We start from the raw sequence: 273,493 nt of genomic DNA on the forward strand, positions 1-273,493 counted from the left end.
GGTGTTAGAAATGAAATGTAGTGTTGATTTTGCATTCTAGTGTTAGAAACGTAGTGTTGGGTTTGTTCACATACATATATATTTTAGTGTTAGGAATATAATAGTTTGCTTGAGATAACTGAGATGTCTGCACATTCCAATTATATCAAGAGTGGTTTATGGCCCAAGAAACTGAGGGACTGAATTGGGCTCCATCTGGGGGATCTGGACATGGAGAAGGGTTTATGGCCCAAGATCAGACCCAACAAAGCCACCTCTATCTTGCTCCTCGGGGCAGGATGGCACCAGCAGGCATAGATCATTTTGTTAATTGGGAAGACAGCCAAGGGGGCAAGAAAGGTCAAAATTTTACCTTGAAAGGTAAAAAGTAAACTGCTAGAATGGAAGGTGTAAACAGGGGCGGGAAACTTAGAGGATAATTTGAAGCGTGGGATGGGCTGTAAACCCTGGAGTGCCCAGCCAGGGGGGGAACAGGGGAGGGAACTTTGTGTCAGGAATAGGGAATATAAACCATTTTTCACCTGACTATGGGTGTGCCTGCTTGCTTAGGTCACCCATTCTTGCAAGGATGTAAATAAACTGCTTGGCTGAAGGATCCGTGTGGGGCTGTCATTGGCGGGACAAACGTTTCTCACACAGGGAAGAAAAAAAAAAGGTTTCCCCTCACCCCAGTTTCTCTCCAGGAAGGGCAACGGGATGGGAAACACAACCACAGCTGGCCAAAACACGTCTTTCGGTTGATAGCAAGCCACAAGGTGATGCAAACCCAACTCAGCCAAAAAAACAAAGAATTTAAAAAAAGCCGTTTCTGGGACAGAGCATCAGACACTGCCGCAGAAGGTGCTGGTGGCACAGGGGGCTGCACATCCTCGTACCCAGCCGCGCCGTGGGGCGGTGTGGTCAGACAGCTTCAGGCTCAAGCAGGAGGGGGTTGAGGCGAGGCGGGCGGGTGTCTCGGCGCCGGGAAGCAGGGCCGAGGGGCGGCAGGTGCCGGCCGGGCCGTGTCCAGCCGCCGCGGGGACCCTCCCGGCCGCAGCGGTGTCACCCAGGGAGGAGCCGACACCGCGGCCCGGGCACAGGGGGTGGCGGGACGGGGAGCGAGCTGCCTCCTCGGCGCTTTCAGCTTTTTATCAGCTCCGCGGCTCCTCGCTTTCCTCCCTTCTCCGAGAGCCTCGTCCCGGAAACCGGGGGGCGAGCGGGAGATGCTGCGGGATCTTCTCCGGAAGGGAAGGAGCACAAGCTCGCCGGTGTGCGGCGGGGCCCCGGTGCTGCGGCCGTGCCCGGCGGTCAGCTGAGCTCGTTAACAGGGGGTAAGGAGGCGGTGCTGCTCATCCCGAGGGGAGCCCTGTCGCGACACGGCACGACACGGCAGCCCGCGGGTCCGGCCCCTGCCAGGCGCCGAGCGGCGCGCAGCGGGAGGCTCAGCCAATCAGCGGCGCGCAGCGGGAGGCTCAGCCAATCAGCGGCGCGCAGCGGGAGGCTCAGCCAATCAGCGGCGCCCACATCCTCGCCAGGGGCCGCCCCCGCCCGCCGCCGAGCGGGCCGTACCATTCCCGCCGTCTAGGGGGAGCCGCCGCTGTCTCTTCAGGGCCGACCCTGCCGCCGCCCGGCCTCCTTCCTCCCTCCGCGCAGCATCTGCGGTAGACTTGGTATCGCAGCTCCGCGGCGTTCTCAGCGGGAGCCCGTGGGGCTGGATCACCCCGTAAAACACGGTGTCTCTCCCTCCCTCTCCCCCCCCGTGGAGCGGCGCGGTGGTGCGTCCCGAGGCGGGGCGCGGGGCGGAAGCGGCGCCGTGGCGCGGGCGGCAACATGGCGGCGCCGGGTGAGGCGGGGAGAGCGCGGGGCGGCGGGGAAGGGCGGGGGAAGGGAGGAAGCGGCGGGGCCCGGGGTGACTCGGTTGTCTCTCCGCAGGCCTGAGGCTGCGCCGGGCGGTGGCCCTCGGCCTCCTCTTCCTTCTCGCCGGTGCCCAGGCCCTGACGCCCAGCCACCGCCTCACCGCCCGCGACCTGGCCCGGCTGAGGGCGGCGCTGGAGCGGCCCTTCGCCGACCTGCAGGCCGCCTTCTACTCCATCGTGGGCCTGGACAGCCTGGGGGTGCGGGTGGCGGATGAGAAGGTGAGCGGTGGAGGGGTGGCCGCTGCTGCTCCCCCGGCCCTCGCCCCGTCGGTGCCGGCTCTCCCGCGCTCCCGGGGCCGCTTGGCTCGGGATAAGGGCGCTGTGCTGAGGGCCCGCAGGTGCAGACAGCAGTAATACATGAGGCGTGAGTTTATTTAGCGAGCTGTGCTTTGACAGGACCGTGAGGGAGACGCAAAGCCTGTGTGCGTTGTGTTCTTGGCAACTGTCAGTGCCAATCGTGGTTAATTACTGACAATCTTTCAGGCGGGCTACTTGAATCTATTATCTCTTTGTCCAGGCAGATAGTGCCCTGGGCTTTCTCACACTGACTCCCTCTACATGGTGGTTTCATGGCCTGTTCCTCCCCAGCCTGGTGTATTATTACTGTAACTACCACTTTGTTTCACTGTTCTGTTAGAAAGGTCCCTGCCTGCAGCATGTTGGTTTCATGGTCCTGTTAAATAGAGCTGCCCTTATTCAGTTTAGTTCCAACACCAAATTCAGCCAGGTCACTTGATCTTGCTATTCCTGTGTAGAAAATGTGTTCCCTTGTGTGTACACTAGAGACAAAGCCTCGTGGTGTCAGCGTGGTGCTTGCTGGTTGCTGTCTGGTTAAATGGGATCATAAGGATTCATCTGTCTAGATGCCAGTTAATAATAAACTGGCTGCAGATTAACGAGCAGCCTCATTGCTTGCCTTCATACTGTAGCTGCTACCCTGGCTTTTCTTCTTGTGTGCTTTGAAATTACATATTCTTAATTGATTAATGATTGTGTGTGATGTAGAGCTGGGAAGGAAGCTTGCCCACAGAACTTCTGCTCATCTTGTCTCTGCCCTGGGAGATTTTCTCTACTAAATATTCCCATGATACTTTTCTTTTGATAGGTTTTATAGTTGTACTAAATTCAAATTTGAATTCTGGTTGCAGTGGAGTTGTGAAAAATCCCTCTTCTCTTTCAGCAGGATCCACCTTGTTTCTGTGCAGCACTTGACAGAGTAGGATGGGGGGGGGGGGAGGTTCTAGGCTCTGCTGCATCACAAATATTACTGGGGGTTTTGTTTGCCTTTTTTCAGTGTAAGAATTCATAGCAGTGTACATGAAATTGTCAAGAGTATCATTTAAATCTCTTCTCAGTGCCTTCAGTCAAGACTGTTGGTGTAAGTTACCTTCATTTTCTTCACAGGCTGCCTGCAAGTTCATCAAGTCTCACGTGGACTCCAGCAGTGTTGATTCCCTCTTCTATGCTGCACAGTCCATCCGGGTCCTGGCTGGCTGTGAGGTGAGTTTGGAGCTCTGAGCTCTGCAAGCAGATGTTAGCAAGGAAATACTTCTTTGGATCTTTTTCTTGGGTTTGTTTTATGGTTAGCTTTTGCTTTCTTTGAGTTAGTTGTACTCAGTTGTGTCTTGGGTAAATAAATGAAGTGTCTGGGAATGCTCTGTACAAGGCACAGTGTGAAGATATGAAGAAAGTACTTGGTCTAGAGTTAATTCTGAGGGAGTGTTTCTTGATTAAACATTGGTGGCTAAGAAAAAAGGGACCAGCACCTTCTAATAAAATTCACAGCAGCTGTGTCAGTTACAAACTCCTTTGGGTTTGGCTGTAAACCCCATGTTGAAATAGTGGCACAAATGCAGCCCACCTGTGCTGAGGGGCTTGTGGGTGATCCAAGCCCCATTTGTCATCAGTACCACCAGCTGCTGCACAGTGATGTGAGGCCAGATGAAAAGCAGCAGTGAGTTACCAGGATAAATCTGAATCCTGGATTATCCTGACTAATTCTGAAGCCCCCAATATAAGAAGGATATGGAGCTCCTGGAGTGAGTCCAGAGGAGGACACAGAGATGATCCAAGAGCTGGAGCAGCTCTGCTCTGGAGCCAGGCTGGGAGAGTTGGGGTGTTCAGCCTGGAGAAGAGAAGGCTCCAGGGAGACCTTAGAGCACCTTCCAGTGCCTGAAGGGGCTCCAGGAAAGCTGGGGAGGGACTTTTTACAAGAGCATGGAGTGAGAGAACAAGGGGGAATAGATGAAAACTGGAAGAGGGGAGATTCAGGTTAGACATTAGCAAGAAATTCTTTAGTGTGAGGGTGGTGAGACCCTGGCCCAGGTTGCCCAGGGAAGCTGTGGCTGCCCCATCCCTGGCAGTGTTGAAGGGCAGGTTGGATGGGGCTTGGAGCAGCCTGGGCTGGTGGGAGGTGTCCCTGCCCATGCAGGGGGTTGGAACTAGGTGATCTGTAAGGTTCCTTCCAACCCAAATTATTCTATGATTCTAATTGATAGTTGACAGCAAAACTTACCATTAATTAAGCTAAAAGGTAATGAATTATAAAGGCTTTTTTTCCCCAAAAGGTTGTAGTAGTTCTCCAGTCTAGTGTGTCACACCAGGAAGAAATCAGTGGTGACTAAAGGCCTTGTCTTCTCAAGTGTGAATCAAATGTGTTCCCTCTGTCCTTCCTCAGGTTACCATTTCAAACGAGACCAGGGAGCTGCTGCTTGCAGCTGTCAGTGAGGATTCCTCAGTCACCCAGATCTTCCATGCTGTTGGGGCTTTGAGTGCCTTTGGCCTTCCCTTGGCATCTCAGGAGGCACTTTCTGCCCTCACTGCTCGTCTGAGCAAAGAAGAGAGCGTGCTGGCGTAAGTCTTCAGATGGAAGTGATTCCCTGTTGCATGGTTACCCTCTAGGCACTTAGGATTGGGGGTAAAGGGTGTTTTAACACTTCATATTTGTAATACAGGTGTAGTAGAGTAGGTGCTGTTTTTCTTTGATCTCTGTCCAGTTAATTATTGTCCTTCTGGGGGAATGAAAAATATGGTTTTTGGGCTGTTTTCTGGGTGATTTTTACAAATGAGCTTATGTAGTTCCAGAGGAGTGGTCAGTAAAGAAAGCACATCCCAAAGAAGCTTCCTTTTTTTGAAAAAATAAATATAGTCACAACCAATTTTTTTACTTAAAATCCAGCCATGGTTCTTGGTCATTGACAGCTGTGATAGACATGATGCTCTTCCTTAGCCCTGATGTTTGCAGGTTGGGATGCCTGTACTGTGAGGTGGGGAAAAACATGCCAGGAAGCAGAAAGGAATCTTGGCATTTGTCACCAAAGAATTAAGTTGTTTTACTGTGACAGGAGAGAACAGAGATTTCCTTAAAAGCCAGGGAAGAAAAGGAAACTTTAAAACTTGCTTTGATGATGAGAAAAACAAAATAATGTTGCTGGAAGCCTTTGTAGCAAGTCTGGGGATCTGAGCTGTGCAGGGATCAGCATTTTGTTTTTTCTCTGCCTTTGAACCTGTGAGCTTCTTGCAGCTAAAGTGACACCCCCCAATGAATTCTAAGTTTCCACTAAATCATTTCAGATTCATTGCTTCCAGTCAGCTAATGCAGGTACAGCTGCTTTACACTTAATTAGAACAGAAACTGTAGTTGCTTTGATTTGAATGATGTTCGGCTGTTAAGGAAGGAAAATCATACAGTTGTTTGTTCTTGTTTAAGAACCATCCAGGCTCTGGAGACGGCATCTTACTTGTCCCAGCAGGCAGATCTAAGTGGCATTGTTGAGGAGATAGAGGTAGGAACATCCTATGTTCTCTAATTATTCAGGAATTTGTTAGATTTCTGTGGTACTAAAACATGTATTCATGTGAAACACAAAATGCAAAACCAACCTGGCTAACTCCATGCTGTGTTATGTGGGTTGGCTTGGCTCTTCCTTTCAAGCAGATATTTCTTCTGGACTTCTAGCTGTTTCACAGTGGACTGAGACACAGAAAATCATTACTTTTAAGTATAATTAAATCTACTAAAGGTTTCTTTTTCTTCCTGTTTCTGAATGACTATTAGAAAATACTTCAGTGATCCCATACAGCTACTCTTGATTACAAGCCTAATGACTTACTTCACTGGATCTACTAGAAGACATTTACATTTTAATAACTCTTTCTGTCAGGATCTTGTTGCTCGCCTGGATGACCTGGGTGGAGTTTACCTGCAGTTTGAAGAAGGGATTGAGGCAACTGCCCTGTTTGTTGCTGCTGCCTACAAGCTGTCAGACCACGTGGGTGCAGAGCCAGCCATGAAGGAGGTCTGTAGCTGCCCTTCCCTCCCTTGCACACTGCAGCTCAAAAAAAGCTCTGCCTCGTCCCTGTCGTGCACTGCAGGAGGCCAGTAGAACTGGGGAGAGTTTCTGCTGGAAAAAATAATGAGCACCCTCACTGAAAAGGGACATCTCAGAGGGAAAGCTAAGTAAAAGAATGTAGGAGGAAATTCCACCTTCAACATCACAGGCTGGATTATGTTTGGTTTTTTACTTTTTCAAATGTACAGAAGCCAGTTGCAAGTGAGGTCTAGTTTTTAATCTGTTTAGTGAGACAAGTTGTTGAAAAAAACCACCGTGTTTAGGAGTTTGTTCTGGTATTTGGCACTTGTCCAGCATGTTCCAAGTGTTTTCAAATGTTACTTACCTGTGAGGAAATGCAGGCACCCTAGCTTGGGGTGCCCAAACATTAATAACATATAATTAATAACAGTTGTTGGGGAGACAACATTAATAGCATACACCTACAGGAGTCTAGATGGAAAAACTTGCCTAAAATGAAAGGCTGTTGGAAATTCCTTTTGAGCTTAAGCTAGAAATCATTACTACAAAGTGTCCATTTAGTTTTGCTTTTTTTCCCCACAACAAGTTAGCTGAGGGAGATGTAATTCTGATGGAGAATGGCAGCTCCCTGAAGCACAAGCCAAAGTAGCAGGGCTGAGACAGGAGCCAGTGAAAGACATCTGAGTTTATTCCTGGCTCTCTTCCATGCTGCTGCCAGACTAATGCAAAGTCATTTTCATGTCATTTTCAAGGTGGTGGTTCTGCTACACACAATTCAAACTGTCAGTGTCCAAGTGATGTGTTTTTTTTTAAAAAAAAAAAGACTAATTAAAGAAAACGGGGTAATGTTGTTTCAGAATTGTGCTGTCAGAAAGTGCTATTGTTGGGGCTTAAAGCTTTGTGAAGCTCTTGTGAATGGTGAGAGTGCCTCCAGAATGCCACAGAGCTCTCTTTACAAATTAACATCTAATACTTGAAAAAAGTAGCTCCCCAATTTTTTTCCTCCATAATTTAAGTGAGTATCAGTGGTGAAGTTCTGGAGTTGTGCCATGCCCTCCATATAAATTAAGAACACTGCAGGATTTGCACTGTTGGGGAGCATTGTAGGATCTGTCTGGGTGCTTTCTCTAGTTTAATGTCATGTACATTATACAAGTAGGAGGGTGAACATTTGAGATGCAGGGGATTTAATTTAAAAGTGCTATTTGTCTGTAGGTTACTAGGTTGTGTACCTGTTGCTTTAATTGGCGTTGTCTTTGATTATTTTCATTTCTGATTCCAGTTTAGCCCACAGTCCTGTGTCTGTATCAAAGTCCAGTTAACCAAGCCCTGTGTTTTCCAAGCTAGGAGGGAGCAATGGAGGAATCTGAGTTAGATGGCACAGTCTGTGGAGATAGATACACTAACCCTGCAATGTCAGAATGCAAAACCAGCTGGGAGGTGCTGTCCCCCTCCTACTTGGGAGAGAACAGATGAGCTTTGGCACATCCCAGGGCTGGCTCTCTGCTCCTGGTGGTACTGCTTTAAAGCTAATCCTCTTAGCTGGAGGACACCGCTGAGCTGAAGGGGATAAGCCTGCATGGGTCTAGACTGGCTCCTTCCAGAGCCATTAGGATGCCTTGCATCACCTCTCCATGGCCTTCCCAGCTTGGCAGGTAGCCAGGACATCTTGCCTAGTCCTTCCCACCACATGGTCAGACAACTTCATGGCTCCTGGAGCCACCTTGTCTTTCTGCAGCTGCACCGGGTCTGGATGATGGAGCTAATGGCATCCTCCCTTCTGAAGCAGGGGAAGGGGTAGATCCAAATTCTGGTTTTGCAAGTTTTCAGCACAATGACAGCAGTTGTGGTTGGAGAATAAGAATGCTAACGTGACATTCAAAAGGTGGCAAATTGTGAGTTCCCTCATAACTTGAGTTACTTTTAAAGCAAACGGGAAATGGAACGGTCTTTGTGCATGATGTGTTTGTTAATAACATATTAGTGAGACGGCCTGCAGTGTGGTGGTAAGCTGCTGGTGCTTAGATGCCATTTGCTTTTTCTCTCTCAGGACCAAATTATCCAGCTGATGAATGCAATTTTTAGCAAGAAGAACTTTGAGACACTCTCCGAGGCCTTCAGCGTCGCTTGTGCTGCCGGCTCTTTATCCCGGAACCGCTACCACTTGCCTGTCATTGTTGTCCCTGATGGGCCTGCAGCTGTTTCTCACCACCAGCCTGTGCTCAGGGTGAGTCCTCAGCCCCAAATCTCATCTCTTGATTCAGTCTTTAGTATTGCAGGTCTGGGCTGACTGAATGTGTTAAGGTGGTGTCTTTCATGTTTAGCTCTGAGACTCAGGTTCCGGTAGATCTGGGGTTTTAGTGCCTTTATGAAGGGATTCTTGGGAACCTCTGCTTACCCAGGGGTACAAGGCACTGTGTGGAAGTCAGCTCTGCTGATTATACACTTGAGCTTCCCTGGTTATGTTAGAGTTAGGTGAATCTGGGATGCTGGGCAGGGGAGAATTCTAGATGTATCATGCAGTGGAATAGTGAGTCACCTGTGCTCTTGCATTCCCTCTGGGACAATGGGTTTCATGGAAATGCTTGTTTTTCTCTTGTAGCTGCAAGTTACTGATGTTATGTCCCAGCCCCTGACTCAAGCTTCTGTAACACTGGACTATGCCAAGTCTGCATCTAGCAAAGCCACCATCCTTCAGCAGACAGCCTTTGCTCTCTCTGGGTAAGGATGTAATCTTATTTCTACAGTTTGCCAGGCAAACATGGTATTTAAACAGCATCAGACTTGTTTTCTGTGTGTGTTCTTCCACCAGAGATGTTTTTATGGTGGAAAACCCAAAATGCTGTAGTTGTGCTTTGTTGGAAATGGGTGACTGAGCAAGTTTGGGAGTGATGGTGAAATTATGTTGCTTTTTCTTTGAGAGGGGGGAATTGCAACATTAGTTTTGTGCTGCATTCATCTGCTTTCCTGCTTAATCTGGTTGACTGCACGCAGAGTTGTGGTCAATGGTTCAGTGTCCCAGTGGAGGCAAGTGATGAGTGATGTTCCTCAGGGGTCAGTATTGGGACCAGTGCTATTCAACATCTTTGGAGACATGGACAGTGGGGTTCAGTGTATCTTCAGCAAGTTTGCTGATGATACCAAGCTGTGTGGGGTAGTTGACACCCTAGAGGGAAGGGATCCATCCAGAGGGACTTGGACAGGCTGGAGAGAGAGGTGGGCCAATGCCAACCTCGTGAAGTTCAGCAAGGCCAAGTGCAAGGTCCTGCACCTGTGCTGGCACAAGGGGTAATGGTTTTAAACTGAGAGGAGATTTGGGTTAGACATCAGGAAGAAACAGGCTGCCAGGTAGGTTGTAGATGCCTCCTCCCTGGAGGTGTTCAAGGCCTGGTTGGATGAGACTTGTGCAGCCTGGTCTGGTGGGAGGTGTCCCTGCTCGTAGCAGGGAGGTTGGAACGTGATGATCTTTGAGGTTCCTTTCCAGCCTTAACCATTCTATGCTGCTATATTTAGAGACTTGGTAGCAACAAGTTCCCAGTTTTTAGGCAGCTGTTGGTGTCCTAGAGGGTACTTAGCACCCTGCTTTTTTGTTTCAGAGATGTTTTTGAGCTGAACTTCATGAATGCGAAACCTGCGAGTGGATATTATGATTTCTCCATCAGTGTTGATGGAGATAAACGATTTATTGCTAACAAAGTAGAGGTGGGTATGCTTTTTGGTGGCATTTTTATTCACTGGAACAGTTATTTGTTTATACCCTTTAAGGATTTTGCCAGCTTTCTGGCATATTTAGCACGTTTTCCTGTAATGCATTGGATTTTGACCTGGGATTATGACCAGTAACGAGATTAATACCTGATCAAAAGAGATTTGTGTGAATTTCAAAGCTGACTTTTCTCTTAGATGCTGATTCTACAGCATCTGACCAAAGGCTAACAGTGGGAGTGTTCATATAGCAGCCCAAAGCAGCTACGTAAAAAATAATGCTGTTTGTTAGTTCTTCAGAGCATTCAGGTTGAGTCTGTAAATCTCAAGGCTTGGCTGGCAGTTGTTTAGTGGTTGATGTGTGGGAGCTGAGCATTTGTTGTTACCTTTTTGTGTAAGCTCTAGAGCCCCAGGAAGGAGCCAAGGGGGTCTTTTGGCATTTCCTAACTGTATGACTCTCTTGTATTGGAGAAACAGTGACCAAAGCAAAGGAAGTCATCCATTTCATGCATGCATACCCTCTTTTTGGTGACAAAAAGCTGCTATACCACACCTATCTGAAAAGAATTTTAGATAAATGCTTGGGAGTCTTACTTCCCTCAAGTTTGTACAGTGAGAAGAACATGACTTCTGTGACTATTCATCTAGTCACCTCACTGTCAGCAGCTGAAAATGCTCTTCTCCAGTGATGTCTGTTCCCAGGGTTAGTTCTTGCCCTCAACCACCTACTTAAGGGAAAGATTAACTTTTCCAGTCTCCCAGCACAGTCAGCTTGGAGAGGAGGAAGACACTTCTTTACAACTGCTGGCCAAACTTTCCTGTGGATCAAATGGATGTTGTCATTGCAGCAGTAATGGCACATAGGAGTGTCAAAAGGGGATTGATTGGTCCTGCTTAAGCTGGCTGCTGGCACACAGAGGTCCTGGCAGGAATGCATTAATGCTGCTGCCTTTGTGTGAACTGCTTCTAATAAGACACATTGTTATGGGGGAGGACTGCTGGGGGAACTGCCTTTTTTTTTTTCCTTACTGTTATTAGCATTAATTGTCCTTAATGCACCATCGTTTTGACAGTAATGAGCTAAACCAGTGGGTTATTACTCCAGGCAGAGACTGCATTTCCTGGCATTAAAATATTTGAGAGATGTTTGTGTACTGGTCAGTTGGAAGGGGCTGTGTGCAGCAGCTCTGAGTTGCCTTCACTTCTTTAAAAATGAGTCTTTCATTAGTCCCGTTTGCTCCCACCTCAGAACAAACTAAAGCTTTAGCAGAGGTAGTCTGAACAGTCTACATGTTAACTGATCCATTTTCAGGGGTAACCTCCATCTTAAATTACACTTCTTGTTGTAAAGGAGCTGCCAAGATCATTGTTTGAAGTCTCACCTGAATACTTTGGTTTATGTTTTTACATATTTTTTCCCACTAGTTCCCTGTGAATTGTTTTTTAAGGTTAGGGTGTGGGGCTGGCTCACATGAGCAAACTTGTAATAACAACAAATTGGAGTATATGATGAAAAATGTCTTGGCAATGGAACCTTAATTCTCCAAGGGAGCATTTGTAAGCTGTGGGAACAAATATGCTAATTAAAAATTACAGACTGCAGTTACTGGTTAGGTTTAGGAGAAGGACTGAAACCAGTGAAACCCACCAGTGTTCACTGCTGAGATGGTCTGTGGTTTGGAACTGGGAGAGGGCAGGATGTTCTCTGCTCAGAGTTTTTGCTGCACTTAGCACAAAGGAGGGTGAGAAATGGTGGTGTTGGTTGCCCTGCATGAAATGGTCAGTGCTGTTTCTCTGAAGAAAGGCTGGCTGAAGAAAGTGCAGGTAAGAAAAATCAGCAGAAACTTGTTAAGACTGTAGGAGCCAAAAAAGGCATAGTTGGTTGCTGTCTGGAGACCTCTCATCTCAAATTGCTCTATCCAGCAAGCAGATGTACAGGTGCATGTGCAGTTTGTGCATGATGTAATCTTTAAGAGCTGGTTTCTGCTGGTTTAAAAGGAAAAGTAGTTTATCTGGATAGTTGGACTGTTTTTAATGAAACAGTTCTCCAAAGGGCAGCTAACTCTAGCATGACTGAGAAGCTGGTGTTTTCAGAGCTGGCTGCTTGTGCAGGGAGGAAGGGATTGGGTTAGGGACTGGTGCAGCAGCTCTGCTGGAAGGTAAATTAGTGTAGATCCTGTTGTTCAGGTTAGTTTCTGTCTTTGGCTTAGATTAAGACCCTCTTTGGGGAAGGAAACAGAAGAGCTAAAGCTTCTGCAGTGAACTTGACCATAATTAGTATATGTAGAGAGCTCTGAGCAATGTTGTGTTCTCTTGCAGCTGAAAGTGAAAGTTTCCACAGAAGTTGGGATTACTAATGTGGATCTTTCTACTGTGGATAAAGATCAGAGCATTGCACCAAAAACAACCAGGTAAAATGACTCAGTTTGTGTGATCCTTTAAGGGGCAACTCTGGCTCTAGACTACATGTCTTCTGAGCTTTACCCACTTCAGCTAAACCAGAGGAATCTTGTACTGGTAAAACTAGAGTTAAACCCAGGCTGTTTCTCTTAAACCTCTGAGTTCATTGGGAGTATGCTTATTATTTTTATAGGTGGCTTTCCTTAATACTTAAGTAAGTACTAACAGAAGGCAAGCAACCTGAATCTTCTGTTCCTTTGTTGGCACCTCTCCATAGCAAAAGCAGGTTAAAAGAGTTCTGTTCATGTTTCTGGTATTACTTGGCTTTGATAGAGGTGCTCTAAAGCAACAATTATGCTGTATTTGGAAGGTGTGGCTGTACCATTGCTAGGTGTCCTGGAATTTAAAGTAGGGGTTTTTTTAACTTACATCTGTTACAGTGTAATGCATGGAATTTAATTTAGGTTGCACAACCTCTCTGAGGCCCCTCTGTACATGTGTTGAGACAGCCTTCCTGTCCTGAAGTTTTGAGTGTTGTTTTCTTCTTGTCCTTTTTTTCACACCTTTGGTTGTAGCATAGCTTTGGCTACAGGGAATGTGGAGGGGTGTAGTGTTAGCAAAACCTTCTTCTGGTGTTCTTTGAACCTTACAGCAAACAACTGGTTTACTTGAAAATGGGCAAAGTATGTAGCTCACCAAAATCCTGCTAAAAATTCAATTCATTTGTTTTTATTAAATTGATGGGAAGAGAAAGACCTGTTAGTTCACCTGACTTTGATCAAATAGCTCATTGGTGGTAAGCAGGCTGGACAGGCTTGCATTCCTGGTTTTCTTTGAAGGCCAGACCTGCTCTTGGAAGATCAGCTCAGGTCTCTTTTGTTTTCTTCCTCCTAGGGTAGCTTACCCAGCCAAAGCCAAGGGCTCCTTCACTGCTGACAGCCACCAGAATTTTGCTTTATCCTTCCAGCTGATAGATGTGAACAGTGGAGCTGAACTCATCCCTCATCAGGTGAGGACAAATTTTTGTCACTTCTTTGTCACAGGTGTTCCATCTTGAAGCATCTGAGGTGACAATTGCTCTTGAAAAGATTTGATAGGTTTAGAGAAGCCTTATGTTTCTGACACAGGCTGTGAAAGATCACTGATCTTGGTAGGTGGGAGGTGGATTCAGTTCATTTGTTTGGGCTGTATGTTCAGTGAAGCCTCTTCTGGCTCTGGGGATGTGTCATTTTAAATCAGCACAGGTAGTTTCCACTGTAAAAGCACCTCTGATTTTTTTAATGTAGATTGTTTGCAGGTAAAGTTCTTGAAAGTAGATGGTTTTTTAATATTTTTTTCCATACAAAATAGGGAAGAATAGCCCAAAAAAACCCATACATCCCTGTTGTGTGCTGATGTGCTCTCCTTCTTAAGTGACCTTCAGGATATTTCCCTGTACTCCAAGTGGGCTACTGACCAGTCTTGGTACTGTGTTCATGCAGTTACTTGGAGACATTGGACTCTGCTGGTTTGCAGGCATATGGACACCCAAGCTCCCAGTTTATAATCCCAGTGTTGGTTTATGTTGTGCTTTTTGACTGGGGAGTAAATCTCATTTTGCTGGCATTTGTAAATACACTATGAGAGGTTCCAGAAATGTTCCAATCTTTCCTTTCAGACCTTTGTCCGACTTCACAACCAAAAGACTGGCCAGGAAGTTGTGTTTGTTGCAGAACCAGATAGCAAGAATGTATACAAGTTTGAACTGGATACCTCTGAAAGAAAGACTGAGTTTGACTCTGCCTCTGGTACCTACACTCTTTACTTGATAATTGGAGATGCCACTCTGGAAAATCCAATCTTGTGGAATGTGGTATGTACTTGGGAGTGTGGTGATGTCATTTTGAGATTACTCATAGTCTGACAGGAGGGTATGGGACAGGCTTGGAAGAAAAAAGCTCAAATGTCTTTGTTCTTTGTAGTGAAGCAGAATCCTTTTGGCTATTTATGGACTCTGAGGTTGGCTGTTCATTTTAAGTTTTGAAGCAAGACTGAAATGAACATTTATTTCATCATGCAGTGGAACAGAAACTTCAGACATTTATGGGTTTGATTGTTATTTCACAGCAAGCACTTCCAGGTTTAGCTTTTTTGTGCTTGCTGTGCTGGAAGTAAGTCCAGGTCCTAGTGATGGGTGAATGGCATCATTGCCTGTGTTTAGGAGAGACTGCTTCTTAAAAATCTGGTGGCTTTGTCTTAGTTTCCTTTAAAATCATGTCAAGTCACAGATTCATAAATAAGGAAATAAGCAACAGTGATGGAGGAGGTTTTATAAGACTTACAAGATGTTAAGATCAAACTTCATGAAGCTGTACAATTTCATTTCAGGCTGATGTTGTGATCAAATTCCCAGAAGAGGATGCACCATCCACAGTCCAGTCCAAGAACCTCTTTGTTCCCAAACCTGAAATCCAGGTACAGTCAAACACAAAAATTCTGTGTGAAGATGTGGGGCTAGTGCCACAAGTGTTATTTGTTCTCACACTAACTTATTTTTTAAAAAATCACCTCTACTTAAAAAAAGATGAGTACTGTGGAAGTTATGTAGTTAAAGGAAGGCCGGGGTTACTGGAAGAAATTTGTTTCAGTCCTCTGGAGTTTGAATACTTAAGCTGTGTGTTCTACCTGTGTGAGAGCATCTGGTGTCACTGAGAAGACTGAACGATGTGAATTTGAGTAGGTAATAACACAGAAAACTCTCTGGTTCTGAAGGTTTCTCTTGCTTCATTCCAGCCATCTGTGCTGATGACAAGCCAGTAAGTGCATCTCTATGTGCAAGGAGAAGTTAATGGTGCAAGAGATAAAATGTGCAGAGACTGGAATAAGCAATACTTTAAAGACTTAGTCTTTGCCTTAAGAGGAATGCTTATTGTCCAAAGAAACATCTGGGAGCAGCACCAGGCTGCAGCTGGTCCTCTAGGGAGCTGAGAAGCTGCCCTGTTGGAATACTCCTACTTATGAGTTGGGTTTGTTTGTTTGCAGCACCTCTTCAGGGAACCTGAGAAGAGGCCTCCCACTGTGGTATCTAACACTTTCACTGCATTAATTCTCTCCCCACTGCTTTTGCTGCTCATTCTGGTGAGTAAACTGGGCCACAGAAGAAGAAAATCTTTTCCCATACAGACCAAAGTCACTTAAGAGGTCAGAGAGCTAAACTTTTTAATAAGAGGCTTAATTATTATTAAAGACTAGCACAGCAGTGCTGCAGTGGTAGCCAGCACACGTCAGTGCAGAGCACTGGAATGGTCCCTAAAGTGTTTTTTTATTGTTGAGTTTATAGTCAAAACAGAAAATCACTGCTGCCCAGTTGAAGTAGGTGGGGTGAGTTTCTTCAGTGTGTTTCTGCTAGGAATGTTGAATGCCAGTGGGCAGAGGAAGTTGTAACGAACCTGAGAGTTCCACAGGTGAGAAAGCAGTGATTCTGCCTGGCACTTCACATATCCATCACATCAGCTGTGTTACCTAATCCTATCTGATTCCCATTTATGGGCATAATTGGTATTTGTGTGTCTGTAGTTGAAACATCTACTGCTACTCACTGTATCATCAGATCAGCATTTTGAACTTAGCACAATACAAAATCCCATTTAGGCAAGTGAAGTTACTCCTTATTTGGAGGATGAAACTGATCCCTTACTTGCTTGACAGTAATTTCCTATTAGCTATCCTCACTGAAAGCTGGCATTCAGACTGTCCACTGCTCTCTGGAGTTCAGTGTTCATGTTGATGACACTTCAATGAAAATGTCATTGCTCCTGGTTTCCATCCTTCATGCCTTTCTCTTTTGTACTCTAAAAACTGAAATGGTTTTTATGAGCAAACATCTTGCACCTAAATGATTTGCTGTTATGTATCTATAGCTGTTCTTTTGCTGAGTCCAAAACTAGAACCTTTTTTTTTTTTAAATTAAAATTAATTCAACTGGATAAAAATAGCAGTGTTCATTTTTCTGGAAAGTGTAGATTTGGAGCAATACCCTCTCATTTTAAGAAAGATAATTGAGGAACTGTCTTTAAACAGTCAGAAGCAGCAGGAGAGATCTTTACCAAGGGAGTTCAACAGTGTTGTCTTCAGCAAAATTACTGCTCTGTCCTCTTGTAGGAAACAAGTGCCTCTGTAGAGAATCCACTATTCATTGAAGAGCTTAAAGCAAACAAAGGTCCTGAAGTTAGAAACAAAGTCTTGAGCTCATAAGGCTGTTGTAACTTGGGTTTTGTTTCTTTTCCTTCTAGTGGATAAAGATAGGTGCCAACATCTCCAACTTCAGCTTTGCTCCCAGCACCATTGTTTTTCACCTGGGACATGCTGGTGAGTGTCAGAGGCTTTCTGCTTTGTTTGACCTTCTCACCTGGGAGCTACAGATGAGAGCCCTGGTGCTTAATGGGCTTGAGGTCTATTAACTGTAATTACATAATAGCATAACATTTGTTCTCTTGTTTTCATCTGCCTTCCTGCTTTTCCTGATTGTTAATATGGTGATAAACCTGTTTTGGACATCAGCTTATAACAGCAGTCATTATCTGGGCTCCTCTCACACACCATTTATCTGTACTTAATAGAACTTATTTCCAGATGTCACACTTTCTTTATTGCATATTTAGTCTTTGTAAGCAGGGAATTTCTGTAGGGATTGAAACCTGCAGGAATGTCATCTTCATCTTTTCCTTAGAGCTCTTCCTATGAAATCTTATTCTTTGGCTGGGTCTTTTTTCCATCAATTTAATTGTGCCCTTGGCTGCACAGTTATTTACTGTCTTGACAAAATTTCAAAAACAGCAGGTTGGGAGAACCTGGGATCTACTGTACCCCAAATGACAGTGTGTTGATTATTCCAAGCCAGCTTCCTTGGAAGCTTTATAAAACTGTAAGCTCCTCCAGATGTGCAAAGGTTAATATCCTCTATTGAAATCCAAAGTATCCTCCTTCTAACAGCCCTTAATGTCTATAATATGTCCATAATTCTGCCACAAGAAGGTTGGCTGCAAACTGTCAGCATCACATTTTTCTCCAGCACGGACACCCAGACACCTTCTTCCACTGGCAACAACATGGTCTTTAGACCAGGCATTTCAGAGCTTCAGAGATGAGACAGACCCCCAATTCTTAGGTCTGGCAGTACAACACAACAGTTATTCTGAAGATAATGAATGGTTGGTCTTGGAAATGCAGTTTCAGCCATGTATTTTTCCACAGCAATGCTGGGACTCATGTATGTCTACTGGACTCAGCTCAACATGTTCCAGACTCTGAAGTACTTGGCCATTTTGGGTGGTGTCACATTCCTAGCAGGCAACAGGATGCTGGCTCAGAAAGCAGTAAAAAGGTAAGCCAGGGACTGGTGGTTGGTGGAAGCAGCTCTTACAATCAGCAGGGAGGAGATCACTGTGGTGCTCTGATGTGTCAGTAACTGACACAGTAATTCTGCTTTTGGTTCTTGGGCCTGGTGTGTGGGGATGGGCTGCTCTTCTGTCCCACTTCTGTGCCTGTTGTCAGAATGAGAGCCTGAACTCGTTAGGGTGACAAGTGGCTCTCACCAAGGTGCAGCAACTGCTGCTTCAGGGAGAATGGTCCTGGTGGCCACCTTCTGGAATGATCAGGCACATTGAGAAAGCAAAGGGTGGAAGTCTGTGAACTTGGACACGGGGAAACCCACATGTGGTGAGGTGCATTCACTGGGGAATTTGCTACAACAAGCTCTTACATTATTGCTAGATAGTGGAAGCCCAACACTTCTGTAGCTGTGCTGTGGGAAAAGTGTGAGGAGGGGGTGTCTTACTGCTGTGTTCCCCCCTCAAAAAGGGGATTCTAGAGAAGAGGAAAGCTGCTGTTTCCCAGAGGGGTGCTGCAAACAGGCCAAGGGCAGCACACACGAGCAAAACCAGAGAAAATTCTGATAAATGTTATGAGATACAAGATTCAGTTCTGTGCTGGCACTGGACTGAGTCTTCACGCTTGTCTTATGCTACACAGTGTCTGGTGAATGTGCTGTGGCTTAGGCAGCCTGCAGGCAGTTTGCTGACCCAACCTTCCAGAACAGTGCAATAATTAGAGGGCAAACTCTCCCTCTCCTTCACTTCTGCCACACAGGGTTTTCACGTGAGACTTAAGTTTTAGCCCTTTTGTACTAATGTAGAGTTTGGCTTTGTAGATAATCTTACTGACCTGCTTTGCCATCACACCTGTGCTTTTCTGACTTTTCCCTTTTTAAGCCAACAGGAGTTGTTTATCCTTGCATTCCTATTTGCATAGATATCCCTGGGTTCTCACTTTTTTATTACATTGTATTAAAACCAGAGCAAGAGCTGTAAAAAAACCACAAGAATATAATTTTTCAGGGGGTTTGCATTGCTGTGTTGTCTTTAAATCATCTGTACTTGCTTGGCTGTAGCAGGGAGGATAATTATTATAATCAACCCTTTCCATACCATCCTCCCAGCTTTCTCAGCTTTGCTCCCTTGGATGTCCAGCCCTTTCCACTGTGGCATCATAACAGTTCCTACTGGGATTTTGTTGCCAACAGGGCTACGTTATCTCATTTAATAATATTTCCTTTTTAATTTAAAGAGTAATGATAAAGTCATTAGTAATTACAGATTGCCTAGGCTACAGATTTGGGAGAAAAAGAATATAATGAAACTTATTTCCAAGTGTCTTTGCTCAACCAGGGCTTCTGTTAGCACATAAATGCAGGTGGTTGGTTCCTACCTCAAAGCACTGCAGGGGGTGTCTGTGCTTTTTTCCTGCAAATGACACGAAGCTGCAACTACAATGGCAAATTTGAAAGTAAAACTTCTACCTTGGGCTAAAGTTAAACCCTTTGTACGTGACTTTAAAGTTCAAAAAGACATGTTCTTGTTACCAGGCTGCTAGCCTGTCTCAGATGAAGTGCAGTGATAATTAACTGGATTGAGCTTTGAGGCAAAGCTGCTGTTCCACTATGGAGACCTCTGGCAGGCGTGGGAAGGGGACTGTATAAACCATCTTTTTTTTACAGAAGTTACCAGAAGGCCTGGTTTTGCTTTTTGCTTTTCTGTTGCTGAAGCAGGGCTGCTTTCCTCCTTCCTATCTTTTCTGAACCTCTCTTCCTCTCTCCTTTTGGCAGGATTGCTGCAGAGCAGAGCAGTAGGTTGGCAAAGTATAGGACGCTGCGGTAGAAGGGGGTTGTGCTAGTGACCAGCTCTCCTAGAAGTAAGGGCCTTTTTTGGAATTTGCCTTTCCTGGGCATGCTGCCTGTTTTCATTTCATGTCATCACTCACTCCTTGTACAAAAACATACCTGAGCTGAAGCTGCCTCCTTCCAACATCACTTACTGGGCTTTAAAGCAGTCCTTGGCCACAGCTGGGTTTGCATATTAGCAAGTGTGTGTCCTCTGAGACTAAATAAATTGCCTTTGTGTGATTTCCTTAATCATCTGAAGTCTGCAATAATATGTGCACATGTGAATATGCTGTCTTGGGCACCAAGCATCTGTCAGGTAATGAAATAAACCTGGTTTGAGCAGTATTGTAGCTGTAAATAAATGATTAGTAATGTTGGTTGGAGGAAAACATGATGCAAATGGCTGATCTGGGCTGTTCCCATCCTGCTGGTGGTGCTCCCTATCCCCATCTGCAGTTTTCTGGTTATTCAGCTGCCAGGCACTCTGCTGAATTGCATTTCACCTGGGGTGTTGAGAGCTCTGTGTGCAGCAGAAGCCAGGTCAGCACCACCTCATTCAGAACACAATCTAAGCCCCAGGGCTCAGCCTCCTATTAGACTGAACTGGTTGCAGTGGCTCAGCAGCAGCCACCAGCCCCCTCCATTCAGTTCATCTGATAGGTCCCCATTATCAATTACCAGTGCAAAGCCCTTCATTTCCTTTCATTCTGAGCAGGTAAGGTCCCAGTTTGCTACGTTCCCAGTGTGTAAGAGCTTGCCACTCTGCATGCTGCCCAATTGTGAATGTCTCTGTGCTGCTTCATTTCTCATTCAGTGCACTATTTTATTTTGGGGAAGGGAGAAAACCTCTGGGACAAATCCTGTGATGGGACTGCAATCAGAACATGCTGCACTGGTACATATCAAGAGCATCTGCTTTCTCTCATGTTCATGGTGCTTCAGGCACACACACACAGAGTGTGTTGAGCAGAGCTCAGTTTTTGTGGTGCAAAACAAATCCAGAGTGGGTGGCTGTGTCTCAGAACCCACGTGCACTGTGATGGGAGCTCCCATCTACAGATCAGATAGTGTGGAAGATGCTTTCATAAAAATTACCTGTGGAGAATTTGGCATCGTGGCCCATAGAAAAACACCCTGTTACTAACTCTTCTCTCCCTGGAGTGTTTTGAGGTATTTGAGCACAGAACAAGCTGTGACAAGTAACTGGAGAGGAACCAGAGGTGGCTGTCACTTGTTCTTGTGGATGAATCCTGGTTGTTTGCTGGGGCTGTTCTGCTCCCTGGACACTTCTTTTTACCATAGCTTTGGGCCAGTGGTTTTCAGCTTTTTAGTGGCCTGTTACCCCATGCCTCACAGCTGGGTTCTCTACAGCTTGCATGTTTTCTGTTTCTCAGCCTGGTATTTTAACTCCTTCATTCCCTCTGGGCTGTGAGTAATCCTGGAAGATCTTGCAAATCACTTATTATCCACAAGCTAAGTTACATTTTGCTGCCATGTGCAGTCACAAGCATTTTTCCTTATTGCTGGGTTTTCTGATGCCCCAGATAGGTCACTTAAGACTATATTGTTACCAACTCCTAGGGCTGGACTGTCAAGTCCTCAGCCTCCATAGCTGTGCTTGGGTCTGGCATCTCAGAAGGGAAAAGGACCCCAAAAAAGATGGGTCTGCTGTGCCCACATTAGACTACTTCATCTTCTTGGGGATAGGAAAATCTTTGTGTTTACACAGACCAACTGATTCCAAGTGGATGGATTGGCCCTGTTGAAAGAAAGGAGTGGTTAAGGTACATGCAGGCTTTGCTTTCAGCCCTGCTTTTTTTGTTCAGTTCTGTATTTTAAAAGGCTCGTTCATCCTTTTTGCACCAGAAATTAACCTTCATTTTGTCTGACCATTTCCATCCTCCTTGAATTCAGTCCTCCATTCCATTGGAGTACTTGTTTTATCACTGAGATCAGCTTTTCAGAGCTTCCTCTGAGAGAGAATGAGAGGTCTGGGGACACTTCTACTGTGCAAGGAAGTGCTTTGTTGCCTGGAAGAATTAATTTTTTGGGTTTTTCTTTCCAGGACACACTAGTACCAGAAGAATGGAAGAAATGGGAAAAAACAAAGCAATTGCCTTCAGAACAGAAGTGAATAAATAACTGAAAGACCACAAGAAGGAAGGCAGAAGCATTTTTATTTTTTTTTTTTACATTGTCAAAAGGGTGCCAGTTATACCTTTTTTTTTTAAATCTGATTTTCACCGTTGTGTTGATGCTACTTTGAGGGCTTTTCATATGAATCTGGAAGCTCCTTTCTTCCCTGAATCCTTCCCCCTTTTTGTCCCAGGATGTTTGAATTTCCTTTAGTAAAAGAGGAACAGAAATTACAGTTCTGCTTACCCAAGTGCTAAATGATTTGTGAATAAAGAGGAAAGAATTTTGTCCTGGATTTTGTTTTTTGGCTGTCTCAGAGGCTCTGAGTGGAAGTTGGGCTCACAGGAGAATGAGAAGAGCTTTTTCTGGTGGGTAATTTTGTGTGTGAGTCATTGCTGTGTGAAGCTTCCTGTTCTTTCCTGATCTTTCCCAGAGGGGCATGTTTATTGGGAGGGACATCCTGCTCCTCTCTGTCCTTTGGGTGATGCTGTCACTTGCGTTTCTCCACTAATGGCTGTCCTCTCTGACCTCAGGGTGGCCCCATGGACTGTGCTGAGCTGCTGTGGGCCCTCAGGGTCTGGCCCTTGCTGGGAGCCAGCTGCAGGGCTGCCTGTGTCTGTCCCTGGCAGGTTTGGTGTGTCCCTTGAGTGGGTTCACTTCCTTTTCAGCCTCTGGAAGTAACCTTTTCACTCCAAATACAAGCTTGATTGAGGTTATTGTCTGTTCTGCTATGAAACCAATGCCTGGAATCTGCTGGTTGCCACGTTTGAGTACTCTTAACTTCTCTTGGTTACCACCTTCAAGACCACCAGGCAGTCTTGAGGCAGCAGATTTGGGCTTTATTGAAGGACACACTGATAGTAATAACCAAAGGCCAAAATCTCTTCCTGATGAGCAACTTCCACATGGGAAACTTAACAGTTCCCTGCCCTGCATCTGTTTGGTGGCTCGTCCCCTGACAGACCAGTTTCTTTAAAGGCCTTTTGGCAAAGGAACTTAATCAAATGTCTTCTGGAGATCCCAGAAAGATATATTCACCAGTAGTCATGTGGATAAAGGGTGTGGAACTGAGTCCTCTGAAGAACTTCACATATGTGAGACATGACTCCACTTCATAAAAGCCATCTTGCTTCTTTCCCACTGCAGTTGTTCACACTTACCTCACTGTTTCAGTTCTTTGTAATAGTTTCTACCCATTTGTTCCATGTGAAGGTTATCCTGTACACCATGGAGGTTTAATGAACTACTCCTTGGACCTCCTCTGCACTCCTTCAAAACCCTCATCTCTTGCTGCATTTGAGTCCTCTGGGAATAAAGGAATTTTAAGGAAGAAATAGTTAAGCTGCTATTTCTAGTATTTGACTTAGGAATTCCTTTTCAACCTGGTGAGTTATTTTTGAGCCTTGCATTTTATTACTGCTCACTTATCAGCTTTGTGTTATAACTTATTTTTTCACTGATGCTTCCTGCTAGGACAGCTCTCCAGTGCTTTCCCTGTAGAGGTTTGGCACATTATCCAAGGAGAACACAGATGCCAAAAGAAAATCCTGCTGTGCTGCTGTGATCTATCTTCTCTAAGCTGTGCGTGTTCCTGTTGATTTTCTACCTCCTCAGCTATGTGTTAGGAAAGGTTGTTTTTATTCTTTGGGCCTTTTACTGCCCATTTTCTGATTTGTTGTATATGTTTCTATATTTTATCTCCCAGAGTTTGAGTGTGTTTCCTCATTTTGGCACAAACTGAACTTTTAAAGGGAGTCCCTTCTATTTAATCACACAGACTTAGGGCTTTCCAAAGTGTTTTTGTTAGGTCTTTTGATTTTTAGCTGGAGTATCCAATCTCATGTTTGCATATAACTTTTATGCCACTTAACAGAATTTTAAGTTTTTTACTCCCACATTTACTTACAACTTTAGAAAGCTGCTGCTTTTGTAGAATTGCTTTCCATGGAGCAAGCAAGTCCTGATGGCTTCTGGTGTGTTAGTTGTTACAAAACAGGGTTACAAACACATTTAGAATCAGGCCTGCTCAGGTGTTTTTTTCTTCTGTGGGTTCTCTGTCCAGCTATACTGTGGAGCAGAAGGATGGCTCATGTCTGACTGTGCCAGCTGCCTGCCTGCAGAAGGGTAATAGATTGCCCATTAGTGCACTTGCTGATGTCACAGCTTCACTGATCTTCCTCAACATCCCCTCGTTGCTTCCCACCCTGCTGGGCAGTTAGTAATATTTTCGTAGTGCTGGAATTGTGAAAACCTGAACAGGGAATATTTAATCTATAGGGATTTGGTGCAAGTATGAACTCATTTCCATGCATGTGGGAGCCTGCTGTCCTGAAACAGCAGATTCTGTGCTTCTGTGATTCTATTAAAAACATGGTCAGCTGTGAAAAAATGAGATGGTATCTACTGCAGACTATTAAGAAATTGTTTGGGTGCAAGAAGGGATGGTGTCAGAGGCATGAATATGTTTGCATGTCACTGCATTTCCAACCTTGTCTTGAGTTATTGGTGTTGACTCAGTGCACTTGACCACTGCCTTTGAGCAGCATCTTCCATTGTGGGCCCAGAAACAAGAACCTCATGTCTCAGCAGACAAAGAGCCATCTTGACCTGCTGTTGGACAGGTTTATTTAGAACCACTTTTTATTTCCCAGTAATGATGGGAAACCAGACCCCATCCTGATGATATTTACATTTCTGAAGATGTAATTATTACACAAACAATTGGAGAATTGGGGTGACAGGGAAGGAAGTAGCTGTGTGAGATCACTGGGTTAATAACTTACTACTCTGAAAACGTTTACAGTTGTAACCCTAGCCATGGTGGAGTGCAGAGCCACTGGATGGCAATTCAAACACAGTGACAGCCCAACCTGATGCCCAGGGATCTCCTTTAGCTCTTGCAGGGCTGTACCTTTGTTTAAGCACCTCGAGGATGAGCAGTAACTGGTAGCTGAGCTTTGCAGAGCTCAGTTTTTTGCTGCCAATGCTCTGTATCAAGGAGCTAGGCAGCAGCAGCTCACAGGAGTGTTTCTGAGGGGTGGCAGATGTGTGGATTCATGTCTTACCTGGCCCTGATCCAAGCTGCGTGTGTGGTTGTGCCATCAGCATCTATTTAGAGGAGGCTATAATCAATTTACTAAGTTGCCTAAAGGTGCCTTTTGGTGGCCTCATGTTTATTAATCAGGCCTTCAAACAGAATGATGACTTGGCAGAAATTTTGCTATGCTTTGTAATTTGGAAGCCTTAATTAGTAGACAGTATGTCCCGAGGATTACAAATGTATTGGTTGTTTTGGTCTTTATATGTAAAGCAGCCTGAGGTTGAACCATGGAGGTATTTTTTTTCTGATTTTCAGTATATATATACACCAGACCAGTATATAGAGAGGGGAGTTAAATTGTAAGGGCTCAAATAAATAAGTAGCACATCAGAACTGCATTCCTTTGAACAGATATGAGGAGTGTATGCATCAGTTTCCAGCTGGTCACATCCAGGCATGTCTTCAGTGCTGTGCAGGGCTTATTGTCCAGTTAGATCCATCAGCTCTGAATTGTTCTAGACAGAAGCAGGAGGAAAAGAGAATTCTGAGAAAGCCCTGAGCACACACACAAGTTTTTTCATTCTTTGGGGGCTTTTCCTGGCTGAGATTGTTTGTGGAAAGGTAACCAAGTCAAGCATGGTAAGAGACATGCTGAAATGCCATGTTCTCCCAGCTGAATCTATAGGCACAATGTATGTAAAGTTCTGCACTTCCCCTCCCCAGCCCCTTTTTGGTTTCACATGCATGAAGGTCTCTCCACACCCCTTTATGTAGTGCTGCCTGGGGCTGGACAGGCTTAGTTTCTATGGGACAGAGCAATGAGATGAGGTTGCTTCAAACAGAACAACTGGCATTTGTAGGAGTGAGGGTATTCCCAAGGATGGACTGTCTGCTGGCTCTTGTCCCTTAGAGCTGGTGAGATTTAGAGTGTATTTCAAATTCCAGGTGACTACTTTCAAGAGTGAGGGGTACAGAAAAAGTAAGACTTTTTCTTCTCTTCAGTGCAAGAAAAACCTGGAATGTGCCAGGGATTTAGAGGCAGGTTCTGCTCCTGGGGGAAGATGTGCCTGCCTTTAGCCCAGCTTAGGCACTCAGGGACACAGTCTCAGACAACTTTACAAGGCTGCTTTTGGTTGCTGCAAGCCTGTTCCCAGACATCTGCATGCAGCTTCACAACACATCATCACTCTGTTCAGATTAACAGGACTTCAGCTACTTGACAAAATCGATGGGGAGGTTTTTTCCCCCCTTAGATTGCAGCAAGCAGCCCTTTTTCAGGGACAGCAGTGGGTGTTGGCTTGGCTGAAGGAGAGCCTTCAGCTTGCTTGAGGAGTGCAGAAGCAGTGTGCTGTGTACTGAACTAAGCAGGGAATGGTACTCACCAGAGCATGGGGAGATGGAAAGGGAGAGATATCTACATGAACTTAGCCAGGGTGCTGGGAAAGCCCTCTAACTGGCTGCTGCTGATGTCCTGAGGCCTGGGAAAGGAGAGAACAGGGCAGAGGTGGCATAATTGGGATGGAGAGAGAAATTACTCCTTCCACTGCTATTTTACTGAATTATCAGGGTGAGAAGACACAGCACAATGCTGGTGTGCATGGTGCAGGCTGGCTCAGGACAGGCTGTTCCTTCTCTGCACCCTGCTTGCCCACCTAAGGGAAGGGCTGGGTTAGGCAGTCAGGTAAGAGCTTTATTCTCTGAGTGTGTCTGAAAGGTGATACTTAATCCAGTAGCTTCATATCTGGAAGCCAGACAGCAATAAGGACCTTGTCTTACTCCTGCAGGGAGCAGGTCATGTTCTGATCCCCACCTACCTTTGGCTCTGCAGAATGGCTCCCAGGAAGTCCCTCAGTACCATCTGCTGGTGGTAGTGGCTGTCCATCAGGATGCTGTCAGACTGGCGCCTGCTCAGAAATCCATGCACCCCTTCCCCTGGGCTGCCCTCACTGCTTCTGTTAATGCAAGGATGAGAAACATCTCTCTCTCAGAAATGCCTCTTGAGTCACTCCAAGTGTGGCCCAGGCTGAGCAGCACGGCAACAGAACACACTGGGTCTGAGCCTGGGGCCATTCTGCTTAGTTTCAGTAAGAAACTGGTCAGCCCTACCTGCTGCTGTGTTAGGAGAGGGGTTGGAGCTGGCACCCATCTGACTAGTTGGTCTTATTTAGTGGCAGTCATTGATCTTTCTAGCCAAAGCTACCCAAGTGGTAGTGGAGAGGTTGTTTTCTGTGCTCAAACCAGGCCAGGGATAACTTTTCTACCAGTGAATGATCGTTGCAGTTATTATTTGCAAATATTATTGCTTGTTGATACTATGGTAGCTCAGCTGATCTGACACTGAGAGCCTCGGAGGAAAGGATTAATTAGGCTGCTTAATGATAGCTGTGATGAGGGGGATCCGAGACAGAGGGATGCAGGATGCCCTTTGGGATGTGGAACAGCAGGAGAGATCCCTTCTGTTGCTGTGGAAGGCAGCTATTGCTGCTACATGTATGAAAGAAACTGCCCAGTGGACCAAGCAGACTTTTAGCCCCCGGGACAGCAAAGCTCTGTGCTTACCCAAGCCTCTTGCCAATGATGGTCTGTAAGAATTTCCGGGCAGAAATCTGCCCCAGGAATTTCCTGTAGTTGTCGGTGAATATGGCATCAGCGTGGCGCTGCATCCTAGGGGTGAGAGACAGGCAGAAGGTGTGCTCCCTGAGCTGGCAATCAGCCTTCTAGGTGGCAAAGGGGTGTTTCAGGTGACTGAAGACCAGACGTGACACTGCTGGGGCAGTGTAACCACAGCCAACGCCTTGTGGTATTGGACTGTGCTACTGTTGGAGGGTAAAAGGATTTAAGGGAGCTTAGTCCTGACAGGGAGGCAACAGGCAAAATAAAATGTCTGTTAATTAATATCCAGACTTAAAAAAGTCAGAAGTGCCTGCAAACCAAAGATGAGGTCAGAGAACCAGTGGAAAAGAGGAGGAGAACCCCAGTGGTTAGACACAGGTAAGGGAAGCACAAGCCACTTGGCTGGTGCCACTGTCTTAAGGATGAGTTCTCTGTGCTACAGACAGAAATAACCATCCTCCATCTCCAGGCAGGGATGGAAAGGAGAGGCTCTAACAACCGTACAGATGGATTCCCAGAGCCCAGTGGAAAATTATGTTCCCTGCAGGAGTGCTGGGCCTGTGACCCTGCCCCTGTCAATGTGTCATTGCTGCTGGGGGAACAGCAGGACATGGCTGTGGACACAGGTGATGGTGAGAGCTGCTGTGGTCCCAGCCTGCTGCTCTGGTTGCAAGGCTCAGCTGGGTTCTCCCTCAAGAGCCTGAACTTTGCAGTGCTAATGGGACTAACTGACCTGCTGGTTTGCTCCCAGGCTGGAGAAGCTCATAACCAGCATGTTCTTGCTGCAGTAGGGCTGAGAGGTGAGGTACAAACCTTTTCTCTGTGGGATCTGTTAACAAACCCTCTTCCTCCTGTTCCTCTGCCAAGGGGTTATGGCTGTTGTGTTGTAGCTGGAAGTTCAGGGCCTTGGCAGCAACTGGCTCTGGGCTGTACCTGCAAGACACACCCAAGGCTCACTGCAAGGTGTTCTCAATTGTCAGTCAGGGATCAGCCTTCTTGGCCACTGCTCCCCGTTCTGCTTTTTCTTTCTCCTTTTGCCAGCCCTATCTCATCAGTAAGACAAGTGTTGCCTGTCACTCTCCCCAGCTAGAAGCTGCCCTGAAGCTATTTCAGCAGTGAAAAGATGGTTGATAGAGCTGCCCCAAACACACTTATCCCCTCACTGAGCTCCCAGCCTCCTCCAGCAAAATTCCAGCTATTCTGGGATCATTACACCATGGCTGTGGCACAAGGCTAAAGTATTTTCCATGGGATGCTGCAAATCCACGTTGTAGAACCCAGTGCTCAATTTTGTGCTTCCACTGATTTGTAGTGGTATGAAGGAATATCACACATTTTAACAGTTGGCAAGAAAATACTTGAAATATTAACAGGCAGATGTTGAGCTCAGGTACTAGAATACCTGCAGTTCTGATTTCAATGCAGGTGGCCTGCAGGCACAAATTTTAATCAGTGATGGAGCCAGTGGTGCTGGCTGCTCTGGAAATAGCCAAATTTACCTTTATAGGACCTAGCATTCAATTCTAAAATGAACTGTTTGGGCTGAAATATCCTCTCAGGTGCCTGCCTTCTTTGGAAACCACCTCTAGGTTAAAAGTGTGCCTAAAAAATTAAGCCAGGGCAAAGAAATAGATTTTCCAACACACACACAGTTCATCTGGCTTTCAGAAATGCTGGCAACCTTCCTTTGGCACGTGCTTATTTTGCACAAGGTGAAAGACGAGGCAGGAAGCACCAGCATGGGTATCTCAGTCAGCAGCTTACCTGAGAGCTGGGTAGAGAGGAGAGGAGGTGGAGCATGTGACCAAATGCAGGAACAGCAGAAAGGTGGCCTTATCCAGCATCTTCCACCCTTGGGGTAACCTGAAATATAGAGCAGTGAGATGTTGAGGGCCAGGAGGGAAGGCCAAGTGCCACCTTCATGTTCTTGGTCCCCCTGCTTACTTACTGGCACAAAGGGCCTGGATTTGTGCCTCTGTGTTTGTGCTTATGGGGCTTCCCAACGCAGAGATGTCTTGACGTGACAAAGTCTTTGCTAGGATGTGCAGTTCCTGGAGGCAGTGGCTGTGTGTGACTGCTCAGGGAGCTGGTTGTAGGCAGGGCTGGTCAGCAGGGTTTCATGCTGTGGGACCCCCTGGTTGACCTGTCCCCTGGCTGTGGTTGAAGGAGAGGTCTTGGGTTGGGGTGAGCCCCAGGGACCACGTTGGGAGGGCAGCAGTTAGCAAGAGCCTGTTCATCTGGGCTGCAGCAGAGGGGATACCTGGTGGTATCCCCTTCCTCCAGTACCTGGTTTCTTACAGCACTACTCTGCCCCCTCAGAAAGCCAAGGAATGCTCAGAAGCAGAAAAAAAAAAAAGACTTTAAGAGAGACTTGCAGGGCTTCTGGTTTTAAGGAAAATTTGCTGCCTTTTTTATTCCCCATCTTCTTCATTTGAGCTTGAAAAAGCTTATCTCTTTTGTGCCTCTCTCCCCTAAATATCTCCAAGACAAATCCCAAATCAGATCTCTTTCTAGATAGAAGTGATCTAAAGCATCTGCCAGAGGGTACCAGGAGACTGTGGCACCAGCATCTACAGAAGGTGCCAGCCAGGAGATTTAATCAGTACCAGGAAATCTGAGAAGTGAAATGTAAATGAGAAGAAAACCTAGTCCAATGTTGTCTGCTTCCCGTTTTTATTTCTAGAATACAACCCTGCTTACCAGTTTCTTTCTGTATCTGTTTTATCTTCTTTGAATGCTGGGGTTCCCTCCAGAATTACTTTTTGTCCTTTTGAGTTTGGTTCTTCTCTCTTCTCTTCTCTTCTCTTCTCTTCTCTTCTCTTCTCTTCTCTTCTCTTCTCTTCTCTTCTCTTCTCTTCTCTTCTCCTCTCTTCTCCTCTCTTCTCCTCTCTTCTCCTCTCTTCTCCTCTCTTCTCCTCTCTTCTCCTCTCTTCTCCTCTCTTCTCCTCTCTTCTCCTCTCTTCTCCTCTCTTCTCCTCTCTTCTCTTCTCTGTTATTAGTTTCGTTGTGATCATTATTGTGGGGTTTTTTTCAGTTTCTGGTTTTGCCTTTCTTCTCCTGTCTTGCTTTATCTTCTCTCCCTTCACTACAGTCTGTTTCTTGGGCATTTCTGTGTCCCTTTTTCCCTCTGGAAGGAGCCTGAAATGTAAAGTCCCACAGCCCTTCCCTGTAGTGTCTGCTATTTCAGAGGAGAAGCTGGGGAACTGAAGTGTCACCCTGCATACAGGCAGCTTAACAGCTCTGCAAAACCTTCAAAATTCTCCTGAGGTGAGGAACACCTTACTCTCCTTTCTGGCAGCATGGGAAAAGAATTATTAATAAATAAATTCCCCTTCAGATGAAGACCTTCTAGTGCCATTCCAGCAGATACAGCCTGATAGCTTCATTCCGTCCTGTGCACCAGCAGCACCAGCGATGTTGGAGAGATGGGGTAACTTGCTGTTTCTGAAACCTTAACCTGATCAGTCTTAGAAATACCACTGTGTAGATGAAGTTTTTCCTGTGCCTGTAGTTTTATAAAGTTCAGATTTTTATGCCATGAAAGACTACATTAGCAAAGCAGAAATCCTTTCAAGTGCCTCACCCTGGCTCGCTGGAGCTGGCTTCTCATTGTCTGTAACACACCGTTGCGTTCCTCTGTGGCTCAAACACAGTTTTATTGATGGGTGAGTAAAACCACTCATTTTCCAGGGTAAAAGGGACTCACATCAGAATAGCAACAGAGGAAAGCTGTGCTACAGCTGCCAAATGTCTGATGTGGTTTTTAGCGGTCATCTCTAGTGTTATTCTGTCTATTTGCACTTACCCTGCAGTTCAGTTATCGCTTCGTTCTGTCCCTTGGTACAAACAAATCTTGTATGGTACAACGGATATTGTACCTGGCAAAGCTAGTTACTGATGCCAGCTTCCATGGCATTTCAGTGTACTTTAATTGTCTCCAGTTTACAAACAGACATTTTCCTGTTAAATGCATGTACAGAAAGTCACACTTACCGTTCCCTTGGAAAACCAGCTCTTCCTGGATCCGCTCCTGCTCAGGTGTTTCCTTCCCCTGTTGCGAATCCAACTTCTCCAGAGCTGCTTCCGTGAGCCCTGCTGGGTCTGTCCTCTCCACGGGGAGCCTGGGCAGGATGTGGGATGCGTGCTGAGCTGGGAGGACACTTGGATGTCCCCCCAGCTGTCCTCTGGCTGCCAGGGAGGTGCATCTCCTCTTTTATACCTGTGCTCGTCAGGAGCCCCGTGGGCTTCTACGCGTCAGAGGATCAATTATCCTCCTGAGTTTCAGAGGCTGTGTTTAGCATCCCCTGTGTGTGTGTGTGCAATGACACAGGCAGGGAGGTTGCAGGTGATTATGTCTATAGTCCAGGGTCATTTGCATGCTTTCTCTTTACTGCTCAGAGAGTGAAGAGCAAGTAATAACAGCAATAATCTGCCAGAGCGAATGACAAATTTGCTTTGCAAGGTGAACTTCTCTTTCCCTTTGCAGTTGCATTTTTTCCTCCTACTCCACAATGACAACCATTAATACCTTCTCACCCTGCCTGCTTGGGAAGATTTATCTTTTTTGCTATTTTCTTTTGCTTTGATTATCAGCCTTTTTCTCCTTTGTTACTCACACCTGCTAGCATTAGCAGGGCAGTTCATGCTTCAGTCCCTTGCAAACATCACAGCTTGACATCAAGCACACAGAGCTGTTCCCACTCTGTTCCTGTGCTCTGGAACAAGGTGAGGGTCTTCCCTGGGGTGCTGCATGTGCTGGCAGCTGTTTTCATTCTGGGAACAAGGGTTGTGAAAGCCCCAGTAAAAAGAACACGTAGCCTTGGTGCCAAGAAGACCAGCACAGTTCAGAAGAGTGAAAGCTGAGGTGCCAGCACGAGTTCCACCTGCCAGATTTTTAGTATTGACTTTATAACACCCAGAATTGATGGAGACCCAAACGTCCCTCTTGGAGCTTGCATGACTTGATGCTGGGAAGAAGTTCCAGCAGGTGAGGTGACTCAATCTGCCTGCTGCAGAATACCTTCCCCTTGCACCAGAGCACTCCTCACAACCATCAGTGGCAGAGAGAGATTGCAGGGAAGGACAGCACCTAATGTACCTGTGCCCACACATGCAGGGGGTTGAAAGTATTCAGTGCTGGTCTAACTCTCTGCCATTGCCTGTTTGCTTCTTGCCAAGGTGAGAAATCAGCACTGTGATTGTGGCTGACTTCTTGGTGAAGCAATATCCTCCTTCCAAACTCTGTGCTCTCAGAAATATGTGACCCAACAGCTGGAATGGTTTGAGTGAGCTCAGCACACCAAATGACTCCGTGGAGTTAAATAACAGTCACTCTGTACCCAGACAGATGTGCACCACCTCTGAGCTCTCCCTGCTTTGAGGGCTTCAAGGGCTTTGGTATCAAATCAGGACCAGGACAATTGAAAGAGAAGTGAAAAAGGATTGAATGGACCAAAGCAGAAGCTTGAGCTGACTCTGAACTGAGCATCTGACCAGCCCCTCCTAGTGTGATCCTGAAACAGAACAGCAGATGTGAAGAGAAGCAAGAACTATTGCCTTCCTCCAGTTGTAAAAAGAAATGGCACCAGCCTGTTCATGGGGAGAGGAGCTGCCATATAGGTCAGGTAGGTGTATCACATGTATCATCCGCTCCTCAACTCTGGAGAAGGGGATGTTTGGGTAGCACAGAGCAGGTTTTCCAAAATCCCTGTACAGGTGCACACAGCTGCACTCCATCCCTGCAAACTGAAGAGGGATTTCTCTTTGCTTTTTTGAAACAATCTGTTCTTGTTCTCTCATCTGTGAGGCCGGTTGCACCGATTTTTCAGCACGACTTGTTTTTCTTCCACTGTCTTGTTGCTACACGGGCTGAAGAGATGAATCAGACCACGTTAAACCACTTGAGAGCTGGTGCCATTTCAAGGATTATCCCATAGTGTGGCTCTGAGCTAATTCTCTCTTCCCCTGGCCCATCACCTGACATGGAGCTGCTGTATTCTCAGCTATCAGTTCTCCTCTCCAGTCCCCACCAGTCCTGGGAGAGCCCCACACAACTGTTCTCTCTGGTTTGCTTTTACCTCAGAGATGTGGTGGTGACTAACTTACTACAAATGCCCTAATGGTTAATTAAACAGAACTGCCTAAGATCAGAAGTTACATTTTTTGCCTAGGTTTGCCATCTTAGAGGCAAGACGGGACACATTTTGGGTCAAAAGTCTTATACCAAGTGGCAGAACTAAGGAACATTATAAATAAGTTGATCATCAGTCATGTTATTTCATTGTCCATTACTGGTGCATATACAGGGACTTTCATTCCTACATTCTTTGCAAAAAAGCAATCATTTCTGTGGAAAGCAAGCAAACAATGAGATGAGGAAAATAAGATTTGGCCCATGTTGCCAGTTTCTTTTAAGGAAGGACCCAAAACCTAAACCCAGCAGATGTGGTGACACTTGCCATTAGAAAATTATGAGAGACTTGATTTCTCCACCTTGGAAGGATAAAGTGCTGGGATTTGGATCTTCAGATCCTCCAGGCTTAGTCACTAGAACATCAATAGATGTCCTGGGGACAGTTTTCCCTTGAGGAATTTGGATTGGTAGGAAGCTGAATACAAGCATTTATCAAAATAATCTCAGGGAGTCCCTCTGGATGAGAGCACAGTTTGCACTCTGAGTCTGAAGCCGGAGATCAGATTAAAAATGGAATAAATCAGCAATTCAAAGTGTGCAAGGAAGTGCCATCTGAAAGGACTGTTTCGGAGAGTGAAAAGCCTGTTTGAAAAGCCTGGTTAATCTTCAGACTGAGAAGAAGAAGAACAAATGTCACCAGCCTGGGAGGGGTGTGTGTGTCGGGTGAGCTGTGCAGGGAGATGCGCTCGAGGAGCCCAGACCTGTCTGGCTCTGTCTCTCCTAGCAGAGCTGCTGGAGCGTTTCCTCATCTCTCAAGTGAACTGCCAAGAGTTTCAGCCAGATGTCAGCACATTACACTCAGCTGCAGGCTTGAGAGTTGCTGGTGCCTGAATTTCTGGCTCTCTAAATACCACCTCCTGCCTCTTCCAGCCCCAGCAGACGGAGCTCGAAAGCCAGCAGTGAATCTGAGTCATGAAAGGAGCTCATCTTGGTTCTTACCACTCTCATTTGGGTTTGGAAAGGAGCCTTGGCTGGAGGGTTACACTGCACGTTACAGCCAAAACCACCCAACAGGGAGGGAGAGCCAGCCTCAGTCCTGCCCCTGCCACCCGCTCACAGGGACCAGGCTCACGAGGGTCCTTCAGCTGCCAATTCTTGGGTGCTGGTGCCCCAAGCAGGACCCCACTCCTGACCTTTGGAAGTGCTGAGACCTTCGTGCTCTGGGACAAAGAGGCAGCACAGGAAAGGGTCTGTGAACACCCACCCTCTGCTCAGAGGGCTCTGGTGCCTGCTCCAGTGATGTCCCCTCCCAGCAGGACAGGCTGGGTGTTGGTCTGTTCCCTGTGACTTGTTTTCCCATCAGAACCCAAATGCTGCTATGACTGCTCACCTTGGGAAAGTGCTTTGAAAGCTCATAATAAACAGACTGTGAGTGAGACATCTTACCTCACATGTAGAGGGAGGGAGGGTGTGTTTCCAGCAAGGGCTGAAAAATGAAAGCAGTTGCTACTAATTGTCACCTGGCTGAATAATAACGTGCAACCTGAGGATGAAAAGACCTTGGTGCACAAGGATCTCATACGTGTGCAATGAAAGGTCATAAACAGGACTCACTGCAAAGACATGCAGGAAATACTGCCATGCAAAGCAGAGGAGAAATGCAGGAAGAACTGCAGAAGCTAAGGATGGCTTGGATCTGGAGAAGGGCTTCATCCTGAGCTCTGTCTCTATGTAATTTGGGTGCTGGCAAGATGGCCATTTCTGCCTGTTGAGTCCATTTTCCCTTGGAAACCCACTTGCACCTCATAGGCTTTGGAAAAAAACCTTCCCTTTTTTTTTCTTTTTCTTTTTCTTTTTTTTTTTTTAATAACTATCTTCCTGCTTTATCATTTCACAAGGGGCTGAAGCCAAGGGGTCAGCGTGGTGCTGGTGACAGCCCCAGAGCCACCGCGGGCTGCTGGCACCCCCTGCTTGTGGCTCATGGGCTGAACTTTGCTGAACCACTGCTTGATGGGCTGGGGGGGCTGGGGGTCCCCCAACCTGCCTGTTTCTACTCCAAATAGGTAGTGCCACTTGTGCTGGGGGAGAGGAGGAAGGGAAGGGGAAGGGAAAGGGAAGGAAAGAGGAAAGGAAAGGGAAAGAGAAAAGGAAAGGGAAAGAGGAAAGGGAAAGGAAAGGGAAAGAGGAAAGGAAAGGAAAGGGAAAGAGGAAAGGAAAGGAAAGGAAAGGAAAGGAAAGGAAAGGAAAGGAAAGGAAAGGAAAGGAAAGGAAAGGAAAGGAAAGGAAAGGAAAGGAAAGGAAAGGAAAGGAAAGGAAAGAGGAAAGGAAAGGAAAGGAAAGGAAAGGAAAGGAAAGGAAAGGAAAGGAAAGGAAAGGAAAGGAAAGGAAAGGAAAGGAAAGGAAAGGGGAAGAGGAAAGGAAAGGAAAGGAAAGGAAAGGGGAAGAGGAAAGGAAAGGAAAGGAAAGGAAAGGAAAGGAAAGGAAAGGAAAGGAAAGGGGAAAGGGAAAGGAACTGTGCAGTGTTGGTTGCAATCTAAGTGTGGATTTTCCCCTTCAGACAGTGAGGAGCAGGATGGTGTGCACAGACAGCAGCCCCGCCCAGCTCAGTGTACTGGTAGGACTGGGAAGAATTTAATCTGGCCATTTCATCCAGACTGATAGGATCTCTCCTGACATTCACAAGAATTATTTCTCCCTCCTCAGTGTTTTTGTGTCCTAAATAGTCGGAGTTTGGGAGCGGAAGGGGCAGAATTTACTGCCTTTCCTGAGCTCTGGGCTTACCCCTGAGACAGAACAGCCACTCACAAGGCAGGGGAAGCACTGGGAATTATTTAAGAGTGATGTTTTCCTTAGGATTTTTATGCTAGAAGAATTCCTTTGTACAAGTGGCTCTGTCCTCTGCAACTCACAGCCACGTGCATTCTCCAGTTGTCTGTAACCTCTTCTGCACTAAGACAGATGAAAGGTTTTTAATCCAATTGCTCAAAACCTTTGAAATTGTTTTCATTCATACCCATTTCATTCAAATGCTTGGTAACAGCCTAGAAAATCCCTTTATTACAAATGCCATGCCTTACTCCCTCAGTAGGTAAGTAACCAGAAGTTATTTAGGCAGCAAAACTAACCCGTGCTTCTGCTATTTCAGGGTTAGGGAAAAGGCAAAACAAATCAGAATCTTTAAATACCACAAAGGAACAACAACAAAAAAAAAAAGAGCACAAGCCATTTTTGCCTTTTGTAGGTCATCTTATCGAGACATCTCCACTTCAGAGCTGGGTACTGAAGCGGGACACTAAAAACGACCCAAGCGTCCTCAGCAAGAGGCAAAGCCAGAGGGAAACGTGTTCCCTGCTGCCGCCACGGCTCCCAGGGCGCAGACCCAAGCCTGGCAGGTGAAGTGAAACCCCCCGGGGCCGAAGCCCCCGCTGTTGAGGGCAGGGATTAAGCTCCTCGCACTGTTTTAAGGGGCCGGACCCGGCTCTGGCCGTGGAGACTGGGGGGTGGGCACCTCCAAAGCACCTTCGGGGACAACCTGGGGAGGGGAGGGACCCTCCGCTCCAGCCCCGAAGGCTCCCGCGCCTCCCGCAGGCCGCCCATAGCAACGCGGCAGCCGGGCGGTTGCTAGGGCCGGGGCGGGGAGCACTTCCTGCCGGGCTGGAGGCACTTCCGGCGCGGTGCGGCCTGCAGGAGAGGGGCGGTGAGCGGGGCCGGGGCGGGGATCCGGGGGGTCCTGGGGGGGCTGCGGTGACCGGGCTCTCTTGGGAAGGGGCGGGCAGTGTCTGCGGCATTCCCGGGAAGCGGCGGGGAGAGCCCCGGGAGCCGGGCTGGCGCTGCTCTGCCCGGGCCTCAGCAGGGGCCTGGTCCCGGCTCAGAGGGGCCCTGGTCCCGGCTCAGAGGGGCCCTGGTCCCGGCTCAGAGGGGCCCTGGTCCCAGCTCAGAGGGGCCCTGGTCCCGGCTCACAGATCCCCCTGCAGCCGGTACCAACTGGCCCAGCACCTTCTAAGTCATGTCAGCCATCCAGCTCCAGCTTTGCTGCTTCTTTTTTGCCTCATCGTTTGGCGGAGCCTGTCTTGTGCTGCACCAATACTTCTGCTCTTCCTACTCCAAAAGGAAGCTAATAAATATTCCTTGAAGTGCTCCTGTGGCTTCCTCCTCTGTGAATTACTTATAGAGTGAGAGGTATGGAGATGCCAGCTGGGAAAAACAGGGCCATAGAAAGACAGGTTTGAGGCTGCTCTGTTGAGATGGTGAGTTGATGGCCCTGGGAACACAGGGTTCTGGATCCCAAGGAGCCTGCAGCCCCTCACTGGCTCAGCCCTCCAGCTCCAGCTTGGAACCAGGGCCTCTTGTGTGGGGGTAACTTGCTGCCAAGCCCTAAGAGAGACAAAACTGACTATTTTTAAACATAAAAGATAAAACCAGCTTTTGTAGTGCAGTGCAACTGTTTGTGACCTACTTCTGGTGTGATGTTCCAGGGGGGTGGCCAGGCTGGGGGCTTGGCTGCTGTGGCTGCTGTGCATGCAGGGCTGCTCTGCTAGGAGCAGCTGGAGCACAGAGTCAGGTCTCATGGGGTTGTGCTTAAAATGGTGGTGGCAGTTGCTGCCAGCCTGCCTGAGAGCTCTCAGTGCTGGTCACATCACCTGGGGTTTGTTAGAAAAGTATTAATAGCCCTCAAGGGAGGTGAAATAGAAAAGGGGAAAGGAGGGGAGACCTGCAGAAGATGAGGATTCTTTTTCTTTTATTTTTTTTCGTTGTACCAGTTCCTTTTCCTGATGTGTTTCTGCATGTTGTGTTTCAGGTGTGTGAATCAGGATTATCAGGAGGAGTTTGTCCTGAGAAAACTCCAGGTGAGGAAAGAAGCAACATCTCTCCCTGTTTGAGGGGGAGCTGGGGGGACAAGAATAATGTTTTCCTGGAGATGTCCCAGTGAATAAAGCCAAGATCAAATGCAACTCAAGGCTGCAGTTTTCCATGGAGCTGCTTTTTGCTTAGGAACTGCTGCCTTAGAGGGGTGAGGGAGAGGGTATTGGAAGAGTCAAAGCACTCAGGGATGAGCTGCCTTTATTCTTGCTTTGCTGACACCTTCCTGTGTCCAGGGCAGCTTTTCTGTCTGTGCTGGGACTCACTGAGCCTGAGTGGCTCAGCATGTTATTCTGGCTTCATAGACAGGTCCCACCCAGCCCTTGCTTGTTGGATTTGAATCAGAATTTGAAATTTTTTCGTTTTTGCTGAAGTTCAGACCTGGAAGGGACCACGAGAGGTCACCCATTCTTATCACCTGATTCAAAGGCAGGATTAAATGTACCCACACCCCATCCCAGGCAGATGTGTAGCTGATCTGTCCTCTGAATCACCAGGAACAGGGATCCCACAGTCTGAATTCCTGTGGCTGCTGGTCCCTGCAGTTGGGAATTTTTCCTTGTCTTTTAGAATTTAAAATAAGATCCTGTATTTCAGCTGAATTAAAACAAAATCATTATTCCTTGTAATTGACATATCACTTGCTTTAGTGTGTCCTCAAATGACATTTGCCTGTTGTGCAGCAGCCCTGGGCTGTGGATTCATTCTCCTTTACTCACGTTTTACTCTAAATTTACCACCTCTCTAAACTGGGCCATGGGTGCAGAGAGCAGGAATCTCTTCCTGGCCTGGGAAATCCAGAGCCTGCTTTGGAGGTGGTTTCTGGGAGGCAGATGTCTGCCATCCCCCTGGGACCTGTGTGCAGCACAGTCTCACCCCCAGGTTTGGCCATGCAGAGGAGCAGTCAGTGCTGGGGAGTCGAGCTGACCTGATGAGCACAGCCCAGGATGGCACAGGTTGGGAAGGCTGAGTCAGATGGGAATCACAAGGGAACCCTGACTTTCTGTGGCCTGCCCCAGCAATTGTGGCAGGAAAGTTCTCCCTTATCCTGGAAAGCCATTAGTCATTCACAGAATTGACAACTCCATTAGCAAGAGATCAAGGGAGGAAGAAGGGACAGACTCGTGGCTGAGGAACTGGCTTGGGGCCCAGGAGATCAATGTGTAACTGCCACAACCTGCCTGGGAGACCATCATGGGCATGTGGGGTTTGGTGTAACACACAACCCATCCCTTTCTCCTCAACACACCTGCCTTCCCTGTGGTTTCTTGAAGTGCTGGTTGGTTTTTTACACCATGAACACCAGGAGGCTGTGACCACACGTGCAGTGTAAGTGAAAATTAATAACACCCTGCATGCCTGATTGACTGCAGGGAGAAGGATATTCTGGCTTATTTAGCCAGAATTATTTATTTCCCTTATTGTTTCATGAGTATTGCTCATCTTTTGCTTGCCTTCCCCTCCCCTGCAAACAGATGAATACCAGCATTTGAGGAGTATTTTATTGGGTAGGTGGGAAAACAGGGATGTAAAGAAAATGCAAATTTGGTTTCCCTCTTTGTTGTTAGTTCTGTAGATCAAGGGTGTCTTCAGAAACCTGCCTGTCATTTCTTGGTAATGGAAAGTGAATACCAGAAAGCATGATGCAAATAATTACTCCTCTTATTTTTTTTTTTTCCCCCTGGTAGTGACCAGTCTTCTGGAGAGCACTAGAGGAGGAGGAGGTGCACTCACCATGGCTGCTGAGCTGGATTTCTCCCCACCTGAAATCCCTGAGCCCACCTTCATGGAGAATGTGCTACGTTATGGACTCTTCTTTGGAGCCATCTTCCAGCTCATCTGTGTGCTGGCCATCATCCTGCCAGTCTCCAAGTCCCACAAGACAGTAAGCAGTGCTCCTCTGGATGGATGTAGAGGGAAAATAGGATGGGAGGGAATGTTGAGTAACTACTGGAGACACAGCGGTCTGGCCCTGGGGTTGATGAGGGTTTCATTGTTCACTCTCCTTCCTCCTGGGTTTGCCACCTCCAGCTTTTGAGTTGTTTATGCCCAGATTAGAAAGTCAGGAACAAACACCTGAGCCAGAATCTCTCTAAATACCAGTGACAAGAGTGCCCTGAAGCCCTGGCAGGCTGTGCTAAATGTAGGTGCTGCTCCTGACTGCACATGAGAAGGCTTTAGTCCCAGCTTCATATTGTCATCCTGCTGCTGATTTGCTCTGTTAATTAACAGGCAGGGTGTCCCCTTTGCAGGACCTGCCTTTCAGGAATATCCTTTGGGCTCTAGTTTGTGTGCAGTTTTTTTGGAAACAAGATACAGGGGCAATTTCTAGTACATTGTGACATGACAAAGGCGGTTTTCAGTACTGACACCCAGCCCTGTGCCAGCAAGTGAGGGGTCCTTTGATGACTTAGTACAGGAGAAGGTTAAAGGGAAAGGCTGAAAGAGCTGCAGGACTCCTGTTCCTCTAGGCTGGGCCACAGCAGGATGACCTGCATCTGCCTGGCTCTTCTGATAACAGCTCCATGTGCTGGGGACAGATCTTTGTGTTGGTGGTTGGGCTGCAAGTTTGGTAGTTTGATACAGATTTTGTCTAAATGTGTGTGGTGTGTTTTCAGTTACAGCTCAGCATGGGAAGCTCTGCTTCCAGGCTCTCTTTATTGCTATATTTGCTCCTTCTCCAGCATGGAAATTTTCAGCCTATCTGGGGAAGAGGGTTCCTGAGGGTGAGATAGAGCATGAAGGACACAGTCCATGACCCAGCTCTCACCTCTAACTGTTGGTGTGATGTGAATCCAGTGTCCTGGATTGTGGACACTGCCCTGGCATGGGCACCTGCTCCCTCCTGCCAGTCCTACCATGGGAGCTGCAGCTCCCAGAGGGAGATGGAGCAGGCTGGTCACCATGCAGTGGCACTGCAAGTCTGCACCCCTGTTCTGCAGCCCCCAGCACCCATATGTCAGTCCGTGGTTCCCCCTGATAAGTTATAGAGAAATATTGAGTAGCCTGGTTCTTGAAAGCTGAGAAGAGTGAGAGCTTGAGTTTGAAGTGGGAAACTGAAGACCAGGCCCCCAATTAAAATGATAAAGCTCAAGGACCTGTTCCTGCTGAAGTTTGCCAGCATGCTTTGATGTCTGCATGCTCTACTTTTTATTGTCTCCATGTGTAATTGTCTCAAATCCTTTGGATTTACTGTCCATGTGAGTCACTTACAAGACCGTACACACCAGAGGCTACCGCTCCAGATCTTGGGAATGATGGCTGGGATGCTGAGGATGCTTCTTCTCTGTCTTGGAGGCTCCAGGCTTTGAAGTCTCCCTCGGTTTGGAGATCAGAAAGCAGCAGTGTTCACTTGACAGCAGCAGGAGGCTGCAGCCCTGAGCAGTGACTGCCTGTTGCTCTGCTCCTCCCGAGCGCCGCCGCGGGAAGCCAGCCAGGACTCCTTCCTTGGAAAGCCACACAGATGTGAACTGTAATAGCCCAGTAGCTTGTGAGATGTTTAAACCAAGCTCCTTGATTAAAAGGATACTGTCAGATCCTTGCCTCCCCCTCCATTATCTGCAGCACTGGCTTGGAAGCTGGAAACTAGCACGTCTTGCTCAGCCGTTTTCTGTGTGTCCTTTTCCAGTTGGCACGCTCTGACTGATAGGAACCAAGATGCTAAAGCAATATTTATACTCAAATGCATTTAATGAAAGGAGGCAATCTGCCTGTGTGTGCTTTCTCAAATGAGACTGGCTCTGTTCCCTTGTGTTTTTACAAGATAACTAGACTTTATTTCCCATGGCTGAAATATTATCTGTCATCTCCCCTGAAGGAAACAAGCAGGATATCTAAGCATTCCTTGTTAGTCCAGGTGAAGGAAGCTTTGCTTGCAGTTCCCTCCCCTGGATTTTGGGCTTGGTTTAGAGCCTCTGAACTTTACATTCTTACTGCTGTTTTGGGGAATGTTTTTTGTCTTGCACATGATAAATATTAACATTTGGCAGAACTACCTGCTGAGTATTTCCACACACACTGGTGATTATATGGTGTCTTCTCCTTTTCCTAATTTGAATAGTTCTCATTTACTGTTGATTTTCTCCTTGCCTTTAAAGTTGGTTTTGTTTTTCTTCTCCAAAGCCTGTTTTAGACACTTAAAGCTTCTAACAGCTTCCCTGGTAACAAGCTGTTTCTGTGTATAAACTCACCAAAAACCACATGCAGAAGCAGCAGAGATGGTGCTGCTCAAGTCTCATGAAATGAGACTCAGTTTGATGTAGATGTGTTCCAACACAGATCCCCAGCATTTGCTTCCCCTGGCTGATACTCAGATTCCCAAAGTGAGCTGTCAGCACATTGTGAAACAAAGTTACTGACTGTTTCTTCTTCTTGCAGGACTCAGACAGTTTTGAGCCTAAGAATTCAGAGACAGTGAAGAAGCCAAAGGCAACTGCTCCACAGATAAGCAAGAAACCCAAGAAGGAAACCAAAAAGAAACGATAAAGCTGTGCCCAGTGAGCCTCAAGAGACACAATAATCAGAGATAATCATGCTTCCTCAGAGATGACATCAAAGGCAACTAACCATATGAAAGGGTTTTCTGGCATTGCCATGCTTCACCTTTTGGGGACAAGGAACTTACAAGAGTGGAAGGTACAGGGTTCTGCTGTAGATTTCTTAGAGACAAAGAGGACTTTACATATCCAGGACTTCATTTGACATGTTTAAGGTGTCAGTCACCATGAAGGTGACTTCTGTCATTCCTAATGGGTAGGGAGGGTTGTTGTCTGAGCTCCTCCACGCTGGCCAGGAATTGGAGCAAAGTCCCTCTGGGAGGTGGAGCACGAGTTTGCTACTTTGGATACCGGTTTGTGTTGTATTTTTGAAGGCAGAAGGATCAAATGCATCAAGAATACCACACTACACAGCTTTGTATTCATCTCTGTTGTCATCTAGTCTGAAATACACAGCTGCATTTTATGGCTTAATAACAATGTCTTTGTCATATTCTTTAATTCCTTAGGTAATAACTCCTGGGATTCCAGCCTGCTGTAGATGAAAGCTTTCATTTCCCCAGCATCCCTCCCTCTTTCTTATTTGCCACCCATGCACTTTTCCTTTCTGTTCCCACCCTTGAAAGCAGGTAATGACTACAAGGACTGGGGAACATTTTGATTCTAGGAGATGCAGCATTTAATGCTTGTGCTAATAGGGTGTTCTTGGAAACTTGGGAAGACCAGGTACTGCATGTTGGAACAAAGCTGCTGTGAGGCAGGAGTCTGGGAGTGCTCTGTTGGTCCTGAACCCAAGTGTAGTGCCTCGCTGTGCTGGGATGGACCCTCCTGTCAGCTGGCTGAGTCCTCACCTGGGCTCCATTTCATCACAACTGGGGCTCCCTGCAGTTGCAGGCTCCTTCCCAGCCCTACCTGCTCTGGCTGCTGCTCCTCCTGCTGAATCTAAACATGAATTCAGCCTGAGGAGATGTGGTATTTTAGGATCCAAGGGGTGGTGAGCTGGCTGCGTAGCATGATTGGATGGCAAGAGACATACACACTGTGTCCCTCCAGACTCTGGCTCTCCAGGCCCAGGGACAATCTAGAATTAGATGTAAATATGGCTAGACAGGACTGGGGAGATAGGAGGTGACGTAGCCACGAGTGTCTGTTGGGCAGCTCCAGCTTCCTGATGCCAGCTCACATCTTGGTTTGTTTGATCAGGAATGAGTCAATGGGAGGAGAACCTGCTCTTTTAGACGCACCCAGGGTTCAGAGTGGCTTTGAAGGAAAGAGTTCTCTGGCAGGGCTGCAAGTCTGCAGTCCTTTTTGCATACACAGACTCGACCCACCACTGCCTTGTGAGCCCAGAGCCAGCAGCAGTGTTGTGGTGTGTTGTGCTGGGGGTTTTCTAACAGGAGGTAAAGAAAACATTTTCAGAAACCATTAGTGTTGGGAACCACCACATTCTGTGCTCACTCTTGCTTTTGGTGGGTGAGATGGATCCCAGGACCAGTTTGATTCTCACCTCCCTGTGCTTCCCTGCTCCAGGCTTTCAGCTTCTTTTACCCAGAATGCTGACACCAAGTTGCACTGCTTAAAATCCGGCTTAGAGTCCTGCTTTAAATTCCACATTCTCTTTTTTGTTGTTTTTTGAGCTACATAAAGGCAATACTGGGAGGACAGAACAAAAGCATGGGAGATAGAAGCACTCTGAAGTTGCTTTGAGTTCTCAGTACAAAGAAACATTACAGAACTTTCCCGTGCAACTAACAAAGAACAGTGTTGTGCTGTGAGTTTCCATTTCAAACCTGTGTTCTTGTCTGTGATCTGCAGGGGAAAGGAAAACCTTCCCACTGCCCTGGATAGACACTGCAGATCCCTTCTTCCATTTTAATAAATGAGGGTGGTGGTGGTTTTATCTAACAGTTCTGGCTTTCTGCAGGTCACCTAAAAGGGGGGGGGAATTCATGCTCAACAGAATTGTGACTTGGAAGAATAGCACACACATCATCTGAAATACAGAAGCACCTCTCCAGCCAAGAATCAGTTAGCAGTGAGCACTGTGTGGTTGTTACCTGAAATAATCGGGCTACTGTGTCAACATCTACATCTAGTTATTTGCAGGCTGGCTTCCTCATTGCTAATCATTGATATTGGCATTTGGTTTTGTTGGGAGGGATTAAGGCAAATTCCCCAATCTGTTCCTAACAGCTTTATGTCTATTTGAATGCTCTTGCTAGCTGAACTTAGTTTTTAGAGATTACCCATATCCCATGTATTTTAGTTTCTCTTGAAATGTGTAATAAATAGAATCAGAATCTCTTTCTTTAAAGAGAAATCTCTTTTTACAGTTGTGCTGCCTCTTCCCCTGCCTTCATTGTGAAAGCTGCCAGAACTTCCAGACTGTGGGAACACAGGGACATAAATAACCTATTCAGGAAAGTGATCCATGAAGGGAAAGCCTTTCAGTGTAGCTAACACTGTCAGTTGTGTGTGCATCTGTCTCTGTGTTTGACTTGGAAGTAGCGAGCTATCTCCCAGGACAGCTTCACCTTCCTGGAAGGAAGGGGGAAATGCTGCAAGGACTCAGTTAACTTGCCTCTCATGAGAGATTCTGGCTCCGAGAGCCCCCACGAAGGCAGCAATTTCCTAATAAAGGCATCATTTCCTCATCATATGAGCAGGGGATTAGATGGGGATTCAGCAGACTGGTAAGAGGGATCTCAGTAGCCTCTTGGTGTGTGATTGTAAGCCAAGCTGACGTGGTTGGAGCTGCCTGGTGGCTCCTCTTGGCTGCGGTAAGACCGGCCTGGTAACCAAGCTCTGGCAAGCTGAGCTGTTGGTTCCCTGACCAGAAAACCAAAAGCAGAGAAGGACTAGTGTGGTAACTCCTTTAATTCCCAAGCACTTTTCCCCAGGCTGTGTTGTAATTAACATCCCAAAGGGAGCTGAAGACCTCATTAAGTCAATTTGATTGAAGGGGAGGTTTTCAAAGGTCTGCCTCCAGATACCAGGCAGTAGGCAGCAGCTCGGTGAGCAGCACCTTGCTTTGCCACCCAAGGCCAGGAGCTGGGCTGAGAGGTGGGTTTCCTCTGCCAGTGGATGTTACAAAGTCCCTTTCCCTCAACAGGCCAATCCTCAGCTCTGAAGAAACATGGCTGGGAGTTGAGAAGTCCTTGCTTCGTTTCTGATGGTGTTGAAGCAGCTCTACCTCTTTGGCCATGCTCATCTCAGAGCTGTGGCCACCACTGAGCTGTCCCACGCTCACAAAGCATCCTTGTGCTCCTCCAGAGTGAGCAGCACAATCCCTTGAGACAGGCTAATAAGTAGCTCGTGACTGGAGTTCCAGTTCACGTAGTTCAATTAAGTCCCTGTTAATCTTGCTCAGACCTAATTTACTTTCATTCTCATACACACACTTTTCCCTGCTCCAGAGAGGTTCTGGTGAGGTTCCCTACTGACAGGAACGGAAGAGCCCAAGGCCATCTTTGAAGAGGACTGATGTTTGCAGAGCAGCCCTCTTGTCCAGTCAATATAAGCTACAATTATTCCTCAGCCTGTCATGAAGAGTATGAAAATCCTCCTTCAGTGCCTGGCTTTCACAGGGGGTCAAGGCTGGATATGATGATGCTCAAGCAGAAAATCAGGAAGTTGTAGGAGGGGAGGACATCCTCGGTATCTCTGTTTCCCAGGGCACTGTTGAACTGTTCCCCTGTGTGTGTGTGCATTCATTCTTAGACAGCTGAGAGCTGAGGTGCTGGACTTGTCTCTTGGGAGCCTCTCTTACAGGCTGATACTTCTTTCAGGCAGAAGTGATGTTGGTCACAGCCCATGGCCTGCAGGCATTGAGATGACTATTGATTGAGTTGTTTGTTTATTCATCTCATGAGGCATCAGAGACTGACTGCAGCAAGGAAAGGGGATGATGAATGGAGAGTGTTGGAGTACAGAGAGCAGGCTGCTCTTCAGTGATTAGGCTGATTGCCAGCTTCAGCTGGCAAGGGAAGGGATCTGACCCTCCTTCTCTTCCTCATCCAACCAGAAGGGATTACTTGGTTGGGGAACATTCCCTTTCTCTCTGGCAAGTGACATGGGCAGTAATCAATGTTTGCATTTCTTCTTAAATTGGCAGTTACTGCAGGTCCAAGGTCCTGCTCTTCTCCTCTGGTAGTTTGTGGCTTTTGAGTGGTTGTTTGTGGGGGTGTTTCCTGGCTTTTGGTACCTGGCCCAATGTGCAGTAGTTAGACTAAATGTCTCTTGCTTGGGGCTGGCAATTGGAGGGTGATGAACTCAGCTCCCTGCTTCTCCCTTGAAATTCAGCTGGTTTTCCTGTTTCATGTTGATTCTTCCCCATTTGTGGCTTTTCTGTCACCGTAATTCACTCCTGTGCCCCTTCTTGTTGCTTCCACCCTGTAAACTCATGTCTATAGCAATCCTTCTGTGCTTACAGCCAATTTTTACCTGCCAGTGACAGGCTGTGGGTCTCACCTGCTGTTGCAAGGACTGATGCAAAGAACAAACACGAGAAGCATCTGGGATGAAGGAAACCATCCCCTTGTAATCAGCCCTTTCACTGTGTGTTTCTCTTCCCTGATGTTTTTGTTCAACCAGCAGATGTAAATGCTGGGGAAGGACAGCTCTCCACCTCGGGAGCCCCAGGCAGAAGCTGTGCCGTGCCCACCAGCCCACCCCTGAGCCATCAGGAGTTAAAACCATCAAACATGACACTTCTGAGCTCTTGGATTGAGTGAGTGCCGTGGTGCTGCGCGGGGTTTGCGCCACCCGTGCGGATCCTGCTCCTCCCCAGCACACGCAGATTTGTGCAATCCCAAACCTCTCTCAGGGCTCACTTCCCTTCTCCCAGCTTCCCTGGTTTCATCTACTGCCTGGAGGCCCTGGCATGGCTTTGATGCTCTGTGCACCCTGCCTTGCTGGAGGCACGAGCAGCTGCCGAGGAGCAGAGGGACACAGGGCGGGTGGCTGGGGCTGAGAGGCTCACAGGTTCCCCCATTACTTGAGTCCAGCCTTTTTGGCTGGTAGGTACAAGGCAAACCTGCTTTGGGTCACATCTTTGCTTTTTAAAAACATCTATTGCCTGGTGATGTCGTACTTGACGAGCTTGGCTCCCAAATGGGGGTGCTGTGGGTGGAGGGGTTTGAAGGGCTCTCACTTCTTCCTATCAGCAGTTCCAGGCCAGGAGCTGTGTCCCTGGTACCACGCAGTCCTATTTACATGCTGAATGCAGCATTCCTTGTCTGTGAAACCTGCACTCTGGATGGTCCCCCCTGTTTCTTGCCAGAAGGCTCTCCAAGTCTCCTGTGTGCTGCCCTGCATAGTGTCCAGCCCATCCCAGTTCAGGGACTGGGGCCACAGAAAGCATCAGGGAAATGTCTCCCCCCTCATTCAGTTCAGTTTAAACTGTGCTCAGATCCAAACATCATATGGTTTGAATTTTTCAGAGTCAGACTTTGGCCTCCTTAGCCTATCCCTTGCTTGAAGGACCAAGACAGGATGAATAAGGGGAAACACCCTTGTGTCTACTCTGGCTCTGGGCTGGAGAGCAGGGGGGTGCTGGCAGGGAGGCTGCTGGGCTCCTCTGCTGCCCCAGCAATGCCTCAGCCCCCAGGGCAGGGTCACCTGGATCTGGCTACCAGAGCACTGCACTAGCCAGCCACCCCTCTGCTGCTCTGTTAGCAAAGCAAGCCAGCTTGAGGGCTACAGATCTCATCTGGACTAGTTTCCATCAGCTTTTCTGACCCGCTCGTTTCTGTGGATACTAAGACTGGCCAGAAAGCAGAATTTCCACCACTGGGAAATGCTAACATTTTGTGTGTGGATTTTCTGCTGAGGCAAGAAGCAAAAAGTGTCAGATTTTTGCCCGAATGAGCCGTTCCAAGATACCTAATTCAGATTGTATCGAAACCTCCTCTATTTTATCAGCCAGCAACCTGACAGGAAATGTTGTGCCTCTATTGAACATGCAGATAATCCTCACCCCCAGCTGTTGAACTCGATGCCTCCTTATCAAACATTGGCACGTCACCCAGTCTGTGGTTTCCCCGAAGTCCTTTCCTCCAGGGAATTTTGCAGTGACACTTCCTGGCTGGGGCTGCCTCAGTGCTGGGGTAAAAGGGCTCCTTTTGCAAGGCAGATTGTCACCACACTGAGGGACACAACAGGTCCTGAGCCCTCCTGCTGACTCCTTCTCAGCCACCTCTTTTTATCCTCCAACCTGGGGGACAGTGGCGTTTGCTGCAGCCCTGATGCTCAGTGTGGGAGAGAATGGCCAGGATTACTGTTTCTATCATGAAATATGGGCAAATGGCTCGTGCTGCAGGAGTTATTCTGGTCAATCCCCCTTAGTAAATCAGCCCCTGAGCTCAGAACTGCAGCTTCCCTAACAAGGCTGGTGATGCTGATCATTTGGCTGCCACACACTATTTGCAGGGCTGTAAAGCTCAATGGTCTTCAAATCTCAGGGCAAAAGCCATGGCTGCTTCTGTCCAGCATCTCAAATGCAACCATTACATTCTTAATTGCAATAATTGGTGCAAATATATCTGGAATTTGCAGTGAGCAAAACACAGCCAGCCTGAGGAACAGAACCCATTAAACAAAACTTACTCACGCTTGCCAAGGGGATGCTTAAAAATAAATCTGGCTGGAGATGAATAGATGTTTTGTTGTAAATCCACAGCTATGTTAGAGAGGTCAGGACTCAGATCAATGACTTAACCCAAAACACACCCTCTTACTTTGCAGGAAGATTTCAGGAGCCCCATGGAGCAGTTTGAGCTGCACACCTGGAGGGAGAAGGAGCCAGGTACTTACTTACTCATGCCTGCAGTAACTCTCATTCTTCTTTTTCCTGATGAAACTTGTGTAAAGGTCAGCAAGAAATGCCTTTAAATTATATTCCAACAAGAAATCAAGATGTGCTGTAATAGCTGAGCCACCAGAAATATTAATTTCTACTTTTTTCTTTTTTAATTTGAAAGTACCTGGTTTCATTTTCTGTAACTCCCTCCCTGGGGTGGTTTTATCTGTACTATTCAAAAGTGAAGAGAAAGAATCCTCTGAAGAATCTACATTTCAGGGAAGAGACTGAAATCCCTAGTTGGGTTAAAAAAATAAAAATAAAAAAAATAAATTGTGGATTAGACTGTTTAAAGATAAATACTCAAGAGAGGGGCAGGAGGGAAAGAAAGGCAGGTGACTGGGGAAGAGGCTCAGGGCTGAGTCAGGGACGCAGTGGAGCGTGCTGGGTTGCTGAAACTTAAATGGTCTGTGAGGGCACATTCCTGAATCTGAGCCCAAAAGATAAGAGCTGGTTTTGGAGAGTATCTGTTGGCCATTTTGAATTTTCACCTTGGCATCTGCTTTGAAGAAGAGACGGCGTGGTGGAGTGTGTCTGGTGTGTGAGGAGGGCAGAGCCTGTGCTGTTGTTGGCCTCCCAGCAGCAGGCCAGGGCTGCCAGGGATGGGGACTGGGATTGTGGGGCAGCCTGTAGAAAGGGAGTTGGTTGCACAGGAGGAAAACAAAATTCAAATATTTATAAGTCATAATTGCATCTTAGATTTGGGTTTAGATCCAGTAGAGGCTGAGTCACCCTAACCAGCTCAGCCGGGGCTGGGGCCGGGTCCCTGCTCCCCCAGGGCACTGGGAGTGTCCCTGTGTCCCTGTGCTGGCACAGCAGGGAGAGAGCAGGGGGGACCCCAGGCATCAGTGTGACCCCTTCTTTGTCCTACAGCGTGACCAAAGAATGAGTGAGCAGGGTGTTACCCCGGGGCTGCCCCACACCACATGGTTAATTCCTTAATCCCAGGTCAGATGTTTGGTCAAGAAATCCCTCCTTACGCATCCCCAAACCAGGATAGCAGGGTGGGGGGTGGCTGTGAATTAACACCCCCCAAACAAAAGCCTCATTGCAAACTGGGCTGTGGTTTGGGGCTCCAGCAAGGAGCAAGCAGGGCTGCTACCCCCAACCCAGCACCCCAAGGGGGTGTGGGGAGCCCGGCTGCCCTCTCCCAGCCCCGGGAGGGAGCAAAGGCAGGAGGGAAAGTGCCTGCACTGACATTATCAACTGGCAGCTCCTCCCAGGGAAGGGCCCCTCCACGATGTGCTGGCCGGGGGGTGATGGATCCATGCGTGCGTGACTCCTTGTTCCTGGTGACTCATGGATTCGCTGGCCTTTGCCAGTGTCATGGGAAATATTTTTTTAATAACTCAAATGCATAAGGTGGGCGGGGGTGGGGGGTGGGGGTGGGAAACAGAAAGAGAAACTCAGCCACATGGCTCTCTGGAACTTTTTAACTTCCTACATTGTTTGGAAGTGTCAGGTCTTGCTCAGATTAAATGGGGTTTTCAGAAAAGTCCAGCTGAGTGCCTGCAAGGGTTGGTCAAAGGAGTGGGAAGAGGATGGCAGAGGCAGTGCTGGCTCTGGAAATGCAGCCCACGGGTCACCAGAGCCAGCCAGCAGCCGAGCGTGCCTCGGAAACCAGCTAAAGGGGGTCTAAGGAGCTGGCTGCTTCGCCCCATTTCTTCCTGGAGGATGAAGTGACAAGGAACACCCGAGTGGATGGCTGATGGGGCAGGTGGGAGGGCTGCCAGCACCGCGGGGCTTGGTGCAGGCGCCGGAGCGCGCTGAGCCCGGCTGTGCGCCCAGCACCGCGCTGCGCCGGGGCAGAGCGGGGCATTTGCCACCTCCTCCCGCCGCTGGCAAGGGAAGGGAGTGAGGAGCGAGGGGAGGCATGGCTGGAACTGACCCCGTGTTCAGCTAGGGTGATGCTGCCAGCTGGGAATCGGGCGCTCCGGGAACACACAGGGCTCCATTCTGCCCCGGTTTGGAGCCTGGCACCAGCGGCAGGGGTGACCTGGGGGGTTTTAACCGAAGGACGGGGCAGATGCCCCCGTGGGGCACGGGCACTGCTTCCCACCCGCCTCCCCCGGGCCTGGCAGCGAGCCGGGGCTCCCCAGGGAGGCCAAGGACCTGGTTATCTCTCCTCGCTTTTCCTCCACGCTTAAAATTTTGCCTCTTTCTGACTTCAGAGATGGGGGAACGTGGATTGCAGTCCCCGGGGGACAGCGGGGTGTCCACCCTGGTGATGGAGACGCACCGATTGCAGTGCAGGGTCTGACAAAGCAGCATTTCTCCCGTCTCTTAGAGCCGATTAACAAAAGCAAACCCCGACCCAGCCGGCTGTTCACCTGGCTGTTTAACCTCCCGAGAACCCTTTCTCCTCCCTGCTCCCAACTCTGCCTTCCAGGTAAACACAACAACGCCGTTCTCCTGGGCAAAGAGGGGAGAGGAGAAGGGGGAGACAAGCGGCGGGGAGCCCCGCAGCTCTCCAGCCCCTCACCCGTGGGGCCCAGGACGGCGGCGGCCGCCGCTCCCACGCGTGTCCCCGGCGCGACCGGGCGGTTCCCGCAGCCGGGGGCCGGGGCGGGCCGGCAGAGCTGGTGGCGGGGGTGGCCCCCATCCCGCCGCGCTCCCGGCTGCGCGGAGCCTTCTCCCTTAAAAAAAAAAAAAAAATCAACAAACCCCACGGAGGGGAGGGGCTGCTGCTTTTTCCCCCATCCGCCGTTTCCGGTTTGCTGCCATATTCCTCTTTTTTTTTTTTTTTTTTTTTCCTCTTCTTTTCCCCTCCCCGTGGTTTCCCTCGTCCGTCCCCCCCCCCCCCTCCCCTCGTCTCCGTCCCTCCGCCCCGGAGAAGGGGTGCGCGGGGGCGGGCGAGGCAGCAGCGCGCCGGATCCGCGGCGCTGCGCGATGCTGCTGCTGCTGCTGCTGCTGCCGGCGCAGCCCTGAGCGCCCGGCTCGGCTCGGTTCGGCTCGGCCCGGCCCGGTGCGGGCACGGGGGGCGGCGGCCGCGCCCCCGGAGCGGAGACAAAGCCGGGACCGAGCCCTGGAGGAGAGCGGTGGGACCGGCCCCGCTGCGCGCACAAACGGGAGGTGAGCGGGACGCGACTTTGGGGCGGCTGCGGGGTCGGGGAGGGGGAATCCCGGGTCCTGGCTGGTTATTCCTGGGGGATGATCCGGTGGGAGATGCCCCGGGGTCCGCCCGTGGGAGCCGGCGGGAGTGTTTCCATAGTCTTGTGAGTTGGTTGTGGGTCCGGTCGGTGGTGCTGGCAGTTTGTCGTGGTGGCTGTGGGTCCAGCTGGGGATGGCCAAGCTCCGGTGGGGCAGCCAGGGGGTCCGGCAGCGGGGGCTGCCCGGGAGCTGGCTCTGGGTCCCGACAAGGATGCTCGTGGTCTGGCTGTAGGTTTTTGGTGGGGCAGTCTCGGGTCCGGCAGCGGGTGCACATGGTCTGGTGGGTCTGGCTGTGGGTCTGGCTGTGGGTCTGGCTGTGGGTCTGGCTGTGGGTCTGGCTGGGGATGCCACTGCTCTAGGGGGGAGCTGTGGGTCCAGCTGGGAATGCTGAGGGTCTAACAGGGCGGCCGTGGGGTCCGGCGGGGCGGCACCGCCTGCCTGCAACTCCCCTTTGTTGTGATCAGGGGCTGCGGGGGGACCCCCGGGAGTGCAGGGCGGGGAGAGCCGGGCTGTATGTAGGCCAGGACATGAAATATTCATCGCCCCCCTGCTTTGATGTCTCCTGATCCGCTTCCCTTGTCGTGTTTGCTCACCGGTAATTCTGGGGCTCGTGTCCAGCCCCAGTGGGCCTCGAGAGCTGTGTCTGACCAGGCTCCTCGCCGTGTCCCTTGCCGGGGCTGGCTGGCTCCAGCCTGCTGAGGGGCCGCAGAGCCCCGCGTTTCCCAATTCAAGGCTTTCTCCAGCCGGGAAGTTCCCCAGTTGCAACCTGGGCGTTCAGCCCCTATGCGTGGCTGTGAGCGTTGACACTGGTGTGTCCCCACCGCCCCTGTCACAGCCCCTGCTGCCACAGAACAGCATCATGTTTTTTGTCCTGAGCCACCCTGGGCTCGGGGTGGGCTTTTACCCCTGCTCGCTGCCCGGGAACCCTCCTGCCAGTGCCGCTGTGTCCCGGTGCTGTTTGGGACGGGCACGGGGGGGCAGCCGGCAGGGTTGGGACCCACCACACAGGGCTGTGTGTGCCCTGGGGACACGGGCTAGGAAGGGGGTGTGGGGGGGGGGGATGGCACTGACCCTGGTCTGCTCCTGCCTGGTGCTGAGCATCATCTCGGGGAGCTGCACAGAGACCCACTGGAAATGAGTGGGGGTCTGCCCCATCTCCCCCCGTTTTGCTGGCCCTGCACAGCACACGCTTCCCCTGGCCCTTCCCCACCCCGGCCGCTGCTGCTGCCCGTGTGCTCAGACCCCCGCACTCGGGGCTGGGAATTGACTGTGGTCCTGATCCCGGTCCCAGTCCTGGTCTGGCTCCCAGTGCCGTTGAGCAGCATTGGGTCAGTAAAGGTCGTAGGTGGCGGGGAGCGTGTTGTGCCACCCTGCGTGAGCCGTGCAAAGGGAGAGACATGATGTGGTTGTTCCGTGCAGCCAGGGGCACCCCCCAGACAGGTCCCCGTGGCATTAGGAGCTGCGGGCAGCAGAGGGGGCAGTGCCTGGGGGGTTGATGGGGTGAGCTCCTGCCTGGGGCCGGCGCTGCCTGCGCAGTGGGGACAGGGCAGCAGGTACCCAGCAGTGCTGTACGCAAACCGAGCTGCGGGAAGGTGGCAACAAAAGACTTGGTTTTTCTTCCTCGTGCCTGGCTGGTGCTCCCCGGAGGAGGAGGAGGTGTACGGCAGCAGGGAGCTGGAGCTTTGTCACTCTCTCCTCTCAGCTGAGCAGATTCCCACTGCCAGCAGTGACCAGAGTGCATGTGGGAGGACCTCTCCCAAGGTCCAGCTGTGAATGGTGGGAAGCTGTTCGTCCCTGCCAGGCTGAGACCTGCCTCAGCACCCGGCAGCTCAACATGTGCCTGGGCTCCCTGTGCAGCACGTGGTGGTCAAACAAGGGCAGGGGCTGGCAGGGATCTCTGGGGAGGGGTGAGAATCGGGATGTGCAGGGGGACATCAGCAATCTTGCACTTTAAAGCAATACCCTTTTTGTTATTGCCACTGTGGGGCTGCTCCTGACACTGTTGCAGTCAGAGAGGCTGGTCCTGGGCTGCCTGGTGCTCAGCGAGGTGTTCTGTGCTGCTTTGTGCTGGCTCAGGATCCATCCCATAGCAAAACTGTGGCCGTTCAGTGTCTGTGAGCTGGGGCTCGTGTGCTGGCTCCCCAGGGAGCCTTGTCTCTGTAATCATTAGCCAGTTACTGCTTGGTTGTCAGAGAAGGGCACCTTTGCTTGAAAGGTCGAGGGTCCGTTCCCAGTTCCAGGCTTTGACCCGGGAGCAGAAGGGCAGAAGTTCCTCCAAATACCTTGCTCCAGTGACTCTGCCAAAATAAAGCTTGATGATTTTATATATTTATTTTATTTTTTTATTTTATTTTATTTTTTTGGAGACAGGGTTATTTATGGGCTGGTGCAGCAGCAGTGAAGGGAAGTCCAATGTTCCCTGTCTCGATCGTTAGTGGCCTTGCAGTGCTCCCTGTGTGATGGAGATGCCCTAACGATAGCTCTGCCCTTTAATGACTTTGTGCCAGAGTGATTGAAACTCATGGAAGTACCACGGGGAGGCAGAAGGGGCTGTCTAAGCCCCTAGCCCGGAAGCTGGGGGATGAGACAGGGAAAAGAGCTGCACTTTGAGGTGACAAGACGCGGAGGCAGGAGGCTGCTTTGCTGCCATGGTGGCATCAGCAGACCTGAGGCAGGGATGGCCTTTAGCAGCATGTGCCACTCCTGGAAAGCAGCATCGTTTCACTGGGCTCACCAAGGTGAGGAGGGGATGGGCCATGGGGCTCCTGTGCCTCCCAAATCTTGTCTGCCGCTAGTGCCAGGATCATCACTGAGCTGAAGCTCTTATCTAATGAGACCTGAAGGACTTGGCCTGTGACATCTCATTTCAGTGATCAGCAAATGCATGTAACATCTTGAAAGAGAAAAGGTAGGAAGCGACCAAAGAGTCTGTGCCTCCTCCCAGTGTGTCAAAGGGGAGAACCCACGAGCATCACTGGGACAAAGTGCCGTGCTCCTGGCATCGCTGGGGGAAATTTGAAAGCCTATCTGAAGTGCTATTGTTTCCTGGACTGTCTATTTTGCAGCTCGGTTTCCAACTTGTTCCTTTATCTCTCGGAACAATTTCCCATCTGAGCTCCAACACACATCCCATCAGCCACGGGAAACAGCCTCGGCACGTGGTAGCGTGTCCCTCACGCTGCTCCTTGTGGGAGAGGTCCTGTTAATCCAATGCCCCAGAGCAGCTCGGACCTCAGGATGGAAATAGCATGGATTGTCCCTGTTTCCAGCCCCAACCTCCTCCTCTTTCTGTTGGCCTGTAGCTGCGGGTGCTGCAGAGCGACTCCCCCGGGGCTCGCGCCTGGCTGAAGTTTCCGCCCATCAGCAAAAAAAGAGCCTGTTTTAAAGCAGGCCTCAGAAAAATCATCACGCCTTTGGTCCTTCATCTTCTGATGGGCGTCATGAGATAGTCTGGTGCATCATCCACTTAGGAGGGAGGAGAAAAAAACCAAATAATTATAATTAATTGGCTGAGTGTGGCTACGCTGTGTGGGCTGCGGTCGGTGCTCGGGTGCACCCAGGTCCCCAACTTGGCCCCGTGTTGGCACAGGCGACCTCAGCACTGGCTGCAGCAGGAACTGGTGCTGCTTTGCACATGCCTCTGCACATGCATGCTTTGAAAATAAAGCCCTGAAACAGATTTCAGTAACAAATGTGGTTTGAACGTGGGCCAGGAACCAGGACCTGCAAATCTGCGCACTTGCCCTTTAGGCTACGGATCTGCTGGCTGCCCTTGCTGCCGAGCTGGGAGGTGTCTGGGGGGCTGGCAGGGCTGGGATGGGGGGGGGGATGGACTTTAGAGAAACCTGCCTGAGCCCCTTGGCTCCAGGTGGTCTTGGTGGAGATGCAGCATCTGAAATATCCATAGGTTGGTGGGCTCGTTTGGAGGAATTTGGGAACAGAACTGCCTGGGTGTTTAAAGCAAAAATATAAGAAACGGGGCACATGCGTAGGGAGCCTGTCCTGGCACTGGGATGGCTTTGGGGTCTGTGGCAAAGGGTGAGCACCTAAGGCACATGCTTCCTTTCCTGGACTGTCAGTCACAGTGGCTGGCCCAAGAGTTTCCCAGCCCTGTCCTGTGCTTGACCTGTTGCGGTCTTGCTCTCATGACTGTGAGGTTTTGGCTGTTAGAACTGGATGGATGGAGGAAAACCTGACTGCCTGCTGCAAAAATAGCTTCTACCCAGCATGGCTGCTCCCGTCCTTCCCAGCTGTATCTGGCAATCTCAGCTACCAAAAGCCTGGGAAACAAGGTTAAAAGCTGACTGCGTTGTCCCCTCCTCCGTGGGTGGGATTCACAAGCCCAGCCTGTCCTGAAGGGAGGACGACAGGACAGGGAAGGTGTCCACACTGTTGCTGGAAGTTGGTGAGGCTTTATATCAAGTGTGTGCCTCAGTTTCCCTCTCCTGCCTGTCTCTGCCCCCATGCAGGCACCGTGGGCAAAGCTGTTCTTTATATGGGGCAAATATAACCTGATCTCCACGAAGCACCACTGCCCTCCTCACCTGCTCTGCTGCAGCCACCAGTGATGTTTTTGAGGGTTTCCTCTCCAACTCATGGACCAGCTGGGCACCACCTTCCCCAGCCAAAACCAGCCCTCTCGGCTCAGTGGTTTTATGGTTCTGCTGGTGCCAGTGGCAGCAGGGTTGCGCAGTGCCATTCTGGGCTCTGGTTCCTCCTGGGCAAGAAATGTGTTCTTGGTCACTTCTGCAAAAAAAAAAATCAACATGAAAAGGCTGTTGGAGTTGCTCCCTACTCGGCTGGGTCCTTTCCCTCCCCTGCCCATTGGTGAGCTGTGCTGAGGAAGGGATCAGGAAGCCTTGGGGGGAGCTGGTGGTGAGCACCCGGGCAGGGAGGGTGTTGTGGGATGAGGAAAGGGTGTGTGTGGAGCTGCAGAAGTCCCCGTGACCAGGATGAGTTTTGTGCTCAGACAGTTGAGTTTGGAAGTGTGTGGGGTGGGAAGGCTCAGGGGGGCAAGGACTGGTGTGTGTGGCTGGGGCTGGGCAAGGAGAGCAGCACCTGGGGCAGCTGCAGGGAGCTGCCTGCACCCGTGCAGAGCCGTGTGTGGATGTGCTTGTGCCTGTGTGTTCATGCACTAACCTGAGCCCCTTCTTTGGGCACGGGGATGGCTCTCGTGCCGTGGTGTGGGTGGGCTCTGCTGAAGCCACCTGGAGCCACAGGTGCTGGAAGCAGAGGAGGTGCCCTGCATCCTCTCATCCCTTCAGTCCGTCCCCACGGGCCCTGCCCGAGGGCAGGGAGGGGGCAGAGGCACCTCAGGATGCTTATTTTGGGTAGGAAGGGCCACACAGGGGAGGGCTGGGGAGATGCCACGGGAGGGTGTAAGGTCCATGTGCAGCTCATCCCGCACTGGTGTTGGTGGCTGGAGGCAGGTTCCCGGCACCTCCAGCCCATCTCTGCTCCCGGGTGTGTGGAGCCCGGCTCTCCCCTCCAGGAGCGACAGGGACAGAAGACACCAGCTCAGCGTTTTTCTTTGTTTTTCCTCTGCTCGGGCTGTTTACAGCGAGCACCGTTTGGGGCTGCACCTCCCAGCCAGCTTCTCTCCCGCCGGCTCCCGCGGAGCTGCCGAGCATCCTGCTCGCCTCTGGAGAGGCTGGGGAATCCGACACACCTTTTTGGGTATGGAAATGCTGTCGAGGGCTGGCTGGTCTTTTCCATTTGCTCCTCAAGACCCTCCCTGGTTGCTTGCTCTGACGCATCCTGAGCGCTTTGCTTTGTTTTGGTGGTGCAGATGGGAGTGGCCACGGGGACCAGCATCTCTCCGGGCTCTGTCACTGGCTCTGATGGTGCTGAGACCAGAGAGCACGGTCCTGGGCTGTGCCCACTGCTGTGGGAGCTGCTTCTGGTCCCATCCATGTCCGTGGAGGTGGAAGCAGGAGTCAAGTGTGTATCACAGGAGATTGATCTTGACCCACAGCCACCCACTGCCCCCATAGCATGCATGTGTTGGGGCTGGTGGCCCCAGGGTTTTGGTGGCCCCGGGGTTCTGGTGGCCCCATGCTTCCCAGGAAAACATGGCTTGTGTTGGGCAGATGGCCCAGAATCTCAAAGTAACCCAGGAAAATAAGCTGATCAATTTGCTGTGTGAGATTCTGCTTGTATGTTTGGAACCGTTCAGGGCTGTGCAAAGCGGGAAGTGTTGAAAATTGGCAATGGAAGATCCTCAAACCCTGCTTTGCTTCTCCTTCTTAGCCTCCCATTGCAGTGAACCCTGCACGTGTCCTGCCAAGGACAACCCTTGTGTTGAGGGTGCAAATACCTTCCCTGCATTTTCCCTTTTTTACCAGAGAGTGTTTCAGTTCCTGCTCTGTTCCTGGGAGAGTTTCTAGCAGGTTTTGAGCCATGGAGGTCCTGCAGGACCCCTTGGCAGGGTAGCAGCCTGTGCCAGAGGGACGCTGGAGCCCCAGGAGCTTTTCTCCTGGCTGGACTGGACGAGCTGGTTTCTCTGAAAGTGGAAATGTTTGAGCAGTGACGCCAGCGTGGCCAGGGATGGTTGTAACTTGCTCAGATCCTGAGGTTTTCTGCCTCCTTGCATGTTCCTTGCCCCCTTCCTCCCCCTGCCCCAGAGATTTGCCACCTGCCTGCATTGCTGTCCTTGCCTGGGGCTGAAATCACTGCCGTGCTGTTGGGTGTGGTGTCCCTCAAGCTGCTGCACATGCTGGTGGCAGCATCATTTTGGCTGGATCTGAGCTGCCCATCAAGTCCCATCAGCCTCTTGCTGCCCCCTCCCCAGGAGTCAGGCACAGGCCGTGGCCATCCCCAGGGAGCAGCTAGGGCAGATGTCTCCTTCCAGAAAGCAGAAGCAAACTCCATTTCCTGGAGCCTGAGGCCAGCCACAGTGGGAGAGGCACTGCAGAAATGGGGAACAGAAATCCTCCCTCCTCCTCGAGAGGTCAGCTTGTATCACCCTGTGTCTGTCACCCCTCGCAGGGCTGCTCCCTTGTCCTGGTGCTTTGCCTGGAGGAGGACAGGATCACTGTTGATGTGATGGGGCTGTGGGAAACCAGAGAATTACGTGGTGGGCACTGGGAGCCCGTGGATGCCAGCATGCTCAAGGGCTGATACTGAAAATGTACATTTTGGGGGGCACTGAAGCCCCTGTACCAAGCCAGAGGGCTGCTTTTGGGGAAGCACTGCCCTGTGGCTCCAGGCAGTCCCAGTGGCCAGGAGCTCTGGCTCCTAGTGCTACACTGGCTTGACACTGGTGCTTCCCTGCCCCAAGGGCACTTCTGCTCTCCAAAACATTTCCTTTCTGTTTCCTTCTCCTTGGCAGGAAGAGGGCATTGCCCTCATCACTTGTCTAGGAGAAGCTGGCTTCAGGTTAACCCAGGCCAAGGTCTTTGTGCGCCTTTGAAAAGTGTTTGCAGGAGCTGGTTGGGCAATTCCTGGCTTTGGCTGGTGTCCCAGTGGGAATGCTGGAAGTGTAGGCTGAGTTGGGCTGGGAGGCAGAGGCAGGCATCCCTGCTCTGACCTGCAGTGCCAGTGAGGTCAGGCTGCACAGTGCCCAGGCAGCTTTGATCCCACCGCCTCTCCAAGCTCTGTTCCTGTGCTGGAACACCCTCCTGGTGAAAAAGCTTATTTTTCCATCTCTAATTGCCAGGATGTCCTGGCAGTGGCAAAAGGGATGGGGGTGCATGGTGGCTGAGAACTGAGGTGCTCCCCTCTGCCCCATGGCTCCCTTGTCCTTGTGTGTGTAAGCAGCAGACTCCAGCTGGGTTTGTGGGAGCCATGTGCTTGTTCCCTGCCTGTCCCAAAGTGCTTGTGCATGGATAACAGGGAACAGCAGAGGCTCCAGGAGGATTGACTTTCATTTCCTCCCTGACCCTAAACACTTCCTATCAGCACCCTGAACCGGGAGGGTCTCCATTAGACCAGAGCAGGGGGCGGGAGGAGCTGCAGGAGCCCTGATGTTTGGGGTGTCTCTGTTGCAGCACAGAGGTGGGAAGGGGTGCTGTGTCCCTGCTGGCATCCCACACAGCCCCTGGGCAAGGGCTGCAGCTCCCAGCACCCACCACACAGCACAGCTCTGGGTGGAATGCCCAGGAGTGCTGTGCCAGGAGCTCACTCCGTGGCGTGTTGGCTGGAAAAGGCAGCTGCCAGCTCCCTCCAGAGCCCTTCACGCTGCAGAACATTGAAAACCTTCTGCCTCTGAGGGAGCTCTGAGTGTGCAAAGCTTTGCCAGCTCCCAGAGACCTGGTGCGTGGGGCCGTGGCTGAGCATGGTGCTGGCTCAGCCCGAGCTGCCCGCACCCACCCACCAGGGACCTCAAGTGGTGGTCCTGCTGGCACCCAGCGCTGCCTCAGGGTGGTGATGGGGATGTGACACGGCGTAGCGATGGCCACCTTCCCTTCTTCCATCTCCTGGGGGAGAAAAAGGATAAAACAGAGCACTCAGCAGCTTGGCACCAGCAAGCACAACTTGCCGCACGTCTCACTGGCTCTGGGCAGCCACGTGTGTTATTGCAGGGAAATAAAGCCTGCAACTTTTCCTTGTCAGCCTTACAAAAGACAGTGCTTGTGGGGGACCTGCTGATGGGCCTCCCCTGCCCTCGGCCAGCTGTGGGGGCTGCAGGGGGCAGCACAGCTGTGTGCAGCCACTGGTGTTGGCACAGCCACTGCCCATCACCCCAGCAAGCCAAAAACTGCCTGTCGAGGGGCTGGCCCTGCTATGGTGGGGAGAGCTTGAGCTCCCTGCGTGTGTGCTTGGTGTTTCCCAGTTCCTCGGACAGATAAACATCCAGAACTTGATTTTGTGCTTCATGAATTTGCTTTGGTCTTTTAAACTCCCTGTTTTGACATGACTTTTCAGAGGCATTTTGCATCACTCCCAACCCAGACTCTCCCCCATGCTTCGGAGGGTGAATTTGGATGCTTGATTTAATTATCCTTTCCCCTTTCATGACCCACTGGCCCCTGCTAGCTTGGGCTGTGCAGTTTTAATTAACATGGTTTTAAATTTAACGGGAGTTGACAGGGTTGTATAGGAGGGGCTGGGACTTATGTCTGGGGGGAGTGTGTAGCTGGGCCCCTGGGCAGCAGCCATGCTGCCCTCCCCTCTTCTCTGACAGTGATTCCTTTCATCTGGGAGAGTTTTCCATCAGCTGGGAGGAGTAAGAAGAGGGCTTGGGTGCCTTAACACAGATGCCTTCAACACGCAGTCACTGAGCAAACTGGGGGTTCTGGGTGGGCATCGGGGGGCACCTGCACATGGAAGTAACTCCCCTGATTGCCAGATTGGAGCTGAGATGAAGCGACTATCCCTACATCTTTTCTTTTGTTTTAGGAATCAGTATAAGTGAGAAACAAGTGTCCTTGCAGAGGAGAAGGGCTAGAAGCATGACCTAGGTGTGCCTTCATGTTGTCAGCCAGACAGCGTAGGATCTGTGACACCAGACCCTGGTGTACGGGGCTGGGGGAGTAGCTCCCGATTTTTCACCAGCCCTCAGGACTCATTGCAGTGGGGCTGCTCCCAGCCTGGCAAAGATGTGCCCCTGTGTTCCCCTTCTTGTACCGAGCAAAGCTCTGTGGCACAGGACAGGGGATGGGAATTGTTTTTTCCACAGGGGACATAAACCTGCTGTATGTGGGTGGCAGGAGGGGCTGTTGGGCTGAGCCAGGTCAGGCTGACCCCACTGTCAGGGGAGATGCAGGGAATGGCCTGGTGCCCTTTGCCTCTTGCCTGCCTCCAAGCCAGGTTTTGTTTTTAATAGCACACCTGGCAGGCAGCTTCTGTGTGTCCATGACTGTGCCCCCAGTCCTGCTGGCAGGGGGTCGGCTGCATGCAGAGGGGGATGGAGCGGGTCGGGGTGGGTTTGGGATCACCAGTCTCTGCTCCTTCCCATCCCCAGTGCCTGCTGCAGGGCTGGGTGCTGTGAGGCTGCTTTGTCTCGCCCGCCATCCCGCGCGCTTCATTTTTCAGTCTGGCGTGAGACAGGTGCCGTTATTAATCTTGACAGGGCTTTGCTCACTGGGGACATGGCTCAGCTTGCTCCACCACCCGGCAGGGGGTGGGTGCTGATACCCCCAGCCCCTTGCCCACCTCTCCCCCATCCCCTTTGCTGGTGGGGCCCCAAGGACGGAGCCTGTTTTGCCGGCGATGTCTCCTTCCCCAAGGCTCGGTGTCTGGTGCGGGGCCCCAGCCTGTCTCCGCATCTCCCAAGGTTTCTGCTTCTGCCGTGCTGCTGTTTTGTCTGCTCCCAATCAGTGTCTTTTGTTAGTGTCTTTGAAAAGAAGATAAGATCGTTTCCCCCTCCGCCAGCCCCGCTGGCAGCCTGGCCTTACCACGGCCATTGTATCCTTGAGCGATCCGGCGCAGCGGAAAACAGCCAGAGCGGGACCTGCTGGGGAGCAGCCAGTTCCCCCTCGCTGGTGTCTTTCCGAGAGCATCTCTGCCGTGGGGAGGTAGGGCAGAAAATCGAACCTCTTCATGCATCCCGACTTGCCAGTTAGTTTTGTCGGGGAGCATCCCTGGGGATGCTGGTGTCAGAGGAGTGGGGATGCTGGGCAGGGCAGGCGGCGTTCCCAGCGCCGGCAGGGGAGGATGGGGACGTCGCTTGTCTCGCGTGCCGTGATCTGATCCGAGCTGAGTTGTGCAGCTGAGTGTGCTTCATTTTTAATTGCTTTTGGAGAGGGGTAGGGCGGGGGTGGCCTCTTGCTGCAGCTCTCTCCTGGCTGGGCTCAGCCCTGACACCCTCCCCTCCGGCTGTGGTTCAGCCCAGCCGTGACACGGGGGTGAACTGGGGGGGCTGGGAAGACCCTGAATGCAGGACCCAGCAGCACAGGGAGGCACGTGGGGGTGGCAGCCCTGGCAGGGTGCCCAAGCCTGTGCCAGCCATACGCTGGTTAGGATTGCAACCCCACTACTGAGTGGGTGGGCCAGGCTGTGCCACTTTCAGCCACCAGACCTGGGTGTGTGAGGGATGCGAGTGCATCCATCCCTCCTGGGGAGCTGTCCCTTCCTCCCTTCCCCTCCAGAGTACCTTGCACCTCGCTACCTCAGCGCACGCCTGACCCGCAGCTTGAGGTGTATTTGGCTTTCCCTGGTGGCTTTTTTTGGTCCCGTTGTGTCTAAATGCATCCGTGGCCTGAGCAGTGTGTGCCCAGGAGCTCAGTGGCACAGCGTGCAGGGGCGGTGGGGACGGGGGGCACCACGTGCGTATGCGGCGCAGCCTCATCGGTATGTGCTGCAGCCTGGAGTTGAGACTGCAGCTTCCCCCACCCTCCATCCCGCTGTGCAATTAGTGCCAGAGAATATTAGTCAAGTACAAATTACAAACCATTCAAAAGTCCTAAAGAGCTGTCAGTCAGCCCCTGCTTATTATCCTAATCAAAAGGCGCTAAAAATAGTGACAAAACTTATTAGCGGGGGGGAAAGGGGAGGCCACCCAAATAGACGTGGCATGTCCTCTGCATGACAGTCACCCCCCCAGGCACCTGCCCAGGGAGAGGGACACAGGCAGCTGCCCAGTGTTACAGTGACCCTGCCTGTGCTCCATCCATCTGGCATGTTGCCCCTGGATGAAATGTGGAACCCAAGCTCCAGCCAGGACAGGAACCTGTTGGGATGCTGCTCTGGGGTGGGAAACTGAGGGTGCTGAATCCCTTCTGTGCTGGACAGCTGAGCCCCTCTGGGGCATATGAAGCCTCTGTCCTGCACTGGGTGAGCAGAGCTGGCTAGAGAGAGATTTCTTTTTCAGTATGAGAGGGGAAGAAGGGGCAGGTCGTGCAGTGTTTGGGGGTGGGTGGCAGAGCCAGGTGAGTGACTGTCCCAGCTCTGTGGGGCCCTGTCCTGCTCTGCTTTCCACCCAAAGCTCTGCCCTGAGCCACTGCTGCTGCTTTGTGATCCCCCTCCCCCCCCATCATGCACACTTGCAGCAAGAAACTGTCCCTTTTGAAAAATGTGGCCAAAATGTGCTTCTTTGGCTGAGTCAGGGCTTGAGCAGCACAAGGTGCTCCCAGAACCTGTGCGTGGTTCATGCCGTAGCATCTGTCTGTGCTGTTGGGGATGCAAAAGGTGACTGTCATCCCTGGAGACAAGATCCCCAGTTGGTGGCTGGCCCTCCCTGCCACCAGTCCCGGCTGTCTGGAGACACAGAGGCAAGGCTGGAAATGCTGGTGTATCCGGATGAACCAGCTTCTCTTCTCCCCCAAAACATCCCTCAGCGGGCTGGGGGTGCCTGCTCTCCCCTCTGGCCCTGCAGCGGCGCTCGGGGCAGCTCCAGCCGCCTCCTCTCCCGTCCCCGGGTGGGTGTGATGAAGTGGAGCAGAGAATCGTCCCCTCTTCACACATGAGAGATCAGAGTGAGCGGGTGTGAGCTGCGGGATGGAGAGGAAGAGGAGGAGGAAGGCAGCCCTGGGCGCTGGCGCTGGGGGGTGTTGGGGACAGGGACAGCTGCCGGGGGTGCTGACGTCCCCTCTGTCTCGCAGGCTGCGGCAGGAGCTGAGCTGACTTTGCCTCCTCACCCCGCGGCGTGGCTGTAGCTGGAAAGCTCTGGTAAGGCATCTCTGACAGCCCAGGGAGGGGGGACTCAGCTGCTTCACTGAGTGAACCTGCCGGGGAGAAGGGAAAAGCTGCCAACCCCTGGAGGGGGCTCAGATCTGGGGTACAGGGTGCTCTGGATTTGGCCCTTGAGCATCCGTGGGTGGGCAGGGGGCTGGCTGCAAAAGGCAGAGCCCTGGCTTCCTCCTTCCCAACGCCCCCCGGTGCTCCCCGTGATGTGGCTGGTCTGGTTGGGGGGGTTGTTGGGGGGGGGGGGGGGGGGCGCAAAGCTGAGGCCTTGCAACTCGTCACCGTGGTGGTTTGTGATTTGCTGCCAGCGCTGACCCCCCCTGGGAGCGGAAAGCAGGGGAGTTCCTGCAGGCTGCGACGTGCCCGGGGTGCTAATCCCCGCCGCAGGAAACCTGCCTCCCTGCGCTGCCTCGCATCGGTGGGAGGTGAGCGCCGGGAATGCTGGCCATGCTCCAGCCTGCTGCCACACAAACCTTGGGAGGGGAAGCCCTGCCGAAAGCCAAAAGGCCCTGGATGGGATGGGGAGCCATCCTGAGCCCCCCCTATCCCAGTGCTCTGGGCTGCAAAAAGTACTGGAGCAGGGAAATATGAGCATCAGCCCTGGCTGGATGTCAGTGGCTCAGAGCGTGCAGCCTGTTACATGTAGAGGGAACCCTGCCGGGGACATCAGCACAGCTGAGCTGCTGGCCGTGGGTATTTTTTTCAGTCTGGCCACTGTGATGCTGTCCCACAGCTCCCAGTGATGCTGCTGGGGTGTGCTGGGAGCCGCCGTGGCCGGGCGATGGGTTCACCCGCTTCATTCTCTGCCCCTCAGCTCCAGGGGGGGTTTGTCACCAGCCCTGTCAGAGGGGGGGGGGGGGGGGGGGGGCGGCTCTTCGTGGTCCCTTTTAACCCCCGGGGACCTGAGTGCACAGCACATTCCTGCCAGCATTAGTAGCTCCTCTGCCTGGCTCTTGCACAACCCCATGTGTCCTCCCGGGGGAATCTGCACCCTTTCCTCGCCGGCTGCCAAGGCAGTGGTGGGGGGAGTGATGGGATTTCTGGGACCACCTTCTCCTCCCTGGGAGTGGGTGAGAAACGTGCCCCCTCTCCGATGGTCACAGAGCTTAAGCCACATGGTCATGTTGGGTGAATTACCTGCAGCTCAGAGTGGAGATGGTGCAAGGCTGCCAGTGCCTCGGGGCATGTTTTGTGGTTGCCAGCCTACATTTTGCACTAGCCAAATTGAAGCAAGCGTGTGCAGGTGTTTAGGTGCAAAGGTATTTGCAACAGGAGAGCTCCGAGCCGGGCTGCAGCCCCTTCCCCAGGGGATGAGAGGCTTGTGCCCCCTCTTCCTCCTCCACTCCCACCATTGGCTCTAGCAGCCAAAGCTCCAAGGGCTGGATTGGCCCCATCTGAGCAGCACAGACCCAGCAAAACCCTTGCCAAGGAGGCACCAGGCACAAGCTGGGACCTTGTGTGTTGGAGAGCTCTCCCTCCCCAAAACCACTGCACAAGGAGGGATGAACCCATGTCCCACACCATCCCTGGCTGGGACACACCTGGAAGATGCACACCCTGTGCCTGTGGCCTAACGGGTGTGAAGGCGTGAGGACCCCCTGCTTTGGGGACACTGGGGAAGTGCCTGGAGGACCTGCTCTTTCTGTTCTCTGCTCCTGGCTAACCTCTGGGCACACTGACTATTTTATACTCTGATATTTCTCAGTGCACTGATAAATCAGTTGCTGGCCCAGGCTGGCAGCCCCAGGGGCTGCACTCGGAGGACGCTCGTGTCCCCAGAGCGCTGCTGAATCCGCCGTCCCGCTCGGGTGTTTTCCTGCCTGGGGAAGTGCTGCTGCTTCCAGGGGAAACTCTGAGTGGCTGTGCCCTTGCTCACGGTCGCGTGGGCAGTCACAAGCCACATGGTCAGCCCCACTGTGCCCCCACTTTCCTCCCTGCCCTGCTGCTGCAGTCCTGGAGCAACAGCGGGTGCCAGAGCCCCAGGCAGAGGTGAGCCAAGGGCTGGAGGGGATGGGGAGGTTCACTTTCCTTACCAGTGGGGGCTTTTTCTCACTGTTTCTAAGGTCCTGTTTCCCCCCACTGTTCTGCTTTAGCATCTCCTGCACCAGGCTTTTAAAAGTGCCTTTTTTTATGGGACGGACCCCATCCCCTGTGCCATGGGATCTGCCTCTGGATGGCCAGTGGTGACAATTTGCAAGTGCAAAGCTTATATTTGACCTCCCTTTGCTCTGAGGCCCCCAAAGCCCAGCACAGGTATGTGTGGGGTGGGTCCTGTGGCAGACAGATGCATCAGTCCCTCCTCGTTGCCTGTACACGTAAGAGGAAGGACAGTTCCTCTCCCTGCTGGAGTGGCTGCCATAGCTGTACCCAGCCCAAAAAATCAGTTTATTCCCATTCCCAAGCCCTGGCAGGGTCTGATCCCACCAGCACAGTTGCAGCTGAAGCAAACCTGCATGGAAGCAGGAGGTGGAATGCTGCCTGTCATCTCTGTAATCTGGGAGCTGGAAAATGTAGAGGGAGGTTGGGTTTTTGGAAAATAAGCCCGGCTCATCAGGAAGAGCCTCTGCCATGAGAAAGAGAGCTGGGAGGGGAGCTGAGCTTGTGCCTGCCACTCCCAAGTGTCCCCACAGCAGGAGCCAGGGGCTGTGCAGGTTGCTGGGGCTGCCCCTGGCTCTGGCTTCCTCATCGGGGCTCAGCCCAAGCTTCTCTCAAAAGCTGGGTCAGAAAAACTCTCTGTTGGGTGAGGCTGAGCCCTCAGCAAAGCCTCATGGGCAGCTGCAGCCAGGTCCACACCCTGTGGGCAGCAGCTGGCTTCTCTGCTCCTTTCCTGCTTGTTTTTTCTTATCAGAAATATTCTCCTCCCTGGTTGTCTCCACCTCCCTTTTTGCTCCTGCCATGCGTGATCTAGCCTAAATACTTCCTTCCATAGCTTCAGGACACTGCTGGGTATCCTGCCATCTTTGGAGACTGCAAATAATTCCCCTTCTTCATTTATATCATTACCTTGAAGGTATTTATAGAGCATGATCTTGAGTGGAAAGGAAGGCATGACTATATATAAGGCAGAGATCCCTTGGTCCTTAGCTTCTGACTGCCTGGAACTTCTCCTGATTTCAACTTTTATCCTATTTGCTGCATATTTTTGACTTCACAGGAACATCCTCAGCAGTTAAACCCCCATCCTAAGCAAGCAGAGTGATGGGTTCTCCAAATTTCTGCCATCAGAGTAATGCAAGCTCCTGACTAGTTGCCGGGATCTTGTCTTCTCCTGTCCATGGCCTGGGAGAAACCCTCTTGTCAGAGGAAACGTGGCTGTGTGGGCTGCTGAGCTACATCCCACGGCGGGTGCCTGGTCCCAGCGCTGCCGTGTCCCTGAGCACCAGTCCGGGCATCCTCGCCCCGCCCTCCCGCAGCCCAGCGTGCTTCCCTCTGCTTCCCAGATTCCCAGATCCTGGCAGCTCCACTCCGGGCCTTGGCGGGTGGTGGCTCAGCCCAGGGCAAGGGCAGCACGGCCAGACTTTCTGGCAGCTGATGCTTGACCAGACTCCAGAGGTTGTTTCGTTTCCTAGTGGGCAGGCATCTGTCACGCCAGCCTTGAGAAGCAGCCTAATAATAATAATAATTAGTAATAATCATAGAAGCCCTCTGCGTGTCTGCCTGTCTGTCTCCTGCAGCCCGGGACCATGGGGAGCAGCAAGAGCAAACCCAAAGACCCCAGCCAGCGCCGGCGCAGCCTGGAGCCCGCAGACAGCACCCACCACGGGGGTTTCCCAGCCTCGCAGACCCCCAGCAAGGCGCCCGCTCCCGACGCCCATCGCACCCCCAGCCGCTCCTTCGGGACCGTGGCTGCCGAGTCCAAGCTCTTTGGAGGCTTCAACAGCTCCGACACCGTCACGTCGCCGCAGCGCGCCGGGGCGCTGGCTGGTCCGTGCGGGCTGGGGCTTGGGGGGGGGGGGGGTCTCAGTGGGGTTCTCTGCTGGGGTCTCCTGCTTCTGAGGGGCTGCGAGCTGGAGGGGGAGCGGATCTGTGGCTTATCGGGAGGGTGGTGGGAGAGGAGGGTCCCCGGGGAGGGTCTGGCAGGCCCGTGCTGTGGCTGTGCTGGTGGCTTTGCCCCTCCTGAGCGCTCTCTCTTGCAGGTGGAGTCACCACCTTCGTGGCCCTCTATGACTACGAGTCCCGGACTGAAACCGACTTGTCCTTCAAGAAAGGAGAGCGCCTGCAAATCGTCAACAACACGTGAGTGTCCCTGCAGCCAGGCCCCCACGGGTGAGCTGCCACCTTTGTCCTTCCCACAGAGCCCCCCAAGCCCAGCTCTCCCTGGGTACAGGCGCTCAGGGAGGGATGCTCTGGGTGATCACTGCCTGACCAGCACTGCAGGTGATGATTTGCTTGCTCCCACATCCTCCTGGACCTGTTTCTGGTCACCGTAGCCTTGCAGCCTTGTCATCAAGCCATCTCCTTCTGGCTTGCTGGCCAGTTGGTGCCCTTCAACACAGAGCCACATCCCTGCCAGTCCCCTGTCCCCATCAGCTCCCTCTGGTTTGCCTGGACACATCTCAGCTTCACGGGTGCTTTCCTCTGGGTTTGTGCAGTGTCTCTGGTCTCAGCTTCTCTCTTGACTCTTTTTTCTCTCCTTTGTGCCACGCTGTCGCTTAGGAGAAAAGTGGACGTCAGGTGTGTATTGCAGGTTATTACTGTTATTATTCTGAATGGTCTTAAATGACAAAAGCCCATCTGCTGCCCCTCTTAGGGTGAGATCAGGTGGGGCAGGGCTGGGAGGAAATGGTTGCCCAGTGGTTTTGTGGTCAGTTGGGTTGGTCCTCCCTGAGTGACCCAGGCAGAGCAAGGAGCCCCTTCCCGTGCTGGGGAACTGCCCCATCCAGAGCTGTGTCTGCACCCAGGACATCTGAACCTGCCCCACTTGCCCTGTCTGTGCCTGCCCCACCTCTGCAGTCCTGATTCTGTTGGATGTCTGCTGTCCTCCTGACTTTTCTTGCAATTGTCCTTGTTCTCCTGGTTCCAACACTGTTTATCAATGGTTAATCGTTTAATCCTTGAAGTCCAGGATGTGCAGGGCTTCAATGCTGCAGGAAAAGCCTGAATTTGGGGAGTATGGTGCTTCTTGCTTTCACAGCCTCAGCAGCATGCAAGCCCCAGACTTGAGTTCTGGTTTGGGCTGCTCCAAAGTGATCTCTGCCCACTGGTGGTCTGTGTTGGGCCCAAATATGAGTTTTTTTTTTTTTCTTTAGTGCCTTAAGTCACCTCTGGGGTTTCATACTTCTTTCCCTCTTCAGCTGTTGTTTGTCAAAGGCTTGGTCAGAGGGCAGGGTCAGGGTGTGATGGGCTCTTCAGCACCCTGGGGAGCAAAAGGGCCATTTTTTGGTGCTGCAGCCCATCAGTGCAGGGTGCAGGATCTGGCTGCTGACCTTCCCAGTGTCTGCTGCAGCTGCCTGGGTGGGATGTCCACAGGGAAAGAGGCGGTGGAGAAAGCTGTGCCATTCATGCAGTGCTGCAGGGGGGTAAATCTCTCTTAGGAGCTGGTTGTGCAGGGGGGAGAGGAGGAGCCTCTACATCTCTCCCCTCCCTGCTCCTGCATCCCAGCAAAGCCCAGACTGTCCCAGCAAAGCCCAGACTGTCCAGGGTGGCCCTCACCCTTCCAGATGGGTCAAATCCATCCACCCCAGTGTGGAAAGGCTCTCGTAGTACCATTCCAGTGGGAAGAGGTCTCCTCCCAGCCCGCTGGCAGCCAGCAGGGATGTGGTGGGGTATTTGGGGTAAGATCGTGCAGGGAATTGTTGAAATGCTTTGTTTTGGTGGTGATGATGATGATTATTTTTTTTTTCCCTACTGAGACATTTTTGGAATAGTTTGTTTTTGCTGAATTCCCAGCTTGCAGCCCCAGCTGGAATCAAGCCACAAGTCAAAAGCTGGGCATTGCTTAAGCAGATGTTTTCTCCCATCCTGTGGGAAAGGAGCACAACCAGCCTCCTGTCCCACTCAGAGCCACCCCAGTAAATGTGACTGGGGCAGCAGCAGGATCCCAGGCTACCTGCTACGAGGTGCCCTGGGGCTGGGAGAAGATAAAAAGCCATCTGAGGCTGCTGCAAGGCTGGGGATGGGCTGTGGGCCAGCAGCAGAGTGCAGCTCTCTGGGTGGGAGGAGATGCCCAGGGGGTCCCCGCTTTCCCTGGCCTTGGTGGGTCTTGCAGTGGTGATGGAGGTTATTAAGGTTTTTCTGGAGAGTGTTTGTGGAGGTCTTCTTGCCAAGTTCTTGCATCCTGGCAGTGCTGTTCCCACGGATCTGCAGTTTTCCCAAAGCCTTGTCTCCCTCGTGGTCAGGATAAATTAGGTGACTCTGTCTTTGATGGGCCAGCAGATTCAGGTAGTGGGAGGAAGCCCTGCTGTCTGCAGGGAAGGGGAAGCCACCTCCTGCTGTCCTGTTGTTCTTCTCTATTTATTGTCCCTTTTTACCCCATCCTGTGCAGGAGCCTGTGGGTGGGAGAACAGTGAGAAGGCTCCCGTGCCCTCCCAGCCCCTGGGGACCTGCTTGGAGTCACTGTGCCCAGGGTGGAGGGACAGTGGATCAGCCCTGGGTTTCTGGGGATGGCACAGGGGCTCCTGCAGGGCAGAGCTGTGCTGGGGCCATGGGGCCAGCACCATGGGACTGTGTGGCTCTGGATGAGCAGTCGTGGAGGCACAGCCCTTGCTGGGGCTGTGGGGAAGCTCGTGGTCAGGGGCTGTGGCCACGCAGGGTGACATCCCAGGGCTGCAGGGTGGGCACCCGAGCTGGATGGAGCCTCCTGCATCCAGGCTGGGCATCACTGCAGGGTAGGTCTCATTCCCCCTGCTCAAACCTCAGCCTTGTCCTGTTGCTTTTTTGCAGCCTGCATTTAACAAACTCTCTTGGTTTTTCCTGGTGCTTTTTTTTAATTGCTTCTGTAAATCTGTCACTTTTCCTTGTTTCCCCTCCCTCCCCCTTGCCTCTTGCTCCCCACTGCCTGGGATCCCCAGTGCCCCTCAGGCTCCAGCCAGACCCTGTCCACATTCAGGTGGCTCTGAAGTGATTTTGGCTCGCTGACTGCCCTGCCCAATGGAAGTTTAAAGCATCTCATATGTGGATGGGTGGCCCCAGTACCAAGAGTTTGCCCAGACAGAGCCATGGGCAGGGGCTGGCAGCAGGAGCATTCCTGGCTGAGCATTCCCCAGCTGTGGGGCTGGGGGCTGCAGGGGCTGCACCCCTTCCCAGCAGGGCTCTTCTGGCTCACCCCCTGGGTGGCTTCAGGTGAGATTGGGGCCGTCTGGGGGACTCCTGGCTTCACACTGAGTGTGTTTTGGTTCTCTTGCAGGGAAGGTGACTGGTGGCTGGCTCATTCCCTCACTACAGGACAGACGGGCTACATCCCCAGTAACTATGTCGCACCCTCAGACTCCATCCAGGCTGAAGAGTAATTGGCATCTTTTAGACAGTTTAAAGACAAGGGTTTGCACCCTGAGCTCTCCTCCCTCCCCTGCCTCCCCTTCAAGGCCCCCAGGCTTTTCCTCTGTGAATCTGCAAACCCCTCAGGTGTTTTCCAGCTCTACTTTAGGAGCTCGTCAAGCGTGGGGGTGCGGTGGAGGGATGAGCGATGGTGCAGGGGGATCGTGGTGGACCTGCTGCTTTTGCTCTGGTTTTCACTTTTCCTCATGGACACACATCCCTGTGTGCCCATGCTGGTGCCTCCACCTGTGTGGATCAGGCAAAGCTGGCCATGAGTCCCAGAGCAGGAGGTGCCAGTGACGTCCCTGCAGCCCGTCCCCAACCAGTGGCACAACATCCCCTCTAGCAAGAGCTCAGGGGAGTTCAGAAGTCCTCAGAGCCCTGCATTTGGGGAGGCTTTTGGAGCAAAGGCGTTTTGTGGCCTGTGGTGCTGGGTTGCTCCTTGGGCTAAGCCTGAGCCCAGAGATACAGCCCATGGTCCCCAAAATCTGCGGCTGGGAGTGGGGCCAGGAAGGGCTGAGCCCACTGCTCAGAAAGGCAATGGAGGGGGTGGGTGAGCGCCAGGCACCGAGCTGTGCCTTGTTCTTGCAGGTGGTATTTTGGGAAGATCACTCGCCGGGAGTCCGAGCGGCTGCTGCTTAACCCTGAAAACCCCCGAGGGACCTTCCTGGTCCGGGAGAGTGAGACCACAAAAGGTGAGCAGGGCTGGGGGGGTGACAGCCTGGGGGAGCACGTGGGGATCCCAGTCCCCTCAGTCGCTTTGTACGCCCCCAGTTCCCCCTGCTTGGGCAAACGGGGAGGGAGAAGGAGGCAAGAGTCATGCTTTGTAGACAGGAGCTGATGTTGGGGGGTCTCTGAGCGACGCCCCTCGGCACGGGCAGCCTGGTGGGGCCTCCCCTGCCAGTGCTGCTCCCCAGGGAGCAGGGCTCGCCTTTCAGAGAGACAGTTCAGCTCATGGAAAGGTGGGAGCTGGGTGCCCCACCACCCCAGGCAGCACCACCAGGCAGGATCCTCTTTTTTAAAGTTTGATTTTTTTCACAGCCCCAAGTAGATGTTTTTAGTTTTTTCCTGTTTCCTGTGTAGGGGCAAAATCTTGAACATGTGCTTCCTGGGAAAGCAGGCAGAATACACAATCTTTGGTCCTTCTTTCAAGGCTAGCAACTCTTTACCCTTGTTTTGTGCCTCCCAAAAGCACAAGTTGTGATTCTTGCAGTTTGGCTGCCTCAGGTTGCTGTTTCTTACCTAGATACGTGGTTTAGTTTGGCTCCAAACACGCCTTTGGGATAAAGCTCCTTGATGTTCCTTTCTGGTTTGATGCCTTGAACTTGCCAGTATTGATTTTATTCTGGTGGAAACAGCTTGTCCAAGCAGCAGCATTTATCTTCCTTGCTGTTCTTTGCAGCCCCAGCAGCTGGAGAGAAGGACCAGGCAGGGATGGGGGGGCTTGTGGGGGGGTGATGCCCCTTATAGCACATCCCATGGGAATGCTGAGCCGGCTCTCGGCTGCCAGGGCTGGAGGAGCAGCAGGGATCACTGTGCCCAGATGACTGACCTGACAGCCACCTCCGCTGGCTGGTGGCAAAGCTTGGCAGAGCTTCCATGCCAGCAGGGGCAGCTGGAGGCTGTGATAAGGTGGCGTGGCTGTCCCCAAGGGGCACGTGTCACCCCTCCCTGGCACAAGGTGCCAGCTCCTGCAGCCGGGAGCTGCTCCCCCTCCCCAGCTGTTGGCTGGAAACAGGCACCCTGCGCGCCCAGTCCTGCTCCCCCGTGCCCACCTCCCCCAGTGGGACCCCTGGGGGGGCACCCATCTGCAGCACATCTCCCCCCCCATCCCCTCGGTCCTGCCCACAGGTGCCTACTGCCTCTCAGTCTCGGACTTCGACAACGCCAAGGGGCTCAACGTCAAGCACTACAAGATCCGCAAGCTGGACAGCGGCGGCTTCTACATCACCTCCCGCACCCAGTTCAACAGCCTGCAGCAGCTGGTGGCCTACTACTCCAGTGGGTAGCCACTCAGGGTCCCCTGGGGGTCTGGGTGACACCCCGGGTGCTGTGCCTGTCCTCGCTGCGGGACGGGTGCTGCCGGGAAGTCATTGTGGGGCTGGAGGGCTCCAAAACAGTTTTTGGGGACCCTAATAAGGAGCTGATGGGGTTTTAGGGAAGAGGGTTTGGGTATGGGTCCCTGAGGTGTTTTTGTGGGGAAGGTGTGGGGTAAAGACATCAACGCCCGAGTGTCATCCTGGTGTTGTCCCTCCTGTGCTAGAACACGCTGACGGTTTGTGCCACCGTCTCACCAACGTCTGCCCCACATCCAAGCCCCAGACCCAAGGCCTTGCCAAGGATGCCTGGGAAATCCCCCGGGAATCACTGCGGCTGGAGGTCAAGCTGGGACAGGGCTGCTTCGGAGAGGTGTGGATGGGTAAGGATCGTTCCTTTCCCTCTGTCCCCTCTGTGTCACCACCGGCAGGTGCCTGGAGCCTGCAGTGGGGTGGGGGAGCAGGCGAGGGACACTGTCCCCTGCCCTGTAAATGTGTCCTGAGCGGTGTGTCCTGTGCCACAGGGACCTGGAATGGCACCACCCGGGTGGCCATCAAGACGCTGAAGCCTGGCACCATGTCCCCAGAGGCCTTCCTGCAGGAGGCCCAGGTCATGAAGAAGCTCCGGCACGAGAAGCTGGTCCAGCTCTACGCTGTGGTTTCGGAGGAGCCCATTTACATTGTCACTGAGTACATGAGCAAGGGTGAGCACAGGAGGGGTGCCAGGGGGTGGCCGAGGGGCTCTGCTCCTCCGGATTGCCGTGACCATGGTCTTCCTCACAGGGAGCCTCCTGGACTTCCTGAAGGGAGAGATGGGAAAGTACCTGCGGCTGCCCCAGCTCGTGGATATGGCGGCTCAGGTGGGTTTGTGCATCTCTGGAGCCTCCTGCCTTCCCTTCTGAGGGCACTGGCTGCCCCAGCACCTTGCTGGACTGCTGTGGTCATCCCCTGTTGGGTGGTGGGTCCTCCACAGCCTCACTCAGGTGGGTGCCACCATCCTGCTGGCTGCTCAGCCCAGAGCTGGGTTGCATTCAGGGACCATAATTTTGCCGGTTCCTGTTGCTGCCAGCTGTCCCTGGCCAGCAAACCTGCCTCTGCCTGGGTTTTCTTGTGCACCCACCCGTTCCTGCACCTCAAATGGGGTCCTGCTGCAGAGCTGTTCCCCTTGGTGATGCTGGATGTCCCCAAGGGACCCTTGTGTCACCTGCCAGCCTATGCCCCATGTGCTGGTCCCCACAGATCGCATCTGGCATGGCCTATGTGGAGAGGATGAACTACGTCCACCGGGACCTCCGGGCAGCCAACATCCTGGTGGGGGAGAACCTGGTGTGCAAAGTGGCAGATTTTGGCTTGGCACGCCTCATCGAGGACAACGAGTACACTGCTCGGCAAGGTGAGTGCCCAGGGCTGCTGGTACCGTGCCCGGGCAGCTGGCACCAGAGCTGTGGCCACTGCTCCCTCATCCCTAGGCATGTGTGTTGATTCTCAAGCCGTCATGTGGTTGCATGGGGGTCCCAGAGACACCACACAAGGCCAGGAACAGCCTCTCCCCCTGCCTTTCCATCCAGGTGCCAAGTTCCCCATCAAGTGGACGGCCCCTGAAGCTGCCCTGTATGGCAGGTTTACCATCAAGTCAGATGTCTGGTCCTTTGGCATCCTCCTGACCGAGCTGACCACCAAGGGCAGAGTGCCCTACCCAGGTGAGGGCTGGCACCTGCTGGCAGAAGCCCTGTCTCTGTTGTGGTGCCCCAACACAGCTCCCTGTCCCCAGTCCTTGCCCCTGGCACCCCATGGCGTCCAGAGGAGCAAAGCGCTGCAAAGTTTCTCCTGCAATTTAGGCAGGGAGGGTGGACTCGGGGCTGAGCTTCTCCTGCCCAGCTCTCCTGCTGGGGCAGGGGGAGCAGAGCCTGGCTGGAGGCAGGGTCACAGCCAGCCTGTCCTTCTCTAGTCCCCAGGCAAGGTGACAAGCTGGCAGGGACGAGCGCGCCATTGGGCTGGAGGGTTCCTCTGTCACCAGGGTTGCCCATTAGGCTCATCCCAGCACGATGCCCTCAGTGTCGCCTCTGGGAAAGGTGGAGTGCAGGATCTGGCCTTGCTCTCTAATCAGTGCCACGTCTCCTTTGGCTGCACACAGGGATGGTGAACCGGGAGGTGCTGGACCAGGTGGAGCGGGGCTACCGCATGCCCTGCCCGCCCGAGTGCCCCGAGTCCCTGCACGACCTCATGTGCCAGTGCTGGCGGAAAGACCCGGAGGAGAGACCCACCTTCGAGTACCTACAGGCTTTCCTGGAGGACTACTTCACCTCGACAGAGCCCCAGTACCAGCCTGGAGAGAACCTATAGACCCGGAGCTGCTCCTGGCACCAGGGACGTTGCCGTCCTTGCCGTGGGGCGCCGAGGGCTGGCCTCCCTGCCGAGGGGCTGGTTTTTGTGAGGCAGCCCCAGAGTGGGATGGGGCATCGCCTCCAGATGTGGCCACGGGAGGTGCTGGGTCCCTCTGTCAATCATTAAGACTTCTGGCCTGTTTCTAACCAAGCAGTGCCATCCCACGGGCAGGAGGAGCCTGTGGGCACCAGCAGAGCTGGCTTGGGAGGGCGAGCAGATCATCTTCCACTGAGAGACTTGGCTTTTGGGAGACCTTTCCCCCCGGAAGCTCTGGGGTGAGCCCAGAGGCATTGAGGAACAGCATCACCCCACCTCGGACGTGCGGCCTCGATTTCCTGCACCCCCTTTTGAAATCAGCACAAAAGTCCCTGCCCTTTTGCCCTCCCCACCATCCCTGCCTTGGCTCCGATTCCCTGAGGGTGCTGGCAGAGACCTGTCACCCTGGGGAAGGCACAACCCCGGGCTGGTTTGGACAGGGTGGATGTGGTGGTGCCAGCGTGGGTGGCAGTGGGATGCCAGCAGTCCCCCTTCCTCGGGTGTCCCCCTGCCCTTGTGGCAGGGCTCTGTGGCTGAGCTGTGCTAGCAGGCACCAGAAGCGTGAAACGTGGCTGCTCGTGGCTCCGGTGACTGTCCCGTGGGAACACTTGGGTGCACGTTCCAGTCTCCCATCTGCATCTGTCCCCCCCAGGGGACCCATCTCGTCTCTCCTGGGAGCAGCACGGGGGGTGCTGGCTGGCAGAGCCCTCGCCCTGTCTGTGGCCAGCCCCACTGCCCTGGCTGCACCTTCTCCCAACAAGTGCTCCTGGTCTTCCAGCTGCCCCTCGGGAAGCACCACAGCCCCCCGGGAAGCACCACAGCCCCCTAACCACCCTCCCCAGCTCCCACCAGCAGGGTCCTCCTGCCTGGCGCTGCCACCAAACCTGGTGCTGCCACAGGGCTCGGTGCGTGGCACGAGTGGTAGTTCGTGGTGTGGGAGTGTTTTTGGGGGGAAATAATTCATCTTTCACTGATGCTTTTGTCCACACGGTACATTCTTAGCTGCCTTCCAGCTGCCACCCCTGGTGTCTCGGCTGCCGGGCTGCGATGCCCAGGTGGTGGGATCATCCCTAGCCACAGGCTGTCATCCCAAAGGAGAATCGTGGGAAGCACTGTGCCAGACAGGAGACATTTGCCTTCTCACCTCTCTCCCTGCCCACTCCCCAAGCCCTCTGCCATGTTTTGCCAGCGGGTGGCTGTCTGTGCACCCAACCCCTTCACTCTCCTGCCTGGTGCCTGCCTTGTACATACCCCTCAAGCAGCCCCCACACTCCCCAAACCCTGACTTAGTTGCATGTGTTGGTTTTTCCCCCCTCCTGCAGCTGTACCAGGCTGGAAACCCTTTGCCGTGGTGGCTCGTGAGGCTTTGCTCCCTCACCTCTCCAGGTCCTGGGCCCTGCAATGCTCCTTGCTGGCACAGCACACACCCTCAGGAAGGACCTGGAGAAGGGGAGCCAGCAGCTTTGCCCACCTCTCAGTCCCGGGGCAGTGGGTTTTCTTTGCCTCCCCATGGCTTGTGGGCATGGGGTTCCCCTCCAGCACATCTTCCTTGCAGACAGCAGGTCCAAACTGCTCCTCACCAGCACCCCCCCCTGTGCCAGTGTCCCAGGAAAGCCGGGTGGGAGCTGAGCAGGGGCAGGGGGCTGGCTGAAACCCTCATCCCTCCTCAAACACAAACTGCCTCCTGCAGCTCCCTGGCTGCTTAGTGCAAACCAAGTGCTTGCTTGGTTGGTTGGTGGCTCCTTTCTAATGAGTAAAACCTTCAAAATCAGCTTGGATGGGAGCTTCAGTGATACAGGGAGATCCTGCCTTTGCTGGCTGGAAGAACAGTGGTTGGTTTAATGGATATTTTTTAAAGAATTTTGGGACTTGGAGCCTTTTCTCCTCCCCCTATCCCTCCTTTCTAGCAGAGTGGCTGTGCCTGCAATTCTGTGTTTGGGCAGGGACTCACCAAATATCAGTGTTCTGGGTATTTCCACGTTTGCATCCCTGAGTTTGGTGGCTGCTGTGTCCCCGTTGGTGCTGCCAGAGAAACCCCATCCCACAGCAGCCGGTCTGAGGGGTGGCCCGTGCCATAAATTACACAGAATTCCCATCCCTAGGACAAACCTCTTCCAACTGCAGTGCGTGGAAGCCAAATCTGGTCTGAGAGCTGGGGAGAGAGAAGGCAAGTGCACATGTTAAGGGTTGGCCTGTGGTGGCAGCAGAACAGGGTCTGCACCAGCACAGTGGGATGGGGACGGGCTGAACCCAGTGGGTTCGTTTTCTGGCTCTTTCCAGCAAGTGGCAGAGCAGGAACAGACCCTCAGCACGAGGAACACCCTGGGCTGGCTTGATTCCCTGTGGCGTTTGATGGGCTGACGAAGTGAAAGCAATCCTGAGGAGCCCCCCTGCACACACGTGTCTGCGTGTCCATGCACTGGGTTTGGTGGGACCAGGAGGCCCTGTGGATTGAGAGCCTCTCCTGTCACCATTGCTGTCTGCCAATTTATTTTTTAAGCCAATAAACTCCAGAGGGGAGCCCCCACCTTTGGCTTCCCAGGATCAAGAACTCCCCGCAGCTCCTCTGCTGTTACCATTTTTTTTTAAGTGTTTTGTAAGATCTCCAACCAACTATGCAGAGAACATGTGGGTCTGCGTCTCTCTCTCCCCAGCTCCCTTTTCCCCCCACCTGCCTTTTTCAGTGTCAAATATTTAGCTTTTTTTTTGTTGTTGTCGTCGTTGTTCTTTTTGGATAATAATAAAAATTTGGAACAAAAAAAACCCCAACCTGAAAAGGTGCAGCTTTGTGGGTGGTGAGGGGTTGAGATGCTTTGAAACTCTAATGTTGATGTAAATACTTTGCAGTTTGATAATTAAATACAAAGAAACCTCACCATAAAAAAAGAAAAAGAATGAGAAAAGAAAGAAGTGTAGCTCGTGTATGAGAGGATTTCTAAGCATCCCTGTCATGGTAGTTGGTGACATGGTGACCCTGCTGTGCACATCAAAGCCACAAGCCCAGCAGGCAGGAGATCTGACTGCCAGCCCCCCACAGCTGAGCTGGGGGTGCAGGATGGGGCAGGGGGGTGCCCTCCCTTCAGCAGGATGGGCTTCATCAGCAAGGACAAGAAGCAGGCCTGCTTCGTTAGCATAACGAGTGGGTGCTGAGTGGGATCCCTCACTTGGTGATTAAGGCATTGATGTATAGCCCCGTGCTGGGGGGAGCAGGTCTTCTGAGGGTAGGGTGGCTGCTGCTGATGGTCCTTCACCATCACCACACTCTGGGGTGGCTTTAGTGCCCCAAGCCCCTCGGTCTGGCTGCTTGGTGCTGGCGTGTGGCTGCTCCCTCCTCCTCAGGCTGGTAAGTGGCTCAGTCTTGCTGCCTTAAATATTTAATGCTTTATGTTTTGCTTCTCTTTAAAGCAATTAAGTGAAGGAGAGGTTATCTCCTGTTGGCAAGTCCCTTGGGTCCCTGTGCGTGGCGTGGGCTGGGGTGGGTTGGTGAGGTCACCCCTGTGAGGGGACCAGGCCTGGGGCTCCTCCAGCAGGAGGGGCCCTTCGTAGAGGTCAGTCCTGTGGAATGGGGTGGGAAGGGGGTGACATCAGCCTGGAGAGGCAGAGGTTGCAGGGCCAGGAGGTGTGAGATGGGAATCACCACCCAGGTCCGCTCCTGCTGGGCATCCCAGCCTGAGCAGGTGCTCCTGGGGATTGGCACCACGTGCCTCCTCTAATGGACTCAATCTTGCTGTTTGCTTCACACTCATGTTTCATGTTTTGCCCTGTAAGCCCGGGAGAGGGTTTGGGTGTGAGGGTGGGGGCTGTGGCTGCCCCACAGCAGGTCAGGTAAGGGGACAGGGGTGCTGTGTCGGCAGCTTGTGCTGGTAGCAGGTTTTTAAAAGGGCAAGGATGAGTTGTTGTTTGGTCTGAGTACCCCCTTCACTCCTCCCAGCGCTCAGTGGGACCCCCAAAGCGTTGAGTCCTGGCTCTTGACCCAGACTCCAAGAGGATAATGCTTGTGAGCAGGGGCAGCCCTGAACTGCTCTGTGTGCTGAGGATCCTCCAGAGCAAATCCTGGGCTGCTCTGGGGTGTCACTGGCTGTGCTGCTCCCTGGTAGCAAGGGGTAGAGGAGAGGCTGCCAGCAACCCCTGACTTGGAGCACAAAGCCTGTCTCTGTCCCCTGCAGACTGCCACTCAGATCTCATCTGCCCCAGCAGCAGGTATGGGTGGCACCTGTGCTGCTTGTCCTCCCTTGCCCTGCTGCCAGAGGATTTGCTTCTGCTGGGAGGAGCAGCAAAGCCCTCTTGCCAAGGGCTAATCTCCAGGCTGCTAAGGGAAGGGCTAAAGTCCTTACCTGACACACAGCTTACCTCCCGAGGTCTGAGGGCTGGGAATCAGCCCTGGTGCAAAGAAACAGGCAGGGCTGGGCTCTCTGTGGCTTCCCTGGCTCTGGGTTTTGGCTGGACCAGCCCCAGGGTAACAGCACAAGGGGACGAGGCTGGTGGCTGTAGGAGCCCAGTGCTATCAGCAGCAGCTGCCTGGTGGGTGCTTCCAGCCCAAACAGCTCCTCAGAGGGATCAGCCTCTCTCCTCCATTTGCTGCTAGTAAGGCCATGCTGTGGGCTTTTCTCAGGGTAAGCAGGGAGGGCATCCAGGCAGGAGGCACTAATTGCCCAGCAAGATGTGGGGATGGGTAGGCAGATGCTGGCAGGGCAGACTGGTGGCCATGGTGGCCCCAGGCAGCTGGGTCTCTCTCTGCACCCCAAACAGTGCTGGGGAGCTTGTCTGCCAGACAACAGCTCCTGAGGTGTGAGATGCACCAATATGAATGTCTGGCAGATCTAAGGTTCAAAAAGCCACACCAGCCTGGCAGTTATGGCCAAACCTCCTCTATGGGAAGCCTTGTGGTGTCCTACTAGCTCATCCTGGAGACAGTGCCTCTCCCTGACAAGTAGTGAGGAGGGGAGTGGGAAGCCCCCAGCCCTGAGGAGCCCGAGGGCTGCCTGAGCTAAGGTGCACCTCTGTTTCTAGGGATGGGTTTGTTGGTTTGGGGTTTTTTTCCCCCCTTTCCTGACCCTGCTGTGTCACTGATCTGTTACATGACCTAGAAAATGACCTCTCCTTCAAGTGGAAAGACAAAGGAACAGCTTAAGGTTCCAGCTCCTTGTATCTATGGAGCACCAGACAGATGGACACAGCAAGGTGATGAGACACTCTGCGCCAAAGCCCTTGCGGGCAGTGTCCAGGCTTGATGGGACCTGGCAGGACACAGTGGCTATGTTAAACCCCACTGCTCTCAGGGTCACTAACATAGCCACTCCCTGAGTGCCAGCCCACCAGGGTGGTCCCCACACAGAGACCTCCAGGATACTGGGAGACAGAGCCACCCCACTGCTCTTCTGGCAGAGAAGCTTCTTGAGACCAGGGCAGAACATCATCTCCGAGCCTCCTCCTGTGTGGGCAGCAAATGCCTGCCCCAGAGCACAGGAGCTGTGTCTGTGTGGGCTCAGCCCCATTTGTGGTGCACAGGCAGGGAAGCTCTGATGGTGCTTTTCCAAAGCCATCGGGTTTGACCTGTTCTGCAGTCACAGGCTGGTTTTTCATGGTCTCTTCACAGAAGGATGAGCATGGAATGTGAGACCTGGTTGGGTTCCTCACTCTGCCTGAGGTGTTCTGTCTGACCATGATGAAATTGCTTTCATTTTCTCTATTTAAAATGAAGATAGCATCTCAGTGCCCTTAAGAAGGTATGACAGTGTGCTGGTGAGGGCTGTGTGCATATTAAAGATGGTCTTTATCTGCATTTGGGGTGGGAGGGCTGCAAGACAGGCTGCTTACCCACCAATCTGCAGAGGTCTCTCCTCTTGCTACACCAGAAGCTCCCCTTTTGAAGTGCTTTTTTGCTCTAAATTGGGTCTCACAGAAGGGGGAGCCTGCAGCTGTCTTGAACCCTGTGTATCAAGCCAAAGGACTGTCTTGCTTTGGGGTCAGGATTGATTTAAATTGCTGTAGAGTGCAACTTGGCTAGTTAGCAACAACAGTGTGCTCTTAAAAGGGATGCATTAGCTTAAATAAATTTAAACTTAAAATTTGCTTAGAAGGCAGGAGACTTGCCACAGCTTGTAAATGCCCTCCCCTCTCCTATTTGTTGTTTATGCTGTAGCTGATGTGACAGCTACTGGGATTTCCCTCAGCCTGGCAGGTGACAGAGCTGTCATATCTATTCTTGGTGATGTGGCACACACTTCTGTTTTTAAACATGTAAACACTGATACACCCTGAACCCTTTCCAACTTGGCCTTGGTCTTCAGGACTTCGGAGTGTAAAGGAAGCTGGTTTCAGCAGAGCTCCTGCACCCTTTAACCCTCTGGGTGTTCCTGGGTGCTGTTGGAGCAGACAGTCCCATGTCTGTCTGCTGCACGTGCCCGTTCTCACCTGGAACGACAGGTCATGGCTAAAGCTGGGAAGGGCTGACAACCTAATCTCCCCCCGGATGACTCGTGGCAAAGGGTTGCAAGAGGACAGGGCAGGAAGCTGTGGCATCATGGGACAGGCTCACACAGCACAGACACCTGGTGGAGGACACTTTTACTGCCGGCGTCGGGGATTAGTGGCTAAAGACGGCTCGTGGTTGAGTTCCGTCAGCAGTAAGGAAGGGGGAATCTGTCACCCAAGTGCAGAGATAGAACCAGAAGTGATCTGTGCTGTGAGACGAGGCTGTTCAGGAATCAGCAGCGTGCTTCTGAGCCTGTTCATGTCAGGTTAAACAATTAATGAGGGGTCAGCACTCGGAGCTACAGGGCAAACAGGCTCTGCCTCTTGCTGGAGACCCTGCGGGGTGACTGTGCTAGGAGCAGAACAGACACACGACTGCTGGGCCAAGGCCTCTGCAAGGAGCAGCTGATGCATCATGCTGGGCAGGAGGCCACAGACCAAACTTTATAAAGCTTTATTAAACATTTTGAACAGCTGTGCAATGAACAAACAATACTCTGGAAGTTTCACAACCTCATAGCTTGAACTTCCTCGGGACAGCAACAGCTGCTTCTGCTGCTCTCCACAAGACTGAAGTAAAGACAAATAGATGGCAAAGAGAAGGGAACCTTTAAAAGTTGAGAGGCAGTATTTTGTGTTAACCTCTAAGGTTTCTCATAGGTTTGGCTGCACAGAGTAATATATGCAGTGTGAAGCCCTGCACAACCGTGGCTGTAGGACTGACCCACCACCACTCAGGTTTCCTGACATCCTTCTGCCAGGGAGGTGGAGACACCAGAACTCCTTCAGCCTCTTCCCTTCTCCTGTCAGTAGCACCAGCACCTTCTGTCACCCCTGGCCCGAAAAAAATATCACTGAAAATGGCTGAAGCATTTACTGCTTCAAGCCATGTCTCCACCTCAGTATCCTCTCCTGCCCTGCACACACCTGGTCTTCTGGGCTAGCATGAGTTTTATAGGGTGAGGGTCACAGTGACTTTCAAAACCCCAAATCTTGCAGCATCCCAGTAGTCAATACCTCAGTAAACCCTGGAAATCTAGAAGGAGGGGAAGAGACAGTCTCCATGACCCGTGAGGCTTTATAAAAGCAGCAGCATAACTGAGGCTTTCAGGCTATGATCTTGGAGCATAAGTAGTTGAGAAAGCACTTGGGCAGTGCACGCATCTCTTTGGCAGGCTGAGCAGGAGGAGTGACTCAACTGCCTCTGGCTCCAGCAGCTTTTGGCCAAGTCCATCTGTGAGCTGTCGAGCTTGCCCTTGATCACAAGGAGGGAAGGCTGGCTCCCCACAGAGGGAAAGATGGAGAGAATCTTGTAGCTACTCGAGCAGGGCTGAAGGCCCTGAGTTAGACCATGGTGGCCTGCTGCAAAGTGAGTGACACACAACTCCACTGCCATGCAGCAGCTGGGCAGAGGCCAGCAGCTCAGTCCTCCACCAGTTGGGAGGGCTGGTGTCCATTCCCGGTGATACAGGAAGGAAGAAAAAAAAAGTTTCTGCTTCTAAAAAAGCAGGTGGTGCTGCCAGAGTTCAGACAGTAAACAAGTTGAATTTCACAGGCAGAGTGGGAGGACTTCACCACTTTAGTCCACACACAGTTACAGGAAACAGGCTGGTTTTAATCCAGTCACATGCCTAACACCCCCTTCCCTCCTCCCTAGCCCAACCCCTTTCAAAAAGCAAAACAAGAGCCCTCAGCAGACTGGAAGATTATTGTTTCCTAGGTGCCCACTATGCTGGGATCGTGAGCTGATTCCGGCAACTGGGATCCAGTGCAGTGATACAAGAAGCAGTTCCCCCAGCAGCTGTAGCAGATGAGGACTAGAGCTGCCAGGAAGACCAAGGCACAAATCGTGCAAGGTTTCCGTTCCAGGAGAAAACTGAGCAGGTAGAAGCCCATGAACACTGAGTGACTGAACCACAACGCTGGGTTGAGGGGCTTGGGTATGAGCAGGACAGGAAGCAACCACTGCAGGCAGTACATGGTGGTGGCTGGTGGGGCTCTGTGGCAGCAGTGGTCAGGTGTGCTCCAGAAAAGTCTCCAGCAGCTCCTCTGGCAGACAGGCTGGTCTGTAGGGACAGGTAAAATGGCAGACTGTCAGAAAGAGCACAAAAAAATCAACAGACCTTCCTCTCACACAGCTTTATTTATTCCCAGGCATCGTATGCTGGAACTCCCAGTATGAAATTCTACTGTGTCTCAGAGCTAGTGCAAAGTTTCCTGCTTTCTGAACTACCTGGCTGGGGACATGGTTATCTGCTGCTGGTGTAGAAGTTGTGTGCTGTTTCTCAGGCTTTTCCCCAGGTTAGCAGCTTCTCTTTTGCCTAGTGCAGGAACAGAAAGGAGAGGGGGATACAGAAAGGAAAAAGACTGTACAAAGACTTGAGTGATAGTATAAAGAAATGCAACTAAGGGTAAACTATCAGGTGCTACAAAGAAGTGTTAAGGAAGCATTAGTGTTAAGAAGTGCCTAGGAAGTGTTCAGCACACAAACTGCTTCCTCCCCACAGCCCTGTTATAAAGCTTTCCAGCAGGACAGCACGGAATTCAAGCTATACCATGTAGCTACCCAGGAAAGCCCCAAGTGTCCAGGCTGTAAAACAAAGGGGAGAGCAGTCCCTGCTTAAGGGATTTATAATCCTTGCCAATCAGCTAAGGTCAGATAAAACCAAGTATGTGAATAGATCAAAGAGGGGACAGTCTCAAAATGGCCATTTTCCTAAGTGCTGTAAACACAAGATTTCCTCACTTGGATTATTATAAAGCCCTCTGGAAACAGTTGAGCTTTAAGGGCTTCTCCAACAGGGGTGGCAGAACACTACAAGTCCACAACTCGTGCTTCTATCTTAGCAACCACACCAACCACAATGTGTGTGGGATATTTATTTCTTTTTTTCTTTCTAAGCAGTTCAAACATCTTCATCCAAGAATTTCAAATGGCTTTAAAAAGAAATGCCTTAGAGGTGTTTCTTCAGAGCCAGAACTGTTGAAAGGGGGCAGAAGAGTGGAGTTCAGCAGCCTGGGATAGCAACAGCAGGTCAGGCTAGAAGATACCAGTATTGGTGGAAGGGAATAACCAGGAGTTTTCCTTCAGTTCATGCAGTAGGGAAACCATGAGAAGAGGGTACTCCAAACTTATTACCCCAAGGGCAAAACCAGGCAAGGAATACAGAGCCTGGTCAGAACAGCTTCTTACAGCAATCCTTTTATCTGAAAATACTCAAGTGAGTAGTGCTCTGTCAGAGGGATGGAGGGCTGAGCCAAGCCTGTTGGGATTACAACTGGGGGTGGGAAGGTTAGTAGGATGAAGGAGTGAGAAGGTAAACAAACAGCAAATTCCTCTGGCTCCTGTTGGCAGGAGAAGGGATTTGCTGGAGAAGAGAGGGAGAATGAGGGATTGCACAGAGAAGCCAAGAGGAAAACCACACATGGTTCTCTTCCAAAAAATCACTGAGGTCAGACCTGTCTTACAGCTCTGCAAGCTTGTAGGTAACTGAGTAGCTGTTGTCAGAAGCAAGAACCAGGCTGCCATCCACAGTGTCCTCAGCAGCAGGGGCTATTTTAATGTTAGAGAGAACACAGGCCAAAATCTCCACCAGGGCAAACAAATACTTGAGTATTTGGGGAAAGCATGTTGTGCTGGCACTCTTGCAAGAGAGGGTTCTCCAGCAGAGAGGGGGCAGCTGGGGTTCAATTAGTACAACTAAGCTGTACTTAGAGAGCTAAAGAATAAGGGAGAAGTTATTTTACACTGCAATATGGATAAAGTCAAAGGAATAAAACTTGTAATATTGGTTCTTTTTTATGCAAGTCACTCATATCTTTAAGGGCAAGTCTAGCCCCAAGCCTGTTTGCCCCCATCCATACACTGGAAATAAGGATTACTTATTCCATAATGCAACAGGCTGTCTCACAGCTTTTGTCAACTGCCTGGATGTCTCTGGGGTAAAAGTACTGCAGAAGTACTAGGTAACTTTTTTCCAAAGGGAAGAATGGATAAAAAAATTATCAACAAGCATTTTAACAGAAGGGTAATTAAACCCCACCAGCCAAATTTTTTAGTTCAGATTGGACTGAATACAACAAAGCTGTACCAAATCAATGATCTGCAGCTGCTTTAATCCTCCTGAAATGTTCATTCCTTGAAGCTTCCTACAGCCTTTCTCTCCCAAGTGCTAAAAGACGCAGGTAGTGCAAAACATCATGTCATACTTCTGCTGGATCCAGCCCTGAAGTCACATCAGCTCAACTTCTATAACTGGACATATGTGGCCAGTCTATGGGTCACCCTTTCTCGAGGCTTTAGCTTCAAGTGCCTACAGACAGACCCAGGCTTTACAACTGACTGCAGTTTGAGAGTGTAATTATAACTCATGATGCAGCTGCATTTAACTCCACTGTCTGGGCCTCACCATGGCAGAGACTTAAGTGATAATGCTCTGAACAGCGAGCTCATTCTAAGTGTGTAAGGATTACCTAAATGCTTCCTACACACACACATCCATCTCAGAACAAGTTACCCATTTTTGAATATTGATATTTCCTGGAAGAGCTTGTAGAAATCAATGCAACCACTCTGCAGAATAAAGAACCATTTAATAGTGGTTATTTTTTGCTATGAAGTTTCAGTGCCCTTCAATCTGCGAACCTCTTGGACTTTTAACAAATGCAGATGTTTGAACTCTTTTATCTGTAGTCAGTTGCCTTGTATTTTCATGTGCCCCTTTGTCCACCAGTTAAAGGTTGAAAACCTTTTGTCTGTTGCATCCCACAGCCGATCCTACAAAAGGTATCAATACTTGAGATTTCTGCAGCTCTGTCTTCCTCAAGGGACTTTCCACTGGTAAGATAAATACTCTTCCTAGCTCTTCACTGGAGACTCCTTTATACAGCTGGCAGTGAGACTGTGTTCTCTTTCCCTGCTATTGATCAAAGAGTCCCCTGCTGTCAGCTCCTTGCTGAGCAGGGCACTACCACTCTCCTTGGTGCCCAGGACAGGCAGTCCCTTCCTGAAGCCTTAACAACATTCAGTTTTGCCTACATTCTCAAGCAAAGTGAGACTTGCAAATGAAGAATTCCTACCTTGTTTTCTTTGTCCCCTCTTCATGATCCAAGCTAGAGATTATCACCTCCCACAGCAACTAAGAACTTGTCACCCAACAGTACTTTTACCAGCTCCCTGTTTCACAACCGCATCCTGCTTTTCCTCAACCAGTTGCTCTTGTTCTCCCCTGCCTGACTCATCTTCCTCCTTAGCCAGCCTGGTGTCCTGCTAACCTCAAGACTGCTCTTGTGCTCCTGCTGGAGTCATCTGACTTGGCTGCCACTCATGTTTACCAGACAGCTCCTTCTCATCTCCCCACCACTGCCTCCTCTTGCTCCTCCACAGCTCTCAGATCCTCCTGAACTTGCCTCAGACCTCTCAGCAGCTGAACACAGGAGTGGTTCCTGCTGATCTCCCCACAGCAGCTCCATCTTATCTCCATGTGCTTTCTCCCTGCCAGCTCCTGCAGGCAGAATAGCAGCCGGGGGAAGCTCCCTGTGCACCTCATTAGTAAGTAAACACCAATACTTTTTCACATGCTTATTAATCAGCTTCCATCATGTCCACAGCCCTACTTTCAGTCATCTTCTCTCCCTGGACTATTCTAAACCAGCAGGTCCTACTGGCACATGTTTGTGGGGAGGATTTTCAGATTCCAGGGCAAGGGCAGCAGCACACCTTTCCCAGCCAGAAACAAAACTTTTTAATTATGAAAAGTGAGCAGCACAGCACAAGTCTGTAGTGTTCTGCAATCACTGGTCACATTTTGGAACACATCCATCTGAGAAGCTAGGAAGCTGTTCCTTAATATTCTACAAGCTAATTCAGCAATTAAGAGGCCAAAAGGTGTCCCTACACCACAGGTTTTACCCATCAGTATGTCAACACCGAGTCTGTACCTTTCTCAAGAATAGCTTAATTTCTTAACAGCCCATTTACCCTGACAGGGGAGAATGATCAGCTGGCTTTCACTAAGCACTTAAAAGGTAAGCTTGTTCAGTCCTTACTAAGGCAGCTATGAAGCCAGTACTGTCCATAAGGAACATCCCCAGCAGATGCTAAACAAACAGCCCCCCAGGCTGGCAGCCAAAAGGTCTGCAATAAAAGATTGAGTAACCTCCAATCTCCCCCTTACCCCCAAAGCTTCTGCTGGGGAATGAAAAGTCACGTTGTCTAGATCAAAATCTCTCTGAAGTTACACCATGCACGTAGGAGTAAGCCCTGAGGGCTTGCAGTGAGTTTCTTACCTATAAGGCTCACCTGTTGTACAGTTTGATTAAAACTTTAAATCAAAACCCCTGTCAGAGCCACGTGAGCTGATGTGTGTGGGCAGTGCTTCCTGCTGCCAACCCGTCTTCAAAACCAACTCTCAAATACTATGTAGCAGCCAAAACAGCTGCTAAAAATACACAATATCCAAAGCATTGTGGAAAAGCAGAGTTGAAAGAGCTATCAAGTGAGGAGTCTGAGTTCAGCTAAGAAAAGCAACAGCAGAGCAGCTTTCTAGATGACAAACTCTCTTAAAAAACCCCAAGAACTCATACTGTTCTAACTTTAAGACCTATTTGCAGTATCAGGGATTTAACTTCGGGGTGGGGGTTGTTTTTTGGTGTTTGGTTTTTTTTTGCCTTGTTGCTATGCTTTCTATTTTTTTAAAAGCTTTTATCTGCTGGTGTGACTCAGCTGGAAAAAGTGATTCTTGGCAATTTTTGGCAATGGCCTTACCCCAGCCTTTGGTAAGTTTGTGCCTTGCACACTTGATGTAGACAGGGGCAGACCCCTAAGTCAGCCAGTTGTGTGGTGGGAACAGATGTCAACCTTGACAGCTGTCACCTGAAGTGCTGCTGCTTTCATTTGTATTAATTTATTAATTCTCAAGAGTCCTCATTCCCACCCCCTGCCTTTGCTTGACTCCCAAAGATCTTGGATCCCAGGAGCATTCCGAGTTCCCTGATTTTTTAGCTTTTCATTTGGATCTCTCCTCTACCTTTTGTGCCTTCATCAGGTTCTGCCTGAATACAGCCTGAAAATAAGGCTAATTTTCTGTGTCTCAGGTAAAAAGAGGCAAAAAAACCCCAACAACGCAGCACTGGCAAAGGGTCTGGGGAGTGACAGAGCTTGGAAAGGCTGTGACAGCACCTGCCGGATCGGTGATAACGTTTCGGTACAGCGGGGCTCGGGGTGTCGTGGGCTGCGTTTGGGAGCTTTGGGGTTCGTCCTTTCTTGCGTGTTTGGGAGAGAAACAGGCCTGGGTTGGGTTGTGGCAGGGCTGGGGCAGCCGAGAGGGGCAGCACGGCGCTGCTCCGTCCCCCGGCGGGGCTGGAAGCGGCGGCGGAACCGCTTCCGTCACAACCGGGAACGCGCCGCTTCCCCCGCCGCACCGGGACCCGCCGCTCACCGCTGCCAGAGGCCGCGCAGCCCCGGCTCCACCCGCGGATGGTTCACGGGGTCCCCGCTCCCCCCGGCCCGCCTTCCCCCCCCACCCCCCCCAACTCACAGCGCGGTGCCGCCGCCTCACGCCGCCATCCCGGGGCCGTCCGCGCCGCGCCCTGAGGAAGGGAGAGACAGGCCGCCCAGGAGCCGCCGGCGCGCCCCCGGCAGGGCTCGGCAGTCCCAGGGAGCCCCGCTGCCCGCCTGGCAGGGCCCGGCCCGGCTCGGGACCGAGCTCCGGGAGCGGAGCACGACCCGGGGGTCGGGCGGGCGGCGCTGAGGGGAGCCCGGCGGGGCGGGCACTGCGCATGCGCGGCGGCGCGGAGACGGGCACTGCGCACGCGCGGGAGGGGGCTCGGGCAGCTGCGGGTGCGCGGCGGCAGGCACTGCGCATGCGCGGGAGGGGGGGGGCTCGGCAGGCTGCGGGGAGGCGGGCACCGCGCATGCGCGGGGCTCCGCTGGTCCAGGGATGCTTTATCTGTATAGAAGGAGCTGCGGGTCCGTGCGGGGTTTTGGCTGCGCGGGTCCCTGTTCCCGGGGATTTCCGCGTGCCGCTGCGCGTGGTGCGCGGCAGGCTGCTCGCGGAGCCCTTTGGCGAGCTCTGCGTGGTGCCGGCAGGGTTTTTTCTGCGGGCAGCGCACGCTGCTCGCCCCGCGCTCTGTGCCGCGGCGAAGCTTTCCTGCTTTCCATGCTGCTTTCAGGCTGGCTTGCGCGCTGCTTTCTTGTCAGACGTGGGGGGGCACTTTCATTGCCAGCTGGGCCCCATCCAGGGTCCCCGTTTTCCATGTGGCCGTGGGGTGACCACCCAGCACCCCTCCCGGTGCTGCATCTCGAAGAGCAGTGGAGCAAATGGGGTGTTTCTTGCACTGGGTTTGGCTGCTCTGGCTCCTGGAGCCAACTGCATCCATGGGCACTGGCCTTGGCACTCAGGGGGCTCTGCCAGATCCCACCAAAAGCCCAGGGAACCTTGGTTACAGTCTGTGGGATTCATCCTGGGCCCAACCCGAAACAACTTGAGGGCTCCAAATCCTTTTGCAAACCACAAGGTGGACCCTGATGCCAGAGGCTCCTGGCCACGTCCCCCTGCCCCTGTGCTGCTGCAGGAGCTGGGCGCTCGCTCGGGTTTCTTGTGGTTGTAGTTGTGAGTTTCTGTGAAGAAATTCCAGCTTGCAGTTGGGTGTTGGAGCTGCAGGAGCAGTCCTGCAGCTGGCAGCAGTGGGAGCTCCCAGCCCTGCAGCATCCTCGGTAAGGAGAGACAGAGAGGGATCATCCATAACAAATTCAGAAGCTTTGGAGGCTGCAGGGAGCCATCCAGTGGAGTGGATCTGTAAGGAGCTGCTGAGGGAAGGGCATATTCAGTAGGAAAAGAATCCCAGGCCAGTGAGAACAGACTGTTCTGTGCAGGACAGGAGGCAATGGGGGTTTTATGGTCTTTCTCTTCAGGCAGAAGCTTTTAAAGGACTTCTGGCTGTGCTTTGCTTTTATTTTGGGGAATATTTTAATTATTTCCCTCCGCTTTGTTGAGCTGCTTTTGGAGCCAGTTGTCTATTCCTATCACAAAAGCTACATCCAAAACATGCAGGACATACCCCAAAAACCACCAGGGGCTGAGCAGCACCATGAGTATCACCTCACAGCAAAGGGGGGTGCCTTGTCTTGTATAAAAATAACCAAAGACTGTAGTGGTGCCTTGTTCCTGTATTCCAGACTTTGGGAGAGATGAGGCTGTCACTCACCAGCAGATCCTGCTTGGCACTCGGGGTCTGCTGAGCCCAGAGGCTCCCTGAAGGTCTGGGGACACCCTGGGTGCAGGGGAGACACAGGGCTGATGCACAGAGATGATCCTGGGGAGTCAGAGGAGGATCTTGTGCTGCAGCAGAGGGGTGAGCAAAGAGAAGCTGGGACCAAGAAAAGCTTTTTCTCAGGAAAGAAAATAAACCCTGGGTATAGCCAAATCCTTGGTAAGCCCCAAAATAAACCTGAAAACTGGCTTGAAATGTGGGGAAGAGTAGCAGGAGGGCACTGAGAAATGTGGCAGCATGGAAGGTGGGATGGAACAGCAGATGAACCCAGCTCTACAGGGTACATCCCACCCTTCCCAGGTCTCCAGCCTCCTTCACAGCTCAGAGTTTTATGGGCTCAACTCTGCCTGCAGGGTTGAGAAAGTAAAACCAAGCAGGAGCAGCACAAATGTACAAACCAGCTCAAGTTTACTCCCAGCATCGTTCCTCCTTTCCCAAACAGGCATCTTACACCTTTCCCAGTCCCAGAGCAGTGCAGTTCAGTAGTCAGGGAGCTCAGAGCCACGTCCCATCCCAACGATGGAAGCGATCTCTCAGCTTGTTGGATCCCAATGAGATCCAGGCAGCAAAATGGAGCAGGCTGCTTCCAGCAGAGACAAGCAGCAGCGTTGGCCACGGGGCTCCCTGGGGAGACCCAGGGAGCTCAGCTGAGCTGCTGCCCTGGTTTCTCAGAGGGGAGGCACCCCCCGGAATTTGCGGATGACGTTGGCCAGTCGCTTGGCCAGCCCGCCCCGGCTCGGCTCTTCCACGTGAAAGGTTCTGGTGAGGAGGTTGTAGAAGGAGCCATAGCAGACTGCCACCACGGTGCAGGTCAGGCAGATGACATTGTAGGGCATGCTGAAGTCTGGCGTCGGCAAGTTCACCAACAGCGGCTCCGTGTACAGGCGCACAAAGTAGCTGGAGCCATCCGAGGAAGGAAACCTGGAGAGTTGGGAGCAGGAAAGGGAGTGTCAGCCCACACAGGGCCGCTGCTTCGTGCTCACCAGATGGGATGAGAGCGACCAGCAGCCTGCAGGCACTGCAGCACAGCCCCACTCCCCAGCACGGGCACTCACAGCGAGGTGAAGAGAGGGCTCTGCTCCACATCCACGTCCTTCATGGCGGTGACACTGGGCACCAGGGCACTAAGCACTGATGAACTGAGGAGACAAAGGACATGCTCGTGTCAGCAAAGAGGCAGCAAGAGTTCTTCCTGTCCCCAGAGAGCTGGGCAGCAAGTCCTACAGGAGGCCCAGGAGGAGCTGAGGTGTGTCGTTACCTGACGTAAAAGCCGTGATTGGGATCGGGTGGGTACTCTGTCCACTTCAGCAAGGCCCTCTCAAACTGGATTGTGATCTTGGTCACCGAGTTGGCTGGCAGCTGGATCAGCATTTCCAAGAGGTGAGGCCGTCTCCGGTCTTGGGCTGGTTGGTAGTGGATGTAACCTAATCCCAAAGACATGTGTCAGTGGCAACAGGGGGACCTTGTCCAATCCTGGACATTTCCCACAGGGTGGGTGGCCCTGCTTCCACTGTCCTGGGAGAGGTTTTCTGGGCAAGGGAGGTAGCAAAAAGCATGTGTTAAAGCTAATTCTGGCTCATCTTCAGAGCTGATGACCCATAAAAGTCAGGTGTTTGCAAGGAAAGGTACAAATGCAAAGTAAGACCCATATAATCAGGACCTCCTTTACTACCATGATCAATTAGACCCTTGTTGCATTACGAAACACTGTCCACATGCCTCTTACAAAACAGACTTAATAAAGTCTCATCCACTGTGCGTGCTGTGCTGAAGGCTGGGGAAAACATCTGAAGATGTTTTGTTTCCCAATCCAGTTTCCCAGCGATCCCTGGGACCCGAGGGAGGGACTAAACCATCTCTGGAATGAGCCCCTTGTGCCAAGAGAACCAGGTGGCATGAGCTCCCGGGAGGGTTTACTTACTTGGCTTGTTTTCCTTCCCCTTGGTGATGATAGTCAGGGTGTGCACATAGAGCCGCAGATACCAGGGCACAGTCTCCAGCAGGACCACGGGGAAGGCCCGGTAGGGGTGGGTGTTGTAGATGAGGGTGCTGATCTCTCCAGTCTGCAGCCCGTACCCGCTCACGTAGCGCTGAGCATGGAGCACAGGGATCGGCAGTTCGGCTGCCAGAGAGAAAGGGACATGGGAATGGGGGGTTGGGGGGATGCCAGGCGATGTATTTTTTTAAACCTGGACCAGTGGGTGCAGGTGGAGGGAAGTTCTGGTGGCTCACAGCTGTCCTGGGGCCGCTTCCACTTCAGCTGCACGTTGAGGCTGCGAGATGTGTTGAAGAGGGAGGGGCTCAGCAGGTCATAGACAGCATAGGTTCTCCTGTCTCCCTGGACAACAGCTTCCAGCACAGATGCTGGAGCGGGTGTCACTTCCAGCAACTCCTTCTCCTGAGAAAGCAAGTGGGCCATGAAAGGAAAAGTGCCCCTTGGAAGCTACTGGCAGCACTGGGCAAAGCCTTTCCAGCTGGCCCTGAGATTTCCCACCCAACAGCCAGCTCAGGGCTCTGACTAACACCACCACTCCCTTTCGTTAGCCCCAGAGGGCTCCTGGAGGCCCTGGCCATGCAAGGCGAGGATCCTTCAGAGCCCCAGAGTGGCTGAGGATTACCTTGTTCTCAGGGGAGATGTCAACGTAGACTTTGCTCTGCGATGCCAGGGGACACGCGTCCGTGAGCGTGCGAGAGAACATCTTAAAGAGGGACCAGTCTGTGGGAGGGAAAGTCAGTGGCAGTCAGAGTGAGGTGCCACGGGGTGGGACGCTGCAGGACTGCAGAGCACTGCTGCCGAGGTACCTTTCTTTCCTTGGCCGCTGGAAAAGGTGTCGAAGACCACAGTGAGGGTCTGTCTGAGCTCCCAGGACACAGCCAGGCAGGAGGCATCCTGGACAAGAGAGAGACAGGTGACTCTGATCACAACTTCTGGAGGGGCAGGACAGCAGGAGGGAGCAGGAACTCCACCAAGAATCCCATCGGGAGGGAGGTAAGACCACAGAAGCAGGACGACGGCTGCATTAGACACAGTGAACCCACCAAGGGGGATCTCAGTGAACCAACATGTCCCACTGCAGCCTCACAAGGTGTCTTCTGGTGTTCTCAGGGGGGTGTTCAAGGAAGGAGGCCCAGGCCCCACACTTACCCTGCAGATGGGGCGGATGTGCACGGCCTGTGAGTGGTAGCTGCTGTGGAACAAGCGCTCAGCCTTCAGCAGCACAGCCAGCCCAGCCTGCCAGGAGAAAAGGAGAAACCCAGCCCTAGGTCTGGTCTCTGCTCCCACCGGCAGCAAGACCCTGCTGAGGCTTCCCAGAGCATGCTCCCAGGTTGCTGTTGGAAACCCAGCTCCATCAGGAGTGGCCTTGAGGGGCCAGCAGGACTTGCTGTTACCTTTGAGCCACATGGGAGCAGCTTCTTCCAAGGAGTGAGGTTCTCTGTGCAGACAACCTCCCGGGGCAGGACAGCGTATCGCAGGAGGTGATGATCTGTCCCTGGGCAGGGAGGTGAAGCATCAACAGGCAGGTACTGCTACAGGCACGAGAGCAGCAGCAGGCCTGTCCCACCCCCCCAGGGTATAACACAGCCCACCACCCACATAACAAGCATGGAATGCCATGAGCTCCGTCAGGAATGGATCCCTCTCTGTTCAGAGTGATTTGGGAAGAACAGGGAAGGGTATCCCCTGGCAGATTTTTTTTTCCCTGAGCCCTGCAGTCCTCACCAGCTCTTTCATAAAACATTTCAGAGAGACAGGCGAGGGTCTGGGAGCATCTGCCACACAGTGCTCCTGGGGTGCCTCTGTTCAATGTCAAGCCTTGTTCATAAGAAGATGAACTGCCTCCCAGAGGAGGTGAACAGGCCCCACTGCAAACACGGAGTCCTTGCAGGACCTGTCCCCAGAGGGGCAGAACTAGAGCTAGAGACAAGAGCAGGCAGGCAGAGCCAGGCAGGCTCACCGTTGGCTAAGCCCAGGGGCTTGAAGGATGCCGTGGGAGTGACTGTGTTGGTTGAGTCAATGAAGTTGAGAGAAGCACAGAATATTCCCGAGAGGATGTTACTCAGTTCTTTCCAGGCTTTGTCCACACTGTGTGAGAACAGACAGCAGAGATTACTCAGCAGCTCCCCTCGGAACAAGCAGCATTAAGTTCACTAAACCCACTGGGGTGACTGTGCTGGCTTTTAGAAGCTGCAGGGAGTGTGCAGGCAGAGCCTGCTGGTCCTGCCTCCAGTTCCCTTGGTGTTTGATTCTAATGCATGAGATCTGAGGACATTCAGAGCAGGGGCAGCTGTGGGGCTGGCAGGGCTACACACAGCCTGGGACCTGGTGGTGGGTACAGCTGGTACACAAGGAGAGGGGCTGGGGGAGCAGGGACATGCAGTGTGTGGGGAAGGGGTTGTGAGACCTATAGCAACACCCTGGTGCAGCTCTGAAGGCTGACCTGGCCAGCAGACCTGGTATGGGCCACTTGTAGGACTCTGCAGGTCCATGTGGAGCTCAAAGAGGGACTCACTGCTAAGGGAGATGGTGACAAGTGTTGGGTGGAAGTCAAAGGAAGAGAGTCATTCATGAGAGGCTGAAGTACAACCTCTGCAGCGGGGGGTTGGTCATCACAGCCCCTAAGGGAATTACTTGTTCCTTTAGTGAACTAGAAATTGTCCCTCAGCACCACATCCTGTCCCACGGGCTGAGTGGGGCTATGTTCTCCTTTTCCTTAGGGGGAGAAGCTCCTGGGGCTGCAGGCTTTTTATTCCAGTGGGCGTTTTCCCAGCCGGGCGGCCCCCTCACACACCGTGGCTGCCTCGCGTGAGAAGAGTGACAGCTCCCAGCAGCGGCAGCCGCGGCGGGGGACCCGGAGGGGCAGGCCCGCGGCCGGGGTACCTACTCGGTGACGCTGGGCTGGAACCAGACCCAGAGCTCCGCGCCGGCGGGGGCCTGCAGGGGGGGCTGCCCCCAGGCCTGGGTGCGCCAGAAGCCCTGCGTGAGGGCGAGGTGAAGCTCCCGCACCCCCAGCGCCGACACCAGCCGCCCCAGCGCCTTCGGGAAGAGCCTGTAGTGAGAGACTGCGGGCGGTGTCAGCCCCTGACGTCACACCGGGCACCGCCGCTGCCGGCGACGTCACATGCAACCCCCGCAACCCGCCCGCAACCCCCGCCCCGCCCCGCAGCCCCCAGCGGCCCGCCCGGCCCTACCCGCGCCCCGCGGCAGGTCGGCGTCCCACCGCGTGCGGAACTGGAAGGTGGCGGCCAGCTCTCCGGCGGGCAGCGGGCTCAGCAGCAGCTCCTCCCGCAGCGCGTCCCGCCGCGCCCGCCCCGGCCCCGCCAGCGCCAGCAGCGCCAGCAGCGCCAGCGCCGGGGCCGCCGCCATCCCGCCGCTCGCTTCCGCTTCCGGGCCGGCCGGCCAATAGCGGCCGCTTCCGGGGTTGCCATGGAGACGGGAAGCCGCGGCCTGGCCTCGCCAGCGCGGACACGGCGGGACCGGGCTCCGGGTTTCCTCCCGCACGGGCCCTGCGTTTCCTCCCGCACGGGCCCCGGGTTTCCTCCCGCACGGGCCGGGCAGCCGAGGAGCACGTCCGGAGCTGCTCCGGGCCGAGAGGGAAGCGCCTGCCCGGCTGTGCCTGAGCCCGGCCCAGGGGGAGCAGCGGCAGCTCCCAGCCCAAGGAGCCAGGGTGTCGGGTTTGTGGGGCGCTCCCCTTGGACTTCCCTGCCCGGCTTTTGAAACTGGGGAAGCTCTCGTGCTGCTCCGGCTTGGGCTGCGAGGCTTTGCCGCGCACGAGGGCCGTGCCTGTTCCCGGCGTGGCTTCCTCCTCTCAGCCCTCCCCCCTCAGCCGTCTGCTCTCCCTCGCCTTGGCGTCTCGTTTCCGGAGGGCAGCGTCGCTCTCCGGGCGCAGAGCCGTCCGGAAGCACCCGGCTACCGGCCCCGCCAGCCTGGGAGCAGCCCGGGAGGCCGCGGAGGGCAGCGCCGGGGGTGGCGGTCCCATCGGGCCTCCCCCCCTGGCCAGGGGATGCTCCAGGTAGCCCCCGGTAGCGACTCCGGTCGGTCATGAAGAAGAGTTGGCTGAGACAGGAGGGAGCGCGGCAAGGTCGGGATACCCCCTGGGAAGCAAGCCGGGATGCAGAGCATTCCCTGGCTCCCTTCACTTATCTCTCAGGCTCCTTTCCCGGTGGTGTTGATCGCGCTGGTGCTGACACAGCCCGAGCAGGGACAGGCCTTTCCCGGCCTGCAGCCGCCGATGGCGGCAGAGCCTCCGGCCAGCGCGGTGCCTGGCTCCTCACGACCTGGCCTGCAGGGAGCAGGTGTAGCAGGCTGCGAAGGGGCTTCGTTTGGATGGCTCTTCCTTTGCTTCCCTAAGGCAGCCTCCAGCCAGGGCTGCTGCCACCGCGTGCCGATGTTCGCCCCCCCTGCTGCCCTCCTGGTGGGTGGTTACAGCGACCGGCAGCCCCGCTGGGCTCGGCTCTGCCCACACGGCTCTCCCTCCTGGAGGCAGCCCCGGCGTTGCTCAGCGCGGTGACCAGCTCCACCAGCAGCCACCCTCCTCTGCCTGGTCTGCTCTTTGCTCCCACACTGGGCACAGGAACCATCCCTGGGCTTCGTCTGCTCCTGGGCTGCAACCTCAGCACACTCTTTACACCACTTAGCACCCCTCTGCAGTCCCCACCTCGCCCTCACCCCCAGTGCCGTTTTCTCCCAATAAGACACGTACTCACTGCTGGTTTAGATTGGAGTGTTATTTCTCTGTGTGCCGTTGTTAAAACGCATGTCTGGACAGGACCTTTGTCAGTAGGATGGGGGCACCTGGGATCCCTGGCTTTCTGGGAATGGTGGGGCTGTGGGATGCTGAGCATTTTGGGGAAGTGAAGCAGGGAGTGTTAGCAGCAAAGCCTGAAGAGTTAATTTCGGGAGCCTACAATACCCTTTTTCTTCTCCCTTGGCTGCCAGGACAACCTGTGGAGCAAGAGGAGGGGAAAACCATCTCTCCCCTCCTGCAGGGCAGCAGTCCAGGGTGGGGTTTACAGAGCACCAGCAGCTTTCCTTCCTCGGGGCTGGCAGGTCCGTATAGAGGAGGCAGGGAGCAGGGCAAAGCTGGCTGCTAGCTTCTTGCCTCCTGCTCTTTGGGACTGTCCTCGTGCAGGTCCTCCTCATCGGACTGCACCACAGGGGTCTCAGCCCCCTCCTCGCTGGTGTCCAGGCTGTTCAGATCCGTGGAGACAGAGGACGTGGAAGAAATGCGGGACTTGCTCTCAGCTGCGTCGGGCACTTGCAGGGTGATTTCCTCTGGGCACTGGCTGGCATCTGCCCCTGGAGGAGACACCGGTAAGAGAAGGAAGAAAAAAGGCTTCTGGAGGTTCTTCATCCCCGGGGCTTCATGGAAAACCCTCCCAACACTTATCCCTGGGCAGGCTGGGCTTGCCTGGCCCCTCCCAGCAGCTCCCCATGCGGCTGCCGTGGCCGTTTCCCTCCTCAAACCCCCGGCTTGGCTCTGGGCAGGGCTGCACATTCCTTCCCCGTTTTTGGCAGTGGAACCTCTTCCGTCTGGTGTGAAGCCCGGCTGGGAGCCGTGCTGTGTGAGGCTGTCAGCCCCAGCAGGCCAGGAGGTGTTTGGCTTGGCCTCTATGAATCACTACAGCGTGTGTGTGTGTGTGTGGGGAGGAAGGTGCTGGCACCCTGGGCTTCCCCTGCAGGACCCAAGCCTTGCTGCCTGGGGTCTGGCTGGGAGGTGGAGGGGTTCTGCAGCCTTCCCACTTGGCATGGTGAGCTCTGCAGCATGGTGGGGACCTGGCAAATCATGACAAGACACAAGACTGCTCCAGAGGAGCTTCAGGACAAGAGAATTCAACCCTCGGACTCTGGGAAGTGCCTGAGTTTCCTTGTTTTCTGCAGTATAAGGTAGGGTCTGTACCTCTGGGTGGAGGATGGATACTGATGTAGACCAGCCTAGAGTGATGTTCCTCCAGCCTCTCAGATCCCAGCACCAGATATCTCTGTGTGTGTGTGTATCTGCACACAGGGTGGCCAGAGCTGAGGAACAAGCTGGTGTGGGCACTGGGGCCAGGAAGGGCTCCCAGCCTGGCCCGCAAAAGGCTTGGACTGCACATACCTGGCAGGGGCCCAGCAACACTGCTCTCCTCTGTCCCACAGCCAAGAAACACATCCACAGTGTCCTGGTCTGACAGGTCCATCATGTCCATCTGCTCCAGCATGTCCACGTTGACCTCCATGGAGGAAATGCTGCCTAAGGGGGCTGCAGAGACCAGTGACAAGGTGAGTGCTAGTGCCAGGGAAAGGACACCGTGAACCATGTGCAGGCAGGACCCCCAGGAGGGGCCAGCCTTGCTGTGGGGAACAGAATTCCACTGGGAGTCGCCCAGGAAAGCCACATTGCCTTAAAACACCACTCTGGAATCCCTGGCTGCCTCACTGCCATCCTTTATCCCTGCCCCAAACTGCTGCTCAGAGGAGCCTGTCTGAAGGCAGTGACTACTCAGGGCGCCAGCCTGGGTACCCATGTGCAGGGACTTCAGCTGCATGGTGTGAGTAATGCACAGCCCGGCCACAGGCAGCATGTGTGGTCCTGTCTCAGGGCAGGACATGTGTGTCCCCAGCTGCTGGCAGACTGGGGATGTCCCCCTCCTCTCAAACACTCGTGTTGTGGCTCCCTGAAACACCCATGCTGGTGGCTGCAGCACTTACGTCTCCGGTGCTCTATCTGCAGATGAGACAAAGGGAAGAAGAAATCCATGTCGTGCTGGAAAACCTCCTCAAAGAACTTCTGCCGGTCCCGGAGTTTCAGCTGCTGCTGCTGCTGCATCTGCTCTGCATCCAGGCTTCGTTGTGCCTGCTCCATGTCAGCTGGGGAGAGAGGTGAGGAAGGTCGGACCAGGCAGGGCTGTCCGAGCCCTTCTGCCCATCCCAGCTGATGCAGTGTGGCTGTGCTGGGGGGTAGGTGGTTCCCTTCTGCTCTGCTTTATTGATTTAGTCACCATGAGTAGATGCTACAGGCTGGAACAGCAGCATCACCAGCACCTGCTGTGCCGGAGCCTCAGATCTCACTTCTGTGATGCAGAGCAGGCAGGAGCTGGGAGCTCATCTGCTGCCTTCACCACTCCTGAAGGGAATTATGGAGGGGGAAAGGGTGTTGTTATGAGGTTCCTTGCTACAAAACAGAATTATCTGTGAACACCAACAAGCAGGGGAAACTCCCAGGGACAGGAACCGGCCTTAGTGCTCCAGGCTTTTTGGGCTGAGGGATGCATAAGGAATAAAAGGCATTAGCAACCCTGTCACCCCTGCATCCGCACCCCTGCTGCTGTCACTATAAATACAGCCGCACCCACGCTCGCAGGCTCCTCTGCTCACATCCCCCGCCTGCACAGCCAGCTTGGCTTCTGCCTGCACAAACATTTTCATTCCTGTAATTCCTCCAGCAGTTCAATGCTGGTGCCCGTGTCCCTGGCTCACACAGAAAGGAGTGATGGGAGCCCTCAGGCTGTTGCTGAGGGAGGTTGTTGCTGAAGGAGCTTGTTGCTGCATCCCTGGCCCTGGTACCTCCCTTTCAGGGACTACCTGCAGTGCCAGGACCCAAATAGCATGGAGGGGCCATGGCTGGTGGCCCTGGCTGTTCCCAGGCTGGTGTTTGACCTAAGCCATTCCAGATTTCCTCTCTGCTGCTTTTGGCCCAGCCGGTACAAGGAAAATGTGATTACTGGAGCACGCGGTAACCAAGGAAACCAAACAAATATCCTCTGCTCTGCCTGAGTACAGCCCAAACCCTCCACTCCTCTGGGCTGGGGAGGAGGGAACAAAGGGAGCAGCATCCCCACCCTGTCTGGCAGGAGTGGGGGCGAGGGCAGCAGCAGGGCAGGCTGTCAGCAAGATGTAGTGGCATAGGACCCAAATGGGAGAGAGGCAGCGGGCCTGGTGAAATGTCCTGGAGATCAAGGTCACATCTTCCTGAGAACCCTTCCAGGGCTCCCTTGCACCCTGTTTCTGGGGCATCCTTCAGCTAAACCCCCTTGTCTGCAGGTGCCTGCCTGGGAGGCTGGGTTGTGCCTGCAGCACAGCACAGGGGATGCAGCGTGACTCAGGGTCAGTCACCAAGCAGTTTGTGGAAGAGGCTCTGGTCCTCTTCTGGCTGCTCAGCATCTTCCTGTGGTGCCTGGGGCGTTGAATCTGACTGCCTGAAGGGGTCTTTGCCTTGGTATGTCTGACCTAAGCACTGGGTGCCTGCTCTGGTACAGAGGCTTGATGAGCTGTGCAGCACCCTGGGGTGGTGGACACACCATGCTGGAGAAGGGTTCCTCATGAGGCTCACCAGAGGCTACCCCAGTGCTGCTGGGGTAAGGCAAAAATCTCCTGCCTCCCCTGTGCTATCTGAAAAAGAGAATGGAGCCAGGGACAAAGAGGGAGTACTGATTACATAGCTGGTTCCCTTCAGTAGCTGGAGCCAGCCCTGTCCTGTCTGTCCCAGGCACAGCTCTGCCTGCCAGCCCAGCTCTGCCAAATCCATGGCAAACTGCTGCAGATCAGCACACCAAGGAGAGCCCGTGGGGCTCCCACCGTGGGGAGGCTGGGCTCAGGGCAGAGGCTGAGCTGGCTCCCAGATTTAGGGCAACAGACCAGCTCTCCATGTGGCATCTTACCCAGTGTGGAGGTAAGGGGGAGGGTCTCTACATCCTCCTGCAGTGCAAATACAAACCAAAATGCTAAGTGGGTGTTGTCCCCAGTGCCGTGAGTGCTGCTGATCCCTGCCATTAGTGCTCGCACTGCCCACCTCTCCTCGGCATGTGGCTGATACTCGAGATAAGGGTGCTCGGGGCGAGCAGGGAGCGGGTGGCAGCATTCCTGTGGGCGCGGGGGTTTCTCTTGCGGGGGAAATTAGCAGGACCTGTTTATGAACTTGTTTTTGAGCCCTCTCCGGGGCGCTGGGCACGAGCACTGAGCTCCCATTATGTAAGGAACGCCGGCAGCAGGAGATGATGGCAGCTGGGCTGTGCTTGGCCCTGCCTGACCCGTGACCGCGGTGGGAGTCGGGGATGGAGCCTGGAGCCTTTCCCCCCTCTGGGGGCTCTTCCGGGCCCGGGGGGCGGCGGGGGAGGGGGGGGAGCGAACAGCCCTGCTAGTGTAGCTGCTCCCCAGCAACCCTGGCTGGGAAAAGAAAGGAGCACGGCGTTCCCTGCCGCGGCCCTTCCCGTGTGACGGCCGGTCACCCTCCCCGGCTGTCAGTCGCCGGGATTGTCTCACCCGGCTGGCATGTTCCCACCGCGGGACACGTTCGCACACACAATGCGGCCCCTGTGCACGGCGGGGGATCTGTCGGTACCTGCTGGTGGCCTGGCTTTTGTGGCTATTGTCATGGTTATTACTAGAGCCCGCTCGGCCGAGGGGCCGGAGGTTTATCTGCATGCAGAGCCAGGCTCTTCCCCGCTGGCTGAACCGCCCAGCGCGGCTGCGGTGGCACCGGGAGCCCCGCTGCCTTCAGATCCTTCCGGCGCTCATGGGTTATTAGCCAGCGCAGCTCCGAGAGGAACCAGGGCCAAACGCTGGCAAGGAGGTTGGGAAGGCAGGGCAGGATCGTCCCTGGGAGATGCAGGCAGGGATCTACCTCCTTGTCTGCTCCCAGGCAGCTGCTCACAGGGTGGGCTGTGGGAGAGGATGCCAGCCCTGCTGGTCCCCTCTGCCCTGCACACCAAGGAGGTGACCCTGCCATGGTGTGGGCTCACAGGCATCACAGTGGTGGAGAAAGGCTAGGGAGGGCTGGCTGTGAAGGAAACCACTGTGAGCTCTCTCATCCATACCCTCAGCAAATTGGGCTGGGAGAGGTGCAATTCCTGGGGTGCAGTAGCATGGGGCAAGGGCCAGGCAGGGACTGAAGGTGCTGGAAGCACCAGCTTAGGGTGCTCTCGGACCCAGTGTCTGGGCCAGGAGCTGCACATGGTTCAATTATCTGGCTGTGTTCCCACTGGGAGGGGAGGTGGTTTTCATTCCTCCTTGGCCCCTGGGATCCTGGTACAACCCCCACTCCACGGCAATGAGTAGAAGGGGTGTATTCAGGGATGGGAGAGGGCTTGTTAGTGGAGGCACAAGGCCAAGAGACAGCCTTTTCTTGAGGTCATGGCTCTGTAATACCTTACAGAGACTTTGAGGGATTGAAAGAAGGTCCAGAAAAGCAGTCTGGGCTGTGGAAAGGGACTGGGAATGATGGAGAGTTGAACAGAGTTGATGCAAAGTGTCACTCCAAACATGGGCCAGTTCCCTGATGAAGGAAAGAGCTAGGGCAGGTTGCCCTTCTCCCTGTACTTTTCCCCCAGCCTGATCCCCTGACCTCGCTCTTCCAGAGAGACTTGGGACCTCCCCCAGCTGCTTGGCTTGCCACACTGCACCTTGTGCTCCGGCTCCCTGTGTGTGGTGCTGCGAGGAAAGTGAGTGGGGGGAAGATGCAGCTTCTCAGCTGCCACTGCATCTTCTGGGAGGCCCTGCAAAGATCACAAGAATTTCCCTATCACCCTGCCCTAGCAAAACCCCCCTGGGACAAAGGTAAATCCCAAGGGCTTTTGGCTCCTTTAGCCTTGGGAGAAGCAGCTGGCAGGGAGAGTTAGGGATGCCCTGGAGAACTGTGCAGGGTCAGGCCATGCAGCGAGGGGATGCCCGGACACGCCGGCTGCCTGAGCGTTAATTCCCTGCATGGTCTTCTCTCGATTGGCACGTCTGACCTCGTGTTGCAGCACAGCAAAAAATAACCGTGGCCCCAGTGAGAGGAAACGCACCCGGCGAGTGCGAGGGAGGCAGCGGTTTTGGCAGAGCCTCTAGCTGGGAAAAGCGGCGCGGGGGGAGAACTAGAGAGGGAGGACACGGCACCTCGTAACCCCTGCCTGTGCCGCAGCTTCATCGCCTGCACTCCTCCGAGCAATCTCCAAATCCCTTGTGTCTCGGCACTAAAAATATCCCTGCCTCCCAGAGCTCCTTCCCCAGCGAGGCTGTGTCACAAGACCCTGCTATTTGCGGGGCCCTGCTTCGATTCCTGCAGACTGGAGCGTGAGGACAAGAAAGCCGGGAGGGCAGCGCGGTGCCCGAGGAGCAGCGCGGTGGCCCCGGGCACGGCTCCGTGCCAGCCTGTCCCTCTGCAGACCCGCTGTCACCCCGGCCACCACTCACTGATGTGTTTGTTTTGCTTAGCCTCCTCTTCCCCTAAAGCCCGCAGGTGCGGGGGGGGATCAGATCCTCCGGGGGGGATTCGGGGCTCTGAGGGATAGTGATGCCACTGCACAACCATCCCGTGGCCCAACAGGTCCTCGAGCGCAGCCACTTCCCAGGCAGGTGCCCCCCTCATTCCCGAGCATCCCCATCTCGGGCACGGAGCTTCCCGGGCAGCCCGGGGAGCGGTGCCAACGCAGCAGGTTGGTGCAGCGGGAGGCGGGGGGGGGGCAAACCGGGGGTGTCCGGGGCTGGGGGGTGGGAGGGGACCTGGGGGCTCGGGAGTAGCGGAGGGGGGAGAGGTCATGGCTGCTTTGCAAGGGACATCGGGCGAGTGTTGCGAGGGGACGGGGGGGATACAAAGGGGATGCGGACAAGCCCAGCTCTGCCCGCCCGGCGCGGTGCCCCGTTCCACACCCTCCCCTTCACCCCCCCCACCGGCACTTACCGGGCAGCCGCCGGCTGCGGCTCTGCGCCCCGGGCCCGGACATGCGGCTGCTGCGATCAGCTGCGACGGGACGGGCCGGGCCGGGGCCGGGGCGGCCGGGCTCACCCCCCCGCCGCCCGCCGCTCGCCCATGCTGCGCTGCGGGGCGGTGCTCGGCTCTGCGCGGGGCGGTGCCAGCGCGCCCAGCCCCGCGGCATCGCGGCGGGGGACACCGGCCGCTGCCCCACGGCGGGGGTACCGAGCAGCGCTGCCCCCCGGGGGGGGTCCCCGGCCCCTCGGAGAGCAGGAGGGGCCGTGCGCGGTATACTCCGTCCTCACGGAGGGTTTCTGCATTCCCGGGACCAGCAGAGACCCCGTGCAAGGTCCCTGGTCCCCAAGGACGGTCCCTGCGGAGGGTCTCCCCCTCCACAGCAGCCCCAGGCAGAGCTCCGTGCCCCGCCGGGCCTGGCCGCTGCTGCCCTGCTGGGGCCGGAGCTTTGCCTCGCAGGGCAGGGGTGGGCAGGGGGGCTGTGCCTGGGCGGAGGGCACAGTTACATGCTTGTTTTTTTGTGTGCGTCTGTTTTTCTTCTGTAAATTCGGTTCGCCCCATCCCGCGGGAGAGACGCCAGCAGGCTGTGCGGGTGGGCCGCGGGCTCCGGCCCCAGCTCATCCCATGCCTCCTGAGACCCTCATCCCCCAGCAGATCCCACTCCGGGCTGTTTGATCCCACGTTCAGCCCTGCGCATCGGCGCTGCTCCTTGGCAGAGCAGCGGCTTTGGCCTCCCGCCCCCTTCCTGTGTCTCAGCAGGGTGAGTCAGTGCCTCGCCGTGCCCAGCGCCGGCTCTGCCCTCAGCCCGGTCACTGCCCAGCGGGACGGGACCGGACCGGACGGGGGGAGCATCCACTCTGCCCTTTTCTCTGGCTGAAAGGGAGTTTCCAATGTCTGTGGCCTGTCCCGCCTGCCCCATTTTTAGTGTGTTTGTCTCACTGTCTGGGTGATTAAAAGATAACTGGGTATTGTTTGTATCCCAGCTGTTTTGGCTACTGTTGCTTTGCTGTTCCCCCTTCCCTTGCCTCCTGGGAGCTCTTGTTGCCAAAAAACAGCTTTGTGGTGGGGACCAGTGCCTGCACCCCTGCACTTGCCTGTAGCTGCTGGCTTCAGCTCGCACTCAGGACAGTGGTTACAAAGAATAAGCTTTGCCCACGTGAAAGTTTAGCTGTGTCCAACAAGTGCTCTGAGCCCTGCCTGATGTTTTCCAACCTAAGCAAGGGATGCCGGCGCTGTGGCTACACCCTGGAGGGCTGGGTGGGCAGGCTGGTGTAGCAGAAGTGGGGGCTTGTAGTGTCCAAGGAGCTGCAGGAGAAAAATCTCTGCTGGGTACCTGCGTGCTCTGGCTTGCTCACAGCTTCCTGTCGTCTGGTGTAGCCATCAGGCAGCATCAGCCTTTGGCCACTGTCCCTGCTGACCCCTGTCCTGCACTGCCAGGGAGGAGGCGAGGAGGCAGGGCCGGGGAATTAGCTCAGGTCTCTGCTATGTGACACGTCTGTGTGGGTTGGCACTGGTTCCCACTGCGAGGCGCAGAGCCTGTTCCTGTGCACACGAGTCCCCCGGAGCACCCCAGGTTCCCTGGGGCTTTTCTGCAGCCTGAGCCCCTGCTGCGGGGACAGCACGTGTGGCTGCTGCCCGTGCAGAGTGACATGGACCCTCTGCTGTGGCCCCTCCATCCTGCTTTGCTGCGGGGGGGTTGGAAAAGCAGTGATATCATCGGCACTGAGCCTGACTCATCCCAGCTCTCCAGCACAAGCCGTGCTGCTCAGCGGGGCACCCATTTTATTCCAATTAAACCAAGGCAGGCAACCGAGCTCTATCCACATCATGATTTTTTTCTTTGCTCGTGGCCAAGCATGTCTGCTCCTGGCCAAAAGGTGAGAAGGGATGGAGGTGATGCCGAAGTCAGTAAAGAGCCTCCACTTATGGTGAGGATCCCTAAGAAAAACCCTTGCCAGATACCTGCAGGTGGCAGCCACCACAGCATCCCTGCCTCCCCTGTGCCTCCAGCCTTGGCAGATGGCACCTTCTTGTGTCTACAGCCCTCGCTCTAACAAAGAATGCCCAGGTCCTTTGGAGGTGTCCCCTGGGGATCCGGGTCACCAGCTCAGCCCAGGTAGGAATGATGCCTCTTCTCCTCTCTGTGACACAGAGCTCAGCTCCCACCAAACATCCCCAGGGGAGCCAGCATCAAAGTGTGCCCATCATCAGGAGAAAATGTAACATGGCTTGTTCCTGCCCTTCCCTTCTCAGGTTTCTCCCATCTATTAGAGGTTTGGGAAGTGAGTCAGGGAGCTGCAAGGATGGAGCTGGGGAAGAGTCGGCTGTGACGGGAAAGGTGAACCAGCACCAGGCAGGTGAATCACTCGTTGGTGAAAATAGATTTTATTCTCCAGGAGGCAGGCGTGGAAGGGGCTGGGAGTGAGCTGAGGCTTGACTCAATCAGTAAATTGTGGAGTCAAGGGAAGAGCGAGGCAAGGCTGCTTTCCCAGTAAACGAGGTGATACATTGCAAGGGAGCAGCCTGCAGCAGGCAAAGCTCCAGCAGCCGGCGGTACTGCGGCAGCCTTAAAAGGGGAGATTTTAGTCTGGGACAGTGGGGAGGCAGAAAAACTGTAAACACCCTCAAAGGGACATGGCTGCTGAGAAACAAGCATCTCGGCAGGGCTGGGGAGGTGAGGCGAGGGAGCCGGGCTGGCTGGGGTCCACAGCACTGCTCTGTGCCAGGAGCCTGTCAGCTCCTTGCCCATGTCCTGCCCTGAGGGAGGGGAGCCCAGTCCTGCCACTTGCAATCCCTTCGCGGTGCCAGTGGAGGCTCCTGCCAAGCCCTGGGGGTGTGGTGTCCCCACAGGGAGTGTCGTGTCCCCACATCCTCAGGCTCCAGACCATGCAGATGTCCCCGATGGCCAGCCATGGCACAGGAGCTGGCGGAGCTGTGAGGTGCAGGCAGCAGGATACCCAGCCCCAGGCAAGAGGCATTCCTGGGGGACCTCAGCAGACACCTGAGCAGAGGGATAAATCTCACATCAGGCTGAGGCAGGGGCAGCCCCCCAGTCGTGTGCTCTCACCTGCTCAGCTGCAATTTGAGCAGGCTGGCTCCTTCCCAGCCACGTCAGCAGCCATGCTCAGCTACAGAGCATTTGCCTCCAGTAAACATGCCAGTCCTAACGAGCACCACAACTCCTTGTTATCCTCCTAAATCAAGAGAGGTGAACAAGGCCACACAGCATGTCAGTGTCAGAGCTGGGGTTTACCTGGCCCAGCCCTCTGGGGCCACTCTCTGCTGAAGGGATTAGGCCAGTCTGGCTTTGAGAAATGGCACTGAACTGGCCATCAGGAGGCCAGACAGGGGGCCAAGGTGCAGTTTCACACTTGCTGTGCACCCCAGGAAATCTCCTGCCTGCAGCTCCCCCACCTCTGCTGCCAGCCCCCTGCGTGCTGCCTTCTGAGTGATGTCCAGGCCCCAGTGTGCAGGTAACTTCTGGCACTGTGATAGTTTTGGGGAGTGTCCTCGAGGTCAGAGGTGCTCCAGCTCCTTCTGCAGGCAGCCACAGTACCTGGAGGCTGCCCACAGCCCAGTGGTGCCCCCTCAGCTGTGCCTGCTGTCCTGTCAGTGTCCCTCACATGCCCTGGCAGGGTGGGTCTTCCCTGTGGCTGCCAGATCCCCAAAAGAGCTGCTGGCTTTTCACACAGAGGGGTCCTCCTGACAGAGGTCACAGCACTGGGCACCAGCAGGGCTCATGGGCTGCTGGACAGCAGTGTCCCCAACAGCAAAGCTGTCACCAGCAATGAGCGAGCTCTGATATGACAGACCCCCTGCAGTGATACCATCCAAGCAGCAAGGAACCCTTCTGCTCCCTTCCTGCTGGAGGAAAAGAAAAGGGACTCCTTGGGCAAGACCCAGGATCAGGCTGCAGGGATGCACAGTCCCCGTATTTCCCTGAAGGCCATGGCAGCCTTGGGAATGGCAGATGCCAGGATCAAGGGAGAAGGTTTGGTAAATGCAGGTGTTGCAAACTTTGAACCTACAGACACTCAGGGCTTTGGGGTGCAGGGTGTGAGGGGCCGTGGGTGCTGACGGAGACTCCCGAGGGGATGCGATGCTGTGGGGTCCAGAGGTGCAGGAATCAGGGAGCAGCGATGGGGCCGGGGGCGTAGGGGGCAAGGGCCGGGGTGGTGGGCACGGGGCTGCCCCGGGTGCTCATTAGCCGCGGCCCCGCCTCCTGCTTAATTAGCCGCGGCCAAAGCCGCTCATTAGCGGCCGCCGGGGCTGGGCGCCCTCCCCGCGGAGGCGGGCGGGGAGCTCTGCCGGCCATGGGAGCACCGGCACCGACAGCAGCACCGACAGCAGCACCGACAGCAGCACCGACAGCAGCACCGGCACCGACAGCAGCAGCAGCGGGGCTGGAGCCGGAGCCCGGTGGAGCCGCGGCGGGATGGGGCACGGGCGGGGCACAGCCATGCTGCTCCTCGCCTTGGGTAAGGCTGCCCGGGCGGGGGTCAGGCTGGGGGTGCCCGGGCGGGCGGTTTGGGGGTACCCGGGCTGTGGAGGAGCCTCTTCCCAGGCGGCCCCTGGGGTGTCCAGGCAGGGGGATGCGGGGTCCCCTCCCTCCTCGCCGGGTCGGTGCCGTGCCTCTCTCCCTGGGGGTCCAGGCTGTCGGTGCTGAGCTGGCCGTGCCCCCCGCCTGCCCCTGCCCTGGGGGTGATGGGTGAGGGTGAGGGGGGCACCCCAACACCTCTGCATCGGCTCCCTGCCCTGGCAGAGCGGCACTTTTGGGCTCTCTGCAAACGCAGGCAGGGCAGGGGACGCCGTGTGTGCCCTGTGGGGAAGGGGCAGCTCACCCTGCCCGGGTGGCACTGGCTCTGCAGCAGCCCAGGTCACCCCGGGAGCGAGGTGCAGGGCCCCATCGCCTCAGCAGGTCTGGGTGCTCACGCCGACTCCCCCTCGGTGTCTGGCAGGGCACCTGGCTGGGCTGCTGGCATCAGGCACCACCTGCACCGACATCTACCAAGGCTTCTCAGACTGCGTCCTCAAGCTGGGGAAGAACATGGCCACATATGAGGATGGGGAGGGCATCGAGCTGCAGGAGCTGCACCGAGTCTGTGGGTGAGTACAGCCCCACTCCAGGACCCCCTGCCTGTCCTACCCCACGGGGGACAGTCCCTGGAGGTGGGTGGGTTGAGGGGGTTACCTGTGGTGCATGGGCAGCCTGGCTGTTTGGTATTGACCCTGTGCCAGGTGTTGCTGGCTGAACTCTTCTCTCTCCTGCCCTCCTGGATCCTGTGGGTGTGTGCATACACACACGTGCTCCCCACCTTGGTTGCATTTCAGACAGACCTGGTGAGCTCCCTGCATCCATCCATCCATCCCTCTGCTGCATGGCTCTGCTTGGAGTTTGCATCCCCTGTGTTTTAGCCATAACTTCAGCCTCCAAAACTTGTCCTGTGACTCTCTGCATCCCTGGAGTAGGGCTGGTGGGACCTCACCCCTTTTGCCCTGCAAAAAAGGCTTCCATGGACACCTGTGCTTCAGACAGTGACTTGCATGTGGCCAAGGTGTCCCAAGGTCCAGTCCTGCTGGAAGCAGCCTGCACCTGGCCTTGAGCTGGATCCTGCTGCCCAGACCGAACCCTCTCCCTCCTTCCCTGCTGAGACACTTTGTCCTTTGGGCTTGAATTACTCCCACCCCTGTTTTTTGGGGTTTTTTGTGTGAGTTTGTAGCAACTGCCCCAAGATGATGGTGTTGAGAGGACATGAACTTTAGGGGAACTGAAGTAGTAGTGAAAGAGCTGGGTAACAAGGGGTGGTGTTGGGCAGGTTTGGGGAAAGACCTGCTTAAAAAGCAAATGAACAAAAGCAGAGAGGTGGAGGGGCAGGTGAAGGGTGGAAATAAGATGTGTGCAAAAATAAATGGAGGCAGCTCTGTGTCCCCAGCAGTGAGCTGTGGGCAATGAAAAGGAGGAAATGCAGACAGAAATGAAGGGAAAATCAGAGTACCTTGGGGTGGTGGAAACCTGCCAGGGCAAGGAGGGCTGAGTGCCCTGTGGGTCAGGATTTCCAAGATGCTGAAAACCACCTCAAGGGCTGGGAGGGGAAGACCTTGCCCTTACTGGTGGAGTGGAGGCTCTGGGACCTGCTCTGTGGTGCCAGCACAGCTGGTTGACATCTGGCAGGGCTGGGAGACAGCCAGAACAAGGAGCTGGTGCTGCTGCTGAGGCAAGTAGAGGGTCCCCAACCTTCTTGCCTGCCCCAGCTGAAATACCTAACTTTGATTGTTGCCAGAAGTGGAAAACACTTCAGCAAAACTCTTCTGTTCAAAAAGAATGGAAAACTACCCACCCCCATTTATATAAAAAAATGTGTTGTCCATTCATTTCCCTGGCAGCAAACACAGCTGGGAGGCTGGCTGGGTGACCTGCTCTGTCCTCCCCTTCTCCAGGCAACAGCCTAGCTCAGGATGACAGTCCTCTGGGATGTGGCTGAAGGCTGGGATGAAGTGGGAACTGCTGTGCTGGGGGCTCTAATAGATACTTTTTTTTTTTTTTAACGTGGCATCTTGGTGTTAGAAAGCAACTGAGCATGTGCTGTGGTTGACTGTTGAGGGAGTGATTCCTCTGCTGAAACTCACGTGAAATGTGTGAGATGAGGCTTTCTACAGGCTCCAGGGCACTGATCATCACAGGTCCTGGGATTTTCCCAGCTGACAGGGCTGGGGCTCTGCACTGTCTGAGACATGCCAGCTTCTCCTGCCCATCCTGGTGCATGGTCAGCTGCGTTTGCTGTGGCTGGAGGAAAATGTTGAAGATGTCCCAGCATCCTGACAGAAAATACTTCTGAATAGTTGGCCTTTAACCCTCAGCCTTTTCCTCTGCTGTCTGCATTGCTGGTGCTGTGGTGTCCTCTTTGGGAGTGTGGGTGAGGGACAGACAGAGCTGGGGCCAGCATGGGGCTGGTGGCATCTTGGCCCCATGTGTGGTGCTGCCCTGGAGGTGGCCTGGGCAAGTCACTTGACAGTGTCCTGCCTGGTTGGAGCAGATGGAGGCTGTGAAGGGTGAAACACTGGGAATTGCCATCCTGGCTGAAAGCAGAAGCAGGCAGGAGCTGTCATCCCCCTCACCTTCCCCCAGCCATCTTCTGCCTGAAGACATGGGCCAGGTTTAGCTACTGCTGCAGCTCTGGGGCAAGCACAGGAGGTTACTTGTGTTGGCACCAGCTTTTCTCATTATCTGGGGACATTTATTCTGCCAGAATGACTCGGTTTAATGAACTCCCTCACAGCTGGCCTTCTGACGTAAGCACTGGCAGGAAAAGTAAGTAAAGCAGAGTGCCTGGGTTCATGTATCTGCACAAGGTGTAGTCTCCAGGACACTTGGACAAAAAAACCCAGCTGTCCCCTTCCCATGCCCAGGGTCCCCACTCAGCTGCCTGGGCTGCATCTCCTTCCTGAGGGATGGCACATGTGCCTGCTGTCCTGGTGGGATGTGGGAGGTGGCAGAGAAATTGCTCCTGTCCTCTAGGCAAATGCACTACAGGGTCATCCCATGTGGTGCTGGACTGGTGGGGTGATGTTCCCTGCACCCCTTCTGGGAGAATTTCCTGGGGCTGTGGTTTTCAGCTCTGTGTCTGCTGGGATTTTTCTAGATCTGGAAAAAATCAAAACAAAAAAAAACAAACAAAAAATCCCACAAAAAAAACCCCACAACAAAACAAAAACACCCCCCCAAAAAAATCCCAAACCCCAAGCTGCCATGCCCAGGGGAGGCAGCCAGGGGGTCTTGAGCAAGCAGCTCCTGGCTTGTTACCACAGGACCATGGGTTATCTTTCCTTGTCATTTTGGTTTTCCCTGCTTCTCCCCAAGAGCCTTTTTCCACTGAATGGCTGCTGCTTATTCAGGGTAATACCCAAAATATAAATGGAGATGTGACTAACCAGAACATGCTGAATAACTTCTCCTGCCCATACCTTAGTTATAAAGCTGTGACCATCTGTGGGAGTTGTTGTCCTTCTCCTTGCTTTGTGCTTGTGTTTTGCCCTTGACTCAGCTTGGAAGAAGCTGTGAATGAAAGAGGCTGGGCCTTTGTTCCCAGCTGGTTTTAAATACTTGGGGTGCTTGGTGCCAAAAGGGAGCACTTGTTGATGGAAGATAATGGATTTTATTGACTTCTGGAGGAAGGAAGAAAGAAAAAAGTCGTGGAATATTTTCAGTGTGTTTTGATGTTTGGAGTTTTAGCAGAGATGCTCTGGGAGATGATGGAGGGGATGACAAAACACAAGAGGTTGCTGCTGCTGGAAGGATGGGCTGGGGCAGCAAAGGCTCGGCCCAGCTCCTTGGTGCTGTGCTGCTGCAAAGGGCCTGATGGTGTGTGTTTCCCTGCCTGCAGGTACTGGGATGAGTTCCACACGTGTGCCCTGACAGTGCTCTGGGAGTGCCAGAAAGAAGCAGTGGCCATCTGGGAGATGCTGAGACTGGAATCTCGAAAGATCAAATTTCCAGGCAGCTTGTTCGACCTCTGCAGCCCCAGCACGGCCCAGAGCTTTGCCTGGACCCACGTTCCCAACGTTTCCACCCTTGGTATCCCCCTCGTCATCACTTGGCTGAATTTATAAACTGCAGCTGTGGAAGGATGGCACAGAGGTGGTGGCAGCAGCAGCAGCGTGTGTCGGGGCATCCTAATGAGCATTTTTCCAAATGGGAAATCCTCTGAGGAATGCACTGTGCTCAGTGAACACTCGGCTCCCTCCTGCACCTGGGAGATGCAGAAGAGCTTGGCAGCTTCTCCTGGGTTTTGCTGCTTCTTTGTCATTTGGGATAACACCTGTCCCCTTCTGCCTCAAGGCACCAAGCTGGCTGACTGCAGAGTTTGGGAACTTGTAGATATGGGGCAGAGGATTTGGGGAGGAATTGAGAAATTGGTTGAGAACACTGGATTCTTTTGCACTCTTCTGTGGCTCCTGGAAGGAAACCTGTTTGCTTTGCTGACTCTTTCCATCAGATCAACTCTCCAGATTTTTTTATTTGGGCACTGAAAACGAGATGGGCATTTCTGCCACTGGTATTTGTGAGGTGCAGGGGACAGTGTCTGGCCTCTCAAAGGAGTCCCTACAGCTCTGTACTGGCCTTTTTTCTTTGAGGACATGTTGAAACCCCTGCTGGGGAATAATCACGGGTGTATGAGCTCTTCTCCTGCACATATCTGAATTCCCAAGTAACTCTTGTGTTATGTGTAAATCCCTTTTTTTTAAGAAAATAGAGGTGAGGGAAATATCTGGGGGGAGAGGGAGTGTCAAGCTAGCTGGACAGAAAGTATTTATAGCAACTCCTTTGCTGCAAAGCTTTCCCCAAGGAACCTGCAAGCAGCTCTGTGGGTGGCAGTGTGTAATTCCAGAGCATTAAAGTTTGTTTAGAGCCTACAGCGTGGCAGCAGTTATTTTGTCCTGGCTCTTGTTTGGCAGCACAGACTCTTCTTGTCTCCTTTGCAGCTCAGGGCACTGTCAGTTTCTCAGCTTCAGTACAAGCACAAGTGTTTGCAACAGAGAGGTTCTTGCAAGTAATTTCTGGCTATGTTGGAAAAAATGGGCAGTAGCAGGCAGTTCTGTGGTTTAGGAAGGCTGGTGAAGCAGTGCCCTGCCTGACTGAGTAGGGTTGTAGGAGTCAGACCCTCAGCATGGGTCTGTAACCTGTTCCTGGGAGGGTCTCGGGGCAGTTCCTCAGTAAGAGGAAGCACGGACAGTCCCACTGGGACTCTCTGCTGCTTCCAGTGTGCTCCCCACGTGGTGCTGCCTCTCTGGAATGGGGAAGTAGCTGGTCTTCATGGTCTGAACTAGGACTCAAGAGCTGGATGTGATGGGGAACTCCATGTTCTAATTATGGGACTTGGATGTTTCGTGGCATGTGAAATTTCCACATTGAACTATCAGGGAATTTCAGCCTGGCTTCCCTAGACGTGTCACACACATGTCACTTGGGCTGTTTTCATAGATTGTTTGGCCCCTTCCCACTGGCTTTGTGGTCAGCAGGAGCAGGCACTGCTGACAGTGAAGGCTAGTCCTGTGCAGAGCTCCTCATGGTCCTCAGGAATGTTGAAGGAAGCCCTGGCACTGGTGCTCCAAGGGCTGCCTGGCACGGGGGCAGGCACAGCTCTAGATACCACCAGCAGTAAATGGACCAGGAGGTTCTGAAACTGTCCCCAAAGCTGAACATGTCCTTGGAAGTGTGAGCAGCAGCTCTGGGGCCCTGATAGCCCTGGAGATCCCAATGGATGCATTACAGGCCTGTGGGCAAGCTTCTCCTACAGCAAAAGATCTTTTCACCAACAGTGGTGTTGGGGTTTTTTAACTGCTCTCCTCTGGCATTCCTGTGTTCTTCCTCTTACCTTCCCCATCACTTAACACTCTGCTCCTGCAGCAGCAGGAGAATATGAATAAATTGAGCCAAATTCCAAGATATAACTTGGGGAAGAGCAGCTGGTGTACAGACCTTCAGTGAGAGGCACCTGGGCTTTCTGCAGGCAACAGAGTTGTTCCTTGTGAATTGGGTACCTCAGACACAGAACCTTAAGGTAAGTAATGGAGAAAGGGTAAACCCAGAGCACTGCAGAACCTGGAGTGAACCACTCTGCTGCTTTGGATTTCATTCTTATTCTGCTCCCACAGCAGTGTATGCTGTTTGATCCTATTCCCCTCTCCCCTGTAAGCCCTTCTGCCTGTGGTTTGTAGCTGGGGACACCTGAAGCAGGTGGGTATCATGTACAACCAGGGCTGGAGTCCTTTGGATCCAAATCCTGTACCTGCTCTTTGTTTAGAAAGTGTTTCTAGCATGCAAATAAGCACAGCTCCCCCAAAATCCCACACCCCTCTTTGCTTCTCTTTGGCTTTAGCAACTTTTTCTGTTCAAATTTTCTAGTTTTAAACAGCTTTGGGGAAGGGGAATGTAAAAGCCTCAGCAGAGATCTCCAAGAAGTCTTCTTTTTCAGCACCATGGATGCACACAGCTAGCTGACACTGCCACTGTCTCCAAGAAGAGCAGGTGTTGGGGCAAATCTTCCCTGGAAGCAAATCCCTCAACTATTGCACAGAAAAACCAAGGATTCATTAAGAAACAAAGACCATCTGCCATAGTTCTGGTACAGAGCAGCAGATTTATTTATTATTTTTTTTTAAAGCCAAAGGTGCTCCTGAATCTGACTGAAAGCTCATGAGTGGAAAATTAGGTCTCACAGTATGGGAGTGATAAGTTTCAGAGGTTCCCTCCTCAGTATCTCGTTTTTTAGCAGAATTTCCCCCATGGCTAGGACAGTTACAGTAGATTTCCTTCATTTAAAAAAAAAAAAGGGCAATGTACAAATTTAGCTCTCAAAGGCAAAGTCAGCAGACTCTCAGAAAGCATTTCTAGTCCAGCAGGCTTCGTGCTGATGCAGTGCAGCTCCTTGGATGTCCCACAACAGTTAAACCCCAACACCATTGTTGGTGAAAAGATCTTTTGCTGTAGAAGCTTGCCCACAGGCCTGTCATGCATCCATTGGGATGTGTTAAATCCAGTTGTCCAGGATTCTTCCCATGGCCTCCTCCTAGTGCCTCCAGACACCCCACCCCCAGCTGGGGAGGATGCTGCAGCAGTTACAACAGAGCTCAGGAAGGCAGGAGGTAAGTGCCCCTCGGTCCAAAGTTTTCATCCCTCTTCTCCCAGGGGAACAGGGAGCACCTCTTTCCTTCTGTCTCACGGCACCTCTGGGATCAGCTGCCATTCTCCTTTAAGAAATGGGAGGGATGTGGCTTTCCCTCTGCTCTCCCACCTTCCCTCATCAGCCTTCTGGTTCCTGCTCGCCCTAAGGCTGCTCCTGGAGAACACAGGAGTTCACACGGAGCTCTGGGGTGATGTGAAACCTGCGAGCCTTCCCTGCGCAGGACTGGGATGTTCTTGCTCAATAACAGCAACAAAAAGCAGGAGGAGAGGGCGAAATGACCTCGAGAGTCCCAAGACAGGGCTGACACCAAGCCCGTTTGTCAGCCCCGAGGCAGAGCGTGGCTCTGAGCCTGATCCCAGCTCGTTTCTAAAGGAGATACTGGCACCTACTGGAAGACCAGTTTATATCTGGGCTGGAGGAAAGGCCAAGTATCCTTATACATGAGGAACGAGCAGATTTTGAGAAGGGATGAATTTGTTTGCTGACTGAGGAGTGGAGCTGGAGGGGAAGGCCTAGGAAGTGACCTCTGGGTGGCCCTCCAGCAACCCTTGGCTCCTGCCCAGAAAAAAACCCCCTTGTGTAAACTCTTCCCTCTGGAAGGGCTCCTGTTCTAACCCTGTCCTTCAAGGGGCATGGCCAGGAAGAGCTCCTGGCAAAACCTCAGACTATTAAGAGGTTCTGCCTAAATACATGTAGCCAGCAACCCTCCTCTGTGGCAGAGCTGCCATGTGTTTAGCCCACCAGGATGTTCTGCCTCCACTTAAAGAGTGTTTGAATAGGAGAGCAGGAAATGAAATGCAGCTCCCCCAGTGACAGAAGAGCAGCTTCAAAGAGTTTATCAGTGTCTGCATCTCCAGTCATCCCAGCACTTGCCAACAAACTGAATTACCAAATGATTTAATGCAAATTATCACTTAGAAATATTAACACACAAAGGGAAGTTACTGCACCAAGATGCTACACAGGAAAAAAAAAATAATCTCTCTTTAGAACTTGCTCTGCCTTCCCTTGGGGTGGCACAAAGTAGTCATCCTCAGTGGAAACCAGGCCACAGGTCCCCTTCCTTGGGCTGCAGGATCTGGGAGAACCACCTGGCTCTGGCCTCAGCAGCAAGGTGTTGTCCCTGCCTGCTCACAGGTGATGTTTATTTGAAGTGCCTCTCAATAAAAGAACATCCTCTTATCTTGAGGAACAAGCAGCAGCCTCTCATGCCACTGAGTATCACCTCTCCCAGACCCGATCTGTCACTAGGCTTCTGAAGGCTGATGGGAAAACCCAGACAAGTGGGAAGAGCAGCATGGCTCCAGGACACCCTGGCAGGCTTTCCCAGGTCAGCTCCAACCTCAGGCTGGACACGTGGAGACCCTGGATTGCTGACTCTCCCTCTGAAGAGAGGATTATGCTGCCTGACTTCCCCAGCCAGCACTCACTGCTGCCTCCGCTTCAGAGCAGAGGTATGAAATATTTATTGTAGGGAATTGTGTCCTGGACAGTGGGCAACTTGCAGCCACGTGTTCTCCTCTGGCTGAATCCTCCTGTTGCCATGATACAGGCACTCATGGTATTTCCTGAAGTGCTCAGCTTCCCAGGAGAACCATAACACACTCACAGCAACATCATCTTTTTATTATTATAAAAGATTTCTTCAGCAAACTGCTGACATCTCTATGTATTAAACATGGAAACAGCAAACAAACCCATCTAACATTACAGGTTATTTAGGATCCCAGCTGGTGATTCAGGTAAGTACAACTATTTTCTTTCTCCCCATCCATTCACTTGCTTGACTTTTTCTTCCAAGCAAAGCCCAAACAAACAAGTTACAGATGAGAAGCAGCAGCTCCCAGCCCCACTGCTCACTCTGCTGCTCTTCTCCTGCAAGAAGAGCTGACCACTGCATCACCCACACAGGGGAGTTTTGCTCAATTCCAGATGCTCCTCACACATCACACTTTGCTGCCTGGCTTTTCACAGTCTCATGAGTGAAGAGTTTAAGAGCACCCACTCCAAACAGTCATATTAAATGCTTTGTATTAACAAAATAAACATCTGCTCCTCCCCTCTTGCTGGCTGATGCCAGAGGAGACACTCACACTCATGCAGTCACCAAGGTCAGGAAAAAAAAACAGTCTGGACAGACCTGCTGTGCTTCTTCAGTGATGATTCTCAGGCGTATCAGATGCATTTGTGCAGGAAACAATGACAAAATGCAGCATGTTGTTGCCAGAGTGAGTCTATACGTTGGATTTGGGGGCAGAATTGAGGGGGATTTCCCTGAGTTCTATCCTCATGCAGAGGTACTCCCCGATGGCAGCCATCAGTGCTGTGCAGACAATGTGCACCAGCCACCACGTCAGGGTGGAGGGGAAGTGGGAGTTGTAAATCCAGCAGCCCAGGAGGTGGAAGAAGTGAACTGTGACTGTGAAATCCAGGCACTGCTTTCCTCGCCGGATGAAGTACAGCAAAGCCAGGGCACTGCCAAGAAGAAAGGGATTAGTAAACAAGCCCTGCTGTGCCCATGGGAGATGGGGATGCAGTGAAGAGCTACCAGCTGTTGCTGCTAATGATTTAGCTGCTTTAGAACTTCACTGTTTTAAGGATAGGTTGTTTCTGACCTTGCTCCCAGCTGCTTACAGATTTCTAATCACCTGATGGCAGGGAAATGAGCTTTTAGTTTAAAAATTCCTGCCCTGCTGCTCTGTACAAACCTCCCCCCAGTAACCTTCGCCTAGTGGCCAAACACATTTTTGCTTACAGATCAATGTTTGCAGAGATCCATTCATTTTAACCTTCAGTAAAATCTCTCACAGAAGCAAATCCCATCCCCAGCTGGGAAACTGAGGCAGTGAAGTGAAACGACTTCTCCAGGCTCTCAGAAAAGCCAAGAGTCAGCAGTTCCCAGCTGCCTTCTGCAGACATGCTCAGTCAGGCATAGGGCTCTGGGGAGAGGTTTGGAGAGAGGCAGCCGGTCCTGCCGAGTCCTTTGAAGTGTTCCATGTTCGGGAAGAAGCAGCCACAGGTGCTGCAGCCAGCTGCTGACTTACCAGGTGAGTGCGTTGAGGATGAAGGCCATCATGGAGAGCCTCCCCGGCAGGGTCGAGAAGCCTAAAATCTGCAGGGGATCGTTAGCAGGAAACCACAGCACCGAGCCCAGCCCAACCAGCACCCAACCCGCTCCCCTGGCCCCGGCTGCACCTGGGCCTGTGTCCGTCCCGAGGGGTACCCCCCAACAGCTTGGGGGGGGTGTGTTTATCCTGGGGGTGCCTGCAGCACAGGGGGGCTGTCTCTAACCCCGGGGGGGGGTCTGTAACCCCGGGTCTGTCTCTAACCCTGGGCCTGTCTCTAACCCTGGGCCTGTCTCTAACCCTGGGCCTGTCCCCCCCCCTCAGGACAAGGCCCCCCCCCCCCCCCAGGCCCACAGGCCTCTTCGCCCAGGGCCGGCCTCCCGGGGCCCCGCGCCCTCACCTCGTCGCTGAAGACCTGGTGAAGGGAGGGCCCGGCGCTGCCCAGGGTGCCGAGCAGGGCGAGCCAGAGCCCGAGGGAGCTGTAGTAGCCGGCCTGCAGCAGCACCATCTGCGCCAGGATCAGCGCCGGGTCCCACACGTAGCTGCGGAACTGCGCCGCCATCGCCCCGCGCGCCGCCCGCCGCCGCCGCGCGGCGCCCCCTGGCGCGCCGGAGGACCCAGGTTGCCCGGGGATGTTCGGGGCTGCGGGGGCTGCGGGGGCTGCGGGGGCTGCGGGGGCTGCTGCCCTGCCCTGCCCTGCCCTGCCCTGCCCTGCTGCCCTGCCCTGCCCTGCTGCCCTGCCCTGCCCTGCTGCCCTGCCCTGCCCTGCCCTGCCCTGCCCTGCCCCGCGCAGCTCCAGGCCGGCAGGATGTTGTTCTGAGCCCTGCTGTGTCCTGGCAGCACCTCTCCCTTCCAGGCCTGGCCGTGGGGTAGGGCTTGGCATCTTCTGGAAGGTTTATTTTTTGGTACATGGGGGGGTTTCTTCCTCCGAATCCAGGTGCCAGGGTCCCTCCTGGCTGCTGGAGCTCGCCGAGTGGTCTCAATAAGCTTGTCCTGCTTGCTTGGCTTCAGCTGTGGAAACTGCCACTAGCTGAACCCTAAGGCCGTGTGGGAAAAGGAACCATTTTGGAGAGAAGTTCTTCGCTGGAAAAAAGGAGGGGAGACACCCCTGGTGTCTGGTGGACAAGGGGGTTGCCACAGAGCTCTTGTCACCTGGAAAAGAGAGGAGGAGGGGGAGAAACGGGGCCCCAGCTTTTATGGGAGGGGGTAGGCTCACTCGTGGGTGTGGAATATTTCTGCCCATCAAACCCAGAGTGTCATCTCTGACTTTTGTGACGTGTTTTCCATGTCCCCATATTGGAAGTTCCCTGTGCAGTTGTGTTTCCCCTTCCTCCTGCTGTGGATGTCACTGTGCTGGGGCAGGTTTGGCACACTTTTCTTCCTGGACCTGCTGCCCTTAGAAAGGATTGTGCCAGGGCAGGGGTGGTGCTTGGTGGCCGTGGACCACAGCTGCCAAGCTCTGACTTGGACCTTCTCTCTGCAGAAGTTTACCTGCCTTCCCCGGGGCAGGAATGACCACGGGAAAATCCCAGCCCTGTCAGAGCTCTCAGCTACCAGCACATTGCTGAGAATACATTGCAAGACTCAACACTTCCTCTGTTAGCTCTTAGTAGAAATTGGTTTCCTTTCCTGAACTCTGCTGTTCTTTCCTCTCTCAGACACGCAAGCCACGACTTAGCTATTAATTTTCACTACCCTTTTTCCTAGGCCTCACTTTCCTTTGCCATTAAGATGTTGGTTGGTTAGTCATCTGAAAACTCCAAGCTGGTGTGAGGTAGGACTGGTGGTGTAATTGCTGGGTGTCCTTCCACAGCCAAAGCCATTAGCAGCAGTAGGTCTGATTTATCCAGTAGTCCCTGGGATCACAAGATACCAGCTGGTGTTTTGGGAGGTGCTGACTTGAATTCTTTCCAGATCCAAGTCTCCTCCCTGCTCGGTTGCTGCCCCGGAGTTGAAGGCCTGACATGGCAGCAGTCACGTCCCTGGTGTGAGCTGAGGCTCCCTCCCACCTTGGCAGCAGCAGAGGCACAGGTTTGTGCCATGGCACAAAGGTATTAGTGCTGCAGCCTGGTTTGTGAATTGCTTCCCTGGCTGCCTTGGAGATGGGATGTCCCATGGTCACCTCTGTTGGTGTGTGCCCCTGGATTCAGCTCTCCCGCCTCTCCCCGCTGCTCCAGCTTTGGGGACTCTGTCCTTCTCCTGAAAGAGAGTTGGTTCTCCCTGTGAGGAGCCTTGCCTCATAGCCCTGCTCTGTGGGACGGGCTTGATGTGGAGCTGGGGAGCAGACATTTTTGGGGAAATAAGTGGCATTTTCAGTTTTATTTTTCTTCCTCTTTTAATTCAAACTAAAGTCGGAGGTGGCTGCAGGGGAGAGACATGTAAGGGGGAAAAAAGATGTTTAAACACAGAGATGGTGCTTCCTAGGGTGCCAAAGTAGGTGCTGCTTGCCTGGCTTCTGGTGAGTATGTCCTTTTTTAACCAGCTGACCGTTCTGTGTGACACCTACATGTCATGAAGCACAGCAGGTGGGAGAAGAAGTGGCGATGTGCCCAGGACATAGCAGATGCCCTGAGAATGTACCCAGATCACATGCAACTGTGGTGGTCACTTCTTTAGCAGGAGTGTAGAATAAGAATGTCCTATTTAGTCAGGGTTTTTTCCATATGAAGTGGCTGTATACGATGGTGTTGTTTTTCCTTCTCAGGAATCATTCCCTGGAACAGGAAGGTATTTATTTAGGTGATCCATATTTTACCAGCTGGTGTACAAAGGGTGGTGCTGTCTGAATGAACCTTTGCTGGCATTCATTTCCCTCTTACTAGGCAGGTAGGATCTGTGCTAAGGTGACCTTTGCTAAAGGGACAGTAAGACTAAGATTATACATTTTGAGAATAACTCTGTGTTAAGTAGCTCAAAATATGGGAGGGGCTCCTCTTCCCTCTATTCATACCTGCAGGTGTGTTTCTCCAAAGAGCTCACCATACTAAACAGACTTGGGGAGTTGAGATCTTTCTGAAACTCTGCTTAAAGTTTCTTTATGCTGGAGAATCCTGCTCTAAGCTCGTTTTCCTTGAAGAACTGTGTTAGAGACTCTCTTTTCCATGATCCACAGTTGTCTGAAGGGCTCTGTGTGTGTTCTTCTGAAGATCACCTAGACATTTATTTATGTATCATGTAAAAATGTGATTTCACCCTCCAAATGAATTGTATTTGGACACTCCTTTCTACTTCCAGCACGTTTGTGTCACGTATTGGGAACTGGCAGATGTTTATTTTCAATGCAAGAGTTAGGTAACTGCTGTTGAGCACTGGGTTAGGAACAATGGTGGCCAGCCTACCTGATTTCTCTGCCAACTGTAATTCTTAAATGGAGAAGGGAACTGACACACCTTGAATGTGGGAACTCAGCACCCAGAACAAAAGTGGGGCTCAACATGTGTTTTGTATTCCTTCTGCTTCTCTCACTTGTAGTGAGGTTTCAGGTGCGTTTCAGTTCTGCATTTTTGTCACTGGGCCTGTTTGTCCTGTCACCCTTGGTGAGTGTCAAATACCCACATTGCTTTTGCATTACTCCAGAGAGAGAAAAATGTCAGAATGGATATTTGAAGGGCAAAATGAAGCAGCTTATTTTATGTCATGGGTTTACAGAGCCATATTATGATTGTTGTGGCTGCCTTTCATCTGAATTCTCTTGAGCTACAGTCACAGGAAGTTTGTTTGTGTGTGAAGAAGGTGTCTCTACACAATGCACGTAGAAAATGGCATTGGTAGAGTCACGTAAGTGTCTTTTCAAGGTTGGAAAATACATTAGGGTCGAGTTTAACTTTCTCTTCTGTTCTCAGAAGCCCAAGATTTGTATCAGTTTGCTTGAAGGATTGTGTGTGCAGGTGTGACTTTGAGGGACCACAAGTGTGGTGCCTGGGCCAGGTAGGCAGACTGGCTGGCTCCTCTCCTTTCTGCCAAAGCAGAACTTCCCTAGGAGGGAAAATGGTGTCCTGTGCTGTGAAGAGGGTGAGTGTTGAGGGGAATGACAACCAGGAGGAGTATGTGTATTGTGCTTGTTTGAAGAGGAAGTTATCAGGCAAGTCAGCAGTGTTTGTAGCCACAATACAGCAAGATGGTTTTGAAAATGCCTTTGTGGTGGCTGCTTTATCTGGAAGGAGGTGTAGAGGGGTCGTGGCCACAGGCACACAAGTACAAGGTGCTGTTTAGAGGGTTAGGGAGGAGTGGAGTGCTTCTGGCCACCTTGTGCTGCTGAGGCCATCTCCTTGCTGGCAGATGTTGTCATGGCTTGGACCTGTCTTAGCACATTTGACCCAGCCCATGTGTTCTTGTTCCTCTCCATCTTCTGCTGCCCACCTCTGCTTGGTGTCCTGAGCTGGAGACTCACCAGAGCTGGACTCCCTGGCTGCTCCAGGAGTGACTTTCATCAGCTCCTCTGTGTGATGAGGTGAGGGTAACAAGGATGGGCAGAAACCCAGCCCACAGCTCGGATCCCTCCGTCACGTCCTCGGTGGCCTTGGATGCTGAGCTGAACTTGAGGGTTAGCAACACATGGCTGTCCTAAGCAGAGGACCATGTGCTGCAGCAAACTCCACCACAGCCTCCTCTAGGCTTGGTCCTACCCTCTCCTGGATGTATCCTGTCTTCAGATCCTATTTGATTTTCTCAAACTCCTGCTTAGTGTCCTTGTCACTTCACGGGAAGCCAGCCCCGCAGCCAGCCCAGCACGGTGCTGCCAGGAGGCTCTCAAGAGTTTGCCACCATACCTGGCAGCTGGGATCATGCCACAACATGCTTTGCAGTCTGTGTGTTGCTTCCCTGTGAAAGGGAATCTCTTATTCTCTACAAACGAGAGCCCAAGTGCAGACTGATGTGACCGCAGCGTGAAGGAGGGACTGATGCAGGTGTGGTAGTTCAGGTGCACCTCGGGCTGCTCAGGGGCTGAATTAGGGCAAATTCTCATCATCAGGCAAAGTTATTAACGAGAGAAGAAAAAAAATGAAATAGTTAAACTCTGCTGTAGGGGTTTTATTTTCCCTTCGTTACCAGTGTGGGGTTTTTTTGCACTTGCCACTTCCAGGGAGAAGAGAGGAGCCGGTTCACTTTCTGTCTCTGACGACAGCCCCGTGATGTCACACCCCGCTGATGGCCGCAGCGATGACAGGCTCCTTCTGGGCTTTCTGTGAATGTGAGACTAGTGGAATGCTGCGAAAGCGGATTCTGCCTACCTGCTTCCCACCCCCCCGTTCCCTTTCCTCCCCCTTTCCATCCTCCCCCCTTTTTCCTCTTTCACTTTCCCCCTCTCCCTTTCCCCTCCCTTTTCTCTCTCCCCCTTCCCTCTTTCCCACCCCCTCCTTGCCTCTCCCCCCCCGTACCCAGCGGCTCCAGGGGGGGGTTCCCAGCCGTGCACCCGCACAGCCGGCCCTGCTCCCCCCCCCGCAGGGTTCTGCAGCACCTCCGAACCCCCGGAGCCAAACCCGCAGTGTCCCCATCTCCCCGTCGCGGCCCCCCCCAGCCCGGGTGCGGTGCCGGGGGTGTGCGGGGCGGGGGCTTTCCCGGCGGGGCGGGGCGGGGGCGGCTCTATAAGGGCCTCGGCGGGGCGGACGGAGCCCGTTCCGCCACCGGCCCCGCACGGCCCCGCACCGTCCCGCCCGGCCATGCCGCTGCCCCGCGCCCCGCTCCGCGCCGCTCTCCTGCTCGGCCTCCTCCTCCTCCTCCTCCGAGCCGCTGCCGCCGAGTCGGTGAGTCCCGCCGGGCCAGGGGAAAAGGGGGTTCTCCCCGGGCTGGGGAAAGAAGGTCCCGATGCTCCCGGGGTCGAGCCGGCAGCTCCCTGTGCTGGTCACCGGCCCGAGAGCTAATGCCAGCCGGGCTCTGCTGCTGCGGGAAATCGGGGGGGAAAAATGGGTTAATAGCAAGAAGGCAGTTCCTGTTCCCTCCTCCGGTTCCCTTGCCTCCTTCCCGGCTTGCGTGCTGCTTCCTCTGATGCCAAAGCAGCCTTGTCCTGTCCCCCCCCCTCCCCGGGCTGTCCCCCCCCCCCCCCCGGGCTGTCCCCCCCCGTTGTGCCGCTCCTCACGCGTCCGCTTCTCCCCTCTCTGCGCTGCTGACCCCTCGCCTTGCTCCTCTCTACTCGGGCCCGGTGGAACCGGAGCAGTAGAGGGTACAAGGGTACGTGAGAGAAAGGAGTTACAGCTCTCCAGCTCGGCTTTGATCTCCAGCGGCTGGTTGTGGACTTCAGCCCTTTAATCCCTCCTTTATCGGGAGGGTTAGATACGCGCAGCGCCTGGGCAGGCGTTCCCTTCTTACCTGAGCTTGGTTGTGCTGGTCCCTGGGGGTTCTGTGTGTTTCAAACCTTCCTCGCTTCCCTTCACGTGGCAGCGAAAAGCTGCCTTACCGTGGGAGCTTTAAGAATCTCTTAAATATATCATGAGGTGGAACTGTTTGGCTGCTTCAAGGCTGGGCACAGGTGGGATCTTTGTGGTGAAGCAGAGATTTTTGGGATTCTGCGTTCCCTGCTGTTTGGTTTTGTCTTCCGTTTTACTGATGGGGCAGTCAGGGCAGATTCCTCTGCTCGTCTGAAAGAATTGCGGAGATTAAGGTAACTGCAGGAGATTCTCCGAACTCGTTCTAATCATCTGCAGTGCTTTGTCATGGATTGAAGGGTGGGTGGGCTGATCAGGACTGATAAGGCTCTGCTGCTCGGTTGCTCCCTGATAGGGGCACAGCGTTTGGGGGGCTGCGGGTTGTAGAGTAGAAAACTCCCACAGAAAGCATCCGCAGGAATTGTCAGCCCCTCTCTGCTAAGACCAAGCAGCCCAAATCCACTCGGATCTGGTGTCTTTATCCCTGCTGTTAAGCACGTGAATCGGTCGCTTGAGAACTGGCCCGAACTAGTAGCACAAACCTTTGGGGCAGACAGCATCTGGAAGTTGCATTGACCATGTTTGGTATGAAATGCAACTTGGTGTCCCTGGGGAATCGAGTGGTCTGCAAGCATCGGATTTCTGCAAAGACAACCAGTTTTGCACAGATGTATTCTGTAAATCCTTGTGTAGAGCTTGGATGGAGTATTGGCCTGTATCTTTTAAGTTACTAAGATGGGGTGTATGCTTGAGAAGTAACGCTGGCTTACTATAAAGCCTTATCCAAACAAATTGTTTGGGTTACGGGCTGCTGGGGAGGAGACCGAGATGACACAGTGTTTGGGAGAGTTCTGCTGGCGCTCCTCCTGTATTATTTTGTGTTAATAGCACTGCCAAAACGTGCAGGGCTGCACAGCGTGTGGCTCTTACTTCTCCCATGCAGGCAGGGTGAAGACAGGTAGCTCTTTCTTAACAAGAAGGGGATTGTGTTTCTTCTGCTTATGTAAGAGCATGGCTTTTGAGTGATTCGGTGCTTGAATATTTCCCCAGCCTGTACAAACAGAAATGCCTTGGCTCCTTTCCCCTTGCATGGCTTTCCAGTGGAGATGGGATTTCTCCGTGTGAAGCAATTTTGGATGTGTAAGAGGGTGGGGAATATTGCTGAAGTGCTGGAGTGTGACGTTGGTGCTTGGGCTGTGGGTGGGTTGTGTTACAACAGCACAGCAACCACTTGTGAGAACATTGGCTTGTTCCTGTGGGGTGGGGGCAGGTTTAAGCTGAAGCCCAACATCTCCCTTTAATTCCCTGCCCCCTCTGGTCAAGTGCTTAAGAAACCAAAGGCCATGTGGGCAGGGTGCGAGGAAGGGGTTCCTGCAGAAGATGCTTGAGGATCCTAGAGCTGGGGATGGCAGAGAGCCACCAGTGCAGCCAAGACATAGGAACAGTGGAGGACTTGCTCTGCCTTACTTGGGCAGAGTAGCATCCTTGAGCTCTCTCTGCACTTTTAGCATCTAAAAGTGCCCCTGGCAGCACAGGGCGGGCAGCAAGAGGTATTCATTACCCTGGAGCAGAGGGGTCTGCCAGCAGCCTGGCTTGGGCTGCTCCTACCTGTGTCTGAGCTGAACGAGTACTCTGAGCACCCTGAGCTCAGCAGGGCCAGAGCTCTGCTAATGCTTGTTGCAGCTGTCCTACCCTTCTGCTTTGAAATATGCACAAAAAGTCTCAGTGCAGCACCACATCATGTTTGTGCATCCCTAGCAGTGTAGACAAGCAGAAATCCAACCCAGAAGCTGCTGGCAGAGGGTTGTCTAGGGAGAGGGAGGGGAGGCTTCGTGCTGTTTGTGGGCTCTGTTTGCTAGTTTGAAGCAATCATGCTTGGAGGCCTCCTGATTGGCAAAGCTGGTGTCTTGTTGATGATAGCTGTGTTTGGAAAGTAGTGCAGCATTATTAATGTTAAAACCGGTTTGGCTTGTCCTGCTGCCATTGATCCCCGAGGCCTGTTCTTTCTGCTCTTTGCCCAGTTTCTCATCTGTCCCTCCCAATCAAATCAAGGCATTGCTATCTGCACGTTTTACTTTGTTTTTTACCTCCTGACTGGGAAAACTCACGGGGCAGCTGAACGTGTGAAGCAAATTCTTGCTTTGCTTCAGCCTCCTTGAAACACAGAGCAGCAAAATGACAGTCTAAGGTGATGCCCCTTAGTCCTGAAGGGAAGGAGCCCGGGACTTCTGGTAGCTGAACCTAGAGCTGTCTGTTGGGTTGAAAAGGAAGAAATAGCCTGTTTAGCACCTGGGACCTTGCTGAACAGCATGCACAAGTCATGGGGTGGGCGCTCGGGGATGCACAGTTCCTCTGCAAAACAGCACCTTCTCCAGACTGGATGTGGAGGTGCCTGCATGGGTGGCAGCAATCACCCCTGCAGCGCTTGGGGCGCAGACAGGGAGACTGTGCTGCTGCCCAGTTCTCTTCTGTCCTAAGTGCCTGCCAGCTCCCATGCTGGAGAGCACTTTTTTTGTGTGGCTCAGAGTTTTCCAAACAGCTTACGCAAGAGGCGCGTCGGGGCTGAACTTGGTACTTTTCAAACTCATGATACCAGAGACTCATTCACTCTCGGAAGTTAATGCTGTTGGCCAATGTGATTGCCCTCTTTCCTGCCCCTCCTGTTGTGTCCCAAGGCCTTGGCACTTTGAGGTCCTGCAAAGGCCTTTATCCAGTCCAACAACAGTGAAAAATACTTTTTCTATGTGTCTCACCCTCTGCCCTCACCTCCAAGCCTCTGTTAGTGGCTCTGCTGTTGTCTGGAGCTGTTTAAATGGTTAGGGTGGAGAGGCCATTTGCTGCTCTCAAATGCCTCAAGTGGAGCCTAATGTGACCTTGCCATGGTTTTCCTGTGGCTGCTTTACTGCTTGCTGGATGCACTTATGTCTCACTTCCACTACAGAGCTGGAAGTTGCTAACTTGACTTTCAGAGTGATGATGGAGAGGGGGCCTCTGGCTGGCTGCTCAGCATGCAGACTTCAGCACAACTCCTGCAGCTACTTTTCCCTCCCCTCTGACTCCTGGTTATGGTAAATGCTCTGTTGAAAACATGCTGGCTGCTCAAATCCACTTGGCTGTAAGTTAACAATAGGTTGTATTGCAGATGGGTTAAGTTGTTCTCCCTCAAATGGATGGGTTGATGGGCTTTATCTTTAAAACCAACTTTAAAAAAAAAAAAAATCAGTTATAGTAACTGTACCAGTGAGGGAGGCATGATAACTGTGATTGTACAGTCTGAAGCTGACTCTTAAGATTACTTAAGTTATTGTGGCTCACAGATCCTGCAGAACTCCCCAGCTGTCACTTTGGCTAGACTAAAAGGAGCATCCATCCTTCAAAACACTTCCTTGCTCTTGAGTTAACATCTCTCCTCTTCAGCCTGCTCTCAGATCCTTGCAGCTGCCTTCTCCCTCTCCACTCAGTACAGTTCCTTCGTGCCCTGTAACCACAGCAAGGCTGTGCTGCTGTTGCAGCCTCCAACTAGATGCTAATGTAGTTGAAGCACTACAAAACCAGTGGGGACAAACACTGCACACGCCGACCTCCAGGCTGCTGTTGTGGAGCATGTGTGGCTGTTTGTTTGAGACTCGGTGGAATGCAAATACTTCAGATTAAGGATTCAAATGATTTCCACTAGAATGAGACTCTTGTGATGAGACTGGGCTTGGTGGCCCTGAATAGACAGGGCAGCCTAGTTAAAGAGTTTAACTTGTCATAAGCTACTGCTCTGAGGGGCTATAGAAGATCCTGCATTAATGAGCTGTTAGAACTGCACTCCTAAATTAGTTCAGACTTCTATTTTTTTTCTATTTTTTTTTTTTTTGTCATTAAGCATGTGTCTGAATGGTTGTCCAGTGAATGCTGCTGCCTCTGACCAGCTCTGCCATGTATGCGAGCAGCCCTGACTCCCAACAGTCATGCTCTGACTCAGGATTTCTGGCACTTGCCTTGGCCTCACAGCTCCAGGAGACTCTGCTGTCACCCTCTGAGTAACAGCCCTGGCCCCTTACCCAGAGCAATGACTCAGACTTCCGAGGTACTCAGCACCCTTACAGGGAAAGAAAAGGGGTGACAAGCAAAACCAGAGCTGCTTTGCAGATGGTCTGTGCTGCCCTTGGCACCGAGTTCCTTCACTGCTGCCTCTCCTCAGATCTGCCTGGGGTTGTGGCCGTCGTGGGCAAACAACTGTCGGGCTCTGACATCTGATTGCTGCCAGTAGCTGTGTCGGCAAAGGCAAATCAGAAAATGGCCTTGTGAGCAGCCACTGACTTGCTCTGGCAGCCTGGTGGTTGTTGTGGTACAGCTGAGAGTTGCATAGGGGAGAGAGGAGGGCAGCAGTATTGGATCTGAAATAACTGAGAGCTTTCAAAGCAAGCTAAAGGAGCAGGAAGTCTCAGAAGAGGGGGTTAAACACTTCATCCTCAGTCTGGAGAAAATGTCAGTGTAGGAGGGGAAAAACATGCAAGACGTAGCTGCGTCCCTCTCGATTTCTGAAGGCTGGCTGGCTTCAAAAACACACTTGTAAAAGTGTTATTTGTGCTGGAAATACGTGCCCTTGCCAGTTTTATCCTTAAATCCTTTGAGACTGAGACTCTGCTTATAAAATACCAAATGGCTCTTGTTACACAAATTATTAGGATAGCTTAAAAATCAAAGCAGTAAATTAAAATCTCAGAGAGACATTCCTTGGGGCGGGAAGGAGACAGGGAGACCTGTAGCCCTGTTACCCAAGCAGCTAGTGACATGTCAAGCAAAAACAGGATTTCTTTTTGCTTAAGCAAATTGCATTCTGTCAGGGAAAGCAAAGTCTGCCATGGGAAGGATTTCTTTCTTCTGATGTCGCTCTGCCTGAGCTGCTGAAGGGGAAGAGGTGTCTCCACTACAGTTCAGCTAAAACTGTGCTGCTGTCTGCTGTAAAACTTGAAGTCAGAGCGCTGTGGCCTTGCCCTGTTTACTTTGCTGGGAGGCTCACCCTTCCTCCTGTCCTCTAGCTGCCGTTACAGTCAAACTACAGCAATAAAAAAGAAGTGTTAATGTGCATTAAGGACCACAAGTGCCTGCCTTGGACTTGCACCAAAGCAGCCCCCCCCCCACAGCACACTAGCCAGAAATCTCTGTGTGAAAGGTGAGGTGATGGAGGGGAACGTGGCTAGAAGGAGGGTGCCTGGTGGGATGGGGTGCTTGGCCTGGAGGGGAGGTAGGACCCGTGGGTGGAGGGACTCATCCTGGCCAGCCTGGTGCTGGGAGGGGGGCAAATGCTGCTTTAATGGGCTAGTGTCCTCCTTTAAAAACACAGGCGTTTCTAGCAGTCTCTCCCCCGAATGGAAATACAGGCCTTCCTGATGTCAGGAGCTTTTGCTTGGAAGACTCTGTTCCCCAGCAAGATAAATATTTATTGCAAATCCACAGCGTGCAGTGGAGCAGACTCTGGAGCCAGGATCTTGCATGAGACTGTTTATGTGCGGGCTGTTCTTGGCGCTAATTCCAAATTTCCCGAGGCTGAGTTTGAGGAGCTGGTCCTGCGCGTTGGTTACTAAATGACTTGTTAGTCCAGCCAAGCACAGGCTTTGCAGAGCCAGGGAAGGAGCAACCAAAACAAGAGCTGGGTCCCTCTGCTCCTGGCTGTGACTGTGTGGGTGCAGACATGTGGTCAGGGAGTGCTGGAAAAGTGCTGCCAGCTGCTCACCCCTGGCTCAGAGAGGGGAGGGAGCCTGAGTGGGAGTCCAGAGCTCTCTGAGAGAAGACAATTCTGCTGGGAGTGACAGATTTCCCAAAGTACAGCTGCGTTATCCCCAATAGTGTGTGCTGTGTCTGTTGCTCTCTGGGACCAAGCCAAGGCAACCTCTGCACAAGTGGGGAATGTCTCTGTTAAAAAAAAAAAACACCAGTGAAAAAAAAAAACCACCCCTCACACACCAAAACCCCAGTCTCTGCTGCTGTAGCTAACCAGGAGAGAAATCCCTGCTGCTGAAATGTTTGTTTGTATAAATGCTTACACGGGTACAGCCCGATAGTGGAGTGGCATGGACACTCCATCTCAAGTGCTTTCATGCTGATAACATCCTCTGCTACAGTTGTTTGGTTTGGTTTGGTTTGTGTTGTTGTGTTGTTTTTTTTTTTTGCTGGTAGCTTTGCCAACAGAGCAAAACCCGAAATAGCATAAACTGTGCTGGCAGAGCTCAGCTGCCTGGGCTAAGCTTAAATCTTTGGGCTACTACTTCTGATTAGATAAAAATGGCTTGTGGGAGGGGAAGCATTTGCAGGGCACAGCATTGGGAGTCCTGACTGTACAAACAAGCTGAGATTAGCTGCGTGGTGAGCCAACTAGGAAGGGACCCTTTGAAGTTGGTTGTCTGCCTGGCTTGATTTTGCTAACACTTTGGCATGAGGAAGCATAAAGATCCCAAAAAACGCACATCACGTGTTTCTTGCCAAGTGGAAATTCTGCTTGTTTGCATGTCCAGGGAAATATTGGGGTGTAGCTGTATTCTAGGAAAGGGCAATGAGGAACCACCTCTTCCTGACATGAGGGGGAAATGTGACATAGGAAATATCCCTAGCTTGAAGAATCGGCATGAAAAGTTATCCCTGATGGAAAAGCTGCCTTGCTGAGGTCTTTATATCCTTTTCTTTCTTCCACAGACAGGGCACAGAGTTTCTGTTTCTTCCACTGAGCCTCCCTGGTACAGAGTAAGGCAACTCTGAGCGTGCCATGAGCTGGAAAAACTGAATTCTTTTTTTAACCTTGAATAGATTTCTCTAGTTTCTGACCTGAGTGCTAGGCAGTGAAGTGTATGAAATGCCTATAAGCAGCTTAGCAGGGTTAGTAAATTACGTAAAAATACAATCTGGTTATCAACTAGGTGTGTATCACTGCCCATGACCAGGAGAGCCTTTCAGGAGTGTGAAATGGCTCTGCTAAGTTGTTTTCCTCCTGAGTCACATGAGAGCTCCTGTTTTTCCCTCCTGTAGTTTTCCTCTGAACCTTATCTTTATTTGCTTCAGGGTAAGAGATTGACACAGAGCCATCTGCAACTGCCTGCTGAGCTTTATCTCCTCTGGCTGGATGGGGGAGCAAACATCTCCTTCCCCTCAGTCTCTGTAGGTCTCTGGATCAGTGATTTGGGGCAGTTATTTTGCCACCGCTGCAGTGAACAGATCCCAGTGTGTGCCTGCCTGGCAAAGGACTCAGCCTTTATGGCTTTGCTCTTGGTTGATAATCAGGCAAGAGCAGTTAAACAAGAATTCATTCCTTTGTAATCTCTCTGTCCTCCTGCTTGCTACTATGGCATGGCCTGATCGGCAGGCGTGTACAGTGGGCTGCAGGGAGCAGGCTGTGTGAGCAAACACACCTGAGTGAAAAAGTAGCTGAGGTCTGACTTTGTGAGTGCAGGGAAGCCTGTTTTCTGCAAGCAGAGCCTGGGAGGGTTCATCCCTGCTGCAGAGGAGGCACCCGTGACAGCGAGTGGCTTTCCAGAGCACAGGATTAGGGTGTGATTGTCGCAGGGATTATGTTTCTGCTGCTGCGTGAGCCCCCAGGAGAGCTGCTTGTGGTGGTAGCTTAAAGAATCAGGGAGTGGGGATGAGTGAGGAGTGACCCAGGCTGAGGCTGTGGTAGTGCTGGACAAGTGTCCCTGCCAAGTTCAGCACACAGGACTGGTTATGTGGCTGCAGAGACACATGGAGTGGGGATGCTTCTCTTAAGTCACCCTGAACGAGTGATGCATATACCAGCTGAACAGTTTGTCAGCCTGCATGTTGCTCTTGCTTGGCCTCATTAAGCAAGACTCTACTCCTTGCCTTTTTCTTTCTGAGCACAATTTAAAAATAATATAAATGCCCCTCTTTGGTAAGAAGTACAAGTGCAAGGGGTAGTGTGCAACAACTGATCCTGGGGTAGTGGAGATGTAGTGTGCTAGCTCCTGCTGCCAGCCAGGGGCTGCCTGCAAGCCCTGACCTGTGCTTCTGTCTCTGGTTCCCCCTTAGTCCTCAGAGATGCTTTGGGTTTACCTTTGCTGCTTGCTGTGATTAGGAGTGCATCTGTACAGTGGCTGTTGGAGAGGAGAGGGGCAAGGCTGGCTTTGCCCAGAGTCACTCTACTTGTCGTCCTGCTCCAGGACTGCTTGAAAAGTGTTGAGCAAAAGCACAGTTTAGCCATGTCTGAAAGTCTCGGGGTGACTGAGTCTCTCAGGGTGAGCCTGTCATGCAACTAAACACGCATGTACCTGGATGGGAGCTGTTTAACTTCTGTCCTTTGGTACAGAAGCCAGGATGGGCCATGTGAGCTGTAAATTACGTGGGACAAACTGACCAGGAACAAGAGATAAAATGGTACCCTCCACACATGGGCAGAAGTGAAGGTTTGGACGCTTTGCTTGAGCTTTAAAACCCTCCTGGTTCTTGTGCTCCTGGAAGAGCTGGGTGGAAGTGAACTGTATGGAAATCCCCTCTCTCAGGCTTGGTGGTTTACAGAGTTTGCATCCTTGCACTGGAAAGGCCCAGTTGGATTCGCTGCTCTTTGGTTCATGATGCAGGGCAGCAGGAGGGCCAGGATGATCTCTTAATAACCAGGCTCCAAGGCTGGGCCATGCAGGCATCTGCTAGTATCATCTGGGAGCCCTTTCTTGTTCAGCTGATCTAGAAGTGCATGGTGATGCTGTGAGGTGACATCTGTCCGTGACAGCACAGGTCTGGGAAAGGTATCTTGTGTGATATTGTTTGCTGAAATGAAATGAGATTATTTGTATGACTGTCCCCTAGTAGAGACCACCTGAGAAGAGCCCCAGGAACAGCTTACACTGATCTGTCCCTGCGGGCTGCAGAGAGTTAACAGATCTGCACCTCTGTCCCCTCTTCTGCCACCTCCCAGGCTGGCCCAGCTCCAGGTGCTTTTGTCTAGGAAAGGCTGACTTTCACCTTGCTCCTGTTTACTCCTAGGCTTGTGTGCACAGTGCTGGGGAGGGAGATGCAGGAGCAAGCTGGGTTATAAACTTGATAAAGAGCTCCTTGCGCTTTGGATCCCCAAGTCCCTGCAGGCCTGACTCCCTTTGCAGCTTGCTGGCTGCGACCCTTCAAAGAAGCTTTTAATGAGCTCTGGTGTGTTTGATCAGAGACAAGAGCCAACTGTAAAAGCTGGTTCTGTGTCTGGAAACCTTAGTCTCTGCCCCAAAACACCATTTGGAGTTTTGTTTTGGTTTTTTGTTTTGTTTTGTTTTTTTTTAAAGGATTTGCAAAGGTTGTGGTGAGGATGTGTGGGCTGGGGCAGGGGAGCTGCCTAGGTTTGTTATTTCCCAGAACTAACCAGCAGCTGGGGAAATTCACACACTTGGACAGAAACTTTGCTTGCTGCCTCAAAAAATAGATGTTCTTGCTTTGAGATGGGGCTGTAAGCAAAGGCCTCAGGAGCATGAAATGGAGTGGGGTGAGCTGGGGATGGAGCACAGCAGGGCTGCAGGTCCTTGCCTGGGTGCCAGGGCTGTAATTCCTGTGCCTGGCTTCATCCAGTAGTGCAGCCTGTCTCTGGCTCAAACACGAGACCTTTGTGTCCAGCTCTTCCAGGAATGACACTCATAGTACACGTGCCTGATGTGCTGGTTGGCTGGCAGGGAATACACTTATTTTTTGCCACTGGCAGGCAAGAAAAGCTTCTGCTTCCCAGCATGTTGATAAATCCCCCTTGGTGCTTAGTGGGGATAAAAGCTGCTTAACACAAGGAAGAAATCCTGGAGCTAGACTCCTACAGAAAAGGTTGATTTCTGTACAGACATCTCTCCGAGAGAGGAGCATATTAATAGCAGGGCTTGACTTCAGCTGCGAGGTGGGGCTGTGCAGCCACCCAGTCCAACTGTTCCAGCAAGTTCCTGGCCCAGTTCCAGAGCTGGGACAACAGGTGGTGGGAAGCAGGCTCCGAGCAGTGCTGGTGCCCTTCTCCAGCTGGCAGTTGCAGAAGGTGTTAAGCTGAATGTGGCCAGAGATGACTTGGCAAAGGCTGACTTAACGGGGCAGTCTCCTGGCTCTTTTTCTCTTGGCTGCAGCCTGCCAGCTGAGATGAAGCATGGACACCTTTCACGCTGCCTCTTCACCTGGTAGTAGGGAGGACTGAATCCTCTTGGAAAGGGCTGCATTTTTTTTTAGCAGTTCTCCAGAGAGCTCTTTATTGTGGCACTTGGGAAGTTTGCAGCCCTTGCTGTTAAGTCTGTGAAAGTGCCTGTGTGCCCTCACAGGTGTGTATGTGAGGAATGTGCCTGCTCCAGACCTGCCCTTCCAGCGCAGCACTCCAGCCTTAACTCTTCCTGGGCTGCCCATGCCCCAGCTCCCAGGAGGAGCCTGCTCCCTGGGAGAGCATGTCTTGAAACCTGGAGGGTAAATAGGGAGATGCCCAGCAGCCCTCTTAACCTCCCTGGCAGATGAATTTGTAAACTGAGACTCACTGCCCGCACAAAAAGTTTCCCGTACGGTCCGAGAAGCTCTTGTGGCTTCCAGGAACTTCCCTGTCCTTGCTTAAGACGATGATGAAGAGTGAGTTCAAGGAACACTCCCCTATAATCTTATTTACGCTTGTGAGTCAGTAATTTCCTTGTTATGTCCTTTGGCTTGTAAACACTGCCTGTCCTGATTTAAATAGGTTTTTCTGATAGCCAAACCTGGTGCGTTCCACAGCGTGCAGTAATGGCCGTGGCAGCCTGCCACTTCATGGCTCAGGGCTGTGCTGATCTGATAAAGCCAGCCTGCTGTCCAGCCACTGGGTGCCCTGGCCGTGGGTTTTCTTGAGCCGCCCTCATTAGGGCATGAGCTGGCTGTGATTCATAAGGAAGGACCGTGTGAGCTGGCTCGGGGTGCGGCTGCGTGCCGGGCTCTGGCCAGCGCCGATCTTGGCGCAGCAGCCGGGATGTTGGGCTCTGCAGCAAAGGTGCTTCCCAGCCCCGGCTCTGGAGCTCAGGCAGATGGGAATGGGGCTCTTCCTGCCCCTTGATGAAATAGCCAGAAGCTCTCGTGGGAACAGCATCTGCGTGCTGGCAGCAGTTTCCGCTGCAGGTTGGGCTTTGGCTGCCTGTCACGTATCTTGAAATGAATTTGCCTTGGAGCAAGTGATCCATAATGTTAGGAATGCCTGGTTCCAGGCCGGGAGGGGTATTTCTCCCCAGGTGCCCTTCCTCCTCAGCTCCCTTCCCATCACCTATTACCAGGCTCTGGCAGAGCAGGGGCAGGGGTCTGGGAGGAGAGCTGGCCTCAGCACTTCATGCCCTCTGGGCTGTTGGTTTGGTTATCCTCCAGCAGAGGTGCTGGGGAAACCAAAAGACGCCTCAATAAGCTGATGAAAAGCACATCTAGTAGCCGCTGCTCCTTATGCAAAACGAGAAACATCTGGTCCTGACCACAAGACCTTGTTTGTGGCAAAACCAGTATGCTTAATGGGCAGGGAAGTCTGGGCTGGAAGCAGGTCTGGGGCTGTGGGCAGAGGAAGCTGACGCATGGCTTGTGGCTGCTGGGTGGCCTTGGCTTGTAATCAATAGCGGATGTGATTTGTCACTTGGTGTCACCTGGGGCTGCAGGATGGGCCAGATGTGGCCAGGTGAGCAGGAGGGCTGATCCCAGCCCCTGGAGCTGCAAAACCCCTTACTTCATACTCAGGGTCTCACTACTGCCTTGTTGAAGCAGCAAGTGCTGGGGCTCAGGTGGTGCCACCCAGCTCCACCTGTCCCTGGGTGTCTCTGCTCCTCACCTCCCGTGGTGCTGTAGCTCATGGTAAACCTGTATGTTAAGAAGAGCTGTCTGATGTGCAGGACTGCTCTCCTGGGTAGTTAAGCCTTCAGGACTTGAGCCCAAGTTCTAGGAGACGCACAAGGAACATGTTCCCAACCTTTCTATGGGGACAGCATGAAAATGTTGGTAGGTTTAGCCCCTGATTCTGGGACCCATCCATTTGCATTGTGCATCTTACTCTAGGGAAAGGGGTCGAGTTCCCTCCCATGGTGATGACTTCATGGCTGTGGTGGCATCTGGAGCTGCTGGAATCTGTGGGCTGGTGTTGAGCAACCTGAGCTCATATCTGAGGTACCCTCAGCGGGGCTGGCCCCAGGGCTCTGGGGTGAGGAGAAATTGTTCTGGGGAAATTGCATAACCGTGGTGAGGGCAGGAAGTTTGGGCTTGTGGCTCCTTGGAGGTCCAAGTGCAAATGAGCTCCAGTGTGTAAGCTGCTGCTGTGGCCAAGCAGCTGATTCTGTGGGAAGCTCTCCCGTGTCTGTAGCTGCAGTCATCTGGCCATAAGATTGTGGACTTCATTTTACAGACTTGTTTGTTTATGTGTGTTTTAACAGGTGAGGCAGGGGAAGCTGTTCCTTCAGGCAAGTCATCATTGATAGCAAGTGCTCTTGAACGTCACACTATATTGCACTGCAATTCAGCTGAACTGACAGACCAGTTCTTAACCCCTGGGTTTGTTCCCAGTACAAGCAGCAACCAGCTGCCTTGGTGTGAGGCTTTGGTGCTAGGTGAAATACTTATAGGTGCCAGGCTTTTTTCTCTGGGAATAGCAAGTTCTTCCAAATCCCCCCTTATCGCAAACTGGAGGTATTGCTTTTCCAAATGCTTTTGCTACAAACTCCTGACTAGAGAGTCCTGTTGTGTTATTTTCACCCTGTGGGTTCAAGTGAACCTCCTGAATCTACACTCAGGAAATTCCCCTCCCAGGCTGGTTTTTCTGTTCTGAGAAATTCTAGGGGAATTCAGCTATTTTCAGACTGATTAATATAATGCTTTTGGTGGAGAGGAAGTTCAGCATTTAATGTTCTGATGGAAGTGATGTGCTCAGCCCAGGCTCTGAACTCCTGACCTTTTGCAAAGTGCTTCTGAGGAGATGCCTGACACCACTTCTCTGACCCCATTTGCAGGTGAGAGAAACCGAGACCATGGATGCCCGATGGCTTGGCTATCCTGCCTCTGGAGACTTGCCAGATGATGAAGACATTGGTGAATTCAGGCCTCACTCAACTACTGATGGGTTAGACATAGATGAGGCATCTGGGTCTGGAGGTAAGCAGGGAAGGGGGCAAATGGGTCTCCCTTAGCTGATGCTTTGAAATGTCTTCCAGTACCAGCCCATGAGTGATGGGCTAAGTGCACAACCAGAGTTCCAGAGGGAACTACAGTGTCAGGTGGAGATGAGAAATTGTAGTCACTTACAGATGAGAACAGTGAAAGTGGTTGTACCGTGATGATGAATCGCTCAGGGGTGACAGATGGAAGGCCAGCCAAGCTGGTCTTACTGCAAGTGAAAAGGCACAGCACTGGCTGGATCTCTTTCCTCTCAAACTCCTAAGAATGTCTGAGAAACTTAAAAAATATCCATTTTTAAAGCAGTGTCTTAAAAGGCTTAAAGTTAGTGTCTCAGCTGAGACCAAACAAGGTAAAGGAGTAACTGGTGTTCAGGTGAACTCTGTGACGTGCACAGCTCCCTGCCCAAACCAGTTTCTGTAGCTCCATGTCCCCTTTCTGTGAACATTTGTTCTCTAAAAGGCAAAGAACAAGTGCTGAAATCGGTGCCCGACGTGTTTGGGCAGATCTGGTGAGTGGAGGATTGGTGAACTCTGCTTTAGGGATGGGTGGTGAGAGCCTTGCCCTCCCCCATTGGCATCAGCTTAGCAAGCTGTGGCAGACCTGCTCAGCAGGGCAGCTCCTGATAATCTGCAGCAGGGGCCAAGGGATCCAGCTGAAGATCCCTTCCCTTGGAGAGGTGTTGATCTCAGGATTGCATCTCCTGGTCTTGTGCAATCAAAGCCCTTAAGTGGCAGAAGTACTAGGAGATAAGAGGGAATTGTAGTCAGCAGAGAGCAAGACTCCTACTTGGTCTGCAGTAGCTGGTATTGCTGGAAGTGTCTGAATTCTGGGAAAATGGCATGTAATGAGAGGGAAATTTTAGTGTCCTCTTCTCTAATTTTATTTATTTCCTCCCTCTCTTTGCAGACTACCCAGACTCTGAAGAAACCATATATCTGACCACCATGGATACTCCTGTGGTAAGTATTGCCTCTGCATGTTTTAAGCAGTGTGTAGCTACTCTGGGCTGTCTGTGAAGCTTTCTGAATACCCTTCCCCCTGCAAGACGTGGCATCAAGATCAGTCTACCTGCAGAGCAGTGTGCTCATAATGCACCAAGCAAACTCTTTTCTTCCCTGCACACCCTCCTGCTTTCAGTTGCAGGCAGGCTGGGTGCTGCTTACTGATGGGTGTGGTTTGTCTGTATTCTGTAGATATCTGACAACTATATCCCTGGAGATACTGAGAGAAAGATAGAAGGTGAGAAGAAAAACACAATGCTGGACAATGAAATCATTCCAGACAAAGCTGTACCTGTCGAAGAGAACCTGTCCAACAAGATCTCCATGGCAAGCACAGCCAACAGCAGCATCTTCGAAAGAACAGAAGTCCTTACAGGTAATAATCCACCTTGTCCTGATCAATCATTAATACTGTAAGACAAAATGGCTTCTATTGTTTCCTGTTTCTCTGGGGAGTGGTTCCACTGCTGACAAGGGGAGGGAGATGCAGTCAGTACCTCTGTGACTACCTGTAGCAGGGTCACTTCTGCCTTCTAGTCCTTAAACAGCCGAAGTTTACTAGGGTAAACATGTTGGTTTTGAGCCTGCCAGCTGGCTCTTGCCTTAAGTGCCACCCAAATCATGTGGCAGCTGCTCTGCACCCAGTTTCTACATCAACAAGAGGTGTATCTGGCCATAAATCAATGACATCATGGATTTTCATATAAAATGCAGCTGTTTTTCCTTCTAACCTCACCCCAAGTCCTGCTTTTTCTGAGCCTTGCCAGGAACAAAACAACCTCTCTCAGGGCTTTGAACACCCAGTCAACTGTTTCAATTTAAGTATCTCTGTCAAGAGTAAAACCAAGCAATTGACTCCCCCTCAGCATGTGGGACAGGTCTGTCCCTAGGAAAGCTTCATCAGACACTTGTGTCAATGGTCTGAGTGCAAACCTTGGCACCTCTTCCCAATCTGCAGCCATCTTCCCAGCTGGAGGAGTGGATTGCAAAGCTACCCCACAAATGAGTTGATGCAGTGCAATGAGTAGGTGTCACAGCAAAGGATAAGCTCCACTGAAGTCTTGTGGCCACCCTTGGTGTGAGGGGAGAGAAGATCGTGGTGGTTTTTTGTGGGTTTGTGGTTTTTGGTTGTTGGAAGGAGGTGGTGGTGCCAGTGGGTTGTTGCTGCTGTTTAATGGAAATAGAGTCCCCAGACTGTGCTCACACTGTGCGTTGTGGTGGGGCTTTTTTTGGGGTCAGTTCTTTGGTTTCATCTCCACGCAGGGAGGATGACTTTTTGTCAATGTGTTTTTCTCGCACTACACTGGAAGATGAACACAAACTGATTAATGTGGAACGTGTGATCATTCCCTAGTTGAAAAGCAATTTCTGGCCTTTCCCAACAACATCTGTCACTGAAGTTGCCAGCAGACGGTGACTCTGGAGGCAGGTCTGGGGGCTGGTGCTCCTGGAGGAGATTGTGAGATGTAGCTGATGGTTTGGAGTTGTCCAGGAGTTGAGACTTATTCTGTGCTCTTTTTTTTGTTATCTCCCCAGCTCTCATTGCAGGAGGGGCAGTGGGCCTCCTGTTTGCTGTCTTCCTCATCCTCCTCTTAGTCTATCGCATGAAGAAGAAGGACGAGGGCAGTTACGACCTTGGGAAGAAACCCATCTACAAGAAAGCCCCTACAAACGAGTTCTATGCTTAAAGCTCAGCAGCACCTTGTGCCCATCAAGGGACAAACAGACTGCATGGAAACACTGTGCCCTCAGATGAGATGTGCTGAACAAATGCTCTTTTTGGATTGAATTTCAAAGCGACTTCGAGAAAAAACAAAACTTCCTCCGTGACCCTTCCCTTCCCACTAACAAGGGCCCAAAGAAATACAAAGAGTCTGAAAAAAACCAACCCAACAAAACAACACCTCAGTGTATTTTATTTTTTGTCTAAAGCTAGTGTAAAGAAAGTATAAAGATGCCAATTTTTCTGCTTGGTTTTAGAGTATATAAACATAAAACAGACTGTATGGAAGCAAGCACCATGTGTTTGTCTCCAGTGTGCTGTGCTCAGATGGGCTGCTTCTATAGAAGGTGGCTTTTTTTCTTACCAACCTTGCTAATAGATGTCTTGCAGCAGGCTGTCCATGTGAAGCATTTCTGTGGAGAACTATTTATGAATCTCTTACACTACAGATAAGGTTGCCTTATCAGGGAGTAAAAAGCCCCATAGGGGCTCAGAATCCCTGAGTGCCATAAAGGGCCTTTGGGAATGTTTTTGCCAGGAGACTTCCTGTCTATTCCTGTTGGCCCCAGGCAAGGGTCATTAGTCCCTGAGATCAGGACAGCCAGTTTAGTTTGGCAGTAACAACACCCTTTCCTTGCCTTCAGTCCCTTACCTTTTTTTAAGGATTGCTTGTAGGATTTTTTTTTTATATAACAGAATTTTAAAGAAAATAGCCTAATGTTTATATAAAGTTTGTAGAAATTGTTTTGAAATAATAAAACCAGAATATCTACTTTTTTAATTTCCTCAGATTTATTTTTTCAATCCCTTTGTGTTTCCTTTGGCCAGGCATTTCTGTAGAGCTGTTGTTTTATATGATTTATATTCTGAACTGAAGCAGAGTTAGCTACAGTGTGTTACAGGTTTCTTCTAGTTCTCTAGCAGCTACTGTAGAGGGCAAAGATATTTATGGTTTTCCCATAACTTTTTTAGGATTTGATTTATTTTTTTTTTAAAGTAGAATTATTTATAGTTTGTGAAATGGCTGCTCTTCTCATTTGGTAACTTTTATCCTTTTTATGTAAAACACTAATATAATGAGTCTCCATGAAAACTATTTAAGCTTTATTCTGTGAATTTTAATTATAAATTCAAGGCAATAACTTCTAGGATTAATCTGTATGCAAAATTGGATTCTTAATGATTGAAGCAGGGAAAAGATGAGTATTTCTAGCTTGTAATATATTATAATCAGTCCTATAGAGCTATATTTTATAACTTCTACTGGTAAATAGACAGTTCCAGGTGAAAAGGCTGGAGTTAATTCTTCAGCAGCCTTACTGTGTGTAGGAAGCTTGGTCTGGTTTGTGCTGCTGTCTAGAGGATGCCCAGTTGTCCCAGTGGCTCATGCTGGAAAGAGCAGCTGGGGGCAGCTGGAGCCCTGTCCCTATGCCTGGAGGCAGGCTGAGGGTGGGGATGTGCTGGGTTTGATCCTCTGCCTTGGAGCAGAGGTTCCCATTTGGGGTTGCTCTTTGGAGCAAGGGCTGGGAGCTCACAGAATGGAGAAAATACCTGGGTTTTAGGGGATGGCTGAGTTGCAGAGTCCCTTGCAGTACTGTGCTGAGTCCCTGTCTCGTGGAAGGCTGGATTTGGGAGCTGGAAGGCTGGATTTGGGAGCTCGAAAGCTGCCTCGGTGGCATCTCCCAGCTGGGAGCACTTGAGTTTTTTGTAGGCAGCCAGTTCTGAACCTGCTGCAGTGGGTCTTGCTATACCATGTACATAGCTCCTACCTCTACTGAGAGTTAGACCAATTCCCCCAGTGCTCCCAGGGCAAAGGGTGAGGTGTGTGTCCCTGCTTCTGCTTCAGGAAGGTGCTCCAGAGCTGCTTTGTGCAAGTCGTGTCCTCCCACAGCTCTTGGAACCTGATGTGGTGTAAGACAAAATCTGAGTGTGGCTCCCCAGACTGAGCAGGTTGTGAGGGCTGTTTAGAAATCTTGACCCCTGAAGCCTCCTTCCTGAGCCTGTGTTGCAGGCTTGAGGCCAAACTCACAGACAAATTCAGCTTCATCTGGTGGCAGCTGCTTCTCGGAGCAGGGCAGGCGAAGTGGGGATCACAGGGGAGCTGTGTTGGGACATGGGTGGGAGAGGACATTCCCCCAGCCTCCTCCTCCAGGTTGACTCACTGGCTTGGTCCCAGTACAAGTGTGTTTGGGGAAACTGCAGGCTCTGGGAGGCTCTAAAAACTGCACAGAGTTCACTGCAGGCTGGGAAGGAGGGAGGATTTTACTGCCTATGGACAGCACTACCAGGAAGGCAGGAGCAATGTCTGCTTCTCTGGGTGTTTAGGTTCTCTTGTGTAATTGCTCTTGAGGATTTTCCACTGTTAATGATTTTTTTTTTTTTTTTTTCCCCCCTCAAATAAACTGGTACTTTCTAAAGTTGGCTTTTTGGACTGTTTCTAATCTGCAGTTACTTTTGGGAGGTGGATAACAGGGTGCTCATGTTTGTTTAACTTCTTGGTTTACCAAAGGGGGAGGTTTACCAAAGGGGCCTGGCTTGGTGGTGGCCTGCAGCTCAAAGAGGCTTTGTCAGCAGCTCCCAAGATGTCTCCAGTGTCTGACCCACAACTGACTTCTGCAGGAGCAGCATCAGTTGGTTTCTGGGGCTACTGAAGCTCCTCCAGCAAGTAAAGCAGATGCAGCGTGGCACAGTGAGGTGAGTCCATCCCTTCTCTGGTGATCAGTTTTGTGATGGCCCTTTGAGAGGGCTGTCCCCGTGCAGCTGGAAGGGACAGAGGGAGGTTGAGATGGGCTTGTGTGTGCCCCCTGATGACAGCAGCACCTTCCTGTGCCCTAAAATATTGGGAAGGAATGTGCCGAGTCTTGCTTGACTGAGTTTCAAGCCAGCCCTGTTTAACTGTTGAGAGTCTTCAAGTGAGGACAGAGCTGTTCCAGCTTCCCTGGGATCAGCTGCTCTGTGAGCAAGTCCACAGATGACTTGATATCATTTTGGACTAAAACAGCTCTCTCAAGTAAGACCTGGAGGAAGCTGCTGCTTCTCCAAGCCCCTCTGCTCTCACAGCTTGCTACTCTCAAGGGATGGGACCCAACACAGTCTCCCTGGGCATGTAAGGGAGGGTGGGCTGTGTGGGGAGCAGGGCTGCTGGCTGGGGAAACTGCTGAGTCTCCTAAGTGCTCTATTTAAATGGATTAGCATCTTTGAGAAAATCTAATTCCCTTCTCCTTGGTGGGAACTCCTGCTCCAGGTGGTTAGGATTAGCAGGGATGGAAGAAACAAATTGGGACTAGTACACAGGCTCCCTTGGGATGAGGGAGTGGCTAACACTTGCTCTGCACCTTGCTGTTGCCTGGGCCATCACTGGTGTGCTCTTGAAAGTCCTCTGAGAACCTGCTGTGGATACCAAGGAGAAGCCATGAGCTCACAGGGCTGATCTTTGCTCCATGGGAGCTGCTGTTTGTCAGTAACCGGGTGACGTCCAGCTGTGATCCTCATGTTCTTCTGCCTCATGTGGCTGTGACAGGTTCTTGGACTTGCTCCTTGGAACAGCGTGTGTTTTGTCTTGTTCTTTTTTCCTCCCCCCCCCCCGCTTTTTCTCCTGGGCTTCATCTCTCAGTTGCAAGAATCCTGTGTACTTTCCAAAACCACCTTCAACGTAGAAGCGCCTTGTTTTGCAGAGCAATCTGGACGGGTACCCTGCAAATCCCTGGAGCACAGGCCTGGCTGCCTGCCCGTGCTTGCAGAGCCACAGCTCCTGGGATGGACTTGTCACTGTTCCCTCTGTTCTGCCTTTCTGCCCTCCCTGCCCATACCCGGTGGTAACCGACAGGTGACTCTGTGGATTTTGCTCTTCAGCTCCGATCCCAGACCTGTCACTTGGTTTTTCCTCCTCGTGGTGCTCTGCTCTGCTTTTAAAACCAAAACCCCGAGGACCTGCTTCACCTGGCTTGAAAACAGCTGGAACCCTCCTGGGTAGGGATGTGTTGGAGTGGCTGTGGGCAGGAGGGCTCGGGAAGGAGTGGAGGAGCTGGAAGGTGAAGTGTAACCTTGCTGATGCCCTTCACGGCTTCCGTGGGGGGGGGGGGGGGGCTTTGAGGTGGGGTTCATGGGTGTTTGGGTCCCTTGTTTTTCAGGGAGAGCCTTGGGGCGGGTGCTGTGCCAGCAGAGAGGTGTCAAAACCGGCCGTGAGGCTGGTGTGCGGTTGTGTTGGTGACTGCTGTGCCTTTCTGGACCCTTGGAGACGTGCTTCCCACCAGCATCCTGCTGGGCATCTTGGCTCGCCGGGACTGCGGGTGGGGAGCAGGAGAAGTCCAAGGGATGGGGGTCCCGGTACAGCCCTCCCCCTGCTCACGGGAGCTGGGGGGCTCCCGTGGGAGTCCCTGGGCTTCCCGGGGCTGTGCGGGAGGGGACGGGAGGGCTGCGGGTCGCTGCGGTGCCCACGCAGGATAACGAGGAGCACCCCGGGAATGATCAGGAGATCCCAGGGCTGCGGAGGCAGCGCTGCTCGAGCTTCTGGCCGGTTTTCCTGTGTGTGACACCCCCCCCCCCCCCCCCCTTTCCCAAACCCTGCCCCGGGACCCCCGTGGGACCCTCCCCGCTCTCCCGGTGTTTGCTGCCACCTCCCGGGCGGACCCTCCCGCCGCACCGGGACCCCCGCGCCCGCCGCTCCCCGCCGGGTTTTGGGGAGGAATGGGGGGGCCGGGGACTCCCCGCTGATTCCCGGCTGCACGGCCGGGGCACCCGGCTGGAATTCCTCAGCAAGCAGCCATCCCAGCGGGAATGGGAATCCCGGTACGAGCGCTGATAGGAGCTCCAGCTGGCGGAGAGGTGTGTGCCCCCTTCCCTGTCCTCCCCTTTCCCACCCGGTTTTTTAAACCTTTTTTTCTTTTTCCTCTTTTTTTTTCCCTTTTCCTGCTCTCCCCTTCCACCCCCCCCCCCCCCTTTTTTTTTTCTTGTTTTTCTTTTCTTTCTTTACTTTTTCTTTTTGCTTACCACTTTAATTTAATTGTTTTATTTGTTTTATTTGTTTAATATTTTTATTTTTAATTTTTTGTCTCTTTCCTCAGTGCATTGCAAGAGCCTCAGTGCAGCTAAAGGCCCTGAGCCCTCGGCAGGAATGGGCAGGAGGGAGTGAAACAAGCTTCTCACCTGAAGATGTGACCAGTTCCTGAATCCTCAGGTGAGATCAAGTGCTTCCCTGGATGCTCTCCAGCCCAGGTCTGTGCTCCTTACAGGGATGATTCTGAGGAAGTGTCACTGAGGCATTAGCTGTGTCACTTCTCATCCCAGGCATTGCAGCCAAATCCCATGGGCAGCTTCCTAGAGATGCCCTGAGCTCTGAAAGGCCTCCTGGACCCTTTTAAGGCAAAAAGCATTTTAAGAGCCTTTGTGGGGTTTTGCTCTGTGGGGGAGCAGCAAGAGCTGGACACCCCAGTGGGTGGAAGACAGTGACCCATAGTGACTGGTTACCTGAGGAGGGGGGTTGCAGCAGGACCCCGGGGGGACAGGGGACCCCCAGGGTGGAGGAGATGCTGATGCTGAGCACGGGCTGATCTGGTCCTCCCTGTGTGTGTGTGGGCTGCGTGTTTCAGGAGCTCAGGGCAGCAGCCCTGGAAGTCCCCCTGAGCTGTGGTTGGTGAGCAAGGCTGGGAAAGGCTGAGTGTCCCTGACAGCACCCACCTTTCCCCCCATGTGAGGATCTGCTTTGGTCTGTGTCTGGAGATGTCCCTGCCTTGCTCTGCAGCCCACACAGGGAGGGTCCCCTGGCTCACCAGCACCCCCTCCTCTTGCCCCATGAGGATGGGCTCTTCCCCTCTCCCTTTCCCCAGCAGAGCAAGTGAATCACAGATTCCTTGTCCCCCCATGGAAACCAGAAGGGGCAGGGATTTCTCTTGCCATCCAAAAATATTGGTGGCTTGGGAAAAGTGTGAGTGGGAAAATCTGTAATGAGGCCTTTCCCTGGGAACAGATTAAGCTTAATAACATGGGGTCACTGTGGGGAAGGTGCATCTGATGGATGTAGCGAGACGAGGCAGAGCTTGATGGTGGGGAACAGGCCCCAGCAGAGCAGCTTCTCTCTATCTGGTGTGATCTCAAGGCTGTCCTGTTCAGAGAGGGGCTTGGGGGTGCCAGCCAGCCTGCTTCATGGAGGAACCCATGGGGTTCTGGGAGAAACCAGCATGTTCCTGGAGGAACCACCATGGGGGTCCTGCTGGGCTGAGGGGGCAGTGTGTGCTGGCAGTCCTGGTGGATCCCACAGGCCCCTCCTTATGGTCCTGGCATGGGACCAGCACACTGCAATGAGCCACTGCATTTGCAGCTCCCCAAGCCATGTCCCCAGAGCCACTGGCAAGCCCAGACCTGTGAGGGCTGTGCCCAGCATCACAGAGGGTGTGGTGGAGCCAGCCTGGCGCCCAGCAGCACCCCCAGCCTCGGGGCAAGGATGGGGTGTTGGTGGCTCCATGTGGAGCCCAAACTCGTGGGGATCTCCAGGGCAGCCTCCCCATCCATGGTTGGCCATGGGAAGCTGAGCTAGGTGGGGCCTTCCTGAGCCCTGTGGGTGCATCTCCATTCAGCTGCAGGGATGGAAAGGTCCCCTAGAACTGGTGGCCCCTTGTCCTGGGTGCTCACTGGCATGGCCAGTACAGGCAGATGTGAAGGGTGCTGAGTCTGTCAGCAGCTGGTCTCTGTGTGTCCTCAGCCCAGGTGGAGCTCGTGCAGGATCTGGCCATAAAAGCGACCGAGGTCGTTGGGATCATTGCAGGTTTGCTTTGCAAGTCCATTGTTTGTGAAGGTGATCCAAAAACCTCATCATCCCATTGAGCCTTTCCTGGGGCTACCAGGAGGATGATGGCCAGGGCCCCTTCATGCACACCTCCTTGCAGAAGGCTCAGGAAGAAGCAGAGCCAAATTTTGAAGGCAACCTGCTGGGAGCAGCATGAGGAGCAGGCTGGTGTGCTATCACCTGCCACTGCCCTGGTGAGCAGCTGTAGCACCAATGAACCAGCTCATTGCTGGAAACCAGTTTGCTACAGCTGCAAGTCCATTGCTGCTCTGCATCCCGAGGGTGGGAGCAGGCATGAGGCAGGGCAAGGGCTGGGTGTCCCCAGACCTCCAGCAGGGATGGACACAAGTGTGGATGTCCCCATGGCTCTACCCAGCCAAGCTGGTGTGAAGACCCGGGGTGCTGGGGGTGCCTACCAGCCCAGCAAGCACCCAAAGCTGCAGTGACCCGCCCCCCCAGGGCAGATGGGGATGCTCCCAGTGCTCACCCCTGGGCACTGCCTTTGCTGCCACAGCATCTCCCTGCCAGCCCCGGGCAGGAGGGAGGCCTGGGACATTTTGCCCAGTGTTGACAACATGGAAGGAAAAGACCTTGTTTTTAATCACGGGCTGATTATTTTGGGGAAGCAGGGGGTGCAGGAGGTGGGCTGGCAGCCCCAGGCACACAGGAGGGAACAATGGGGCCACTGTGCAGCTGAACACCCCAGCTCCTGTCAGAAAGGTCCAGCGAGGGGTTTTCAGCACGTTTCTATTCCCCTGCTCAGGTATAATTACACGGGGGAACAAAGAGCCCTTCAAACCTGCCTGCTCCCCCTGGCACAGACTGGGGGGGGAGCTGCATGCAGGCAGTGTGTGAGGGAACAGTGACCATGCACACCAGCAAAGGCAGCCCCATGGGGCTGGTGACACTGGGCAGCAGCATGGGGACAAACCCTGGGTATGTTCCCAGCTCCCCTGAGAGCCATGGCAGGGGTTGGGGGGGTCCTCTCCTGAAGCCACACTCTAGTTGTGCTCCCCAAGGCAGAAAGCAAAGAGCAAATCTCGCCCTGCTTCTCAGCTCTGCCCCTGCTCATGTTAACATGGCCGTGAGCTGGAGAGGGTTTAATCAAGTGCCTTTTCTTCTGTCCCTGAGGTACCTCAGCCCACGTGTGGGAGCCCCTGCCAGTGCCCTTGGGACCTGATTTGCACTGGGCTGAGCTGAGCTCACACATCAAAGCTGGAGCAGTTCACTCCCTCTGCCTTTTTTTTTTTCCAGCCCGTGTCTGCAGCTCAGCCCACACTGGCAGTGCTGGCTGGGGGGACCCATGTCCAGCTCTGACCCTGCACCCCTAACCCAGCCACCAAACCCTGGCTGCAGCCCCTGGGCAGGGGTTCAGCCCTGCATCCCAGTGGGATGCTGCTGGCCCCTGGGCTCAGTCCTTCCCTGGACTGCAGGGAGTCTGGAGCTTGCCAGGAGTGAGCTTATTTTCAACTTGTTTTTCTTGTTTTAAGGAAAAGAAAAAAAACAACCCCAACAAACACCAACCCTAAAAAAGGAAACGGTTTTCTACAGGCTTTTTAGCTGCACGGGCAGGACTGAGCACCTGGAGCTGTGGGCACAGAAGTGTGGTGATCTCTGTCCCTGAACAGCCCATCTGAGGGCAGGGGCTAATAATACCCACTCCTGGCATTGCTGGTGACACAGGCACCCATGGGTGTCTCCAGCTCACTTCATCCTTAATGCAATTTGTGGTTTTCTTTTTAGAGTCTGACCAGTGCAGCCACGTCCCCATGTGCTTGGAGTCTCTTGAACAGGTAATTGTAATTCCTCAGTGACCCAACTCAGCTTATTTTGGCCCCTGCATAGTTTTACATCCTGCTGCCCAGCTGGGTTATTTATAGCTCTGTCAGAAAAAGGACACAGTCAGCACAGGTTTTCTGGGCACTGCCCAAACCTACAGCCCCATAGGCAGAGCTGGGGCTAGGAATGCTCCTGGAGGGATGCTTGGGGTGATGGGACCCCCACAGGGTCTGCAGGTAGGGCTGGGACCAGTGCAGGGGATTGGTAGGAAGGGGGATTTTTTATATATATATATATATATATTTGGCTCATGATGCAGTAACTGGCTCCTTGGTTCATTTTGTTGGCTGAGCCCCACTTGTGCACTGCATCAGCCCTGGGCATCAGCCCCAGTGGCATCTTTCTGCACCTTTCCCCTGGCTGGGGGGCAGAGCAGCAGCCCCGTATCCCTGGGAGATATTTACAGTAAGCAGCAAGGGCCACAGGCCCTCTGGACTATCTGGAGGCTCTGCCTGGGGGTGTGGGACAGGGACAGCCCTAGGCAAAGGTTTAGAGCTGGAGGGGACAGGCTGCTCTTGCCCCACTTGCCCCATGTCTCTGGCTGCAGCAGCTGGTCCTGATGCCGGGTCACACACAGCCCTGTGCTGCTCTGCCGGGGACAGGCAGGGACCTGGGAGAGCTGCCACCACACCCGTGTTGGGGAGGTGACAAGGCTGCAGCAAGAGGGACCTGCCCTGGGCTGCCCTTCCCGTGGCAAACAGCTCACTGGATCACTGTGCTAGGGAAGAGCATCCAGCCCAGGCACTGAGCTGCACCAGCACGGGACAGTCCTGTTCCTTACAGCCCCCCCAGCAGCTTCCCCTTCTGATCACCTCTCATGCTCTGGGGGTGAACCTCACCCCACCCCCCCCACCCCCCCCGTTTTAACTGGAATTTTCCTGGCCTTTCTGCAGCTGTGGTTGCAAATTGCCCTACAGGCAATCCAGCCTGCTGGCTGCCTTGGTGGCAGGAACGGCGTTGGCAGGCTGGGTTTGGGCTGGGGGAGCAGGGAAAGGACATTCCCCACACCCCCTGTGTGCCACGGCTGCTCCCCAGAAACTACTCGACCAACCCCTCAGGAAACCTGTTGTAAGGCTTGGGGCAAAGTGCAACGCGATGGCTGCTGAGAAAAACAAACAAACAGCCAAACCCTCTGAGGTGGGCAGAAAATGTCCCCCGGGGATGCCCAGGTGATGCCTGGGTGATGCCCGGCTCCGGGGCTGGCCGCAGCCTCCGGGCGGTGTGATGAGCGTGGCAGTGCTCAGCGGGCTGGGCTCACTAGATGGCAGCAACAGTTCTGCACAGCCCAGGAGGCCGAAACCAGGCGCCGTGTTCCTCTGGGAGGAACGAGCCAGGATTTTATTTTTTTTTTCCTGATGTTTTTGAAGGTGCGTTCGCCCCCGGGACCTCCGAGGAGGTCCTTGGTGTGGTGGGAGGACTCCTCGTGGGAGCGGGAGATCCCTGGTGCCTTCAAGCCTTGCCATCCCACGGCCACGCACAGCGTGAGTTACCCTGAGCGCCCCTAAAGCACTGGAATGCTTTTCCTAAATCCCCAGCTCTTGGGAGCGTGGGATGGGAAGGGTTTTTTTTCCCCCATGCTTCGTTTTATCCCCGTGTTTCTGGCTGCCTTGGGGACGCGGGGAGGGGGGGGGGGAAAGCTTCGTGCACGAGTCGGGAGCACAGAAAGGAGCTGCTGGGTGGGCTCCCCCAGGCAGCAGAGCTGCTCCCCCAGGCAGCAGAGCTGCTCCCCCAGGCAGCAGAGCTGCTCCCCCAGGCAGCAGAGCTGCTCCCCGGAGCTGGTGGGGTGGTCGGTGTGTTTCCCTGCCACGCGCTGGGCTGTTGCGGGATCCAGCAGGGGTCGGCACAGCCGGCTCGGGAGCGGGAACATCCCGCTGGATCCTGGCGCCTGGCCCGGGGTGTTCGTGCTAATCAGGGGTTACGCAAATCAATCCGATGCTGCCACCAGCATCCCCGCCACGGCGCGGAGCGTGTGTTCCCCGGGGCAGGGAAGTGCCTCCTCCAGGAGCTGCAAAGTTCCTCGTTGCCATTTGCGGGACCTGCTGTGAAGAGCAGATGAAAAGCAGCCGGTGGCTGGTCGGGGGAAGGCAGGAGCCCCCCAAACCCCCCCAGCCCGCCTGCAGCCACCTCTCCCCTTTCCCCATGTGGCTTGAATTACTGTGGCTGTTTGCTTAATCCATCGGGCTTCAAGAATGAGCCACTTGGTTCTTTCCCGGCCTCTCCAGCAAAGCACTGCACCATAAACACAACAAGGCAGGCTTGTTCCAAGCCCTTGAAGTCAACAAGCAACACTCGTCCTGCCCTCTGGGACGGGGCAGCTGCTAAACATAGCCAAGGGCTCTTTCCATTCATAAAATGTGAATTATGCTCTGGTCTCTGAGGGAGGGTTGAGCAGCCTGTGGGCTCCAGACACCCCTGCACGGGATGCAGCCAGAAGCTGAAAGGCTTGGCCCCATCATTTCACTGTCCTCCAGCCCTTCCCTGAGGTGATGGGGGAGGAAATGCTTTTGGGGAGATATGAGGGATCCCCCTGCTCAGGTTGGTTGATGGTTTTTCTTGCAATTCATCCTCAGTTCCACTGGGGCCAGGGTGGGTTTGCTGGGGAGGTGAGCATAAGGCATGGTAAGTGTGTGCTGATGGGGTAGCCCCCGTGGCTGCCACACAGGGAAAGCCCCTGCTGCCCCCAGCACTTGCATGAGATGCTTGAGCATTTGCCAGGAACAGGAGCATCAAGATCTTGCACCATCTGCACCTAATGAGTGCCCTGGGACTTGCTTCCTTTTGAAACCCCTTGTGGACCTTGGTGTGGTTACCCTTCCTTTGTCCTCCAGCCCTTTCCTCTACCACCCCTTGGCTGTTGGCATGTGCTGTAACATTCTCCCTGAGCTTTTCCTCCAGCAGCTGCAGCTCCAGATGCACAGAGATGTGTCTGCCAACAGCTTTTTGTGATGTTCCTGTTTCGGGGAATGAGGAACCTCAGCTCCTGGTGGAATTCAGGAAGATGCTGCTCCCAGGGTAAGGACCCCGGAGACCCAAGTTCTGGTGTTTCCATGGGAGTGGGGCTGTGCAGGTGCTGCTGGGGGAGTGCAGGGCCAGCTGTCCCCTGCAGCCCTGCATTCAGTGTTCAGAGCTGCAGCGTGGCAGAGGGTGCACCTGGTGAGGCCAAGGACAGCTAGGGCTGTCAATCTGGGCAGCATCAGCATCTGGAATGCACTGGGATGGCACAAACCTGCAGGTGAGCTGGGTGATGAGCCAGGGATGCCTGTGTCACAGTCAGGTGCTCCTGGGTTGCTGTGGGTCATAGGGCACCACGTGTCCCCTGCTCCCCTGCCTGCTGGGGGTTAAACACTGCTGCAGGTTTGATCATTGGGTTGTTTCAAAACCCAGCTCAGAAGTGCCAAACCAGCAGGTTTCCAGGCACATCGTGGGCCTTTTGATGCCATGGAGATCTGAAGACTAAATAAAGCTGTGAGACCCACCTACTCTGCATAAGGCTTGGGTCCAGCTCTGAGAAACCTGCTGCTTTTTATGGCATCTTCAGATCAGTAGCTTCCTGCTGATGCCAGCACTGAAATTCCTGTATATGTGTGTTTGTGTATAAAACAAGGGAGCTCAGCAGAGCGAGCCACGCTAGCTAGGAAGGAGCTGGGTTTCACACTGAAGTGTTTTTTTCTCTCTCTTTCCCTTTTTCTTTTGAAATAACCCCATTTGGGCCTCTAATAAAAACCCCAAACATCTGGCATCAAGTATTCAGCTGCTGGAAATCAGCTCCTTGTTACTGAAAAAGCACAGAAGTGATGCAGGGATTCCTGGTATGGATCAATAACACTTCAGGAGACGTTCGTGCATCATCCCTGTCTCTCCTGGCCTTTGCATAGATGGACTGAGGACATCAAGGGAGCTGTGATGCTCTGTGCCAGCACGGGAGGTAAATGGTGAAGGCTGGTAAAGAAGCAATTGAATCAGTGAAGAGTCCTTCAAGCTTGATTTATTGACACTCTTGTCTTGAGATCTCAGCAGGGTGAGATGCTGCTGTGAGGGAGAGACAAGTCAGCGACGCACAGTGACGTGGTGGTTGGATGCCTGGGGAGGTCCCTTGGCAGGACCACCCCAAGCCCTGGATGGGGACCCTTGGCAGGGCCCAGGGCTGCTCCCCTTCCCTGGGGGCTGGCAGTGAGGCTGAGCCTCTGCTCACCCAGCTCGCTAGCTCTGCATGAAGAGGTGGAAGTTGGTTCTGGTGAACTCCTGATGGATGCTGTCAAGTAATTTGTCCGAGTCCTGGGGGACATCTGAGAGGACCTGCTGTCCTGGGATGAAGCTCTGCTCTGGGGTGTAGGTGAATGTGAATGAGCTGGAGTAGATGAGGCCATCGTCCCTGATCAGCAGGAGAGGAACGGTGATGGGGTATCGCAGCCACCTCCAGTCACTGCCAAAGGCAGAGACGTCAGGCACGACGCACACGAGGGACTTGGGGCTCCTAGGAACAGGGCAGGATTGGAAAACAGGCATTAATCCAAGAGGGTTCCACGCAGGAGCAGCCAGCAGTGAGCACCCACATGTCTCCTCCAGCCTGGAGCTCAGCATGAAGCCTCTGACAGGTTTCTTCTCTCCTCCCCAGTGTTTCGCTCCTCTCTGCTGGGATTGCCTTGTTTTTTGTAGCCCCCCGTGAGGACCTTATTGTCTGCACCTACCAGCCAGACTCATCTCTGCCTCTCCTTGCAATGCCCATGCTTGGTGCTGCAGAAAGGGCAGTGCGAGTGCCTCCGTCCCCGAGGTCAGCAGCCACATCCCTCCCGAGCTGCCCAGCTGATCTTCCCTGCCTGCTCCCCAGCCCCCTCAGCCATGGTACCTGTACATGGTCTCTGCTTCCACGTCTCCAAACCAGACCTTGAGGTGTGCGTGGAAATATTCGCCCTGCACCTCCAGCATGGCCACGTCCCCACCACCCGTGAGCTGTGACGGGCAGAGCACAGGGCAGCACGTTACGTGGCGCCACAGACCAGACTCCCACAGGGTGCCCTGCCTGTGTGTCCCATGCCAGCCCAACCCTGGCATTCCCACACCATCCTGAAACTGGGAGAGAGCCGAGCCCAGCAGCAGGAGGACGATGAGGCAGGGGTGGCACAGAGCAGCCCCTACCTGCAGGGCAGCAATGAGGGGCACAGGGCTGACGGGCTGGCGGGCACAGGGCAGGCTCTCGCTGAAGGTGTACTCCACCATCTCAGTGCCTATGATGGTCCAGCAGGAGCCGTCGTTCAGCAGCTCCCTGTTGGCTTCTTTTGGGCAGGGAGATGCCTGTGGAGAGTGTCACAGCTCCACACACACTGCAGCAGGGAGGAAGACACCTGCCTTCTGCCACCAGCGTCTCGGATCTGGCAAGCAACTGCTTCGCTCATGGGGATCGTGGTGACTTTGCAGACACCTCCATGACTATGTCCCCACCAAAGCAGAGAAGCCAGAGGCTTCGCAGTGATTCTGATCTTAATTTGGATGTAAACCCCTCTGCTGGAAGACCCCTCCCAGTGAGGTGCTCCTCAGCCAGCAGCAAGGCAGAGGAGCTTGGCAAGAGCACCCTGGGGTTCCCCAACCCCTGCTGCCATACCTGGAACTGGATCACTTTCTCTGTGGAGAGACACAGGTACATGCGGTCGCTTCCCTGGAACTGGAAGGCACATTTGTGGAGCTGGGAGATGGGCTCGTCCACATCCAGCATGGCATACTGCTTTGTCACCTTCCGGATGATCTGCAGGGCGGCAGCACCAGCCCAGGGGTGGAACCGGTCACTGGGAGGCACAGAGCAGCCAGGTCCTTGTGCACAGCAGGGCTGGGGGCTTACCAGGGGGGGCAGGGTGATGCCTGTGGCCGTGCAGACGAGCTGAACCACGGATCCGTAGCGGATATACCCTTCCCGCAGGGGGAATTCGCTCCGGGAGCAGCGCTCATCGGCTTGTCGGGAGGGAGGGAGGCAGAGTCAGCGCCCTGAGCCAATGGGGAGCAGATCAACCTGCACCGCCTGGACCCTGCAGGTCTGGCCGTGCTCCCGCTGCTCTCCGACTGTTTGCTCTGCTCTGCAGGTGCTCGCTGCTTGGAGAGGCCGCTGCTCCCTGGGAGCACGGCACGGGAGAGCGGGATGGGATGTGGCACCTGGCGGGGAACACCGCTGGAGGCAGCGTGGGCAGGGATGCTCTGGCCTATTCCAGGCAAGTTACTCGCTTGGATTTGAGACCCTCCAGACTGATGCAGCTCTTCCTGCCCCACTGACAGCTCGTGTGTCTCCTGAGGAATGACGCCAACCCTCACAACCAGTGGGAAACGGCTGTCAGCTCCAGAGCCACACGGGCAGAGGTAAGACCTGAACCAGGTTCACACACCCCTGGGCTATTTCCCACCCCCTTCACCCCCAAGAACTGGCTTTGCAGAAGGGGAGAGCCAGGGCTGGAGGAGGCATCTGGCATCAGCAGCCCCGTGAGGCTCCTTACCCAGGTGGAGGGTGAAGGCTGCCCACTGCCTGGCGCTGGCAATGAAGGCTCCCCCCTCGACGGACAGGTAGCGGGTGCTGACGGTCTGGGAGCGCAGGCGGTTGAAGAGGGATACTTTGGAGCCTGAGGAGATGCAGACTGCAGGGAGAGGTGGCTGGGTTATTGCTTGCCAGGTCTGTGTGTGGCTCTGACTACGGCTTTGTCAAGGCAAGGGAGGACAAGTCCCGGTTAGGGGTGTAACCAGCCCAGCAAGGAGCAGCACCCGCCCAGCTGCTTTTCTCTGAGGGTGAGGGCCAGCCCAGATGGGCTTGTCTAAGGTGGGGAGCCTGGGGAACGGGGAGCACACTGGCATCATGCATCATTCTGGGTCAACTCTTCAGAAAAGAGACATCAAGAAGCCCAGATACATTCTCTTTGAGGGATGCCCGGGGGCTTTGTGCCCAACCTGGACCGCTCTTGGAGCCAAGCCGTGAGCACTCGCAGATCACCCCACCCTGGGCCCACACCCACTCTCCTCCCCAGAGAGCCATCCCCTTACGCACGGTCCGTGTTCTTCAGCGACTGCTTCTTCTGCGAGGGCTTGGAGATGACCTTGATCAGCTTGCTGTGGAAGGTGCCAATCTCCTGCCCGTTGCTGAAGAAGAGCTTCAGGACCAGGCGGAAATGCTTGCGCTTGTCTGCATCCGAGATGTACAGCGCCTTGGCGCAGCCGAAGCCCTGCCAAGGCCAGAGAGGGGCTGCCAGCAGCTCCAGCCCAGCCCCACCAGCCTTCCTCACCCTCCTCACCCTCCTTACCACCCTGCAAGGACATAATAGCCCCCTTTCAAAGAGCCCCATGTTCATTTAAAGGGGAGAAACGACCAGAAGATGTTATTACAGGTGGAACGAAGAGCTGGGGATCGGCAGAGGCTTTGTTTACATTGGGACCGGCAGAGAAACGAACGTTCACGTGTGATTTATCCCACATAACATGAGAAATCACCCTGGGTTTATGTTTTCCCTGCCGTCCTGGCCCATACACTGTGCCCCAGCAGCAACATGAGCACTGCAAACAAAGGCTCTTTTTGTAAGGTTTCTGGCCCAACTCAGACCCCACGCTCTTCAGGGACCCCAGATAATGCTTTTTGTTTGTTTGTTTTGTGGGGTTTTTTAAATTTTATGTTCCCATTTCTTTTTTTCCCCCCCCTCTATCAAAAGATGCCAGATCTCTACAGAAGCTTTTGAACTTTAGGATCTATTGGAGGTTTTTTTAGGCTTTTTTTCTTGTTGTTTTTTAGCTGTTTATCTGCACATGAAAGGCTGGGCTTTCATGTTGTGACAAGTGGCAGTGCTGCTCATCTGGAGAAGGTAGTGGGGCTGAGAGAGCTGTGTCATTTTTTGGCAGCCCCCCTACCATGGGGCTGCAGACCCGAAAAGATGGTGCTGAAGAAAAATGGGGCTTTTTGCAAGGCAGGGGGAGCTTGTTTGTCTGCTGGAGCTGCCACCGGGGCTGGCAGGGCAGGAACAAGGAGCTACGGTTGGAAAGGAAGGACTGTGACATCCTGAGGAAGGGGATGATGTGACACCCCAGGGTGTGGGCTGATACCAGGGACAGCCCATCCTGTGCATGAAAGAGGTCCCCATGGGGTGCTACCGTGTGGTTCCAGGAAGCATTAGGCTCTACCTTCGCATCTGGCTGCTCCTCAAAGCTGAGCTTCTGGGTCTCCATCAGGCTGCTGCCCATGCTGTCCAGTCCCATGTACCCACACACCTGAAAACCTGCCTCTCCTGGGTCCCTGGCTGCAAGAGATGGGGAGAAGCACCCTCCAGCCCACAGCAGGCACAGGTTTGGACCACAGAGGGCTCAGCCTTGAGGGGGAAAGAGGATTTTTTGGGAGCAAAGATAAAATAAACTGGGACACTTTCCTCTTTGCGGGGGTGAAGCTCTCTGTGGCACGGGAAGGGAGGGAAGAAACATCCAGGGATGCTGCCCCAGCACTAACCTTTTATCTGCTCCTGTTTTAGCTTCCATCCTGGCCCACTCAGGTAAACACAGGGTGGGGGGCAGAAGAACCTGTAGAGACCAGAGGACATTTTCTTACTGCATTTCAACATCCAGAAGAGGACGATGGGATGGCTGTGCTGAGAGCAGAGACCTTTGCTGGGACTCACCAGTGCTGGGAGGTACGTGGTGCTGTGGCGAGGGGCTGGGACCCCCTGACTAGAAGGGAGGCATGAGAAGGGTTGGCCAGAGGAATTGGGCTCTACTGAAGCAGCTCCCTCAGCCCCTCTGCTCTGCACCTCTGCCTCCAGCCCCTGCCCAGGGGGCTGCCACGTCTGTGGGTGCACCAGCCCACTGGTCCCAGGATGGCCCAGGAAGGGGGACCAGGGCACCTCAACCCCCCTGCCCTGAGCTGAGGGGGCTGGGGCTCCCTGCCTGCCTGCTGGGTAGGAGCTTAGGCAGGTCGGGAACAGAGTTTGCATTCACAGCCAGATTCAGAGCCCAATGCAAACAAATCTATAGCCAGGGTTTTAGAAACCTATTTTCCTGTGTTTTATTTGGTTTTCCACTGTCTTCGCACTGGTGTGAATGGTGCAAATTCTTCCTGGGTAAAATGCTAGGAGAGAAAACACCAGCATAGGGGGCTGGATGTTTCAGAGCCCTAAAGTCCTGGGTATGGGTTTATTTAAACAAGTCATGCACAGCACGGGCCTCTGACATGAGGAAAAATGGCACCAGCACCTTTAAACTTTTAACCTGGGAGCTCTGAGCTGGTTTTCTCTCCCTCTCCAGACCTGGTATCTGATTTTCATGCTCAGCCCTTGCATGGGGTCTGGAGCAGGGGACAGAGGCTGTCCTAAAGGCTCAGGGATATGAAGGTTTTCCTCCTGGCTGGGAGACCCTGTCCCAAAAAAACCCCTTTACTTGTGGAGCCCCTGGCAAGAGGCTGGATGTGACAAGGACTTTGCAGGCACTGCCAGCCCAGCCTCCAGCTCTCTCCTGGGGCCTGGGGGTTACACCTTAGAGGTAGAGCCCGTCGCCTTGTAGCTACTCCACACTCAGTAATAACAGAGGATTATTTATAACAGCAGGATTAATGGAGGATTAATGATATTACAGCGCCACAATCTGACGTCACCGCCCAGAAGCAGCAATTTTGGAGATTCAAGCCAGAACCTCAAGGTGTTTTTGCAATGCAGGAAGGATTTTCAGAAATAGAAGCTTTTGGAGACTGTGAACATTGACTGAAATGTCCGAGCCCCTCCTGTGGCTGCTCAGATTTTAAGACAAGATTGCCAGAACAGCTAAACCACTAACCTTTCCTCTTCCTCCTCTCTGTAATTTCATTTTTGGGGGGTAAGATTTAAACAGTATCTCTCCTTTTACTTCATCCTTCTGATCTCCAGCACTTCTCAGGAGGAACCTAGCCATTGGGAATGTCTAACTGGCATGGATGGGGTATCTTGCTTGAGCTACTGACTTCAGGCAGCCTAAATTCTGGTTTTGGATTCAAAGAGGTCATGAATGGATGGAGATGGGGATATGTCAAATCATTTTTTTTCAGCAGCTTAGGTGAGAGAAATTCAGCAAGGTTGACATTGAGCTTTAGGTAGCTGGGTTTGGAAGTGGCTATGGGAGAAGCTGGAGTGATATCCTACCTTTTTTCATTGCCATATGATTTCTGGGCCACCTTGGCATGCAGGATCAGCACCGTCTGGTCTGCTGGCAGCTGCAGGTACCTCCTCACACCATCTCGAAGCAGGTTGCTTTGGTAGGGGTTGGACCTACAAGACAGCAGCCCCCCAGCTCTGTGACACCATAGCCAGGCTCCTCTCCTTGCCCCACACTGAGCTGGGAGCCTGGAGCTCCCTCCATGTCCAGCCTGACAGGGTGGGGAGGCTTTCCCATGGGAAAGCACTGGAGCTCAGAGAAGATGCTGCTGCAACACCAAGGTTGACATTGAAAAAATACAGAGTTTGGGTAACTCAGTAATGGCTTCATCCATTTTCAATCAAACACACAGAGGGCACTGTGTTTATAGCTCTGGAACTCACATTTCCAAGACTCCCAGTTCCACACGATGGTGGCAGTGCTCTAATTGATCATTAATTAGCATTCCCCCCCTGACGTGCTTGTGGCTGTGTGGCTTTTGGGCGAGCTGGGAAGTGATGCTGCTGAGCCACGAGTGCAGCTGGGCAGCTGTCAGGCAAGGAGGAGCTGCTTGTTGGCTTCTGCAAGGGCTGCTGGGTAGAAATAGCTGCATTTTTCTCTGACATCTCAGAAGTAGGTGGTTTTGCTGATTGTTTCTGCTCTATTAATTAGAAGGAGTTCCCGTGCTCCGGAATTTAACTCTGCTAACTTAGTGGGATGGGCGTTAACCAGCTGGAGAGAGAGAGGAGGTAGGTCCAAGCCTGAGGTGCCCTGCTCTGCCACCTGGGACACGTGAGCAAGAACTGGGGAATGAGAGGGGAGGCTTCTGGGATGTCTCATGGGGACACCTTCTGTGGTGCTGCCTTGCTTTCAGAGAAGGTGAGACTGCTCACCTGAAGACCAGCAGCTCCTGCCCTACTGAAAGCCCTTAGACACCCCGAGTATCTTTGGATAAGAAGAAAGCAGGGGAGAGGAAAGGTGTGCTGCCTGGGCAGGAGCCCCTCACTGGCACATCTGCCCATGTCTGGGAGATGGCAGCTGGGCACGCTCAGGAGAAATTGCTCCTACCAAGGTGACCCAGTGTGGCTGGTTATGAAAAGGTCTTGAATTAAGCCTGAGTTCACTTCTTCCATGTACTGAGCTTCCTTGCCTTGTTCCAAAGGGGTGCTTGTGCCTGCTGGTATTTGGATAACACTCCACATTTCTGGATGCCCAGGAAATGTTTTTGGACCCACTTGGATGAGAATCAGACCCAAACCAGACCCTTGGGAGAGAGAAAGCTGTATGGAAACTGGCTTCAGGCTCTGACTCTTGACCCTCCCAAGGCTGCTGGGGTCACTCCTGACCTGCACACAGCCATGGCCTCACGTTGCAGGCAGCAGTGGCCAGAGCAGGCTGTGAAGCTCAAGCACAGCTGCAAAAACACTGCTGGGCCACCAGGAGACAGCGGGCAGTGCTGGGGGATGGCTTGGAAGAGAAGTGGTGGGGATGGGGGCTCTTGAAAGGGAAAATCTTGCAAGAGGCACCCAGTAGAGCGTCCCCCTTAAAAGCAGGCTCTCTTCCTCTTAAATGGGCTAGAAATGGAGAATAACTGAGGGTAGGATGATCAGATGTGTGAGCAGAGGCAAAGGGGTCCTGCCAAGCATCCCAAGGCAGGCCATGGTCAGCTCTTGCTGGGCTCAGAGGCCAGAGCACACTCCCAGGGAGGGCAGCAGCCACCACTGCCATCCCAAGCAGCCTTTTAGAATAATTCATCAGCTGGTTTTGCTCTCCTCCAGAGCAACATGTGTATTTTAAAGAGATGGTGCCCTTTACAGCTTCTAGGACCCATGTTACAATTAGCCTCAACCTTGCATCCTTTCCCTTCCAGCTTCCCCATGCTCTGGATGGACCTGACACTCTCCTGTTTGGGCATGGATGACAAACAAATCTCCCATACAAGGTATTATTTACCCAGTGTCTCCTCTGGGTAGTCCCATGGGGACCTGATGCTTTACACTCCACAGACTCCCATCATTGCTGTGTTCAGGCAGCGTCATCTCCTGCCCTCCTTGTTCTCAACTCTTTATCCTAAACTTCTTATCTGGATCACCAGCAAGCATAAATCAGCAGAGCTCTGCCAAAATCAGATTTACAGCTGGTGCCAGTGTCACCCAGAGCATTAGTCTGGGAGATGACTGTTTTACAGCCACATGAGGCTGTTGCTGACTGCAGAGACCATCCTGCAGCAGAGCTCCTCTCCCCACAGCTGCCCTGGTGCTGCTGCCAGCACATGGCTCTGGCTTGGCAATGGCTCACCCTGACCACACTCATGACAAGGCCGAAGGACCTCCTTTGCCAGACAAACCCTTGGATCACCCTTAACAGCTCCCATGCTGAGGCTGGATCTGGTCCCTCCAACCCTCCATCGCAGGGCTGAGAGACTGTGGCTCCAGCAATCTGAGGTTGAGCTTTACCAACCACTATCCCACCATTACTGTTGGTCTCGATGATCTTAAAGGTCTTTTCCAATCAAAATGATTCTATGATTCTCTAGGATAACTTGGGAAGGAGGGAGTGAAGCTTTCAGCAAGACTATCTACTGACAGGTTTATATCTCTGCACAGCCAAAGAGATCCTGTAAGAAAGTGATTTCATGTTTTTCCACAATCTGCCACTGTCCCCTCCTCTGCTGCTGAGCAGTTGTGTGTTTCCAGCTTTCATCCACCTTTGCTATTTCTCCCTTCATCTAAAAGCATCATTTGGGAACCTTTCTGCAAAAGTTTTGTTTGGTTGGTTTTGTTTCGTTGTTGTTTTTTACAGACCTAGGGACAGAGACCAGGATAAATGTGGAAAGGGACTGAGGAAAAGACTCTCCATTGGTGTGACCTTGGCTATTCTTCCACACTATTACAACATGGTGAAAAGTGAGTATTAAACCTTGCTGGCTCCATTCAGTAGCATTGCACCCTCAGCTTGTCAGAGACAATGGGCACAGAGCAGGAGAGAACCAGACTCAGCCCAGGAGATTTTTTTTCTGGTGAATCTTACCAGTGCAAGACATGGAGCACAGCTTTGGGTCCTTGTTCATTTCTCAGCTGTGGGGACACATGCTCCATCCCTGTCAGTGCCCATCAGCATCAACGTGCTCACCAGCACCCATCCACATGGCTTTGGGTCTCCTTGGGAAGCACTGGTCCCTGTGGAGCTGCTGAGCTGGGAGCTGCTGGAGGGAGCTTCTCCCATTCACCCATCAGCAGAGTAAGGAGCAGCCTGGTACTGAGGCCAGGCAGCAGCAGGGAGTGTTCAGGAGCAAATTGCCAAAACCTGTGGATTAAGATGTGTGCTGACAGCATGGCCAGCAGCAATGCCTGCTGTGCAGAGCCTCCCATGGCCCCAGCTCGGGGCAGGGCCAGGCTTGTGCTGGGATCTCTGCTCCCTGCCATCCGGATGCAAGACTGGAGGCACGTGGGTCACTGCCTGGAGCTTCTTAAAGAGCCTTCTGGAATAATAATCTACACGTTCTTTGCTGCTGAAAGGAGGAACGTGCATGCCAAAGGCAGGTAAGCAGACCACGGTTCTTCAGACTTGATGTCTGGCTGGAGAAACGTGGTTTTCTTTTCTTTGTCCATTCTCTGCAGCCATTGCCTTCCAAATTTGGGGGCTGAATTGTCTCAGTGACGCATTTCTGAACAGTGCTCACCATTCTGCCCACCGAGGCGACCACCCAGCATCCATCATCTGGTTTAAATTTGCATGCAGAAAGTCAAAGGGCTGTTGCTGAAGCAGCTCAATATACCCACTTGGCTCCTTCTCTGGCACCTACAGCCTCCTCGGGGTTACAGGGAATTATTCACTCCTTCTGACATTTAGTATGTTAAATTATTAAAATGCTTGGGTTGTAGTGCAGTGTTAGTTCAGTGTCATGTTAGCAGCATGGCACGGGCCAGGCTCTCAGACCTGATGCTAAAAGCCTCCTTGTCAGAGCCTGAGGTCTCAGGGGGGACTCAGCTGCTCTCGCACACAGTTGGGCATTATGTGGAGGCGGGGGGGGGGGGGAGCAAGGGAGGAGCCACCACCTTCCTCCATGCTGATTTTTGGAAGCCTTCCCCTCTCCCTGCTCAGCCTGGCATAGCTTACCTCCAAGGCTCGTCCCTCACTTTAGACCAGGATGTACCTCAGGAGAGGGTGCAAGGATGCTTTGAAGATCATCTCTGGGGTCGCTCTGCCCTGGTGCTGGAGGCTGGAGACACTCGGGGCACCCGGGGGTGTTTGTGAGCCCTGGCTGTGTTTGCTGTGCCCTCTTCCATGGGAAACACAGCAGAAAAGGAGAAGGAGTGCCCTGTGTGCTTTTCACAGGAGACACCCAACTGGACCATCTTGTGAAGGGCTGGTTTACGTGGGCACTGAGAGGCTTTGGTAGGGTTGGACCCCCCCAGTCACATTGCTGTTTTCAGGAGAATTGAAAATCAACCCTTGCCTTCCCAGCAGTGAGGGCATCGCTCAGTGCCTTGTCCTGCCTCCAGCTGGGAAAGGCATTTTCTCCTTCCTGGGTCCCGGTGGGTCTGGCAGGGCTGGGCAGCTCGGGGTGTCCTGCCCTCCCGCGGCTCTGCCTGGGTCACACGCAGGGGACAGCCCCACCAAGAGGCCTTCTCAGCTCAGCCTTCCCCTGCCACTGGGTCGCACATCCCTGCTGAGACAGCCGTGCTCAAGGTGTGGGATATATCCTGGTCCCCACATCACCTCCTGCTCTGAGAGGGCAGAGCAGGCTGGAAGGTCCCACAACACCCTGTGTGTGCACCCTTGGGTGACTGAAGGAGCAGAAAAGGCACTTCAAGGGCACCAGGAGAAGCAAACTGCTTTCTGCACTGCTGCTTTCCAGTTCACTGACATTCACCAGTTCAGCCTGTGGAGGAAAGAACCTGATTTTTTTGGGGCCCCTGGGAATGAGAGTACCTGACTGGGGAGACCAAAATGTGATCCCATCAGCTATTGTTTAGAAACTAGGTCTTCACATCAACTCTTTGTACAGGAACTTTAGCTCACGATAACAGTGTCCTCAAGTGCAGGTAACACTAAATTCAAGGGCAGAGATTGAATTTGTTGCTTTTCCCTGTTTGCCTTGCTCAGAAGACAGCTGCTCAGCAGCTTGCTGGGGACTTGCTGCCACAGAGGGCAATTGTTCTTTCCTGGGCTTGGGGAGACCAAATGTCCTAATAAGAAATATCCATTTTAGGGGTCTGGGTTATATTTTGTACAGAGCAGGGGAGAAAACGCCTGCAGTGCTCTTGGGTATGGAGTCAATGTGATGTTTATGCAAAAGGAAAAGCCATTAGAAATCACAGAAATGAGAAGCCTGCAGTTTCTGGCTTCCCTCATTTTTCAATACCTCCTTTAATCCAGACCAACCCAGCTCACAAGCCCTTGTATATGCAGGGGTATTTATAAATCCTGTATTTTACTTGCTGCACACACAAGTGAAATTCAGCCTTTTCTGGGCTTGGGGGATTTATCGACCACACCAACAGCAAACACCAGCTGAGAATAGGAAGAGTGAACACCCTGTGGCAGTGAGCTGTGTGGGGGACGGGGGCCAGCTGGGGTGGTCACCCCAGGCATGTTGGTGGCTGCCCCAGCAGCACCAACACCTTCCAGATGCCCCAGGTTGATAGGGCAAGAGTGGCTCGACTGCTAGAAAATGCAGATAGTGGAGGTGACTTACTGCAGTCTCCTTTCTCTGTTCCTCAGGTTCCCCTGCCACCAATGGTGGTGCAAAGAGGGAGGCAAGTGCAGTTACACAGGTCCTGCAAAGCACTACAGATGGTTCCTACCACCACTAGACTGATGCAAGTTCTGAGAAAGGGTGGAGGACTGGGAAGATCTATGGCAGGGTGTCTGAGAAGCCTCTACTGATGAGTCCCAGAATAAATTGGATTGCCTGGCCCCATTCCAGTAGAGATTGGGGCCCATCCCAGTAGAAACTGGCAGCTGTAGCCTAAAGCCCCTGAGCCTGAGGACAGCAGGGAATATGCTGAAGTTTGGTTTCCTGTTAGGCAGTCCTGTGAGGAGCAGGGAGTTGCGTTTGATCCTTAAATGTCCCTTCCAAGTCAAGATCTTCCGTGACCCTGTGGTCTCCATTGCTACAGTCAGTTGAGCACATCAGTTGAGCTTCTTGCTGGGAGCTCAACCTGAGGCTCTGCAGCCCTGGGAGCTCTGCTCTGCAGCTCCCTGGGTCAAACCCTGCTCTGACTGCAGCCACCACCCTTGGAGGATACTCAACTCCCAAGGCACTGTAGTTCAAACACATCGAACTCAGACTCTTTTTTTCTTTTTTCCAGGACCTTCTGGCTTTATGGGGCTCCCAGGTGCCCTCCCACGCGTGGGGAAGATGAAACAAAAAACGACAGAAAAGAGAAAATAAAAAGGGAGGAGGAAGGAAGAAAAAAAGGAAAAAAAAAAAAGAAAAAAAGAAGAAAAGAAGCGATTCTCTCCCTGGCCGGTAAGTTGCTGGGAATAACCCCGGCTGTGCAGAGCCCGGTGCCGCCGGGCACGTCCATCGGTCGCCCTTCCCACCTGCGCGGGGGTCCCGCTTGCCCGTGGCTGCCCGCACCGACGGGGCGGGGAGAGCTGGGAGCCCGCGGGTACCCCCGCGTCTGGACACCCCAACAGCCCCCCCCCAAAAACTGCCCCCGGGGCCGGGCCGGGGCGCGGCGGCCGTGCCCGCCCCGCAGCCCCCCCCACCCCTACCCCCCACCCCCGCTGCTCCCGCCCCGTTAAATGCCGTGCGGGGCCCCGCCGCCGCCCAGCGCTGCCGGCACCGCGCACCGGAGCGGGCACCCACCCGCGCACCCTTCCCCGCACCGGATCGGGCACCCACCCGCCCCGCACCGGAGCGGGCACCCACCCGCCCCGCACCCGCCCCGCACCGGATCGGGCACCGACCCGCCCCGCACCGCCCCGCACCGCCGTACCTGACCCAGTATCGCGGCGGGGAGCGGCTCGGCGGCCGGCCCGGGTGAGTGAGGGGCTCCGCGGGTCCCGCCGGCCCTGCGGGAAGGGACGGGAGAGCAGGGGGGTGAGGGTGAAGCCCCGCCGCGGGGCTTGGCACGTCCCGGGGGGCGTTTCCTGGGAGCGGGGCTGGCAGAGGGGAGCAGGATCCTGGGCGTGAGGAGCGGAGAGCGAAGCGGGGTCGGGGGAAAGAGCTGAGCCTCGGACATGGGGGTTTTTTTCCCCCCAAACCGTGGGCTGGATCCCTCCGTTTCCCGCCGCCCCCTCACGGTGGTTGCTCTCCCGAGTCCGGTGGGGCCAGGGCGGGGGGGGAGAGCAGGTTTTGGGGGGGCATGATACCCCGCTTTGGCTCTCGGTGTCTGTGCGGAGGATGTGAACCCTTCCCCGCCGTCGGGCTGGCGCAGTTCGCTGCTCGGCTCACCTCTTGCCTCGCTGTCGGGCAAGTTCCTACTCATACCAGCGGGGATCTCTTTTAGCAGGGACTGAGAAGGCCCGGTACCCCCGGGCAAGGTGTGCTGAGCAACAGGAGATCGAGACCCCGCCAAAAGATAAGCTTGGAAGCGTGTCCCGAGGCTGCTCTGCACAGCTCCTGCATCCTCATGAATGCTCTGTGCATCCTGGTGAATATGTTTGCACAAGCAATCACCCACCTTTGGCTTTGGATCCCAACCCTTTCACGGGGCCAAAAAAAAAAATAATAATAAAAAAATAGCTTTGGGCACTTTTGTTCCAAGCAATTATGTGGGAAAACTTGTTTGGAAAATCAGATTATTCTGCAGCCATTGTATCTGTGCTGACACGCAGCAGTCCTGGGGTAGGGGAGCTGAGCAGATACACCACTGGTGGTGGTACGTGTCCCACTGGGGTTTTTCCCCCTCCTCCTGCAAGGACAGCCCTTGGCTGCTGTGCAGAGAGCTGCTGAATCCAGCAGGAGTGGGGGTCAGTGAGGAGGCCAGCATGGCAAAGGGACTGTCCTGCTTTGAAGGAAGCCTCCATGTGTGTACAGTGGGACCTGGGGGGGAGAAGAGGGCTCCAAGAGGAGCCTGTTCAGAGCTCGGAGACAAGGCACACGATTTACCTCTTCTCCTTAGACCCACTGGGTTTTTGCTCCAGTCAAACCCAGTTTGTTTACAAAGTTCCTATAAAGTCCTCCCTGTTGGGGCCCTTTGTAGCATCTCTTGATAGTAAAGATGGTATTTTTCCTTTTCCAAGAACAGGAACAGTTTAATCACAGGTCATGAGCACGCAGGTTCTCAGTTACCAGTAGAAATGGCATTTTGCAAGCAGATTCTTGTGATCTTTGCAGGGATTCATTAGATTGGCATGTGATATCCACAAACTCTGTATGGGGAGCTCTGCTCTCGGATCTCAGCCCTTGTGTTTGCCACCAGGATATGGATAAATTTGGCCTCATCTGACATACAAATTCCTGTCTGGAAGGCGTGCAAGAGATCTTGGTGTTTGTAGTAAAATGACACTTCCCATCAAAGCAGGCGGGTGTTGCTGCATCCAACTGGGAAAGGCTGCTGTTGATTTTGGGGTTGTTTTTTTTTTGGAAGTTGTAACTTTCTCTTTTCTTGAAGAATTAATTAAGTTTTATGTGGTTAGTGCAAGATAGACTGGGGAGCTGCACTGGTTGGTGAGGGCAGCAAAAAGAGGAGGCCAACAAGGCAGCCCGTTGTAGGCAGCCTGCAATCACAGGAGATGTTTGTGCTCCCATTGCTCATACCATAGCATTTCCCTTGAGGTTGGCATTAGGGGTTAAAGGTTTCTCAAGAGAAGCCTTTGTTTAAACATCTTTAAAGTTTCCAATAGGGGCCTCTTTGTTCGCTTTGGAGCAGCCTGCCTGCCTTGTTAAAAATTGGGTCCTCATAAAATGCTATTTACAAATGCCAGATGAATAGGGCTGGAACGTGGAGGGGGAGATAAGTAGTGTTTGTATCCACTCACACATGGGGATTACAGACAAGCCCTACTGTGAGTGAATAAGTGGGTCCTAGAGGGGGCGGGGGGGGGGAGGGGGGGGGGAAGATGGAGTGGTATTTATCAAGAAACTTATAAAAATCAGCTTCTCCCCCAGAAACAGCCAGTCTCTCTTCTGCCAGATGTCACACGTGTCTCCTTCCATGTGCCAGGAGGCTGAGTGGCTCCCACCACTTGTCATTACCTCTCAGTTGTTACGTTTTCACCACCTTGGGCCCCAATAGTAGCAGATTGATGACCTGGGCTCTGCTGGCTGCCACGGGGGCTCCATCGAGCAGCCTGGTGCAGGGACCTGGAATTGGTGCTTGTTGTGACCTGCTGTCAGGACTCACCCCTTGGTAGGTATTTGCAACACAGAAGTACCTTAGAAGTACCTTTAAGTAACAGTTTTAACACTTGGAAAGCTCTGGTTTCCTCTTCCATCCTGGCTAAGTGCGACGGGTTTAAATAGAGCTCTGTTAAAGCAGGGGAGGATGCAGGCCACCCCAGAGGCTGGTGCACAGATGTGACAGTGTTCCCACACTGGATGTCCCTGGGCTGCTGTGCCTGATCCTGTGGCTGAAGCTTTTCTGATTCTCAGACAGCTTGTCCTTCCTGGTATTTTTCACTGGAGGCCAGATCCTTCTATGCATTTCCTCAGCAAGTTTCTACTTTTGCCTGTGTCTCTTTTTCTGCAGACTTCTGATTTCTCACCTTGCAAGCTCATGAATCCATCACTAGCCTGGTCTCTCTGGTGTCCATACACAGGGATCAGCTGTGGACCCTTGCAGATATGTGGCAGTAACTTGTTTTTCCTCCAGACTTCAGCTTTCCTGTCTCTGGGATGTGTCATGCTGCTTCACTGATTGATTGCAAGCTTATAAATCTGGGAGGCTTTGTGTTGTAGCCTGTGGACCTGTAGGAGTCCATGGTCTGTGGCAGGAGTCAGTGGGAGCAGAGCTGTTGGCAGCAGAGGAAACCCACCATACCAGAGTCTGATTCTTGGCAGGAAAATTAGCAGGGTCCACAAGCTGAAAAAGATGGGAAAACCCTGCCTATGGGTATTCACAGCTGGGTTTGGATGGCTTCCCCAAAGGGTCATGAGAGAGATTCTCCTTGTTCTTCTTCTCTTCTCACAGCATCTTGCTTTGGCCTTAAAAGTACCAGCCAGGACAAGGGTGACACAGAACATTTCAGTCTGTGCTGAAATGCCAGGCAGCAATCTCCCTGTTGCTCCTCCATTTCACTCTCCCTGTTTGTTGCTGAACCTCTTGTGGCAAGTTCTTTAGGCAGATGATGAGCTGAGAGTGTCTGCCCTGTGCTCAGGTTCTCTAAAGCACTGGGCTTTCCCTCCTCTGTCTGAAGTGCTCTTGTTTCATCCTGGGATGCAGGTGGGAGAGCCAGCCTGGGTCCTGGCTCTGCCACAGCCTTGAGCGAGTGGTTTTGTAACTCTCTTGGTCTCTGGTTCCTCATGCCATGATGTAGGACTCTCCTTGGGAGAGCCTCATGAGGCCTGAGAGCCTCAGTGCAGCAACCTCAAGCTGTTCTCTGATCTCTCCTGGAAGCAGAGACCTTGCAGGCACCTTTGCCAAGGACTCAGTAAATGCAATAGAGTTAGATTATTTCACCTAGTTGCTAATCAGCTGACCAGAAAGTGCTAATCCCACATAGGGGTGAGTTGAGGTCAAGTGGACCTGAGCCATGGCCTCCACTGCTGCTTTGGGTCCCTAGAGATATCTCCTGGGAGGTTTCATGCAGCATCTGAGCACGCCGAGGGTGATGCACAGATGCTGAGGCACAAGGGTCAGCAGGTCACCTGCTCTTCAGCGTGGGCAGAAGCAAGGCCACAGGCCACTGCCATGCTGGTGCAAGTTCTTCTCTGGTGCATCTCCTATGGGATGATGGCATCTCAGCCTGGGAACAGCAGTTCTCCTCCCATCCTGCTGTCAGAGGGACGTGGCAGCTGTCGGGATAGGTGAGTACAGTTTCCCGTCCTACCTTTGGGGTTCTCCCTATGGAAAGTATCTAGACAAAGAATTCCACCAGCTCACTTTCCCTGTCTTGAGGAGGGTTGAAAAGTCTCTGTGCTTTTCTGCAGCTGCCAAGCACTCCTCACTTTCTGCTATTTCAATTAAACACATGGCAGGATGGGTAGGATGAAGGGGAGGGGTGCAAGAATATTCTCCTGGCGTGTTTCCTTATGCCAACACATTAGGTCACATCTCCAGAGTGAGAAATATGATTTAAAGATTTAGAGAAGGAGGTCAGGCAATGAATCAGTGATTGTGGAGCTGAAATAGCAGGCGTGCTCTGTGGTTGTCTGTGCCAGGTAAGCTTGCTGGAGGTCAGCTGGGGATATTGATCCCAGCAGATTCAGGAGACAGACATCCTGCTAGGAACTATCATTGCTTAGAGATACCAGCTCTGCTGCATCAGGAGCTCAGTTGACAAACTCTGAACCAGCCCAGGAGCTGCTGTGGGTCATTTCTCTTTCCCTTGTGGTTGAACAAGCATATTTCTGAGGAAAAAATGCACTGCAACACCTTCCTCCCGAAACAAGAGCTTGGGTAATGGATTGCTGCCTCAGCTTCTGGATGGCCCAGACCTCCTTTCCTCCAAGGAAAACCTCTTGGCCCAGGAGCCTGTTTGCAGAAGAGCACTTACTTTTTGAAGAGAGTCAGTAAGGTGATTATTTCCCCTGTTGATCACTCTTCATCAAAACCTAAAGGTATTCCAAGAGCCCTCTGGTTTTGCTTAAAATACCAGTTAGGAGCAGGGCTGAGATTGCCTGTTGTGCAGCTCAGGGGACAAGTGCAGCCTAAGGTCCTGAGAGGGACAGAGAGCAACAGAGAAATGCCACCAGGAGTTCTGAAACAGCAGCCATCTCTTGACACCATTAGTTGGACAAGGGGAATTGGATGCCTGTCTGATGTTTTCCTGTTGGCTAGATCTTCAACACACCCTTTTCAAAAGGCCATGTTTGATTTGTGAGTGAAGGTGGCATTTTTTCTCCCCAGCTGTTGCCACAGCAGCCCATGTACAGCATGTTTCAGTGCAGAGGCTGGCTGGGCAAGAGGCTTTCCTCCTCGCTGAGTTGCAGAGCACTGGGAGGTCTTTTAGGAGTAGATTGGTGGTAGAGAAAGACCCCACGTGCTGTTGTGGGGAATATTTAATAGGGGATGCTCTGTCCTTTGCTGCACCCAGCATTTTCCTCCCAAGGGGACTTTAAATGTCATCTTGTAGTATAGGCCTGTGGGGACTTGTATGATGTTAAGGCCATGAGCTGTGAGACAAAGACATCTGTCTGCAGATGGACCTGGGCAAGAAACCAGTCCTGTCCTCGCTGCGCAGGTGCTAATCTTAGGGAGTGCAGCAGTGGGCCCCATAAAATGGGGAACTGGCCTTTTGGGGGAGCATGGGGAAAGAAAGAGAAGTCCCTTCTACATCCAGCAAGGCTTTCCTGTTACAGCACTCCTGCTGATTTGCTCCTGTTGGGTTTGTAGCCCTCACGTGCTGTTCAAGAGATACAGCCTTGTCTTTCAAATGCTGTGTCCTTCCAGGTGGCACTTGGCCCAGTCAAGCTGCAATAGCATCATAACCAGAGAGTACTGCAATGTCCTGGAAAGAGTCTGCTCTTGTTCAATCGCGTGTGTCTTTGGGAAGAACCAAGGATGCACCAGACCTTAGAAAGGGGGGAAAAAACATTTTGGACTGGAAATCTCTGCCTTTTTTCTTGTCTTGAAGAACTTGTGCTCCCTGATGCTTCCTTGCTCTGAAAACTGCATTGTTGTCCTCTCTTGTGGGACTTGCAGCTCATCACTGGGCCCCATGGAGGATGAGGATTGAGAGGCTGGAGCTGTGACTGACTGCAAGGTCAGCACTGCCTGTGAAATGGTCCTGAGGGTGGATTCAGTGCCCACCAGCAGCAGAGGCACTGAGGAGGGTAAGGCGGGGTTGTGCACTGGGAGCCGTGCACAGGCAGGCAGGGATCACCCAGTGATGGTGGCTTGTGTTGGGAGAAACCAACCTTTGGACCATCCTCCAGGAGAGGGTGGATTCAGCTCCATGGCTGTCCTAGGCTTTGTCCACTCTCGTGGCCTGAGGGTCTTGTAAACATGTGGGCAATGTGCCAGGGGTCCATCAGGGTTTCCGTGGCAAAATCTGACATCAAGAGGTGCTTCCAAGATGCTGTAAGATATCTGTATCTCCCCAGGCAGCTCTGGTTGCTTCCTTGTCCCCCATGCCTGGGGTAAAACGTGCTTCTGTTGTCCTCTCTTGGTCTCACATGCACTTTTTGGGCAGTCTTTCCCTCGGGAATGGACCCAAACAATGAGTTGCTGTCATGCCAAGGACAGATGCAAATTTGTCCCCACATCCTCCAGCCTGAGGCCAGCTCTTGCTGTCTTTCTACTGTTGTCCTGGAAGGACTCTGGTGTCCTAAGCATGAGGAGTCTGTGTTCAGCCTCCTGAGCCTTTTTTGTGGATTTTTTGACACTTCCATCAAATAACTCTTGTGGGAATTGCTTATGGCCTGCCCAAATGGCCTGATTGGATCTCCGCAAATAAAAGCCCATGCAGAACAAAACAGGCTCCACACAGAGGCAGGAGAGGCAGGACAGTCTCAGGAACATCATGCCTAGGGCTGCTCTACCAACAGCCAAGGTTTTCAGCACAGAAGTATGTGCAATTAGATGGTAGCACGTGTGGCATCAGCATGGGCAGCCCTGCCATGCATGCCCAGGCTGGCTGTGCATGCCTGCTGCTGTTGGGTAACTGTGTGCTAGGTCAGAGGCCCCTGGCTGTGCCCTGCTCTGTGCAGAAGCCTTGTCCTGGCTTCTCCCAGGGTCTGGAGCCAGGGCAGAGCCAAGCCCAGGCTGGTGAGTGGAGCCGTGTGTGTTTTGTCATGCTCAGAAATTGCAGCTTAAGGCTGATGTGTCCAGATGCATGAAATCTTGCATATGAGCCAGAGACCAGGCTCATGACTCCACACCCATGGTCCCCAACCTGCTTTCCTTCTTGTGATGCTACTGTTGGGCCTTTTCCCAAGCTGGGAATCCACTGCCTTCTCCTGAGCCTTTCACCCCTTCTTTCTCCATCCCTTCTCCCATTCAATATCTAAAGCCCCCACCCCTGTAACATTGAGGGGGATACAGAGCAGGCTGTGTCCCTCTCCCTGCCATGCCCAAGGGGGGATGCACTCAGCTCCCACCAGCACGGATGAGCTAGAGAGGGAATACTCAGGGTGTTTCTGTTAACCTGTAGCCAGGAGAGAGCTGCCAGGGAGGCCCTGCTGAAACCTGAAGCAGCTGTCTTCCCCAAGACTCAACACTTGGCAGGGAGGGCAGAGGGATGAGGCAGAGCAGGGAGGGATGCAGGTGCAGGGGGCAGCACTGCCAGTGGGGATGCCCAGGGAAGGGGCCCAAGGAAGGTGTGCTGGCTTACCTGTTTGTCCCTGGGGATTCATCTCCATGTCCTCCTTGTCAGAGATCATGTGGGGAGCTGAGAGGAGGCTGGAGTCATTGCTGTCCCTTCTGTCCTTACGTGTGGCTCTTCCCTTGGTCACCCTCTGTGTGCCATGTGCTGAGCATCTCCTTCAGCCAGACCAAGCAATGGCTTCTTTTCCCTTTCGTGTTGGTCAGGAGATGGTCCGAGTGTCCCTCCCTGTTCAGCTGAGCCAGCCCAGCCAGCAGCACTGGCCCCTCCTGGACCTTTTTTCCTTTATAGTTCAGCGTTATCTCAAGGTCCCTGGCGCTGCAGCCGGTGCCGTGTTTGCCTTGCCCTGCAGCACCTGCCTGCCAGCCGGCTGCTTCCCACCCACCTCCCTCCTGCTCCCCTGTGCTGACAGGGCACTTGGGGGGGCCTGGGAGCCCTCAGGGGGGCTTGGGAGCCCTCCGGGTTGGGGGAACCCCCATGGGGCTGCAAGTCAGCCCCTGTGCTGCCAGGACAGGGAGTAGCAGGGGAAGTTGCCCGGTGTGGGGCAGTGGAAGAGAGACTTGGGAGGGCATCTGTCCCCTCAACTTTGCTTCCATGTCCCCATCAGCCTTGCTGCTGGGGTAGGACTGGGTGTTATATTGAACTGGGGAGCAGGGCACTGCCCCAGCCTGGTCTGTGCTGCGAGGACCAGTGCTGGCTGCGTGGCTGAGCCACCGTGCACTGCCCTGCCCAGGCAGCATCAGCCCCTCCAGCTGCAGGGAGTGCCAAGACTTCATCCAAAGCTGAGATGCTGTTAAAAATAGATCAGTCATGAACTAGTTTTCTCCTCCTTGGTTCCTGGCCCAAGAGCTCATTCCTCTCTCTCTGGGCTGGCTTTGAAGCGATCTGGATGCTGTGAGACACAGGCTGCATGCCAGCCTGCCATTGCAGGGAGGCTTGGAGAGCAGAGAGCTGCAGAAAAGCTATAGGTGCCATAGCTGTCCCCAAAATATTTAGTGGTTAGTTGAGTGATTCCTCCCCCTACCCCCCCCCCCCCAAAAAAAAAAAAAAAAAAAAAGCATTACTGGAAAAGGAATCTGCTAAATAAATGGGGAAATGGAGCTGGGATAGGAGGGGCTGTTTGTTCCTCCACTTGCACATGGTGATCTTGTGACTGGGCACAGGCGCCTGAGCCACCAGTGGGCCACGAAGCCATGCTCACCTCGGCCCCTCTGCTTCCTAGAAAACTCCTGCTGGGCTGCATTTCCACTCGGCCCTGCAGCCTGGAGCAATCCCTCCAGCCCCCCCACTGCCTGGCTCTGCAGGAGCTCTGGGCATCTGCTGCCGAGCCCCTGCATCCCAAGTGCTCAGAGTCCCTGGGAAAAGGCAGCCTCTCTCACTTTGGGACTGGTATTCTGGATCCCAGTTTCCTCTTCTAGCCCTTTTCCGTCCTCATCCTTCAATATCATTTTTTGGGGGTGAACACCCGAGTCCGGAGACAAATTTAAGATGCAGCTGTGAAACCTATTATCAGTGTCACTGCTATCAAATACGTGAGGTTCAGGGCTGCACGTAACCAGTGAGCAATTAAATGGCAACCCCGGTGATGAATTACAACTGAGACCTCCTGGGGCTAAATAAATACCAGCTGATAACTACCGATAAAATGAATTTCCGTGTGCTTTTTTTTTTTTAAAAAAAAAGCACCCCTGCAGTGTCTGTGCCCAGTCACGCTGCTGAACGTCTCCTGGGGGAAGACACATTAACTGTGGCATTTCTCCCCCCCCCCGTTCCCCCCCCTCCCCCAAGCACCTTGGTTTCCAACAAAAACTGGGATAAAAGTAAACCAAATGAATCTGTGTCCCTGCAGGAGCGAGGCAAGGGAAGAGCAGGGCACAGGGGTGGGCAGGGAGGGAGACAGGTGAGAAGGTGAGGTTTTGTGTAACTGGTCTAAATATCTTTCCTCCCTCAAAACCTGTGAAGAAACCTGTTGGGGTGCAGAGCACACCTTGGAAAAGCCATCAGGATGGGGAGAGCTGCAAAGCAGTGGGGTCCCCTGGGGGGATCCAAAGGAGAGCAGGAGGCTGGCAGAGCTTCACCCAGCTCCCTGCCTGGGGGGAGTGGGTGCAAGCCCAGGCACCCTTACACCCTGTGCCCACGGAGGCTTCTGCTTTCCCAAGGTCGTCTGGAAGAAGGCAGATAAAACATTTCTGGAGCTTCTTGGGAAAATGGCCTTTGAGAGACTCCTGAACAGGTTTTGTCTATGCTGGTGTTTCGTTTGGGGGTTTCTCTCCCCAGCATGTTGCCGTTTGGAGAGTGTCAGGGGGGCTGGTGCTCTGTGTCCCCACTTTCCCACTCTCCTGCTGGCTGTGGGGAGCAGCTGTGCAGCCAGTGAAGAAGGATTTGGCTGAACATCCCATCCGCCTGGTTTGCAAGTGAAAATAAGGCTTGTCTGATGGCCAGCTCCACCCGGAGCAGAAAATCAGACCCCTTGGCAGATGGTTGCTACTGTAATGAAATTTAGCTGTGCTGAGACTGCCAGTCCTCAAATGGGAAAAGTCCCACGTGGGTTCAGAGACATTCGGGGATGGATCTGTCACAACTGCTGCTGCTCTGGGATTTTGGCACTGCCTGGGGACACCCACGGCTCAGCCCACCCTCAGTACTGATTGCAATGTTGTCTTCTCCCTGCAGCGAGTGCCCCCAGCCCCGGAGCTGTGTGGTCTCACAGAGCCATGATGAAGCTTCTCCCTCTTGTCCCGCTCCTCCTGTTTCTCCTGACGACCCTGGAAGCCAGACCAAAACCTACAGGTGAGCCCCTGAATTGCCTGCAGGAGAGGGAAGTGAGCCTGTCTGGGTGGTGAAGCCCTCAGAAGATGGTTTGCTGCTTGAGGTGGGGGGACCTGGTGCTTCTTCTTCAGGGTCGTCCCCAGGAGGATGGGGGAACCCCCTCAGGCATGGGACCTGAACTTCCCAGCACTGCCCAGGGGAGTGAGAACCTGAGCCTGGCCCCAGCACGGTGGGTCTGGTGCCACTTGTTCTGGGCACACCCTCAGCTCAGGGCTTGTCTCCCTCCTGCCTGCAGGCTCTGACCTTGGCAGGAGGCACAGACGTGAGGGGAACCCCCTTCCCACATGGGTCTCCTCATGGAGGGGGGACAAAGCAAACCCAGGGGCACCAGCCTCCTTCCTCCCCACACAGAGGGAGAGAAATCAAATCCAGTTTAAAAACAGTGAAGGCACTGAAGAGAGAAAGGAGCTGGGGGTGTCTCAGAGACCTTCGGAGCAGCTGAGATGACAGCCTGGGTCTGGGCATCATCCCATGAGGGCTCAAAAGTGTTTGCTTAGCATTAGGGCCAAATTCTCCCAGGCTTGGGGACATGCAAAGCCAAGCAAAATATGTTCCTTGGCATTTCACTTGCTAAACACTCTCCTGGTTTGCACTGGAAGTAGCACCCATATGGCCAAGAGAGGCTCTTTGGCTTGATCCCCACCATGTGCATGCCCTTAGCTGTGCTTTTCACTGTCTCATTTTCTGTCCTTAAAAAAAAAAAAACAACCCCAAAACACGACCAAACAAGTTTTAGGCAGAAACAGGCAAGATGCAGTAAAATCCAGGGGAGGCTGGAGCTGTGGGGGGAGCAGAAGAACTGCCCAAAGCAGTCTTGCTGTGGGTGCAGAGGTCTGGAGCAGGAGCTGCAGCTCGCAGGGGACAGCACGGGGCACTGGGCTGGTCTACACCTTAATGCTCTGATTTGCTGCAGAGATGAAGTCGCCACAGGCTAAACCTGTGCCTAAACATTGCCAGGGCAGATGTATTTCTGCAGCCCCTGGGGCTGTTGGATAAATGCAGGAAGCAGGAACTGAGGTCTGGCTGCGGGGACAGCGTCAGGAGGGGACACTGCCATTTCCCTGTAGCCCCGTGGCCAGGACGTGTCTCCCCAGCCTGTCATCCCTGCTCCTCTGCCAGCACCCTCCGTGAGTTTATTTGGCAGTGGGAAGGCGGGGACTGCCCGGACCTGCCCTCTCCGTTCCCCACTCGAACACCCCTCAAGCCGCCCGACAGGGATGTCCCCGCTCCCCGCCCTGCTCCCCACAGCCCGCTGTGAGGCTGAACCATCTCCTCGTCCCCTTCCAGCCCTGAAGTGCAGGACGGGCCCCCTGGACATCGTCTTCGTGATCGACAGCTCCCGCAGCGTGCGGCCCTTCGAGTTCGAGACCATGCGGCGCTTCATGGTGGACATCATCGGCAACCTGGACGTGGGCCCCAACGCCACGCGGGTGGGAGTCATCCAGTACTCCAGCCAGGTGCAGAACGTCTTCTCCCTCAAGACTTTCTTCACGCGGGCGGACATGGAGAAGGCCATCAACAGCATCGTCCCGCTGGCCCAGGGCACCATGACAGGCCTGGCCATCCAGTACGCCATGAACGTGGCCTTCACCACGCAGGAGGGCGCGAGGCCGCTGCACAAGAAGATCCCCCGCGTGGCCGTCATCGTGACGGACGGACGGCCCCAGGACCGTGTCACCGAGGTGGCCACCCAGGCCCGGAACGCTGGCATTGAGATCTACGCCGTGGGCATCCAGAGGGCGGACATGAACTCGCTGCGGGCCATGGCCTCGCCGCCGCTGGAGGAGCACGTCTTCCTGGTGGAATCCTTCGAGCTCATCCAGCAGTTCGGGAAGCAGTTCCAGGACAAGCTCTGCGGTGGGTGAGAGACCCGGGGGCGGTGGTTGGTGGCCACGGTGCCTGCTCCTCTCCTGGGCTAGAAGAAAGACCTTCAGAGGGGTGTTTGGGGCGGCTGGCTTTGCTAGGAGCAGCGAGGACAAGGAAGCAACCTCCCCAGGAGGATGCCAGGACAGGTGGCTGTTGCTCTTGCTCCCCTTTGCTCTGCTGGGGTGAGATAAGGCAAGCTTTGAAAGCATTGCAAGCGAGCACTTACCTTCACCCATGCCCTGCAGCATTTCTCCAAGCCAAGACTTTGTAGCAGCAGTGAAGGGAGGACTAAAGAGCAGAAAATGCAGAGCTGGTTTCCCTGGGTATGACAGGGACAGGTGACACATCCCAGAGCCCCTTAAACACTTCAACGGGACTCCGGCAGGGTCTCCTCCTCTGCAGACATGTGCATGGCATCTGCTGTGCCCACATTTGTCCTTTATAAATCCCTGGCCACTTGGTGCTCCTCTGGAATGTCTGGACGGTCTTGGCTGGAGCCGGGAAGCTGGTTCACACCATGGCCATGTGTGAGCTTGCAGACTGGGGCCTGTCTGTCCCTTCCTGTGCTGGTGGGTTTTGCCAGAGACCTGGCATTGCAGTGGGCTGTCAAGACCTTGCTCATGTGCTTTAGCATCTGCGGAAGGGCAGAGCACAAGAGCCAGCCTCGTCCAGGCAGTGTTCCCCAGCCTGGGGCACGTCCTTGCAGGGCTCCATCAGTGCTGTGGTGTGTCCCTGCTTACTGGGGGCTTTTTCCAGCCAGCTCTGTGGGCTCCTGGCTGCACTGACACGCAGACATGGCTCCTTCATCATGGAGCTCAAGCTTTCTCTTACTCAGCTCAAGCTATTAACAGCATCAATTAATACTGAGCATTGATTTAGTGCTTGGGTAGATCTGACAGCTGAGGCTGTTCAGAAACCTGCCCCGTGCAGCGTTTGTGTCTGAGCAGGGAACCGGTGGGTGAGCGCTGGGGCTGGAAGGGCTGGGGCCATGCGGGTTGTCCCAGTGGCTCTGGCTGTGGGGACAGGGCGTGTGCTAGAGCTGGGGTCCCTGTGCAGCCAGTGTGCTGCTCCCTGGGCTGCTCTGATGCCTTTTCTGTCTTGCAGGGGTGGACATGTGTGTGGAGCAGGAGCATGGCTGCCAGCACAGCTGCGTCACCACTGCCAGCTCCTTCTACTGTGAATGCAACCCGGGCTACAGGCTCAACGTGGACAGAAGGACCTGTTCCCGTAAGAACCCTTTTTGATCCTAACTCTTGTAGTTACAGGTGTCATGGAGAGAAGCTGAAATGCAGCAGAGGACCCAGTGAGGCCAGCAGCATCCTGGGTGCTCCATTCACTGGGTCTGCTGCCTCCTGGGTCTCTAGTGGCTGTGAATGGGGCCAGGATTGCTAAATCCTGATCACCTCTCTGGGATGGGAAAGTTGGGACTCATGTGGACACTACTGGCTGCCACCCAAGGAAGTTTCAGGCAATGGGTACCAGGGCATGCACCTCCCAGTCCAAGTGCCCAGTGGTTTGGCCCTGTATGTAGAGAGCAAAGCTGTACTCGTTGCTCTGGCCGCCACCCTGGGACTTTTCCTTCGTGTCTCGTGGTGCTGGGAGCTGCTTTGAAGCCCTGGGACAGCCTCTGCTCAGCTGCCCTGAGGAGGCCAAGCCAACAGGGTGTCCTGTTGCCCCGCAGCCATCGATGCCTGCGCAGAGGGGCGGCACGGCTGCCAGCACCACTGCGTCAGCACCCGCGGGTCCTACCAGTGCCGCTGCCGCGCGGGCTACCACCTGCAGCAGGACAGGAGGAGCTGCACTCGTAAGCCTCCCTCTCCTTCTCGCTCCCTTCTGTGTTTGCTTCTCGCTCTCCCTCTCCACCTCTTGCCTTTCCCCTTCTCTCGCCAGTGATCGATCACTGCAGCTTCGGCAACCACAGCTGCCAGCACGAGTGTGTCAGTGTCCCCAGCGGGCACTACTGCCGCTGCCACCGCGGGTTCACGCTGCAGCCCGACGGCAGGTCCTGCAGGGGTATGTCCCACTCCCCTCCCTGCCCTGCCCGGTTCCCAGGGGAAGGAGGAGCTGTTCCTGGACCCCTCACCTGGAGGGGGATAACCCTGTGCCCTTGGCTTGTCTTCCAGCCACCGACCTCTGCAACGGGGTGGATCACGGCTGCGAGTTCAAGTGTGTGAGCGCAAAGGGCTCCTACCGCTGCGTGTGCCCCGAGGGCCAGCAGCTCCAGGCTGATGGCAAGGCATGCAGCAGTGAGTACCACCTCACAGCACCCTCCTTGGCTGGGCTCTGCTGAAACTGGGCTGGGGGGGTCTCTGTGGGACTTTGTCTGAGCTGGGTTGGGAGAGGATGGAAAGCTGGTTGGGTGTGGGGAAGCACCCTGGCTGCTTGGAGATGGATGTGGGCTCGTGTCCATACAGACTTGGTCCAGAAGATGTAACAGGAGCTTTGAGGAGAGGCTGAGAAAAAGGGAAACCTAGGAGGGACTTCCAGGGGATACTGGGGTGGCAGTGGAGGTTTTTGGGCTGAGCCTCCTATGCATGCTTTGCTCTGCTTCCTGGCATCACCCTGGCTGCAGGTCCAGGGTGTCCACATGGTGCCCCAGCCCTTGTCATCTTCACCCTGATGGTGCCCATGGCCAGGCTGGTCCCTTCTCACCTTCCTGCTGTGCCCACAGGGTGTGGGACTGGGCACGTTGACCTGGTGATGGTGATCGATGGCTCCAAGAGCGTGAGGCCCCAGAACTTTGAGCTGGTGAAGCAGTTTGTGAACCGCATTGTGGACCTGCTGGAGGTGTCCCCCCATGGCACCCGGGTGGGGCTGGTGCAGTACTCCAGCCGCGTCCGCACCGAGTTCCCCCTCAACAAGTACCACAGCGCCGATGAGATCAAGAAGGCAGTGATGGAGATGGAGTACATGGAGAAAGGCACCATGACAGGCCTTGCCCTCAAGCACATGGTGGAGCACAGCTTCTCCGAGCTGGAAGGTGCCAGGCCTCTCTCCCACAACGTGCCCAGAATTGGGCTCGTCTTTACAGACGGACGCTCCCAGGATGACATCTCTGAATGGGCCAGGAGAGCAAAGGAGTCAGGTGTGGAGGGCTGGGGAGCCCCAAATTGCAGTGCTTTGGGCATCTGGGGAGGGTTCCTCGGGGAGGCTGGCTCTGGGGCAGCCTGCAGCACCCAGCCTTAGATGCTGCATCACCTGGGGCCGCAAGGGCAGACGTGCCTCTGCCATTATCACAGGGTGCCCTGAGCAGTGGCCTTCTGCAGCAGCCTGCACCCGTGCCGGTGGTCCCGTGCTCCTGCCTGTCCTTCCCAAATTTCTGCCGTGTATTTGGGAAGCCCAGGGAAAATCCTGCCTCCTCAGCTTTGCTCCTTGGGGCTGCTTGGTGCGGGGTGGCCGGCACAGTGCTCAGGACCTGTCCTTGCCACGCAGGGATCGTCATGTTTGCCGTGGGTGTCGGGAAGGCGGTGGAAGAGGAGCTGAGAGCCATCGCCTCCGAGCCTGTGGAGCAGCACTTCTCCTACTCAGCAGACTTCACCACCATGACTCACCTCGTGGAGAACTTCAAGCTGAACATCTGCCCAGGTGGGTGCCCTAAGCCCACACTGTGCTAAGGGCTCAGGCCCAAGCTGGAGGGAGCCCTTCTCTACCCACAGGGGTGGTTTGGGTGTCTGCCACCCTGCACCCAGAGTCAGGCTGGGCTGGTGTGAGCTTAGTGTGTTTCTGGATCTCATCAGGGTGTGGTGGGTCTAGAGGTGGGGCTCAGGGAGGCGTTTAGAAGAGGAGGAGGTGGAGCTAGGGGGGTTAATATAAAAGGGATGGAGCATGAGCACCCACTCTGATGCACAGGCAGAATCAGGGGTCTCACTCTGCTTTGAGGGATGCTGCTCCAGCTCCGAGGGTGGTCCATCTCCTCATCCAGACCTGCACTTCTGTTGGTGCAGGTGGAGGAGGACCAGGCTGGCTTCTGTGGGGTTCTCCCTGCCCTGGCACTCCTCAGTGCTCTTGGAACCCCCAGGGGCTCCTGTGGGGCTGCAGACGTGGGGTCAGCATCCCCTCCCTGCCAGCCAGGCTTGAAGGTGGACCTCTGCACTGGCTGTCCTGAGGATGCTGTGACCACATGCAGCTGGGCAGGATGGAATGGTTGGCAGTGAGCTCCCTGGGTTTGCAGGGACTCAGCCTGGCAAAAAAAGCAGCAAGGCTGGAAAAAGAGGGGGAAAAGGGAGAGCTGTGAGGCTCAGGTCCAGCCCTGGCAGGTGGCTGTAGGGACAAGGGACTCATGGTGTGTGGGAGCAGAGGAGAGCTGGACACCCTGTGGCTCTGACTGCACCCAACCCCTCTTGGTCACAGAGGAGGGCAAAGGGAAGACAGAGATTCGCAGCCCGTGTGAGTGTGAGGCCCTGGTGCAGTTCCAGACAAACACCGTGGCCATCCTGCAGAGCCTGACTGAGAAAAATATCCTTTGGGGTGATGCCTGGGCTTGTGGGGTACAAGGACAGCCTGGGAACAGATCCCACACAGGGAATGGAGGGATGGGGAAACGGGATTGGGGAAAATTTTAAGCTCCTTCAAAGAGAAAAAGCAGCAGACCATCTGGCTCAGGTTTTTCCTTAGCACATTCACTTGCTCAGATGACAGCCAGACTGGAAGACCTGGAGAAGCAGATTGCCAACAAGAAGTGATCCCTGCAGGGGGCTGCAGAGCTCAGATGGGGCCTGGGGATGGGCAGTAGCTACGTGGCATTGTTATTGCTAGGTTATTGTAAAGCATCAGTGTTTGTTCTTGTATCGCAAAATCCCCAGGGGGATGTGGAGTGTATTTAAAAAAACAAAAATCCTAAAAAAAAAACCCAAACAAAACCACAAACCCCAAAAGAACTTGAGCAAAACCCCCTGCTGTGAAGCCAGGGGGTTCAGCTGTCACTGTTGCCTCGTTCCCCTGAACTGGCAGGTCTGAGATGAGGTGGAGTGTGTGTGGGCAGGCTTTGGATGAGATGTGACCCTCAGCCTTTTCCCAAAGCAGCTGGGATGAGCCAGCCCTGCACAGCCCCCCTGGCCCCCAGCAAGCTGCTTTGCAAGAGGAAAAAAGCCTACAGTAAAAAAAAAACCTACAGTGATCACACCCCAAGAGCTTCTGCTTGCTCAGCACCTGCTGCCAAGTGGTGGGGCAGGGACACCCAGGCACAATGGGGATGTGTGCCATCCAGCCAGGGTGTGCATCCCCGGGAGAGGGGACTGCAGGAATCAGCAGAGCCCCTTGCCCCTGTTTTGGCAGAATTGTTTGGGAATTGGTCATTAGCTCATTTGTTTTTTGTTGTGTTGTTTTTTTTTTTATCACATAGCAAAATAGCAATAATTCTTTATATAAATATCTATGTGTGTGTATATATATATTTCATGTTGAGAGCAGGGTAGTGCTATTTTTAAACACTTCTTTTATATATGGAAATTTCTATCCTGATAATAAACACCCTGAAGATTTGTATGACACATCCCTCTCCTTTTGGCTGGGGTGCAGGGCTGTGGAGGCATCTCTGCGTCAGAACAGGGGCCTCTGGCTTTTGCAAAGACCCCGTGTCCTCAGGCTCTAAAAATCCTTTGGGAAAACCCTTGCCCTGTGGGCACCCCCGGGCACTGCCAACCCACCCTCAGCTGGAGGGAGCCAGTGTGACATGGGCACTGTGTCACCATCCTGTGTTTGCTTTGTGTGCTTGCTGGAGCACAGGGAGCTTAGCACCTGCTTTATGGGGGCGTAAACGTGCCAGGTCAATGGTGCAGGGTCACTTACACCCACGGGGGATGTGGTTGTGGTGCTGGGACTCATATGCTGGGGGCAGAAGAGCTGCTGAGCATCCTGGCTGGCAGCTGGGCACCTGTTTCCCCAAGGTGCATGCTGCAGAGGTGGCATCTTAATCAGCACAGGAGCCCAGCTAGGTGTAGCCCCCATGTCCCACACCCAGGGTGAAGGAGGGCACCTCTTAGTCCTGTCTCCTGCCTGCAGGCAGAGGCTGCTGGAGAGAGACAGTGAGGTGTTTTTTGAGGGGTCCTTCACCCACCTTGCTTGCTGGTCCCATAGCCAGGAGGTGAGAGCAAAGTGGGGCTGAGAGGAGCTGTTGCTTCTGAGCTAGCAATTTGTGCAGGAGGGATTTGTGTGCTCAGGGGAACAGAAGGCTGAAAGCAGGTCCTGGGTTGAGGTGTGGGGCTTGCTGGGACTTCTCCAGGGAGAGGAGCCGAGTGGTGCTCAGACATCTGCTTTACAAGGTGAAGAGTAGCTCTTTCCACCTGTAATCAAAAGCAGTGGTTCCCCAGTTGGACAAGGGGGGTTGATGGCCTGTGAGCAGGGCTCTTGTCCTGGTTGGCCTGGCCTGGGGCATCTCTAGCCTCATTCTATCTGTTTGCTGGGCTGGCAAACAAAGCACTGCTGATTAGCTCTGTGCATATCCCAGCTTGGCAGCCCCACTGCCCTCCTGCAAGCCCCACATCCCACCCATCTCACCTGCCCCACAGCCTAGCAGACAGCCCTGGGGGTGGGTTACGAAGGTGCTGATGGTCACAAGCCACATCCAAGCCAGATCCTGTTGCTACAGAGCACAGCAACCAACAAACCACAGCAATGTGCTGCAACCCCTAAACTGGGGGCTGGGACTTTGCTGCAGCTCCCTAAAAAATACAGCTTTATATACAAGTCCCTAAAAACCACAAAGTAACTGCAGGGAAAAAGAAAATTAAAAATAAAAAGGGGGGGGGGGGGGGCGGTAAAGGAAGCAACTAGCAAAGTTTGGGATTTAATAACAGGCTTGATCAGGGCAGATAATGGCACACCCCGAGGGCATGACCAGTTCTGACTTGGCCCAAAGTTATTTCAGCAAATATTAAGAGAGGCTGTAGACAAAGTGGAGCTGGGCTGGCAGAGGAAGAGGCTCGACCAGGGCTGGCATCCTGGGGGATGACAAAGCATCGGTGGGGAGGTGCGAGGGGGAGGCACCGGGTGGAGCAGCAGGTGCTGGGTTTTAGCTGAGGTGGGATTTTCGGGAAAGCATCCCCTGACCAGGCTGTGGGACCGCACAAGGGAGCGGGGCTGTGTCTGCGCGGTCCTGCAGAGCCTCATTAGTGGCTTTTCACTAGATGGCACCAGAGCCCAGTGCTAATGAGGGTGCCCTGGGCGGGGCGCACCCCATTCTCCGGGGCACCCCGGGGCGAGCGGAGCATCCTGAGCTGGGATGGGTGGATGGAGCTCAGCGTCAGGCTGAAAGCTTTGCAATTTATGGGGTGCACCCTGCTAAGGCTGGGGCATGGCCATGGGGGACAGGGACTGCTGGGCTTCCTCCTTGCCATCCCCAGGAAAAACAAACCAGGCAGCTCTGACCTGGCCAGGAAGTTGCAGCATCAGCATCTTCAGCATCTCCAGCGTCTCACAGCTCAGGCCTTGCTTTCTCAGGAGGGGGCTCACGAAGTGCTGTTCTTGGAGGAGAGTAAGAGAGAGTGGTGTGGGATGGGGACAGCCCTGCAGGACCCTGGAGCACTGGGTGCTGCACCCATGGCAGAGTGCAACACAGGGACTGCAGGTGGTCCTGTGTTATTCCATGGGAGTTGGCAATAGAAGCAGATTTTAGGCTTTTCCCCTGTGGACAAAGCACAGTCAAAAGCCATTCAGATGATTATCTTCCACCTCCGCTTCTCTGCAGCTGAATCCAAGCCTCAACTCCTTGGCATTTTGCCCTCTCTTGGAGGTGCAGCCCCAAGCAAAACCTCGGCCAGATCCTGGCACCAGCTGGGAGCACAGAACTGTCCTCTCCAATCCCAGAAGCAGCTGCATGCCAAAGGATTGCTTAAAAAATAACCCAGTGCTTGTAATTCTCATTGAAAGTGCTAAATTAGTGCACAGCCCAGAAAGTCTGTTTGGGTTGGCTAAATATGCACCCAGTTATTTAATAAATTATTTTACAAAGACCTAAATGCAGCCACAGAATCATTAGGGTAACTGAAGAATAATTAACAGATATCCAGTAAGTTAAGGGCTAGTTAATGTGGCACATTAACCTGAAAATAGAAATCTGAGTAGGAAAGAGCACAGTGAGATGCCCACCATGCTCCAGGTGAAAAGCAGGGGCTCCAGGGGCTGGGTGATGGTGGAGGGGTCAGGGGGTGTGTGGAGCATGGAAGGGTGATGCCTGGGCTTCTGCTGCTCCTTGCCCTGCTCAGTTGCAAAATCAGGGGCTGCCCCAGTCTGTCCTTTGCATGAAAACAGGGTGTTTGGCTGCAGGGTGCCTTTCCCTCCTGGGGAATTCCCAGTACCTTTTTCGCAGCACAGCTCTGCTTTCTGCCAGCTTTAGAAATACCACAGAGAGGCTCAAGGAACCTGTTACACAAGGCAAGGGGGACATTGACCCATTGGTGAGAAATGGAGTAATTTCCCATTGCCCAAGAGTATCTAAAGAAAATAGCTTTATCCAGAGCAGGGGTATAACCTGCTTGTAAGGGAGAGGATGGAGGCCTGAAGGATAGTGAGATCTTTGTCCTCTGAGCAAAGGACTACAGCCTCTTATCCCTACAGTCATCCAGAGCCAGGGCTCAGTCACACTAGGGATGTTTGGCTGATGAGGGACCAAACTCTTGGTCTTGGTGAGACCAGCCACTTTCTTTCAGCACCAACCTGCTTCCTACACAGCCACTGCCACCCAGAGAAGACACTGAGGTCCAGGTGACTCCCACAATGCTTGGGAAAGACTCACCTTTAGCTGAGCGAAAGCTGCTTTCCCCACATGAGTTTGTGCCATCAGCAGGGCAGGAGTCCTGCCAGCTTTGGGACTGGGGCGGGTTTCCACTGGGAAAACCTCAGAGAATCATCCCTGGGAAGGCACAGGCCTCCCACACACTCGTCTGGATCATGCTGCAAGGTCTGGCTTCCATGTGGAAGTAAGGCACAGAGGGACACCCCCCTAATGAACCTCCAGAAAGGAGCACAGCAGGCTCACCACAATGGTTTCTCCTGGAGAAACCTGCCCAGCTAAAAGCAGCTCCACTGCCTCCAGCCTGCTTGGAGGGCAATGCCCTGGACCATCTCCCCTTGGCTTGTCCCTCAGCCCCAGGTGTGGCTGCAGGGAACAGTTTTGCAATGGAACAACTGGGTTTTGAACAATTGAACAATCCTGTTGATATCTTGCGCAAAAGGTTTCCTGAAAACACAACGAGGAAGCACAGGAAAAAACCGCACAAACACTGGCACGTGCCCAGCCCCTTCCCCACCCCCGTCCTCCCCAAGGGTTTAAATACCAGCTTCTCAGCTCTCCAGGCTTGCACCTCTTAGGGATACAGCAGCATGAAGTCAGTGGCCGCCCTCCTCCTGGTGGGGATGCTTCTCCTCTGGACAGAGCTGCCGACAGGTAGGAGATGTCCTAGGAGAAGGTACAAAAAACACAGGGGCTGGGAGGGAGCTGTGTTTGCACAGACCCTCCGAGATGGGGTGGGGGGGGGAGAGAAAAGAAAGGGGGGGCGTTTGCTGGGAAGCATTTCCCCAGCACCCCTCAGGTGCCCGCAGCCTGGAGCAACCAGCCCTCTCCTCTTGCAGGCAGCTCCTGGTCCTGCCCACCGGTCCGAATCACCTGCGCGATGCTCAACCCACCCAACAGGTGCTTCTCCGACCGGCAGTGCCCGCGCTTCCACAAGTGCTGCCAGTCCTTCTGTGGCAGGAGATGCTTTTCCCCCAGATCTTCCATCCCCATCCACCGAGGTAGCAGAAGAGTGGATAACAGTGACGGTGGCTCTGAGCAGGGAGCTGTGTCCCAGCCCTCCCAGGCCGGGGGGGTGCTTGATGGCCAAACATGTGGGCTGGGGTTACCCTGAGCACCTGACTCAGCCTGTTGCTTTCTCTCTCTTTCCCCAGTGTGAGCTCCTGCTCCCAGGACAGACCAAGGGCCTTCTCAGCATCCCTGTGACCCCCTGCCACCAGCCCACAGCTCTGCCAAGGCTTGCCCTTCCTGATGCCAGCTCCAAGGGGGATGGGGAAGGCTACCAGCCCACACCCCAAGACCACCTCTGCTCAAGGACCACCCTGCTGAGTGCTGCCTGCTCTCTCTCTCCCACCACTTCCCCTCTGCTGTTTTAAAAAAATAAAAGAGCTTGTCCCAGGGATGCTTGTGGTGTGCAGCTCCTTTCCCCACCTCCTCCAGGCCTATCCTGGCACAGAATTTCTGCCCAGGGAGGAGGATGCAATCAGCCTGTGTGCAGAGCCAGAGGGTGGCCAGGGGCTACAAATCCATCCAGAAGTGTACAAACCCAGGAGGAAGAGGGTGATGGGAAGGGGCTGGAGTGAAACATGAGGGGATGCTTTAGGGGACTCTCCTGGCAGGCTGTGAGGGGCCCTGGAGAGAAGCATGTCCCCCGAGGCACACCCCAAGCCAGGCAGGGCTAGGAAAGGGGACCAACCCTGCCTACCCAGGGAGATGGGGAGCAGAAGAAGGAGGTCACATTGACCCAAACCCCAAGTGTGCTGAGCCCTTCACTGAACCTGAGCTGGTGGGGAAAATCCAGCTAAAGAAAATTGCCTGGGAAAAGCCTGAGCTAGGGCATAAAAACACAGGTCTAAGGGGTTCTTGTAACTTTTGCACAGCTGACTGCCAGGGTAAAGAAAAACAGGGAAATGCTGAGAAAACTCAGCAGGAGGAAGTATGTGCAGCCTGAGGGACCTGCCTGGTGCCAGAGCAGAGCCAGGCATTGCCAGCACACACATCAGGGACAGAGCACCCCCCAGCCTGCACTGCTGCCCAGCAAACACTGCCCACCAGCCCCATGGCTGACGTCAGACTTGCACATCCCATCACCACTTCCTCAACCACCAGACTCAACCCAGCCCAGCCTGGCAGAGGAGCCAGGCCTGTCTGCATATGCGAGAGAAAAGAGAGAGGAAAATGAGCGAGTGCTGGATGACAGGGGGGGAAGGAGCCATGAGGCACTTTGCCTCCATCTCCTTCGACCTGCAGGCACAGCCCACAAGCAGCCCAGCTCCCAGCCTCTTGCACTTCCCTGCTGGAGGAGCATCCTGCAGGCACTGCCTGGTGCAGGAGCTGCTGCTGCCGAAGGGCTGAGCTCCTGACCCCCACTGCCAGGTGATCTGGAGAGCAGCATGAGCTGGCCAGGTATTTAAAATACCCACAAACACAACAGGATGTAAACTCTGCCTGTGGAATCAACATCTCAGACAGGGTCAAGGTAGACCTGGAAGCTCCCTGGCCAAGGCTGGGGAGAGCATCTGCTGGGGTGAGTCCTTCTACCAGCACACCCATGAAGGAGACAGAGGCAGGGAGGCAAAGACTCAGAAATTATTCAGTGATGGAGAAGGAAGAAATCCTATGGTGAAAGACCACCTCTCTGCTTACCTCAGCCAAAGGAAGGCAGAGAGATCTGGAAAGGTCATGCAGTGGTAACTGGAGAGGCTGAGAACACCAGGAGATCCAGCAGGGAGAGGCAGAGCAAGGTCTGGGACCTCAGCAGCCGAGTCCAGTGTGATATCAGACCTTGCTCTGACCGGTGCAGCGTCCTGCTGGGGGGAAAAAATATCTCTGCCACCCATAGATCCAAGCTGCCCCTCTCAGCGGGAAGCACGGTGCCACACCAGCCATGGGGGGACGCTGGCAGAGCCCCAGCAACTCCCTGGATGTCCCCACCCCGCAGCAGCCCGGGCTGGCACGGCCAGCGAGAGCAGGGAAGCCCGATAACGCACCGGGCCTTAGTCACAGATCACAGCCCTCCCGCCTCTGCCAGGACCAGCTATTACCCGCTATTAAGCAGGCATTTCCGTAGAGCTGGCTAATTTGATAACGCCGCAATTATCTTGGTTTGTTAACAAGATCCAATTGCTAATTGCTCGGATTAGGCGCGGAGCTGCGGGCAGCGGGAGCCCCTGGGCTGGCAGCGCTCACGGCCGCGCACAGCCCGGTGGCTGCTGTGCCCTGGGCAGCAGCTCCTCTGCAGGGACAGGGCGAGGAGCCAGCCCAGGTGGGCTTCTTCGTCCTCTGAGCTGCTGCCTGAGGACTCGGGATCTCCACGTGAAGGCCTGGAGAGGTCCCTCCTCCTGCATTGAGAGCCCGCTCTGCCCTTTCTCCCCCTGCCATCCAGCTGCTGGCCTGGGCAGGCAGGAGGAGATGGCTACGGGGCCAGAGGGAGCTGTGGGGACAACTGGTCTGTTCTGAGTCCTGCTTACTTCTTCCTGGGAGCCCTGCAAGTTAGAACCCCCTGAGGCACCAACATGTTCATCCTCACGCTGCTGCATCAACAAATCCTCTGCCCTCCTCTCCCCAGGCACAGGTCCCTGCCACCCTGCACAGCCTTTCCAGCAACACCCAGCTCACCACCACAGCTCTGCTGGGGAGCTCCCACCACCGTGGGTTAGACTCACCTGTGACCCCATGCAGCCAGCAAGCACTGGGAGGAGCTGGGCAGTGCACCAAAACACACACAGGGCAGGATCAGAGTGTGGTAAGCTCCTGGCAGCCGTGCTTTGACTGAAAATTCATTGGACCCAGGTCTCTGGGGAGGATGGGAATTCCCCTGTGTCCTAGGTATGTGCCAGCAAGACAGCAGGAAAAGCAGCACATCCTGTGCCAGAGAGATGTTTCCATGGTGGTTCTTCCCACATCATCTGCTTCCCCAGAGCTAGAGCAGCCTGCAGATGGAGGGGTTTGTTTTCTCTGCCTGGGGGCTTACCACAGCTCAGGACCCACTGCTGTGGGACCTTCTCCTGGGGCAGGCCCACAAGGTCTGGTGCTGGGAACACGGGCAAAGGCCAAACTCAAGAACCCAGCTTTGGGTTGGAAACATCCCTTGTGCAGGTGGCTGGAGCAGCAGCACTGCAGGGCAGGCAGGGAGCTCATCAGCTCCTTTTGCAGGCAGCATATCTGGCTTACTCCATCTTCCCTCACAACAAGACTTTTGGGGTCAGTCACTCTCGGACACATCCCAAAGGAAACATCCAACACTTCCTAGGGGATGGGATCCAAAGGGGCTCCCTGGGCAGCCACAGACATCAGAGAAGCATCCTTGCTCCACACAGGAATGCCCTTTGGCCCACTCTGAGACGGAGGCAGGGCAGAGGATGGAAAAGGTCTCACTAACAGCACACCTTGCCCCCCCTGCACAACTGAAAAGCTTTGAATACATCCTTGGAGCCTTCTCCCTGCATATTTTATGCTCTGGATGATTGGGGTCTGAATACAGAGCAGTTTGGTGCTTAAGAGTGATGTGAGACCTTTTCAAGAGATGATTCAAACCAACCTAATAAGAATTACTACAGCTTTGAAAAGCCTTTGAAAAGGAAGGGTTGTTTAACTAGCCTGGCCCCAGAGTGGGAAACTGTATTCCCAGCAGAATGCAGCAATCCCATCAAATTCAGAGAAGGAAAATCCCCAGCCTGAGCAGATCCACCCAGCAACTGCTCTGCCCCAGGTCAGGTGCTGTGCAGAGCCCTCATCTCCTCTACAGAGAAGCAGCAGTATTTCAGATGGGAAAAGGAGTCAATACCATTGTGGTCCCCACCATAAAAGAAATCTATATACACCCTCTGCAGAAAAATAAACCATCCTCACACTGCTGAAGGTCAACAGACCTATGAATTCACTCAGTGCTTTCTTCTGAGGGATGATTTGCATAGAGGCAGCTCCTCACCTGGACAGAACCACCCTCCAGCCACAGGGACAGGATGGTCAGGGCCAGAGCTGTCCCATACCAGTTGATGCTCTCCAGCATTTTCTTTCTGAAGACAGAAGGATGCCTTTTTCCTGCTCTGGAGTGTTGTCATGAACATGCCTCAGCTTGCCTGGCCAGGAAGAGCCAGTAACCCTCCTGGTGCCCTTCCATCCCACCCAAATGTAGCAAGGACGAATGTGCAGCACCACATCCTAGGACTGCACAGTGGAGGGAGGCTGTGGGTGCCACCATGAAGCCTTCGAGACAGCTGAGGTGGCAGCTGTCCCCTCTGTCTGGCTCCAGCACCAAACCCACACCCCTGCATTTCAGGGACCCCCAGAAGAGCAGGCCTGGCAGAGGACAGGACCATGGCTGAGGGATGCCAGAGCAGCCTTGCTGCTGTTTCTCTCCTAAAAGTGCTGCCAAGCCTCACAAGCTGCTGGTGACGGAGCCCTTCGATCTGGCACAGACACGGCTCTTCATGCCCTGTGACAGCCAAGAGCAGCAGAGCTGTGCCGAGCAGCTTGGCTCCATCCCCCTCTCCATCCCACCAGGAATCCTCACCAGGCTGCTCTCTGCTGCAGCCACACAAGGCTGCACACCCAGGAAGCCTGTCAGAGGCTGGCAGGACTTCCCTGAACCAGGAAACCAAAAGGAAAGGAAAAAAAAAATAATAAAAAAAAATGAGGCACTGGCAGCACCCTGTAGCTGAGGGAGATTCCTGCATGCCTTGTCCCCATGCAGAGGGAGAGCAGAGGAGAGAGAAACCTCTGTCCTCTGCAGTAAGTCACACTGCAGGAGGCATGTGCTGGGCAGGAGTCTGGGCAAGGAGTGGGCAGGGCTGGGGCTGCTGAGCTCCTCAGCCCTGCCTACCCTGCAGCCCTGGCTCTAGGGCCAGACCCACAGGCTCTCCAACAGGCTGATGTCTGCATTCAGCCAGGCAGCTGGGATGTTACACAAATAACAGCTCTGGCAAAGGCTGGAGAAACAGTTGAAGACTCACTCCCATGGAGCAGTTTGCAGACAGGAAAGCACCAGCAGCGAGAAAAGCTTCTCCCATAGGTGCCTGCCCTGCCCACCCACCAAACTGCAGCACAGACCCCACACACATGCTCTGGGTAAAGTCAGGGTCATAAACTCACCATCACCCTCAAACCTACCAGAACAGGCACCAGGGCACACGCACACCCCCTCCAAAATGGGGGCCACTCACCTGCAGAGCGACCTTCCCAGCTGAAACCAGTACCTTCCCACAGTAAGAGCTGAAGCAGAGCCAGGTGAGCTATGTATGCTATAGGGCAGCTGAGATGAGCTCCAGCTGTGGAGGGGAAGCCATTTCCCAGCTCCTTCAGGTCCCAGCACTGGCTCCCTGATTGCACCAGCAACATTGCACAGGGGAATTCCTGCCTCTCCAGCCCTGCCTGTGCCAAGGCACACACAGATGCTCCTTTCCCCGACAACTATGTAGGTTAATAGCATGCGATGTGATGGCAAGACACAGGGAATAGCAAAGACACGTCAATATTTAACTTTTGCACATTTGGCTAATTAGAGAGCAGCCCGTGGTTCCCTCGGAAGGAGGCAGGGCTGCTTGGCCTCTCTCCCTCCCCTTCTGCCTGTTCCCGGCTCAGATGGGAGAAACGTCGGCTCATTATTTCTGGAGTTCGCCGGTCGCACACGGTCTGTCCCAAAATGCTATTCCCAGGCACTGGATGTCAGAAATCATTATACTAAATAAAGCTCCATGAATGATTCATGAAGCTGAGTTTCACATTCGTCAGGGAGAGATGGGCAAAAGCAGCGCAGCGTCATGGCCTGCTCTGTTCCCGGCAAACGGGGAGCTCTGGACTTCCAAGGCACAGGTCAGGGATGTGGTGCAAAAAGGAGAAACACCCTGGACCCAATATGATTGGAGCCTGACCAGGCAGAGACCAAAAGCAGAGAGTGGCTGGTGCCCAAATACCTTTCTGCTTCAGGAGCTCCTGTGACTCGATCATGTTAATGAGCCCAGGGCAGCCTGCGCTGCTCCCAGCATCCGCCGGGATGCACGGCTGCTTCCCACATTAGCCCTCGTCTCCAGCACAAGGCTGAGCTGGCACTCAGGACTCATGTGCTGACTGCCCTGCTCTGTGCACTATGGCCACTAAAAATAGAGCAATGTTTTTCTGAAATGTCACTGGGAGGCTCCTTCCAGGGCCCAGGCCAACGGGGCTCCCTCCTGGATGTGTCCGAGCTCAGGCTGTCCACCAACAGGTATTTTCTTGGGGTGCAAATGCTTTTTCCACTGCTCCAAGCCTTTGGAAAGAAGGTATGTGTGTCATATATAAGTCCTAATGTGTCTTGGTACCTGCGTCTACCTAAAAAGGAAAGTTCTGGACCTTATAAATCAATCAAAGAGTGAGAGGTGCCCTCAACATGGGAGTGCTGGTCAAGGAGGCCATGAAGCATGAAGTCCTGTGTGCACTTTGCAGGAGTCAGTGCCCCTGCCTCTCCTGACCAGGCAGGCTCAGCCAGTGAGAGTTGTCCTTGGGTCTCTCTCTGCATCCTTGGCTGCTCCTTTGCTGCTTATTCAAAGACTTGCTAAAAAAAACCCCAACAAACAAACAAACAAAAAACCTACAAAAAATATGGCAGCAAACAGCCAGGCCAGCTGTATGGCAGGGAAGCATCCTTAGCTGGTGCTGTAAGATCTGTGCTCTGACATTAAGGCAGTGGCAATTCTCCCTGCAGCACTGAATGGTTTGGGTTAGAAGGGACCCACAAGCCAAGGTCTCCAGCAAGTTCAGTGAATGCTCATTAATCTTGTCTGGCTTAGGCACCCAGTGGGGTCAGTAAAACTGCAAGCCAAAAAGATTTCAGGCTGTCAGAGCCGTGGCTGTAGACGGGCAATACACTGAGAGCCTGTCCTGTGCCCGCTGCAGATGGATGGCAAAGCACTCACCTCACTGCCACAGGTGCATCCAAGGGATCTGGCTCAGCCATCAGGGAGGCTCAGACCTGAAGGAGGTGGGTTAAATAATCTCCTAGCATGGAGCAGGCTGAGAACCCCCAGCAGCAGCGCATACAGACACCCTGTGGACCCCCAAAGCTGTGGTCCCCATTCCCCTCCTGCTTCTCGGAGGATGCTGCCATAGTGTCTTGGTTTTTCCTCCCTGTGACCCCGTGGGCTGGTCTGGGGAGAGGCAAAGCTGTGTTGGGACAGCCAATGGCACAGGGACAGCTGATAGCACGGAAAGGAGAAACCCAAACCTCTCTAAACCAAACCAGAGCAATCCCCTCCCACAGCTCACGGGAGACCTGGGAGGGACAAACACATCAGTGAAGGCAGAAACCACCAGAAAAAAAAAAAAAAAAGAGCACTGGGGAAAGCCCAAATGTCTTTGCCACTGAGAAACGCAAGAGCAGCCTTTTGCATCTGCCCTAATTTAGCTCTTTCCCTCTGAAAAGGACTATTTGTTAAATGCTTTGTGCTCGTGTCCCCAGCATTAATCAGCCCTGGTCGGCAGCCAGTTCCACGGATCCTCCTGTGCTCTCCCTGCTCTCTCCCACCCTCCTACATGGCAGGTACCCAGTGGCTCCAGCCTTTCACGACTGATGTCCACGGGGCTGAAAAGTGCTATAAGATTTCTCTCTTCATTAAAGGCGTTCTGCCGACATGCTATGTTCATGTGTGTTTCCCCCTGTTTTTAAATGTATTGCTACGTCAGCTATTAAAAAAAAAATGAAAAATTAAAACAAGAAGGCAGAAAGAAGAAAGGAAGGGAGCTGCCACAAGCTGAGCGCCTTTCGGGATGACTCACTGCAGTGCTGAAATGGCTGCTGGCTTCAGAGTCACCCTGCCTCTGCGATTTGCTTCCAGATTGCAGAAGAGACCACGGCAGGAGGTTTCACCCCCATCCCCACGTGGAGGATTTGACGTGTGGTTATGGACATAACTCCCCCCCCGGCTTCGGTGGGAAGAGACCTGCCTTCCCCAGGAGAGGAAGATGGGGGGAGACGTGAAAGGAAGAGATGGCGAGGCGTTTCCAGCTGACCTGATTTTCTGCCTGTTCCCATCTCCACAGCACTGGCAGTTAGTTCAGGAGTGGTGGTGGAGGCACAGGCTGGCCCGAGCTGCACCCGCTCAGCACGGCTGCTGGGAAAGAGACAAAATGGGAGTCTCCCTTTCCTGCCATGGCTTGCCAGGGTCAGTGCAAGTCAGGACCAACAAGCTCTGGTTGGCTACTGAGAGAGTTAGGCCTTTCACATCTGGGTTTGTGCAGCAGAGGGAAAATTCACCTCGGGTACCATTGATGCTGCAGTCAAGTCTCCCCTGAAGGATGCTGTAATGCCAGCAGAAGCTGAAATGGGGCATCTGCAGCCTGGGAGGTGAACTTTGCTCTCCAGCAGCTGCTTCCAGCCAGGGCTTTGAGCAGCAGCAGGAGGCATGGAGGTGTCTCCCCTCCGTGTCTGCCCAGCCCCTTCCCAGGGTGACACCTCCAGCCCCTGGCCATCCCGGGCAGAGCCTCAGCAGCTCCCTGCCTCACTTCCCACTCACACTTCAGCTCCACCGCACAGCCCAGGGGACACTCAGCAAACACGGTGTTGGAAGTGCTGGTTTTCCGGGGGACAGGGCTGAGGTCTGCCCTGTGGCAGTGCATATAGAAGGCTCTAGTGCAGAGACAAAGTGCCGGATGCAGCGGGCACCCTTGCAGCGCCCGCACGGCCCCCAAGGCACAGCTCCTCCTCTGAGAAATGGCTGGCTGAGAATTTTTTTTTTTGTGAAGGGAAAAGAAAATTCACTCCGATTACAGGATGTCAGTGACAGGCGGAGAAAACCCCCATGCAGCAGCCAGCCCTCCTCCCACCCTGTGAGCTGCACCCGCTGTGAGCTGGGCTGAAGGCATCTGCTGCAAGTACCCAGAGCAGACAGAGCTGGGCATCTTTATCTTGCAGCTTCCAGGGATGCTCAGCCATCTCTGCCATAAAAATAAATGCTTTTTGCTTCCTATCACAGAGCAGAGGTATTTCCCTCAGGTTTTTTTTTTTCACTCCCCCCCTCTCTTGGTTTGTGGTTGTTTTGTTGTTTTTTTTTTTTTCTTTTCTGAGGCCTCCCTCGAAGTCATCCCTTCCCCCTCCCTCTGCTGCCTCCTTCCCATGTAAACAAGCACCCAGCACACACAGTCTGACACATCACACACATGGGAACAGGCTGCTGGCCCCGCCGGGGTGAGCTCTGCCTGGCGCAGGGACGGGGCTGGCGGCGCAGGCAGCGGTGGGGGTGGGTGGGCAGGCAGGGGGAAGGATGCTCACCAGAAAAAAGAGCTCTCAGCCAAGCCTCCCCCAGGCCCAGGGAAGGGTGAGCACCCGTAGGCTCCAGTGCCTCGGGTTGGAATCGGTGAGCAGAGGGAGCAGATGCAGAGGGTGGTGTGAAGTCTGGCCCTGTCTGGCACGGCCGCTCTGGAGCAAGGAGCTGACACTCAGCCCTGGGAAGGGCTCCCATCCTCTCTTTCCTGTCTCTCTGCTCCAGCAGCTGATTTCTGGGGGAGCTGCTGTGCTTGCAGCCGTACCCAGGCCGTGCAGGGATGGTCCTGGGTGACAACAGCAGCTCGCTGACCTGAAACTCAGCGTGTGCCATGCCTGAGACTCTCTGCCTTCGCCCACCCCCCAATGAGACTTTCAAGAGACAGTGGGAAGCTCAGCAAGCCACGGGGGCTCTTCCCCAGGGGGCTGACCTGGTGGCCTATGCACCCCCCATCCCAAGGAGGAAGATGGAGCTGCATTGCATGGAGGGCAACTGCGAGGGCAGAGAAGCAGTGTTGGCCTGGCTCAGGGTGGCACAGCTGCTGGGGCCCTGCCCAGCCTGAACGCCCATGGGACAGCACACTGCACCCCACGAAGCCCTGGGGGCTCAGCCTCCTAAGGCAGCACTCGTCACTGGGGCAGCTTTGCAAAGAGCTGGGGTAGCCCAGGGCTGGACGAGGCCCGTAGCCCCACCACAGCTCCCACCAGCCAACCCACAGGCTGCCCCAGCTGCTAAGGGCACTTCCAGCAGGTAAGGTGACCAGGGCAGGTTGCACCCACGCCTGGCCCTGGTTTCCCATCCCGCTGCCAGCCCCGAACAGCCCCCTCATGGACCTGTGCTGGTTTTGCCAAGATCGGGCCCCCATCTAGTGGACCCTGTGGGCTTCCCCGGGGCAGGGGTTGGGCTACTTGCTGGGGCTTCCCCGAGATCCGCAGCCCTCTGCCCTGCACGGAGCTCGGCGGCCGCGCTGCTACGGCCCCATCGTTCCTCCGGGGAGCCCGGGGCTGGGGCAGCCGGGGACCGGGAAGCGGGGACCGGGAAGCGGGGACCGAGCTCGTCTCCCCGCTCCCACTCCGCGGCTCCGGGCCGGCGGGCGGGCCGGAGGGCGGGACCCCGGGAGGGGCGACGGGCGGGACCCCCCGGTCCCCGGAGCTTGTGCCGCCGCCGGCCCCGCAGGGCTCCGCGGGTCCGCGCACGCTGCGGCGGGGGCGGCGCCGAGGCAGGTGAGCGGCGGCGGGGCCGGGCTCCGGCAGCCGGGTGCGGCAGGCACCGGCACCGCGGGACCTGGGCACCTGCATCCCGGGCGGGGCGGGGACCGGCATCCCGGTGACCTGAGGGATCGGCATCCCGGGGCGGTGGAAAGGGAGGGATCCGGAATACCAGGCATCCCGGGGTGCAGCGGGCACGGGCATCCCGGGGACTCCGGGCACCGGCATCTCGGAGCGCGGCGAGGACCGTGAGATCGGCAGCCCAGGGAACGGCAGGGACCGGGGTACCGGCACCCCGGGAACCCGGGGTACCAGCTTCCCATGGAATTGCAGGGATCAGCACCCCGGGGCGCGGCAGGCACCCGGGGCACCGGCATCCCCGGGGTGAGAGGGTAACCGGAGCAGCGGCATGCGTGGGTGAGCAGGGACGGGGCCAGCGGCACGCCGGGATGAGCGAGGCACCGGTATCCCGGGATTAGCTGGGAGCCGCCGTGCCAGCGCTCCCATCCCGGGATGCTGCTGGGACCCGGGGCACAGGGATACTCCTCCCCGTCCCTCTGCGGGCGGGTGTAGGGGAGTCCCTCTCCCCGAAGCCTTCCCCCCCAAGGGGATGCACCCTGTCATCTGCATTCCGAGCCCCGGGCTTGTCGGTGGCTTCTCAGCGTGCAGCAGCAGTTCACGCTCTGCTGCAGGGAGCAGCCAGCAGTGGGGATGCCCCTTCCCTGCTCCCCCCTGCCCGCCCCGCCAGCCCCCCAGAGGAAGGGCTTGGTCCGGGGCACCTTCAGGCCTATGAGCACAGGGATGCCCAGCGATGGGGATGGGGCTTCTGGAACCTTTGGATGACCAGAAAGCAGGTGCCTCCCTTGTCCTGCTCCCAGCGCATGGGACCATCCTGCAGGATCTGGGAGGTCAGCCACCCCGCTCCCTCCTCAGGCAGCCCCACCCCAGCCCCATGGGCATCCAGCACAGGACATCTCCACTTTGCAGCCACCACCCCTGCGCACCTGGGAGGTGCAGGGTCACAAGCCCCGGGTGACAGGGCATTTAGGACCGGGCTACAGGCAGAGGATGAAGGGGTTCTTCCTTCTCTACACATTCCTAATGGCTCCTTTGAGACAAGCCACACGACTCCCCGCTGGGAAGCCTCGCTGAGCTGTAAGTACAGGGCTTTTTATTCGGGCTGTTAATCTAAATCCATTGTATCTGGTTGGAAAAGCCCCCTTGTGCAATACTCCCTGCACTTGCTGCATCCTCACTTGGATGTCTATTAGCATCTTCCTTCCCACTCCCTTGGGTCCCCTCTGCCAGTTAGAATAATTTGAAAGCCTTTAAGAAAAGAAAAATATGTTGTCAAGGGAAACTCTTCTAGCATTTCTTAGAGATATGCTTGATCTGTTTTGATATTTTTTCCTGTCATAAATGCATATATCAAAGATTTTTTTTTTCTCCACAAGATAGATGTGAACACCCAACACCCAGCCTCACACTGGGCTTGTGTAATTCTAGTGGTTCTCTCCTTAAAACAGCTTACAACATATTCCAAAATTTATCAGACTGGTTTTATCTGTTCTATTTTACCTACAACTTATGGAAATTCTCCTTTCCTAAAGGGAAATTTTGCAAATTCACATTATTCCAGACAGATGCATTTGTATTCTCTGTCCATTGTGCTTTAAAAGAAGACAAAAACCACCCAGCCTTCCCAAAGAAAGCTTCTGTTCCCCAGCAGACACCCCTGCAAATGCAAGACAGGCTTTGATAATCCACCAGGAGAGATCACACCAGGTCTTAGCTCAAATCCCAGATATGTTCTAAAAGCTGAGCTTAGCTAGTCGTGAGACAAGTAGGCAAAAGAGTTATAAAACTATTAATTGCTGCTTTAGATTCCTAGATGAAAGCTGTATGTGGGCAGAAATCATTTGCTCCATTCAGAAGGCAACATCAGAGCGGAGCATCTCAGACAGTTCATGACCCTTTTCATTGCTCTGCTTCCTGCACCCGAGGAAGGGAGGGATCTTCCTTGGGGTGCTAAGGCTCTCAGGGTCCTGACACCCACTTTTTATGAGCTGGGAGAGAGGTGGGAGCTGGCTCCAAGCTGGCTGTCAGGGTTTGGCACGTCTCACCCAGAGCCGCAGCCGTGTGTGCTGGGGACGGTGGTGCTGAGCCAGAGGCTTGCTTTGGGCTTGTCCTGCCATCCCTGGTAGCCACCCTGGCTGCCCCCTCCCTCCGCCCAGCCCCAAAACCACCTTTCCAGGGATTTTGGTGACATTTGGTCTGGTATCCTAGAGCTGCTGTGTAGGACAGGTGTGGAGAAAGGCTGAGGAAGGGTGTGGGTAAACCAGATCCCACAGATCCACCCCCACGGCCCCTGTATGTGCCTTTGGAGCCTGAATGCATGAGCATCCTTCTGGAAGGAACCTGGATTAGTCATCCCCACCCCACAGATGGGCTGTGTGATGTCTTCCTGGAAAAGCTAATCTGTCACAGAAATTCCAATTTATCCCTGAAAAGGAGTGTCGACACCCCTTCCCCCCCCTCCTTTTGTCTTAAGCATTCAAGAAGTTGATCCTTCGGTTTTTCCCATTTTGAAAGGCAAGAGGACGAGCCCATTAAGCTCTGAGGCTCAGCAGAACCGGTTGCCTCCTTCAGAAGTGTTGTAATGGGAAGTGCTGGCTTTGTGGTGCAAAGCCTGTGTCTTTAAGGAGCCCTGGCTGGGAGATGCAGCGGAGTTAGCAGATGCCTTTGCCAGGCTATTTCACACAAATCTGGCATTTGCTGCACCCACAGCCCTGCTCAGCTTAAAAAACACACCCCTGGGGTTTGTTTCTAACCATTACTCGGTTACCTGTTCCTTTCCAGTTCTGCTCTGACATCCAGGTTTAGATGTGAAAATGCCCCCCGGCTCCCTCCAGGTCTGACAAGCCTTTCACAATCTGTTTCTCAGACACTGGGAAATATGCAGGTCCCTTTTCCTGCTTCACTGTTTGCCCCAGAAACCCCTTGAGATGTCTGGTCAGCAACGCAGGGCTGGGGTGCAGTGGGGTCCACAAGGGAGCTGGGATTCCCCTGGGCAGGGGGGACCCAGCTCAAGTCACTCACCTGGCCTTGGCCCTTGGTGGCTCTTGTCAGACTGGACCATCCTGTGCAGGCTCTGGTTGCACCTTGGCACCCCTGCAGGGGCTGCTGCAGACTGTCCCTTGGCCCTCCTGCCTGTGGCCTCTGTCCCTGTGTCGCTTAAAAAAAAAGTTTGAAAACTTCAGTGGGTGACAAAAGACAGAGAAAGTGAGATTTTTATTATTTTTTTTTCTAATAAGCAGCTGGTTGGTTAAAACCAGCCTTTGAGATGGGAGACAGGCCAGTCTGGAGGGCACAGATGCCTCAGTGACCTCTGCAGCAAAAGCATCACCTACTGCAGAAGCTGTGCTGGTACCAGCAGTGACCCTGAATGTGAGCATAGCTCAGGGCCAAGTTACACCTAATAGCAGGATTTTTCCAAAGCAGTCATTCCTCCAAAAAACATCATTCCTCAACCAAGAGAGCAAACCCATTGTCCCTTCTGAACACACCCAACTTCCCCGTGCCAGGAATGGGGGGACCATGTGGGTACAGGGTGGCTCCAGGTGTCCCCACATATTTTGATGGATCAGGTAGGTGGAGAAATCTGATTTTAAGGTGACACAGGAAGATCAAAAACCTTTTTACTTGCCTTCGTATTTGAAGCTTCTTGTCAAATGGGTAAACACATTTGAAGCTGTGGAAACGCTTCTTTGTCAGATGGTTTAACTGCTGCTTGTTAGAAAATGGAATTTCAGCTGGACAGAAACTTTCAAAATCCTGAAAAATAACATAAATTAAAACTCTGTTTTTTCTTTCCTTACCAACATACAGATTTCTAACTCAGTCGATGATTCTGAGTCATGTTTTTGTTACGCTTCAACATTATAAAAATATAATATTTTACATGACAGAACACACAAGAGGAAACAAAGCAGGCAGATGAATTGTTTTGACAGTTCTTCCACTGAAATTTTCCCTAAAACCAACACCACCTGTGAAAACAGTTTGATTTGGGCAAAACTTTGGCTGCTGGGATGGCTGCACCATCTAAGGACTTTTTGACCAGGTATAATTAGCAACGTAGTGGGGCTACAAAAAAGCTCTTTGGCAAAGTCACTGCCCTGGTGATTTGTCAAGATCTGTGTTTCCCTTCTTGGGGGAGGCACTTTGGGGGGGTAAATCCCCCTCTTCAGTGGCTTAATGACCTGTTTGAACAGGGAAAGCTCTATGGATGAGGTGCTGGAGGTGCAGCAGACTCTGCCTTCCTTAGGCCAAGGGAGAAACTTTTAGAGGTTAAAAAAAAAAAAAAAAAACCAACAGCAAGGAAAAGTTTGACCTGGAAAAACTATTGGCTTCTTTCTTTTTGTTGTTTTTCTTTCCATACCTCTGAAGAACAACCACCTGCAGCTGTTTCTCTCCCTTCCTCCCTCCCTGGTCCTCACTCCTCTAAAATGCAGACATTCCCCCTCACTCCCCCGGGTGCTTCTGCCCCCAGCTCACCCAGGAGCACCCAGAGCAGGGGGAACCCTGTGTCCCCTCCAGCCCTGCTGTGTCTCACCTGCAGGTGGAACCAGCTCCCGCTCTGCTGATCATGGTCAACAAGACCTTAAATTACTGGGGTCCCGGTTTCGAGGAGGACGTTATCAACATCAACGTGGGGGGTCTGAGAAGGCGGCTCAGCTCCAGTGCCCTCTCCAAGTTCCCCGACACCCGCCTGGGCCGCCTGCTCTCCTGTGACTCAGAGGAGTCCATCCTGCAGCTCTGTGATGACTACGACGTGAGCGCCAGGGAGTTCTACTTCGACCGCAACCCCGGCTTCTTCCTCTACGTCCTCCACTTCTACCAGACCGGGAAGCTGCATGTCATGGAGGAGCTGTGCGTCTTCTCCTTCTGCCAGGAGATCGAGTACTGGGGCATCAACGAGTTCTTCCTGGACTCCTGCTGCAGCTACCGCTACCACGAGCGCAAGCTGGAGAGCAGGCACCACAACTGGGACGAGGAGAGCGAGGTCAGCAGCGTGGACACGTCCCCCGATGAGATCTCAGACATCAACCACGAGCTGCTGCGCTACAGCACCCTGCGCTGCGGCAACCTGCGCAAGCGCCTCTGGCTCACCATGGAGAACCCCGGCTACTCCATCCCCAGCAAGCTCTTCAGCTTCGTGTCCATCAGCGTGGTGCTGGTTTCCATAGCCACCATGTGCATCCACAGCATGCCCGAGTACCAGGAGGTGGATGAGAACGGCAACATGCTCGACGAACCCATCCTGCACAAGCTGGAGTATTTCTGCATTTCCTGGTTCACTTTCGAAGTGTCTTCCCGCCTCCTGCTCTCCCCCAGCCCCAGGAAGTTCTTCAAACACCCGCTGAACCTGATTGACATTGTCTCAGTGTTGCCCTTCTACTTCACCCTCGTGGTGGACTTGACTGTGGGCAACGACTCAGAGCTGGGCAACCTGGGCAAGGTGGTGCAGGTGTTTCGGCTCATGAGGATATTCCGGGTGCTGAAGCTGGCTCGGCACTCCACTGGACTGAGGTCCCTGGGGGCCACCTTGAAGGTAAACTGGCTCTCTATCTCCCTATCTACTCCTTTAATCTCTGGGCAAGGAGGAGACATCTGGTGTGGCCAGGGGATGTGAACATACCCATTCCCAGTGAGCTACTGGCTCTGGGAGGGCATCTGGCGAGCTTCCCTGGGTGGTGGGCTGGGCTGTTGGTGTGTCTGCTAAAGCAACCAAGTGTGAGGAGCACTGCATGAGTCCTCTTTGTACACACGCTTAGAGCGAACAGCAACTCACCCATCACTTGCAGACTTTGCTTCCTGCAGAACTGGTGCTTCCAGGAACTCAGCCATCCCACGGTGGCGTGCAGGCCCCATTGCACAGCGTTGGAATGGGTGGATGGTGATGTCCCACTAGAAATGGGTCAGTGCCTAGTTGGGTAGCAGGAGACCTGCTGAGTAGGGACCAGGCCAGCCAGCAAGTATGCCAGCACCAGTGTGTGTGGCTCAGAGCTGCTCCTGTCCCCAGCATGGGAAAAAGGAGGCCCTCCCAAAGACCTGCTGCCAACTGGCCATGGGTCAGCATCCAACCCTTGGTGTCTGCCCATCTAGAGATCCTGGTCCAGCTGAGCTGGTACTTGGATGCTTCTGGATATGATGAGGTTGGGCACATGGTTAACTATGGGAGGCACAAAGAAGCAATGGAAAAATCAAAGGGTTAGCTGCAGGGCCTGGGACACCCAGCCCAAGGCAGGATCTGTGCCCCCAGCAGAGCCTGGGCCACCAGCAGCTGGGCATCAGCAAGTTGGAAAAGCATGGGGAAAGCAGGGTGTGCCAGGCTGGGGGAAGCTGCCTGCAGGACCACACGGTTCTCAGGAGGAATAGCTGGCTGAGAAGATGCTGAGACAGTGAAGGACCACAGTCCAGCCATGTGAAGGGGTAGCAGCTCTGCAGCTGTGGTGAGGGGTGGTACCCACCCTCCATAGCATACCTCAAGGCTGGGTTTTCTCCAGACCCCCTCTCCACAGCACCCACAGCCTCCAGGGGTCAGACCAAGAGCAGCTGTGGCCAAAGTCAAAGCAGGAAGCTGCCCTGAAATCCTCCCCAGACCCGACCCCCATGGCTGCAGCTCAGCTGTGAGCACGGAGCAGGCACCCTGCCCTGGGTGGCTCTGCTCTCCCCCACTGTCCTCCCTCCTCCCTCCCCTCATGCTGAGGGCCACGTTGCCCAAATCTGGGGAGGGTGAGACTGTCCTCTCACCTCCTGTGCTCACCCAGGAAATCCAGCTTGCTGCAGAGGTCAGTTAAACTCAGCCTTTAATTGTCTCTGATTCTTGGCCACCACATCAAGAGAAATCCTAAAGCCAGCCCTCCAGCCTGCCAAGGTGCAGAGTGACGCACGCTCTCAAGGTCCCACCACATGCAAGGGAGAAGGCCACCAGGGCAGACTTATCCTCTCCTCGTGGGACTGCCTCTGATCCCCACGTTCATACCAGAAGACTGGTTTTTCAAGCCCTGCTCACGCAAATAGCCCCGTGCTCCCCCCGCTTCAAAAGAAGGTGTGCCAGACAACAGCCAAGGCAAGCCATCTTCATAACAGAGCTTGAAATTCAACCAAAGGGATGTTCTCCTCCCACTCAGTGCCTGGCAGGGGCCAGAGCTGCAGCTCCTGGTGCTGCTCCCTCGGAAGGGCCACGGCAGGGATGCTGTGGGCACAGCCACAGCCAGAACACCCCATTTCCCACTGCTGCAGTAGTGGCAGGGCCAGCATGGGGTCTCCTGGTGCCAGCAGGTCTCCCCTGCTGGGGTTGGACCCATTCCCATGGGTGAGCCGTGGAGAAAATCAGCACTCACGTGTGGCTGAGGATGGGCAGCAGGAAAGGTCTTCTGCCAACTTCTGCTGTGAAACAGGACCTGCCCAGCACTAATCCTGCAAAGCACATTAAGCATCAAAGTGGGGGGGGGGCGCGGGGAGGGAAGAGTCCTGGCATCCTCCAAGCCTGCTGAGAACAGGGTCCATGGGGAGCTATTTGAAACAAAGATGCTGGAAGTCCTACCTGCATCATACTGACTTTTGAACACTCACCTTGAAAGAGCAATTAGCAAGTGCCAGACTCACAGAACACTGAGATTGAAATCAAACAGGACAGGTGGGCAGGGCTGCCTGAGCCCTTCCTGGGCTCCATCTAAGCGTGAACAAGACGCTGCAGCAGGGCAGGGGCTGATGGGCTCATCTGCATCTCATTAAGCAGCAGACGGGATCCAGGACACTGGCCTCTGCTGAGCTGCTGATTCACCCAGTGACGTGCTGGGAAGTGCCTCTTCCCAGGGATTCTGGAGCCAGCTGTGAACAGGGATGAGCAAAAACACAACTGACGCAGCAGCTTGGCGTTGTGATTTACTGGGCACATAAATTACAACGTCTTGTTAATCATAATTTACTTCCTATTGCAAGAGCATGAAGCAGCAGAGGAGTAAAGGCTGTTAACAGCCAGGAAGTGGGAGCGATGGCTCTGGCAAGCCAAGTCATCGTTCCCCTGCCACAGAAGTGTTAGCAGAGGGATTTCTGCATCAGAAACTCTGAACAGTCTTCAGATTGCTTGGGGCCTGACCCAGGGTCTGGTTAATTTGAGGAGAGGCTTCCCACACATCTCTGCTCTTCCTCCCTGCAGTGCATGACACCTGTTACCACTATCAGAGCTTCCCAGGTGCAGGGCTGGTGCCCATCTCCCACGAGCAGTCAATAGGTGTTGAGCCCTGAGTAATGTAGGAACCTGCAGGGATCTACAGGAGTTGCTGTCTGTCCCTCTAGGGCCCTAAACACACAGATAGATTGGAAAAGCCAGAGCTGCATGTCTCCAAACCCCAGGTGCATCACCCTGCTGTCAGCACCACAGGCCATCTCCGTGCTCAGCTCCCCACAATGGTGTCTCCAGCCAGGCTCAAACCAGGCTCTTCCATTTCATTTGTCTTCTGCTGTGCTGGAGGAAAGATGTGCATTCAGCAGGGCAAGGAGCCCAAGCATGACCCATGGCTGTTTGACAGGCAGACCTTCCTGCCACAGCAGGAGTCCAAAGAGACTGTTGTTGGGGTGGCTGCTTTTGATGCAGCCTTTTATTACCCAGCATCACCTCCCCCACAGCTGCCTGCTTGATAAGTCTGCTTCACACCTGAACCCCAGCTAAAACTGAATCCCACCCAAACCCCAGCTGCAGCTCCCTGCCCCGGGATCAATGAGCAAACCACACATTTTGAGGATGAATGGCTGCTAATAGGTGGGAGCCAGTGCCTGAAGATCAGCTGGGAGATTCCTGGAGCCTCCCCTGTGCCTTGAGCCCTAAACCTGCTTGTAAATTAAAGCAGCAGGAGCTACCAAGCTGCCTGACTTTCCCCTCGCCTTTGCCCTCCAACACATCCCAGGGCCATAGCTGATACTCTTTAAAAATGGATAAGGTTATTCAGCTCTGCTGCTCCCCAGCTGGGACGTACACACATGCTGTCAAGCTCCAGCCAGGAGTTAGTCTTTCATGGCCAAGTGATACATCCTTGAAACTCGGTGGCTCTGAGCTGTTTGTCCTTCCCAGGGAGCTCCCTTGGAGCTGCTGCAGGGCATTCACAGCTACAGGCAACAGAGGAGGAGGAGGTGGAAATTATTTCCCCTTGGTATTACTGGCATTAGCTGAGCAGCTTTTGCCAGCAGTCTAAGCAAAGTCTTCTCACTCCCTGCCATGAATCCACCTCCTTTATGTCTCATCTTGACCGTGGAAGCTCTTTTTCCATGTCTTCTGTTTGCTTTGCTCAAATGTTGTTCTGTTTAGTCAATATGTGGCCTCCAATAAAACATTATCTGCCTGGTAGGAGAGTGGAAAAAAAAACCCCACTCCATGATCAGGGATCTGCTTTCCTTTCTCCCAGAGATGACGAGCAAGGTGGCAGATCAGTGGGCAGAAACACCCAGGGAACTGTGACACTCAGAAGGCCAGTGGACTCACCGTGCTGTGAGGGCAGAGGGGCTTTGGCACTGGGGGGTTAGCCTGGGGCTCTGTGGTCCCCTCCAGCCTGCAGGGATGTCAGAGCAGGCTGGCCCAGGTGTCCCTGTCCCTTGGCTCACACCTCACCAGCTGCTGGCCCATGGCAGTTTGCCTGATCCCAGCTCGTCCTCTGGCAGTCCCCTTCTGGGCATCCCTTGCTGCCTTGTCCCTTAGCTGCCCACTGCCTTTTCCCACCTCAGGTTTTTGGCACAGGTTAGTATTCTGCTCAGAAATTCAGAACACCCAAAGAAAGGTTGCAACACCTGTGGTTTTGTTTAAACCAGAGAAATGGTGGCTTCCCCAAGGAATGCTGCATGTCCCTGCTGACAGTCTGACCCCCAGGGTCCCATGGGAGGTTGGGTGTCCCATGGCCCCATTCCTGTGGGGGTTCCCAGACCCTTCATGGTGGGGTTCAGCCAGCTGGGGGTGCAGCACCCCATGGGGGTGGGTGCTAGGCCAGCCCACACTGACCATGGAGGGGTGCCTGGACTGACCTGACAACCTGCTTGGATTAGTGTCAGCTTGGAAGCCCACTTTGAATCTTCCCATGGAGGAGCAGCAAAACCTGAAGGGAAATGTAATTGTTTAAGAAACAGCAGTTTCTGCAAGAAAGCTCTGCCCCTGGAACAAGCCCCTCTGCTCTCAGGCCATCCTGCAGACACCACCAGATGGCCAGCTGGGGACAGCCTCAGGGTGCTTTGGGCTTGTTGGCGTCCTCCAGCCAGCCCAAACACAGGTTATTGTCATCAAGAACCTCAGGAGTGGGATCAAGGAGTCCCAGGAGTGGGAGGACAGGGGACAGAAACTGAGGCAGGAGGTAGTTTCTGCCTTTCTTGGAGCTGTGTCCCTTGAGGTGTAAGAGCAGAAGCCTCCTGAGCTCTGCTCGCTGGAGCATCCTGATCCCTCCAAGCCAGGTGTGTAAGGAAGGGTTACATGTCCCTTGGAGCTGAGCCTGCAGCAGAGGGGCACGTCCTCCTGCCAGCACATCACCAGCGTCTCAGGAGAACACAAATCAAACTTCAGTTAGAGGCTGCCTGTTAGGTGGTTTCTGGGGACCTGCCAAGATAACAGGAAAATGTGTCTAAATGTTGTTAGCCGGGATCAGGCGGGAGCGAGGGCTGGAGGAGGGATGTAGCCTCTGCCTGGAATCCTGGCTGGGAAGCACAGGTCCCCTCTCCCCTGGCACTGCCTCCCCCTGGCAGGCTGTGGGTGCCAGGGCTGATCTCCTGGCTACCCCACTGGTTCCAGGTGTAGGTCACCCACACACCCCCCAGCCCATCTCAGCCTGTCCTCACAGTGGGGTATCCCAAGGCAGAGATGGATAGAGGCACCAAGAATCATAGAACGGTTTGGGTTGGAAGGGACCTTCAAGATCATCCAGACCCACTCCCCTGCATGGCAGGAACACCTCCCACCAGCCCAGGTTGCTCCAAGCCCCATCCAACCTGCCCTTCAACACTGCCAGGGATGGGGCAGCCACAGCTTCTCTGGGCAACCTGTTCCAGTGTCTCACCAGCTTCATAGTGAAGAGCCTGGTCCCATTATTACATGCCCTTATAAAAAGCTTTCCTGTAAGCCCCTTCAGGTACTGGAAGGCCACTGTCAGGTCTCCCTGGACCCACAGCTGTGATGGGTGTGGTGCCCCCCACTGACCACTTGCTCTGCTTTCCCTTCCAGCACAGCTACCGGGAGGTGGGGATCTTGCTGCTCTACCTGGCCGTGGGGGTCTCTGTTTTCTCCGGTGTGGCCTACACAGCTGAGAAGGAGGAAGACGTTGGTTTCGACACCATCCCGGCCTGCTGGTGGTGGGGCACGGTCAGCATGACCACCGTGGGCTACGGCGACGTGGTGCCTGTCACCGTGGCTGGCAAGCTGGCTGCCTCGGGCTGCATCCTGGGGGGCATCCTGGTGGTGGCACTGCCCATCACCATCATCTTCAACAAGTTCTCCCACTTCTACCGCAAGCAGAAGGCGCTGGAGGCGGCCGTGAGGAACAGCGGGAAGAAAGACGCCGAGGAAGCGGAGAGCATCTCCAGCCATGAACAAGACTCAGAAGCTCTGAGTGACACCTCCCTGGGCAGAGGCAGCCCCGACCGCCGTGGTCTGACCCCCAGTGCCCACCCTGCACCCTGACCCCGCTGCACCGGGGCTTGGGACCTGTTTCCTCCCTGAAGTGTTCAAGGCCAGGTTGGATGGGGCTTGGAGCGACCTGGTCTAGTGGGAGGTGTCCCTGCCCGTGGCAGGGGGATTGGGACTAGATGATCATTAAGGTCCCTTTCCAACCCAAACCAGTCTGGGATTGTATGATTTCTCACCACAAGCACAGCTGTTGCACCAGGACACAGCAGAGGAGCTGGACTCTCCCCATCTCACATCACCCCTGCCCAGCGAAGGACAGGAGGGGTTGGAGGAGATGCCCAGGGGTTGCCAGCTGCTTCCAGGGATGCAGCAGCCAGGCCGTGTCTCAGCCCTCACCCAGCGCCAGGCTGGCTGCCTCTGCGGGTCCTGTGCCAGGTCAGCATCAACTCCTGCCACAACCTTGTCCTACCCCCAGCTCCAAACAGCTCCCAAGGTGGAGCTGCCCCATCAGCCATGGGGAAAAGAGGGTTGGAAATTAGTCTGTACAGGAGGAAGGGTGGTGTCCAGCTCAGGACAAGCCCCATAGTCCCCAGCTCCTGCACTGGGACTGGCTGGAAGTCACTTCCACTGCAGTTGGGGTTTAACTTCTGCACTGCCACTGCCAGGAGCCCCCAGGGACTGGGGTCTGGGGGCTGTGCTGGGAGAGTAGCACAGCTGGGAGCACTATCCATGAGGAGAGGACACTTGCTGGGGATGAGAGGGAAAAGGGACACAGTCCTCCAAGGCAGAAGCAGCAGAAGGGGATCAAGCTGGGGGAACCAAAGGGCCACCCCCCACTGAGGCTTATCCCCCTGAGCTGTTTTCTCCATGGGGCTCCCATGCCCCCCAGCATCTCCTCTGTCCTGCAGGGAGCTGAGCTCCTGTCACCCCAGCCTCTGAGCACCTCACAGGAGTCAGGGTCCTCTTCCCATCCAGATCCCCCACCTGGCTGAGCACATTTGGGGCTGCTCCCAGCACAGCATTAATTCCCTATGGAGTTTTTCCTTCACCCTCAGTTCTCTGCTCGGAAATTGTGCAGCTCCTTGGTGCACAGAGAAACACACCAATGCCTGTTCTGAGCAGGACAAATGTGCACCCTGATCAGCTCAAAACCATGTTGATGGCTGCAGGATGATTCCCAGGCACCTGGATCGTGGTGTTTGCCACTGGTTTTCCTGGATGGCTTTGGGCACAGCTGCAGTCACTGGTGCTGGCTCTGCCTGTAGCGATCTCTGGATCATGGGGAAGAAAAGACAAACCAACATCAGTTGCAGGTCCAGCCTTTCTGAACCCCAGTGGGACTTGGGAGGGGGTCCCCAGGGAACAGTGGTGTGGGATGGGAGGGTGCTCACACTCCTGGCATCATTGAGTCTTCCAGTACTGACAGTCCGTGGTCTGCTCTGCCCTCATCCTCACTGCGAGGTGGGACCAGTGAGCTCCATCACCTGCTGCACCCAGCTCCTGCTGCACCATTACTTGAATAAAGGAAGGAGTTTCCCCTCTCTCCATAAATATTCCAGTAGCAAAATGTATTAAAATGTGAAGACTAACTGACATGTATTAATGAAAAAGCATTATGCAAATAATAAAAAGAGCATGTAAATTAATTTTCTATCTATGCATGGGATGCAAACTGTATATTTTATTAAAGACCTAAGTGACCCGCTTTGGATGCTGGCTTTCTGTTTCATGTGCAGCACAGCCAGGCTGCTCCAGAGTGACTGTAGTTCCTGTAATCCAGCTCAGCACCTCCTTGGAGCACAGCAGAGCTCCCACCCGGGCAGCTCCCACTTCATCCCTGCCCTGATGCTGGGTGACAGTCCTTGTGCCTGGACCGCTGCTGTCAACCCAGCTGGAGGATTTTGGATTCCCCATCTCCCAGCAGGCCCAATGAACTGGGTGTCCCTGGAGTGTGAGGGAATGGGTCAGAGCCAGCAGGCTCTGGGAAGAGCCACACAGGGAGCCAGGGATCACAACTGGGAGGGAGGGAAGCACAGCAGCTTTCAGAGGGAGATGAGAGGATTGTGGTTAACATTAAAAATGCAGGATGATTGTCAAAGCAGAGAGCTTGTCCCATCCAAGCGTGGTCCTTGGCAGGGGAGGAAGCAGGCAGGGAAGAGCAGAGATCTGCAGGAACACACACCCTGCCATCAGCAGCACCCGAGGACAGCAGAGCTGAGGTGCAAACCCAGCCTGGGAGCCCAGCAGCAGCAGCTGCCTGGTATTTCCTCTAATGGTCACTCTTGTTTTAAGAAATTAATTTAAACCCCAATCTTGTGGGGCCACATTTTGCCCTTAAAGTAGAAAAGGCTCCATTTTGAAAGAAAATAGTTTAGGTAGCACGTGTTAATTGGTTGAGTTGGAGGAACTATGTTTTAGGCACACCTTTGCCAGCAGAAGGCTGGGGGGGGTGTTCCCTGCTGGCTTCCCAGCCGTGTTGCTCACAGCTGTGGCTGTCAGCAAGGGTAGGGGATCAGGATGAGGAGGGAAAAGTGCCCACTGCAGCTCCAGAGGCCTGAAAGGAGCTGGTCCAGGACAGCTGTGTTCATCCCCCTTCATCACTGCTGCTTTCATAAGCTCCAAGTACCAAAGGCAGGAGGGCTGAAGGCCACCCAGAAAAACCCAGGCCAGCGGCTGCTCATATATCACTGCTGTGGTTAAATCCCATCTCCTGGCACAGAGGTTGTCCCCTTGGCTTCAGTGGCCCAAATCACATCCAGCCTCTGCCACTTTCCTTGCTGCCAAGGCAAAGCTCAGACTGCCTTCCAGCACCCAGCCTGCAAACTGCCTATGACAGGGACCGTGGTCATCAGCAGACAAGAGCTATCACTAATTAAGCTACGTTATCACAGGATGCCTCTGGCCACCACTGCTTGTAGGCTTAGAAAAGTTCAGTAGCCCCTTGGGAGGTTCTGAAGAGCCCTAAGGCTGGCACTGCACAGCACCAGGCTGCCTAGGGAAACACCTTAGCACTTGCAGAGGGTTTGAAGCCTCCAAGCAGAGGCTGAGCACACCAGGAGCAGCATCCTTAGCCAAGCTGAGCAAGCCTAACTTTTCTCTCCAGAAAGGAGATATCCCAGCAGCATGTCCAGCTACTTCAAGGGGTGGCTGCTCTCTGGGAGCTGGCTCTCCTGTCTTTCATGGGGTGTAGTTTGTGCTGTGATGCTGCTTGGGCTTCATCCTCCTTGATCATAAGCATAAAAGGCTGAGCTCATTCTGATGCTGTAAGAGGCCTCTGATGGTCTGAAATGAGGAGGATGTCTCCAGGCTGCTCATCTCCAGGGGCTGGCTGGGGAGGACTTACTTCTGCACTCAAGTGTATTCCTCTGCTAGATGTGATAGCGGGGATTAAAAATAGACTTTAATCTTTATTCCTTTGAGAGTTTTTCTGTTAAAAGAAAAAAAAAAAATCCACATGCTGCTAATCTTTCCAAGACAAAAGCCTCCCCCAACTTGGGGGTTAAAAGCAAGGCAGGACTCTTCTGTGAGCCCCTTTGCTTTGTTGCAAACGGTGGTTGACCTCAGAGGGGGGCTGGTGTGTGAGGTTTGGGAAAGCCACCAAAGATTTCTTTTTTTAGCTTCCTGCTCTCTGTGAAGACATTAGGATTTGTATGGCTGTGAGTAACTGCTCTAGGAATATCCTCCCACTGCTGTGTGCAGGCAGATCAAGCGGAGCTGGAGTTCTGCAGAGCAGGGAAGAACTGGGTGCAGCAAGGTGCCCAGCACCGGGAGTGGGTGATCACAGCCCACGTTCGCCTTAGCAAGACACTTCTGTGCAGTGATGGGTTGCCAGGACTGGTCTAACTTACTATTTCTAAGGCAAGTAGGAAATTAATGTTCTTTTGCTAATCCCTAATTAGTTTTTCTGACAGTGGCTGCATTTTCACTGGGTACAGTGGGTAAATGGATTAAACACCTTACCAGGTTATTTCTAGAAAAGCTGCTCTCCACACTCAGAAAATGATTGATGAAAGAGTGACTCTCTTGCCTCCAGGGAATGGTGATTAAGGAGTGACCTTATTAAGCTATTTCATGCAGCTGAGAATTAGACAACTCTGCTCAAAGAGACAAAGTAAACTTCATTTTTTTTGTTCTAAACTTCTTTGCCAATTTTCAGGTCTGAGACGACCCTGAGCGTGTTCTGTGCACTTAGCTGGTTATTGGAAAACCAGGAGATCTGACAGGGTTTGATCTGTAGGAAAGAAAGCCTCCTCACCAGCAGCATTTCTGGGATCCCTCCTTCTTGTGGGCTCCATGAGCCCTGTTGATCTCAGCGGAGTTCAGGGAATCAAAAATCAGAGCTGACTGCTTGAGTATGTACATGTTAAATCAGTGTTACTTACCATTCCTGGATTTGCTGAACCATGTATGGAGAGTAGGAAAGACAAATAGTGCTGCAATTATTTTATCTTATTTTTTAAAACCAAAATTAAAACACTTCCTTCCAGTAGTAAAAAGCCCCAAAGTCTGCATATGCTCATGGGTTTGCTTTAGCCTTTATCTGAACCACAGCTATTAACTTTGCTGTAGGAAACAGAGACTCAACCATTTGAGGTAGCTGAATGTAGAGCCTTGAAGGAGTGGAATTAAGCTAAGGATGTCCAGATAGGTCACACAACTTCAGGAAAAGAAAAACACAGGTCAGGTGTGCAGGGAAGCACAGCACCAGTGGTGCATGTTCACAGCTAGACCTCGAGTCTGGCGAGAGCAGCAAAGGGGGAGAACTGAACTGGGCCTCTGTCTCAAGACCATCCCTTCTACGGTCAACAAGTGCTGGTCCAGAGCTCTCAGAGCTGAGGAAAGGTCACCCTACAGCTCAGCCACCCATGGATTTGTGCAGAGGCAGGTCTGCAAGAGGCTATTCTGCTGCTGTGACCACTCTGGATGGGATTCAGGAACTCTTGAGCTTCCTCTGCTTCCAGCACTGTATTGATTTTAATAGTGACAACCTAGAGGGGAGCAGAACAGACTGTGCTTCGTAGATGGAACTGAAATGTTTTAAAGTTTTCAAACAAGTTGGCTGTCTTCCTGGACTCTTAAATTAAAGGGCAATTAAATCACTTTCAGTCTCAAAAGAGCTGATGGGTGTTTCCTGGTTTGACTCCTTCAAATTTTGCCAAAGTGATTAAAGCAATGAAAAACTGTTAACTCTCAAGTCAGGGTTGGCAGCCAACACTCAAAAGCATTTATCTAAAGCACGTGCTCAGACTCTCTTGGCCTGTGGACAGGAGGAAATGGGATAAATTAAGGTGCAGGAAAGCTTACCTGGGCATAAAGGACACTGGCACAGCAACCCCTGTACCCTAGTACTGAAAACTACCACGGGAGGAGGAGCAAAACTGCTGGTGCTACAAATCGTGTGGAAAGTTGACTTTTCCCCCCCGTGGGGGGAGACAAACCTGGCTAAACATCAGCCCCAGCTTGTGGCTGCTTGTCAGTGTTGGTTTTGCTAGTTATGTGCAATTAGTATTTGTGCAACAGGTGCACTGGTCCCAGCATGAGGGGAACAAATGTGAACCCTCCCCTGGTACAGCTCCAGTGCTGCTGCTGCCCTTCCAGTTCAGCCCTCCCTTCCCACTGGGGTTCCACAAAATCCTGGTAATGTTGCTGAGAATATGCAAGAGCTGCAGGCTTTCCCAGTTACTAGGAATGCCCGTGGTCTCTCTCCCTTTGATTTCCATGCTCCTTCCTAACATTTAAAAGCTCCAATCTATTTTGTTTCTTCCGGGATTGCTAACCAAAGCTGACTCCTGAATGAATTCTGTCTCTGCTGCAGTTAGTCATCCCTTCAGGACAGATTTAGTAACTGCTCAGGGAAACCACGGAGCAGTCAACAGTTCACCGTTGGAAGGCAGCACCCACTCACTGTCAGCTTCATCATTTTCCAAGCTAGAAAGCTAGAAGTGCAGCAAGTCAGCCAGAAATAGGTGAGCAAGCCTCTAAAGGCTCACCTGCTGTGGAGGAAGGTGGATAAACAGATACAAACCTAATCCCAAACCTGACTGCAGGCTCGGGAAAGTTGCTGCAGTGCCAAACAGCAGAGCAGAGCAAAGTATCCAGAGCAGAGTTCCCCATTCCCATCTGCTGGAGCGCCCCTTGGGGCGAGCAAACCTCCTGCAGGACTGCAGCTCCAGGGAGGAGCTGCCAACTCACCCTGCTGGGGCAAACAGCCCGAAATCTTCTGAACTGCCACAGAGCTGGCAGCACGTGGACCTGCCCCTGAACCAAAGCAACCCCCTCCCCGAGGTGCAGACTGAGCAATCTAAAGAACTGCCCGTTCAAAACTACACTTGTGCTGTTAAAGCTCCTCCAGAGCTCCTCCTCGTGTGCTCCTCCAGAATCCTGCACAACGTTGGCTGACTAGAGGCACCTTGTGTTCAAACTTGCCCCAAAAGCAATAACACACCAGAGTATTTTAGGACATCAGTGAGAGCCACCACACTGATGCTTTCAGGTAAGGACAGTTTATTTGCCCCTTTGAACAAATAAGGCAAGATATTTGTGGAAGATCAAACAAAATCTCCTGTATCAAACTCAGAGGAATGCAATAAAAGTTACTATTTCATACATATACAAACTAATGACCCAACACTATTATATACAAACAGCCAGATCTTACAAAATAGCATTTCAAGTTAGCACTTTATGCCAGTGTTGCGAGTTTCTTTGTTACAAAAGAAGTTAAAGCTACAAACTTCACATTTTTAAGTCTCACATGACTGGCACCATCAGCATCTCTGGGTTTCAGAAGCAAAGATAATGGTTTGTCCAGAACACTTTCAGCAGTGCAGGTGGGAGCACATGAATGCAGTTTCACAATTAATCAACCATTTTGCTTACAAACTTTGTCAGAACAGCTTTTCCTTAGGCTATGAGCCTCAGTCTTTGCCTGGAGGACTCTAGGAAGGTATTATGCTCCCAGACACTCTATGAAGGGACCAAAAAGAGAATTATTTTCTCTAACAGATTGAAAATCAGTGAAGGAGAAAATAATTCCTCTGCATTAGAGCTCCAAGTGCAAGACACATGCCCGCGTCTCAGCAACTGCAAGCATTTAAGAAAGGTTCAAAGACAGTTAAACCATTGGACCAGTTTTACTTCTTTTGGTTCATTTGCTGTATTTTAAGACAATCACATCAGCAAAGCAGATTATTTTGAGTGCTTACATTCAGTTACAGCAGTCACAGGTTGCATATTCCGTAAATAGACACCACCCTGTGGTGTTTCACCTCAAACTTGGGTTTTCTAATGCCCTCCATATCACTAGAAAGTCACCTACACAGTGCAGAGGTAAAACTACTCCCAGCAGAATCTGCTTGACCCACACCACACGCAGGCAGTGCAGCATTCACCACGTCCATGTCAATCCCAGTAGGTGTGTTGGGCCAGATCCATCCCAATGACTAACACCAGATCCCACACTTGACCAGAGAACTCCCTCCTAAGTTGTGGGATCTTCTCTGATGCAACAGGTGCTCACAAATACTGCTCATAAAAACCAGGTTTAGGGGGCCAAACATACAGCACAGACTTCAGACAAGCACCGTGTGAGCCCTGATGTTCACTAAGGGTTTTTAGTCCATTAACAACAACAAAACTTTTAACTACCTGGCTTTCCCAATTCAAAACTTTCCCAACACGTGAGGCTATCAAACAGTTGGCTATCCCTGGATATCCTGCTATGTCAGCCCCCCTAGATACCTGGCTTGCTGCCTTCCTTTTCCCACAGGAACAGCTGGATTGCTGCTCTCTGGAACTGCTGTGCTGGCACTGCCTGTCACACTGGGACAAACTGATGCAACCAGATCCACAGAGGGGGAAAAAATGGCTTGGTTCCTTTCACAGCAATGGAGTATACCTGTTAGCAGGAGCCAAGAGGCTGCTCCAAGGGGAAACAAAAAGAGCCCACAGAGGTGTGAAGTGAGCACCTCCCTAGCAGCATTTCATCCAGGAGACACTCCTATGTAGCTTAATTATCTAGGTGATGGACCAAGGCCTCAGAAGGAGGACATGGAAACTGGTCCCTCTAGCAGAGCAAAATAAAAATAAAATGGTGAATACTTGCTCTGTCCCAAGATTTCATCATCCACTAGATACACCTGAAACTACCTGCCTGGGGGCCATGTGACAGGCCATGAGCAGAGGCATCACTTGGTCTCTGCCCTGCAACTGGGCTCTCTGCTGATTTTGTTTTACTTCCCACTCTACTGGTGTGAGTTAATTGCACCATCCTCACAGCGATTGTACACGCTGGGGCATTTTCATTGATTGAGCTCTACTGGGCAGGAATGGCAGGGAAGTATAAGGAAGACAAGAGCATCCAGAGGAACTGGAAGAGACTGAATCTCTTCCAGGAGAACATTAGTCATTGTCTTCTCATCTAGATCAACTCTGCCTTTGCACCACCACCCTAAATGCACATCTTTGTTAATTCAACAAAGTTTTTAGTTTCAGTTCAACTTTTCTGACATGCTAAACCTTGCAGAAATGTGAAGGATTGTGAAATTAAGTTTCTATTCAAGCACCTAAAGATGTAAATCTGAAATGAAGCCTATAAAACATTTCACAAACTGTGGAGATTTTTAACTCCCCTCAGACACAGCAGAAGTACCTAATTCCTGAGAGAGGTTCACACAACTTCCACCCATTCAAATACTGCTTCCTTTTCCCAACACTTCACCATCAGGGTCTTCCTGAAGGACATTTCCAAACAGACAGATGAAGGGGAATCAGATCACTGATTAGCTTTTTGGTTTTAAGTCAGCGTGGATTTTAAATTACAGGATGTAATTTCCAAGGGAGGCACGACATGCTTTAACTTCTCATGTTCATTCATAAAGTACACAAAAAAAAGAGGACAAAACTGAGGTCTTGAAGTAACCACACTTGCTCAAAGCACACAGTGTAAGGCATGGGGCTTATCACAGGCTTTTTTAAAAATTGAGATTTAAGTTTCTTTCAAAAGGCTGGAACAGTTTGCAACATGTTCTCACCTGGTCTCTTCAGTGACCCAAAACTTACCAGTACCTTAAAAGTAGGAAGATACAACAAACAGCTTGAAATTGAGTCTGTGCATCCACAAAGAAAAACAAAAACAAAACACAGCAGAGGCAGCTGTTAAATACCACAATCCATATTAACTTAAAACAAAATGGACTACTGAGAGTTCAGCTGAAAAGAGAGTGAGCCAACTTCCATGAGCCTATTTCTATCTGTTCCTCTGATTTAAAAACAGTCCCACTAAAAAAAAAAACCAACACAGTAACAAAACTCCTGCAGGAATAATGTTTTAAATATATGTCTAACATTAAAACATACCATCAGGATTTCCCACTTCACGGCATTCCTGAGTTCAGAAAGGTGCTATGGAAAAAAATAAATGAGCAGAAGTATTGCCCTCTATTTCACTAGCATATTTCAATAGAAATCAATCTGTTTAGTAGTCATCAAAGCAAGGAGGTGATTGTTTGAGGATGGAAGAATATTCTACCAGTGGCTCAGAAGTTCTGCTGCCGCCGCTTCTTGGCTTCGATGGCATCGAGGATGGGCTGGCGCTTGGACTGGTACTTCTGGCGGATTTCTTCAATCTCCTGCTCCATCATGGGGTCCAGGGCTGAGAGCCTCCTCTGGAGCTCATCCACACTCCATGTCTTTAGCTAGCAGGGGACAAGAGAAGAACAGACACGGCCATCAGTACCAGCCACCAACCGCACAGCTACTAGGGATTTTGCTGCCCATCTGATGGCCACAACGTGTCTTCCAGGAGGAGAAGGTGGGAGAGGCTGCTCCACAAGGCTGGCATGAGCCTCAGGATATTGGGCTGCTTTGGCTCATTTTACAGATGTATTACATGCTCTGTTTAGTGACAGGGGAAGTGTATAAAACAACCAGCAAGATGTTCCCTTCATCAGGTTGTTTTACTAACACTTCATTTTGCAGGCTCAGGACTGAAATACTGTTTTGAGATGGAACAGAAGTGAAGTTCTCTCCCCTACCCTTTCCTTGCAACTAAACTTCCTTCTGCTAAGTGGCAAAGGGAGACAGAGGGAATAGGAAAGGAAAAAAAAAAAAAATCACTGACAAAAGTTTCATTTGAAAATTAAAAAAAAAAAAAAGCATTTATATACAATCAGGCTGAACCTCAATCATGGTGAGGAGTTCACACTCCTCTAGGTTAGCAATCCCAGAACACACACAGCAGGTCACTTTGGGTCAGCCTCACACTGATATAATGTGCAAGGACAATTTGTATTTTACTGTACACGTGAAGATGTCAGGCTAGTCTGGACAAGCTTCCTTTCACTGAATTCCTGACCTGCCTGCCCTTTGCTTAATTGGTTCTCTTGTGCATGCCAATTTGCTGAGAACTGGCACAGGGAAGTTTTACCCTGTGATTAGAGATGCCAAGGGATGAATCTAGATGGTCACAGCTACACCCTTTGCATAATATTATAACCCGTGGAAGAGGCAGCATTTTAGGATTATGGTAAAAAAATACAGGCACTGGAAGTTCAACTAAACACCAGCCCTTTTCCCATCCAACACCAAGTGACCGGCAGAAACACATGGGATTGTTTCACAGCCCCAGCAGCAGGATGGGAATGACTATTTGCACCATCTGCTTCCAGGAACTGGCTGCTGTGGAAACTAAGAACAGGCTAAATCATTGGGGCTGGGCTTTGTTGTTTGTTTGGTTTTTTTCCATGAACAAAGAAGTGTCCCTTTTTAGGCTTTCAACAAATGTCATAATTGACATTAAGTGCAAGTGATGCTGCTGCCCTGGTTTAGCTGTTAATTAGGTGGCTGTTAATCAGGCTGTTATTCTTCCAGGCATTTCTGAACCACAACACACAGTGAAACGCTTTGCCTATTAGAAGGCAACAACTGAACTGCTGGCTGTGTCATGGCTGTTGAACAGTTTGCATCAGTCCTTAAACTTACGTAAATACTAAAATAAGGAAACCTGATGCTTCTTCCCAAGGTGGAAGAGACACCATACCCAAACCACAAAGTCATCTGTTAGCTGATTTCTCACAAAGCCTTTTGAAATTCTTTGCCGTATTCTACAGAAGAAGATCATTCCTACTTGCAGTTCCAGGATCAGCAATCTACTTTAATAATCTTGGCACAAGTGAAAAAAAACCTTTTTAGCAAGGCAGGGTACACAGTCTTTTGGGCCTCTCCAATCAGCCAACTGTTCATTAGAAAGACAAAGCACTTCCTCCAATAAGATATACATTATTTATACACATTAATGCAACTTTACCAGACAGCAGTTTAAGTTGATGCATGGCACCAGTTGCCTTTTCACACTAATTTATTATGGAGCAGGTAATTATTCAACATCCCCCTTCCTCACAGTCCAGGGAATTGAACAGTCTAATAAAAATGCAAAAAAGAGGAAAACATTAATTCAGATACATACACTAAGCAGCTATATTGGACTAAATGGCTGTGTCAGCTCTCACAGAGTACCCAGCACTAGAATACTGAAATAGAGTTTTGAAACAGATCTAAACTACCTTGCTCATGGCTTAAGCCAACTACTAGGTGTCAGAAATTGTCCTGAAGCTGTAGTCTTCCATGGACACCTTTTGAGCATCCTGTGTCATCCTTCCAAAGCACTGGGTGCTGTGTACAGCCAGAGACAAACCAGTGGAGTCAGCAGACCAGAGGGCAGAGCACATTTAGAGCACTGATCTCTCCACACCCCAAGAACATGGCTCTGAGAAGAAAAATTGTCCTATTAATGTCCTCGAACACGATCTGGCATGTTGGGACATCGTCTGTGGACACTGACACAAAGTCTTTCTGCTAATTGTAAGCAACTGCCTGCCAAGGGACACAGTGGGTTTGACAGTTCCTGGGCCTGTGTTTGTCAGGACAGATGGGTAAGGGTACGGAGGCTGCTGAGAGCACAGCTAAGTCTGGAGTGGGCAAGGATACATATGCACAGATATATATTCACATGAGCAAACTGGGAAGTGGGTTACCTGCACAGACATGTGATGCAGAACAAAGCAGCTACTTATGGAGCCTGATCATGGGTTAAACAGAGAGGGGATGGTGGGAGAAGGAAGAGAGGGAAGTTGATGCAGTGCAAAATCCAAGAGCACAAACACATCCTGTGTGCAGTGCTGTGTGTTGATGAGGACGGGCTAATTACCAAGTCTTCATCTGGAGTGACATCAGCCTGGCTGTGAATGCCATGCCATTACTAAAAGAGGCAGAGAAGCCAAAGGGTAACACTACTAAAAGGTCCAGAATGTGACTGCTCCCCACAGACGAGCTGACAAGAGAATGACAGGACTCCAATTACTGGTGAGAGCCAAGAGCCCACACAGGAGCAGAGGACACCCAGCCCTGAGCTCCCACCGTGCTTCAGACCTGCCACAACATGAGCCCTGGGACCTGTACTGGGCTGTTATGCTCAGCTCCTCCTTCCACTTCCACATCCATCTTTGAAGGAAATAAAAGAGAACTGTTTAGTAGCTCATGGCCTCCATCTCACCTGGCTGTGTGGCAGGTCATTGGAAGCCAATGCCACTGACAGACTTTCTCCCAGAAATAAAGCTTTTAAACTAGCATATCTGTCTCTGCAGTGGTAGGCTCCTGAGATACCAACATTATTTTCTTTGAGAAATGCCAGAAGCAAATTAAGGGAAGGGGGACAAGGACAGAGCATCTCATGACAGTTGGTTACTCAGGGTAAAGCCTCAGCACTGAACAGCTGCAATTAGAGCTGGTTGTAGCCAAAGGCTCAGTCCCATCCCTCTCCTCACTTCTCCTCAGCAATGCTTCTGTTACGAGAAGTTGTGTCTTTGTAAAAGCTGTCTGGTTTTGTCCACAGAGATCAGCTAGCCAAGACAAACCCTTAAGGGAAGCAATCCTATTTCAAATGTAAAGGCTGACATAAAATACTTGTTCAAAGGCTGGTCAAACACATCTATCAACAGGGAGTGGCAGCAGCACAACCAAACTGTTCAAGCAAGGCTGTACATGCAAAACACTAATTTTTAACCATTTGATTAAGAGCTGTATTTTTACTCAAGGGTTTGAGAACTATGTACAAGTGCTCAGCTGAAGACAAATGTCAGAGGTTTAAGTCTTCACCTGAAAGCCTCTTGCCCAGGGCTGCATATGCTGCTCGTTGATCCTCTGGCTGCAGACAACACTGACAGCAACAGCTTGTTCTACTATGCTGGGGGGTTCTACTATCTCGTTCAGAAGGACAGAGAATCACAGAATGGTTTGGGTTGGAAGGGATCTTCAAGATCACCCAGTCCCAACCCCCTGCATGGCAGGAACACCTCCCACCAGCCCAGGTTGCTCCAAGCCCCATCCAACCTGCCCTTCAACACTGCCAGGGATGGGGCAGCCACAGCTTCTCTGGGCAACCTGGGTCAGTGCCTCCCCACCCTCATAGTGAGAATTTCTTCCTAATATCCACCTACGTCCTTCAGAAGGACATAAACTATGGCCTTTCCATGCATAAGCAGTAATGATGGGCAAAGGAGGAACAGATCGTTTCATACAGTTCCTTCCTCAAAGAGATGATGTGTAAGCTCCTCATCACATCCCTTTGCCAGCACTTCAGACAGACTGGTGGATAACTACTCCACTGAACAACACTCACCTCAGCAAACTGCTTCTGAGTTACTGTCCTTTCAAATCAGCGTTTTAAAAATAGAGGGAAAAATATCACTTCCATTTGTTATAGCCAGGACAAGTGTCACTGCAACATGATATTCTACAGAATGTCAATTAATCTGAGCAGCAAAAGGAGAAAAAGTAAAAGCTCTCTGCAGACACCTCAGACACAGCCACAGGTTTGATATTCAAGGGCACACCATGGTCTGAAATGTATACCTATGCAGCTCTGTCCTGTGCAAGAGGCTGCCTAAAAACCTGCCATGGTGTTTTTAAACAGAGCACACCAGATTTCTGTTTCACACCAGATCTTCTGTAAAACTCAAAGTCTAGAAAATTAGCTCAGCCCTTTCCCCATCCCCAAGAAAACCAAAGAAAAAACCTGAAGAGTGAATAAGTTTTGAATCAGAAGCCCATGCAGTTCTCTTGGTATACATAGTCCTTACACTCAAGCCTGTTTTTCCTACAGCAGAGTCTGTAACCTGACCAGTCAGGACCTAGAATACTCCTCTGGGCCCTCACAGGCCCTTCAGCAGCACAAGGTCACCACTGACTTGGACCGCTCTGCACTACTGGCAAACATGAGGTCGTTCAGTAATCCTTGAGTCACTTCACCTCTCACCTTTATTTGCTTCTCTACCAAAACCACTACCAGCAAAATCCCCTTGCTGCTTGAATGACAAGCATCAAGTAGAAACGAGCTGTTTCCCAGCAGCTTTCACACATTTACCCCTTAACAAAGACTTTCAACACAACAGTAACTCACCAGCTGCACAGGAATAAAAATAAAATAAAATACTGTTTTGGAAAACATGTTCCTCTGGCAACTTTCTTTTTACTTCCTGACATTGAATCTGCTCCCTATGTTTAGCACAAGCCTTTTCTTTGCATCTTTGCAATGTTTCAGATTATCTGGCCTTTGTTTTTCAATGCTGCCTTAGAAGTCCTGAAAGCTTGTATGAAACATGAACCCTTCATCTCCAGGGAGGGGATGCAGCTCCTCAGATGTGCAGACAGACCCTGACGTCTGGAACAAAACATGAATATATATGACATTGGTAGGATGGGGTTTTTCCTCACGGTGGAAGCACTGCAACAGTTTTGCAGAAGGAAGAACTTTCCAAGCCTTGATACTACAGCAAATCGTACAAATAAAATTAGGAAGTTGTTCTCTGCTTCCCATAGCCCTCTAGTCCTACCACTCCACCGGAATTCCTGCCAGTCTCAACACTTGTCTTCCACATACTCACACCAAGTCTTTGCTGAGTATCCTCCCACCTTTACCACCCATAGCCTGGGGCTGTTTAGGGAGGAAGGAGCCAGATGCAGGGCTGGCTCTGCCTTTCACCCAGCTACCCCAGGTGGCATTTACTGCTCAACACAACTCCATGTCAAAATGTTCATTTTTAAATAGCCCTTTAGAAAAAAACTGGCTTTAGCAATTATCACTTCATAAGGGGCAGTGGGAGTTTGAAGACTAAAATACAGAAGTAGTAAAATTGCAGCTTCCCACGCTACACAGGGAAATAAATTCTTAGTGGAAAAGATATGAGCTAGGTGGGAACTAAAGAGAAAACCAACAAGTTAATTGTCCATTTAGCACAGCTTTTATTGTTTTATCTTCAAATTTTGCCTAGTTTTACACTGCAATCTAACAGTTCTTGACTGTATATGCCCAGTGATCAAAGTCTTCCAGTGAAACTCAAAACATCTTGAATCACAGTAACGGAGAGAGCACAACTCATTTTCTTTTGTGTGTTTAGACAGGCAAAATCCAAACATGGCTTGAAAAGGGTTTTTAAACAAAATTAATTACTCAAGCTACACTAAACATTAAATGTCAAATAGGAATTATTTGCTGCTGGAGATAATGAAAAATATTACCACTATAACATAGTAGCAATGGGCTACTTTGGAAAAAGAGAAGAAAAAAAGAGAACAAGCAGCCAGGACTACAATTGCACAGAAGCACATCTGAGCCCCTCCCAGGAGGCTACTGATTATCACACACTTGACACCAGAAGAGCCTTCGTATTAGAGCTAAGTAGAAAAGAATTCCTACAAATAGTCTATTAAGTGTTCAGGTGTCCTTTGGGAGGGAGGCTCTGCACAGAAGAGACTAATTAAGCTCTTGCTTCACTTGACCTTGGCTATCAGCAATGCTATCGAGATGCTTCCTTTCCAATAAACCCAAGGGCATGCTCGTCCTTCCTCTCCAGGATCCTGCAGCTCAGTCTGATGTGTATTGAACTGTTCTTCTATCACCTCCTCAAGCAGGGTTTTATTTTTGGGAGGCAATCACCCTTTGGATGATGCCTCTTGCTGCAACTATTTGTAGCAACCACCTCAGAGCATAATTGGGGCTGCAGCATGAGTGCTACAGAAGACCACGAGCTCGGGAGAGGTGCTGGATCTCAAGGATTCATGAATGTGAGCTCTGACAAGTGTAAGAACTGAGATGATTCTGGACTTAGCCTTGAAAGGCTGGTTAAACATTGCATCAACACTCATATCAAATATACTCTGAGGGAACAGATTACTGAATAGTACTATGCTTTTTTTTTTTTTTTCTTTAAACCAGCAAAAAAAGCATTCAATTTCTCTGGCCAAAATTAAATGTAGAGGGTGATTTCTCACGCTAAGCAGAGCTCCAGACTTTAGGTCTTGAAAATGGTGATATAAATTGGTGTTGGAATAGCATGCCATTTTTTTCCTTAGCATTTTTCCTGAAATGCTGGCTCGACACCATTTGGCATACTTTCAACCACTGATCTAAAAATTAAGTGCCTTGTTCTCATTTATGTTTCTAGCATAAGGAGGCCTTGATGTAATGTATGAGCAGGCATTAACTATTTATCCACTGTAAGTTGTCCCATGCAAGGGACACAAGAACCTAAGAACCCACAGGCATTTACCACCCACTTTTCATCATGATTGTCAGGTTTTCTGACTTCACAAATCTGTCAAACAGCCACAGTACTGAGGGGCTAGAGTAAATCAGAACAAACCCCAGTGCCTACACAAACATTCATTACCTTTGATTTCCCCCTCTTTTAGCATCACCATGTCAGTGAAGTTTCTCACTGTTATGCAAGCAATGGATGAAATGCGTTCACTGTGGGATTTCATGCAAGATTAAAAATACAGATATTAATCTTTCAGAGGATTTGAGAAATAAGTCTCAGCAGCACAAGCTTCTGCTTTTAATGCATCTTAATTATTTAGGCAATGTACTAGCAAAACACGTCATGAGCTGCAGCATCCAGCACAAGCCCAAACAGCACTGTGGCTAGAACTTCCCAAAGAAAAGTGAATGGGATCTGTGAGGAGGGCACACCTGGAGACAGCTGGTTCAGACCATCTCATCTGGGCAGCAGATGACTTCCCACAAAGAAGTGACACTCAGCTTTCTACTAGATATGCTTTAGAGGCCAAGTCAACTTGAGTCAGTGCAAGTCAAGCAGCTGAAAACAGTTAAATTAGTACAATCACATCACTACTTTTTGTGGAGGATAGACAGAAACCCACTCTCAGCATCTGATCTCTAGATGAACTGGAAACAAGTATTTAAGAGAGAGTTAGAGGAGATCCAGGCTTTCTCAGATGATGTGTTTGGGCTGGCTCTGACTTACTTTGCACAAATGGGGAGGTTTCATGGCTACTGAAAGTGAAGCTTCACTGCCACAATTCCAGTAAGGATGCTAGTTATTTTCTATGTAGTTCTGCTTATTTGATTAAAATAAAGGTGCACGACAGCAGACCACTCTATCTGTACTGCTACAGAATTCCTGGAAGGCAAGGTGTGCCATTCTCCTTCCTGCCCTCCACTTTGTGAAGATCATGTCTGAGCTGGAAACTGCCCTCTGTCCTTCACCTGCAGGAAGGACTGCAGCCAAGACCTCTCTTTTCAGCTTAGCATCTGGCTATCTTAGCAAAGCCTCTCTCAAGCTGCCCCAGGACCTGCTGGCTCCTTGGGAAGCTCTCCAGGTGATGCTGCTCACAGCATCAGCACCACTTCACTGCTGCAGCCTCACCCAGCGGTGGCTGCCGAGGCCACTGCTCTTCTCTAGCTAAACCCACGGTTGTAGGTACTCAACTGCCTCTTATTTGAGGGTAAATTTACACCCAAAATGTCTGATCCTACTGGTTCAGCAAGGAACTGCCCTCAAGGGTATTTTAACTAGCCCATTCCTGTGACTGCTACAGAGAGACACAAGCAAATGTGCTTTAGACACACAACCGCTAAGAGACATCTCTGCTGTACTTTCTTACACTGCCCACAGTGTGGAAGTTCTCCATTTCTTAAAAGCCTGTAAGGGCCAGGGGGGAGTTCTGCTGTTTGCAAGGTATGAGAAGATTCCCGATACAGAAACCAATTTCAGAGGATTAGAGCAAGCATCCAGATCTCCCTGGCTACTCTGTCTACCAGACAGAACTAGGCAGTGATTACAGATTGGTTACCCACAGAGCAGAGAAGATTGCAGGACTGTGGGAGCACCATAGCCTGCATCAATAACCCTGGCATCCCTGAGCTGCTCTTAGCCAAGAATTGCACTTTATCAATCCTTCCTTTAATCCCAAACAGGCTCAAGAAAGTTTTGGTGCTACAGCCAGCACCACCATATAAACTCTGCACACTGCTATTACCCTCAGCATTGTACAGGGCTTAATATTAAAGGAAGAAAATCCATCCAAAGCTCTACTGAGTGATATGAGTGGCCATAAAAATAAAAGGCTTTTCTTCGAGAGCAATGCATTTTCATCTTCTGAGCTTCAAGATTAAATTTCCTTTTTTGGCCTTAGTATCAATTACGAGTATGAATAATGTTATTCACTTGCAAAATCATCTCAAGTACCATGTACACCTAATCTAAACAAGGCAAATGACAAATTGTGTCAGTGTTATTCTGCAGCACTTCAAGAAGTCCAAACCTTAAAATCCTTTAGGACTTAAAAAGTGGCTGACTAATCCTGTAACCACAAAGACAAGTTATCTCACTGTTTTTTCTTCAGTAACTGAATTAGAAACCAAGCTGAAAGGTCAGCCTGTCTGGACAAGAAAAAAACAGAAAAAAAAAACAACAAACCAAAAACAAACTGAAGAGCAGAAAAGGAACATCATTTGCTTATAAAAAATTCTTGCCAGAGATTCGATTAAGGAGAAACACAGCAGAGGGTTTTTTTTTTACTTCTCTAAGTGATTATGCTTTAATTTTCTTAAGTAAGAGGACTAAAATAACTCTGGACACGCTAAAATAAATCATGTCATTGGGCTCTGAAGATCTGCCTAGCTGCACAAATCAACTGTAAAGCACACAGCTGACCAACTTGGAGGTTTTTTCTCAAGGAAAGCAATCTGTCAGAAAATGCTGGTTCCTTTAAACCAAATAAAAATTACTACTTAGATTTAACCAAGTTCTGCCAGGAAGGGCATGTGGATCTGTAACGAATCTTCCTTCCAACCCACCATACCCTTGTCTCCTCTCTCCCTTCTTCCTAAGGGCTTTGCTCACTTAAGGATTAACTTATCCAGCATAAAGCATAACTCCTGAAGAAGTACAAGTAAGAATATCCGAAGTAAGAGTCATTCCTTCCTACAATATTGCTCAGTGTACTCTTATCATGAAACACAAAGGTTGGAAGGGACCTTAAAGATCATCTAGTTCCAAACCCCCCTGCCATAAGCAGGGAACCCCACCACTAGACCAGGTTGCACAAAACTTCATCCAACCTGGCCTTAAAAACCTCCAGGGATGGAGCATCAACAACCTCCCTGGGCAAAAACAAGTTACAAATAGCAACCAATTAGTTATCACTAAATCAGTATGTGAATACAACCTTCATCAATAATGGGGAGTGAAAAGTTTGCTACTGGTAAGTTAGCATTGTTAACTTACCTGAAGACTTCACACAATTAAATCCATAATACACAACGAAGGCTTAAGACACAAAGTTTCAGTTTCAGGGGCTTAAGACTCCGTCCCCTTCCCTGTATGAGCAAGACCTCAAACATGCCTCACACATGATGGGACTCCCCTCTGCAAAGTCTCCTGGTGAGGCAAGCAGGGAGACACCCAGTAATTACACGCACCAAATAGCACCAGCAATAAGCAACATCTAGATTTTCTGCAGCTCTTACAGTCACACAAGAAGAGAGTGCACAAAGGCAAATGCACCAGGGCCAGAAGTCAGAGCTGAGATAACTTTGCTCCTCCACAGGCACTTTTCTGGATAATACCCTGCTCACTGGAAAGTCTTCACAGAGGCTGGATGGAGACTTTACCTCCAGGCTTTTTCCTTGTGGTCCAGAGACTCCATCCCCCAAGAGGCAATCCAGAGCAGCTATAGTGGGTTCCTGAGTCCCCAAAAGGAGCCCTTTTTACTACAGATCAAAAAAACCTGGACAAGTTTGTCTTTTTAAGCTACATTACCCTTTACAAACATTTGTACTGACAGATGAGCTGCAAGAAGACAGAAGCATTTCAAAGAGATCTCGTTTGACCAGCAGTTCTTTCTTTAAGGGAGGTGCTGTGCCAAGAACACACCCAGCCTTGAAAACAAATCTCAAGGTGTAACAAGACTCAAACAGGTTTTCTAAAGAATTCAGTATGCTCAGAGATTCTTCCAGCATCACATCTTCAATTATTAATTCCTCTTCCCTCTCTCCCAAAGCAGAAACGCACGTTGCAGCCTGACCTTAAACACAGTGGCAGCAGAACAAATCCCATGATCAAAGGCCCTGGATAAAGTTCTGTTAGTTATTTAGCTCATCCACAAAACTTTCAGTCAACGTCTCGGCTGATTAAATGCTATAGTAGGAAAGGGGCCTCCAAGATAGTCCAGGATGTAAAATTTACAAGTCTGAATGCCCTCATATAAAGTTGATTTCAGGTTACATTGCTTCAGTTCCCATTACTAGCTATGACTTCAGCAATTCAACACAACAGCAGCTCGTTTTACTTCCCCCTCACCACAAGTTTCATTTAAAAGCCTGATGTCACAGAAAGCCTGCTATATAGGGAAATATAGCCCAAAATGAAGTTTTGACAGCACCTTGTGGCAGTAAGTGCTTTGCAATCAATGTCAGTGTGCACCAAAGTGAAAGCAGGTGGTGAGCAATGACCCTGTTACCAAATGGAAGGAAGCAGAAATCTATTCTCTTTCATAATAGATAAAAAAAAAAGTCAAGCCACTTGAAGTACCTTTTTCCAATTTCAAATGTTGCTAACAAATTTCAAAACCAAATGTGGTATCTTCTGGGTTGTGTTTTTTTGTGTGGTTTTTTTTTTTGTTGCTATAAAAGCAACTCAGAAAGGTTTATAAAACCTACATAGGTGGAGCTTGCTGTAAATCACACTGGTGGTTTGAGGCAGCCATGAATGCAGTGAGGATTGTAGTGAGGTTCAGTGTCTTTGTTGTGCAAACGTTACGGAAGATTCAAGATCACTTAACAAACAATCAAAGTGACAAGCAAGCTGTTTCTGGGCTTATTTTTAAGACGACTGTATGTTTGATTACAAGGTGACAACATGAGCCATTTTTCCTTAATAAAGATGTCAAAAGTTGGAAGTGCTTGCTAGGAAGAACATACTAAATCTGCTGAAAAGATCTGCTAGAGCTTGAAACCAACACAAACTATTCACAGAGCTTTAAAAATTCTTGGCAGATGGCTGAAGGAAAAAAAGGAAATCCATTTAAGGGACATCAATGTTATGAATCAATGCAGGTGACATTTAAAACCAATGCATAAAACATCACAAAAACCTGTCTCTTTTTATATATCATACTTCAAAGTGGAAATTACAGCTAGGTACTTCAATGTCTCTCAATTAGCAGAAGATACCATGGAGGTATGATTTCAGGTTTGGGAATTAATAGCTGTCTATTCTAGACTGTCTTCTGTTGTCATAAAATAATTCATTTTATTAGAGTATATTGGTTTTTTTCTTTTTCTCCAAACCCAGGATGGTCAATGTTCTCCCATCAAATGAAAGCTTTATTTTAGAGGCAGCACAGCACAAAGAAATTCACTTGTTTCCCAGCTAGGAACCAACTCCAGTTCCATAGGACCTGAACAGGGATATCCATCAGCCATCCCAGACCTGGCTTTATCTCTCAGATTGATGAATGCCCTAGAAAATAAGTTCACTTTACAATCAAAATAAGACTATTGGAAGAAACAAGTGCCTGAGAAGTAATTTTTATTCCAGCCACCACCAGGAAAAAGAGGAGTTCATGATAGATGAAGGGAAGAAACTTTTGGACAGAGAACCCCCTGAAGATGCACTCAAAGTGTTTGGTTTAGATTTGAAAAAAAAAGCTATTAAAAAAGGCTCTACTTTAACCAAACATTTTTTTTTCCTTCTATGTAAAACTATACTTCTTAAAATTAATTTCTGGATTTTTCCATTTCATCACACAAGAGTCAGAGATACTTGCTGCCTTAGAAAAGAAAGAACGTTATGCAGGTTTTACAATCATTCGGTAGAAGTCTCAAGATTATCTGAATCTCAAATAATCCCATGTAAATGTCCTGCAAATGTGCACATGCTAATAAAGCTTTTTTTGCTGCTGTCCCGGCAGCAAAAGATAAACTCTCTGGAGTCTTCGTGACCAGCTCAGATTATTCACTTGAGTGTTTTGGACGGGAGAAAAGGAGGAACAGAAAGATGAATGCAGAGGCCTGCATCTGACACCTTCACCAAGCTGCTTAAAAGACAGAAGTAAAAAGAAGATAAAGCTCAGAGGGTCACAGTAGTATCAGGAAACACTATAAAATGATAAACTAAAAAAATAAATAAATCACACAACAGCAGCTTACCAATATGAGTACTTCTGGCACCTGCCTCATCCCTGTATCCTCAGCATGCCTTCTTCCTACTGCTAGAAAAGACTCAAAGACCAGTTCCAACAAAAGTAGAGCCAATTATTTAGCCTGCCATCCCTTCAAAGCCTGCAACAGTACAGAAAATACTCCCAAGTTTTTAATTGACTGAACTTTTAGAAGGACAAAAGGAGGGAAAGCAATAAAGCATCAATATTAGATTGCTAATAAATGCTATCCAAATGAATGTTCAAGAGAAACCAGAGACATGGAATGTTCCAGGTACCAGACAACAAGCTGTTCACAAGACAAATGACACCTTCAGAGACAGAATACAATAAACTAGAGACTCTGATCATTGGAAGGCAGAATGTGTTTACTGTTATTGATAAGCAATAAATCACCTGCCCTCTAACAGTTCCTCCCTATAAATCACTTCCAATGAAAGAAACAGATGGTTCCAGTCTGCAGCCATTCTTCACCACAGTCCTGAGCTGGGAGAAGAAATATACTGTACTGAGGGATATCTATTTTTACCTGAAGTGGGTAGGGGAAGCAGCAGGGTGATGCAAGACAACCCTGTGCCCCCTGAGGTACCAGCTGCATCTTGTGCAGATTCATGCCCAGGCTGAGCAGGGCACAGAGCTGTAGTATCTGCCACTGCACCCCCTGGTTTGCACTCCAGCCTGCAGTAACCCCTCCTGCTGGCATTCCTGCTGCCTGGGCCACAACTGATATGCCTAAGTAGCCTCTGATCTGCTGGCACAGTCAGGCTGGTGTCTACCACTAGGCTCAAAAATACAATATGATCCTAATGCAATTTCACTTGCTTGGAAAGAATGAAGCTTTCTAAAAACTTCTTGATAAGAACTTGCAAATCCTCCTGTCACACCAACACCTAATCTGTCTAAAGAGAAGGAAAAGGATTCACATGCATCACTTCACTGCAAACCAACAGCAATTTGTCCAACTGAACAAGCTTAAGACACCACTAGATGACTACACTGTCTTTCTCTGCTGGTAAAGATACCAGAAGTGGTTAAATTATGTGTCATACAATCAATCATACAATCACAGAACGTGTAGGGTTGGAAGGGACCTTTAAAGGTCATCTAGTCCAGCCCCCCTGCAGTGCACAGGGACCTTTTGACTAGACGAGGTTGCTCAGCCTCATCAAGCCTGACCTTGAATGTTTCCAGGGATGGAGCCTCCTCCATCTCTCTGGGCAACATGTTACAGTGCTTCACCACCCTCATATTAAAGAACTTCTTCCCGATATCCAGGATTTATTTAAAATTAAATAGGTATTCATTTTTAAATCTTTGTTTCCAATATAATGCTTTGAACTACTAGTAAAAGAAGTGAGTATGTTAATAAAAAAACAGTGTATCCCAGATGACAGAAGCATAATGAAACAGTCTCAGTAATTGGAAAATTGTATTTTTCTTTACTACTTCAAGAAAAAGAATTATACCTCCACTAGGGTATGAGGAAGGCTTGCTTGCATCTACATTGTACTTGTAAAATAGAAAGATCTAAGCAAAGATCTGTTGAAAGCTCTGGGTAGAATCTGCTTTCAGCCAGACATAAAAAATATTATGGTTTCCTATCAAGTGAGTATAAATGGACACACAGTTATTCAAAGCTATTTAAAGGAGGCTGCACTTGTGATACCAGTTCTTGCAGTACAGATAAATCGAGAACTCCAAGATATGTGAATATGCTTTTAGAAACTGCATTTTATTAAGCTGTGTTTTCTTCATGTTTTGCTTCAACAGTCTGGCAGACTTGCTTTGTCTCTTATCTGAACAAATAACAATCCCTCACTCCTTTGTCTCACTGGCTTGGTGATCCATCCAGTTCCCACAGCCTCCCACCCCGGGGCTCCCCTTGCAGGGCTCAGTGTCTGAAGCAAGAGATTCTAACCAAAACAATTTGTTAAAATTAGTGAATGATGGGAGCACAATCCATGGAGAAGTTGGCTATCAACAGCAAGCTGTGGCCCAAGCACTTCAGAAGCAACAGGCTGGCCTAGAAAGCCAGGTTATGGCAACTGACCTGCAGCTGTGGGATCAAACTCAGCCCTTTCTCCAGCTCTTGCAACTCAGCAAAGCCCCTTCTCTGCCCATCTCTGTCTAGCAGATGGTGAGGTGGAGACAGGAAGTGTTGCTTGTACAGGAGGGCTCTGACTGTGCAACCCTGACAAAAGTGGCAGCTGATCAGCACTGCATTCTTCCCGTCAATTAGAAGCAATTAACACCTCCTGCTCATCCTTCCTTCTTCTGCCCTGAAAAAAAATTTCAGAAGCACCAGTCCTGACTGCAGGACAGTCTTCCCCAGCAGTAGAGAAAGAGTCACTGCACTGAGAGATGATACAGCCTGTTTTGGGACTGGGGGAAATCACACTAACTTTTCCCGTCTGAAGAAATTCCCATCAACAGACAGTGAGATGCTTCCTAAAGGGAGCTGAATAGATGAGCTGGTGCAGAGAACAGCACTCACAGCATGGAAACATGAGACTTGAAACACAGGTTCACTCACAGCCCCAAGTGTGGTGAGCCTGCAAACAAAGGCCATGACAACAGCCACATTCCTTCCACAGAAAGCTTGAGAGGTTTATGTCTGCTGCTTCTGCAAACCATGACACCTGCCAAGGACAACTGTTCACCTTATTTTTGTATGCAAAATAAGTCTTGCTCCAAAGTTTTTCTGCTTCAATGAGAAAACTGCAAAGCCAGATCCTCTTCATTAAACCAAGGAGTGAGCAGGAAAGACCCAACCTACTGGCTGTTGATAACTGTAGGAATAGGAAAGGTCTGCTCACCAAGACTTAGCACACGTGAGCAAATCATGGTCTTCCCAAAGGAAGCAAGATACTTCTTAGGAGAGAGACATAAACCTTGTTTCTGAGTGTCAGCTTCCTTCCCAGAGCTGCAGCAGGAGGACGGAGATTGCCAGGGTGAAAATGACTGCTGATGGCTGCAGTGCTCACTGAGGTCCTGCAGGTCCTGCTTTCCTTCACGACCTCAGCAATCACCTGATGTTTTTCCAGTGAAACACAGATAGCAAGAGCAGCTAAAGACAACATAAAAGTGTCTGCACCAACTTAGCTCTTGGCAAGCTGCCTTACAAAGGCCAGGGATGGCTGGCAGATATACAGGTGCTGGAATCAAAAGAGCCTTGGAGCAAATGGCTGCAACCCCTTGTGTAAAGCCTGCAGAGAGACTTGATGTCCTGCTCGGCTCTTGCTCTACTGTCTGTTAAAAGTTCAGGTCCTAACCAAGCCCCCAAGACATTTAATTAGCACAGATTGACTGATGTATGAAAAACTATGAATTGGAGTTACAGCAAAACCTCAGCTACAGGCGACATAAAACCAGCACTTGCATCATGATGGCAAAATTGAAGGGTGACAGGGGCTCTACTGCTGCTCACCTTCCCCAAACCACACGGGTGAAATGAGACTGGAAAGCTGTCAATACTGTCATAGCTACCATAGGGCATGAATGGCTGCAAGCTGCTAATTTGCCCAAAAAATTGGCTTTCAATAAAATGATTACTGATTTGATACACAACATTCACGACTGGATGATCCACAAATATCCTATACAATAGGTCTGGCAAGACTAAAGGCCTTTCAAGTAGGGCCAGAATTAAAAAAAAAAAGTGATCCCACTTTAGCCACCAGTGATACTAGAATATTGGCCTGATCAGAACACCTAAAAGGCTTTTAAAGTAGGAATAGGCCAAGTGTTTGTTGTGTCTAAGGGCAAGAAACACCGCACAATTGATTTTGCCTTATGTTACAGTCCTACTGAAAGATTAAAGTGAAAAGAAGTATGACGTTGTCTAAACAAATCCTCCAGCATTATTAATTTAAGTCTGTGCAACAGTATGTGACCCATGTTCACTGGCACAAATAAATTCAACAACACAAATTTTGAGATCTGATGATGGCAATTAGAAAATTCTACAACACAAAGCAGCCTGCCCATCAACAGCCTACCCTTGCAGCAGCTTCATATTAGAGCTTGGCATAGTCATCCTAGTAGCAAGACTTGTTGTCCATAAGTAGTATTTTACCCCCCCTTGTTAAATCAGTTATTATGTTCTTGAAAGCATTTTTTGGTAATCAAGCAGAGCTTAAATCTGTAGACATCCTTGTTCAGATATAAGTGGGGATAAACATTAACACCAGTGGGCACTGACTAATCAGTTAGTAACAAGTTCTACCTCAGAAATCCAAGGCTGGAAACCCACTGCTGGAAATGCACAGGGTTTATGCCATCTCAGACCCCAACCAGGACACAGCCAGAGCATCATGTGTGGGAGGAATGAAGTCCATCTCATGTGGGAGGAATGGAATTCATCACCCTGCAGAACAGGATCTCTGCATTTTCAGCTCTGCAGTGGCCACGGCTGATTCGATCTAACTCTTATCTAACGTGACATTGCCACTGTGATATAAATAGTGTCTTATTTGCCTGCTTCAGAGAAACAATGTTAGTCAAGAAAAGGTCAAATGGTTTTGCTACGGGGAAAAGAGCAAAAATTTTTTGTAATTTAATATTGCCCTTTTTTTTTTTGGAAGGCAGCAGACTCCAGGTGGTAGTCACATAGGAGGGAGAGGAACACAACAGAGAAGACAAGGTCTATTTATCTAGTCTGCAGTAGCACAAAGCAATAATATTTCAATCATTTCTTAGGGCCCAGTAGGAACTAGTATTCACCCAGCAACTCACTGATCTTATCTTTACTTGGAATCTATAGACAAAGTCTGCTCAAACCTGCCTACTTTGACCACACAGAAGTAAGTTACAGCTGCAGGGAAGTCTGGGATAGATTACTTGATACATCTACTAGTGAATGCATATTTTCTTATTTCACAATGCTTACTGCAGCAATGCTTTCTATTAATAAAGCATTAATAAACACAATTTTTACTTAAAGGCAGCCAAATGTATCTATTTTTAGCCAAACAGGAAAAATACCCTATCTTAAGTCTTTAAATACATTACACAACCTGAGGTTACTGCTACCAGCCCTATACAAATACCCATATCTATTTATTAAGGTTGCTTTTAAGCATTTCTCTTATCCTACAGAAAAGACAGCAGCTCTGTTCCAAATTCTGCATGCAAGACAGGCTGGTATATTCATACACAGTTGAACTACAGAAATGCATACAGCTGGAAAGCAAAATGACCACACGAAGGTGACCCAAAGCCCATTTTTTTGTTAGTTTTTATTGCTTGCTCTTACTACTTCCAGCAGGATGATAATCTGTGCACACTGGCAATATTTCACTGCTAGTGGAAACCAGTAAAAACAAGGTCACACGTGTGTTCAACAGTTCTTTTGCACTAAAAATAGGTGTAGGTCCTGTTTGCTGGAATGACACCAACCTTTTCCTTGTGTCACCCGTGCTGCCTGTACTGCTGGCTGGGTGTAGCCTACACCTCTGGTTCATGGTAGGTAGGGTGGAATAAATCCTACCCAGTGAAAGTAAGGATAATTGCTAAACTTATCATCAGCCAAATTAGAAAGTAAAATAGTTACAGCAAATATCCCCTTGGGCCATCTTGTGCAGATTACAAAAGACTTCTAAGACACTCCAAACAGCCCATTCTTCCTGGGAAACACCAGAATTGTTTATCACTAAATGAAGTTACAGCATGTAAGGTGAGATAAACAGAGTGTCTGACTCTGCTGGAATTATGTGTTTGGCCCAGACCCTGTGGATACACAGGCTGACAAGTCAGCTTACAGGTTATTTTTACAATTATGTTTATACAGTGACTTCAAACCTTTAGGCTAAACAATGCAGTGCCCAGGGCTATGAGAGAGAATGCAGCCAGTGCCCTCAGATAGCCAGGCATTCAGGCATTTCAGTTGAAATAGGAAAATTTGAGATGAGGCAGCAAAACCAACACAACACATGGAACAGCAGCAAGTCTGTACAACCTGCACAAACAGAATGACAGACTCCAGCTATTATGCCAGCCTTAAAGCATCATTTTGAGTTGTGACTAGCAGAAGGACTTCAATTTCCACACTGCTTTGTTGTGAGGGTGGAGGGAATCTCCCCAGCTGCTGAAGGCAGCATCACTGCCTGAACCATGGGCAGCCCCAACAGACACACAAAGCACCTACAGCAAGTGCTTCCTCTGGTGCATCACTGAAAGAAAATGTAGTAGAGGGAACAGTGTTCAGCACAGCATGAATCTTCTGGCACCCTGAACTCAAGCCAGACATTTTCCACCCTCACCCAAAGAATTAAACCAGGAAATTTATCAACAACAGAACTTCCTTTGAACTCCAGAAAAGTTCCTGAAAATTCTGAGCATGTGAATCTTAGTGAGGAAGACTGAAATTGAGGATTTCAGAGAGAAATGAAGACGAGCTCGATGTTTATATAATAAAACAAAACCCAGTGCCAAGGCTTGAGAAAAACAAGAGGATTCAAAGTTTATAACATCATTTTTTTCCCAAACACCACACATTCAGGATTTGCATTTTCCAGCTGCTATCTGGAATTCTGTTTTTTAAATTTTAATAGGGGATTCATAATGGAGAAAATTAAGCAAGATAGCTTACACTTTCATGTCCTCAGGCTTATTTTTGTTCATTTCTTTCTTTTTAAGCATGGGAAGTATACAGATAATGACTAGTTATGATTACTCAGAAATATCTGAAGAAAACAAGTTTTTCAAAATGCCCCATCCAAATGCATTAGCAATTAGAATCTCCTCAAGTTTCCATTAGTCTGTCAAAACAAGAAATAATCTTATAGCAGCTCTGACTGAAACTCCTTAAGATTGTCACATTGATTGAATTTCAAAGTATAGACTTACAAATTCGTAGTCTCCATCCTGTGGCACTTTCCATTCAGATGAGTTTTTTGTCTGGCCAGACACATTCTTCCCAAAGTTATTGATTTGATTCTCCTTCTCCTTCTGTTCAAAATATTCAAGGAATGATGGTTTGGCTGGCTGCATCGTTTCATCCCTCCCTGGAAATATGAAAAAGAAACAAAATCCAGTTGTTTAGAAAAATATGTATTTCTGGTTATACTGCCTTACATCACACCCTAAAGTGATTTTATTTTTTTTAGCACACACTAGATCATGTAGTGCTGTTAAAGTACTATTTTTTTCAAAAGCTTTTCAAATATAAAATTGACTGTACAGTGAGGAAACTGGATAAGGGAAGCTTAAAGCCCACCACACAAGTGATTACAATGCTGGAGGCCTTGGCCTCTAGGCCTGCAATCTGTCCATCAAAGTCTGCTACCAGGAAACTGAGCTTCATGCACTGAATCCTAGAATTAAACTGCTACCACCTAGAGAAGTTGGGGTTTTTTTTGATCCCTGTCAGGTTGCATGCACTGCAAAATCTGTGAAGTTCCAAACCTAAACAGCATTGCTTTAAAAGCAGAAATTCTTTTTTTATATTTATGAATGGGACATTACAAAAGGGAGGCTTTCAAAGGCCACATCTATCATACAAATATCACATTGCTTGCCTTGGGTAGAAGCAGTCAAGCTGTACACTTGTTGGGTAAAAAAGATTAATTAGTTTACAAAGCTTCTTTTTTTTTTTTTTTCTTTCTTTCTTTTCTTTTTATAAACAGTAAGTATTCAAGCTTTTTGCCCTTCTTTTCTTTTTGTAAGTTAATGCCTCCAAACACACTTTCTTAGTGGATTATTCAGTCAAATAAACCAGATAGACAGATGAACCATTCAATTCTAGACTGCATTTAAGAAACCTGGGGTAATAAGAAATGGGCAAGGGTAAAAAGAGAGAGAGAGAGAGAGAGGAGTCAAAACACACTAAACGTGAATACTTTGATTTTTAAAAGCTGGTCTCATAAGCTTCCCAAGCTCCATTCTCAATAAAGAATTCACCCATACTGATGGGAGAAGAAAGAGCCAAGAGCACAGAGCTTTAGCACACCTAGATTTATGTTATTCTTATTTGTCCAAATTATTCTTTAGAACCAACAGTTTGATGCAAAGGAAGAATGCTGCTGATCCACTCAGAGCAACGAGCTAGTCAAACTACATCCTCCTAGGGTGCCTAGGTGCCTTGGGTAGTTGGCTGGATTAGGGATATGAGCAGTAACATATCCTTCTTCCTTCAGCCATCACAGCATCCAAATCCCTGCTCATGGGATCACCACTACATACATATAAATCTAGGAACCCATTCAGCAAAGATGTTTCCATCACTGAAGGAAGAAACTCAGGGCTACAAGTTCCCAGATCAAAGCAGATCCCTGACAGAGGCAGCTTGAGCTGCAGGGTGACAATGGTGCAGTGGGGAGGGGTCAGTGATGAACACTGAGATGCACACAGTGATTCCTAGCAGAGACCACTTCAAAGCCAATACAGGAAGAAACCACAAAATTTAACTTCACAGCAAATGAAGACCAAAAGACCTTCACTGTTTTCAAAGGAAGGTCTTTACTAATACAACTGGTACAGCATCAGATGCTGCCCAGACTGTTCCCAACTGGCCTGGCCTGTGTGTTAACAGTGCAGCTAATTCCTTGTAAGGAGTCTCAAATCTAAAGAAAGAAGCAGTCTTGCACAGAAAGCATGCTTTAACAGGGCTGCACCACATCATCATGAGTGTTGCACACACCTGAAGACTACTCACAGCTCAATGCCATCATGCTGCTCTTGGTGGTAAAATGCTTCACAAAACCCTGTGACCATCATGAAAGCAAGTACAATACCGAGTAAAGTGGTTTTGTTCTTACAAAATAGGGTTCTCTAGACAACTGGAGCAGGTTAATCATACTTGAAACGCATGTTTTAGGCAATAGGGAAAACATTGTTTTCAGAAAGCAGGATGAGGACTAAAGTTAACAGCAAATGGCACCAGAACAGCCAGGTTCTGGCCTGTGGAATGCCATGCGTTTGAAATAAATGCAACCTGTCAGGCAGGCAATCAACCAAGAGTTCAGAGCTCCAGCCAAGCTCAGAGGATGGAGCCATCGTCTGAGGGGTTCTTGCAGGGTCTGTGGAACACACAGACTCTCCTAACAAGTTTGTGCAGAAGGCAGGTTATCACAAGGCAGTCCTCACTATGGACATCTAGCAGTGCTTCTTCTCTTGAAAAAATATTAGCTACTCTAGAAATCCATTAAGATTTAATCACCAAATATTAATCTTGCACATAAAATTGCCATCCAGTGTTCCAGAACTTCCTTGGCAGACTCTGATACTCAGACAAGTGTATGAATTCCTTGGTCAGCTCTGAGATACTTAAGGAAGTCGTTTGTCTACAGACATGTTAAATACAGAACAGATTTCCGCAAAATATGAGAAATCTTGGCAGGATATTTGGGTTGTGATACTGAGAGAAGTGTGGTCCTACACAGCCTGAAATGTTATGATGCATTTTGAAAAAGCAATGCATCTAACTGCCTCTCCAGGGTCAGCTAAAAGCTGAAGCATGAGCTGAAGTGCTTACACTTTTGCACTATGACAACTGGAGCAAAGACAAATTATGCTACCCCTGGCAGCAGTTCCCCTTTTTGAAAAAAAAAAAAAACACCAAACAACACAAAACAACAAAAACCCAAAAAACCCACAATCAACCCCCTCATCCTACAGAATTAGATCAAGAAAGTCACCTTCAGACAGCCTGCCTGAAGGTCAATCCGGAAACATAAGTGCAAAGAGAAGAACAGATTTGCTGTTGGCAATAATTACTGAAATACAATAGCAATCCAATTACTGCTAAGTGATAAAACATTTATTTGGAATGAAGGAAACATATCCCTGGTATTCTGCTGCAGTCCAGCCTGTCTGAAGCAGGGAGTAAGTTGCTATGGCCATTCGTGGCAATGTTTAGCACCAAATTTTGTAGGAATAGAGGAATTCATAACTACCCCAGCTAACCTATGCACACAGCTTATTGACAGCCAGCCCAGCCTCAGGAACTCAGGCTTCCTAGGGGGAAAAAAAACCCTCTAGATCAAGATGGTACTTTATGTTTTGAAAACAATTGTTTGCAGCACAGGAGACTTGAGAAGCAAATGTTTCACTCCAGTGACATTGGCTTATTTGGTTATTTTCTATTTTTTCTTTTTAAGACTGTTCACTCATCATGAGCTTAATTCAGAGTGTCCATCAAACTAATCATGCTTATTTCCCCAAATCTTGTATTTCACTAAGAACTGCAATGCTTGTAAACAACTAGTTACCTCTATTAAACAACAACCACTGAATTATCAAAAGACATATCCAAACCCAAGCTGTAACTAGCAAAACCAGCCCCACCAGTACAAGTGACCAAAAAGCTGGGGGCTGCAGCAGGCTGCCAGCACACTGAAAAGGGGGCTCTGCCATGCTGGGAGTGTGGGAGGGGAGGGGGTTTGTTCAATCTGAGGAGGGCAGAGGGGCTCCAGCTGCTGTGTCCCACCCCCAGAGGCCAACAGAGCCCTGCTCACCCCAGCAAAAGGATGGGAGGAACGGTCTGAAATGCAGCAAGGGCAGCTTAGCTGAACATAAGGAAAAACCTTTTCACAACAGGGAAGGTTGTGCAATGGAGTGGGGCTGGAGCAACTGTGCAAAGCCCTGAGCAACCGGATCTGAGATTGCACTTGGTCCTGGCCACGACACAGGGAACTGGAGTCATGACCTCCAGGGGTGCTGGCTGAGCCCAGCTCCTCTGCAGCTCACACTTCACACCCACTGTCAGGCACCTCCAACCTTGCAGCCACCTCAGGCCTTTCAAGTGCATGCAACATTTAGTCACCCATTTTAGGTCATTTAGTCACCGATTTTAGGTCATCTCTGCACATCAACACATAAACCTGCATCTTTGTTTAGCGTTGGTTGTTTAAGCCGGTTAAAACAGAGATTGCTAACTGACAAAGAATGGGAAGAAAAGATAATATAAAATGAAAAATATCCTGGTACAGATGTAAGATGTCTGATATTTTAGCTGCTGCTACCATCTCAGTAGGGGTGCTTATGGAGAAAGAAAGACATCACACCAAATCAATTATCATCCCAGCACGACTGGATTTCCTTTTGTCTATCCAACAGCAGTGTCATCTTTCCAAGGAAGATCTGCTATTAATTCAACACAAGAATCACACCATTATGTCTTTAAGATTTTGATAACAGGCAGCTGAAGACACAAAAATCAATCACTGCTATTTGCAGCAGCAGAGGCTGCTGAAAGATGACACTGCACGAAACGTGTCTGCGCCAAAATGCTTTTCACTTCCCAGCTTATAGGGTTAGACTGAAATATGAACATTTGACAGAAAGTGAGATCACAAGTGTGGCAGAGAAGGCCCTTTTATTAGGTCACCCTGCAGTGACAAAAAAGGCTTCTCCATGCATTTATTTTGGAATCTAAAGACTTGCTTATAAAGATGAGCAGTGAGAGCTCCCTGGAGCCATTAAGGGTCTAACATTTAGCTACACAGGCATCTTTGTAGGAGCTGTATTAATTACACAAATGGAACAGCACAGCTCTGCTGGAGCTGGTCCAGCTGACTGCAGACTTGCAAGTCTGGGTGAGCTGTGCAGAGCCACCAGTGCTGGGAGGACCACTCCATCCAGTCCTGCCTTGCAGTGAAGAGCAGAAGCCCTCTGTGGAAAACTCGCACGCACTGGCTGGTCTAAGGTCATGTTTAGAAAAGGATAAGAATATCAGTATTATTGAATGGGAGAACAGAAAAATATGTGAAACTGGTGGAGCCATAGGTAGAGAATGCCACCAATTGTGAGGAATTATCCCCTTAGATTTTTATTTTTAAGGGAGTTTAATACCTCAGTAACAACGTTACATCTTTCACCACTGGAAAGCAAAAGTTCAACTGCATGTGGTGCCATGGAAGCTGGGACTGTCCTTACCCAAGGCACAAACAGCCCAGAGAAGCCAAAAGACAACTGATAGATAGAGGCAGGGCGCTGCAAGAAGCCAGTGAGGCAACATCCATGATGGCCAGTGACCTCCCCACACTGGATTCTCTCCTCTAAAATAACAATGTGCTCCCTTCCAAAAAACATCACCTGTCTGAATACTTGGGGGAATGGATGAGGTCAGTCTTAGTGGCTGACTGGGGCATACAGACCTCTTTACACCAAACAAAAGATGACAAAGGAGCAGAGAGCCTTCAAGACATTCCTGCTTCCATATAATGCTGCAGAGAAAGCAGAACTATAAAGCAGCAGCAGTACAGTCAATTAAACCAGCAAGATATACTTTTTTTCCAGCAGTAAAGAACATCCATGGAACCTAACCCTAAGTCCCAGAAACCAAAGCACTGATTTTCTTAATTTTGTCCAATTAGCTCTCACAACTGAAAATTTTCAGAAGATCTGGGCTTCAAAGAATGCCTTCAAAAGGAAAGGGGGATTTACAAAGGCCTTCTGTGTCTCCAAACAAGCTTGCTGAGTAATGAAATTTGAATTTCTGCTTTTCTCTAAAATTATTCTTCTCTGCTCCAACTTGACAGCAGAAGAACCCTTGTTTTTTTATTCTTTCCTCTTGAAAGAGATTGCTACTATCTGCCTAGGGGGAATATTCTACAAAGCTTGTCATGGCAGAGAGAAAGACAACCTCAGGAACACACTTTGTGTGCTCTTTACTCAAGTCAATTAATACAGTTAATACTTAAAATACCTACACTTAAAGCCATGGTGAGAAGTTTCCTCCCTTATATCATGAAAATTAGAGCTAGAGTTGCAGCTGGAAACAGTCAGACTACAAATTAATCTACAAAGAAGGCAACGTAAATCAACAACAATGAAGTGATCAATTGCTACATTAGCAACATCAAACCACAAGGTGATACTTGGTGCACATACACGTGTTTTTCAAGATTTCAGGAGGCTGCAATCTTCACAAAGACAACTGGGCTTGGCTCTGGAGAATATTATTTATGAGAGTGAGGTGGCAGCAGGAACATGACTAAAACTTTTTAAGTTGACTTGTACTAGGGAAGTATCAGGAATGCCCTGCACAAAGCTCAGGAAGATGCACCCCGGTGAGCAGGAGCTCCCAGCAGCTCTGCAGAGATGCAGTGAAGAGCACTCATGTTGACTTTAAAGAAAGTAGAGCTATCACTGCCTTTTGTCAGACAAAAGCCAGAAAGAGCCAGAAAGGATCCCCCGGGAGAAACAGCAGTGTTCTGCTATCATAGACAAGATGATATAGTCCCTTTCACAGAGGAATCAAGATCTATTGTAAAACAATTGGATTGCTTTGTCCTTGCTGATGACAGGCTTGCTGTTCTCCTGGAGTTAGCAGCTGTCTCATTTCCAGTCTGAAGTATCTGGGCAGCCAGTGTACATGCACTTGCTCTTGAGCAAACCTCAGCCACTAGGGATTGAAACCACTGTCCTCCAGAGTGTTCTCTCCTTGTCCTTTTTCATACTTGTCTTTTTTTAAAGACTTCTAATATCCAGTGTCATCCTTCATTTGGGTGGTCAAAAGAAGCATAGATCTTTCTCTGACTTCTCACATAACAGGCTGTCCCCAGGAGTCTTGGTAAGTTTGTCTGCCTGAGATTGAATGACGTAACTTCGAGGCTTAAAATGCTCAAGCACTTAGGATGCACAAAACAACACCTGAAGATTATATGCAAGCAACGATTCATTAATATTAAATTTCAAATGGAATTGCATTTTTATTTGCTTCAGGCTGTTTCTTATAGATCACAAATTAACTTTAGCAGCTGGACTTTTGTAAAAAAACAAATAGGACTGAATCATTTTATGCAGCAGAGCAGAGCGATGCCAATTTATTCAACTAGAGCAAAAAGTGCTCCATCATTAATGAATTCACCCCATGGCAACACAAGCTGATATTTCCTCACATTAAAAGCAGACCATGTAGCACTTCATAACTGTTGAAGCTTATGAGGACAAGTCTTCCCACAATTATGGCCTATCTTGCACTAAATCAAAGCAGAATATACCTGATAGGTCCTGCTGTTAAGAACGACCTCCTAAATGACCATAAAAATCAATGCTAGCTATCCTAAATTATCTGTTTTCATTAATATAACACATCAAAATCATCTAAGGAAAAGAGTACCAACACTAATCCAAAGCTGTGGTCTATGTAACCAAGGACTCTTTCTGAAAGAGAAGGAAATCCTCACAGTAATGAAAGCTGTTTAAGACCAGGTTACTTCCTTTTGGATCTCTTTTATGTAAAAACTCAAAAAGCTTTCTTCTTCCATCAAAAATTTTCAGTGGACATCTACATCTTTCACCTCATTAGGGTGAATTACTAATTTAGTCCAGCAACTGTAGTACATGACACAGGTGGTGAGATGTGATGAGCATTTCATATGCTGCATCATCTGGCTCAGGTTGGGATGAATCTTAATGAGAAGCAACCTCATCAACAAGGCTGCAATTTTCAGGATTGCCACAGCCCACAGCTGTGGGCAACAGCTCCAGCTCCCCACATGGCAAATAACTAAGTTAGCATTTGCTAACACCCTTTCTATTCCTAGCATGGAAACATGCTTGCTTCTCTAGAGAGAAGAGAAAACAACATGGAAGGGACATGGTTTTTTTCCTGAAGCTTGAAAATCTGCTGGTAAAAGTGAATTTCATTTTAAACATCTGCAACTAAAGAATTTAAGAGTTTAGAGTTTTCCTCATCCCAGCTAAGAAGGAAAAAAAAAATAAAAACAAACTTTCTCCAGGGTTTATTTTGACCCAGGAGGAAGCGAGTTTATTCTAGTAAGAGACAGATTATAGTTTGCCTGCATGTGCAAACATGTGCCTGCATATGGGGCAGAGATATACACACACACTTAATAAGTGATCTACTACTGCTCTGTCTCATGGTTGAGTCTCCTGAAACACACTTCCTCCTCTATGACTCTATTACTCACACTTCCCATCTCCCTCAAGACAATGCTTCTGTCCAGAAATAAGAAAATCCCCCTACTTTCTATGCCTCACCATCACAAATGCTGGGGGGCTTAATAATAGAGTCAGGATCAGCAAAACTATCTGTGTTAAACACTAACATCTCTTTCTCCAATTGCAGTGTCTCTGAAAATAAAAATACCAGATGAATAATTTTGTCATAGTGTTAAAGCCTTCTCAAACCTTCAGGACAAGCAAAGGTGGACAAGTATCCAACTCAGATCCAGGACTTTTCTTCATGCTTCATTCTGCACAGAACCACTGCTTCAGTTGCTAACACTGCCCAGAAGCCCAGAAGCCAACCACTATGCAAACAGAAAAAAAGAAAACCCAGGGCAAAAAAAAACCCTCAATAAAATGACAGTATATACAGCTGCTCCCAGGGCTCAAAAACACCCTCTGCATGTCTGCACAGCTTGATATACTTAAACAAACTGTGCTGGCCACTGTTTATGTCCAGTTTGCCAGCAAGGCTGCTATTAAGATAAAAGTCAGAAAGTAACACAGCTGGAAGACTTATCTTCTGTCTTGCACACCTCAGGAGTGGCAGTGTAAAGGTTCTTGCAGTTTGAGAAGAATGTAATCAATGTAGGTGTTTCTCTAAACAGTCTGTTACTTAAAAGCATAATGCTAAGAGTGTTTTGTGGTGCAATTATGCCTAAATGGACCAATTTATTAAACACAGAAATGTACCACTGGACATTAGTAACACCAAGTAGTAGGAAGCTGCTACAAATTGTCTACGCACAAAAACAGATGCAAATCAATATCTTTGACATACACATGATGTAAATGCTGACAAAATGTGATGCTATTCTCAATAGTACTTGCATCAGCTATTTGAATAACCTGCATCTACACATTTTTGGACAATTACTGATATTACACCACCTGTAGCTACCTCAGCTACATACCAGTAATGCTTTACTCAATTATAATATTAATGCAATCACACAAACCTTCTGCCATCCATATTCTTTCTGCTGTTCACACGACAGCTTTTACAGTCGTTGCTTTACATGAAAAATTACAGGTTTATTAGTGGAGACCAAAAATTTCCCAAGTCTTGGCAGCAACTCTTTGGTTGAGGTTTACACGTCACCCACTGGACGTCTCACAGAGCCACCAAGACTAACAAGCTTACTCTGAATAATTTTCCTAATAAGAAATTGCCAAGTTTGCATCTAAGCTCATTTAATTTGCTAATGAAAACCAATTTCCCCTCAGAAGTGGAAGCACATTTTTAAAAGGACACAACCATTGGCAGCACAGGCAGGGTAAAAGCATAACAAAACCCAAACCACCCCTGACTGTAGGATAAGAATTAAGCCTTGATTTTTTTTATTCAAACATTCACAAGCATTAAGAATTTTTACCTGCACATTACATTCTCAAGGCAGAGGCAACAGCCTTATTAGAGCACAGATCTAGCTCTGCACCAGAGGCCCTTCTGAACACGTGCCACATTAACAACACCCCACACCCACAATTCTTCCACCCTCTCCAAATGCAATTCATCTCAACTCAAAAACCAAACAACCCAACTCACCCCGCTCCTGGCAATTCAACATTCTCCATTGTCATTTTTATTTGGTGCTTAAACAATTTCCCGTAGAAAATAGGACAGATTACAGTGCTAGACAAACTAGATCCTATTTCACTTGGATCTCATCATATTGCAGCGTCCAAGGAAGGCAGTATGATTATCTGCTTTATTACAAAATCATGTTCCACTCTTTAAATCAGTGACAAATTCATACCAAATTTCCACTAGCTAAAAAGACCTACAGCAAATAAAGCATAAAAAGCACAAAAAGAGTAAAAAAATGCTGCACTATTTACTAGCACTGTATATTCTCTCATAGAAAAATTAAAATTATTTCAGATATATCCACAGTTCAAAAGTTATCCCAGCTCTCAAGCACCACGGAAATGTCTGTTATTACAAATGATTATTCATCTACAGCTGTTCTTCAGCTGCTTCCAAAATTTTGGGGAGCAATGTAGGGCCTGTAGTTTCAGGCAACCCCTTGAGTGTTTTCAAAGTGCACAGCAGAATGTCAGAGGGACATTTTAAATGCTGCCTGAACATTTACACTGAGTGCCCAGAAAAAAAGCCAGGTAAATGAAAGAATTTCAGCAGAATTACAGCTCAATTAACTACAAAACATTTCCCCTGACATGTAAAATACTAGAATTGAAGGATGTTTTTCCTTTCAACCTGCAAAGTTATGCACTGATTTGTAGAAGAATCACTTTCAAGGCTATTGAAAGTTGTTTGCCAGGTATTTCTAAAACAATCCTGTTTAAAGCATCATATTTCAATGTCCTATAAACACTTTTAACATGAAAAAGAAATAGAACCAAAAACTGGTGAAGAGGCAGATTTCTTTTTTCTTTTTTTTTTTTAATTGGGAAGGGCTAGACCACTGGCTCAGAAACCTGCAGTTAAAAAGCCCCAAACACCTCAGCAAGTTAAATTCTCCTACTAATGGCATGGATGAAAAATCAGATCTTTTTTATTGACTTAAAGCAGATTTTACTGTGAGTCATAACACAAGCCACCAAGCAAAATATAGACTTCTTTAAAAATAGGAATCAATGAAGCCTCTTCAAACTCAGTGGTTTCCAAACAGAGTTCTTACAATTATAGCTAAGATTATGAAAAGAACTTGCTCCAGAGAGTTCTGCAGCAGCCTGATGAGCTTTAGAGTTAAATAATTTTAACTGACTGTTAAAAGAACATGAATATGAGAATGGCAAGCTGAAAAACTGAAGCTAGAGGCAATTCACATGAAGTGCAAACTGCTCAAAGACACTGCCCTTGCAGTGGGTCCAGGAAGTAAACACAGAACTGCTGTGCAACAGCCAGAATTTCAACACGATGATACTGGGCAAGGAGGAGAAAAAAAACCACTATGGAAAAGTTAAGGTGTAGTCTGGTACAATAATTTCCATTAACATCAGGTTTCTTGGAATCAAGGTACAAGTTATTAAATGCAGCACAACCTGCAGCAGAGATAGCTGAGAGCAGCTGGTTTCACCAGATACCACTGCATGAAACCATCAACACGAAAGTGGTACCAGTGTCAACCACGACTTGCAGCCAGGACCTCAGCACTCTCCCTCCTGAAGGCAGAGCTGCTCAAGCACTTCTGCTGCACACTCAGCTTTGCATACTGTCACAGCAGCAGCTGAAAAACAGAGTGCTTTTTAAGAAGTCCGAAGTTCACGGGAGGTTTAAAACAAAAACTTAACTTTCTAGTCAGGGACCTGGAGCTTTTAGAGCTTGTTCTGGAGCTCCCCCTCCAGGTTACATGCTACACTGTATTAAAGGCATTGCTACATCCTCACAACTGATACTACTAAAAATGAGAGCACGTCCTTGCAAAAGGGATATTATCAAAGTTATCTCCTCAAACCTCTGCACACTACTCTGCAGACAGCATTAGATGCTCTTGATTTACAAGCACTACAATCTTAAAAAGATGGTGAGAAGATAGGCATGTGTTAAACAGAGGTGCTTTACAGACACACTTTGGTAGCCAGGGCAGGAGCACCACAGACAGCAAAATCTCTGTTATTGTCAATCCTGAAATGGAACAGTACACACTGGTGATGAGACACTAACAGCATGGACTATTTGTAAAGAACCTGTATCTTCACTTGGTTTAAGGCTGTTAACACGTCCCACTCTTGGGGTGACCTTTCAGCTACTCCAAGCACCCACCTCCTTGCTGAGGATACCTTGTTCCACCAAACCCAGTGGCACTACTCTGTCCTCTTTGTTGTCACAGGCTGTGACATGAGCTGACACCTCTGGTTTTTAGTGCTCTGAATCAGTGTTTGTCAGAGTTTGGAAAAGTCTTTAAACAGGTTCTGCTGAAATTTCCTTCTCAAAACCAGCATCTTTCCACTAGCTCTAGAGAGCCCCATGTAGAAGCTTTCAACGCAGAAAGGATTTTTCCAAACTCCAGTGGAGAATTTTTTCCTGCCCACAATAGCTAAACGTTGAAACTGAGATGGCCAAGGAAGCCTTTGCAGCAGTGCAAGAGGCAAAAGAACAAGCCTTGTCTACAATGGTGGTATTTTACTAGTGCTGAGCCCCCACTCAGCACTCTCCTCAGTCCTTGAACAAATATCCATCCTGGCCAGCTGAGTCATCTGTGACTACCTCTGCTTCAATCCTGTTGAGATTACCAAACCCATGGGAACAGATTTCTGTGAGAATCCATAATTGAGAAAAGATTCTCTCTCTTTTAGTCATACATGTCCAAGGAGGCTCTCCCTGCCATCTCTTTAATTAAAAAAAACACAAAAAACCAAACAACATTTTGAACACTTCTCCAGGTCAAGCTGTGAAGTCTTCCACAGACTGTCAGGGATCAGTCACATCATTTTAAATCTTGCATTCCATGACAAAGCTTTTCTATTTTAGAGCAGAAGAGATTTTGACTTGAATGTCCCAGAAAAACAACACACAGTTTATTCACTTGTCCCTTCTCTAGACCCTCCTACAGAGAGCCGTGCTGTGCTTGAAACATGCAAGGTATTACTCATTTCATAGAGGTAGCTCTTAATTTGATTGATCAGTTCTGAAACTGAATGCCAGGTTACAGCCACACCACCTTCTAAAGCAAGACAGTTTTATTGATTAACCCTCTGCTAGCCTCCCTGCTCTACTTTCTGTGAAAAAAGGCAAAACAGACAAGAAGCAGCAACAAAGTATTAGCTAGAATCAGATCTTACTTAATCAGCACTGAAGCTTCTGGAAATTGTGCACAACTCATCAGCTACACCAACTGCAAGAATAAGACAAATGGCTTGAAACTTGGACCTAAAAGGGTCTCTCTCTTTACTGCCATAGGGCATTGACCTAACAGTTTTAGCTCCCTACAACAAAAAGGAATCACAAGAAGCTACCAAAAAGATCAGAACAGGAATATACATCATAGCCCACATTAGGTCCTAAGTAATATTCTACAAGGTAAAAGTGTTTTGTTACTTTTCATGGTGCCCTCCTCCTCTTCCTCTTCTGTGTTGATGACCATTGTCCCCAGCTGGGATTCCAAGGTGCCATCATGTTCTATCATGGTGTTGGCTCCATCACTCATCGTGTTGACAGCTCTTATGGTGCCAGTCTCATCTCCACTAGCCCTCACCATGGTACCTGAATCAGCTTCATCTTCTTCCTGTACAAGGATGCCACAAATGCATTTTTACTGATGGTGGTGATGATGCCTGGATTCAAAGACACTGGCAAGCCTTGTTTTCACAAATACATACAGAAGCAACATTTTGGTTTATGCACTTAGTTCTCCCCCTGTCATCTCCAAACAGGTAATGAAAAGATTTAATACTTTTATGTCAGCATAATCGAACAGATAAACAATCAGGAGAGGCTTCTCTATGCAAGCCATATCTCATTTCTGACTTAGTGACCTGTCTGTGAGAGCAGATTACAATATTCATTCAGTCATTAGTGTTTCTATCCAGGTTACCAGCTTGAACAGTTGAGCTGAAGTCCTAAAGTCTCAGGTGGTACAGTTCACTGAGGAGTCCCTGGTTATTAGACAGCAACAGGTCCAAGTCTGGAGTGCATGTGACACACTGAAAAGAACTGATTACCTGACTTTTTAGGGTCTGTCTTAACATTGAGGTAGTTTTACTTGTTATAAACTTCAAAAGCACTGCAGAAAAACAAACTGAATTTTCGAATCTTTAAAAAGGAATGAAGTTATCAAAGTACAGTAGTATTCTTTTTCTGATTTATTTCCATTTGTTCATGGGTCCTAATATTATACAAGTTTGAATTATTGCTGTCAAGGCTGAAGAGACTGGCTCTGCAGGAAAACACAAGCTCATACTCTGGTAGGACAACTTCCTGGCAGGTAGTTATGTTAGCCAGAGGTGGTTGTTTCACTAGGTGCTGTGTGCTTCACTAAGTATTAACTGTGACTAGGATTTAAGGAAGAACAAGGTCAGATTTTCCACAATCTATTTAGTTGCTTGGAAATGTGGACCAGGTATCCAGCTACAACAACAAAAATCACTTTCTAGGTCTACAATAGAGTTTCTAGGCATCTCACCTTGGGTGAGATGCTCATGTTTTGTTACAAGGATAAACTTCACAGCTCTTTATGTGTGACCATGGGCCTACTGATCTGTGTAAGTGTTAGAAGGTCCTGCACATCAAGCTGTGATTCTCCATCTTAATGGCACTGGGAGAAGGAAGTACAGCCCTCCACGTTCTAGTGTTCCAGGCATTTTATCTGTTCTGTCAAGGGTGTCTGTATCATTTACTTCCCAACCTCCAAACCAACAGGAGGAGAAGAAAACTACATGAGATGTTAAGGGAGGGAAAGTAATGTTATGTGGAGATGAGTGGGTGAGAGGCAGTAACATACTTGTTAGCTAGACATCATTTAACAAAGGACCACAGCAGAAATTTCCACAACACTTGGGAAGTGCTTGGGAACACTTTCCTGCCAGCAGACACAGCGTGGAGAAACTTCAGGGCAACACACACAGCAACAGAGACCACTCAGCTCCACTACGGAGACACCATCTCTCAACAATGTGACTGCAGATCAGTCAAATATGAAGGAGAGAGGGTACGGACAATACTCTTCAACATCATGGTGACATGACCAGTAAAGTTACTTCCACACGGAATAAACAGGCAGTCTTAAACTGGAAAACTAGATTAACAATGTCTTCAGCATAGAGAGTGTGGACCATGCTATTTAAGTCTGCCCACTGAAAAGGACTAGCAGACAATGCCTTTACTTGCCCATTTCATTTATTCACTGAAGCAGGCAGAGGCCCAAACAACAGCTTTCAACATGCTTTCCACATTCACATGCTGTGTCCACTGAAACAAGGAGCCCGACCTCAAATCCACAGCAATCGCCTGAACACTTGTCATGCCCTCACCTCAGGTTTCTGTCGGTTGCTCTTGTGTAGCAGAAACTTTCTATAAGGGGGATTCTAAAGCACAACAACAGTAAAACAACTGAACACACTTACATCATAGTGCATCACAGGCTGTACTGTTATTTTATACCAGGAGAATAGTCTGAGACTTGAATCTACAACGAAAAATTCTCATTACTGCATAAATAATATAATCCAAATGGGAGATGTATCAAGGCTTTTGCATACACTATTTTGTGGACTTTTTCAATCACAGGTCTCTAGCTACACCCTAAGCTGAACAGTGATCTATACTTGCTGGCCATCCCATTCAAATATAAAGATTGAGCAGAGACCAAGCACTGGGTTAAGCAGTTATAAATCAGAAAGCCCAAGAACTAAGTCAAATTCACAAGCAATTGGACCAAATAGTGCAAAACCAAAAACCAAAGCAGCTTAGCCCTACAAAAGGAACAAGGGTTTGGACTTGATCCACTGTTGCTATTAAATACTCACTGAATTTTCTTCATCATCCTGATCTAGCTCACGTTGTTGTGCCTCTTGACGTTTCAGCTTGATATCCATGGCTTCGTTAATCAAGTCTCGCAGAATCGACACTCCTTTGGCACTTTTAACAAATGGGTGCTGGAAAGCAGTTTTAAAAACAAATAAGCACTGCATCCAAACCAGGACACTGTTACTAAGGCCTATGCCCCACCAAAATTCAGGTTTAACTCAAGGCATGGCTAAAATAAAGATCCAATCACAGAATGGTTTGGGTTGGACGGGACCTTACAGATCATCTAGTTCCAACCCCCTGCATGGGCAGGGAAACCTCCCACTAGACCAGGTTGCTCAGAGCCCTGTCCAACCTGCCCTTGAATACTTCTGTTTGGCACAGGAGGGAGATCTCCCACTTTCTAACCAAGAATATGCTTCAAAGGCACTACTGCTGTGAGACTGTGGGCTCATCCCCACCTCCCACAGCTCCACTTACTTCTTTACTCAGCAGCTTAGCTGTTGAGAACCCATCACACAGCTCACCACCATGCCTTGACCATGTTGAGCAATCACCTCCATTTAGCCTCCCCTTTTTAGTGTTTTAAGAGGTGGTTTCTCGGCAGTGCTGGTGAGAATTTGAAAGTAAAAAAACCTCAAAAAGCCAAACAAGCAAAAAAAACCAAACCAACCAACAACTAGACAAGACAAATACAGGAAGCTGATGCTGGGCTGGTTCCTAGAGAAGAACTGAAAAGTTGAAGTTGACTGTGAGATTTTTAAAATCAGATATTAAAGAGTAAAATCTGTATTAAGCAGGAGCAGCAAGAAATGAAAGCAGCATCTCAACAGGCAGACAGCACTGCCTCCCCTAGCAAGCCTTGTGCTCTTGTCTGAAAAGGCAGACCTGCAGCAGCTGTGTGGCAGTGGCACGTTGCTCGGGGCTCTTCACCAGACACTGTTTGACAAAGTCTGTGAAATTCTCTGACCAGAGCTCTGGCTTCCTGAATGTTGGAGGTGGATTGGTAGGAATCATGAAAATTGCCTGAAAAAGAGAAGAATGGTCCAAGATTTCCAAACAAAATGTCAAGCTTTCCAACAACACAACAGAAAAACACACAAACATAGGCTGGTACTAAGGAACAATAAAAGTGTCAGGTTTGGTGCTTCTGAAGAGTTTGTGACTATATTATATTTGTATTTGCTCAGAGGGGTCAAGTAGCAAGAAATCAGACTCTTCTCACTGGGTGCTTACACTTCTGTCTGAATCACTCTGTTCCAAACAGTATGAATCTGCCACTTTCTTTTGCAATTAAAAAAACAAATCATTTTGCATAATACAGTTGAAAATACATTGCTTCACACTCCACATGGGGAGCTGCACTCATGCCTTAACAGAAGAGGATCATGATTTTCCTTCCCACAGAGATTCTCCTTCTCAAAGACCTCTTTTTTAATCAACAGCATGAAGAACTGACAGCAGACAAATAATTTACTCTAAATTAAAAGCAAGATGGCATGTTGAGATGTTATTCAGCCAGCTATAACAGCAAAACCTTTCCATCCAGCAGGATATTTTAAAAGCCCCCAGTCCTTACCCTCATAGGATGAATATCTGCATAGGGTGGTTTTCCTTCAGCCATTTCTATTGCAGTGATTCCCAGAGACCAGATGTCTGCCACACAATTATACCCAATTTCTTGAATCACTTCTGGAGCCATCCAAAATGGGGTCCCTATCACTGTGTTCCGCTTTGCCATGGTGTCCTGAGAAGGGCAGGATAAAGATCCAGACAATGGCAATTGTATAAGGCACAAACACTCATTAGTAAATTACTACTCTAATTATCTTCCACTTGCACGCACATTATTAGACTCAGCAAGACTGGGATACAGGGAGCTGCAAAGATGAATTGTAATGTGAGAAGTTACAAATATTGTGAAGAAAAGAGCAAAATAAACACTATTGCAAACCATTAGTTAGGTGGAATGGCTCCCACAGAGCTCTAATCTGCTGCTGGTTTAGCATCTTGTTATGCTGATGTAAAGGGCTAAAATCCAGTTTATAACAACTTCTCACTCATGTAGGTTGAAAAGATAAATCAAAGTGTACACAACTATCTTGGTTTTACTTACTGTAAGTTGTCCTGCCACTCCAAAATCTGCAAGCTTAGCATGTCCCTCTGTATTGAGCAATATATTTCCAGCTTTGATGTCCCTGTGTATTTTCCTCATAAAATGCAGGTACTCTAGTCCTTTCAGTGTTGATTGCACTATTGTAGCAATTTCCTCCTCTGTGAGCTAAAGAAAAGAAGAGTTACTGCCAATCTAGCAGTTGCTGAGATGTCTTTCAGCCTGTGTTTTCCTGAGATTTACTAATTGCCATTTAATTGCCTTCACTAGAGGTTGCCATACTAATGGGAAATTAGTTAGTGAATTACAGCACTGAGCAGTAGAATGAGATTACAACCAGCACACTTATACACACATGCACTGCATTTCACACACCATAACCCTTTCTCAACAAGGAGTTCTTACTCCAATAACCAAAGCAGAGCCTATTATTCAGAATCAGTCTGGGCTTTCAGGGCAGCCAACAATCCAACATCTGCTCCACCAGTTACATTACCCAGATAACCAAAACTCAACCAACGTGATCAGCTTTCTCATTTTCAGAGGAACAAAGGACCTGCATCTCGAGTTATGGCCAATGGTTGTTTCAGGCACTGACCACAAGTATTGTGCCCAAACTGCTCTGCTGCCTTGAGCCACTGGACACCTGTACTTCCCACTCACACATTCCAAGGAGAAAGGACGTACAGTTTTGTTTCGTAACCGAATAATATCAGAGACGGATCCAGCGCCGCAATATTCCATGACTATCCACAGGTCTGTGTTCTTAAAATAGCTGCCATAATATTTCACCACGTGAGGACTATGGAAGGTGAAAAAAAAAAAGGAGAAGAAAATGAAGAGTCAAGTATCAGTAACCAGCACAACTGAACAAGCACAATACACTGCAGAGTCCCTTCGTATGTTTTAGAAATTCAGAGCTCGAGTGCTACCAAAACCCTGCTCAAAATTAATCCAACACAGGCTGAACTTGCCCAGGGCTCCTGTGGTCCTGCCAAGCCTCTTTCCCACAGAGGTGCTCATCCAACCTGCAAGTCAGTCAGTTCAGCGAGCTTAACTGTCTGAAAATTATTAGCTTTCAATCTGGTTTAGCTCCCTGAATCAAGGGAATGAGAAACCGACCAGGGCAGACCCTAGTAAAGCCACTGCAGAGCATTTGCAACCAAATGGCAACATTAAATAAGGTCCAGAGTTTGCCAGAAAACAGCTATCATGTTTACTCAGAGGAATGCTCCCCATGACCAAATGCACCTAGCTTCTTTCTATAGTTTAGTCCAGGAGGGGTTTTAGGAATGCAGTACAACCTAAGACTGTCTTTCACACTTGGCTCTCTTGGCTGCCCAAAAACCAAACAACCCAGTGAAGTGTATCCAACCAGTAACCAGCTGCCTGCTGAGACAGGGAAAGCAGAAAACTAACTGAAAGACTGCTCCTGATTTTGTGGGAAAGGAGCTAAGGAAGAAGAGTGCACTTGATCTATTCTCTGCTGAATATTTGCTAATGAAAATATGTAAAACAAGCAAAATAAAATCAGTCACACCTCAGTGTCCCTTCATGCTTGCACAGAAAACGTGATGCTCCAGTGATTCACTCCCTCTGCTGTTCATAACTATAAGGTCTCATTTCAGGCCTTACAGTGTTAATATTTAATATTGTTTAAAAAAGAGACATCTAGCAATGCTTTCCAAGTTACACAGCAAGATTTTTCACAAATAAGTTCTTTTCAAGTTACATTTTCTTGTTTGCCCCCAGTCACCTTCATTTAAAGACAGTTGAGAATAAAGTGCAGTAGAGTAAGTGACTGGGACCATAGTTTTATATTGCTCATGTAATTTATTTTAAATGGTTTTCCATGCTTGAAGTCCATCAAAGTAGTGCTTCTTAAGGCTAAATTTGTAATACCAGAAGAAATTAGTATATTTTAAACTTTCAGGCTAGGACATACTTTGAGAGGAGGTCTCCCACACCCATGAGCTCTTCATTAGCAAAGTTATTGCAGCACTTTTTCCCCTAAGAAACATGCAAGGACAACCCAGAGAGCCAACCCTCAGCCCCCAGAGCTGCCAGCAAGTTATTCTGGGGATGCTCAGATCAGCAGGAGCTTGCTCTGCAACTCCAACCTGCGCAGGCAGAAAATGGCCAGGAAGGACAACTCTGCCACCCAAGTAGGTGACAGCACGTAGATTATGCACATGCAAGAGCAGTCATGCATTAGTGGCTCTCATCCACGTGCCCCTTAAAAACAAACATAAAACCCTCTTCTAACAGTTTTCTAAGTCCATACCAAGAGCTGTTTAGAAGTTATTACCCCTTTGGGCATGGGAGCTGCTGTTCTAGCACACAATCAGGTTTCTACTGTTGGACAAGTGATGGTGCATCAGGAGAGCAGCAGGACCTGCTCACACACCTGGCTCTTTGCTGGCAGCAAGTGCAAGGTTATTCAATTTAGCTTAATGCTCTCTTGGTGCAAGCTAAATTTTTGCCATCTTACCTTTCCTTGGATTAACACTACCCAAATGGTCAGTTAACATGACTCAGGTGATACGAGGTAACTTGATCGTACAAGTCCAGCCTTTTAAAAAACATTTAAGGCAACATCATGGCTTTTATTTGGTTAAATGCAACATTTTTCTTTGCATACTGATTTTGGGTTTTGCAGTGCACATCTACCTGTCACATTGCTGCATTATGGATATTTCTTTTATAATCTCTTGCAGGTCGGATTCCACAGGAACTTGTTTAATGGCAACAACTTGACCCGTTTCTTTATGGATGGCTTTGAAGACACTGCCATAGGAACTAGGAAACAAAACATAAAACAAACACTGAATGCAACATTTTGAAAATACAAATATTATGGTTTTGCTTTTCAAGTGACATCGGGTAAAAAAGTAACTATCCTCTTGCTAAAAATATTTTGTATTTTAATGCAAACAGTCGGTCCACAAGCTTCTAAAGATTCTAATACCACAAATAAGTCACAGCACACTGAGATGGTGAGAAGAGGAGGCAAAAACACTGTCCATAGCTTTGGAAAGGCCTTTTACACAAATCCAGCAGTTACAATTCTCTATCAACTCCAGATGGGCATTTTTCAACAACATTTGAACTCTGTGCTGCTGAGCCTTAAGCTACTGGTTGGATTAAGATCTCTTACTCCTGGAAAACAAATTAATTGTTCTATTACTAACCACACATTCACTATCCTTTGCAGTAACAGGATCATGACAAAAGTGAAAAAATCAGAGATCACTGAACCTGTACCCATGACTCAGATCTGGCTTTAGAGAAATGTACACGGGGCACATTAGAACAGAGCACATACCCTTCTCCAAGCTTCTCCAATACATCAAATACTTCTTCAGGTTGTTTGGTTAAACTGTCTTCATCTAACTTCTTCAGCTGCCTGTATATGTAAGAATAGAGATGTTATTACATTTAGCTTTACAGCAATTTGGGCTTTGTTTAAACAGAAGACTAAATAACATTGCTTAAATGTATGCAAGGCTCAGCATCAAGTAAATTGGTTATGAAGCTTATTTCACCTGACCAGGAGGCTGAATAGTATCAGCATCCAGGAGCAAAAGAAGAGGGGAATGAACAAAAGTTGACCAGGAGCACGAATCTACAGCTCCTCTTGGTGGAAATACATCTCAGGATCTATATACTGGTGGTGAAATCCCAACACAGCACTGGAGGATCTTGCAGCTATTGAACATACCTGCTGAAGTTCAGTATCTCTTAGGGAAGGATATGCACAAAGGCCATGCAAAAGGAATCATCACTTTGCCTGAGGTCTTAAAAGTATACATGGAATACCTTTTTTGGGAGGAAGGAGGCAATACTGATCCCATTTTTAACATCAGAAGTTCAGAGCATTACTTCCTGGGCCTGGACAGACAAGGAAAATTCTAACAGGAAAAATAAATATAAAAAAGGAACCTGGTATCTCACTCTTTTAGGAGCTTGGTCCATCCCTCTTAAATGCATTGCTAGTAGAAGTCAGTCAGTCAAATAATTCCTAGGGGAAACCAAACATGCTATGTCCTGGAATCCCCAGTGCAGCTGTCAGGGAGATGGTGTTCATGATGCAACAAGAACAACTCTACCACACCAAGAAACCTCCTGAAACAGCTAAGGACTACATAAAACAAAAGAAGTTCTGAAAACAAAGTGCCTTGCTGTTGAAGAGCAGAATCCAACAGCCAATAAACAAGGGCTCTTACATTTTCACATGAACAAAAAATAATCCAAAACAACAAGAACAAAAAACCCACACAGAACACCCAAGCAAAAAAAACAAACAACAAACCTCCAAACTCTGCAAACCAGCTCATACAAGTTTTTGAAAGACAGAAATCTGCTAGTCTTGGAGGTTTCAGAACTTTCTGGTGTGACAGTGAGCAGGGTTAAAATGAAACACGTGTGGTCACCTGGAACTACAAATCACTCCTGAAAGCTCCTCCTGCTGCTGTTAAAGACACAACTCCAGCTCCAGGCCTGCTTATTTTGCTACTAAATATGTCGTTTTCCCCCATAATTTCTTCAGAAACCGAGTGAGGAGCCACTCACTGATCCCTGGCTGTGAAGCTTCTGCACAACAGCCACACAGGAGGAGCAGCTCATGCATGGGGCGCACACAATGGCTTCCTGAAGCAAAGGAAACATCATAAAGAAGCAGGCTCAGGAAGTGGTGAAATACTGAAAGCAGTCACTAGCTGCCCGACAAAGATAAGCCTCCACCAACAGGCTGCTACTTGTCCTCGTGAAGACGGGGAGGGAGGAAGGCGAGGGGAGAGAAGGGAAAGAAATGAAAGCGGGTCAGTGACCACCCCGGCTGCCACTTCCCAGGAGCCCAAGAAGCCGTGACCCAAGAGGCAGATCCTTCTTGCTGAAGTTAAAGAGGAGGCCTAAATTCTGTTTTAAAACAAAACCACCACCAAACAAACAAACCTTTTTCATAGACCCGAACAGCAGCCGGGCCCCTTGCACCGAGCGACCCCCGGGCCCCGGCTGCCCAGACCCCATCCCAGCCACCTCCCAGCCAAACCCGGGCACAAGCGATTCCCAAGCGACCACAGCCTGTTGTTCAAGAGGATAAACCCGCTGCTTGGGGTGGGGTTTTTTCAGTACAAAGTCCGTGCCACCGGAGCCCTCTGCTCGCTGCCGAGCGCCCACCCGCCGGTAGCACCGGGGCGCTGCCGGGAGGCTGGGCAGTTTGCCCAGAACTCGCCCAAAGGGAGAAAGCACAAGTCACCGGGGGCTGCCGCAGCGCGCTGGGAACCGGCCAGCGCCCCGTCCCGGGGCTGCCCCCGCCCGCCGGGCCGGGAGGGGCCGGGGCTGAGCGCGGCCGCCAGGCCCCCGCGGACCCGGGACGCGCCGGCGGCAGCTCCAGCACGGGCACCCCGCGGGGACGCGCGGCGCTGCTCACCGGCGCGGGTGCCGCAGCTGCACCGTGTCCATGGCGCGGCGGGCAGTCGGTCTGTCGGTCGGTCAGTCAGACGGTCGGTCGGTCGGTCGGTCAGCCCCTCAGCCCTCCATGACAGCCCGCCCTGCCGCCGCTTCCGCCGGAAGCCACGGGGAGCGCCCGGCCCGCCCGGGGGGGCGGGGCCTGTCCCGGTGAGGGGCGGGGCCTGTCTCGGTGGGGGCGGGGCCTGTCCCGGTGGGGGCGGGGCCGGTCCCGGCGCTGCCCGGTTGCAGCCATGGCCGCTTCCCCCAGCGCCCTGCGCCGGGCCGGTAACGAGGAGTTCCGCCGCGGGCAGTACGGCCCGGCCGCCGCGCTCTACACCCGTGCCCTGGCGCTGCTGGAGGCCGCAGGTCCGGAGCGTCCCGGGCGGGAGCACCGACCGACCGAGCGACCGACCTTCCCCGGCTGACCGGCTGTCTCGCTTGTGTTCCCGGCGCAGGAGACGCGGCCGCCCCGGAGCGCAGCGTGCTGCTGGCCAACCGTGCCGCCTGCCGCCTGAAGGAGGGAGCCTGCAGCCTCTGCGTCGCCGACTGCACCGGGTGAGCGGCGGCGGGGCCGGGGCCGGGGCCGGGGGGGTCCCACGGCTCCCGGTGGGGCCGGAGGGCTCGTTCGCTCCGTCCCTCCCCTTCGGGTGAGGGCGGGAGGCCGGGCCGGGCCGTGCCGGGGCTCGGCGGCCCTGCCCGAGGCCGCCCCGGGGCTCACGGCCTCCCGGGCGGCTCTTCCCCTCTCCCCGCTGTCCCGCAGCGCTCTCGCCCTGGTCCCGTTCGCCCTCAAGCCCCTCCTGAGACGGGCCGCGGCCTACGAGGCCCTGGAGAGGTACCAGCTGGCCTACGTGGACTACAAGACGGCGCTGCAGGTGGACTGCTCGGTACCGGCGGCACACGACGGCGTCAACAGGTACGGGGCTGCCGGGCTCGGTGCCTCGGCAGCCCTGCCAGGAGCAGCCTGCATCCCAGGCAGAGGGATGAAGCCGTCGAGGCCTCTGATGGTTTGGAAAGGGGGTGGCTGTGCTCCCCGTGTCTGCTAGTGCTCTTAGCTCCCTCCTGGGACTGTTTCTGCTTTGCTCAGTGCCTGGCTGAAATGAAACAATGAGCTGCGTGTTCCAGCCTTCCCGTGCTGACTGGTTTTCCAGGCTGCTGTGCTCCTTTTCCCTCGCTGGAGCTGGCTGCTTCGTGTCACTGCTTGCCAGACTGAGCACTGGGGTGCACACCTCTTGCCCACCTGAGCCCTGACAGTCCCAGCCCTTGTCCTGTGGTGTTTTTACCCTTTCTGGCACGAGGGTCCTTTCCTTAACGTCCTGTCAGTAGAGGGAACTGAGTTTAGACGCGTGTAAAGGTGGTGGTGGAGAGATGCTGTCCTCCACACAGAACCCACGTGAAAAATTGGCCCTCCTGCCACTGCCTGTGCAGCCAGCAGCCGGGTGACTGCCAGCCCTCTCTTCCAGGATGACTAAAGCCCTGCTGGAGCAGGATGGCGTCAACTGGCGCCAGAAGCTCCCACCAATCCCCACAGTCCCCATTTCTGCCCAGACGAGGTGGAGCATTCCCTCTGCTGCATCCCCCGGGGCTGACACTCCTCCTGCAGCTGCACCAAGGGGAGCACCAGGTGAGCGTGTGCCCTCGGGCTGGGCACAGAGCCCTGTGGCTCACAGGGGTGGTTGGTGTGTCTGTAGCTGGGGCTGAGGTCTGGAGCAACCTGGGCCTGGTTCTGCCACAGCCTCTTGGGTTGATTCAGGATCCTTTGATGTCTCATCTCTGCTCTGGGGATATTTGCTTTCTGATCTTGTCGGTTTGATAGTGTTCTGTGTTCTTTCTGTATCCTTCCACCCTGTTTCCAGACCAGACTGCTGCTGGCACAGACAGAGCTCGAACTCTGAAGGAAGAAGGAAATGAACTTGTAAAGAAAGGAAACCATAAAAAAGCCATTCAGAAATACACTGAGAGTTTAAAGCTCAACCAGGAATGTGCAGCTTACACCAACAGGTACTACTCACCTCTTTGCCCAAGTACTTTTTTGGTACCTCTGTGGCACTTCTGACAGAACTGTCCAATGGTTGCTCTTAACCAAATGAATAAAACAAAACCACCTACACATGTTCACCTCAAGTGCAAACTTCCCAGTAGTTTGTACAACAGAAGCCCCTGGAGACACTCAGCTTAGGGCTGCTGAGGGATTTCTTCCTTCAGTGCTTGTTTGCCAGGACTGTGGTGTTTTGCGTAGTGTCTGCTGGCACACAAACCACCACTTGCAGACTGCTGGACTCAAAGTACTTCTAAGGTAGTTGCAGCAAGCAGGGCATGTTCTGGACTGGTATAGAACCTGCATCCTTGAGGTGTTTATTTTTCAGACTGAAAACCTGCTTATTTCTTCCCTTCCTTTTAACTGAAACAAATTAGAGCTCAGGAAGTAAGATGACATAACATAGAAGGTTAAAGACTGTGGAGTCCAGCTTTGTGCTGCGTTGGGGTGGGCTGGGATCTGCTACATGTGATGCAGCAGAAATGCTGCTTGTAGCTGAGCATCTCTAACCAGGTCCCTGTGTTGCAGAGCACTCTGCTACCTGACCCTGAAGCAGTACAGGGAAGCAGTACAGGACTGCACGGAAGCTCTGGGGTTAGATCCTAAAAATGTTAAAGCACTCTACAGACGTGCTCAAGCACTCAAAGAACTGAAGGTAAGGCAAGAGTTTTTGAACCATTTTAGGCAAGGACTAGAAGCCTGTTCATGATAGCCTTTAGGACTTGTGTCTGTGCTAGAGAACATCTGCCATCACAGCTGAGAGGAGTGAGGGGGGATTTTAGTTTACATCACTATTTGCTGTTTGGATTCCATGAGTTTCTCAGCACCAGGTCTTAGAGATGCTGGAAGCAGCTGCATGTTTTGTTGAACCTTATCATTTGTGTCTGGTGACAGAAGCTGCAGGCACCGTTGCATGGGTGTTGGACTCAGAACCCACTTAAGTGATGAAATTATCCTCTCAGCCCTAGTTTAAGCATGTTTTAGAACATCTACATCAATACCAGTGCTGAAACAATTAAGAGGGAGTCACAGACTTAGCTGTGTTGCCTTTGCCTCTCTTGCTGGGTCTGCATTTTTAATGCACTAACACTTAAATTATTATTCTTCTAGGATTACAAATCAAGCATTGCTGATATCGAGAGCTTGTTGAAAATTGAACCAAAGAACACAGCTGCACTGAGATTACTGCAGGAACTGAACAGAGCCTAGGGTAACCAAGCAATAGGGAGAGGTTTGGTTCCCCCTGCAGAAGAAAGGTTTTTCCCTTCTGATGTTGTTTCAGGGACCAATCTTGATGCAGGATTGGCATTGAAATCAACCTTCCACTGCTACTAAGGTGTAACAGGTGGTTCTGTGCTAGCACAGTGAATGTTAAGACACACAGTCTGTACCAAACTATTATCTGGCTCTTAAGATCATTCACAGTTTCAATGCCCCTCCCTGAGAGATGTATCAGTCAACTTGCCTGTAACTGTTGGCCTCAGGGACCCTTATGTTGGCTAAGATGCATGTGAAGTGGCTGTTCTCTTTCTGAGGAGCTACAAACAGGGTTTTTTTTTTTTGATCTTATTCAGGTGACAGTTTTGCTGCATTTGTGCTGCTATTACTTGCTAAGGTTGCTGCAGGAGCTGCTGCAGTTGCCCTGGCACCACCTACCATCCTTGTGACAGAGACACAGCTGCTTGCACAGGGCCAGGCTTGTTACCTCTCCCACTTGATGCATGCTGGCCCTCAGCTGAGTTTCTGCTGCTTAGTGTAGCTGGGCAGATGTTTGCAGCAGCAGCTTTCTTTTGGCTTTAATTATTCTGCACTTTTAAGAAAACAGCAGCAAGTTAAGCCTGCCTTGTCACACTGTGCCCTCCTTCTTTGAGATTCTGGGTGCTTGGGAATTTTACAGTTGGTTTTTGTGTTGTTTTTTTTAAAAGCCACTTTAGCTCCTCTGTGCCTTTTGGAGCAGTTGCAACAGGGTGTTACAGGGAGGAAGATCTGCAGTCTGGCTTTCTACTTCAATGCATGTTTATACTTTTTGATCTCCTCCTTATCTGGTATTGATGGCACTGACTTGAAATGGTAAAGAGACAGTTGGACTTATTCTGTGAACCATTAAAACCAGTTCTCATTAAAGCCATGTTTATTTTCACTTCAGAGCTGTGTTTCTTTCTGGGTATAGGGGAACTTGAACACTGTTTTTAACCACTTCACTTCATCCTGTCCCCCTTTTTGTCAGAGAACTTCAAGCACTTGTACAGTGCCTTGCTTTGGAAGGCACCTGTCAGTGACAATACATCAGGGTCTCTAACCCTTGCTCAGCCTTGCACACTGAGAAGAGCCTGGCTCCAGATTAAAGTCCTTCATAAGCATCTCACTGAGGAGATGCTAAATAGTGCACAGTTCAGACTGAGGCATCCACTACAAGGAAAATAAATATTTAAGGAGGCCAGGGGAAGAATTAGCAAAATAATAATAATAATAATAATAATAATAATAATAATAATAATAATAATAATAATAATAATAATAATAATAATAATAATAAAAAAAGGCAAGAGAAAGGAGTGATGCAAAGCCCCAGAACCTCAGCTGAGCAGAACAGAAACCATGCAGGAACAAATGTGTGAGTCTATTAAAATGCTGGAAAGCAAACAAGAGGTAGGAGGGATGACTCAGCAGCAAGCTGAAGGGAGAGTGTGATACAGCACAGGAGGAAAATTGAGACAGCAACAGCAGCACAAGTCAGACAGAAAGGAGCTGATGGAGGTGAGCTCCTGTCAAGTAGGGTCAATCCATCACCAGTCTCAAGTACCAGGAAGCCTCTAGGAACTGAGATTCCTTTCCTAAGTAGGAAGAGCAGAGCATTAAGGCCAGGATGATGACAGCACCATGCTCTGGGAGAGGCTCAGAGAGCAGAACACAGGACCAGTAGGTTCCAGCTATGCCTGGGAGCAAGGAGCATCCCATGGGACGTGATGGGTTATGAATGTTTTCAGGTCCATCAGTGAATAACTCCTTGAAACCACTGGTCATGAGCACACATTGGAGAAGCAGCTTTTGATTTACAGCTACACCACAATACTTCAAAAGCTGGTCTTGTGCACCACAGACACACACTGTGGTGACCAGCAGAAGGTCCTTGGTCCCAGTACAGCTGCAGGTGTACAAGCTGTTACAAAGGAGAACCACAGGAGGATGATGCCTTTAAAAAGGAAGTTAAAAAGGACTAGCTAGAAAGGATGAAATCCAGGTAGATGGTGTGAAATTTGCTTAAAGCCATCCTAGAGAGTCAGGATCAGGAGAGCCCATTGGTTGGCAATTTGTTCATTTAATCCTGTCTGTCCCTTCGTGCCAGCTCTCAGAACTACTGTCCCACCAGCAACCACTAATAGCAGCAGCCTGACTTAAGTCCATCCCTCCACCTGCATGAAACAGAGGAAAAGGTATTTGCTTTCTGCAAAGGGAACTAACCCATGCTTTGAAGGTGGAAGCATCAGTTCTTTATTGGTGTCAGCTACAGGAACAAATAAAACTACAGAACCCAATAAATTCACTAAAACTGATGATTCATCAGCACTTGTCATTTCCTGGGCAACTGAACCAGGCTGGGTTCCACACTACATTTCACAAGATGCTTTCAGTGGTGAGAAGGGAGTTAAGGTGGGAGGTTTTTACCTCTGCAAGGTTTACAATACACACAAAAAATACAGGATAGGACACTGAAGACAACCAAGGTCAGTGTATGGGCACGATTCCAAAAGCACGGTGGGGTTGCTGCTGCTGTTCTTCAAAGGCAATGTTCTCAGGGCTTGCTCTCAGTCCTGAAGTCTACAAGAAACAAAGAACCCATACAAGCAATTTCATCCAGAGAAGATGAAATTCACCTGAACTTGGATTAGGACACAGTTTCCTTGTGATCACAAGGGAAGAAAATACTATCTTTTAAGGGGCACATGAGAATCTGAATTGCTTGTTGATGGGTCTGTCCCAGCCTCAGCAGCAGGACCAGCTCTCCTGACCAAGCCCACAAGGACTACTAGCATTTTATAGGTATCTATTGACAAGGCTCAGCAAAAAGCCCTGGGAAATCCCAGGAAAGATTGTGCTGGTCCCCACTAGACCTACAGAAAAGCAAAGTCCTTTCTCATCTTCCTTGCTGGTTGCACAGTTGTTGCCCTTATCAGCACAGAAAAAAACCCCACACAGAACTATGTCTCTGCATCCAGAAAACAGAAGATGCAGTTTAAGAAACGGAATTTTACAGTCAAAGAGTCTGATGTTGCTCATCAAGCCTTACTTGGACTGGACAAGAAACCCAATCCCCAGTTTCAGAGCTGGAAACCCCCGAGCACACCACACACACACTGACACCTGCAACAGCTCTGGGCACCTACCTGGAGTCACTGCAGGAATGGCATGGAGCTGCTCTTGTGAGGGGCCTCGGTGGCCTGGTGTGCTTGGAGAACAGCCACTGCCTCCTCTATCTGACAATGGAGAGCACAAGGTGGGGAGGAGCTGAGTTGCTCCAGCGTCGGAGCACAAGGCACACTAGGGCAATAATCCAGTCCTGCTCTGCCCTAGGCACAGACCCACTTCCAGGAGGGAAAGGACTTCAAAAATTGTAATAACAATACCATCTAAATCTGCTGCTTCTGCCAGGAGACTGATGAGCTCACAAACCCCTTGTGTCTCTTCCCTAGGAAAATGCCCCAGCATTCACCCTTTTCTACAGGCATCAGAGAGAAGTCAGACTTCTCTGTAGCTGCAGCTGCCTGACACCACCCAGCAGAGCCCAGGCTCCTTCAGAAACCACCAGCGAAAGGGTAGAAGTGAATCTTCTCTCCAAGGAGTAACAAGGACATGCAGCCAATCCACTGCAACTATTTTGATAGGAACCAAAGCTAAATATTCACCAAGATTTAAGTAGTAAATGGAAGAAATCTGGTTTCTGTTCTCAGGAAGGAATATTTCCCCATCTCCTTCCTGGGAGTGACACCCACCCTGCTTTTCCCACCTCTCACTTCCCAGCCACCTCAGAGCTTGGCCCGTGCTTCTGGGGAGCTGCTCTGAGCTTCTTTTGCTGAAGGCAGGCAGGTGTTGGGGTGCTGGGTGTGGTGCCATCAAACCAAGGCCCTTCCTGCTCATTTTTCACTTTTAAAATGAAAGGCAGCTACTTTCTCTGTCAATCTTCTTGACCCATCTGCTGAGCCATGGTCACCTTCCCTAGCAGCAGCAGGTAGGTAGCCCTCTGGGATGTGATTTGTTTGGGCACTGAGTGCCTCCTACCTTGGCATGTAGGGAGTCAGGAGACTCCAGGAGCAGCAGCAGCTCCGAGTTGTCGATCTCCAGCAGCATCCCAGTGATCTTGCCGGCCAGCGTGGGATGCAGCGCGTGGATCAGAGGGTAGAGCCGCTCGCCTGCTCCAGGTGTGAGGGGGGACATCAGCACCACGCAAGACCTCCATGCAAGACCTCCAGCATTTTCAAAGTCAGTGCAAACCCTCCAGCCCTCCCAGCTCTGCCCTTTCAACTGAAAGGAGCCACGGGTGGTGATGGTGGGGGAAAAAAAATCGTTGCTCACGAGCAAACTTGCTCCAGCAGGTCACGGCAACAGTGTTTGCAGGCAAAGTGCTGCCAGTCCCACAGCAGCACCCCCAGACAACTAGGAGAATTAGCCCTACCTGTGAGACATACAAAGCAACTAGTGTGGAGGAGCAAAGCCACTTCTGACTGGCCAGGGACAATGCTAATTGCCCTCATCC

The 273,493-nt window shown here is 51.5% G+C and overlaps 17 protein-coding genes across 27 annotated transcripts in view; 9 read left to right on the forward strand and 8 right to left on the reverse strand.

Moving 5' to 3' along the window:
- The first annotated feature begins 1,753 nt into the window (after window positions 1-1,753).
- On the forward strand, window positions 1,754-21,942 carry RPN2 (ribophorin II). 2 transcript variants are annotated; one of them, XM_051632978.1, is made up of 18 exons: window positions 1,754-1,822; window positions 1,912-2,114; window positions 3,300-3,395; window positions 4,573-4,748; window positions 5,605-5,680; window positions 6,059-6,193; window positions 8,259-8,435; window positions 8,811-8,929; window positions 9,805-9,910; window positions 12,233-12,324; window positions 13,208-13,322; window positions 13,971-14,165; window positions 14,681-14,767; window positions 15,335-15,430; window positions 16,585-16,660; window positions 17,546-17,675; window positions 19,455-19,540; window positions 21,577-21,942. In XM_051632978.1, the coding sequence occupies exons 1-17, from the start codon at window positions 1,810-1,812 to the stop codon at window positions 19,504-19,506; spliced, it is 1,944 nt and encodes a 647-aa protein (XP_051488938.1). In that variant the 5' UTR covers window positions 1,754-1,809; the 3' UTR covers window positions 19,507-19,540; window positions 21,577-21,942. The 2 variants fall into 2 exon arrangements, with proteins under 2 accessions (XP_051488938.1, XP_051488939.1); XM_051632979.1 differs by lacking the exon at window positions 19,455-19,540.
- A 2,434-nt stretch (window positions 21,943-24,376) lies between these two features.
- On the reverse strand, window positions 24,377-31,461 carry GHRH (growth hormone releasing hormone). The gene is made up of 7 exons (XM_051632988.1): window positions 31,294-31,461; window positions 29,065-29,163; window positions 28,114-28,233; window positions 27,247-27,351; window positions 26,502-26,639; window positions 26,070-26,165; window positions 24,377-25,202 (listed from the first exon to the last, which is right to left on the reverse strand). Exons 2-6 carry the CDS (start codon window positions 29,142-29,144, stop codon window positions 26,102-26,104), a joined length of 507 nt encoding a protein of 168 aa, XP_051488948.1. The 5' UTR covers window positions 29,145-29,163; window positions 31,294-31,461; the 3' UTR covers window positions 24,377-25,202; window positions 26,070-26,101.
- A 5,623-nt stretch (window positions 31,462-37,084) lies between these two features.
- On the forward strand, window positions 37,085-43,269 carry MANBAL (mannosidase beta like). Its single transcript, XM_051632993.1, has 4 exons — window positions 37,085-37,130; window positions 38,232-38,280; window positions 39,982-40,178; window positions 42,671-43,269. The coding sequence occupies exons 3-4, from the start codon at window positions 40,029-40,031 to the stop codon at window positions 42,776-42,778; spliced, it is 258 nt and encodes an 85-aa protein (XP_051488953.1). The 5' UTR covers window positions 37,085-37,130; window positions 38,232-38,280; window positions 39,982-40,028; the 3' UTR covers window positions 42,779-43,269.
- A 9,217-nt stretch (window positions 43,270-52,486) lies between these two features.
- Window positions 52,487-78,269, forward strand: SRC (SRC proto-oncogene, non-receptor tyrosine kinase). Of its 4 annotated transcripts, XM_051632981.1 has the most exons (14): window positions 52,487-52,720; window positions 65,281-65,347; window positions 69,037-69,286; window positions 69,499-69,598; window positions 70,019-70,036; window positions 72,708-72,806; window positions 73,430-73,533; window positions 74,690-74,839; window positions 75,102-75,257; window positions 75,399-75,578; window positions 75,658-75,734; window positions 76,114-76,267; window positions 76,443-76,574; window positions 77,009-78,269. In XM_051632981.1, exons 3-14 carry the CDS (start codon window positions 69,046-69,048, stop codon window positions 77,215-77,217), a joined length of 1,620 nt encoding a protein of 539 aa, XP_051488941.1. In that variant the 5' UTR covers window positions 52,487-52,720; window positions 65,281-65,347; window positions 69,037-69,045; the 3' UTR covers window positions 77,218-78,269. The 4 variants fall into 4 exon arrangements, with proteins under 4 accessions (XP_051488941.1, XP_051488944.1, XP_051488942.1 ...); XM_051632984.1 differs by lacking the exon at window positions 70,019-70,036; XM_051632982.1 differs by lacking the exon at window positions 65,281-65,347.
- A 5,935-nt stretch (window positions 78,270-84,204) lies between these two features.
- Window positions 84,205-91,547, reverse strand: BLCAP (BLCAP apoptosis inducing factor). 2 transcript variants are annotated; one of them, XM_051632992.1, is made up of 3 exons: window positions 91,308-91,547; window positions 90,950-91,028; window positions 84,205-85,835 (listed from the first exon to the last, which is right to left on the reverse strand). In XM_051632992.1, the coding sequence occupies exon 3, from the start codon at window positions 85,747-85,749 to the stop codon at window positions 85,486-85,488; it is 264 nt and encodes an 87-aa protein (XP_051488952.1). In that variant the 5' UTR covers window positions 85,750-85,835; window positions 90,950-91,028; window positions 91,308-91,547; the 3' UTR covers window positions 84,205-85,485. The 2 variants fall into 2 exon arrangements, with proteins under 2 accessions (XP_051488952.1, XP_051488951.1); XM_051632991.1 differs by lacking the exon at window positions 90,950-91,028 and having other exon boundaries at window positions 91,308-91,399.
- A 1,886-nt stretch (window positions 91,548-93,433) lies between these two features.
- On the reverse strand, window positions 93,434-98,424 carry PIGT (phosphatidylinositol glycan anchor biosynthesis class T). Its single transcript, XM_051632980.1, has 12 exons — window positions 98,233-98,424; window positions 97,926-98,103; window positions 96,999-97,126; window positions 96,433-96,533; window positions 96,188-96,274; window positions 95,845-95,932; window positions 95,661-95,758; window positions 95,275-95,440; window positions 94,964-95,164; window positions 94,301-94,466; window positions 94,098-94,181; window positions 93,434-93,963 (listed from the first exon to the last, which is right to left on the reverse strand). Exons 1-12 carry the CDS (start codon window positions 98,405-98,407, stop codon window positions 93,711-93,713), a joined length of 1,725 nt encoding a protein of 574 aa, XP_051488940.1. The 5' UTR covers window positions 98,408-98,424; the 3' UTR covers window positions 93,434-93,710.
- A 1,326-nt stretch (window positions 98,425-99,750) lies between these two features.
- On the reverse strand, window positions 99,751-106,875 carry DBNDD2 (dysbindin domain containing 2). The gene is made up of 4 exons (XM_051633403.1): window positions 106,680-106,875; window positions 101,732-101,890; window positions 101,139-101,282; window positions 99,751-100,339 (listed from the first exon to the last, which is right to left on the reverse strand). The coding sequence occupies exons 1-4, from the start codon at window positions 106,873-106,875 to the stop codon at window positions 100,131-100,133; spliced, it is 708 nt and encodes a 235-aa protein (XP_051489363.1). The 3' UTR covers window positions 99,751-100,130.
- Window positions 106,876-111,151: 4,276 nt separating this feature from the next.
- Window positions 111,152-116,117, forward strand: LOC127390874 (neuritin-like). The gene is made up of 3 exons (XM_051632990.1): window positions 111,152-111,184; window positions 111,665-111,812; window positions 115,088-116,117. The coding sequence occupies exons 1-3, from the start codon at window positions 111,166-111,168 to the stop codon at window positions 115,311-115,313; spliced, it is 393 nt and encodes a 130-aa protein (XP_051488950.1). The 5' UTR covers window positions 111,152-111,165; the 3' UTR covers window positions 115,314-116,117.
- Window positions 116,118-119,995: 3,878 nt separating this feature from the next.
- Window positions 119,996-122,045, reverse strand: SYS1 (SYS1 golgi trafficking protein). Its single transcript, XM_051632989.1, has 3 exons — window positions 121,856-122,045; window positions 121,435-121,502; window positions 119,996-120,865 (listed from the first exon to the last, which is right to left on the reverse strand). The coding sequence occupies exons 1-3, from the start codon at window positions 122,015-122,017 to the stop codon at window positions 120,625-120,627; spliced, it is 471 nt and encodes a 156-aa protein (XP_051488949.1). The 5' UTR covers window positions 122,018-122,045; the 3' UTR covers window positions 119,996-120,624.
- Window positions 122,046-127,056: 5,011 nt separating this feature from the next.
- SDC4 (syndecan 4) lies at window positions 127,057-144,417 on the forward strand. 2 transcript variants are annotated; one of them, XM_051632986.1, is made up of 5 exons: window positions 127,057-127,199; window positions 140,747-140,888; window positions 141,819-141,871; window positions 142,106-142,289; window positions 143,450-144,417. In XM_051632986.1, exons 1-5 carry the CDS (start codon window positions 127,116-127,118, stop codon window positions 143,599-143,601), a joined length of 615 nt encoding a protein of 204 aa, XP_051488946.1. In that variant the 5' UTR covers window positions 127,057-127,115; the 3' UTR covers window positions 143,602-144,417. The 2 variants fall into 2 exon arrangements, with proteins under 2 accessions (XP_051488946.1, XP_051488947.1); XM_051632987.1 differs by lacking the exon at window positions 127,057-127,199 and adding an exon at window positions 127,777-128,053.
- A 12,586-nt stretch (window positions 144,418-157,003) lies between these two features.
- Window positions 157,004-181,219, reverse strand: RBPJL (recombination signal binding protein for immunoglobulin kappa J region like). Its single transcript, XM_051633404.1, has 13 exons — window positions 180,821-181,219; window positions 179,454-179,510; window positions 169,772-169,967; window positions 169,314-169,389; window positions 162,372-162,497; window positions 160,715-160,785; window positions 160,396-160,511; window positions 159,275-159,449; window positions 158,733-158,870; window positions 158,090-158,199; window positions 157,856-157,996; window positions 157,393-157,548; window positions 157,004-157,206 (listed from the first exon to the last, which is right to left on the reverse strand). The coding sequence occupies exons 1-13, from the start codon at window positions 181,217-181,219 to the stop codon at window positions 157,090-157,092; spliced, it is 1,878 nt and encodes a 625-aa protein (XP_051489364.1). The 3' UTR covers window positions 157,004-157,089.
- Window positions 160,771-186,844, forward strand: MATN4 (matrilin 4). 2 transcript variants are annotated; one of them, XM_051632975.1, is made up of 14 exons: window positions 160,771-160,895; window positions 164,234-164,305; window positions 165,166-165,269; window positions 168,681-168,841; window positions 179,419-179,535; window positions 180,862-181,431; window positions 182,545-182,667; window positions 183,122-183,244; window positions 183,331-183,453; window positions 183,564-183,686; window positions 184,112-184,525; window positions 184,873-185,025; window positions 185,791-185,895; window positions 186,064-186,844. In XM_051632975.1, the coding sequence occupies exons 3-14, from the start codon at window positions 165,190-165,192 to the stop codon at window positions 186,120-186,122; spliced, it is 2,151 nt and encodes a 716-aa protein (XP_051488935.1). In that variant the 5' UTR covers window positions 160,771-160,895; window positions 164,234-164,305; window positions 165,166-165,189; the 3' UTR covers window positions 186,123-186,844. The 2 variants fall into 2 exon arrangements, with proteins under 2 accessions (XP_051488935.1, XP_051488937.1); XM_051632977.1 differs by lacking the exon at window positions 183,122-183,244.
- A 3,906-nt stretch (window positions 186,845-190,750) lies between these two features.
- LOC127390941 (elafin-like) lies at window positions 190,751-191,568 on the forward strand. The gene is made up of 3 exons (XM_051633112.1): window positions 190,751-190,822; window positions 191,008-191,169; window positions 191,323-191,568. Exons 1-3 carry the CDS (start codon window positions 190,759-190,761, stop codon window positions 191,325-191,327), a joined length of 231 nt encoding a protein of 76 aa, XP_051489072.1. The 5' UTR covers window positions 190,751-190,758; the 3' UTR covers window positions 191,328-191,568.
- Window positions 191,569-202,672: 11,104 nt separating this feature from the next.
- On the forward strand, window positions 202,673-213,458 carry KCNS1 (potassium voltage-gated channel modifier subfamily S member 1). Of its 2 annotated transcripts, none has more exons than XM_051633364.1 (3): window positions 202,673-202,766; window positions 206,061-207,225; window positions 212,875-213,458. In XM_051633364.1, the coding sequence occupies exons 2-3, from the start codon at window positions 206,260-206,262 to the stop codon at window positions 213,328-213,330; spliced, it is 1,422 nt and encodes a 473-aa protein (XP_051489324.1). In that variant the 5' UTR covers window positions 202,673-202,766; window positions 206,061-206,259; the 3' UTR covers window positions 213,331-213,458. The 2 variants fall into 2 exon arrangements, with proteins under 2 accessions (XP_051489324.1, XP_051489323.1); XM_051633363.1 differs by having other exon boundaries at window positions 206,233-207,225.
- Window positions 213,459-219,763: 6,305 nt separating this feature from the next.
- STK4 (serine/threonine kinase 4) lies at window positions 219,764-265,812 on the reverse strand. 2 transcript variants are annotated; one of them, XM_051633143.1, is made up of 12 exons: window positions 265,687-265,812; window positions 263,581-263,661; window positions 262,926-263,054; window positions 260,943-261,057; window positions 260,259-260,423; window positions 259,722-259,889; window positions 259,031-259,168; window positions 258,142-258,270; window positions 257,647-257,700; window positions 255,716-255,902; window positions 242,644-242,801; window positions 219,764-222,971 (listed from the first exon to the last, which is right to left on the reverse strand). In XM_051633143.1, exons 1-12 carry the CDS (start codon window positions 265,716-265,718, stop codon window positions 222,813-222,815), a joined length of 1,515 nt encoding a protein of 504 aa, XP_051489103.1. In that variant the 5' UTR covers window positions 265,719-265,812; the 3' UTR covers window positions 219,764-222,812. The 2 variants fall into 2 exon arrangements, with proteins under 2 accessions (XP_051489103.1, XP_051489104.1); XM_051633144.1 differs by lacking the exon at window positions 257,647-257,700.
- Window positions 265,813-265,914: 102 nt separating this feature from the next.
- On the forward strand, window positions 265,915-269,881 carry TOMM34 (translocase of outer mitochondrial membrane 34). Its single transcript, XM_051633351.1, has 7 exons — window positions 265,915-266,072; window positions 266,162-266,261; window positions 266,467-266,619; window positions 267,167-267,327; window positions 267,560-267,704; window positions 268,270-268,396; window positions 268,852-269,881. Exons 1-7 carry the CDS (start codon window positions 265,958-265,960, stop codon window positions 268,948-268,950), a joined length of 900 nt encoding a protein of 299 aa, XP_051489311.1. The 5' UTR covers window positions 265,915-265,957; the 3' UTR covers window positions 268,951-269,881.
- Window positions 269,882-272,126: 2,245 nt separating this feature from the next.
- The window catches only part of PABPC1L (poly(A) binding protein cytoplasmic 1 like), a 10,980-nt gene continuing 9,613 nt past the window's right edge, over window positions 272,127-273,493 (reverse strand). Inside the window, exons 13-14 of one of the 2 annotated variants that reach the window (XM_051633016.1) lie at window positions 273,019-273,149; window positions 272,127-272,216 (exon numbers count right to left, since the gene is read on the reverse strand). In XM_051633016.1, coding sequence (XP_051488976.1) covers window positions 272,133-272,216; window positions 273,019-273,149 — 215 coding nt within the window. In that variant the 3' untranslated portion in view covers window positions 272,127-272,132. Of the gene's footprint in view, window positions 272,281-273,004; window positions 273,150-273,493 lie in introns of both variants that reach the window. The other variant, XM_051633015.1, reaches the window with a different exon arrangement.

This window comes from Apus apus, chromosome 15 (assembly GCF_020740795.1).
Source record: "Apus apus isolate bApuApu2 chromosome 15, bApuApu2.pri.cur, whole genome shotgun sequence".
In the NCBI taxonomy this organism is placed as follows: Eukaryota; Metazoa; Chordata; class Aves; order Apodiformes; family Apodidae; genus Apus; species Apus apus.

Coding starts and splice junctions, on each gene's coding strand:
- STK4 (XM_051633143.1), bottom strand. CDS start 265,718: ATGGACACGGTGCAGCTGCGGCACCCGCGCCG. Junction 263,662..265,686: donor CAGCTGCGGCACCCGCGCCG/GTGAGCAGCGCC, acceptor TTACATATACAG/GCAGCTGAAGAAGTTAGATG. Junction 263,055..263,580: donor TTGGAGAAGCTTGGAGAAGG/GTATGTGCTCTG, acceptor TTTGTTTCCTAG/TTCCTATGGCAGTGTCTTCA.
- SDC4 (XM_051632986.1), top strand. CDS start 127,116: ATGCCGCTGCCCCGCGCCCCGCTCCGCGCCGCTCTCCTGCTCGGCCTC. Junction 127,200..140,746: donor GAGCCGCTGCCGCCGAGTCG/GTGAGTCCCGCC, acceptor CCCCATTTGCAG/GTGAGAGAAACCGAGACCAT. Junction 142,290..143,449: donor AAGAACAGAAGTCCTTACAG/GTAATAATCCAC, acceptor TTATCTCCCCAG/CTCTCATTGCAGGAGGGGCA.
- SRC (XM_051632981.1), top strand. CDS start 69,046: ATGGGGAGCAGCAAGAGCAAACCCAAAGACCCCAGCCAGCGCCGGCGC. Junction 75,735..76,113: donor TCGTGGATATGGCGGCTCAG/GTGGGTTTGTGC, acceptor TGGTCCCCACAG/ATCGCATCTGGCATGGCCTA. Junction 76,575..77,008: donor GGGCAGAGTGCCCTACCCAG/GTGAGGGCTGGC, acceptor GGCTGCACACAG/GGATGGTGAACCGGGAGGTG.
- TOMM34 (XM_051633351.1), top strand. CDS start 265,958: ATGGCCGCTTCCCCCAGCGCCCTGCGCCGGGCCGGTAACGAGGAGTTC. Junction 267,328..267,559: donor TGCACCAAGGGGAGCACCAG/GTGAGCGTGTGC, acceptor CCCTGTTTCCAG/ACCAGACTGCTGCTGGCACA. Junction 267,705..268,269: donor TGTGCAGCTTACACCAACAG/GTACTACTCACC, acceptor CCTGTGTTGCAG/AGCACTCTGCTACCTGACCC.
- LOC127390941 (XM_051633112.1), top strand. CDS start 190,759: ATGAAGTCAGTGGCCGCCCTCCTCCTGGTGGGGATGCTTCTCCTCTGG. Junction 190,823..191,007: donor CTGGACAGAGCTGCCGACAG/GTAGGAGATGTC, acceptor CTCCTCTTGCAG/GCAGCTCCTGGTCCTGCCCA.
- MATN4 (XM_051632975.1), top strand. CDS start 165,190: ATGTGGAAAGGGACTGAGGAAAAGACTCTCCATTGGTGTGACCTTGGC. Junction 183,687..184,111: donor TGATGGCAAGGCATGCAGCA/GTGAGTACCACC, acceptor CTGTGCCCACAG/GGTGTGGGACTGGGCACGTT. Junction 184,526..184,872: donor CAGGAGAGCAAAGGAGTCAG/GTGTGGAGGGCT, acceptor CTTGCCACGCAG/GGATCGTCATGTTTGCCGTG.
- PIGT (XM_051632980.1), bottom strand. CDS start 98,407: ATGGCGGCGGCCCCGGCGCTGGCGCTGCTGGCGCTGCTGGCGCTGGCG. Junction 96,275..96,432: donor TGCTCCCATGTGGCTCAAAG/GTAACAGCAAGT, acceptor TTCTCCTGGCAG/GCTGGGCTGGCTGTGCTGCT. Junction 94,467..94,963: donor GGGGAAGGAAAACAAGCCAA/GTAAGTAAACCC, acceptor CTTTGGGATTAG/GTTACATCCACTACCAACCA.
- KCNS1 (XM_051633364.1), top strand. CDS start 206,260: ATGGTCAACAAGACCTTAAATTACTGGGGTCCCGGTTTCGAGGAGGAC. Junction 207,226..212,874: donor CCCTGGGGGCCACCTTGAAG/GTAAACTGGCTC, acceptor TTTCCCTTCCAG/CACAGCTACCGGGAGGTGGG.
- GHRH (XM_051632988.1), bottom strand. CDS start 29,144: ATGCTGGATAAGGCCACCTTTCTGCTGTTCCTGCATTTGGTCACATGC. Junction 27,352..28,113: donor ACAGATCCCACAGAGAAAAG/GTTTGTACCTCA, acceptor TCTCACCCCTAG/GATGCAGCGCCACGCTGATG. Junction 26,640..27,246: donor ATCATTGGCAAGAGGCTTGG/GTAAGCACAGAG, acceptor TTGCATTAACAG/AAGCAGTGAGGGCAGCCCAG.
- RBPJL (XM_051633404.1), bottom strand. CDS start 181,219: ATGACGGCCACGCGGGGGATCTTCTTGTGCAGCGGCCTCGCGCCCTCC. Junction 169,968..179,453: donor AGAAGCTTCATCATGGCTCT/GTGAGACCACAC, acceptor CATATTCACCAG/GATGCACAGAGCATTCATGA. Junction 157,207..157,392: donor CCCTCATTGCTGCCCTGCAG/GTAGGGGCTGCT, acceptor TGCCCGTCACAG/CTCACGGGTGGTGGGGACGT.
- DBNDD2 (XM_051633403.1), bottom strand. CDS start 106,875: ATGCCGCGGGGCTGGGCGCGCTGGCACCGCCCCGCGCAGAGCCGAGCA. Junction 101,891..106,679: donor CCGCAGCCGGCGGCTGCCCG/GTAAGTGCCGGT, acceptor CTCTCTCCCCAG/CTGACATGGAGCAGGCACAA. Junction 100,340..101,138: donor TGTTGCTGGGCCCCTGCCAG/GTATGTGCAGTC, acceptor TGTCTCCTCCAG/GGGCAGATGCCAGCCAGTGC.
- SYS1 (XM_051632989.1), bottom strand. CDS start 122,017: ATGGCGGCGCAGTTCCGCAGCTACGTGTGGGACCCGGCGCTGATCCTG. Junction 121,503..121,855: donor ACCAGGTCTTCAGCGACGAG/GTGAGGGCGCGG, acceptor GATCCCCTGCAG/ATTTTAGGCTTCTCGACCCT. Junction 120,866..121,434: donor ATCCTCAACGCACTCACCTG/GTAAGTCAGCAG, acceptor TCTTCTTGGCAG/TGCCCTGGCTTTGCTGTACT.
- RPN2 (XM_051632978.1), top strand. Junction 15,431..16,584: donor TGCTTTTGCTGCTCATTCTG/GTGAGTAAACTG, acceptor TTTTCCTTCTAG/TGGATAAAGATAGGTGCCAA. Junction 17,676..19,454: donor GCTCAGAAAGCAGTAAAAAG/GTAAGCCAGGGA, acceptor TCCTTTTGGCAG/GATTGCTGCAGAGCAGAGCA.
- BLCAP (XM_051632992.1), bottom strand. CDS start 85,749: ATGTACTGCCTGCAGTGGTTGCTTCCTGTCCTGCTCATACCCAAGCCC.
- MANBAL (XM_051632993.1), top strand. CDS start 40,029: ATGGCTGCTGAGCTGGATTTCTCCCCACCTGAAATCCCTGAGCCCACC. Junction 40,179..42,670: donor TCTCCAAGTCCCACAAGACA/GTAAGCAGTGCT, acceptor TTCTTCTTGCAG/GACTCAGACAGTTTTGAGCC.
- LOC127390874 (XM_051632990.1), top strand. Junction 111,813..115,087: donor GAGCTGCACCGAGTCTGTGG/GTGAGTACAGCC, acceptor CCCTGCCTGCAG/GTACTGGGATGAGTTCCACA.